This window comes from Populus alba, chromosome 8 (assembly GCF_005239225.2).
Source record: "Populus alba chromosome 8, ASM523922v2, whole genome shotgun sequence".
Classification (NCBI taxonomy): Eukaryota; Viridiplantae; Streptophyta; class Magnoliopsida; order Malpighiales; family Salicaceae; genus Populus; species Populus alba.
This window is the reverse complement of record NC_133291.1, coordinates 6,894,688-7,114,926: the sequence shown is the minus strand read 5'-3', so window position 1 is coordinate 7,114,926 and position 220,239 is coordinate 6,894,688. Positions and strand designations below refer to the sequence as shown.

Here is a 220,239-nt window from a genome sequence, read left to right as displayed (position 1 = left end):
ATCATGGGATACTTGAAGAAAATCTCATGAAACAGCAGAAACTATATCAATCAAGAAAGAATAGTTTCCCATTAAGAAAGCCTAAAAGCCAGCCTCTAGCAATTAGCGAAAACCAAAGAGAAGCTAACACGAAAGAGGAATCAAAGAAATGGCTAAGAGGACACGCAACCCAAATAGAATTGATGCAGAAATCAGGCTATAGAAACAGAGGTCACTGGTAGAAGAAAATACAGAAACTGTAGCAGTAATTGGGTTGGAGAAACATACCTGAGGGCTGAGGTGACTGGATTAGCGAAATTGATGCATAAATCAGTCCAGAGAAATCGATGACAGCGAGTGAAAGAAGGATGAACTTGAATCGGGTTGAAACTGAAATTGATGCTTGTCGCACCCGACATCGCGGCGGCCTTAAAAATTAATGCTCGAATTAATTTTAAAAAGAACAGATTTCTGGCATCCTGTTCTTTAATGGGAAAGTGTCTTGTTTAAGGAGTCGCCACCTAGTATTATGGTCACTAGGAACCCTAACTGGTCAACAGAAGATTCTATGGTTCGGACTGGTTACGTAAAATGAAAGATATTATCACCCCTTAAACGTCCTGCCTGAGGTAGGCTGCATTGCTAGTTTCGTCGTAAATTGCTAAATGTTTATTTTTTTTTTATGTTATGAAAATTTTCTTACAATATTCCTGACTCTGGCGCCAGTGAATATTAACTACGAATATTTCCAACTCTGGCGTTGATAAATATTACGTAGCTAAAAAAAAAAATTTAAATCAAATGTTTTTTTTTTATTCCCGACTCTGGCGCCAGTGAATAAATAAATAATAATACATTTATTTTTTTACGCGTGCACATATTTTTTTATTTTTCTAGCTAAATAAAATAAAATACAACGAAATAAAAATAATATAAATTTAAACCGGTATTTTTATTCCTAACTCTGGCGTTAGTGAATAAACCAATAAATTTACATTATTTTTATTTATGCATAACACATTTTTTATTTTTTATTTTTTTCTATTTTATTTTTTATTTTATTTTTTGGAGGCTAAGCTACATGGGCTGGGCTCGGCCCAGCCAGCTCGGTCACTGGCCCAAGCCAGTGACCCGGCTGGGCAACATGAAGCACGCGTGAACGAAATCACGCGTGCATTAGCTGCTAAAGAGAATTAAATTGAGAATGTACAGTAGGAAGTGAATTAAAATGAAAAGCGGTGAAAGAGAAACTTATTTACCTGGCTCTGGATACACCGAAGGCAGCAGTAACAATGGTTCTGGTCACGGTGGATGTCCTCTGCTTATGTTCGTCTGTTTTTCTCCGGTTCTTGGCTTGTTCTTTTTTTGCAGGGACGAAGGTCGTAGGCTGATCTGTGACTCTACTCTGCCTTTCTTCCCCTTCTCTGTATATTTTTTTTGGGTTTTTTATGCTCTGTTTCTGTGCTGTGAGTTCCTCTGTTTTGGGTTGTTTTTCTTCTTTTGACTCAGTATTTTTGGGTTGTGTTTTGTTTTCTCTATTTTTCTGGTCTGATTTCTTGCTTTTCTGGGTTGATTTCTTGCTTCCTCTTTGTTCTTAACTCTGCTTTTTCTGGGTTTTTTTGCTCCCCTCTGGTTACTAGGTTTTCTGCTTCCTTTTATAAACTCTCCAGCCCCTCTCTTTGAACTAGTCCTGTCTTTGCAGGACTCTTCTCTTCCACGACGAGATCGTGGGCGATAGATATGGTCCACGATTGGATCAATTTCGTTGCAGATCTTTAGCCTATTGAATCGGGATGCAGAAGACGAACACGGCTGTTCCACCAGCAACGACGACGTTTCGGCAGCAATGGATTCCAACAGTAACGGCGACGTTTCAAGCAGCCACGGACATTTTCAATTTAACCCCTGGACTTTGGAAATTCGGCAATTAGACCCCTAAACAATTAAAAGTTTCTTTTAATTTTGCCCCTTTTTTTTGATAAATTTCAATTAAATCCCTAAGTTGGTACACTGTTTACAAAACAGTCCTTAATTCCTGGATTATTCAATTTGACCCTTAATTAAATTTTTAACTTTTAATTCTTTCAAAATTGATCAATTAACTCTTAAATTACATCTCCAAACTTCAAAATTTATTGTCTTAACCCCATTGTCAATTATATTTAATTTTTATTATTTGTTCAAAAATTGGGTTATGACATACCTGAGGGCTGAGGTGACTGGATTAGCGAAATTGATGCATAAATCAGTCCAGAGAAATCGATGACAGCGAGTGAAAGAAGGATGAACTTGAATCGGGTTGAAACTGAAATTGATGCTAGAACCCAGAAATGAGAAAACGGCCAAGAATAAACAAAGCAAAGAGTGAAAGAAGGAGATTCAAACCTTTTTCGTAGAGATCAATGGTTAACTGCTTCGTTCTTCTTCTGCTCCGTTCAATTTTCAAAGACAGATTAGGTTAAGTGCTTCATTCTTCTTCTGTCTTCAGTGTTCAGCATTTTAGGATTTAAGATTTCATTAAACGACGTCGTTTAATGACAAGGAAAATAAAAAAAAATTGACCCGGTCTCACCCAGATTTGGCTGTGTGGACCGGGTCTTGGGTCGACTGGGTTTGCCCCGGCCAAATTCCAAGCGGGTTTTGGCTTTCACCCGGACCGGTTTCATGCCTGGGTCGGCCGGGTCCTAGGGCGACCCGCCGGGCCGCGCCGGATTTTAAAATACTGGTTCAAATAATGAATAATTCAACTTTTATACTATTATAACTTTTTTCCTTGTACAATACCTGAACTAAATTAAAATATTAAGTAAAAAGTTTTAAAATTTAAATCTACTTTAATAACAACACCGAAAAAATTTCATACTTCTTTTTTAACGTTCCAAATTTCTTTAAAGTTACAGCTCACGAAATAAACAAGTAACCACTATTTGTAATCATATTTTTTTCAAGTTCAAATCCTTGAAAGTGGGTATTTGAACAATGACCTCCTTATCTGGACCAGAAGTCTAGATGATCTAAGAAGGAGAAAATTAAAATTAATATTTGGCTAACTGATCTAAAGATACCTTGAATTTCGTGTCATTCTAAAACTTAATTCCTCACCTTTATTTTTTTTTGGTTCGAGCACGTCAAAACTATTCCTGCTATAAAAAACAGACCTCTTCACTCGGATTCTTACCTCTCGATTGATCGCAAGTGAGGTCAATGACGGTGTATAAAAGTAACACGTGTCCTACGACTGTCCCTTTTTCTTTCTCCAAGCCAAATATATATAAAAAACAAAAACAAAATTTAGAAATATGATTTTTCTTATATTTACCTTCTTTTTCTTCTCTGTCGCTACCTCCCAGCACCAATCGAACCACTTGCTTCTTCAAACTCCTGCCAGTAAACCATCACTCCTCCTCCTCCTCCTCCTCTCTCTCTCCAAATCAGATATGATGTTTGAGCTTTAAACTATCTCGACTATGACCAGAACATGTGAATAATCACACAATGCCTTCTCCTCAGTTTCTCTTACATGCACTGAAGAAACTGGTCTGCAGTCTGCTGGCAGATGCGGTAATTGAATTTCAAGAATCGGTAGCGTCGAAAGTAAGGAGGGAAGCACGGTAAAAATAAACATCTTAATAGAGAAAGTCCGTGGATTTAGATTTAAATTACAATGCTCTTAATACATATATTTAATAATATTTCTAAAGACTTAAAAATAATCACAATATCATTAATGCCTTACTTACATGCATCTAAAAGAAGTATTTTTTTAAAAAATCTATTTTTATATTTTCAAACTTCAAAATTAATTCTAACAATTAAGTAGATGGTAATTATGGCAAGAGGGGATGCTATTGACATTTAAAGCTGGAGTGTTTATTTACGAGGTTTTATCTTTTTTTTGTTAAATTCAAATTATTATTTTTTAAAAATATTAAATTAATATCTTTTTAAATGTGTTTAGCGCTAATGTAAAATTAATATAAAAAAGTTTCAGAGTTATAACAAGAGAGAAATGAGCAAGAAAAATAAAGATACGTGTCAGGAAGCTTCTGTTAACAGGTGTTGGGAGGCCCTTGCTAAAACCCTTTTTCCTATTATTAGAAGTAAGAATTATTATCTTGGTTTTCTCAAGTAGGATTATTTCAACCTTGGCCTTTTATAAACAGTGAACTGGATCCACTAAATTTGAAGGTACCGAATAAAATCGTTCTTTTTCGGAGTAAGAACTGTCCACTCGATACCTGGGTACATGAGCTACTGTTTCATAATCAAGCAAGTGACTCATTATTTTTGTATTTTAAAAAATACTTTTAAAAGGATTTATTTTTTATTTTAAATTAATATTTTTTTATGTTTTAAAATCATTTTAATTTGTTAATATTAAAAATAATTTTTTAAAAAATAAAAAAATATTTTAATATATTTCCAAACTAAAAACACTTTAAAAAACATTTCTCTCCCTCTCTCTCTCTCTCTCTCTCTATATATATATATATATATATATATATATATATATATATATATATATATATATATATATATATATATATATAAAGACTTCGGGACGTTTCCATATTTGTGTCGTCGTGTCCCGGAAAGTTGACAATTCGAAAAGGCATGACATACGCCTTCCTTTCATTTTCGTATCTAATTACTGTTCTTTCTTGAATAAACTTTCGAAATTGTCTCCAGTATTCCTCTTCGTCCCTTCCATGGACAAACGTTCAAAGATGGCTGAGGTCAGTTCCTGCGCCGGGTAAACTTTGATGTAATTCGATTTCTTTTCTCATGTTTTTCGAGGAAGGGGACAGGCAATTGATTCACTCGGTCAATTTAATTCACGGGTGTAGGAGTACTTGCCAGCTCTCGAGCAAATATCTAATTATCTCGGTCAATTTGTGTGCGCAACAGCCCTTTTTCTGTCTTTCTTCTCCCTTCCATGCCAAGGATGCCTCTCGGATTGAAAATTGGTTAAGATCAAGGGGAAGGCGCACCACCACCTTCCTCACCTGGTTGGTGTATCGGTTTTCTTTCTCTCCTCCATTTCTTTATTCAACATTTATCATTCGAAGCCAGATTACACGTAAACTATATTATCATGAGCTGTTTTCGTGGTGATTTTCACATAAAAAAATACAAATTTAATATTTAAATTTAAAAATTTATAATTTGAATCGATTTTTGATTGTTAATATTCATGAGAATTTACTCTAGACATAACATCCTAACATGGGATGTGTCTTTAAAATCGACTAAAAAGAAAACTTTTATCTTTTTTAATACACTAGTTTTTTATGAATTAAAAAATTTAAAATATTTTGACAATCCATCTTTTATATTTTTGAAAAGAAAATAAAAAAAAACTAAGTTTTCTAATTTTTTAAAATAAAAAAAACTCTGGATTCCTTATTTTTTTTAATATTTAATTCGAGAATTGCCTAAAATAAAACCAAGACTGGCACCTACCCCTTAACCCATGGACTACACCCACCCAGATCCATAAAATGGTCCACTCCACGAAGCTTGGAGATTTATTGCCTCACCGCCATTCTAAAAAACACGTGGTTAGATTAATCACCTCTCATTTTTAAGGGTTTAGCTCTTCACTCGCGCACTCGAGCAATGAGCAACCAACGCTAAAATATGCTCGGGTGCATTTAATACTCTTCCCCTCTCAAACTTACAGGAACTCTCCTTAAGTACTGATTTACGAGAGCCAGCAATTGAAACAGCGAACTCATCACCATCCTAGAGAGAGTAACCCAATAAACTAGAGAGAGAGAAAGAGGAACACACGCACAGTTTTTTTTTCGTTGGTATATTTCGTTCTATTGTATTTTTTTCATAGAAATTGCAGGTTTTTGGAGTACTGAGGTGTCTGATTTTAGAAACAAAAATAAATACACATAGGGAGCAATCAAATTTATTAATATTAAATTAAGGTTTCCTTCTTGTTAGAGTCCCGAGATCTCTCTGGGGATACTTACTCTTTCTTCTGGTTTGTCTCTCTCTCTCTCTCTATACATATATATAGACTCACACACATGCTTATGCGTATATGCAAGAGAGAGTTATCTTTCTTTCTTGAGAGAACCAAGACAACTACTTTGGTTCAGTACTAGAACGTCACTGAGGCATCAAGAACTATAATGGGTAGGCGTCGATTTTTTCTCTTTTTTTTATTATTATTTTTGGGTGATGGGCATTTGTTAATTAGGTGATTGTTTCTGTTTTAATTCTGTTTCCAAGGGTTTTTGATGCGGGGTACTCTGTTTCCAAGGGTTTTTGATGCGGGGTATGTGTGTTTCTTAGTCATGTTGTGTCTGTGTGATCTTAATTACAACATTTATGCCAGTAAATTATTTCTTCCCTGGTATTTGTGCTATTTTTTACACATATTTACATATCCTCTCTGCTTTAGATTTCTCTCTTTATTCCAAAATTTGTTTTAAGAAAAAAGTGATTGTTAAGGATTCCGTTATAATTTAGGAGTGCCTTTTATCAGTTATACGTACTGTTTTGGGCTATTAGGAGTATCTGTTTTACGTTGATGATGGTTATTTCTCAAGAAACCAACTTTTTGGTTTTATGGGCTGGTTTTGTTCTCATAGCTTTTCTTTTTTATTTTCCGTTCAAAATTTTTATGTCTACAGAGGTCAACATGAGCTTTTCAAATGATATGGATGATGAATATGAGAAGCTCTTTAAGAGATTGAATCCACCGAGGTGCGTATCATGCAGATTCTTTATCTTCTTTTCTGAATTTTCCCATTGGAAGTGACCTAAAATTATGAAGCGAATCAGATTTATATCCGTTTTGTTCACATCTTTTTTCCCTTATTTTTGTGTGTGTTAGGGTTGTGATTGATAATGAAGCTTGCAAGAATGCTACTGTTATAAGGGTAAGATTTTTGTCCTTTTTTGGGGTATGCGCGTGCTCGAGTCTCCCATTATTCTTGGTGCTCTACTGGGTACCAATCGTTTCATTTTGTGATACAGGTTGACAGTGCTAACAAACATGGAAAACTTCTTGAAGTTGTACAAGTCCTCACTGATCTGAACCTTATCATAACCAAAGCTTACGTATCCTCTGATGGGGGATGGTTCATGGATGGTAATACTTTTTTTTTTTCCTTTTTTTTTTTTGGTTTCCAATTTAGCTTTTCTTTTTGGAGCATAAAAGGTTGATTATTTTGAGGTTCTCTTTCTTCTTCTTTTTACCACCAGTTTTTAATGTTACGGATCAAGATGGAAACAAGGTTACCGATGAAGCAATTCTAGATTATATTACAAAGGTGAGTTGTTATTTTTTGATTGATGTTATTTTTTTTAACTCTTTGTTCTGCTTCTTTATTTTTGGTTGGTTGAGGTGCAAACAGATCTGATTATTTGGTTTTATCTCAAGTCGTTAGGGACGGAATCTTGCTTTACATCTTCCATGGGATCTTTTGGGGTTAAACAATCTGTGGATCACACTGCAATTGAGTTAACAGGAAGTGACAGACCAGGGCTGCTATCTGAAGTGAGTGCTGTCCTCGCCCATTTAAAATGCAATGTATTGAATGCAGAGGTCTGGACACACAATATGCGCGCAGCAGCCGTGATGCAAGTAACTGATGATGAAACTGGGTCAGCAATTACTGACCCAGAGAAGCTATCGAGGATCAAGGAACTTCTTTGTAATGTACTGAAGGGCAGTAACAAATATAGGGGAGCTAGGACTGTCGTGTCTCATGGGGTCACCCATACTGAGAGAAGGCTTCACCAAATGATGTTTGCTGATAGGGATTATGAACGAGCTAACAATGATGTATTGGATGAGAAGCAAAGACCTAATGTGAGTGTGGTGAATTGGTATGAGAAGGACTACTCAGTGATAACTATAAGAAGTAAAGATAGACCAAAGCTTCTCTTCGATACGGTTTGCACATTGACAGACATGGAGTATGTAGTTTTTCATGCTAATATAGATGCCGAGGGTCCAGAAGCTCATCAGGTATAAATCATTTGCATTTTAATTTCCTCCGCAAATGTATTTAGGGATGACTGATCTTTGCGCTTGATTGTGTTGGCCCATGGATTTATGGATTCTTTTGTAGGAATATTATATCAAGCATGTTGATGGTTCCCCTGTAAAATCAGAGGCAGAGAGACAAAGGATTATACAATGTCTTGAAGCAGCTATTGAAAGAAGAGTATCCGAGGTAAGTGCACCATGGTACATTCAAATCTGAGACTGTTGTTAAGCTTTACTTGTAAAATTTTCCTTGTTTTACCAAAATCATGCATCCAACTAAGAGGGTGTCGAGCTATTCAGTCTTTACTTGCATCGCCATGGAGGCGATGTAGGGTTTGATGAAGTGTAAGAGATGATTTTATTCCTAGGATAATGACTTTGAATTGGCATATTAAACAATGACGGGCTGACCCTCACCAGTCAAAAGCTCTGCTATTGTGTATTCCATGGCTTTGTCAGATTATATTTAGTTTATATTTGTTTGTATGGTAGATATTGATGCTTTGATTCTGTTAGGAATTCATTCGCTTGCTTGCATGGAAATTGGAAAGTTTCTTGTTTGTTGTGTACTATAATGTGCAACTTGGTGAGAACAGCTGATAACATGATAACAAAGGCTTATTGGATGTCTTTTGTTTTTTAGCTGTTATTTTAAGAGTGTATTTCCCTATTTTAAATGATTGATTTGTTTCCTACTAATTCAGGGCTTGAAGCTAGAGTTATGCACTACGGACAGAATTGGGCTGCTATCTGATGTTACTCGTATCTTTCGCGAAAATAGCCTTACTGTCACCAGAGCAGAAGTTACAACAAGAGCAGGCAAAGCTGTTAATACATTTTATGTTAGTGATGCATCAGGGTATCCCGTTGATGCTAAAACCATAGATTCCATCCGGCAAGCAACTGGCCAGACCATACTGAAGGTGAAAGGCAGTCCTGAAGAGTTAAAACCGGTCTCTCAGGAATCACCCACAAGGTTTCTCTTTGGAGGTCTCTTCAAATCCAGATCTTTTGTCAACTTTGGATTGGTTAAGTCGTATTCTTGAATAAACTATTAGTTCGCTCCCCATGTATATTAAAACTGTGCTGGAAACACTCACTGTAGATAGATAACCAGTCCTTTTAGCATACTGTGTGACTTGAGTTTAGGAACAAGGGCATTTGTCGCAGAAGGAGAGTGCCGAGGAGAGTAGAGTTGAGAATGCCTGTAAATGCGCCTATTACCCCTTCATTGAGCTTCATCTGTTACTGCAGATCCAATTTGATGTTGGAGCTAGGAAAGCATTTGATTACCAAGGAAAAATCTAACTCGTGCAGATAATTTCCATTTTCCGTCTTTGCTTCTGCTTTCCATGGGCTGACTTTAAAGGTTCGCGCTATGCCTTCAATAAAAAAAAAAAATCAAAATTTTTTAATATTTAACTGGGAGAATTATTTTAATATGATGTAGCTGATTTAGAGTTAAAAATAATTTGTATGATTAGAAAAAAATATGGTTTGATTTTTATTTTTTAAAAAATATTAAGATGATATTATATTGAATTAAATAAGCTATTTTTTACTTGTTATATTATAAAATAGATTCTTATAAAAATTGAGTATAAATTAAATATTATGATCTTTATTGAAAATTATGATAATTTTATAGAAAGAAAATCAAAATAATTTAATTTTAATTAAATAAATATTAAATAAAAAAATTAAAACAGAAAATGAAAATAAATAAAAAAACAAAACTCAAAAAAAATCTCATCTTCTATTTACTATTTAGATGAACGATGACGGAGGTCCGGGCACCCACAAATCGTTTAGAGTTGCAAGGTAATCCAAGACAAGCAACTATATTTGACTCTAATCTGGAATTTGGAGCCTCGAATTCAAAATTGTGGTAATTAGACACGGCTGATCGGTGGCGCCTAGTGTAGTGGTAATAATGACTTCAATCCCCACCAAGATTTTGGATTAGAACTCTTTTAAGGTCGCTGTCTGTTTCAGACCAAGCAATTAGAAAAGATAATTAGTTCGGTTCGTGAAAGCAGAATCCGGTCTAGTCACCAATGTTGCTGTGCCCACGTTGAATAATTCTTTTTTTGAACACCTTTTTGGCTTTGAATGTTGTTCTACCGACTACATGATGACTCTGGCTGATGGTTCACTTCCGAGACCTGCTCTCTCCGCGCCATCCCGTTCAATTTCTTGTAGGACAAACAAGGCCTCTTCTAGCAAGACCTCGCATTTTAGTCCCCAATAGTCTTCTCCCCCCCAATTGGAATTCGTCACCTCCCCCATACCTACTACCACTACTTTATTGAATCTCTATATTATTTGCTCTGGCCCCATTGCAGCAAGAAATAGACCACTCAGGAATCCAGGGGATGCAACCTTGCAGTTGCGTGGATGGTTTTTTTTTTTTTTAATTTAGAAAAAGATTTAATGATTAAGGTAGTTTCTAGCCAGCTTCGACACCAAGAGCTGAAAAGAAAACATACTATCTTAATCATAAAATCGACCCTCGAGCTTCTTTTTTATTTTTTTTTGCTGCCCCTTTCTCTTGTTTAGCCAATGTAATGTTGCTTTGTCTTATTGAAGTGGTCCGTTAATATCATTGCAGTCCACGATTTAGGCCGAAAGAGCGCATGAATGCCGAAAATCTGCAGAGATGTAATAGTGTAAAGGAGATGAAGGTGGGAAAATGCGTTGTCTTTATGGGCCCAATCTTGCATCATCTTCATCTTGAGGTGGTGATGTCTATTGACTATCATTATTGGTTGGGGGGGGGGGGTGTCATCAAGGCCTTGCCGGGTGTGGCCACGTGGCTTCTCTTACTGAGTTTAGATGATGCCACGCCAGCATCACATCAATATTTTTATATATTTTTTGTACTTTTTCTAGTAGTTAATTGGCTCTCACTCTTGACGTTAAAAACTGCAATTTGGAAAACTGAGTGCATTATTATGGCTAGAAAAGATATCAGCACAATTATAAAACAAACAAATCCAACCATCACTATCCTTAGCAAGCGGGGACAAACAAAAGACGTTGTTACGGATGACTCCCTCTGCGTACGTGGAACAATTGTCGTTTCTTATAGAGACCAAGTGCAACTCTCTGTCCAGGTTTAAATTATAAATTATTTATGTCGAAATTAAAAATTTATAAGACTTTTACTATATATATATATATATATGCTATTTTTTTATACCAATACTTGGGATACTCGTACGAAAACACAAGCACAGGCAAAATCAGGAAAGCAGGCATGAAATGAACCCTCCCTACTGCCTATGACCATGATGGGAACCACAGCCGATGCCATTGAAACCTATGTGATGAGCTATAAAGTGGCCACTATAAAAGCAAGATATTGAAGGATCTAAGGGGCACTGAGGCTAATTCTACAAGATCAGCTTGGCTAGCTAGATGGGCATGCCAATCATGGCAAAATCATGACCATGAATCCACTAAAAAAAGACCATAAGCTCTGACTGAGTGGTTATCCTGTTGATTAATTTATGACCGATGGCTCTGACTCAGCTGTCGCACTTCGGACATATAGCCTTTAGCTAGCTACTTGTCTTAATGGTTAGATGCAAGGGAAAGAAAATGCGCAGGGAAACTATATGATGCCACGTGCTTCTTCTAGCTGTCACTGGCAATCTCGAGCTTTCAAATGGGTGCTAGGATCTCTCGCCCCACATGAAAGATTATAAGGAAAAATGCAAAGATTCTTGCATCAACAGCAACAGAGACAACCTCGTCATCTCACATTAAAGGCTTACTGAGAGCTTACCATAATAAATATTCTATTGTGGATAGACTATAGAGTGATTTTATATGGTAACTCGAGGGCACGATGCAAACAAGATTTGCCAATTTGCCTATCTCTGACAGGCCAATTATGTGTTTCTTACATGCATGGTTTGCTGATAAGTCCCCATCATCAGCTAGCTATTGCAGGAAACATGGTATACAGTTAGTTTTCCTCTTCATCTCAATTGCTTAAACTGGTTAAATCAATCGAATGTCACCGAATTATAACACTTCAAGGGGGAGAGAGGTAATCAAGAGATGTATAAGAAGTGAGGCACTGACGGAAAACGGGGGATTCTGATGATGACTTTCATGGATTCCAAACCTGCGTTCACAAAGAAGGGATGGAATACAGGGGGGCCTTTAAGCCGGTTACAAAGGACCGGAGAGCTCCTCGTCCACTGCAGATGAAGCCTCATAACAATGCTTTTCTTGCATCTTCAGCGTCAACACCGACTTCTTCAATTAATCCATTCTGTCATAGTCTCATATAACAAAATCTGCAGAAACTCAACATTACTTCATATTAATTTTATTAGTTAAATTGGAGGTGGTGAGGTGAGTTTTAAAATCATGATTATTAGGTAAAATCACAAGAATGATTTCATAATATTTTCTAACACAGCAAACAGATAATTGGGGAGTTACGTATTCCTTTTGCTCTTTTCCTAACATAACTGCATAGCTAGCTAGTCACAGTAAAACGAGCAATCGGATTTCCAGCAGGTCATATTCAATAAGCAATTATGCAGGCCATCAAATTAGGTTATACGTACAACTAATGCAGTATTTTGTTTTCCATACTTTCAGTGGAAACTACAGGCCACTCCAATATTGTCCAAAAATCATTCTAAAGTTCAATCTAGCTTTCTTTTGGATATCAAGAGCATGGCCACCATACAGCACCTGTCTTTCTTTCTCTCCTCGTTGTTTTTTTTTTTTCCAGGTACATGAACTCGAGATGAGGAAAACACATGCAATACGTTATAATATTCGATTACTTTTTTTTATGGATCAAGGGTTTTATTCATTAAGAAAGCAACACAAGGAAGGCTTATGGCCTCCTACAGAGCCAGGAAAAGACCAAGAGATTAAACAAAAGTTAAAAAGAAATAATTAACACAAACATTCAACACATTTATATCTGTTCGATCGATGTGGGAGAAATGCTTCCCAGTGGTTTCTCTCTATTTATTTCTTAAGAAGATATGAACATACAAGTGAAAAATCACACATGAAAAATTAGATTTTTTATTTCATAAAATATGCATATTAGACAGAAATTATGGGATAATTACACTATTAATACACCATCTTTACACCTTTTCTCAATTAAGTACATGAGCTTTATTTTTCTTGGTTAACTATTTCCAAACATTTCAAGAAGTAATTCCATCCGCCTTCCGTCAATTTTGCCATTAAATAATGACGCGCCATTTGTTTTTATTAAATCACTATTGATATTCTAACTTTCATTTTATGTCAATCAAGCACATGAACTTTAATCCTTTTTATTTTGATACACCTATATTTTTATTGTTCTAATAAAGTAATTTAGTATTTTTTTTATTTTTTAATAAAAGCATCCTCTAAAATAATATTTTTTTAATAAATTAAAATATTTAAAATTAGATTAAATGTCTATAAGAAATTAAAACAAATCCTATTTAGATGTAAGCTCTTTTCATCAATGATAAGTCATCTATATAAAGACTAAAAGATATTTTGTAATTAATTAAAACTAACAAATACATTACTGATACAACTAAAATGTTTTTTATTTTAAGCAAATAAAGGAATATCATGTGATTGCAACATAAATAGAAAGCTAATTGGTTAATTTTTTTTAAAAAAATTACTTGATTAGAATAATACGAAACTTAGGTATATCAGGTAAAAAAAAGTTCACGTACTTGATTGCCATGGAATGAAAGTTGGAATATCAATACCAATTTGAAGGCAAATAACTTGCCATCAAATAAAAGAAAAATTGAAGAAGAAGATGTATGAAAGTACTTGATTGAAGTTTTTTAAAACATAATGCATTCGACCAAAAAATTAAAGTTCACATGCTCGATTGCGAAAAAGTGTAAATCTGGTATACTAATAGTACAATTATCAAAAAAAAAATATTGACACAACAAACTCAATAGAAAAATATGGGAAATATTTGGAAGCTGATCTACATAATTTAATGGTTTGGTACTAATTGAGAACAATTATATAGATTAGGGACTATATTGAGGTTTTTCTCAATATTCAAGGTTTACTTTAGCTCATAGCCTCATTACCCACCACCATGGTATTTTCACTGAAATTCTGTAAGATATTTAGAGACCCTTTTTGCACCTAGTTCCACAAGATTTTTAATTTTTTTTGTTTAAATTTAATTTATTTATATTTTCAGATCGTTTTGATATACTAATATTAAAATAATTTTTTTAAAAATAAAAAAATATTATTTTAATATATTTCTAGATAAAAAAACACATTAAAAAGCAACCGTTATTATACTGCCAAACAAACCATTAAGCTATATCAAGATATTAACAATTTAAAAAAAAAATACCAACAGCATATTAAAAATAAAAAAAATATTTCAGAAGAGCACAATTGTAAACTTAATTTGTGATTTAGTTTGGGACTTTAGATTTGAGTTTGAATATTTATTTTTTAAAGAGATAATAAATTTATTTGCTATTCTATGTTTTTTAGTCACAATTGGTGTGATTTTCGATTTATGGTTAATATGTATCGGTAATTGCGAATACAGGGACTTTGGAGGTGCCGGGGACAATTTCTGTTTGTGTTGTGGATAAATAAAAACCCCGTGTTCTGTTTTACCGTAGAAATCCATGTCCCGTCGTACCTTTGACCTGAAAGAAAAAAATATGTTAAAAAAAATATTCGATCCCTTTAAAATACACAATGACCTACCCACGAAAACAAAGCAACGAGAATCGTGCTTGGTAAGTTGAATCGAAGATCTAGCAAAAACAAAAGAAGAACTTGAAAAAAATTGAAATTCTCTTTTTCGCACCAAAGTTTTCGAAATTGGGAACACGCATTTACCTCTACTACACCAGAATTAAAAAAAAAAAAATTCACTCTCTAGCATGGCGTGTTGATTCGGTTTTTAGTAAATAGAGGAAGATTTCCCGTGAATGGTAAGTTCGGTATATGAATTGTTATTGAAGTTTTAATTAATTTTGAATTTCGTATGGGTTTATTAATGGAATTGTGATATGGATTATGTCTGATTAGGGTTTTTTTTTTTCTATTCTTTTTCGGCCGTTTGCTCAGTGAGTTTGATTCATTTAGGGTCTGATACTGCTGTATTTTGTTGGTTATTTGATTTTAGGGTTTTTGATTTAGGACATGAATTAGAAAGACCACCTAAGTTTTTCTGGCTATGATTAAAGATGCATACCTTTTTGGTTGCAGATCAGTGGATGAAATGAAAGGGAAGGGAGTATCGAGAGATTATTCTCGACGTAGAATTCGATCTGGAAAGAGAACGACAAGGAGTCTTGATAATATAGTTGTGATTGATGTCGATAGTGATGATGAGTTTGATAATGTTATTATCATTGATGTCCCGGAGTCTTTACAGCAGAAATTAAGAGGTTCTAATGTTGTTAGAGAAGGAAGAAGTTTTCCGTGCATAATAAGCATTGATGATGATGATACAGTGGATGATCATGAAATTAATGCGCAAGGTGATGATAACTTGGATAGTGATGGCACTTCTAGTCACAGCAGTCCTGCCTCTGATTGTATAGGGAAATCTGTTTATAGGGATGCTGATGGTTGTCGAGTTGCTGAGGAGAATAGGCCTGTGTTCAAGTTGAGAAAGTGCAATAGAACTTATCCTGAGAAAGCTCCCTCCAGAAATCGTTATGGTTTAGATTCAGATTCCGAGAGTGATTCGTCTGAAGATAGCACCTCTGACTGTGAAGTCATGGAAGGATCTTTTGGAGAGGTTCGAGAACAGTGGGAAAAGGCTTCCCTGAAGAGAAAATCCAAGTTCTGTAAAGGTCTGGATGACCAGGCTAGTCCATGCAGTTCCCACGGTGATGTTCATCCAAATGCTGAAGTAGAAAACAGAACTAAACAAAATCCAGATCCTTCTGTTTGCTCTAGTTCAAAAAATGTAAATTTTGAGAAAGTGAACACTTGTGCCTCCACTTCCGCTAGAGATGGAGTTCTGGGTGGTTGTTCTTCCAGTGCCAAGATGGAAAATCCTTTTGCAAATTATAACCAGAAAGGTGAAAGCTTTTCAAGGCCACAGAAATCAAGAACAGATGAGAATATTCATTTTCATTGGAAGAGCGATGATCTTTGTGGAAGAGAGAGATTCATGGATGATAGGAGTACTTCCTATAACAAGTTTCAAACTTTAAATGGCCTTGGCACTAGGTTTCCTCCAGGGCCTTCTTCATGGTCCAATCAAGAAAAGGATGATAAACAGTATCATCATAGAAGAGCATGTTTTCAGGATATGGAACAAAACACTGCGACAGGGCATTCTTTTTCAAATGACCAAAGTGGACCTAACTTGCACTCAGATGATGGGAAAGCTAGTGTTTTGAATGAAGATGCTTCTTTACCTGATGGTCACTTTCTCGGTGAGAAACATGATGTTATTAACAGTCAAGTTGATTCAAAGGAGGAACATAAAGAGTTTACTCAGGTGCCATCTAGTTGCAAGATTCTTTCAAATGAGGCACAATGCAGAGAGTTTGTGTCTTATGCTCGATCATCTGAGGACAAAGTGGTTGAAAATGTTATAGCTCTTTCATGTACTACACAAGAAGTCAGTGATGAGAAATCTGGCCATCAGAAAATGGATGAAAGAGCTGCCAGGGAAAAGTCTTCACAATGTCACGACAGACTAGGCAGGCCAGGAACATCAAATTCCGCAGAAGGAAAGGAGGCGTGTACTGATTTTGCATCCAGCAGTCAACTTCATCATGAAAGGGATCTGTTATGTGCTTTACCTGGTGCTCGTTTTCCTTACGCTGTAAAGGATATAATCAATGACCGAGAAAAGCTCAAGGAGACTGAAGAATACAAACAAGCAATGGAAGAAGAATGGGCTGCTAGACAGCAGCAGCTACAGATTCAGGTTTATTCATATATTAGTTCCTTGATTTGCCGCCGAGTATTGTGTTGTGCTACTGAAACATAATTCTAATATTTAATTACACACGGGTGTAAGATTGAGGCTGGACTTACCACAAATATTACCAACTAACTTCCATTACATTTATATGTTATTTTAATGCACTTCTCGTGTGTTTATGCAAGTGGAATTGCTGTTGAGTAAAAAATCAGGTTGTTTTGAAGCTGGTCTCTGCAACCCCCCACCCCACCCCCCCACGCGCACGCACAAAAAATATATATATGTAGGTGTGTGTGTGTGTGTGTGGTACACACACAAAACCCATGGTTTTGAAATCTCTAGCAACTATAAGCCTTGTTTTTGGGGTACCTTCAATGCCATACGGAGCCCTTCTAGTGTTGCATTGGAAGACATTCAAGTTGATTTTTGGTATAAAAAATATACATTTGATGTCAATTGACTTTAGAATGCTTTTAAGTAAATGAATATTTCATCTGATTTGCAATTTGCATGTTCCTTTTCAGGCAGAAGAGGCTCAGAGATTGCGGAAGAGAAGAAAAGCTGAAACTTTGCGTATTTTGGACATGGAGAGAAGGCAAAAACAGCGTGTGGAAGAAATGAGAGAGGCACAAAAGAAGGTTTGATTCCATATATTCATCACTTGCATTTATCTCTTCAGCATTACACATTTTGAAACCAGCTTTTATAAATCCATGTGTCTGTCATCTGATGGTGAATATAGGATGAGGAGAATTTGAACATCAAGGAGAGATTTCGTGTTGAAGTAAGGAAGGAGCTTTATAGATTGGAGGTTACCTGCATTAACATGGCATCCTTACTTCGTGGCTTGGGAATCCATGTGGAAGGTGGTTTCCAACCCTTGCCCAATCAGGTAAGTTACATTCTCTTGCACTCTGATTATACCACCTGAATTCTGAATCATATCAATGCACATGATACAAGTGAAGTCTCTGTAACTTGTTGAATTGATCCATGTTTCTGATGGTCCTGGCAGCCACCAATTTTGCTTTTACTGAAGATTGTAATTCAGAAACCTGAACTGATGGCTTTGCATTTTGAGATTTGTATATTACCTTGAAGTATTTGACCTATCATAATCTTCTGGCTATGCTTTATATTTTTTATACTGCAACCCATGTGTGTTCGATTTCATTCATGTCTGACAGCCTTAGAGAAGTTGCCAGAAATACACTATATATTGTTTGATTCTGTGTGTGTCTATGTTATAATCTTTTTTAATAGTGATTAGTGGTCATTTCAGGTGCATGCAGCTTATAAGCGAGCCTTGCTAAAATTTCATCCTGACCGCGCGTCAAAAACTGACATTCGTCGGCAAGTTGAGGCTGAGGAAAAATTTAAGCTTATTTCCCGCATGAAGGAGAAATTTTTGTCCACTTCATGTTACTAGTGCTAATAAAGGTCAAAACACCATTTAAGGTCAAAATACCATTTAAAGAATTCTGCACATTCATATTTGTGAAGCAGTTATAACATTACTCGATTAGAGAAATTATTGTCTTAAAGGTGTTGTTTACACATGCGGGTCGGTCAAGAATAGGGTTTGTAGAATTGTGTCATATTTTTTGAGGAAATTACATGTCTGATACCCGGTTGTAGCAAATACTGTCTCTTGCAGTTAGCATAGTTGAATATTCATTGATACTGACTGAGTGAGATGTCGGATAATGATTTTAAAAAATGCAACTGCTGCTCTGCTTCAGCAGCTATTTTACATGTAAAGCTTGGTGCATATATGTCAATAAGATTGCCCTGCTGTTGCATTTGATGTGATTCCAAACGGGCCCAGACGTTTGAACTTTTGAAAGTGATGCTACCGGGATTGAGGTAGGTCTTTGCTTCGTGTTTTATAAAGTAAAAGATCAGCTTGTTAATCCAGATATTTGTTTATGATTTAATTGGTGTGAAAATATTGTACTCGCTGTAGCTGAAGGGGATTTGTAATGCTGTGCATTGAAATAAAACAAACAAAATGTCGGAAGTTACCATCAAGTATGATAATCAGAGTAAGTTTATGTATTGGTATCTTGAAAAAATCGGGATTCGCACATTCAGAATCCATGTAGGCTAAGCCTCGTATGGGAAGACCCTGGTAATTTGATAGGAATGCCTTAACTTTGGAATAATTGTCCCAGATTTAAGATTTCATATAGTTTACAGTAGCTAGTTGACTCAGGGTTCTGTTAACTCTTTTAAAGGCTTCTCTTTGTTATTTTTAAACAGTTTTGGCTGGTTAGGCCCGAAGCAGCAAAACGCAAGGATGATCTTCACCAAGTATATTTGGTGAGGGGTAGAAGCATCGGCATTGCAGGAATGTGTCGGCAAGCAAGGTTGTTAAAATCGTAATTCAACTTGTAAAATCGTATGTTTTTACGAGTTAATATAGGCTTTACGTGCTAAATCGTTCATAAAACTTGAAAATCAGTAAAATCAAGAAAAATCGTTAAAATCGGGAGAAATCGTGTAAAATCGTGATTTCACCACCAATTGTACGAGTTTACCAGCAGGAAATAAAACTTCAATTTTGCTGCCAGGTGTCGCCTGCCTATTGGCTTTAACATATCAAATGCAATTAAGAAATTCACCGAATCAGTCTTCTCTCTTCTCTTCACATTCAAAAGTTACGTTCTCTGCACCAGCCACTTCTGAGAATCATCGTCCACACAGCAACAACGATCAACGGCTTCTCTCCAGTTTTCAGAAACCATGCTCTTTTATCATTGCAAAAGTGCTTGACAAGAGTGGATGAGATTAACCTTCCACATGGTCTGTGGTTACAATGTTTTGATCTGGTGATCTTTACTATGCTAGATGACTTGCTTGAAATTGCTCAGGGACACCAAAAAGACCACCGGAATATGGAAGGGACACTTGTTATTGCTGTAAAACTCCTGTCAAAGGTGTTTTTACAGTTACTAAATGAACTTGCACAGCTGACAACTTTCTGCAAGCTATGGCTAGGAGTGCTTAGCCGAATGGAAAAATATCTTAAGGTAAAAGTGAAAGGGAAGAAAATGAAAATCTTCAGGAAACGGTGTCTCAGCTTCTTAAGAACACTGGTGCAGAGAGAACTTTCCATGCGTGCTGTCATCATGGGTTCCGGAATTTTGAGCTTGAAATTTATATTGACTTTCTGGTTGATGTACAGGACTCAGAATTTGAATCTGAACTTGTATGTTTCAAGTAGTTTATACACAGAATTAAAATATAGTGTACCGTTGTCTGAAGACATGCGATGGTTTTGCAGATTTAAATACAATTCTTCAGATTCTGAATGCTATGTGGGCTGGTGATTATTATGATCGGAGCATTTAATTAGCTTTTTATATGATTTTTATTTGAAACATGTAATTTAAAATATTTGAATTATATATGAATTTTTATTTAAAAGCTTGAAATATGTATGAATTTTTATTTGAAGCATGTTTTTTAAGGTGCTTGAACTATATATGAATTTTTATTTGGAGCATGAATTTTTTTTTAATATATTTTAAAATTCCTTACAATTTTACGATCAATTTTTATGATTCGAGTTTGTATGTGGCTTTCCGTGCTGTGTTAAAATCGTGATTTTAACAACCTTTCGGCAAGTACCTCTTGCTTCATAAATATATAGTAGCAAAACGCAAGAATATACATGTTTTAACTTGGAGGTAGGAGGACGGGATCATCACTTAACCTTAAAATTCATCACAATTTTGAGACTCGTTTCGTATACGAGAAAGAATAACATGAAGAGAGAGAATGAAACATGAAAATGAGAAATATTCTAGTTTTTTTTTTTTTTTTTTTTTATTAGTTGGTTTTAGTTTTCAATGGAGAAAATATTTTAGTTTTTTTTCTTTTCTTAGAAGCAATGTTTTATTGATTTTGCATCTATGTCACTTGAAATTAAATAGGGAGATAAAAAGTCTGCTACGCATTTATGTAGTTTTGATAATGGAAAACTGAATCAATTAGATCATCATATTTTGCTTAGATTTCTTAAATAAGTCACCGTCTCTGTTGCATATCATGTAAAAGTTTCCTCCTTATAGTATCGTCTACATGAACATCTCCGAAACGGCAAAATCTGGAGATAAAATCGCCAGAAGCCATAACCACTGTAATTTCATCCTCCAATAGTATTTCAACCAACAGATTGGCACAATTCCGAGGGATTTTAAAAACACCAATGAACATTCGAGATTATCAATTCTATCTAACGTGATAAGACTATTTGATCATTTTATGCCAAAGCACAGCAACCCAAAATATTAATTCGGAAAGTTAAGTACCCAAAGAGTTCATTACAGAAGACTGGGCATAATTCATTTATTAAAATCTACGAACCACTTGCTGTTTTTTACATTTCCCAGGTGGTTTTATTCCTTTGGGCTCTTAGGCTTCTACACTGGCAAGTTTTCTTCCCTGAACAGGAACTTTAATGGGCGCTTCTTCCTAACACGGGGTCAGTATCTGCTTTTGGCGCCAAGCATTACTTTTGCAAAAGCAAGAGGTGATGAGCTGATTTCCTCGCTTACTTAGTTATGAAGGACTCTTTGTTTCCCATAGTTATTAACAAGAGCTGACGGAGGAGTGAAATCATTATTCCCCTCCCCACTTGTTATTGTTCTTCGGAATAATAACAATTTTTTTTTTTTTAACTTTTTCCTGTTTATATATATTGAGAGCATCATTCCCATGCTAGTGTGTTTTTTTAACCGTGAACAGTGGAGTCACTCTTCCACTATTCTGGCTAGTCCAGATCCAGTTTAAAGTGAAATGTATTAAACCGGGTTCCATCCAGTAAAAAAATTATTTTTTATTTTTTTAATTGTGTTTTATTTGAAAAATTAGAAGGCAATCCCAATTTTATTCTTGCCAAGTTCGACCTGGTTAAAAAAAAAAACTAATTTTAATTTTTAATTGTATTTTATTAAAAAAATTAGAAGTAGATCACTTAATGACGTAGCATTTGCAGAATTTGATCACAACCTCAATTTTGTTCTTGATGATATCTTACCTGATGTTGTTGTGCACTTAAGAAACCATGAAAAATATAGTACTTGTTGGATAGATTTAGTACGTTATGAAATTGCACATAGTTTAACTAAACAATAAAAAATATTTGATATCAATATTATTTATTTCATGATATAATTGTTGGAGTTTTAAACTCAAACGGCTAGTTTTTTCTTTTGTCCTGCAGTTCAAGTATTTACTTTACTTTTCTAATTTTGAATAAGTCTTTGGGTTTGAATAAGTCTGTAACTTGTCGTGCAGATTTTCTTGCTGATTTTTAGTTAGTTTGTTGAGTATGGTAATGCCATGCAAATAGAAGTGTTAGTTTGAGAGTCCTCTGTTTCTGTTTCTATTTTTCACCTATATATAGGTGTTGTTTCTACGAACATTATATCAATTTATTCAATAAGAATTATCTTTCTCTTCCACATTGTTTTCTTGTTTTTTCCTGTTTACTACATTTGGTATCAGAGCTTGTTACTGTCCAGTGTTCTTGTTTGGTCTAAGTTCTTACTTGTATTTGTAAGCATCCAATCATGAACGGCATACAACCTCAGCTTCCCAGGTTTGGTGGAAAACACTTTGATCAATGGTGTATCCAGATGAAGGCATTGTTTGGCTTTCAGGAGTTATCCGAGAATGTTGAGCTTGGATATGCAGAACCAGTAGATCAAGATGCAGCAGCAACACTCACTCAAGTCCAGAAGGATAACTTGAGTAACAATAGGAAGAAGGACAAGAAGGCTTTATTTTTTCTCTTCCAAGCCGTAGATGAAGTTGTTTTTGAAAAGATTTCAAATGCAACTACGGCTAAAGAGGCGTGGGAGATGCTTCAGAGATCCTACAAAGGTGATGAGAAAGTGAAGAATGTAAGGTTGCAAACCTTACGTGGTGAATTTGAATCTCTTAAAATGAAAGATTCTGAATCTATATCTGATTTCTTTTCTCGGGTTCAAACTGTCGTCAATCAATTGCGAGTGAATGGCGAGAAAAAGGAAGATTTGCTTGTTATTGAAAAAATCATGAGATCCTTGACAAGTCGGTTTAACTATGTCGTTGCTGTAATTGAAGAAGGAAGGGATCTTTCGATCATGACAATTGAAGGTCTAATGGGGTCGTTATGTGCTCATGAGTATCGAATGAATCAAAGATTAGCAGAGCCTATTGAACAAGCTTTTCAAAGCAGGGTGACTCTATCCAACAAAGCAAATTTTAGCGATGGTAGAGGATCAACATCAGACAAAGATAGCAAGGTTGTGAACCACAAACAAGCTACCTCCTCTCAGAAAAGTAACTCTGGTAATGGAAGGTATGATAAGTCCAAAATTCAATGTTTTCGCTGCAAACAATTTGGACATTATCGTTCACAGTGCAGAGTCAAGCTGGCTAAAGCCAATTATGAACGTGCCAACTATGTTGATGCTGACATACAAGAAAAGGAAACTTTGCTGTTAGCCTGCAGCATTTCTGAAGATGAGCACAGTGACCAATGGTATTTGGATACTGGGTGCAGTAATCATATGTGTGGCAAGAAAACAATTGGAGTTAAATGGGTATACAAAACCAAGTTGCAGCCAGATGGTCAGGTGGACAGATTGAAGGCAAGGTTAGTGGTGAAAGGATACAAGCAAAAGCCGGGTATTGATTACTACGAAGTTTTTGCACCAGTGGCAAGACTTGACACCATTCGTTTGGTGATTGCTTTAGCTGCCTAAAAGAAATGGCAGATACATCAAATGGATGTGAAATCTGCGTTTCTAAATGGTTCACTCGAAGAAGAAGTCTTTGTTGATCAACCAGTTGGTTACGTGAAGGAAGGCCACGAGAATAAGGTTCTAAGGTTAAAGAAGGCATTATATGGGTTGAAGCAGGCACCTAGGACGTGGTATACTCGTATTGACTCATATTTTCAAGAAAATGGGTTTCTTAAGTGTCCATACGAACCTACGCTATATATCAAATCTGATTCACATGATCATATGCTCATTGTATGTTTATATGTGGATGATTTGATATTTACAGGAAATGACTCAAGCATGGTTGCTGCATTCAAGAAGGCTATGAGTAGCAATTTTGAAATGACTGATATAGGACTTATGTCTTATTATCTTGGGCTTGAAGTTATGCAGACAGGTGCTGGGATTTTTGTTTCACAGAAGAAATATGCAGCAGATATCTTAAAGAGATTTAAGATGGAGTCATGTAACTTTATTAGAACTCCAGTTGAAACACGGCTGCAGTTAACAAAATCATGTGATGGAAATCCAGTCAACACAACTTATTTTCAAAGTTTAGTAGGAAGTCTACGTTATTTGACTTCTACTAGACCCGACATCTCTTTTGGCGTGGGCATGATTAGCAGGTTTATGGAGACACCTAGCCAAGTTCATTTGCAAGTGGCGAAACGAATTTTGCGATATATAAAAGGTACCCAAAATCATGGTATTTTTTATGCATCTGCTGCTGATTGTAATCTTGTTGGGTATTCAGACAGCGATTGGGCAGGAGATGTTGAAGGGAGAAAGAGCACTTCTGGTTATATATTTCACTTTGGTTCGGGTGCCATTTCATGGTCATCGAAGAAGCAACAAGTTGTGGCATTGTCAACTACTGAAGCAGAGTACATGGCTGCTGCCTCCTCTGCATGTCAAGCTGTTTGGTTGCGTCGGTTGTGTGATGAATTAAACCAGAAGCAAGGAAGTCCAACAAAGATTTTTTGTGACAACAAGTCAGCTATTTCACTTACGAAGAATCCAGTTTTTCATGGGAGAAGCAAGCACATCGACATAAAATTCCATTATATTCGTGAACTTGTCAGCAGCAAGGAAATAGAGGTGGAGTTCTATAAATCCGAAGAACAAATTGCTGATATTCTCACGAAGCCATTAAAAGCAGACATCTTTCACATGTTGAAGGAGAAGATGGGGATGTGCACCTCTAATAGTTTGAGTTTAAGGGAGGCTGTTGGAGTTTTAAACTCAAACGGCTAGTTTTTTCTTTTGTCCTGCAGTTCAAGTATTTACTTTACTTTTCTAATTTTGAATAAGTCTTTGGGTTTGAATAAGTCTGTAACTTGTCGTGCAGATTTTCTTGCTGATTTTTAGTTAGTTTGTTGAGTATGGTAATGCCATGCAAATACGAGTGTTAGTTTGAGAGTCCTTTGTTTCTGTTTCTATTTTTCACCTATATATAGGTGTTGTTTCTACGAACATTATATCAATTTATTCAATAAGAATTATCTTTCTCTTCCACGTTGTTTTCTTGTTTTTTCCTGTTTACTACAATAATAACAGTAGTTAAATTTATAAAATTTAAATTAAAACCATCAATATTAATAAATATATTTTTAATTATTTTATAACCTCAATTTGAAAAGCATTCTTTTAACCAAATACATTAAACTACTTTTTGTTCAACCTCAATTTCAACCACAGTTTTAACTAAACATATATTTTTCTAAACCAACCTCAACTAAAAGTACTTTTATAAAACAATTTTTTTTTAAACCACAACCATCACCGCAATACCAAATACAATCTAATTAATTTAAGTTAATTAACTAGTTTTTAGAATTAATTAATTATGTATGATACCTTCTCTCAACTTTTTTTAATAGTCGTGTCTTTAAATTTTATAAACACTATAAAAAGACGTGCCTTTAAATTTTATAGATAAATTGGTATGAAAAAGTGTTATTTTGATTATGAATATCAGTATGTAAGTGTAGGAATAATTAGAAAAAAATATTCTTTTTTATATATATATATATAAATTTTTTATTTATATTTATTATAAATAAAATAGAATTTCTTAAGAAAATATGTTATTATCTATAAATTTAAGGTTTGGTAATATCTTGAAGATATGTTATTTTTAACTTTGCATAAAATATAACGAAAAAAATTAATACATTAAAGATAATAATTTTAATGTCTTAAATTTTATTTTATTTTTTGCTATACCCGTTAACATAAAAATTTAACAAATTAAATTTAATGACAGTGTCAATTTTTTTTTCATCATGATATTATTTATTTACATGTAAAAACCTTTAGATCTTACTGTAGCGTGAGGATGGGAATTATCCACTGCAGTGAAAGTTGCTTTAAGAAGATGATGGCCAGCTTCCGTTCCAACAACTACCTCCAAAAAATAACTCAGTGCAGTACTATAAAGAAACACAGCGACGTAGAAAGTAAGAAATTACGGGCTCAATATCGGCTTTTGGCGCCACCCATTGCTTTTGCAAAAGCTGATTTCCACAGTACTTACTTAGATAGGATTAGAATGATTATTTTTTATTTGATTTGGTTTTTATAAAAAAAAATAACCAAATTAATTTATTTTTTAAAACCAAACTAAAACTAGGTTAAATTGACCGTTTCGATTTGGTTCAGTTTTTAGGAGAAAACTGGTTCAAACTTGTTTGACTCGGTTTTTCCAGTTTTGGCTTGGTTTTCTCGGTTTTGGCTCGGTTTGGCTCTATTTTTTTTCTGGTTTCGGTTCGGTTCAATTCGGTTTTTTTGATTTTTTACTTATAAAACCGAAACCGAGCCGAACCGGCTGGTTTTTTTTAATTTTAATTTGTTTAATTAATTTTTTTTTCGATTCAATTTTTTTATTTTTTTTTTAATTTTCTTGATTTAATTAAATTTTCAAAGTTTTTACTCACCAAGTACTCTTTGTTTCCCAAAGTTATTAACAAGAGCCAACGGTGGAGTGGAAATCATTATTCCCCCTCCACATGTTATTGTTCTTTGGAATCATAACTTTTTTTTTTTTTACCTTTACCTTTAACTTTTTGCTTTTATATATATATATTGAATTAATTTATTGAAAATTTAACTTTGTTATATTTATGTAATTTACTTTATTCGGGAATTATCATGTTCTTAGAAAAATATCTCAATATTATATTAATATTTAATTTTATAATTATCTATTTTCTTTTTCATAGTATTAAATAAAAAATGATTTATTATATTGTTAGATAAAAAATAAAAATATAATTATTATAAATTAAATTTCATAATTTATTTTAATTTATTTTTTATGAAACTATTACGATGTTAAAAAAAACATAATAGCATTAGGATGATGTTTTTTTTTAGCATATATTTTTTTCAACATATTATTAAATAAAAAAAATTTATATAATTTAATTTGAAACTTGAGCTATACAAGGAATATAATTAGGAGATTTCAAGTTCTATTATAAAATAACTTGTATGTATCAGTTAGATAAATAAAAAGAACTTTATCTCATATTGGATAATATGAATTTTTTTTTGTTTTATAATATGAGAGATATCAAATCAATATATTTTAAAGTTGGAGGGAAAGTCAAAATATATGATGGCATTTAACTTTTCTTTTTGAATTAATTAATTTAAGTTAGTTAACTAGTTTTAGAAATAATTAATTATGAATGATATCTCCTGACTCCTGTCAAGTTATTTAGTTAATTTATGAGAAAAGTTGCAATTTGAAATTCACAAACATATTGATATAAATAATTATGTCTTTAAATTCTACATACACTATAAAGAGATGTGTCTTTAATTTTCATAGAAAAATTGATATGAAAGAGTGTTACTTATAAATAGCAGTTTGTAGTAACAAAAATCAATTAAAAAACAATTTTCTTTTCTTATATTTTTTTTACGATTTTTTTGTTTATGTTTACTATAAATAAAATAAAAATTCTTACGAAACTTATAAAACTTGATATATATAAATTTAAGATTTTGTTATATCTTAAAAGTATATTATTTTAACTTCCCAGTAAATATAATAAAAGTAATAAATACTTAAAAAATAGTCTTAAAGTTATTTTCACTATACCCACTAACATAAAAAATTTGACTAATTAAATTGAGTTTAATGAGACCATATAAAAAAAAAATTATTTTAAAAGAAATATGATTGTGATTTATTTTCAAAGTGTTTTTTACTTAAAAATATATTAAAATAATATATTTTTTTATTTTTTAAAAAATAATTTTTGATATCAACACATCAAAATGATTTAAAAACATAAAAAATATATATTAATTTAAAATAGAGAAAAAATAAAAAAAATAATTTTTTTTTAAAAACACTTTTAAAATATAAAAATAAATAGAATTTTATCTTTGCTGCCCGAAAAAATTTCACCCATTACGTTTGCAAAAGCAAAAGGTGATGCGCTGGCTTCCCATAACTCTCCGTTTCCCACGATGCAGTACTATATAAGCAGTCCTCCACTCTCTTGCATTGCCAAGCAACCTGCAAATAGAAATCAAAGAAACATAGGGACAGAATCAACTATCGCAGAGCAATGAATAGCGGTAAAGGTGCAGCAAGCTCCAAGACTGAAACAGAAGATGAAGGCATCAATGGAACTGGAATAGCCGCTGCTATTGGCGCTGTGGCAGGAGCAGCTCTTTTGGCCTGGGGTATTGGCAGTGCTCTCTTCTCAAGCTCAGAACCTGATCCTGGGAAGACAATGAAAGCTCCTGGAAGGGATCATCGCATGCCCAGGGCTGACTTTGAAAGAGACCCAAAAAGCTATTTCAAAGACCTGCGCAAGTAGAAAGCAGGAATGTTCAGAGGATAGGAAGCTGCGATGCTCTTACCTATCTCGATGTGTGTTTTATAATTAGCAATAAAACTTTGATGATGCTGTAAACAGGAATTTCCAGTGCCCCAGACTATGTATTATATAACAGCAAGCGATGCTTTTATCACTTGCTTGTAACTCTGCGTGTAGTTGTTGTACCAAAAAAGAAAAAACTCTACATATGATTTCTAAATCCGGTTGTTTTCAGGAAGAATCTGGGGAAGGGATAATTTATGGCCTGGGATGACCTAGCTCTTATAGTTGATTTAGAAAATAATGAAAGCGATGAAGGGGTCAAAAGCAAGAAACGAAAAGCACTGAAACTGTACTTGGTAAAATGACGAATGCTAGCGGCAGAGTGTTTTTTTAGGCAGACGCTTCTGTTACGAAGACACGCTGCAGTTAATCCCTTGAAAGGCCACCGATAGTTTGATTTAGACGACGGTTTTGAGTGTTGTTTCTTTTTCCTCTACGAAATATCAATTATGTAGGGAGATAGAATGGCCATATATTCCTTAATCAAACAATAAAATCATCACCAGCAATAACAACGATCTTTAATCTTTGTTCCTAGAAGCTTGTTTGAGTTTTGTAACCAGAAAATATAAAATCTTGATATTAAGTTACTAGAAATATAGGGACAAATAACAAATGGACATCCCAATCAGCAACATCCATATTGCATTATTGGAATCAAACTAAAATCTGATGATATCAAAGATCATACACTCATGTTGAAAAACTTGAAGATGAAAACACAGTGAATTCCCTTCGATTCAAAACAAATCTTAAGATTATTAGAAGACTGAAAATGAGAGATTAACCCAGTAGCAAAAGCTGGAGAGAAGGGAGAAAAAAATCTATAGAGTATTGGAGTTTGTTGACTAATAAGAAACTATTTTCCTTCTTCTATATTCATTCCCCCCCCACTTGTTTGAGTTAAAACTCGACCATAATTCAGGTCATCTCCAATAAGACTCTCGAGTTCACAAATTGACTATATAAACCCCACTCTCATTTGGCCACAGTCAGGGGCTGAGAATAACAGAAACAGGAGCTCCAGGGCGAAATAGATTTGTGAAACAGAGAGAGCCACAGGGTCCGCAACAGGTGCTTATGGTCCAGACATGCCTGGAAGAAACGAAGAAGCTCGAATTGCTGCTCTGGTTGGCGCAGTGGCGGGGATCGGTCTTCTGGCGCATGGCCTTTTTTCCAGGCTCCGGCCCTACTAACAGTGCTAAAACAATGAAAGCATAAGTAGAATATCAATAAAGCAAGTCTAAAAAGATGGCATAAATAAAATATGTTTTGTTGAATTGTTATTCCTGAATATTTCAGAAATTTTAATGCTGATTGGACAGTCCAATTCTAACTAAATTTTCTTTCAAAACTTAGTTAGAAACTACAAATATTGCACATCCAAAATTTTACATGGAACAGGTTGGCTTCTTTTATATATAGGGACCCCGACTCCTGAGCCACAGCCAGTCAATTCCACTAGATATCTGAGGATGCAACTATAACGAAAATAATAAACATCCAAGTAAAACAAACACCAGAATCATGATTCTTGTTCAGATTTGAAAGCGTGTTCTTGTTCTTGGAGTAAAGCCCTCGCCTTTCCATAATTCTCTCTTCTTTCATCCTCCAGCAGTGCCCTTTCTTTTTCTTCAACCTTGAATAAGAAATAATTCAAGATTCTGGCATCATAATAAAGAATTATCTTAATTTAAACAATTAAACTGTTAATGAGATTTTAAAATATAATTTCTATTATTTTTTAAAAAATATCCGTAATACTGTCGGAATGCATAAAAAACAAAAAAGACTTAAGCAATAACATTAATTCTAGAGATTGGCCTAGCAACAAATTAAGTTAACTTATGATGGCAATTTAATTCAGGGTTCAGCCACAAAAAATTAACCATTAGAACCAAATCACAGGTGTGGCATATTAGATTGCAAAGCATTCGATGGATTAAATATATTGTTATCTTATTTTTTTAATAAGAAAAGCAATACTATTTTTTAAGCATTTGGTTCATCTTTAATTAATTTTCATGACATGTTTCATCTTGATTTGTGTAGGATTAATTGGTTTTTGTCTGTTTTTATAGGGTTTTTTTTTTATCATTTTTTAAAAATCAAAACCACATCATTATCTATTGTCCAATTTATCAGGTTTAATAGCATTATCAATAAAATTCATTCAATATTGACATTTTTTTATTCCGCAATAAAGTGTGGGTTGATAAACTAGTATAACCTAATGCTTTTTAGATCTTATATTAAAACATGATATAATATACAAGATCAAAATGCGTCTGAAAAAAAAAATGAGTGTGTATTCGGTAATATAGCTAGAAACGCCTCTTCAATATACTTTTAGTTTATAAAAAAATACTAAATTGATTTTTTAATGATTTTACTACACAAATTGAGCGTTAATTTTATTTTTTATTTTAATTTAAACGCACTTTGAAAATCACCAAAGCTACAATATGTTCCCTGATCACTAAGCGTTTGAGTTGAATTCATCATGCTCTGTTTCCACATTAGGATCCCTATGGGGTCAGAATTAGGCCTTTTAGCTGAGTTCATGCAATCCATGTTACATTTAAGGTTTCAAGGCCCTGCGACATAAGGACAAGAATCCGGCCCATGTTTATAGAGCAGGGAAAGAGACGTTTTTTATATATATATAGAAAGAAAAAAAAAAATTAACTCTTAAGAGTTCCTATTTACGGTAGGTGTCAATTCACCGATCAGAAACAAGACATAAAAAAAATCATCTGCCATGGAGGTCTGGCACTATAACGGGCCTTCTTTAGTTTATGTATCGTGGATGCTTGCACTCGAATCCACGTGGAACTGGGTAATCAGTTCTTCTTATCTGGAATGGAGGAGCTCTGTCCGGGCTCTCACCCTCGGAAAGGAAAAGAAAGGAAAAGTGGAGGGACTCCAGCTGTCCACAATGCCCTGCCGAAGAAAAAGCAAACACCTGACCCAGCTTGTATTATCGAGTGTTGGCCCATGGAGCATAGCTTTCGAATCAGCTAAGTTGCCTCCTCGATGTTTAACACTCCCAAGTCCCAACGCAACATATGATTCCATCAAGGTCGTTGTTAGGTCATTAAATATGGACCTGAAGATAGATTCACGGATATGATTTTTTCTCTTCTTCATTTGCAGTATTTTTTTATATATATATAACCCAGCGGAATAGGTTGAGTTCTGTCCATGAAGAGTCCGATTCAATTATAAATTCAACTCAATATAGGACTCGAAAACACCAAATTATTAGGTTAGCCCACTTGGCCATAAGAGTTGACAACTGTCAATTGTCGTCCTGAAAATTGCTGGGCTTGAATGAATTCAAACCCTTGCTAGCTTAAACCCACGCCATTTCATTCTGATTAGTTGACTTCTCTAAGAAAGTCAGGGACCTTCGAGGGAGTGCAGCGAAAATTAATCCTACATTGTCAACCATTTTATTATCAGTTGTTCCCGTTGAAGGTGCATTACGAATTCGATGGTATGAACTTGGATATGCGTAACTGGTATTTTATCTTCAAGTGACAACAATGGCAGTTGAAGGTGGATAAAGGCGAGGCCCCCAGCTAGGGTCCATGGCCTAACTAACAGATCCTCACTATCATCGAAAAAGCTCAGGAACCATGTGCTTTAGCCGGTTACTGTAGCACACGGAGGAGATCCAAAGGAATCGAGGGACCCCATTGTGTCTCCTTTAGCCATCATCATAGCAGGTGCCCTGAATAATGACGCACGTTAAATTCACACCCCAATCTCCATCCTTTTTTCATAATCTCGCAGCAGAGTAGAATTTATCATTGATTTACAAACGATGTAACAAAACAAAAACTCCACATATGAAAGGGGAAACATCAAATTGATATGCCACATACATGTTTAGGCAAATGCCAGGTTAAGCTAAAAGCCAGAAATCTTTGTGACGCTTTGTGGTAATCAAGTAACCTCCATGTTTTTGGCTTTTCCTCCTCACGGCAATTGCCATGCAATCAGCATTTTGGATACAGTATTCCACCACACCACCGGTGGCTCTATTGCTTGCCCACATCATGATCAGCCGCCATGTCATGGACCTCTTTTTCTGCCCCAAAACTAGAAGTGCCACCTCTTGTTTCTTGGCCTCTTCCACTATCACTGGACCTTTCTCTTTTCCTTCCACCACTGCAATCTCAATTTGTATCTGCAGTACGCACATTTTATACATATATAAACAAGACAAAAAAAGCTAGAAAAATTGACTTAATCATACCCACCTCAGGTCTCTTCAACTGACACATATTTTTCACAGAATTTACAAGTTCACAGGCCCTTGGAGCTCCTCTCTCCTTGCGGGTTTTTGTCCCTGTGGCTGCAGTCAAATGTTAAACCCTTCTCAGTTTAATTGTCTAAAAATACATCTAATAATCCCATGACGAAGAAGATTTTAAAAAAATAATAATAACACCATGCAGACCAACCTTGCTTAGAAGATTCTTTAGTTACATGAAGAAGAATAAGAAGATCCTGGCTTTGAACAGTGTGAGAGAGTGCCCATTGTAAAGCTCCCTGAGCTTCAATACTCGAATCAACCACTATCATGATTTTCCTACCGATTAACTCCACAGGTTTTCCCTCCGAATTCCCAGGCTTCTCCTGATCTCCAACAACACTGTCAGGATTCTCATTGTTTTGATCATTTGTAGTAGAATTCAGATTAGGCTTGGCTTGTATTGGTGGTGGACGGACTCTAACACGAGGCCTGATCCTGTTTAGACAGAAACCTGGTAATCTTGTGTCTGTCTTGCCCATCTCCTGAGATGGGGTGTTAAGAAAACACCAGTTATTAATTATAAGAAGAAGAAGATTGTGCCAATCTTGGCCAATTGCCCGTTGCTGAACCAAATGGCTATAATTTATGCTATACTTTTCCTTTCTTTTATACATTTCTTTTGTTATTTAATCATGTTGGCCCTTCGTTTCTTTTATTTTTCACCCGTGGGGCTATTCAGGAACGTGCTTGTCATGAAGCTGTAGACCCTTTGCTCTCAAATTTGACCAGCTTGCTATTTATGCAATATATTTCACAATATATGTGGCATGTTTATTGTTAATGCAAGCAATCAGATGTTTTTGCTAGTTATGTGCTTTCCACTCTTTTTTCCAACTCTAATGTTTCATAATTCCATGCCTGGTGTCTTGGCAGTATCGTTACATGATCATATGGGCATGTTGTTGATCAAATCAAGTGAAAGAATTTTATATTATATACAGGGGGCATGATACTGCTGCGCTGTTGCCCGCTGGATTAATGTGGTCTTTCTTGATAGCGAGCAAACTGGCTCTTGAACTATATACATACGACACCGTCCTCTTAGGTAATTATTATGAGCATTACTCATCAGGTGAGATCATGGTAATTATTATGCCAAGGATATTAAAGAGTCCGTCACCGACCTGAGGCAATGATCAATAAAAAGACGGGTATATCTGTTTTATGTAATATACCAAACTTGCCTCAAACGCTAACTGCTAGAGCTCCATCATTTCACAGAACATCGATGCATTATGAACTCATGAATCAAGCTCATGATGAAGTTTTGCAAGGTAAAACATTGTTTACATTAGATCGAATATTAGAAGATGAATTAAAGAGGAGCCCTGGGACATGCATAGGCTTACTTTTCAAAGTTGACAAAAGTCTTGCATTTTTTCTCTCGAGCAAGCTTCAACCACCCTCACTAACTTTGTTAAGTTAATTAGACGGGGTAATTAGAAGTCCTTTCAACCCTTTCATTATATTGCATGTGTGCTTGTAGGATAATATCTGGAGTGGCATAGTTTTCATTTTTTGTTTTCTTCCAGTGTCTATGGTTAATTGTCAAAGTTTTCTACCATGAAAATAAGGAATTTTAGCTAATAATTATCAGTGCAAATACTCCTGTCTGTGTTTTGCTTTATTGCCTCGATCTCTTGCTGAATCCATTAACTGCCCTTTGTCCTAATTTATTTACTTACAATTCTGTGCAGATATTATTTATGATCTATCATGCCTTACACTCCTTGTTCGAGTGCTTGTCATTCTATTGAATCAAATGAAAGCATATACTCAGGCTCGGAAAGAAAGCTATGAATGCCCTTTACAAGATGCTAAACAACGTTGAAGATAAATTAGATTTCAGTTTTGGAAAAAGAAAAAAAAAAACTGATCTACCAGTTAGGAACCAATCAATCAACTAGAATAAGTTAATTTGATGGATCGAATCAGTCGGCATAATGAGATTGAGTGTTGTTTTAAAGATACAATTATATTCTACTCAAGGAAGTAGCGGGGCTTGGCCACAGATCGTATGCATAATCATCCGTGAACAAATTAGTTGGATCAATAGGGTGGTGTGTTAATATAATATGCATATACAATTTTATAAACACCAAACTTACTGTATTTGATTATTAAATTAAATGTGCTTAAGATATGATATCAAGGCTGTGATCTCTCATCTTGGGGCTGAGGTCGCGTGCTTACACTCGGAGAAGGTGACTCAGGTGTAGGTTTTTTCGCCTAACAATTGGGTCCTTTATAGTTTGAGCTTGAGCATGGATATGATCCATGAAGTTGATGAGGTGGGCCTGGCCTGGCGTATTGCTGTTTTGTAGTAGCTAGTTTGTGGGCTCTAAATCCCGCCGGAGAAGGCCCGGGGTTAAGGCATGAAATGGCGTATTGCTGGCGTATTATTTTTTTTACTATTTTATTTTTATCGATCTAGTTTTTTTTTTATTTTCTGTCTATCTCGCTAGTTAAGGCATGAAAGTGTCACTTTTTTCCCCATCATGATATTAATTTTTTACATGTAAAAACCTTTTGATCTCACTGTAGCGTGAGGATGGGAATTATCCACTGCAGTACTATCTAAGCAGTACTCCACTCTCTTTCCCCTTTAAATATTCTTGTTTTTCTGTCATGTATTTGAGAGGCTTGGGACGTTCAGTTCAGCCTATGAAGAGGCTACAGTGCCATGAAAGTTGCTTTAAGAAGATGATGGCCAGCTTCAGTGCCAACCACCACCTTCAAAAAACAAATCAGTGCAGTACTATAAAGAAACACAGCGACGTAGAAAGTGAGAAATCACGGGGTCAATATCGTCTTTTGGCGCCACCCATTGCTTTTGCAAAAGCAAGAGGTGACGAGCTGATTTCCACAGTACTTACTTAGATATGAAGGACTCAAAATTTAGGATGGCATTTGGCTTTTCTTTTTGAATTAATTAATTTAAGTTAATTAACTAGTTTTCAGAAATAATTAATTATGTATGATACATTCTGTCAAGTTATTTAGTTAATTTGTAGAAAAGTTGCAATTTAAAATTCACAAACATATTGGTATAAATAGTTATGTCTTTAAATTCTACATATACTATAAAAAGTCTTTAAATTTTATAGAAAAATTGATATGAAAGAGTGTTATTTATAAATAACAGTTTGTAGTAACAGAAATCAATTAGAAAATACTTTTTTTTTTTACAAACTCTTTGTTTATATTTACCATAAATAAAATAAAAAATCTTAAGAAAGTTATAAAAGTTATTATCTATAAATTTAAGATTTTATTATATCTTAAAGGTATATTATTATAACTTCACATTAAATATAATAAAAGCAATAAATACTTAAAGATAGTGATTTTCAAGTTTTAAAGTTATTTTCACTATACCCACTAACATAAAAATTTTGATTAATTAAATTGAGCTTAATGAAAATCATATAAAAAAAAAAATTCTTTGAAAGTTTGTTTGAGAATGTGGTTTCGGTTATTTTTTAAAGTGTTTTTCACTTAAAAATATATCAAAAGAATATTTTTTTTTATTTTTTAAAAATTATTTTTTATATTAGCACATCGAAATGATTTAAAAACATAAAAAAAAAATTAATTTAAATTAAAAAAATAAAAAATTTAATTTTTTTTTAAAAAAACTTGTAAAACATAAAAATAAACAAAGTTATATCTTAGGCGCCAAGTAACAAAAAAAAATTTCACACATTACGTTTACAAAAGCAAAAGTTGATGCGCTGGCTTCCCATACTTTATAGAAAATACTCCGTTTCCCACGATGCAGTACTATATAAGCAGTCCTCCACTCTCTTGTATTGCCAAACAACCTGCAAATAGAAATCAATGAAACACAGGGACAGAATCAACTCTTGCAGAGCAATGAATAGCGGTAAAGGTGCAGCAAGTTCTAAGACTGAAACAGAAGATGAAGGCATCGATGGAACTGGAGTAGCCTTTGTTATTGGTGCTGTGGCAGGAGCAGCTCTCATGGCCTGGGGTATTGGCAGCGCTCTCTTCTCAAGCCCAGAACCTGATCCTGTGAAGACAATGAAAGCTCCTGGAAGGGATTATCGCATTCCCAGGGCTGACTTTGAACGAGACCCAAAAAGCTATTTCAAAGACCTGCGCAAGTAGAAAGCAGGAATGTTCAGAGGATAGGAAGCTGCGATGTTCTTACCTATCTCGATGTGTGTTCTATAATTAGCAATAAAACTTTGATGATGCTGTAAACAGGAATTTCCAGTGCCCCAGACTTTATTATATAGCAGCAAACGATGCTTTTATTACTTGCTTGTAACTCTGTGTCTAATTGTTGTACCAAAAAAGAAAAAAATCTACATATGATTTCTAAATTCGGGTGTTTTCAGGAAGAAGGGATAATTAATGGCCTGGGATGACCTCTCTCTTATAGTTGATTTAGAAAATAATGAAAGCGATGAAGGGGTCAAAAGCAAGAAACGAAAAGCACTGAAACTGTACTTGGTAAAATGACGAATGCTATCGGCAGAGTGTTTTTTTAGGCAGACGCTTCTGTTACGAAGACACGCTGCAGTTAATCCCTTGAAAGGCCACCGATAGTTTGATTTACTGTATTTGATTATTAAATTAAATGTGCTTAAGATATGATATCAAGGCTCTCTCATCTTGGGGCTGAGGTCGTGTGCTTACACTCGGAGAAGGTGACTCAGGTGGAGGTTTTTTCGCCTAACAATTGGGTCCTTTATAGTTTGAGCTTGAGCATGGATATGATCTATGAAGTTGATGAGGTGGGCCTGGCCTGGCGTATTGCTGTTTTGTAGTAGCTAGTTTGTGGGCTCTAAATCCCGCCGGAGAAGGCCCGGGGTTTAGGAGGGCACCATGGGCCAGTACCCTTGGCCCAAATCATATAAATGTCCGTGGCTACAAAAGATCAACATCTAGTATTCTTTAGATCCCCAAATAAGATGGTTGATTGTCGTTGTCCAAGAAAAAATCTGTTTTTCTTAAGATTTTTAAAAAGTATTTTTTTATAAAAATTTTAATTTAATTTTTTTATTATTTTAATATCAACACATTAAATTTAGTAAAAATATTAAAGAAACATCAATTTTTTTTACTCTTCTATTTTTATCGATCTGATTTATTTCTTCTTGTTTTTACTTCCTGTCTCTCTCACTGCTCGTTATTTATTTTTTTTAGTTTATGAATTATATAGAATATCTTATGTATTTCTATTGCTTTGTTTGACTATTTTGCTTTTCAATGATTGATTTTTTTTCTCTCTTATCTACAAGGGTATTCTCAGACAAATTTTGCACATCAATAGTTAATATCTTTTTTTTGAATTGAGCCCTGGATATACTGTCCACCAGTGCATTCATGAAAAAATATTTTATATATTTATTATCATATAACTTATTTAAATTAATAAAAACTCAATTTGTTTGTGTTATATGTTTTTTATCGTTATAATTTTGTTTGATGTAGTCTCAGATAGATAAATGACTGCCATTTTCTTTCCATTTTTTTTCCTTAAAACAACACATAACACTTACGAGGTTAATATCCTGTAAAATTTTAGGAGAGCATATTTACAGATCATACCAATCATAATTTCCCGCATGCACATGTATACATTTCCTCGTGATTACTTGCCACCATAGATCCTCTAAATTCTGCCTGTGGCTTTGCTAGGCAGCTACGAGCACCAACTTACATATCCTTTTCTTGCTTTACACCAAGTTTAACTGCTTGGTGAACGCTGGTGGATATGTGAACGATGGTTCTTGAGTCTGATTCTCTCTGGCAACTGGATTTTCTCTGGCAATGGCGGTGATCATGCGATGTTGAGGTGACCTTGGCGGAGACGCGTGGAGGGCGGAGGCCTCGAGTATTTCTCGCCGAGTGTTTTCGTGCTCTTGGGACATTCTTTGTGCACGCAATGCTGTCAAGTATAATCCAGAAGCAAAGAAGACTGTTAACAATGCAAAGATTCCTGCAGCAGAGAACAAGCCTTCTTTAATGATGAGGCAGCTCGGCCTTGGTCTAGACCAATTCTTCAAATGCCCTGATTCCACACCCAGCCCAATTAACAACAAGATTTCTCCAACAGCAAAGCATATCCTGTTAAAAATCGTGTTCATCAATGGTTGACATAATTAGCAAGAGTTAAGATGACTGATAATTGCAAAACTTGAAGCAAAAACTGGCTGATCATACCAGGTCGTAACAAAGAAAAATCCTGCCTGCCTTGTGATGCTCTTGGCACAAGCAGAATTAGTGTCCCAAGCAACTAGAGCCGGAGGCGGTGATTTGCTCACTGCAATTAACATGTACATATGTTCCACCACCATGGCAACCGCCAGTCCTACAAATGCAATAGCAGAACACAAAAATGGTGTCCTGCCACTGCCAGTATATATACATTGAGAATCCTCATCATTTTCTTTACTATCAGAGTTCACCCATGTCACCTACAAAATCATACCCCACGGGGTTAAATGTCAAATATCGCTCTCAAGGAATGTGCAGTGCAAAGATATCTTCATTAAGGGTTACCTGGGAACGAGTGGCTTCAGCTACAAGGCAAAGAATGAAGCAAAATAGGCCACAAGCAATGGTAAAAACCACGAGGAAGGCAGCTGTTTTGCTACCCAAATCCGTACTTCCAGGACTTGGTGCAAGATCGGCATGTGTGACTGCTCTTGTTTTTGGCATGGTTGATTCCAAGATGATTGCAATTCATGCAGGTTCGAGACGATGAAGAAGAAAATAAGAACTACATTTTTAAAATTCATTTCATAAAAAGGACAGTAGAATGCAGAATAGCTTGGAGCAAAGGTTGCTTAAAGGCCAAAGATTCTCAGGTTCTGGCCTTTAGTGTTAAGTATTCACGCAAGAATAGTTGGCTCTAAAAGATTTTGCTTTAAAGCTAATTAAATTCTGCTCGATAAAATTAATGGCGTTTGCTAATTCTCCCCTTCGAGTCTTCTTTAGCCCAAAGTGCATTTATCCGCTCTTCTTTTCTAGACCTTTGGCTCGAGGTGGATTTCGGTGTTCTGTTGATTTATTTATGCAGCTCATCCAGAGCCGGTGTGAAACACTTCCAGCGTCGAAAAGTTTCGAACAATCCAATGACAAGAAAATCTAATCTTAACAAATGAGGTTTTTAATTATAGTTCGAACGGAAGGAGAAGTCCTTAGTGAGCATATCAGATGCAAAATGATGCTGGCATATTGCACAGTTCATTACTATAAAGATAGGCATCCCATCAGATTCCTTGAGCTCAAGACTTTACTTAAAGGCAAACCTGTTGATCAATCTCGGTCCAATAAAGGTTCTATGATTTTTAGTATGCGATGTACAAACCATGAAGGGATGGTTATGCGTGACAAAGAAAAGTGAAAAAGAAAATAAATGGACGGCTAATATATGTTCTTGGTCCCTAAACTATTGACGGTTGACATCGCAAGGTTTCTTGTTGTAAACATCAAAGTAGAAGAAGTAACTTGCTGGCTGGAAAAAACCACAGAAGTGGCAGGAAGAGATGACAGAAGACGGTTTGCAGAGAAATTTGGACGGCTGTTTCGGCCTTATAATTTGGTTAGAGTACTAGCCTTGGTCGGACCCCTGGACCAGTATAACGGGGAAGAGTCCAGTGATTCTGAAATCACCAGAAATCGGTGAGTCAAAAGGATTGTATAATTGACTCGAAGTGGAATCTGCACGTTTTCTTTTGATTCAAATTTCTTTCATAAAAAGATGGTGCTTAATCACATTCAACTTGTCAACGTATGCACTTCCCATGGTGTTTCCCTTTATGTTGTTTTCATTTGCTCACAAACGGCAGAAATTGAATAGCCCTTCACGATTGTTCAACAAAATATCTTTTCAACAATCAACCATGAAGTGCATGTTAAGAGAGCACCTTGTCAGTACTCTCTGAGAACTTTCAGAGCCAAGAAACAACGGATGGATAATTGCCTTGGTGCATCTTCATTTGCGTAACTCGGAAGATAAAGGAGACTTATTCCATAGGTAAGAATTTTTAATTGGAGATTCTTTCTGCACCCCGCAAATATGGCTTCTCCCTCGACCCCCACTTATTTCCAACATATTCCTTTACTAGCTTCCCATGGATTTTTTATATATATCATCAATTCATGTATAAAACTTGAAAACACTCACCAATCTTGATTGCCTAACCAGTCCCACAGTCCTCCTCCATTTCAAGCCTGCATCCTTGAGGAGATGTCTTCTGGGAAAGCCAATGTTGGTGATCTCAATGCTTCCACCAGCAACAAACAAGCTATTCTTCCAAACAAAACGCCTAGCACAAGCAACTCTAATTTTGAGAAAGTACTTGCACAGAGAGCACTTTTTGGATCGAGGAATTATCGCACTAAGGGAAGAAAAATCAAGAACAATGGTGCTAACTTGTTGCCGAGCAGGCTAAGCAAGGTTTCTTTGGCTGATGATTCATCCGACTAAGGTATATCTGTATATGTGCTGTACTGTACTGTTTAGATTGTAGAAATATCTACTGTAGGGATGCAGAAACACTAGATTGTATGGTGATGTGTAGAAAAGAAAAACACAATGTATAATATCATAAGATCTCAAACATGTGTAAAGCAGGTGTTGTGGTGTACAGTAAAAAAAAATAACAAAGGTAATTATCACAATAAGAACAAGATTAGATCACTCTAAATACATGAAACTTTAAGGAGTTCGGAAAGACATCTAACTTGCTCTTACCAAAAGAAAGTTTTACGACGGGTATATCATCACCAGCATGGCTTGCAGTGTGGAAAAAAAAAAACAAATTGGTGCAAAATTTGATGTTCAATTATTGTAAAATTATGCAAGTACGTAAAGCATACGGGAAAGCAAGATTTTGGTTCCCTTGTGGCCTCACCGAGTCAGCCTGTAATTGCATATTTAACTGTTCAGATGTAACCAACTTTACCAACATAAGCAACAAAGGGAATAGGGAAACAAGGTCAAATTTATGATGTTAACACTGTCGATGAAAATAATAGCAACGATCAAACAAGAAAGTGAATCATCAAAAAACAAAATGAAAGCAGCATGCAAGGCATCTGCAATAATTAGACGAATAAACGGGGATGCAAATTAGGCAATGGATTTGAAGGAACAACTTCTTAATAAAAATATTCTCAACAAATGAAACATAAAAGCTTCTCCTGTCCAAATAATCAAGTTTGTAGATCCATACCTGTGCTCAAGTATTCTGAACCCAGAGTCATTTGATTTCCTAATTTTCCAGCGAATAAAGTTTCATTTGGTTGTGAAGTTTGAGAATAAAACAATGATCAGAAAATACCTCAAAATCGAATCAGAAGGGATAAAAATAGAAGCCTTTTTTCATAGATGGGGCTTTTAGAAATGGGGAGATCCAAATATTTTATAACCCGTCTTGTAGGAATTCACTCTAGCACATACTCAACTTGCTTAAGAATGCCATGATTTTAAGGTAAAGAAATGGAATTCTTTCGCAGGCTTGACTAATCATGAGATGTGGCTGTGGACATGCTATATCTTCAACGAATGGAAAAACCCTTCATCAATGCATATAGATGTTTTCGAGAGAGAGTACTCAAATTTTTGCAATGTAAAATTTGGAAGAATAAATGATGAACTGTTTGTAGAAATGGACACCAACAACTGTGATCTGATTTTTTCTACCAAAACTACCATCTCCAGTATCCTAATCTACAAGTATCCTAGAGTAGTGCCACTCATTTGATCGCTTCTCGTCATTGGACAATCTGATGCATCATGTCCAAAATGCCCACAGCAAGGACCAGAATGATGCCTTCTTTTTCTAGAAATATCAACTCCAACTCTGGGCAGTCTATCTTTTAGCTTTGCTAGAGTGATTGGATCATCAGGATTCTCAACAGTAAAGTTAGCTATTCCACCAGAATCTTCTACCTCTGGTAAAATCATGGAGTCTGATGGGCAGTTGTATGCACTTTCACCGTGTGTCTGTGTAGGAAGGTCCCTAATATGTGATAATACGATGGAAATTTGCTCACAAGCAACATCAAGGCGTTCCTCTGTTTCAACCGATTCTGCCATAAGTGTAGAAGCCATGGATTCCAGTAACTGGATTTTCTCAGAATGCATCCTTGAACTGGAAGATGAACTAACACACTGCCATCGAATGGGCAGATAGTTGTCTGGTATTTGGAAACAGTTATTGGTTGACAGAACACGGAGAACATGTCTGCAGAGGATGCCTGAATATTCAAACCAACTGCAGCTACAGCTGATATGCCCTTGACAAGAATCCCAAATGACTTTGCAGCCACCACTAATCTGAGTATGGTGTCTGACTTGAAAACAATATTCATCTACTGGAAAAGATGCATACTGTGGAGCTAACACAAGCTCTTCCTGGAATTTACCAAAGGCATATGGAGTAAGAACAGAAGCTGCATGTGATTCAATGGGTGAACCTGTTTTCAGGTAAACTTTATGCAGCTTTTGTGGCAACTCTGGCTTGAAATCAACAATATCAGCCAGCTGCAAAGGCAATGATAGACAAGTTAGGCTATCGAAATTAATAAAAGGAAAGGAAACAGAAGATAATGTACTCACTTCCTCTACAAAATAATCTAGCCGAGACTGTGCACTCAAAAATCGCTGAATGAAAGCAGTAATTGAGCCAGACTGATATATATCCATCGTTCCTCCAAAGAAGTAATTCCTCAAAAATGATAATGCCCAAAATGAACGAAATGCATATAAACTAGTTATGTGCTTATTTGCATGGAGCTCATATTTCTCAACCATTTCACTCCATCCTTCCTCAAAATCTTGTACAGATTCCAGATTGTAGAGTCGGAGAAACTCAGCTTTCCAGTCATCATAGCATGATCCAAGCAGTATAGAAAACCAATCTGAGAACTTTGAAATGATGTGCCATATGCAAAAGGCATGTTTAGTGTCAGGCATTTCATTAGCAATAGCCTCTTTCAACCACATGTTCTGGTCAGTTAATATGGTTTGGGGAGCCTTTCCATTCATGAAGTTCACAAATGCCTACATAAACATCAGGAATATTAGGTACAGCTCAAAACCAAGAAATAATCAGAACTTCACGAGAAAAAGGGTGGAAAGAACACTGTGATTATAAGGACAGCATAATGGCAGAGTCATCTATAATTGATCATGAATGTAGCCCACGGAGGATCTCATCAAAATCTAATTGGTAATGCATCAAAATGCAAAGGGAGTTGGAGCAGGCATTCCAAAACAAAATCACATGAGAATCCTTTCTCTTGTCTTTAAAGCTTTATTTCGCATCTCAGTCAAAAGTAAGCTCTGTATTGGAAGGTAAGCCAAGATGAAAAAGCTTATGATTCTGAGATATCCACTTGGCTCTCATATGACAAGCTAGTAACTGGGCTATATATATAAAAAATGGTCATCTTCAGATCACCAGATACATACCTTCAATGCCCAAGAAAAAGATTCCATATTTTCTTCACGCAGAAGTACACAACTGAAAAAACAAGTCATCCCGTGATTATCTACTCCAACCCAAATACCTAACCACATATCATAGGCATCCAGATGGTGGGTTGTGTCAAAAACCACTGCATCACCGAATGCCTCATATAATCGAACAGATGAAGCATAAGACCATGCAATATGCTCTAGCCTGTTGTTGCAATCAATTTTGAAATCATATTTGAAGTTGTGATCTTCATCTTTCAGTTTCTTGCACATTGCAATAAGATCAATTGCATCATTGTCTTGATTAACATTTCTGAAAGACAGTAGTAGGTTTCTCACATCTATTTCAGTAAATGGCAAGCATCCCAGTTTCACACCTTTCTCTAGCTCCATTAATCGTAACATCTGTCGCACTGACATTCCAGCTTTTGCAAAAATGCAAATGCGACTCTTGTCATCTGGAGACATGGTGCATGAGGGAGGGAGGAGGTGCGCTTCATTCAATTTGAACATTTCATGGTTGTGGATATTGCTAAAGCCTGTAACACGCCATTCAGGGACATCAAAATCTGCCCGCTTCACAATACGCATATATGCTTGGCAGCCACAACGTGATGACTTGCGATTCCTTTGCATCTTTCCATCTTCAGATAGTTTCATCTGTGGATAGCCACCACGATGGCAGGTGAAATCCCTTCTCGTGACTCCTCGACCAACTCCATCCTTTCCACGAGTACGGTGACGCCTGATTGAAAAGCCACATTGCTTTGCAAAACTGCAATAAAATTCATAAGCAGCATCTTGGGATGCAAACCTTTGGCCAATGAAAGGGACAAGGTTTACTGAAGTCTGTCGTAACAATATTGCGTCTTCAGGTGTTTCTTCCGTGGTGCCGTTATCATCTTGAGATATATCTGTCCCATCCTCAGAAGACCCCATCACCATATTTGTTCCCTCTGACATTCCTAATCAATTTTTACAATCAGACCTGCGAGCAACTGTTGGTAAACTTAAAATCCAGCCACTTAATTAGACATATGAAACAACTCGCACTTATTATCTTTTTTTCTTTTTACATTTTAACTAAGATTTCACACAACCAGAATTCGCAACGGCAGGCAGTTCACATCATATCACTCGTCAAATTAAACTGTTTAGATTTCATATTTTCACGAACCCTTGTTGGTTCCACTGCAATATTTCCTAGTAAGTGCATTCATTAGCGCATCATAGCCTATCTACAAACAATTAATGCATATGCACTGATACAAATGTGGGCACATAGTTTTTATGAGACATTGCTATTCCTTGAAGACAAAAACGGAAAAGAGCAACCGTTAAAATAGATCAAAGCCCTTTTTTAAAGCTCAGAATTATGGATGAATCTCATAACATTCAAAAATTCATATTCGATCCCAACAAAAACGTTTCTCCAAAAGTCCTCAATAAAATCACAGCCAACCCGCCTTGATTGATTAAATAAAGCAAGTAAAAAAAATCATTGCGATGTACAGAAATCAAATAAAAGTAGATGTGGATACATACCGGGGTTTGGATTTAGTAGTATTTTAACGGTCAATAACGAACCTGGAATTCAAAAGAAAGACAAAGGTACCTGAAAGTGGCGGGTGATTAAACCGAAGGGGAGCAGAGCGCATCCTATCGAGAACGATAACTATTCACAGGGGAGACTAGCTATTGTGCGCCGTGATGATACATGGTATTGTCCAACGCCGCAGCATGATTTCTGGCCGTTGGATCGAAACGTTGGGCTTTGATTTTGTCATGTAGGGGGGGAATTAGTAGGGCCCTCCCTCGTTTGCTGAGATTTGCGCAAGAAATCAACTCAAGCAATCAGAGGCTTGCACTGTGTTTTTGCCTTGTGGGTTTCGCTTTTCATAACCCAGGTGGGTGGCGTAAGTTAGACTGGACCATGATTGAAGTGTTTGGGGCCTTTGGGCTTCAAATGTTGGAACTCGTTAGATCCACAGGCGAGACGGTATTTAAATTGATAACAATAGATCGATGGCCACCCAAATAAAGTATTATGGGTCTGTTTAGCCTTTTTCGCCCCCTCTTTTGTAAGATTAATGAAAAGTATATATCCATTATTATTATTATTATTATTATTATTATTATTATTGATAACAATGGATCGACGGCCAACCAACTTACCGAATTGTTTCATTTTTAAGCTTTAATAAGATTTTTCAATATTATTTTTTGTTTGAATCTTCATTGTGGAATCAACTACTTTTTAGTAAGGTAAATATTGTTTTATAAAACAATAGATTCACATGGTGTGCTATTTCTTGATATGTAGGTCCTACTTGCCAATTCAAGTTGTGTTTGTTTGTGCATTTTGACTATTTTTTATATTAAAAAATTATTTTTAATTTGAAATATTTTATTTTATTTTATTGTTTTGATATACTAATATTAAAAAAAAATCATTACAATTTTAAACGCACGCTATCAGTTTAAGCTTAAAGAAGACGCAAAATCAATTTAGAATCAGAAATTTAATCTATACGGGTTAAGATTTTGGAAGTATGTACCTAGAAAAAACGGAAGTAATGAAATAGATATTTACAAAAATTACCCTTATGGATTGGGGATGACTGCTAACGTGGGTATAGATATTTCCTTTTTCTTTGATTTCTTTTTCAAAATAAATTAGATTCCTTGCTTGTAAGTTGTGTTTGGTATAAGGAGGGAAATTTAAAGAATAAAATGTTAAAAAATAATTTAGTGATTAATTTAATGGTAACTATTATCCGTCCTTGATAATTTCTCACAGGGATAAATTTAACCTCCATTGACCACCTGTAAAACACAGTTACACAGCTGAAGTTATATAATCTCAAGAAAAAAGAAAAAGACAAAAAAAGAAGAAATTTCTATGAATATTGTCCGAACATGGGTGGTCCGCAGAGTCATGGGTAACTTGATGTTCGAAATAACAGTCCAAAGAAACTTGGTACATTTTGTTTGTTGCGAGGTTCGGAAAGGGCAGAGCTTTTTTATTTCAAATTATATTTTTTGTTTTTACATGCTATTATTAAAAGTAAATTTTAAAAATAAAAAATATATATATATAATTCTAATATATTTTCAATAAAATAATATTTTAAAAACCAATCTCAAAAAAGCCCTGCTGCGAAGGGATAAAAATATTTAGATACAATTTGAAAGCCAACTGATTTATTGTGTCACCCAAAATGAATGGTATGACTTCTTCGACAAGATGTGAATTAATAGTCTCAAAAAATGTTCATTTTTTCCTGGGTACATTTTGTTTTTGCGTTAAAACTATATTTGAAAGTATTTTTAAAATATATTTGGTTTAAAAAATATCAAGATGATGTTTTTTAGTATTTTTCAATGATTTTAGTATATTAATATAAAAAATAAAAATAAAAAACTGAAAAATATATATTTTAATGTGTTTTTAAAATAAAAAAACACTCCATATCATAATATAAAACACACACTTGTTTTTTTTTTAAAAAAATATTAATAAGAATTAAATATATTTCTCATAGATTAATTATTCATTTATTTATTTTTCATACAACCTCAAAAAAAATTATGAAGATGTAATTTTTTATTTTATTTTTGTTTGGAACTAGTTTTTAATTATGATAAGTTTTTGTTTAAAAAAACGTTCCGTTAGTAAAAAATGTTTTGTTAAAAAAATAAGAGTTTTGCTTTCAAAAACGTTTTTTTTTTCACTCCTTAATGTAGACCATTTATATTTTTTATAAAATTTATTTTTATTAAGAAAACGCCTGCATGAATAAAAAAAGATATTTCTGGTCAAGATAAAAAATATATATAAACAAGGAACGAGTACTTCAACTTTAAAAAATACATTTACTCTTTCAAGATTAAAATTTTCAAACTCTTGCAAACATTTATTTTAATTATCGTAAAAGCTTTGACCCTGCAGTATCGTGCATGCGTAAAATCTAAAATCTAGTTTAATTTCGGAATCCTCACCCTCTTCTGAATGGTTCAACAATAAACCCTCGTGTCATTTTTTAATGTTTTATCGCAGCTAGGAAGAGTCAAACCTCAGTCAATGCACATGAGCCGTGTAGATGCAATTTCTCAAATCAACAACCAAATTTAGATTATCAGACGACTTTGTCCTTGATAAATAGCTGCTTTTGCTTGTTTTAATCACTAATACGTGGGACCAGTCCCAGACATATTTTCATTTATTGAAAGTCGTGACTGGAATAAATCTCATTGTTTCGCTTTATTCCAAACAGTTACTGTGCAGCCCCAAATCAGGGGTGTTTGTCTCAGCGTTTCAGAATGTTCTTGTATGTGTGTGTATTTGTTTTAATTTGTTGATATTAGAAATAAATTTAAAAAATACATATATTATTTTAATATTTTTTAAACAAAAAAATATTTAATATGCAACCGTTTAGATTAATAACATTTGCGCTATAAATATCATGGAATAGCAATAAAAGAGAGCCACGTCTTCAATGAAGCTCCCTAATTATGTAAGAATGTGCTTCTTTTTCACAAGCTACCGTCAAGGAAATTACATGGACGCTATGCGAACTCATTCCCGCTGATTACGGAATAGATTGTTGGCCCACGGGTGTGAAGCACATTAGTGGTTTGCACCAAATATTTTAATTTTTTCGGGTTTTTAAATTGATAAACGTAAGAATAAATCTAGTTCACAGTTGAGACGAGATGGATTCAAATTACAGAGAAAAGGCCAACACTTTGTTTCTTTCCTATCAGTTTTGCTTTGAAGCAAAAAAAGTGAATATTTATTTTTACATTTTAAAAACGTTATAAAAAATTTAAAAAAATTAATTTTTTTATTTTAAATTAATATTTTTTTTATATTTTTAAATCATTTTGAAAGTCTGAAGGTGTTGATGAGTAACGAGGCACGTTAATCTTGCAATCCCGCTATCTTTACTCTTTCTTTGCTATCATTCTCGAGCCTGAACCTGTTTATTATTAATCCCCCCACATAGTTTCATGCTCATTTTAACATTCCTCTTGTTTGTGTGTGGTTTGTGTTGTCTAGAAACTCAACAATTAAAAAATATATTTTTAGTTTATAAACATAAACATATAAAAATATAGTAATTATTATAAAAATCTATAAATCTAGTAATCATACAAATAATATATTCAAAATTTTATTTGGTTTTAAATTAACGTTCTCGTATGCATACCAATAAATAAAATATTTAAATTTAAATTGAAAATAAAATGAGTACTTGCCAATTTAATCACTTTAAAATTAATCAGAATCTGTTGCTATTGATTATCAATAATTTATCATTTAGACTTTGTTGTTTTCGATTATCAATAATTTACCATTAACTTGGTGCAAAAAAAAAATTTATTCATAAACCTTTTAGAATTCTAACAACATCATCTTATTTAATTACATTCATGAACAAGGACAAACAAGCTCAAATAAATTATATTTAATATCTTTCTACAAAAACTGAATCTAAGCATTATAGTATATAGAAAGAATAAAAAAACAAGTCTAATAAAAACAAATAACAAGCGGAGAAAGAATTCAATAAATTTCATCATCCCTTTCCACTTATCCAAAATACTTGTTTATAGGACTTAGAAATCAAGATATTAATATTTAAAATTCATAAATATTCACAATTTATAAATATTTGTTAACTGCGATGGATGTTAATGAATTACTTATAATTCATTAATATTCATAAAAAAACTAATGAACATTGGTAATCCATGAATTCCTCATAGTTTATAAATATTCATGAATACACTTATTTTCATGATATAATTAATATATTGGTTCACATACTAAGATGTTTCAAGACTAAAAATAAATCATTAATTAAACAAAAATTTTGGTACTAAAAAAATATTTTTTATTAACCAAACTATAACTTAAAACCACGAGCCCACGACTCGTAACCTAGTTTGCAAAATTTATTTTGAGTTTAAAACTTTTGCAATCTTAAAATTCATCAAAACAATTTTTCATTCACATTTAATATTTAATGGTTAAATATTCATGTTAAATAAAAAATATTGGAAAATAATTATTTCTTTCATTGTAATATATATTTCATGAAATTCATTGTCGAAAAAAAAAACACTTCTATTTCCGGCTAGCAAGCAGCATGCCTAAGGTCATATCCGAAATGGTAATACAGAAAATAAACCTACATGTGAACCGACACTTCCCTCAAAAAAATGTCACGAGGTAAATATACGAGCAACATACGATACGATAATTCACCTCCCCTTGATGGATCTGGGGCCCCCTATTGCAGATCCGTCTTCCAGTACTTGACTTTTCGAAACCTTGTTGGCGACCCCTCCCAGTGCATACTTTTTCTCTACACCAATATTCTCTGACTGGCACGTGTTTTAAGGAGCGACTTCTCTACTGATCATTGGAATACTTTACTTATCCTGTACATCTGGTTCTAACTTTATCATAGCCTTCAAATGATGAGTCACTCAAACTGAGTTGCCCGTTTAGAAATTTGAAATCACTCCCTCCCCGAAAAAAAGAGACGTTATAACTTTCTTTTTTATTTTTTTAACCATTCAAATAATAACAACAGCAATAATAATAATAATAATTATTGTTTTTTTTTTTTTTATAAATAACATAAGCTTAATGCTATTGAAGTTGTCTGTCCATTTATTGCATTTGAACTACACACAGTCACACACCACCGATGAGAAAGAGACGACCTTTCACTCTCCCAGTCTCCCATTAATCTCTGCAAAATCATTCGTGACTTCTCTCCCTCACTGAAACCCTACACTCCCAGGAGATTTGCTTGCTTTTGAAGAAGGGAACAGAAGGGTCCAAGGACTTTTAGCTGATATACATCATCACTCCCTCGTTGCTTTCATGTAAAGTTTTTTTTTTTTTTTTTCAAGTTTCAAACTCTGGAGACCCTTTTAGATATAATTGGATTGGGTCAGGAATTTTTTTTTTAGATAATAAGTGAAAATGATCTCTGGGTTTTGTCTGGTTAATCTAAAGTCTTAATATTTATAGCATCTTTTGTTATAATTAGATTGAATTGGGAGATTATAGACTATGTGTAGAACATAACCAGTGAAAGTGTTTCGTGGGTTCTATTTATTTAGCTGAAAGTCCTAATCTTTGATATGATTGTATGTTTTTGCTGAGAAAAATGCAGCTCATTGAAATTTGAATCTAAGCTAGAACAGTGTACCATTTGCTTGAAATATCTGGGTCTTGGTTCAGAAACATAGGTTTATATAAATGGACTGTTATGGATAATTATAACCAAATATGAATTTCAGTTTTAAGATTTAGTAATTTTATTGCTATATGAATGAGCTTCCTTAATCTTAATTTTATTTCTCACTTGTTTAATGAGTTTTACTTTTTCCTATGATTTGAAGTGTCCATATGAAAGTGTAAATTATTCGTGGAAAGCATTGAGGAATGCAATTTAGTTGGGGATTAAACCTTGTTTCAATCTCATCAAATTGCAGGTGTAGCATTTTATTTTTTTCCACTTATAGATGCTGAAGAGGGATTGATCTTTTTGTATTAAGAAAATGGGAATTGAGAAAGAAGGTTCTAAAAGTGGAGGATACGTGGGTGGTTTTTTTCAGCTGTTTGACTGGACTGCAAAATCTAGGAAAAAGTTGTTTTCAAGCAAGTCAGATTTACCAGGTATAAGTTTCTCTTTCCTTACATCCTACATCTTCATGTATAGATTAGTCTCTTCTATGGTTGGTTATGGATTTGCCAATGACTCGGCTTCATCTGACTCTTTGTAGAGCGTTCAAAACAAGGAAAGAGAAGTGATGGGAGCTTGCCAATGACTCGGCTTCATCTGGTGGGCTGTGGACTTAAGGCCATTTGTTAATCTTTTGTTGTTTATCTTGTTATTCGATTTCTTGAGATGATGATGTATCTAATAGCTGTAATTACATTTGCAGATGGATGATGATGAGAATGGAGCAGGGTCGGGTATTAGAGGGGGAAGTGATTATAGCTGTGCTTCATCGGTAACTGATGATGATGGATATGGAGCCAGGGCCCCTGGGGTAGTAGCCAGGCTCATGGGATTGGACTCCATGCCAACATCTAATTTATCAGAGCCCAACTCTACACCTTTTTTTGACACTCAATCTCTTCGAGATGCTTCTCGTGGCAGTAGAAATTTTGATTACTACCAGGATCATCAAATCGCATACTCAGGAAATCTGCTTGATAAGGAGGATGGCCCTCCTAGGAACTCTGAGGAGTCTAAGCCTCACAAGGTCCTGAGCAGGCCTATTGAAAAGTTTAAAACTGAAATCCTGCCTCCTAAGTCAGCCAAATCGATTCCAATTACCCACCATAAACTTTTATCTCCAATCAAGAGTCCTGGTTTCATTCCGAACAAAACTGCTGCTCACATAATGGAAGCAGCTGCAAAAATTATTGAGCCTGGTCCCCAAGGAGCAGCCAAACCCAAAATGCCTGCTGTTGGGTCTTCTTCAGTACCACTGAAAGTTCGAGATCTTAAAGAAAAACTGGAGGTTGCTCAGAAAATGCCTCTGGCTGGGTCCTCTTCAGCAGCCTTGAGAACTCGAGAACCAAAAGAGAAAGTGGAAGTTTCTCATAAAACTTTGAGACTTGCAGAAACTTCTCGAAGACCAGTTGAGTCAAATGCTGCCAAGCATCTAAAGGGGCAGTCTTTGAACAAAAGCTGGAATGGATCAGATGATACATCTTGCAGGGCTTTTTCTGAGACTGATGAAGGTTCTTCTAGTTCAAAGACTAAGGGAAAGTCTATCTCACTTGCAATCCAAGCAAAGGTCAATGTTCAGAGAAGAGAAGGTTTGAATTCAAGTAGCAGTCAAGGATTTGGAGGCCAGAAAGAACTGAGAGAGGTTTCATCAAGCCAGTCCTTCAAGTGCCAACCTAATGTCCAAAAGAGTTTGCAAAAAAGATCTCCAATACAGAATACATCTGGTGTGCTTAGGCAGAATAACCAGAAACAAAATTGCATAATGGATAAAGACAAATTACCTTCAAAGCCCTTGGTTTCCAACCTGCAGGGTAAAAGAGTTCTGTCTGGGAATCCTCCTGTGAGGCACAAAACTTCTGGTAAGCCTTTTGGCTCCAAAAATGGATCCAGGAAGCTGGACTTGGATTTGAGAGAAGGCGAGAAGGGGAATTCTAGCTATAACACGGCGAATAATCCCAGGAAGAAGCGATCGATTGATGGAAATATGCATGCTGAGAAAAAACAGGTTGTTGATAACAAGCTGATTGACAGAAATCGGAAGGCTGTTGAACCTACTCCAGTTATTGACAGGAACTTTAGTTGGACAGAAGAAAGCAAAAGGAAAGGCATGGATGTTGTCTCGTTTACATTCACAGCCCCCTTGACACGGTCTATGCCTGGTTCAGAAACACCTACTCACGCTTTACAGAAAAATAGTGGTTCTTTTATGGATAATTGTAGCAAGAGATTGTTGCTTGACACAGATAGTATGAAGCTATCTTCAGTGGGATATAATGTGATAGGAGGGGATGCTTTGAGTTCTCTTTTGGAAGAAAAGTTAAGGGAATTGACTAGAGGTGTCGAGTCTTCTAGTTCTACATCCACTTTTAGTTCAGGCGGCGCTGCACCAAGGTTACATGATAACAAGGATCAAAGTGTCTCATGCATAGATAAATCAGATAGCTGCTATGATTCTCCCTCTTCCTTATTCTTCACTGATCCTGCAGCTCCCAGATTGAAACACATTTTTCAGGTGCACATTTCTGAATTTCCTATAAAAAGAAAGTCCAACATTACCAATTATGTGTGTGTGTGTAAAAGTAGCGTGTGCCAAGGGCCAGCTGGTTTACCTCAATCCTCCTTGTCTAGCATGTAACGTGTAAGACCCTGATAAGGTGTCGGATGTCTAGCTATCTTTACTAGGGCCAGCCTGGTGTTCATTTCATAGTACTGCTTATGTGCTTCGAATTTCACATATTTCTGTTTTCCTTTCTCATGCTATGTATTTCTCTTTTGCTGGCTTCTTATGTTTTCCATTTTCAGTCTGGAGAGGAGCTCAGTTCCAGATTCATGTTTATGGTTTATCATTCTGCATTTATTGAGTGTTTTTTAACTTATAAAAGACCAAAACTGTATTTCAGTAACTCACGGTGCATTATTAGGGGTCATGTAACCTTCTTATAGAAAGTTAACATAGGAGTCACTCATGCCGCGAAGTTAGCATTTTAGATTTTGTGGAGACCCCCTCTTCTCGTTATCAATCTGGTTGGTTGACGTAGTTTCAAAGGTTAATATTGCCAACTTTAGCACTATTGCATGTGCGGGTAGTTGATGCAACTGTTGCATATCAGGGAGTTGATGAGATGGACTGTAGCAGCAAATCAAATGATTCCAGACAGCTGCTTGATTGTAGACGTCCTAGTCCAGTCTCTGTTCTTGAACATTCTTTTTCAACTGAAAGTAGCAGCTCTTTGGACAGTATGGATAGTTGCAGCACAGAAGGTAAGGGCAGTGCATTTCTCAATCTTTAATTAAATGTACTTTTATTTTTTAGTAGTTTAGAATTTCACAAGGGTACCAGTTGATGCCAACAAGGCTAAAATGATTGCCATGTAATTTCAGGGAACAAGCATTGTTCATCCATTCAAACCCAGGAAGTTCTTAGTTTGAGCTCTACAAAGAGGGTTCATTTTGTAGATGCTGACATGGAGTTGTCAGATTCTGCTTCTTCAACATCAACTGGAACAGTGGCTAGAAAACATTCAAACATGTTAGCTGTGACAGGCCTTGTGAGATCAAAAAAGTGGGAAGTACAATATGTGGAGAAGATACTATGCAATATCGAATCGATGTTTCAGGACTTGGCATTAGGTCGGGCTTCTGAGATCATAAATCCTCATCTCTTCCATCAGCTGGAAAGGAAAAAAATTATGCTTGAAAGTGATGATGTTGATGCTAGGCTAGAGCGGAAAGTATTATTTGATTGTGCAAGCGAATGCTTGGATTTGAGATGCAGACGATATGTTGGTGGTGGATACAAAGCATGGGTGAAAGGGACAACAATGGTGAGAAGAAAGGAATGGCTAGCTGAAGATGTGTACAAGGAGATCTCAGAATGGAGCAGGATGGGGGATTGTATGGTGGATGAACTTGTAGACAAGGACATGAGCAGTCAGTATGGAAGGTGGCTGGACTTTGAAGTAGATGCATATGCACTTGGAGTGGAGTTTGAAAGCCAAATATTTAATTCATTGGTCAATGAAGTGGTTGCTGATATCTTGCGGTTTTGATGCCAATAGCAGGAGATAATATTCAGTGCATGGAGATTGGGGAAATTGTATGGTGGCTGTGCTTGTGGAGAACAAACACCCTAGTGGTTGTGCTTCGTTAGAATTGTACGAGGGAGATCCCCAAGTGTGTTTTTCTTGGGATGTTCATAAGATTCGTAATTATTTGCTTCATTTATTGGCTTGTGAATCGATGAGAGTGTTCATAACTTGTAGATCGAGGATTGGAGGAGCCAGCTTATGAATGTTCAGACTATAATACATAAAATGTGAACTCTGGTTCAACTGAGATCATCACTTGAGCTCCATTTTATAAAACCAATTCTCTTATTCCACTGATCAGTCTATGAGGTTTTTCTGCTGCAAAACAAGCGCATGAACTTTCCATAGTCTTCTAATTAAGCATCTAGTTTTGTATTTTATCAATGAAACGCTCGTTCTGTGGAGGTATAAACTATAAAGTTAGCGGGTACTCGCTAATCCTTGAGAAAACCCAAGAGATGTTGAAGCATTTATGGATAAGAAAAAACAAACCAGCTAACATGGCTTCATTGCAAACCACTGCATAGTGCATACCCTACTAAATACTCGTAAAAAAATCCACTGAATAAAATAAAATATAAAATTTGACATTTAGGGAACTCATTGCAATAGCTTTTTAGAGCATGGTGGACTAAATTGTTTTTGGAAAGAGATATGACGATCAAAAAAATAAAAAGGAAAAACCAGAAATATAGTCGTCTTAGTAACCAAATAATTCTTCATCTTTGATTCAAAAGATTTGTTATGGACTTGTACATGTAAAAGATAAAAATCCTTCACAATATACAAAGAGTAGTGGATGGGTAAATTAATCAATCACATTAATTATCATTAAATTAATTATAATGAAAATTAAAGCGTCCAAATGACATTAAAAAGATCAGCAGAATATCAATTTATAGTGATGTACCAGAGAACGCTCCCATAAGATATATTTTCTCCTATAATTTAATGCTATATTTGAAAGTCGAACTTATTGCTGTTCATCAAAGCAACGGTAGAATGCATAATACAAGGAATGATGACAAGTGTGAAACCATGAGGCCATGCAACTTGCAGCATGGCAGGTCATAAAACATTCCCCATGCCAATCTTCATGACACAGATGACCCAAATTCTCAGGGGACTGCCTCGCCATGGCCGTGATGTTAGTAACCAGCGTTTTGTACCTTGCAAACTCATAGATTATTAACCCACGCACTCTCAGGCTCCCTCAAATCAAGCACAAGCAAACATACAAGTTTCCTTCTCGAACCTACGTGGTACTCGATTGTTTAGAGATCGTGCACAATCATTTTTCTTATCAAATACTTTGAGAGCGAAGGTTAAAAACCCTTGGAACTTTTAATGCGTTGCTCCTTATGATAACTGAAAATGATATGCAATAAATGGTAGGATTTAATTCTTCAATGCCTATAGGGCAGGATGGAAAGGACAGTCGATTATTATCCCAGACCAATGCCTTCCATTTGGTGGGCTTCTAGCCGGACAGTGAACACACTCTAAAGGCGACCACACTAAAACGGTATTTTTTTTTTTGTTTGGTGAATTGGGATTATGCAAATGCCTTGCTTTTGCAAGAAATCGTGAAAGATTTCAAGCTTTCTTTCGCATTTCATCCTCTCTCTATATTAAAAATCTACAAGGGTCACAGTTTAACTGCTACAAGATTGTGTAAGACATTTGAATTTTTAAACTATTTATCAGTTGGACAACATGAACTACCACACGTGTCGGTCTAGTTGTTGCTTGACAAATCATGATGTGATAAAAGGTAAGTGGCGTAGAAAAGCTCATTCCAGGAGTCTGGAACACCGGGAAGACACCAGTGGCTGCAATCTTGGATAATCCCAGGAATTCTCTGGTGGACATTAGGTGTCCGGTAAACCGAAGGATGCCCATCTTTTCTGTACCCTGTCATTCTGGTAATGTTGAGGTAAAAAACTGGCGTCTTCATCTCTGATATAACAGATTCGAGAATCTTCATCATCAATGGATATGGTTTAAGTAGAGTGTCGTTTGTTACAGGCTGCCTCTCTTCATGACAATGCCCGCCTGAATCCCATTTCCCTTTCCTGGCATGCCACAAAAAGAAAATTCGATAAGCCTGATATGGAAAAATCAGAATTAGCAGTGTTACCATGTAAGATCACTTGATCAACTAATGTACAAGATTTGTGAAACCAAGGGGGGTAGCAGGAATAATTAGCAGTTGTATTTTCTTGTTTACCTGAAGTGAGAAGCTGAGTATCCACCGAAGAAGACCCTGGTATGGCTTCCGTTGATGTTAGAATCAACCCATTTTGCCCATGTCCATAAAGCTTTCTTATAAGCTTCATTTACTTCTAGCCTGTTATAGACTTTCCTGCCTTCTTGGAAGTAATTTTTGCTGGAATATAAAATGACAAGATATTAGCATATTAATTTTCAATGGTAAAGGTAATAAAATGTTGACTATGACGATGAATATAGAGGTTTAGGGTTAGGAATTTGCTTATAAATCATGCGAAATCTTGAAATTAATGTAGAGCTTACCCTTTGTATGTTTTCTGGTGCGTCCACCAGTGACCGGTGTTGAAGATGATTATATCAGCATCATGGTAATTGAAAGAAGGGGTTTGGATCATGTCAAGCCTGAGTCTTTCTCTTCGATTTCCACGCCTGTCTGAGCTTCGCCATTCTTGAACAAGGAATGGCGATTTTACAAAGTCTATCGAGCAATTATGATCCTGCATCATAGGAAGAGCACAGTCAGATGTTTGAACTCTGCAACTTTAAAACTTCTTTCGACTTTCTACAGCATTTTATAGAAGTCGAAAAACACAGTAGGAGGGATTTGTGGTTGGATGATTGTAAAACAGAGTAAAGAGTATTGGTGAGTATAAGCCCATGGTTTTGCAGTTGCAATATTGCAGGCTTTGCATCTTAAATTAACCCACCAGAACATGCAGATTTGGACATGGTTCCATTGAAGTGTGCTGACATTTCCAGTTATAATGAACACTTGGAGATACATTTGCTTACTAGGAGATTCTGTAATGAACTGATTACTGTGTGCTATTGAAAAACCCCATTATTCAGATGTGTTCCCTTAATCACTAACAAAAGAGATCGAGCATAGAGGAGGTCTCTGGCAATCAGAAATGGATGAATTAATTACAGGAGCCATTTTGAGCAATGCATGGAGAACCTAACAGGGCTGAAGGGACATGAATGATAGCAGTACAACCAACGGTAATTAACAGATAGAATTAACAAAACTAGATTTTCTTTAACTCACTACGAAGTTGAAAGAGTAGAACCCTCTAGTCTTGAACTCTCGCGGACCCTCAATTTCAAAGATTCTGCTCTTATTCTCCACTGATTCTCTCAATGCACATACCAAAGATTGCCACATATTCCTATTCAACGAGTCCCCCACAAACACCATTCTCTTCCCTCTCAACATTCGCAACATCTGTCTCCCATCAAACCTGCACAATCCAACAAACCCACAATAATAACGGAGAAAGAATCCTCACATACAAAAAAGCATAACTCATGTGAAAATTAAAAGAAACCAAGGGAATCTGTCTTCAGACCTTGGAATGTGGCATCCATGAGGTTTCCATCGATATCGAAGATAGTCCAGGTCAGGCCTTCCGTTATTGAAACAGTTGAAGGCATCATCTAAAAAAGGGCAAGACCCAGGTTGGTAAATAGGATCAGAATCATCAAGAACCCAATTTCCATTAAATATATCGCAAGAACTAAGGCCTGCAATAACATCATCAATTTCTTCTTCTTTTCTTGGATTCATGCGAGTTCGCTCCATTGCAGTAACAGAAGAGAGTGTGCAGTTATCGGTTGAGTCAGAGACTAAACATGTTCTTGAAGATGTGATTGAAGAGAATGGAGAAATATAGTTTGCTGCAAAAAGAATGCTAGAGGCAAGAGAAGATGCAGTTAAAAAAGACGGCAATTGGTTGGTTAGTGATGTAGAGGAGAAGAAGAATAACGAAAGAAGGAGAAGGGCAATGGCTGAACGGTGGGTTCTTGATCTTGGTAAAGGGAAAGATAGGGTTCTTGAGATGTTAATGGAAGTGGTGAAAAGGTTCTTGAAAGGTGCCATGGAAGTGTTAACGAGAAAGAGTTGAAGGGAGTCCCCGTCCGGTTTGTTTATATCATGGTTGATTTTAGTTGTTTCTGTGCATTTTTACCGATTGTGTGTAACAGAAAAAAGATTTGGCGGGAAGGGTAGTTTTTACTTTTTCTAAGGGGCTCGTTGGGGCTGCTCTTTATATCCAATTTTATGCTTTTTATGATTATATGAAAAGCTCATTCAAATAAAATTAATTTAAAAAGAAACTAAAATACAACTATAAACAACTGCAGTGTGGATTGTGCTCTATGATGTAATTGGAAGTGAATTTGAACAACTTATTTTAGAATCAACGGTTTACTTTTCTTTATAAGGAAAAATAACTAACAATTTTAAGGGAAAAAAAAAATCAAACCACTAATTTAGATGATGTTTTGCTTCTGTTTCTACTTTCATGTTTTAGTTTTAATTTAATATTTTTTTAGTTTTTTTAATAATATTAATATTAAAAAAAAAAATATATAAAAAATTATTTTAATATATTGTTAAATAAAAAACTAATATGATTGAAAAAAATCACCACTAAAATTCCAAACACACTAAGATAGTGTTTATTTTTGTAGTAAAACATGCTCTTTTCAAAAAAAAATTATTTTTTTTTTTGAGTTATTATTTTTAATATGTTTTTCATTTTATTGTTAATATTCAAAATAAATTTTAAAAAATAAAAAAAAATTATTTTAATATATTTTTAAATAAAAAAAATTAAAAATTAACACTGCCACAATAAAAAAAACACTATCTTAAATAAAATCATAACGGTCCGGGTATTTCTAATATGATTTAGAATCTCTAATTTTGAGGATCAACATGGGAGATTTTTATCTTTCTAGGCATCGGTTATCTCAATTGTTAATGCATACAGAACAGTCAATGCTGCGGGTATCTATCACAGAGCTGAATGCGAAGAAGCAAAATCCTGTTACTTATCACATCTGACTGCACGTTTTACTGTCTTTCTTATTTATATGTATCAGGACAAAAGGTGGGCGTTAACTTCAACAGCTCTTTATTACATAAAGCTAGCGAAAATAACGATCCTGTCTCCTGGATCTCTTAGACCATCTCAACTGAAAGCAATAAATCTCCAATCACAGATAGCAGACGCCACCATCACAGATATCAAAGCAATAAAGCATGCCCGCCGAACATGAAGCCAACTCCGAGCAGAATCTGGTTTGCAGTCTTGAATGCATTGTTTTCTTCAAGTTGAAGGTGCTCGGACACGTCAAAATTACCTTGGGGTGACACCAATATCAGATTATGACCCTGTGGAGGAAACCAGAGAAAGATAACACAACTTCATAAACCAGTAAAATACCTCTCTCGGGACCGTAGCCACATCCGGCCTTGATTGTGTCTCTGACATCCTCTATGGTGGCTTTATTATAGAAAACAAAATGTTTCATGATGTTTTCAATGCAGCTGAGCACCAAATGTGTCTCCACAAGGCATGGTCCACTGCAGTAGGAATTAGCGTCTTCAGGAGGCACGTTAAGCTTACCTGTCTCCGTCAATCTATAGGCTACTTCGCAGCTACTGTATACCTGAGACATGGAAGAAATCATCAAAAGGCCAAAGCAATTCGTAAGATACTGTTTTTTTTTGCGCTAACGGGGAAACGAGCGAAGGCCACACTAGAGGCAGCTCCCAGAAACGAAGCACTTAACGCGTCAGTAGAGGAAAGTAAAGAAAACTATAAACTTAATAGGCAATATCGAATCAGATCGACAAACAACCGGCTCAACTGCATGCACCCTACCATGAAGTGGATAAAACCAAGATCCAACTTACATAATTATCGCTGAAACAAAGCAACGCTTTGGCAACAATTTCAGTGGGATCCGCATCTACGATGCCTGTGCCTGTTTGAGGCACACCACCAGTAGTTCCAGTGCCTGTTTGAGGCACCCCACCAGTAGTGCCAGTGCCTGTTTGAGGCACACCACCTATAATTCCTGTGCCTGTTTGAGGCACATATTCACCTTCATCTGCCTTCCCTGTGAAGGATCAGCAAATTGAAGTTAATGCTCCTGAATTAAAATCACTAATTTCTCAGGACTATCTGTTTGTTATCTGTTAGATACCTAGGTTGCAGCAGAATATAAAGACCCCAACAAGAACTGCAGATAAAACCCAGAGTCTAAATGTGATTGCATATTGTGCCATGATTGAAGATGGTAGACAACACAGCTTATAGAAGAAAAGGGGACGGGATGGGGCTAATTATATACCAAAGGAGTGCCATTAACCTAGAACATGTCGTGGTTAGTTGTTTGCTGCTGGTGCAATTCAATTCCTACTTTGACTAATGTAGCCTAATATAATACTATGACACACTCCCAGTTAATTTTTTTTTATTTCTAAATTTGAGATTATATGATCCGTGTAACTTTCTAGGGTTATTTGAAAGTGTAATTATGTTATTATTTTTTTAAAGTGTTTTTTATGACGAAATTTATTAAAATAATTTTTTTTATATTTTAAAAATTATTTTTGAGACCAGTGCAACAAAACGATTGAAAACATTAAAAAAATTTAATTTTTAAAAAAAAATTGATTTTTTTAGACTTGCATTTCCAAATATGAGTTAGCTCGCATTTCCAAATACTCTTTCATCTTTTGCCAATGACCCACAAACCGAATGATCTAAATTAATCTTTAAGAATTCATGCAAGAAACTTGGGGAACATTTCATAAGCTGGAGAATCTTCATGACAAGTAATGATATATAGAAATGGTAGTGATAATAATAGTGTAGGTTGGTGAATTTATTTGAAATAAAGTGTCAGCAAGTGGTTTGGCCTCTATTTTGGGCATAAATCTGGCTGAACGGATCAGAGGACTAAAGGAGAAGAGAGCAGTTGGGGTGCAAGTCACCTAACTTCAACTTGCCTAGAGTTTCTCTGATTCAAACCTAAAAATACTTTCTGGTTAGATACTTCCACGACAAGTCAAGGTTACTTCTCAACTTCACTAACGAGGAGATTCAGCATAGTTACTTCATGTCTTCATCGCCTGTTGGCTCGAGGAATGCATAGCCTGAGCATAAGCATGCTATTAATTTAGGACAGGTGGCTTGTTAAAGCAAGGTCTTCGAGAATTCAGATAATCCCAATTGAATCATTTGGAACCCTGGCTTAAACGTTTCAGCTTTACTTCTAGGTAACGAATTGTTAAATTAATGTTCAGAAACCACGCGAACCAAGTTATGCCTGCGCTAACTTCGAAAATGTGCCGGCCAAAAGAGAAAATACATACATCATGGAAAAGGTAGCGGTACATTTTTGTTTTCTCCTCGGGATCCTAAAGGTAAAACTCGTAAATCATGATACATTAAACTATCATGGTTATGAAACTCGAACTATTTGTTAATTGAAGTTTTATTTTTAGTTGTTTCTAATATTAATCTGATCAAATTTTGATAACTTGACAAATAAATTCATAATTTAATTGACTCAACTAAACCCGGGGGATAAGTAAACTTTAAAAATTTTGTTTTTTAATATTTATCTAAAAAAATACTATTTTGATATTAATCATGATTAATTCAACAATATGTAGATTAATTTGACAATTCAATAACTTGAACCTAGACTAGGTGAAGCCCCAAAGTCGAAATATGACAAGAATAAAAGTTGTTACAAATTAGGAGTTTGTTTATTTTATGAAAAATATTTTTCTTATGAAAATACCTTTTATTTTCCTTTTTTTTTTGGTTAGATTATAACTTCCTATTTCATTAAGATTTTACTAATTAAAATATTTTACTTGTATTTAAACAACCCTATAAGCTATTTTTCAATGAAGAATCTAAACAATAAATAACTTTCAAAATATAATAGATTTTTCTATATAATTTTTTTTACAATTAAAGGCTATAATCTTAGACTTAAAAATTTTAGTTTCTATCTCTATAATTTAGGAACTGTAATTATTAGAACTCGAGAAACTCTAATACTATAAACTTTGTCATACAAATGATAAAATTAATATGTTTTTAGTATATTTAAATTATTTTAACTAGCTAATATAAAAAATATTTTTTAAAAAATAAAAAATATATTATTTTAATATATTTTTATAATGATAAAAAATAACAGTTGTTAAATGTTGTTGTGATGGCAAGGTGCTGTAGTTATGAAGAAATTATAAAAAAATAATAGGTATATTGATAATAAAATGATGATCATTTAATGGTGGTTTTGATGGTTATAGAAGGTTATGATAAAATAGTTATATATTATTATTATTATTATTATTATAATATGGATATCCGGAAAACATCTTGAGGGTTAATAATGCCAAGAAAAAAAATTATTTTTCTCAGGTTAGAATTTTTTCATCTAAATTAACAATTCAAGGGTTTATTGAAAAAGAAATTTATTGATTTATTTTTTAATATTTCATTCGCACCAAAAAATAGAGAATAACATTTTTATTTCTCTGAAAAATATAAAACAAACAGATTCTAGATTTCTCTCAAGGTAACAAGGCAAAAAAAACATAGCAGTGTATCCTGTGTAGCTGTCGAGGCAGACGTTGAATGAGGCTCTGCTTCACTTTGCAGTAAAGAGATTCCCCACAACATATGGTAAGCTTGATGACCAGCGATGCCGTCCGGCTCCATGCACGACACAAACGGAATGCAAGAAAGTTGAGCGGTACAAATTGCCAAGCCCAAAAGTTATTTCTACAGAAGATAGAAATCCACCAGCTCAACATGGCGTCTTACACCGGAATCAACGTGATTTTTCTGCCAGAAAATATGAAACAATCTGATGGGAGCAGAATGGAGATCTTCTATACAATTCTTCAATATACATGATTCCAAATGCCACAACCAAAAACCAGCCGGCTGCTTTATGGCTGACTCTTAACTTAAGCAAATCAGCCCTAACTTATGAACCAAGAGCAGCAGAATCCTATACTGCAGGAATGGATTTTAGCGAAATTCCTCTCTCAGAACATATTTTTGCTATATTTTGAAGCTCTTCAAAATCGCCTTGCTTAACCAGATTTTCTGAAATCAAATTGCATGTGAAGGAATCAGGAACACAGCCATTCACTTCCATTGAAAAAAACATCTTCTTAGCTTCATCACATCTCCCTGATTCAAACAATGCCTTAACAAGAGCACCATAAGTATAGTTGTCGGGAATCAAGCCCAAGGTAGACATGGAAACAAACATCTTCTCTGCTTTCTCAACTTTTCCCATCCTACAAAAACTTTGAATGAGAGCATTGAAGGAGAAAATATCAGGGCTTATTCCATCCTTTCGCATGTCTTTTAAGAGTTTCATTGATCTACCAACATCTCCTATAAGACACAGAGAACGAATCAATATATTGTACGTGACAGCATTAGGAGAGACACCCCATTCCACCATTTCACTGAAACAACCTAAAGCATCATCAAACTGTTGTGCTCGACAAAGACCGTCAATTATTGAACTAAAAGTGAAAATATCTGGCTTCAATCCAAGTTCTAAAAGCATCTGCAACAGTTCACGTGCTTTATGCACCTCTCCATCTTTGCAGTGGCCACTAATAAGGGTATTGAAAGTAACAAGGTTGGGAGAAACACCTCTATCTTGCATCATTTTGAAAACCACTACTGCCTTGTTCATCACATTGGCTTTGCAGAAGCAATCAATTACCATGTTATGTGAAAAGACATCAGACACAAGTCTGTCCTTGACCATTTGATTCAAATACCGATCTACCTCCATACCTCTTCCTGCCTTATACAAAGTTTCAATTAATGCAAGATAAAAGCTAAACCCCAACTTCGCACCCCGCGCAATAAATTTATCCAATATCTCACATGTCTCATTGACATCCAAACCCTTTAACAAACCAGTCATTGTGATGTTAAATGTCGAACTGTCAGGCAAATAACCTCTCCCCCCAAGTTTCCTCAATAATGCACCTGCCTCTCTTGGCATACACTTCTCTGACAGGCAACAGAGTAAAGTATCACAAGCCAATCTCCCCAAAACAGGCTCCTTTTCAATAAAATCTATCACTAGTTCAAACGCCTCACGTGGAGCCACACATCGAAACACCCCATGAACCAATGATCTGATAGTGGCTTCATTAGGATTGACATTTCGAAGCTTCATTGTTTCAAAAACCCTGAATGCTTCATCAACCCTCTTTGCATTGCAAAACCCATATATTAAGTTAGTGTATGTATAAACATTAGCTGAATATCCAAAACCTTCCATCTGCTTAACCAACCGAAGTGCCTCATCCACCACACCAATTTTACAAACTCCATGAATAAGCATGTTATAAGTAAACCTGTCAGGTTTACAATTATCCGCTGACATCTGTTGAAACTTCAAATAGGCAAGGTCAAGAGAGTTTGATTTCACCAATGCATCAATAACAGCATTATACAACCTTGTACTAGGAGTAATACCCAAAAAAGATATTTGTCCAAATATTTCTTCACAATACTTTGCCAATCCTAACCTTCCCCAACTACCAATCAAAACGCAAAGCAAATCTTCGTCAACTCGAAAACCTGAGTTTCTAATATCTTTAAGCAAATCAACAGACAATACAACAGGACCTTTTCGATAAAACGCATTAGCTAAAACACCCTTAACAGCCTGATTCCTAATAAATAACGGGTCAACATTCGAAACCCAGATATAAAATCTCAAAGGGTATATTGGGTTTTCTTGATTTTGCAAAACACTAACTACAAACTGAGGATTCAAATTAATCCTCTTTGCCTTAAACTCGTGGTTTAGCAGTAAATACCAGTCATTTCTTGACAGAATCCTAGAAATATAATGACGATCAATTGACCTGGTATTTCTGTTATGTGAAACATGACCTTTTGGGACTGATACTAAGTTGGGTTTTGTAAGTTGAGAGTTTAGTGAAGAAAGACTATTATTACCTGTTAAAGAAGCTTCAGTGTGGTTGGTTTGCCTTTGAAATCGATCAGTTTTGGACTTTGAGGGGTTCTTTTGTGTGGTTAGTTTTGGCTGATTGGATGATTTTTGAGATTTAGAGAGGGTATTGAGTGCAGGTGATGATGCCCTAGAAGCTAAAGAAAGCCCTCTCATGTCCTTTCTGCTGAAGCTGGAACCCAATGGAGTTTTGCTTATACGAATTTCATAGCCAGAGTGAAAGTGACTCGTCGTTTCATCTTTCGATTATACATAACGACGACTAGACGGTTTTCATAAACGACTGGGTGTTCTCTCTAATGAATGAGTGACATGTCGGCAACAAGCCTATCATTGTGTTATGGAAAGTGAAACGTGACCATGTGTTAATTTTAATTTACCATCTCTAGATTTGGTGCGAGACTGCGAGTCCATTTTTATTTTTGAGGTTTTGATTGCATTAATGTCCGTTTAGATATTTCAGAAATATCAGAAAACATTACCCAAAGTAAAAGGATAGAATATTTCCAATTTCTAAACTTTTGAAAGTTGATCAAATACGAACATACTAAATACGTGATAAGAAAGCAGAATTATCATGTAATTATTTTTATTTTTATTTTATTAACATGAATGTCCGGGTTAATTTGTACATATCTCGATTAATTTCGCAGATCCTGAAATTAACAATAATATAAATCTGCAATGGCTCTGAGGTTTTTTGGATTCGAACTGATAATTTTATGAGCAAATCTAAAATCTTATCAGTTGGGCTATACTCCTTAAGGTTGTAATCATTTAAAATTTGAAACATATATATAATTATTATAATTTTAAATGAAATAGCTAGCTTGTTGAGAAAATAAATAATATGGATTATTCCAAAAAAAATTAAAAATAGAGATCTCTATTGATGAAGCAATGTGCTCTTTACTTATTCGGGGGAGCTGTCATGTATTAAAATAATGCTTGGTGTTAATTTTTTTTTATATCAAAATCTAAATAATCAATATATATATATATATATATCTAAAATAGAAAACAATTTCAAAAATATTATTTGCCCGCAAAAACAAATATTATTTAAAAATATTTTTTGTTTGAAAATTTATTAAAATATATTTTTTAATTTATTTTTAATATATAAATGTCAAAACAGTCTAAAATTACTAAAAAAAATAATTTCAAATAAACAATTTTCAAAACACAAAAAACAACCATGTTATAAAAAAATAAAAAAACACAAATTCATCAAGGCACCTTATTATACATTCTTGCAACCGCGATCATGGTTAGAAGGACGGAAGGGTGATTACGCCGAGTCAGAGAATTCCCATCCTAGTGAATAATTTATTAATCTTTTCAAATTATAAAGCACGCGAGGACTGCAAATATTTAATTTCTCTCTCATAACTAAACTCCTTTATTAAAAATAGTCGAGATCATCACCATTCAAAGGCCGATTGCAATGTGTACAATCTTCATGGATATAGATAAGATTGGAAAAACACTAAATCTCTTCCTGATCCGAGCATTCAATCAATCCAAGTCTGCCTGCAATAACAACAAGACAAGATCACAGAAAGCCAGTGAATTATGGTAAAAGCATCAAAACTTAACCTGATAAGAACATGTTACGCGATCCATGTCAAGACTCACGTTGCTACCAGAGGTACAAGCTGGTCTCCTAGGCGGGAGTGTATGGTGAGGTGTTCTCTGCAGTTTGTCAAGGAGAGCACAATCATCTAAGCATAATTCTCTGTTTAAAACAAGTTTTAATGGATCTTGCGCTCCAAGATAATCATTCCACTTTTTTCTCTTTTTTTTTTTTTGGGTGCTGGAGGAAGGAGAAGGGGCTAAGATTATCTCTGGCTCGTTACAGGGGGGGAAAGAGACGAAAAATAAAAACAGAAGGGTGTAAATTATTACTACCTGTAGTTTTGGTCGCAAAGTTTCTATTGCCACTGTTGACGTTTGATTCACTCCGGCTCCTTGCTGTCGGAGGAAGGGAGAAAATACAAAGACAAAGAGGTGAGATGTATAGAGTTTCAGGCACAGACAGGTCAGTAAAAAATCAATAAGTATTATTTTATTTTATTTTATATTTCGCGATTAAAATTCTCTCCTCTGCTCTGCACCCAGTAAATGAGGTAATTATTTATATACACAGTGCTTGCACTTTATCAAGAATTCCGTTCGATTTCTTGTAGTTTAACTTTTTTATTTTAAATCTTGACTTTTAAGAATAGATCAATGGAGTATGTTTATCTGAAATTCAAAACTCCAAGGCTTAAATTAGTTTTTTAAGAATAGATTTAATAGGATTGTGATTAAATTTGTTTTTTAAAATACATTAAAATAATATTTTTTAAAAAAGATATATTTAAAGCAAAATAAACTTAAAAATTCCCAAAAACAAAAACAAAACCTAGATTATGAGTGCAAAAACAGGTTATTAAAGGCAAAAGATGGGGACCGTTGATTGTAATTAAAGCAACTGTCAAACAGAAAATAGTACTGACGGGACAAGACATGAAAATTTGTGATTTTTTCTACGGTAATGAAAAGAGTACCTTGCATAATGCCCAGTCTGCTGAATCAAAGAAAGCACGCTCATGGTCCTGCGGGCATTATTAAAGGGTCGTTCTCATCTATCATGTTTATATATATATATATATATATATATATATATATATATATATATATATAGAGTACAGATTCACTTGATAAATTATGTTACTTAGCTTACCTTTGAAATCAAGGGCTTCTTCTTGGGTGCAAGCCCTCCATATTTCTTGGTCATGGATGCTACCTGTAATGAAAAAACTAATGATCACCTTTGGATGTGGCAAGTTTGAAAAAAATCTTCAACAATCTTTTTTCCAAGAAAAGAAATATATGTTGTAAATTGACTATAAACATCAACAAAGCATTGAAGGGAATGTTTGGTAGCATAATAAAATCACTCAATTTTCCGTCATCTCATACACGCTGGGCCTCCGTTAGTGGGGCGGAGCACTAGGGCCGTGCACTTACACATGGACAGGCTCTTCCGTGCCTAGCTACCTATACGAGTCATCTTTCTAGCGAATGACACACAAGCAGCAGTCACAACTTGTGTGTACCTTAATTCTTGCAATGTGAAAGACAGATGGAATTGAAACAGTTTCTCTTGCTACTAGACTTTAATAATATTTTTTAAAAAAATTATTTTGATATCAAATGGATTTTAAAAAACAAAAAAATTAAATTAAATTTAAAAATTACGGTCAACAAACACCACCCACTTCATTTTACACCCAAAAAACAAAACGTTGACCCCCCGAGTTAGCACTCAAAAGCTTAGTTAGGTACAGCGGACCAGATCTCGCAGTCTAAATGATCGTTTACTTTGACCACATCAACGGATTAGGAAGGCAAACAAAATTAAGAAACCAATTCTTTTTCGCAACGTTTCCATATATTTGACCCAAAAACTCGATTTACCATTTAAATCAATATCTCAAGCGTGCCTATGCAGTAAGAAAAAAATTACAGGCAGCGGGAGGTGGCTACTTGAACCCTTTCACATTTACGAGTGCACGCGCGGTCAACAAAACTGAAATTCGACAGCTCTATTGGGTAAAGTCTTATGGGATACTGTGTGGTACGTAATTTGTACATTGGCGACACCTCAAAGAATGTCAGTGATGTCAGCATTTTAGATGTCGGGACCGCAGATATTTCAATGGCTGTGATGAGGAAGGATCACATGCTACTAATTTTACACCAATAAAAATCTTGTGTAAAGAGATTTATTTGGGCCCAGCCCTAAAAATACCACCTATGCTTAGTCCCTTGTTTTAGATAAATTAAGTAAAAAAAAAACAATTATGGTAACACCGTCAAATTAAATCACTGCATAATCTACCACCAAATCTAAATAATTAATGACTAGAGATATTCAAGTAAAGTTGACAACTGTCATTCCCATTGATCATCGACGACACTTTCATCTAGCTTTTATATATCATATCCATGCTAATAAATAAATAAACAACAACTATTTTTATGCTATATATATTTATTTATTTATTAGAAGGGATAACTTCAAAACGAAAACTTTTTGAAGGGAAAAAAAAAATATGATGCCGCTCGAGTACTTGCCTGGGCCTAAACTACAAACTAGCTAGTCGATATTGAATTCGAAGAGGCAGCTCTGTCGCCTTGAACGAGCTCGATTGGGGAGTACGTGAGGTCCCATAACGCTCAGCACCATAACATTTTATGGTCACCTCGCGTGATGCGTGCTTCAAACACTTTACTATTTTAGTCGTTATTTAATGTCTATGTTAGTAATAATATATCGTCTTATTCTGCTAATAAAAAAATATCTTATTTTGATTTCCTAATTAAGAAAATGTCATTGGCCAATCGGGTTTTGAACGTACCTTGATCTCTTGAGAACCATAGAAGTCTTCGTTTCTGTTGCAATCTGCCATCTCTTCTCTCCTGCTATCAATGAATCAAACACAAAAACTTGTAAAGACAAAAAACAGCTCTTAGAATTGGCGAGTGGGATTAAAGATCAAAGAGATTGGATGCCACCACTCCTTAGCAGCCCAAGTAACGCCGGCAAAAAAATGGCCGCGAAGGAGCCCTTATACACAAGGGCCACGGTGCTCGCAGCCCGCGGTGAGAAAAGAAGGTGCGTGCATGTGTTATGTGCCAGTGCAAGAGAGAGAGAGAGAGATATAGGAGAGGGATCTTTCCATTACCTTGCTGCAGAGAAAGGAAGATATGCAAGAGTGAAAGGACAGAGACGTTAAGGAAAGAAGGGCCAATGGAGAGAGAGAATGGGATTGTTCTTGAGAGTGAAAAGGTGAGATAAGAATATACTATATGGGTAAAGGGAGATATATATATATATAAGAAAAATTAAAAATTAAAAACAAGATGGAAAAAGTAGAAGAGAAAAGGCGTCTATAGATATATACAAGGAAATATTAGAAGCAAACTTGGAAACAAAAGGCTAACTTAACAAGACTCCAGTATGATAAGGAAGAGGAGTGGCGGTGGGTGGAAATGAGGTTTAATGGTGGACAACTGCTTGTATTTATTATGTATCTTGTATGTAACTTGCATGTTTGAAAAAAAAAAATATATATATATATATATATATATATATATATATATATATATGCACGTGTTTGCGCGCGCGTGTGTAAATATAATATTATAATATAAGTTTTTATTTAATTATTTTTTGTCAGCAATTAAATATCAAAGGAATTAGACTATGGTTTGCGCAGTTAGGAAATCAACATCAATAGAGGTCGGTCCATGGCAAACCCAGCTCCTAACGATCTCACGCTACAACACATCCTCGGTTACCGACACTTTCACGTTTTGTACTGATTTATTTATTTAGCGATTTTCTTGATTTGAGAATATTGTATTAATTTCGTTATTTATTTCACCATAGGTAAGAAATCCCTCCACTGGCTTAATCTCTTATTAAGATTAACTTAAAAAACGAAAGATACTTTCATAGAGAAATATAAATATCTTGTCACTTTTATACCCTCCTCATTAATTAAATGCTAGCATTTGTTGTCATGGATTAAAATCAAACCAATCTCTCTGTTTGTCAACATAACATACAATATATTTAATGTTACAAACTCTTAAAGAATTAGCAACCTCTTGTATTAAATTAAAACTGAGAAAATATGTGGAGAAACAATGGCAGCCTCTTTATTTCTTCAGCTTTTCTTTTTTAAAAAAAAAAACTTCTCGAGGTGTTAAAACGTCAGCAGCGTTTGCAAATCCAACTTGCAGTGCAGAAGAATCTAATTAGCTGCAATTCTTGCAAGTAGCCACAGAATCATGTTTGACCATAATACTCTTAAAGCGTTTTAGAGATGTAAGAAGCTGCAACATCAAAATCACAGTAAAACGACAGGGAGGACGGAGGGATCGATCTCAAGCAGCTAAGATGGTCATTTCTTGTGTGCAGTCCCTGTCATGATATAACTTCAAATACTTCATGATTGCATGTGAAATCTTCAGTCCATCTTAGCAAGAACAGAAAAATAAAAACCAGAGGTAAACTACATTTGTTTGTTCCTTTGGATTCATCAATGTTCCGTTTTTCCAACGTTGTCTCTTTATATAGTTTCCAAAAACTTTTCAATTTTTTTTTTTTATATAAAGTGATTAACATATATCTCCTTTCTTTTTCTCTTTTTTCCCGTCATAAATTCACATATATCTTGTAATATCTCTCGAAAACAGCTATAAATCTTAGAAATTCAAAAGCATAAATCCAAGACTAGGATCCTTAACGGTTTGTGATCATGGGCATCGTTGAAACTTGTTGAAAACTACAATTATAACATCGACAAATCTCTGAGAAAAATTGAAGTTTACCCAAAAATAAGCTGTCTTTACTCGTGTTTTTTTTCTGCCATTTTTTGAAAGGGGAATCTCAAGTACTTGTCCACCTTCCTCGTTCTGAATCATGTCTCCATTGGATGGGAATTTCAAAGCTTTCTCCGACAAGTTGTCCATATAGGTTTCAGAAAAGAAAAGAAAACAGTAGTAGACAACTAGACATCATATTCCAAGGTGTCCACCTTCCATAGGTTCAGACCAGTTTGGTTAGAAACAAGACCACGGTAGAAACAATTGTAAACAAAGATTTACACAAGCAAAGCAGGTGTGATTTTGCAATTGATCGAAATCATCTAGCACCTCATTCTAGCCAAGACTGCATTCCAAAAAAAAAAAATCACTGCAAAAAAATGTACAGGTCACAATAAATCTCTTATAACTGTTTCGTCATGGATAAGATATTTTAATTTTCTAAAAAAAGTTGTATATGAAATTTTCTAAACGTATTTTTATAATTTAATTTTTTTTAATATAAATTAATTAAAAATTTTATGTGTATATGTAATTAAATAAATAGAAAATTATATGTGTTAATAAATAAATAATCATTAAAAATCAACAAACAAATATATATTAAAATATTTAATTTTACAAAATGAGACATTTAACTAATTTTATTTATTATAATATATTTTTATTTAATTAAACATTAATAAAAATAATCAAACATTTTGACAAATTTCTTTTTGCCGGCGATGTGCCTGGCTTGAAGACCTTTGACTAATTTTTTTTTCACACGGATCGATTTTTTTGTTTTTTCGAACTTAATGAGTCGGGAATCAATACCTATTCGCATCTGAATTATTGAGACTCACAATACCTATTTGTTCTGTTTATATAACGTTCTGAGTTATTAGGATTTGATCTCCTCTAGATTTGCTTGGAGTGAAATAGAATGCTTAAGATCTCCAATGTGAAGATCATGTTTGCCGATTGGAAGTCTTCGAATTCCGAATCGGTCCACGACACTCAAGTGCTTACACACAGGAATGTCAATCTTGACTCGTTTTTCAGATCCTGCTACTAGATGAACCTTTTCAAAACCAATCAGTTTTTTGTTTGTTGACCATTTTCCTTCTGGTGGACTGGAGAACACGAGAAGCGTGTGAGCTCCATCCATATCTCCGGTGTTCTTCACATCGATGTGAACGCCTAAGACGAGTGGCTCGCAGTTTGCGTGCGAAACCCTGATCGAATTCCTGGCAGCAGTGGTGTTTTGCAAGGCATAGAGACTTGTAAACGGCACCGCAACCTCCTTTGGAGCTTGCACTAAGGAGTGAGCAAAGGTGGTGTAACTCCTTCCATGTCCAAAGGGGAACACAACGGGCCCCTTGTAGAATCTGTAGGTTCTACCTGGATAACCTCTTGAAGGGTCTGCTCTCATTCCCATGTTCGTCATCGGCACCTTAGCAAGGTAGTCCTGTGGATACCATGTCATCGGCAGCTTCCCACCTGGAACAACAACCGTAGAGGTGCATCAGTGCTCATCTTGAATAGTCTTAACACAATGGTCCTCGCATTGATGTTCAATTATCAAGCCCGCAAAAGAAAATTTATTAAAATTATATATACCTGGATTCGTTGTTCCAAACAAAACATCAGCGATAGCAGCACCACCAGCCTGTCCAGGATATCCAGCCCACAATATAGCACCAATACGAGGATCATTCTTAGCAAATGAGACGTCGATTGGACCACCGCTCATCAGAACCAATATAGTTGGACCTCTTGATGCCCTAGCCACCCTTGATATAAGTTCTTGTTGGTATCCAGGTAAGAGAAGGTCTTTCCTATCCCTAAACTCTGCTTCTATAGATTGATCAAGCCCCATTACAAGAACAGTTGCATCAGCTTGACTGGCTGCAGCCTCGGCCATACCAAATTGTTGGTTCCCATTGCAGGCCACGTCAATGCATCCAGATTGATGAATGGTCTTAGCATATCTACTAATCCCTTGAAGAGGAGTGGTATAGCCACATGCAACACCTACATTAGAAGGCAAAGGCTAAAACTCTCCTATGAATGTCACATGACAAATGAACTTAATATTTTACAGATATTTAGAAGAAAAAAATGCAAATCTGGGACATACCAGCATAATTTCCTATCATGGTAACGGTAACATCGGCATTGGGCCCAATTGCTGCCACAGTAAGATTGGTTCTGGACAGAGGCAAGGTCCGCCCACGATTTTGAAGCAAAACAATGCCTTGTTGGGCCGCGTGGAGAGCCAGTTGTTGGTGGGCTGGAGTGCAAACATCTCTTGGGCCCAAGTTACCAAACGGCTGGGCTGATGGCTCTCCATCAAACAAGCCGAGTCTCATCTGGACAGTTATTGTATTGGCTAAGGCCATGTTTACATCTTCTTCATTTAGCAACCCTCCCTTCACAGCATTCTCGGTGTGGATAGCCAGGAATGGGCCACAGTCCAAATCTAGGCCTGCTTTAATAGTGGCCGCAGCTGCTTCTTCTGGTGTGGCAGTGTAGTGTTGGTTCTCATAGAGTACCTTAACTGAGTCACAGTCGGATACAATGTATCTGTTTGGGCCCGTCAACAGATTTAGATGAGAAGCCCATCAAAATAAAAAATAAATAATAAATAATTTACTCCGGCAATTTAACACGATATGTTCTAGGGTGTTGATGACGCAACTCACCCATTAAGACGCCATTCACCACGGATGGTGTTTTTAAGGAGGTTAGGATCAGCACAAGTGGGCTTTCCGTTGACTTGATTGTAAGAGCACATTACGCTGGCCACTTTCCCTTCCACCACACAGGACTTGAACGGTACATCATATGTGTCTTCCAAGTCTTGCTTGCTTACCTTCACAAATCACCACCGAAAAATTAAGACTCGTGAATTCACTTCGGCGAACACACTCACAGCTCATATATAGCTCGGAGTGTTTACCGAGTTGTGGATATAATTTCGTTCCTTTTTCGGTTCAAGAAGAGGGCATTGGGATTTGTTCGTGCACATAGATATGTAAAATATGGCTTAACCTCACAGTTCAACCAGGACCTTTACTTGAAATTAATGGCAAATTTATAAAATAAATAAATAAATAAATATTCCAGTGTATTTACGATAGAGCTGTTATTGCTTATAATGTTAGCAACAATTGATGATAAAGATCACAACGCAACAAGAACGTCGTAATCGTTCGATTATTCCAAGGATAACATTACAGGTCACGAGAAAAGCCTCAGTTAAAAGTCATGACAAACAGATCTGACAGGTAACACGTTGAGTGTCCTAAATGTTGAAACAAATATGCCAAACTCACTTCTAAGTTGTGCCCGAGATGGCTATGGTTTGCTAAAGAAAAAATTTAGTTCCACGCCACTAGCTACCCCTCTTGGTTATAGAGTGGTCCTAATTTGCACATGGCTACTGTGAGTTTAGGTGAGAATCATGAACTACCCATTGAATCAAAACTTGCCCTAGATAAAGTAGCTAAATTGCCCAAAGATGGTTACAAACTCTGAATAATTTTGCGAATAATAGTGATGATGATGGTGAGATACAGACACTACAAGTTAAGAATGACTTACTATGGCATTGAAGCGGTACCGATCCACTCCATTCCAATTATCAAGATCATAAGCGGTGTAGTGTTTGCAGCAGGCAGCAACTTTTAGTCTGAAACGACTGTTACCTTGGAGTCCCCTAACGTAGCTTGCAGCATATTTCCCAGCAACAACAGGGTCTTCACCAGGAGTTTCCTGCCCTCGACCCCACCTGGGGTCACGGAATACATTCACGTTTGGACTCCAATATGTCAAGCCAGCCGTCCCTCCGTTGAACATTGCCCTTGCTTCATCAGACACTACCTGGACGATAATATCTTATATCATTAAAGTGTATAATTTTTGCAAAATCCCAAATGCTAATTAATGGATCGAATGATTGCTTTTTTTTGGGACAATAATACTAATTTCTCCCAGGTTCCAATACCTTCTCACTTTTAAATTATTAAAAATGGGTAAATGTATACGTTAAATGACGGCCTTTGAACACTCTTAACAAATTAATGTTCGAACTAAGAATTAATATTCCAACTTTTTAACTATCAACACCATATAATTAGCGCATGCATCTTTACTAGTGACAGCATTTCGCAGCTCCACATAAGTAAATATCACTATTGATTATTCATATCTTCCATGTAAAATGTGATCATCCAAGGGCAAAGTAGGCCAACAACTTAATATTTTAAGATTTCTAAATTTCCATAAAAAGATGAGGTGAAATATATATATATATATATATATATATATATATATATGAGAGTAGATATATAGATATTCCCTCCTAGAGGTCATTGATTATTATTATTATTATTTTAATAATAGTCAACTATATTAAAGGTTTTCCTTATAAGTAGCATGTGAAAATTGACGAGCGAAAACAAAAGAGACGGAAAGAAAGAAAATCTTACCATAAGAGACACATCACACCCTCGTTACATATTTATAACTTTATAGAAATGTACAAAACTAGTTATAGCAACATAATTGCAATGAAAGAATAAGTTTAGCATCGATCATGATAGATAGGGACAGGCTAAAAGTTGGCGCCATGGAGTTTTCAAGGACTAATTACAAGTCAGAGAATAGGTCAGTAGCGCTCCATTTCTTTTTCATTTTTTGCCTTGGATCAGTCCTTCAATTAATGACTATGCACTTTAATTATAACTTGCAAGAGAGAGAATTTCCCCCCCATCATTTCTAACCGAACCCAGGAGAAAATTCACTGGATCCTTGCAATTGGCTTCACCCCCCCCCCCCCCTACTTGTAGACCCAACATTGAACCAGAAGCACTCTCTTAAAGCTTAAACAGTTTTAACACTTTTCCTACGTAACTAAAATCAAAGGCTGCGAAGGGAAAATGTGACACATGGGAGAAGTGGACCAACGGTCATAGTGCACACTAGGCATGGGATGTGTAAGGTGCCCGTGCCAAAATCACTCTCCCTTCGTAATTATTTCTTCTTTAATTTTGGCTGACATATTGGTATGGAAGGCATCCAAACAAACCTTTTCTAGTAATAGTTTGAAAAAACAGCCTTAAAATATTGTCTTAAAAGTAGTAGTAAACTGTTTGTCTTGTGTTTTTTCAAGCTAGCAAGTTCAAGATTCAGATCATTCGAGTCAACAATATCCTCTTTGCTTCGCAGGAAGAACTTTTATAGAGGCTGGACAAGAGTTACTTTGGTTATACAAGAGATTAGACTTGAATTGTGACATTTCGAGAGGGCGGAGATAAGGACGCTTTTGGGGTCATATTGTCGAGTAGCATTCCTCGATAGAAAGCTAGTTAACTTCCTGGTTAAAAAAAATTATAGAAAACTTCTATGCTAAGAAATACAGTAAGGCATGGTGAAAGAAGAAGATTTTCAAGGATTCTCACCCGTCCGATTTCCTCCCACAGAGACTCATTGAAGGAAGCGGCAGTAGTGATAACTTGAGGGAAGCTAGTGGCCCCAGGAAAGGCCCCACCAAACTTGGTCCCTGGTCCCACATTGGACACACCATGAAGAGCCTCAGACCACCATTCATACCCTTGAATGCCAAGCCTAGGTACAGCAGCAGCGTTGTTGACTAACAGCCCAATCTTCTCTTGCAATGTCAGCCTCCCAATCAAATCCCTCACTCTCCCGTGCAATGGCATATTAACCCTACAGAACTTCAAGCTTCTTGTTAGCCCATTTTTTGCGTCACAAGCGAAAGGTGCCCGGCATTCTACAGTGTGATTGGATAAGCAAAGAAGAAACAATAGAAAGGAAAGACATGGGAGTGCGTTGATTGTGTCAGCCATGTTGAGCCAGATGCGTAATGTTGTTGCTGCTTGTTGTAGTACAGCTAGGTTAAGAGATAAGGTTTATATAGAGGGAGGTTGCGTTTTGAATGTGAGGAAATTGGTTCAATATTTATTGATTAGGTTCCCACGTCAAGATATTACAACAAACGAAGCTAAACACAAACACAGTTACTGCCTAGAGAGACTGTGTGTGTCTGTGATTGAGATGGTTAGTAGGGCACGCAGTTGGCACTTTGATGGCCACTACTGGCTAAGCTCACTTGGAGGACTGAGGAGTTAAGACTGCTTTTCTTTTAACAATAATATTAGCCAAAACCTAGCACGGCCGTTGAAAATGAGAGTGAACCCTATATATAATATTTGATAGATATAGTCACGGATCAGAGAATCTCTCTAAGATGATAATATTTTTGTACGTTAATGTCACGTTAGCCGCACTAAATGTGGAATATTGCTATCCTCAGCTGTTCTAGTTTTTCAGAATGGTACCCACTTGGAGCTTGTTTTCTTTCTTTCCTTCCTTCCTTTTTTTTTTTTTTTTCTACATTGAAGAAAAGGAAGAACTGTTTTCACAGAGAAAGGTTATATATAACCAGCTATATAACTGAGAGGACTGCACACGTCTGTCTAGTATAAATTTCACACTCGTGATATCACTTTGGGTTCACTGTCTAAAAAGAAAGCAATCTCGTGACTCATATCCTTCTCACTGACAAACTTTTTCATCTTTTGAACTGTCGTTTTGTATGTAGGTTCTTTTACCCGAGGCTTGTATTCTTTGGTTGTGAGTCAGATAGATACACCCGTGGCAAGCTTGACAGAAATGCCAGGAACTATATATATATATATATATATATATATATATATATATATATATATATTAAGCTTCTTATGTCTTCATCCATTCTTTATTGGATAAATAACATGGTTTGGATTAATGGATATGACAGTTTAAATGTGGATATAGGGTGGAATTCATTAAAAAAAAAAAAACGGTGGACATGGAGCTGATATGGTATATATGCTACAATATCCAAGTACATCCACACAATATAAAGCATGCAGTATTTTGATTTGTTTTTGTATAAATTGTATTCCGACCCTCTGCAGATTCTACAATATTTGACTTAAACCTCCTTAAGTTAAATTTTACAATCTCAACATCAGAGTTTCCATATAATTCCAGTATTTCCCTCAATTGTTCAACGTCCAGTGTCAGGACCACTTATTTTACGTCATGTTTAGATTTTTTTTAGTTTTTTAAGGATTTTTGTGAAATGATATCAATATGACACTTGAGAAATTCTTCGGAGGGGGGGGAGAAAAAATATGGGAAAAAATAGTATCGTAGAAAAAAGATTAACATTCTTATTCAGTTACCATTAGCTATTTAATTAATGGTAAAGGAGAATGTTGAAACTTAAAAAAATATATTAATATTAAATAATTATAAAATGAGTTTAATTAATTCCGCAAGCAGTGATAACGAAGCCAACGAGGCTACAGAATTGATTAGATGGTAAAGAAGATGCAAATCTTCTGCTCTGTATTTGGAACCAGACATATGCCACATACATTATTCTTTTATGAATATCCAGTTTTAATATAAAACATGTTTTATCCGAGGAATTTTCTATAATATTTAAAATTTGGTCCAGATATATTATTTAGAGGGAGGGGGGTCCTCTAGAATGAAGGAGATGTTTAGTTGGGAGATGGGGCCCAGGACTGGCCCGAATTGGCCTCACTGGATCGTTCATAATATCACCAGCTCTTGGTGATAGGGATAACTTAAAACTCCTAACCATAGTTTTAAAATCTGATTTAATATGTCGACCTGAGATATGGCCGATTCAGAACTGGAATCGGATTAAATTAAAAAAAAAATAAAGAAAAAAAATATTTGGTGTGACCCCACTGACCCGGTAGGTTGACCCGACGATCCGGCGTGACCTGGTCAAGAGCCGTCTCAAATCTATTGACTTTTATTTTTATTTTATTTTTTATTAAAATAATAACATTTTAATTTTAAAAAAAATAATCCAGCTGATTTAGTAAATGATCAAAACTTAAAATCTGAGTTTTGAATCAGGCGGCCACCATCTTAAAACTATGCTTGCCGCAATCTTGCATGGGCTGGGGATGTTGGTTGGATAAAGCATTCTTATCCGTTGCATTGCAAATACCATCAATGCCATTGTACATCCTTAATTTCCAACCAACCAATTTGCAGCTGTCCTGACCTTATCCATTTTGCTTCTGTCGTAAGGAATTCATGTTGCTTAGACAAGTTTACACGTAATGTTCGCTTCATCTTTCAATCTTGTTTGAAAATGTATTCGAAAATGTCATGATTATTTTTTAAAATAATTTTTATATTAAAATAATATTTATTTAATTTAAAAAAAATTATTTTTAAAATCAGTATATTAAAACTATTCAAAACACATAAAAAATTTTAATTTTTTTTAAAAAAATTAAATTTAAAAAAAAAACTATTCAAAAATTTTTTAGAATGTCAAAATTATTTAGTGGCCAAACTTTAATTTGACGTGCTTAGTCCACCCTTAAGACATGGATATTGATGGATATAGATCGAGCTTAATATCTTGAGAGCAATCATCGCAATTTAAGTTTAAAAGGGTTTATTTGAGAGTGCGTTTGCTTTTGTTTTTTAATATTTTTTTGAAAGTATTTTTAATTTAAAAAAATATTAAATTAATTTTTTTAGTTTTTTTTTTATAATCTTGATGTGTTAGTGTCAATAATAAAAAAAATTATTTTACTATAATTTCAAACAAATAAAATTATATTTGAAAACACAATACACTACAATCTCAAACACATCTAATATATATTACTATATTTTGGTCATTTCGAATATCCAACTTGCATCATAGTTGGGGTCGAGAAATACCTATTCACAAGTTCAGGGATGGAGTTCCCCAAACAATTTAAATTACTTCCATCGTATCTAGATGGTTGTTAACTTGTTATCATTTGGGACCCCTACCATTTGAATTGAATCCACCTTCTTTAATGTGGATATTATTTCGAATGGATGTTTCCCCTGAATCCCATTACACTTTCTGCGCCATGTATGGATAACATTTGTGCTTCTCAAACAAATTAGGAGGCTTCGTCGCTGGAATTAGATTGTTGAAGTGTTTAAATGTCCTCGACTCCTCTCTTTTTCTAGAGCGTGTGCCTCTTTTCTTCTTCTTTTTTTGGTGGCGTTAAGCCCCCTTCGTTACCAACAAACAAAAAACAAAAACCAAGTAGAATTGAAACGATATCCATCAATTATAGTTACTACTCTACACATAGAAACATTGAAAGTCTGAAAACCCATTTTGATAGTCTTAAAACCCCCCAGGGATCCTACCATCTTGAAGTGCAAAAATAATCATAACACATTGGAGGGCTCCACTCTCTCGAAGATGGGTATAATCATCTAAAAAGAGGAGTCCAAGAATTTATTTCTAGTAGGCTTTTCAAGCACTAGCTTTATTACCATGGCACGAGATGACATTTTCAACAGCCAGAAGTCTTTTGCACCGGAATATTAGCTACAACTTACTCTCCTTGATAGGTCCCATCTCTCTTGCCTTGGCCCTGAGGACGTGTTTCTGAATCTTCCCTGTCGCTGTTTTTGGCAGAGGCCCGAACACTATTGATCTTGGAACCCAGTAAGCAGGCATATTTGACCGAGAAAACTTCATTATATCATCAATCAATTGTTGTTTATCAGATTTTTCCATTTCAGGTTTCAAAGTCACAAAAGCACACGGTGACTCGCCCCAGCGCTCATGTTGTCGAGCTACCACCGATACCTCATAGATAGCTGGGTGCATGTACAATACGTTTTCCACCTCCACGCTACTTATGTTTTCACCTCCAGAGATGATAATGTCCTTTGATCTATCCTTAATTTCTATATATCCATCGGGATTCTTTACACCAAGATCCCCGGAATGAAACCATCCATTTGCAAAAGCTTCCTCGTTGGCTTTTGGGTTCTTTAAGTAGCCCTTCATCACAACATTGCCTCTCATCACGATTTCTCCCATGGTTTTTCCATCTGCAGGGACAGGTTTCATGGTTTTAGTGTCAACAACATCTAGCCTCTCCAAGCCAACATATCGAACACCTTGGCGAGCATTGAGACGTGCTTGTTTTATTGGGGGAAGCGAGTCCCACTCAGGCTTCCATGCACACACTGTGGAGGGGCCATAAGTTTCTGAGAGTCCATAGGTATGTGTCACGCGGAAGCCTTTTTCTGACATAGAGAAGAGTACAGAAGGGGGAGGGGCAGCACCAGCTGTCATTACATGCACCAAACGGGGTAGAGGAAGGATAGTCTCCTCCTTTGAAGCATTGATTATGGTGTTAAGTACCACAGGTGCAGCACAGAAGTGACTGACGCCAGCATATGCTATGGCTGAATAGATTGCCTTAGCTGTTACCTGTAGAAAACAGGGGATCATCTTGTAATCATCCAAGTGTAGAATATTGCACGGGGAATTTCATGAAATAAGTATCTATATAGGCACTGTTCAGTGCACAATATTGCATGAGACTTCTGTAAGCAAGCCTAATTTACAAAGGCACACTGGAAAAACCAGGACCTCATGTCATGCAAGACTACAAGCTGACTTCTTTTCCAAATATAGCTCTCCACTCCCTGTTCAAATTGTTACTGAATTTAACTAGAGAACCTGACCTTCTAAACAGACTAGACCACCACAAAAATTTGGGTTTATCTAGGTATAGATGCTTGACTACACACAAATTGACCATCCAAGTAAATGAAATTAGCTATTTTGAAATCGAGAAAAGCACACATGTGCATGTGGTTGTACAATAACATCAGCAAAATTCTTCCATATTATGAAGCTAAACAAACAGGATTGCCCAGTATACAAAATTACCTGACGAAGGCATATACTTTTCACACAAAGGGCTGCGAGTGTCCAAGTAAAACACCAACCATTGCAATGGAACATTGGCAGAGTCCACAGATAAATAGCCCCTTCATCCATCCCCCAAACAATAGGATTACTCAAGGACATGAGATATGCTCCACGGTGGCTCAGCACCACTCCTTTGGGGCTGGAAGTTGTACCAGAAGTATAACCCAAGGCAATGCTCTGCCACTCATCCTCAGGTGGTTTCCAGTCAAACTCAGGGTCACCACTTTCAAGGAACTTCTCATATTCAATGGCTCCTCTTCCTAAAGCATATTCCAGAGACTTTGGATCGCAGCTTTTATCACCTATGACAACCAATAGTGGAGATTTAAAATTCTTTTCATTACCTTCCCAGATTTTTAAAGCTTCCTCCACCGGAGCGAAAAACTCTTGGTCCACCATCACAACTTCAGATTTTGAATGACCTAGAAGAAAAGCAATAGCTTGAGCATTTAGACGAATATTAACGCAGTTTACAACAGCTCCTGCCATTGGAACTCCAAAATGTGCTTCATATAAAGCAGGGACATTAGGTGCAATTACTGCCACCTGCCAGGATAAATTAGGAAGATATTATTAAGCTTTGAGCTCGAATACAACCTAAAATACAAGGCATAGTAAACCCAATGAATCAGATCTAGCACGATATGAAAGTTAAATAGTTTCAGACATTATCTGTCATTTAGAGATCCAGTGGCATGTAAACAGAAACAAACACCATCAGAACAATAAGTAATTTTCAAATTTGAAGCATGCAAAACATGTTATGCAAAGGTACGACATAAATAACTAACTATAGAACTACTTATTACCTTAATACATTTCAGAGAAAAATTATGTGAGAATAAAAGAAATTTTATCACTAAAGGACTGCGATGGTCAGAATTTTATCAATCCATGGCACTATTTTCACTGGAAATTTTCTCCTGCAGGAAAGTTCACTTACAGAAAGCATGTAGGAATCATTAAGGAGTACAAAATGCAGGGTTGAATGGTTTAAGTCGGTATGGTAGCCTTTACATGCTCCAAGGCATAGTTTTATTGCCTGCTTATCCGTGCTCAACAGTTTGTCCGACAGGTGAAGAGCAGAAACTGGGTTTTACTTTGAATACTCATGTGAATAGAGGAAAATACAATCAAGCTGGACAGCAGTGGGAGAGAATATGCAATCTTAGCAGAAAACACAAAAGGCCAACACGGGCAGATACAGGACTCACGCAGTTGTAGAAATTTTGAGTGCTAAAATTGACAAGTTTGGATGCATGATAAAGTGGAAGAGGCTCAGCATACAGGGAAATTTGAGAACCAGTAACGTGTTCATATAAAACTCCAGCAACAAAATGAAAGGTATTAGAAAACGTGGTAGCGGTTGTTTTTCAAAGTGTTTTTCGCTAGGATAATCATCAAAATAGTATTTTGATATCGTAATATCAAAACAATCCAAAAACACTAAAAAAATTAATTTAAAGCTAAAAAAAAAATCAAATACAATCCAAAAACACTACAAAAATTAATTTGAAGCTAAACACCACCTAGCAAGAGACATTTGATGTAGATGCCAACTGCCAAAATGTAGTGCCATAGTATCATGATTTCAATTATCCGCATTGAAGACTATTATCAAATGAACATCTCCAGCACCAGAAGGACAAAATCTCTCTTCTTTTTTATCAATCCAAGCGGCCCCAGCTTGGTTCATTGATTTTCTTCTCGGATGTAACTAAGCTGGTATTTCCTAACTGTTGAATTATCACGCTCGAGAACTTAACTATAGGAATGTAGTGTAATCACGATCTGCAAAACTCACTCTGATTGGTGACGATTCGTACATCGCACAGGGTTCTTTTTTCTTCTGGGGTATATCATAATTGAGTACAAACCACAGCTTTTGCCTCAATGAGTATGGCAATTCACCAAAACAATTTTTTGTTAGCTTTGCATTCTTGTGGTAAATTAGGCAGCTTCCTAGTGTCTCGCCCACATATTCACGATGAAAAATAGCAAACTCATCAAACACCTTTTCAAGTTCAATTTACACCACAACCCCTCAACTCCATAATATTTAACGAACAACATGTGCTTCTTGAATATCCAAAAAATATATATATACGATTAAATCAAACCTTTTCATTTTCGATCCCAGCTAGGAAAGGAATTTAAACAGCTCGAATGGAAAGAAGGAATAAAATAAAATAAAATGGAAAATTTTGAACAAAATTCATAACAAATACACAACACCAGAATTAAAAAAAAAAAAAAAAAAAAAAAAACCCGGAGAGAGAGAAAGACAATTCAGAGCCCATCATTTTCCTTTTATTTGTAAGAAAGAGCCAAGCACAACTTAGAACAAAAAAGGATGATCAAGAGTAGTAGTAGTGTACATACCGTGCTACCAAGGCCAAGAGAGCGGTTGGACAGAGCAGAAGCAAATCGGCGGCAACGTTGGTAAGTTTCTTGCCACGTGTACTGTACTGACTCATGGACAATAGATATTCTTGTAGGGTGTACAGTGGCAGCTCTCTCCAGGAACCACAGTGGGGTCAAAGACGTGTAGTTTGCTGGGTTTTTTGGTAGATCATCGATATCTCTCGTCTTCCCCATCTTCAGGAGGAGGGCTATATTTCTTCTCTCTGTATCTGTTTTGCTCTTCCTCCAAGACTCTCTTGGTAGTTTTTCTATTTTGGGTAGGGAATAGATAAATATAAATACTACTGAAAGGTATTGTTTTTTATTTTGTTAGCCAGCTAGCTAGGGATTGTATGATAATGCAGTGGACAGGTGTTTTTGCTCCCACATTAAAATATATATATTTGACAAGAGGAAAAAGTCATTTTTTTCACGTTATGTTTAAAAATATAATAGTAGATATTTTTAAAAATATTTTTTATTTTAAAATAATATTTTTTTTATTTTAAAAAAATTATTTTTTACATCACCCCATCAAAATAATTTAAAAATATCAAAATAAATATTAATTTAAAATAAATAAATAAAAATATTTAAATTTTTTAATAAAATACTTTCAAAATATAATGTTAAACACCATTCTTATCTACTACGGTTAATAAAATTAAGCGTTTTTATATTTATGGTTAATAATATTAACTAATTTTAATTGCGTAATACTCTTAGCAATAATTTTTTATAAATATATTTTAAATTAAAACTAAAAGTAACAGCTGTAACAAGAGCAAGCAACAACACGACAAAAACCAAAAGCATTGCCAATTAGCGACCTCAGGGGAGCATGAACGTGGACGTTAAATCAAGGTGAAATGAAGGGCGTTCAAACGAGCTTGATTGTTGCTGAGTGTTGTTATGATTATTTTTAAAAGTATTTTTTATATTAAAATAATATTTATTTTATTTTAAAAAAATTATTTTTAAGATAAATGTATTAAAATAATTTAAAAGATATAAAAATTTAATTTTAAAAAAATATATAATTTTAATTTTTAAAAAAAAAAACACAGGAACACTATATTTCATACGCTCACATGTGCAAGGACCTTGTTGGCAGCACATTTTTCGGTGTTTGGCTTCATCCCACTATTCTTAGAAAAAAAAAAAAATTAGGGGGCGAGAATTTGAACCTTGAATAAATTTTAGAATTTCTGATAAGGATTGTATTAAATAGTTTATTTTTATTATTGTTTTTTCCGGTTTTAACGCTTTTAGGGCCATTCTTTATCAGTTTTTTCCTTTTCAAAACTCATTTTCAAGCCGTGTTAATAAAAGGGGAAAACATTATTTATTGTAGGATGATATATTATTTATGGGAATAGTATAATGATCAATTTACTTTTCTAAATAAACGATGAACTAGTTGTTAGGGAAATAATATGATATTTTTTATAAGGTTTTTCAGTTATTATTAAATTAATATAAGTATTTTTGCATTTAAGAAAAATAATAAAGTTATTAAATTAATATTAAAAGCAAAACTTATTTAATACACTTCCAAAAGTCCTTTCCTTGTTTTTTTTAACTATTATTAAGCTTAAAAGTTAATTTGATATTTTAATAAATATAAAATATAATTTAAAAGCCAAACTTTCTTAGCAAGCGTTAGCGAGTAGAAGGTGTTTATTGTCTTTTAGCAATGAACTAAGTTATTGAAAATAATATGATATTTTTATAAAAGGTTTATTAGTTATTATTAAACTGATCAGGACATATAAGTAATTTTTGCATTTAGAAAAAATAATAAAGTTATTAAATTAATATTAAAAGTAAAACTTATTTCCAATTTTTTTTTTATCCTTAACCTTGTTGTTTTAGCTATTGTTAAGCTTAAGAGTTAATTTGATACTCTAATAAATATAAAATATGATTTAAAAACAAACTTTCTTAGCACGCGTCAACAAGTAGAAGGTGCTCATTATCTTCTGGTTATGCATATGATGTCTCCTAAGCTTCTGAATGATAACTTTTATAGCAGTGTTGAAAGCAATAAGGCATCTCTTTACTCGTTGGGCAGCACATGTCATTGTTTCATGCGACATATATCACCAGCCTTTTTTTTCCTTCTTCTCTTTTATTTCTCTTTCCCTCAAGATTGGCACTGGTCGTTCAAAAAAATTAAAAAAAATTTATTTACTAATATTTATATTTCAATTCTTGATTTTTATTTTTAATATTTATTTCTAGCTATCCTATCAAGTTTCAATTTGTTTTCAATTTTATTATTAAATCCATGATTGTGATTTGTTGGTTTTTCAAATATGATCCTCATTTTTTTTATTTTGATTTTTTTATGCTGGGTCTTATTGTAAATTTGATTTTTCCTTTTAATTTTTCTCTTCAATTTAAAGTTCTATGTTGTCCTCTCATTTATTATCATTTGGAATTTGGTTTATATTCTCTTAATTGTTATTTCATATTTTGGATCATTTAGTATAATTAATTTTTTTTCAACTTCGTCCTTCAACATTTTATTTGTTAAGAGTTTAGTTTCATAATTTTTAGATGGGGTGCTTTTGCTTTAGCAACATAAATCACAAGTTTAAAAATTTAATACGAGTTCATTTTATTTTTTTATTATTTGACATTGTTTATTTTTAAAAAATAACTTTATGATTTTATTTAGATTCCTTTCAGCTATATTATTTTAATTTCATGATTCAACAACATGTTTAACCGATTAACTTTGATACTTGTTTTGGTCGCTTTTTTACGTATCATTTTATGTTCTTGCCCTTTAAAATTATGTAATTTTTAAAACCAAGCTTCACAGCCTTTTCTTGTATTAGTTTATCTTGCTTGTACGATCCAGCCTACAAGATTTGATAGTCCTCTCCAGGTTCGCATGCATTTTCTTTCTCCATGCTTCTTTTTGTTGACTAGTTTTTTTTCTTATACGTTTAGATCATTAGAGATTTACTGTCGTTATTTTTTTTAATTTTTTTTTCACGTAGTTAATCCAACTTTATACTTAAATTACGAGTTTTACATATTAGTTCCGGTTGATTTAAAAGCATTTTATTTATTATTTTTTCAATTTTATCATCTAAGTTATTTTACACTTCAACTTTATAGTTTATTTTTCCTTTTGATAAGCTATATTCTCTTCTGGTTGGAACCATTGCTTTTAAAAATAAAAAAATTGGTCCAGTTGTTTTTTTAAATAAAATTATTTTATTGGACACGGTAAACTTACTCGAGCTGTGATTTTTTTTTTTTTTTTGGTAACCTAGAAGCGTCCAGTCATCTATGTTTACATCGCAGTAAAATCAGCCCAGCTCATGGTAAAATACGGGTGACCCATGTAGTATATACAATAACGAATATATTTACCACAAATCTGGTCTACTTTCTGACATTCATTTTCGATTTGAACACAAGATTATAATATGAAAACTTATATATCCAGCTATAATTCAGGATATAATCTTTTATTGTCTCGAGGAAAAAAAAACATTTTTTAAACGAGAAAAAACAATTCAACAAGTGACGGCTTGACCAAACTGATTTTTGAATGCTAGGTTCCTGAAGGGGCCAGTGACATAGGCATTCTAGAAATAAGAAATGACTGTACAAAAATAAAAATAAAAATAGTATTTAACTGTAACATTGTAATATTATTTTATTTTTATGTTACATCAACAATTATTTTGAAATTTTTAATATTTTTATTAACTTATATAACTTTTATTATATTTAAATATTAGCTTTTTAATTCACAGTTATATTTTTTACTGTATATTAAAAAAATCTTTAATTTTTTAATCTACAGCGAGTAGAATAAAATTTTAATATTTTTTACTATAAATATTTTTTAATATATTTAATTAAATAAATGTATAAATTTTTTAATATATAATTAAAATTAAAAAAATATTAAATATTTATCTTACTCACATGCAGGTATGTCTATTTTTAAATTTTAAAAGTTTTTTTAAATTAAATATTTATTTATTTTAAATTAATATTTTTTATATTTTCAGATTATTTTTATATATAAATATTAAAAATAATTTTTAAAAATAAAAATTTTTATTTTAATATATTTTTAAATAAAAAATAATTAAAAAAAAAAACAACTCCAAACATCCCCCAATCACTGGTGAAGTAACCAGTCGTATTCTAATTTGCTTTGTAAGTATGATGATTCCATCCCGTTCATTGAATGGATATTCAACATCACATCAACTGATTTGAGGTTCCATGTTGTTTTATTCAATTGTGAACAAAAACAGATTGGTTTTATCAGGCTGGGTGCGGATTGCCAAAGATCTCACTCAACTTGGTATTTTATTCGTGATGTCATGGCCGTGTGGTACCGCGGACTTGTAACATTTTTATATATTGTTATGAATTTTATAAAAAAAATACCACAAGAAGAAAATCATTGTAATCTATAATGTTTTTTTTTAAAAAAATTAAAAAAATATAACTAAATTCTTAAACAGTTTAATATTAAAAAAATAAAATCAATAAAAATATTTTTAAAAAAATCATAAAAAATAAAAGAAAAAATCATTTGGAAAACAATGTGACAATCTATAGTGTCTTGTAAGAAAATATAAAATTTTAATTCTCAATCAACTCAATATAAAAAAAAAAGAATTAACAAAGATAATTTTAAAAAATATCATAATAAAAAAAAATTAAAGGAAAAAAACAACATGGATGGAAATACTATAACAATCTATAGTGTTTCATAATGAAATTTACAGATGCAATTTTCATCAAACTCAATATAAAAAATAATAAAATCGATAAAGACAATTTAAAAAATAATCACAACAAAAAAAATCATGTGGGAAAACATTGTAGTATTCAACGGTGTTTTATTGAAAAAAAATTACAAAGCTAAATTTTCAACTAGTTTAGCATGAAAAAAAATAAATTTGACAAAGACAATTTTAAAAAAAAAATCAAAAAAAAACAAGTAGGGAAATACTGTAGCAAGGCAAATATCAAGTGGGGAAACATTATAGCAGTCCTACGGTGTTTAAAAAAACTATAAAACTAAATCATTAATCAGCTTAATATGAAAAAAATAGATCGACAAAGATAATTCTTGAAAAAAAATTAAAAAAAATCATATAAGAAAACACACGTAGCAATCCACAATGTTTTAAATAAAAAAGTTATAAAAATAAATTTTTCAACCAGCTCAATATTAAAAAAAAATCAACAAAAACAATTATAAAAAAAAAACACAAAAAAGAAGAAGACTATTTTGGAAAAAATGAAAAAAAAATGGGAAAACAAATATGTGGGGAAAAGCTAAAACTAAATTTTCAACCAGCTCAATATTAAAAAAATAAATTTGATAAAGATAATTTAAAAAAAAAAACACGTGAGAAACACTACAGCAAGGCAAAAACTATGTGAGGAAAACACTCTAGCAATTCATAATGTTTTTTTTAATTAAAAATTATAAAATTAAATTCTTAATTAACTTAATATAAAAAAAATAAAATCAACAAAAAAATTTAATTCGTATACCAGGTATCTTTTTTCGAAGCCTTACAAATTAAATATTAATTATAATCAATAAAACATGGAAAGCACGAGCACTTCAAGTAATATGTCTAGGCGATATTCTGGGAGAAATAATTCACTCCGAATCTTTTATTTTGTTAGCAAAAATCTACTCAGTTGTTTTTTATATAAAAAATGTAGTGGAGGTTTGTCCCCTCTTTAACAATCTTGATCCGGAATTCTAGTATTTTGAAAGCACCAGATTTGCATACTGGTGTATTTTTGAAATTATTTTAAAATAATATCTAATTAAAATTGGCATCAAATTGATATGATCCTATAAAAGTATTCTTGATCGTTAAAAAAAAAGGAGCAAAATCAATTATTATGCACCCAGACAATTATTTGCTCTCAGGTAATTTCTTTTACCTGTTTTACTCAAAGTCTAGCTGTTTTAGATTTTGAACATTGATGAATATCTATATTAATAATAAATAAATAAACCACAAGTAACATGGAAGAGATGCTCCCAACGTGCCCCCCTCGTGTGCCATGTACTGCATTAGTTTATTGTTATTTTATAAATAAAGCTAAAATATTGGAAACATTTTTCCCCGCGCCCATTATCACTGGTAATCATGGTGTCGTTGTTTTTTTTTTTTTTTTATCATTTTGACTTTCATTTTTTTCTTTAATTCTTGATTTTTTTTTTAATTCAGTTTTTATATGATATGTTTACAGAATTCAGAGTAGAAAAATTATTTTAATTTACTTTTATAAGATTATTGTAATATTAAAAAATATTTCAACGGCGAGTTAATGTTTGAAAAATATTTGAGTATGACTGTATGATATATATTTAAAACATTTAGTGAAATAAAAAATAATTTCAAAATAATTAAATTATTAAATTATGTTGAGTTAATAATCTAGATTGCAATCTTGGTTAGATAACCCTAATTGTTTCTGTTTGCAGGTTTAACATGGTTTTTTTTTTTTTTTAATTGAATTTAACTATGTTATTGTTTATTTTTTTCATTACAGTTAAAGCTTAAAGGTGTGGGAAAACACCACACCTATTAGCGACATGGATTACTATAGTAATCCACGATGTTGGTTTTTTTTTATATATATATTTTGATTCTTTTTTGTCATTGGTTATTGATTTTTTTTAGTTTAGTCTTATGTTTATAGAGATTAGAGTAGATAATTTATTTTAAATTATCTTTATATAATTGTTGTTATATCGAAAAATATTTTAGTATCGAGTTGATATTAGAAAAGTATCATGGTATTGCGGCATGATCTATTTTTTAAAAAGATATAACTACATAAAAAATAATTAAAAAAATCCAGATTATTAAACTTTGTGGAGTTAATAACCTGGCTTAAGATCTGGTGAGATAACCTTAGTTGCCTTTATTAACAGGTTTAGCAAGACACCTCTCTTTTCTTTTTTTCTAACTGAACTCACTATATCATTGTCTATTTTTTTTTAGTTTATGGCTTTTTAATTTTTCTAATTGTATTTTTTATTCACTCTTGTTTAGTATAAAAAAAAATCATATTGAAATTTTTTTAAAAGTTATGATATATTTTTACCGATCTTTCAAGTTATATTTTAATTTATTAAATTAAATAATTCACTTTGAATTAATTTTATTTGAAACCTGATTATCATATATTATTAGTAGTAAATAAATATAAATAAACGTGGGGGGGGGTGGAAATACTACGGGTAATTTTATAGTATTTAAGGAGGAATTAGTCACATCTTATTGATTAAAATTCAATATGAAAAAAAAAAAACTCAATTAAAGATATTCTTACCTAGATTTAATTTTCCATGTTAGTTTTTAAAAACAACATGATGGGCATGGATTACTTGAGGCACCTCTGCCATGATATGAAACTCCAGGAGTGCAAGGATAGGCATACTCATAGTAATCATCGCAGTATAACTTGCTGGGACTCATTTCCTTGCTGTAGCACAAACCCCAGTCTAATGAGAGAACAAGAATCACTCAATCTATAGATAGAAAAACACAAATTTCAAAAGTGAATCCGTCAGTGTTGATTTTTCTCTTGCTCACATGGGGTTTTGCTGCCAACATGCCCAGGGAAAGCAGCAATTTCCTTCTGCCCCACGAGTTTCCCTCTCCAGTGGTACCAAATCCAAGAGGCTGGTGTGCTGCAGCTGCAGTAATAAAAGAATGGCGATCCCAGAAGGAGTGTTGCGTTTCGGAAACAAGTTTTCGAAGAGGTAGGTCTGGAAATAATCAGAAATGGTTTGGTTGCAGCAACGAGCAGAAAAGCCTTTGCACTCCCAATCCCTTGTCACACACCTTCTCTCCCTTCACCATCTTCACCGAGGTCCTTACCGGAGATGATTCATCTCCACTCAACACCACCACTAACATTACTAGCAATGCCATTGTCACGGGAACGCACCATTTGGCCTCCATTTTAGCTATGCCTGGTATCGAGGAGCTTGTGTGAGTTGTGGGATTTTTCTTGGTCGTTTTGGTAAAAAAAAATGGGGCTAATGACTAGCCTCCATTAATAGAATTTCTTTGCTTGCTGCCTATGCTTCTTCCACCGCGAGCAAAGAAATTCTTGACATGTTAGAATGTTATGGGGCTAATGACTAGGCTGATAATGGCGATTGACTGCATCCTGGGCCTTTCGGTATTTGTTTTGCTGGGGCCCATATGAGATGGGTTTTATTACACCACAGCAAATTAATTCCACCCCTGGATCTGACTTGAGGCTGACGCAGAATATTGATTGTGGACCTTCAAATTAAAAAAGTAGAAGGCCTGCGATATTTGTGCTGGTCCATGAAATAACTTTTCTCCCTTTCTAAAGTATTTATTTTGTCAATTACAAGAATTTAACTAAAATAATCTCCCCAAAATTCTTGGATCTTCTTCAACCTACTGCAAGATTTATTGAAGTTTAACCGGATAGTCCATGAGTATGGCATGGCGGGCAACCATATGATCAGCCGTTCGATAGTCTAAAGTCAACAACAAGAGAATGGATTGCATTTACAGGCTTAGGACTAGAAGAAGACTCCTTCCCGGACAGTCCTCGACATTAGATTCTTAAGCATCGAAATTGGTTTTGCTTTATTCAACATGTTCTTCCGAAACTAATATTCATGCCGGCCACTTCACCGGAAAAAAGGTTCTTTCCTTCGAGTGCTATCTTCTCACTTGGCAAAATCTTCAGGTGGAACTTCATCTTAGTTTTGATGTCATTTCGTGGAGCTTTTAGTTTTCACACACGCTTTATCCTCCATGCCGAACAAAATATTTTTTCATGAATAGCAACCTGTCAAGTGTATAGTGATAAGAGTTTTGAAACAAAAATTTCCTCTATAGTTCAAGTTAGAACTTTATATTTATTAATATGATGGTTATTGAAAATTTATATAATTGTTAACGTCATGATCCATTTAATTAATTAAAATACGCACGAGCTAACCCGAACATCTATATTAATAATAAAAAAATTAATGAATGTGCTACAATATGTATTTATTATATTACGGAAACCATGGATATTCCTATGCATCAATTATGCATTTTAAATATAACTAGGATACACTTTCAATTAAGTATTAAAAAAATTAAAAAAGATTAGCAACACCATAAAATCCTAAATTATGACACTTTAAGGGATAAATAATGATTGCAAATATCATACGTATTAAGTAAAACTCTATAAGGTATAGAGAAAGTAATGTAGCTTTCCCAGTGTCTTTTACATGTTAGTGTTGAAATTCTTAACTTTTTTTTTTGTTTTTTTTGTGTTTTTATGGTTTTTTTTTTTGTGTTCCTTTTTCTTTTAATGAATTTTTTTTTATTTAATTTAGTTTGTTAATGTAAAAAAAAAATTATTTAATTATCAGATTTTTATAACACAGATATCAGGTTTGACAGGTTAATCTGGTTTGACGAGTTAATCCGAATTTTTTTTTTTTTTTTCTTTTTAATCAATTTTTTTTGTTTAGTTTAGTTTGTTAATTTTTTTTCGTTTAACCCATTGATTTTTTTTTTTCTATTAAGTTATCAAACTTTCATGACGCGAATCGGGGGGTTGACAGGTTAACTCAATTGATTCGAATTTTTTTCTTTTTTCTCATTAGTAACAAGCTTATGTCTTTTATTTTTTTTTATTTTTTAATTAGATTTTTTTTTTTGTTTAGTTTGGGTTGTTAATTTTTTTTTTTCTATTTAGTTATCAGACTTTTTATGACACAGATCCCGGGTTTGACAGGTTAGCCCAGTTAATTCTGGGTTAACCCGTCAATTTTTTATTATTTAGTTATCAAATTTTGATGACACGAATCCAAGGTTTGACAGGTTATCTTGATTTAAAGAGTTAACCCAGTTAATTCAGATTTTTTTTTTCTTTTTATTCATTGGTTTTTTTTCTATTGTTTTTTTTATTTTTAATTCAATTATCATACTTTTATGACACGACTTTACAGTCAAACTCGCATTCAAGGCTATTGGGTCTGGTGTTGGAGCTAGACCTAATAGGTCATGCAAGTTTAATGTTATTATTAATATTATAAATATTACTTTTGGATCAGGCGTTGCAACCAAATCCAAGATTCTTGAATATACTTTGCAAAAAAAGCTAATACTTTTAGATCTTAGTTTTTTTTTGGTATTTTTTATATAAAAAAAAATAACCCACAACATCATGCGTGTCATGTAACTAATACTACAACAAAACTGTGTTTTCGTGGAGAATTGAAAAAATTTGTAAATTTTGTTAATTTTTTATCATAGCAGTGGAAAACTTGTAATTTTTGTTTTTTTCTTACAACAAGTTTTCCCTATATTCTTTGCCTTTTATGCTTGGTATTTTTATCATTTTATAAATAATATAAGTTCAAATCTTATTATTTTTATTCTAATTAATAAAAAATTAAATTTATTTACAAGTTTTAAATCTAAAAAAAATATTTTAAAAAATATATTAGATTTCAATATAAAATCATATATCAGAGTGTCAATAATTCTTTGAAATTCTTCCTCATTAGCTGTCTGATGCTTTGAGGAATTAAATTTATGAACCCTCAATTGACCAGTAGTCCTTGTCGAACTTCAACGCTCAAGGTATTCGCTACAGGGATGAGCGAGTAGCATTGAAGTTTTGTATTCAGCTTCCGCCACGTTAGGAGAGTTGTCGCTCAGACCATGTATATAACAGTGGTTGTTTTTTATTCGAAGATATATACAAAATTAATATTAATAACAGTATATTAAAATAATTTAAAAAACAAAAAAATAACTTAAAAAAATTAAAAAAATCACAAAAGACCATTTTAACCAAAAATAAAAAACAATCGGGGCCGACCCGTCCTGTTGAGGTTTTAATCAATTAGTGGGGCCCATGAAAAGACTGGAACCGCCTAAGTTCCATGACTCCATAACCCATCCCGATTCCTGCCTGCTTAATTGACAAATCCTTGCCACTTGTCGACTTTCACTGTCCCGTTACAAAAAATCCCTTTTATCTTTCATGTAATTATTTTTTTACCATCAAACTAAATGCTTATAGGCTATATTAATTATCTAATGGACAGCGTGAGATTTATAAACACCGTCTACTTGCGTGCAAAGTGCCTTGCTGTCTTGATTCTGGAGAAAATAAAAGGTGAAAAGGACTTTTAAAATCTAACAGGATCACTTTGCTACTATTTCTATTTAAATTTAATAGTTTGATTTAGCATTAAATGAGTGTTTGGATATATTATATATATATTTTTTAATTTTTTTAATTAAAATAATATGTTTTCTAAGTTTTTATTTTTAACACCATTATATTAAAATTATTAAAAATTTAAAAAATAAAGCAGCATTCTAAATAAAATTTGATACTTCACATGTATGATTTGAAAAGTTTGACTGTGCACAGTGAAAAGTTTGACTGTGCCAATCCGAGATTGAAACAAAACTGAATTAAAAAAAAATTCAAAAAATAAAAACACTATATAACTTGGATGACCCGGTAATTTAACAAAATTCAGTTAAATACCTGATTGTAATCCGTTAATTTTTATTTTTTTATTAAAATAATATTATTTTTATTTTTTTAAAAAAATTTAATCTAAGTAATTCGATTAAAATTTAAAACTCAAGCTTTAAACTGGACCAGCTCAATAAAAATTATATGATAGGGAGTGGGGGGAAAAAAAGGGGCGGAGCTAATGAGGAATTCGGACGAGATTTTGAAATCCAACTAATCAACCCAGAGTAGCAGAGTTGATTGGAATGTAAAAAAGCGACCGAAAAAATAACTGTTGAAAGTTAGACAACTCTATACAGAGATTTACTAATTTAGATATCCGTCTTTTATTTAAATGCAGATTGCACATGATTTAACGAGCTAATTATTTTTCTTGTGGTGGTCCCCCCTTTGTTTTTTTTGTCACACGTCATTTTGAAAATCTGACAGAACGAGACGAAGAAAGGAAGAAACTGATTGTTTCTGTGTTATAAAAATTTTTTTAAATAATTTTTTTTATTTTTTATTTTAAATTAATTTTTTTAAAATTGTTTTAAGTATCAATAATTATTTTTTAAAAAATAATTTAAAATAAAAATACTTTAAAAAATAATCATTAACACAATACCAAACAAAATCAAAATAGTTTAAAGATTTTAAAAACATAACAAATTTGCAATTTAAGGACTAACTAATAAACATGGAAACCAGAGGATTAATTTATCTATTTTTTAAAAACACAACTACTAATTGTATAATTTAAGGACTAACTAGCCTGTTTGGCTACGCGTTAGAAGTTGTGTTTTTTCAAAAACGCAGGAAGCAAATGTTTGGTTAACAAAAAAAGCTGCTTACTGTGCATGGTCCCACATCCAAATCGTGTGAGAAACGCAGGAAGATGAAAAGCATAAAAATACTGCTTTCGGGAAATCCAACCATGATACACTGTTCATAAGTGTATCATGCACCTCCACTGTTCACTGAACAGTGGAGGCATGTGTCCACTGTTCAGTAAGCAGGGGAGGCCTACTCCACTATTCACTGAACAGTGGAGTATGTAAACAGTGCAAGAATTGCACTGTTCACGTGAAATTCTTTTTTTTTTTTTTCAATGTTAATTTTTTTAACATTTAAAAAAAACATTAGTATAAAGTGAATTTATCGCATTGTAATATCAATTTTATACCTGATAATATTTTTTATCTACGCTAAAAAAATTATGAAAACTGTAGTTCTTATCGGATGAATTTTGTATGTAATGGAATTATAAATAGTTTGATGGAATAATAAAAAGTATTTTTTCATAAAATATTTTTTATTTTATGATGTAATAGGAGTAATTAATTCTACAATATTTAAATTTAAAACCATTAATATTAATATATATTTTTAAATTATTTTATAACTTTAATTTCAAAAGCATTCCTAACCAAACACATTAAACTATTTTTTCTTCAACCTCAATTTCAAACACAGTTTTAACCAAACACCTATTTTTTCAAACCAACCTCAACTAAAAGTACTTTTTATAAAATAATTTTTTTCAAATCACAACCACAACAGCTACCGCAATACCAAACACACTTTTAGTTCCATCATGTTTGGCAATGCGGCCGGATAATATTTTAGCAAAATTTTGATTTTTTTAATATTTTTTTTATTTTGATAAAATGCTATAAAAAAAATTTAATATTACAATACTAAATATTATTTAAGGCGTGTTCGTTGAAGCTCATGAAAAGCATGAAATACATGATTTATATGAGGTGAGTCGCGCACAAACAAACACTTTCTTGACGTGGCACTTGGCTGCACTGTGAACAGAGAGAAGAAGTCGGAGACTCTGAGTTGGTTATCTGCCCTTTTCTCAAACCCCTCTTGAAGCTTTCACATCAGAGGAGCCTAAACGACATCAAACTCGCCGAGTCGCCGTACACAAATCAAAGCTGTCAAGTGAGACCCCTCACCTAAAAGTCTTTGCTGAGAGAACCCGAGCTTGCTAACGCGGCTGCATCTTCTAAAGTTTTATTCTTTTTTATTTTGATATATTAATATTTAAAATATTCTTTTAAAATATTTTTAAAAAAACAACAACCAGACAATCATTGTAAAAGCACCGTGTTTTGCAAGTGATATTATTTAACGGGCCCTCGACAAAATTTAACCATACACGTGTCATTTTGACAAATCAGATAGTCTTTGCAATCGTGTGTTTCTCACCTGTCCACGGTCCATTACTTAAGAAAATATTATTGCCTTTATTTCCCTTTAAAATGTGAAATCTTCCTTTACCTCTCTCTTGAAATAAGGTAAGCACTGATCCTTAATGAATTTCAATATTGAAGTCGCCGTCGCCGTCGTTATTATTACTATTACCTGGAGAGTTGTTCCAATCACGGGGAATAAGCCGTAAAGGAGCTAGAAAGTTTTGTATTTTCCTCTCTTATGAATTCGAAGTTTCAAGGTTCTTGATCTTCATTAACAGTTTATGATCGATAGTTTTTTATAATATTTAGTCAACACCTGGTTATCGAGGGAGTAGCTAGCACTTAGCAGACACTGCAGGGTAAAAGAGGAAAGTAAAAACAAGAATAAAAGGCCTTCCTGGGATATTACACAGAGCATCAATCTGTATACACGACATTAATTTAAATAGATCATGATTAAATAAATCAGCTTTCAAATTCTTGCACACCTTCTCACACGGCAGAAGAAACGAAAGAGACTAAAAATCACAGGTGATCCCTCTACTTTTTATATCTAGCGATATTATCCTTTATTTTGAATTGAACAGAATGAACTCCTTTGTCTCGAATTAAAGGTGATTTCAGTCCCTTTATCCAGTCACAGAGCTGGATAAATACTATTCATTAGGTTGCGTTTAATATGAGCTGAAAAATTGAATAATAATAAAAAAAAAATAAGATTTAAGGGTGAAATGTTAAGGGTGTAAAAAATACCAAAATGATAAGTTTTAAGGATGTTTAATAAGATCTAAAAAATTATGAATGATAATGGACCTCTATATAAATAAAATTATTTTTATAAAATGTATGATTACAATATTTTTAAACATAATATCAATTTATGGTTCAAAATATAAATGAAAGAAAATACAAGACTACAATAAGTTAATTTTTTTTAAAAAAAGAAACAAATAAAAAGTAATAATTTTTTTTTATTGTTGAAAAATACTTTGAAAATTATTTTTACGTATGTTTGAGAATATGATAATATTTATTTTTTAAAGTATTTTTACTATAAAATATATTAAATTAATATATTTTTTATTTTTTAAAAATTATTTTGATACTAGCATGCTCTTTAAAAAATATCAATTTAAAATAAAAAATTAATTTTCTTTTTATTTTTTTTAAAATATTTTTAAAACATAAAAATAAACAAGTTATTACTCATCAACTTAACTTACTATTTAATTAAAAGAAAATTTCAAATTACCTTCATGAAAATAAAACACTGGATCAAAATTTAATCAACGGTAAGCAACTGAGGAATTATACATAATATTTTACACTACTGGAATTACAATTTCATTTATATTTTTTTTAAAAAACTCAATTTATTTTTATACTAGTCTTGTTGTCTTCCTTTTATTTATTTAAAGGTTCGCTTAATGAATATTTTATAAAATTTTATTTCAATATTAATTTCAATATTTTTAAAATTAAAAATATTGATCTCTAATTTATTTTTATAGTATTTTTAAATATTAATTTTAATTTAAAATTTAATTTTTAACATCTAAATTTTTTTCCAAACAAGATCTCTTAATTAAATTAAACTTAGAGGATTTCAACATCATAATTAATTATAATTCCAAACTAAACAACTATTATTATCTGTTGGAAGAAAAGAAGAAGAAGCAGCTCTTTTATCATTTTACTTTACAACTCATCAATAACAAATAATAACTGAGAAAACTAATTATCAGTTTATCACCATCAAAAGAAAGAAAAAAAAAAAGAAAATAAAGAGAGTGAGAAAAGCTACTGAAAAGTGAAAAGTCTTCTCATTCCTTTTTATACGCGAGCGCGCGCGCGCGTATATATCTACCTGTCATCAGCTCAATCTCAGCTCCTCTGTCACTTTAAATTGTCTTGTTGGCTAGAAAATTTGAGAAAAGTTTCTTCCGTGTGCCCTTCATTTCTCTCTCGGCTCGGATCTAAACAGGTAATTGTGTGTCAAATTATGATACCTTGGTGTTGTTAATCATCGTTTGATTGTTAATTTAGTCGACGATTTTCGTTTACCAGGTTACTTTTTTTATGCGTTTTTTGAAATGGAAAGTGGATTCTCGGACCGACTTGTAGGGTCAGAGATTCATGGATTTCATACTCTTCGAGGTACTGATTTTTTTTTTTGTACTTTGGTTCAAAATTTTCAAATCGGAGAATTAGCTGCTTAGGGCATGGCTTGGTAGACACCGGAGAAAGTTTTCTTTCTTTCTTTCTTTCTATCGGTTCGGGGAGCAAAAGCACGCTGTAATTTTATATGTTTTTGGCTTGTTATGTAGCTTTGCTTTTCTGATATTGTCTGGTTTGTTTTTTGCTCTCTAGCTAGCTGGAATTAGTTGCTTGTTTTGTTGTATATTTGTTTCTTGATTTTGTTAAGCTGCTTTTTGCTGCTTTCATTTTGTCGAGCACCTAATATCTTGTTACGCTGGAGCCATGGCTCGCTCGCATGCTCGCTCTGTGGCATTTCAGTGGGACCAACCAAGCCAACTTAGGTTTTAAAGATGAATTGTCTTCCTTTTTTTTCATATATAATTATTTAGCATTCGGGGTTGATGGGAACCTTGTGTGAAGGATTGGAAAAATATGGGTGTAGAGAAAGTGGGCGGATTTTGAAATGGATGCATTTCTCATAAATTTTGATCGAATGAAAAGATTCTGATGCGCAATGAATTTCAATGGTTAAAAGGTGAAGAGGAGGTAAATTGAAGAGAGAAAGATGTTAATCATAGAGGGTGGAATAGCAAAACTAGAATTCTTGTCGGGAAGTGGGGTTGGGGAGGACAAGTTGTGCGGATTTATTTACTCTATGGTCTTATTGTTTCTATGGCGAACCATCATTTCTTAGTAGTCATTCATATATATTCATCTGGTGCTGCTTTTCTAATGTTTTATTTATTTATTTATTATTATTACAAATAGTTATACTTATTCTAGCAGTGATAACATTGTTATATGATAGATTTGGATGTTCCCAGCATAATGGAGGAATCTAGAACAAGATGGCTCCGTCCAAATGAAATCCATGCAATGCTTTGCAATCACAAGTATTTCACTATTAATGTAAAGCCAGTAAACTTACCCATCAGTAAGTATATGTTATTTTTAGTTATTGCATGAATATAGTTGAATGGTTTTGGCCTTGCAAAGAAAAATTTATGATAAATAATTTTTGTTTTAATACAAGCAATATTCTAATATGCTCAGCCACTTTGAGGTTCCTGCTGAACATGAGAGTTATAACATGTAATATTTCCATCATTTTATTCTTTTCTTGCTACCATGCTTTTGCAAATTTTAATTACCATATTCATTCATCCATGTCTAATTTCACTGTTCCTCTGGTTTTATTTGTTTGTAATTTTACTTTACCTGGTTAAGTTTTGCCCTTCCCATAGTAGAGTTTATTTTCATGCAAATGCTATTGATAATCTGAATGCCTGCCTGATGGATGCTGGTAAGCCTTTCTACCATTCATGTGCAAATGATCAGAACTGGAGCAATGGTCAGCATGGCATATGCCAAATGGACATATTTCTTGTTGGTTTTGAATGCATCTTGATGGGTCATTAAGATTCTCCTTCCATCAAGTAATATAGAGGGTCAAACAACCCTTCATTTATTAGTGTTTCTCCGGTTTTGATTTTCTGTAATGTAACAGGTGGCACAATTGTATTGTTTGACCGCAAGATGCTTAGGAACTTCCGAAAAGATGGTCATAACTGGAAGAAGAAAAAAGATGGGAAGACTGTTAAAGAAGCTCATGAACACTTAAAAGTGAGATCTCTCATTTTCTGAAGTGTTATATGTGAACCAACTAGAGGCAGTTTAATTAACTGACTTTTTTCTTATAATAGATTCTTTGAGTTTAACTTTGAATATATTTTCACAGCTAATAAGTAAAACTCTTCATTTCTAAGATGTTACAAAATGACTGACATTGTTCCTCCAAATGTACTTGAGTTTATTTTTGAAACTCAGATTGTCATATTACTCTTTAAGATGATTTAGGATGTAGTTAATTGGTGCATCATTATCTGCGCTGTTGAAAAGTCTCTGGTATGATGAATTTTCATTTGTTTCCTGGTGTAGGTTGGTAATGAAGAGAGGATTCATGTATACTACGCACATGGCCAAGATATCCCGACCTTTGTTCGCAGGTGTTATTGGCTGCTAGACAAGTATGCAACAGTTAAAGCTCGAGTGTATCCATGGCATAAAAAAAAGTTGATGTGATGATTGGTTTAGAGAAGATGAACCCCCCCCCCCCTCCCCCCCCTCTCCCTCTCTCTCGCTTTGTGTTTCTGGGTTTTGATGGAGCATTCATATTTGTGCTTTCAATTTTGTGTTTGTTACAGGACTCTAGAACACATAGTTCTTGTTCACTACCGTGAGACCCAGGAGGTTGGTTTATTGTTGCTTTTTATCTTTTACTAAAGTGCTTTGTTTTTGAAATTTTGTTGTCATCTCTAGAGATATGTTATTTTTGGTCTTGTATTTTCACCAATGAGTCATAGCATGCAGATGCTGGCTGCATACAGCAGGCTTTTCCCTTGGTGAGGTTTGAATGTAGTGCCACGTAGAAACTGCATTTCTACCTAAAGAATATTTGGACATGGTGCTTTCCTCCTTTCTATTTTTGTTCAGAAAGATAATTATTATTATTGTGAACAAGGGAATTCAATCATACTGTGATTATCATTCCAAGAAGATTCTTATTTTGTCTACAAATACTTTTTGGGAAAAAGCTAGTAGTTTCAAAGACTAGCATATTTTTAAGCTTCATTTTATTTATACTTCGAGGAAAAAAGCTAGCAGTGTCAAGTACTCTAGCATATTGTTGAGCTTCTTTTTATTTCATGACGGAGGAGGGTTCATATTTTCATTTTGAAATAAGCTGTTCCTGTCTCAGTGTGTGTATTTGTGCATAAGTTTCTGTTGTTGATTCCATTAAACATATGGTTGTTTAAACCTTATTTTGGGTTATGGTTGACTTATGATACATTTACAGGGTTCTCCAGCCACACCTGTGAATTCACATTCTAGTTCAGTCTCTGACCAGCCTGCTCCTGGGCTTTTATCAGAAGAATCTGATTCTGGAGCTGCTCTTGGATATTATGCAGGCGAGAAAGATCTTGGTAATATTACAGAACTTGCACATCTACATATGTTATAGAAAGAGTTTTCGGTTTGGCAAGGTTTATATAATAAAAATTCACTGTTATGATCTTTATTCTTGATGGTTTTAAGCATTGAATCCTCAAAATTTTATTCGGCAGTCCATAATCTTTCCTCTTTTTACAAAATTGCATATCATTCAATCTTACTGTTCTCTTTTTATGGAGAGTTATCAGGGTCCAGTGACAGCTTAACTGTCATTAATCATGCAATCAGGCTTCATGAGCTTAATACACTTGAATGGGATGAGCTGTTGACAAATGATCCTGGCAATTCAATCTTGCATGGAGGAGGTAACAGACTAGATGCTCCTTGTGACAATCATGTAGCTTCAATAGCTTGGAAATCCATTTATAGGTGTCTGTCTTTATCCTAATTTTTCCTTTTTTCTCTTCCTTTTTTTTTTTGGATCTTTTGTTTTGATTGTCAGCAGATAAGATTCCATCCTTTGACCAACAGAATCAGATTGCAGTTAAGGGGTCTGTAAACGATGTAAGCAGAATAATTTTTAATTCTAAGTTATTTTCCTATATCCTTTTGCTCCACATGTAAGTGTTTAATTCTTTTACTCATTAGATTTCGCTTGGCGGTACTTGCAGTTTATCAGTCAACTTTTTTAAAATATAATCTATGTTCATTTATAATAAAATGCCAGTTGGCCTGTCAAATTTCTCGTGGCAGTGTCACTCTGTTCTACTAGTTAGGATGAAGAAGTTTATCAATTAATTTCCATGCATCTCTTTCCATTATTATTATCGAAAATTCTGAATTCAATGCTTTTAGACCTCTACTGACATCTGCTGTAATGTTGCATTTATTGATGTTTTGGAGATTTCTCAAATTATTTCAGTTTGCTTGCGTGATTATAATTATTGGTTAAATATTGGAGTAAAGTAACTAATTAATTTTCTTTGCAGGGGAGCACTCTTTCAAGCTACCAATTATCAGCAGAAATGTCTGCGTTAGGCAATTTAACCGAGGCTGTTGTTAGGAACGGTAACACTCAGTTCAGTGGTCCAGATAATGTTTACAGACAGTTAACAGGTTCCCAAGTATATTTGGATGCTCAGAGGAAGAATTCTGTTGTCCTGGGTGCTGGTGATTCATTGGATATTTTGATTAATGATGGTTTGCAAAGTCAGGATAGTTTTGGAAGGTGGATGAATTCCATCATAGATGACTCTCCTGTTTCCGTAGATGATGCAGCGGTTGAATCTTCAATTTCATCCGGTCATGATTCGTTTGCTTCTCCAGGAATGGATCAACATCAATCTTCTATTCAAGAACAAATGTTTATAATAACTGATTTCTCACCTGCATGGGGCTTTTCAAATGAAACAACCAAGGTTCATTTACTTCTCATACAATCCTCTGTTGATATCCTTGTGGTGTCTATTATGGCTTTAATTCTTCGTTGATGGTTTGGATGTAAAAAGGAGCTGATTTTTTGGCTTTTGCTTATTTGTGGAGAAAAAAATGTCGTGACATGAGATACAAATTTTGAAAATTCTTGGTCAGCTGGTATTTAATGGTAACTGGTTGAACCTTTCGTGGCATTATGGGATTCGTCAATCTGAAAATAGAATCAGCCATTAGAAATCTGCTTGAATAGCTCAAAACATATTCATAAAATAAGAACACAGCTTCTTCTTCTTTTTTGTATTTTTGACCTCTATTTAATCTTGGTTACAGATTCTAGTCACTGGATATTTCCATGAGCAGTATCTGCATCTGGCAAAGTCCAATCTGTTCTGTATCTGTGGAGATGCTTTTGTTCCAGCAGAAATTGTCCAGGCTGGGGTCTATAGCTGTATGGTGTCGCCGCATTCCCCTGGACTAGTAAATCTATGTTTGAGTTTGGATGGATCCAAACCCATCAGCCAAATTTTGAATTTTGAGTACCGTGCTCCTTCAGTACATGATTCGGTTGTTTTTTCAGAAGACAAATCCAAGTGGGAAGAGTTCCATCTTCAGATGAGACTTGCTTATTTGCTCTTTTCTACTTCCAAGACCCTTAACGTTCTATCTAGTAAAGTGTCACCGGCTAAACTGAAGGAGGCTAAGAAGTTCGCACACAAAACTTCTAATATTTCTAATAGTTGGGCATACTTGATTAAGTCAATTGAGGACAGCAGAATTTCAGTTGCGCAGGCAAAAGATGGTTTGTTTGAACTTTCTTTAAAAAACACAATAAAGGAATGGCTATTGGAAAGAATACTTGAGGGCCGTAAAAGCACAGAATACGATGCTCAAGGCCTTGGAGTAATCCATTTATGTGCTATTATTGGATACACTTGGGCTGTTTATTTGTTTTCATGGTCAGGCTTATCATTAGATTTTCGCGATATACATGGATGGACAGCCCTTCACTGGGCAGCATTTTATGGAAGGTATGGACATGTTCTTTGTTGATTTAATTTGCAGTTCTTCTGCGGTTGTCCAGCTTCAGTTTCTTTAAGTGTCTTGAATAAAATGAACTAGGACATTTTTTATCTTCTTCCATTTTCCCTTTGCTTGTCACAGCTTCACTCCATTTCACTACTTCCATGTTATTCTGTCTCTTCATGCCAAAGCAAATCATATACATCTCTCTGAAATAGAAAAACATTGGGCTACACAAATATGGGTAGCATTATAAGCAGTCAAGAAAACGTGATGTATGTATCCTAAAGGACCAGGAGTATATATTAAGACTTCTTTACTGACTCGAATGTATGTCAGTCTCGAAGTAACTGTCATTTTTTCTCCGATTTTGATGATCTACATGTACAGGGAGAAAATGGTTGCAGCTCTCTTATCTGCAGGGGCAAAGCCAAACTTGGTTACAGATCCCACTAAAGAAAATCCTGGTGGGTGCACCGCTGCTGATCTGGCATCTGCAAAGGGTTATGATGGCTTAGCTGCTTATCTGTCTGAAAAGGCTTTGGTGGCACAATTTGAGTCTATGAAAATAGCTGGGAATGCCTCTGGCTCGCTGCAAACTACTGCAACAGACACTGTAAATTCTGAGAATCTAAGTGAGGAGGAGTTGCATCTGAAGGATACTTTGGCAGCTTACCGCACAGCCGCTGATGCAGCAGCACGTATACAGTCTGCTTTCAGAGAACACTCGCTGAAAGTATACACTAAAGCAGTTCAGTCCTCCAGCCCAGAGGATGAAGCGCGGAATATTATTGCAGCAATGAGAATCCAACATGCCTTTCGCAACTATGACAGTAAGAAAAAGATGGCGGCTGCTGCCCACATTCAACATAGGTTCCGTACTTGGAAAATGCGGAAGAATTTCCTTAATATGCGTCGACAGGCTATCAAAATTCAAGTAAGTGCTCACTCCCCTTTCATACCGGTTTAATTTCTGTGTAACTGACACCAAAGGGGAAAAAGAGAAAGGAAACCAAGATTACTTACATAGCATGGTAGTGGTGGATGATTTTTATCATCTTTTCGTTTCTAATTCAAAAGTGACTATTATAATTGATGTTGAGTCCAAAGCGTTCTGAGTCTGCCATTGGGCCATTTTGGTTTCAAATATCCCAAAAGGCTCCACCTGTTCATCTCTTTCATCTTAACAGAATATAGGACCCAAAAAATAAGAAGTCATTAAAAAACAACACTGTTTTCCTCATTCCTTCTCATTGTTGCATACCTAAGTTAGCATAAGAAATCCAGGAAATTAAGAAGCTATTTGCCTATTTTTTATTCTTTTCCGATTCAAAAGTGATTATTATAATTTATGTCGAGGCCAAAGCATTCTGAGTCTGCCAGTGGACCATTTTGGTTTCAAATATCCCAAAAAGCTCACCTGTTCGTCTCTTTCAACTTAACAGAATTTAAGACCATAATAAGTGTTCCAGTAACGAATTAAATGCAATGAACATTAAAACAAAATAATGTTTTCCTCATTCCTTCTCATTGTTGCATGCCTAAGATATTATTGTTAGCATAGGAAATCCAGGAAATTAGTAAGTGATTTTCCTTCTGTTCTAATACAGGCTGCTTTCCGAGGCTTCCAAGAGAGAAGGCAGTACCGTAAGATCATCTGGTCAGTTGGAGTGCTTGAGAAAGCAGTTTTGAGATGGCGTTTAAAGAGAAAAGGCTTTCGTGGACTGCAAGTTGAACCTGTTGAAACAGATATAGATCCGAAACATGAAATTGATACGGAGGAAGACTTCTACAAAATCAGCCAGAAACAGGCAGGTGAACGGGTTGAGAGATCTGTAATACGGGTTCAAGCAATGTTCCGTTCAAAGCAAGCACAAGAGCAATACCGGAGGATGAAATTAACCCATAACCAAGCAACTGTAGGTGATTTACCTGGAAGTTGCTAGTCTTATAATTCTGTCTTGCAGATTAATTAATATTCTCCTCCTGTGCTTCTTCAGGTGGAATATGAAGGGCTTCTCGACACGGACATGGTTGAAAGTGACTTATAGGCAATGGTAATCTGGCTTGTAAAATAATATGTGCCTGCGTGTGAATATGTAGCAAAAGGAGGTTTATGCACTGTAGGAGCCTGCACATCTTGGTAAATTGTGTAGATTAATCAATTGTGCTCGTTTTACCCTTGCAAGCTGTTTTTAAGCTTTCGAGAGGGTTATGATGATTCCCATGTTAGTATTAAGTTTGGGTAAGTCCTTGATGGTGCTTTTGGACTCTAGGCTTCTTAGATGGCTTTAAATTGAACTCAGCTTTTGTAATTGTGTGGCTATAATCAGTTTCAACATAGTTTAGAAAGTCCGATGGCTCGGAATCTACGTGAATTTCGCCGCTAAAGAAACCATGATGAGTTGTATTTTGTTGTGATTAAGACACCATTCTGAGCCAGGAAATAATTGGGCACGATATTTTATTTTTAATGAACAGGGACATTTAATGGGAAAATTGAATTTTCAACGTCATTCCGAACTCGAAAATTCTACAAATTCGAGATTGGTGATGCCTAATACTGTAGATTCTCGTTTTTCACTCGGAACGAGGGCCAATATATCTTCATTGACATGATGGGCAGATGCACTCAAATACTGTATGTACTGAGTGAAGCATTCAAAACCATCAGCATATCGTGCAATGCGACACATGAAAACTTCGATGGGGCGATCTTCAGCATCCAGATTGACTCTCCCCTTACCAGCGGTGAAGTTGGGAAGGCCATGGTGGCGACGCTATTCCTCTTCCGCGGCAGCATAGCCCAAATCAACCTTGTTTCTTAGAATGAGAAATGGGACGTATTCAAGTTCCTCATCCGAGAGGATAGCTTGGAGCTTCTTCTTGGACTCTGTAAACCTTTCCCTGTTGAAAGCGTCAACCAAGCAAGCAGACTACAATGCCCACCTACTTGTGAATACGTGGGCACATTTTAAACATGAAAACTGTGTTTGTTGAATCTAAGGAAAAAATGTTGGAGTTCAGATGAAGAAATAGATTTTGTACCAAAATAGATGGATAAATAAATAAATAAATAAAAGCACCCACCTATGAAAGAAAACCTGCTCTATTCAACACAACAACTTGATTACCAGTAAAATCTATCGTCTTGGTGTTAGATATAATAGGATCTGTTTTGCCCTTGCTTGACCAAAAATCAATCGCAACGGAAAGATCGAACTTTTCCGTCAGCGTCAGATGGTCACCTCCCCTGAAGATGACTAGATTCCGACTTCAACAACGGCTCGTATACTCTTTCATAGACCTCCCTCTCCCCTTCGAACCACTCTGACTACGTACTAAACATAAAATCAGCATTCGCTAAGCCAAAAGATTTTATTGTTGCTCTAGAATTAAAAGACCACAAGCAACATCCATCGAATTTTATCATCATTATCACCTCCCCTGGGAGGTGACTAGTTGTCCGTAGCAGAGGTTCTATACGTCCAGGCCTGTTAAAACTGAAAATCCAAGTATCCACAACCCATAATCAGAAGGAAAAAGTCAAATGATATTTCCCTTTTCTTTTATTCTTTCATAGTTAAATGAAATATTCACATTAACAAAACAACTAATAATTGGCCTTGGCTGGTTTAACTGTCCATATAAACAGTGAACCGGATTAATTTCTTATTTTAATCCCTTGTAAAACACCATTTTTCCGTAGCTTGCTTGGTTAACACCGGGCGCTGGTTCTTCCATGTCTTGTTGATATTTTTCAATTTCATTATTTAATGCTGGTTTTAAATTTAATCATATTGATTCGATATTGTATCAGTATTATTATTTTTTATTATATAATAAAATAACAAAAGTAATTTATCCCAATAAATTACACAATACAAGTCACAAGTTTAATGAGTTGATTAGAATAAATATGACTTTTTTTTTAGATCGACTCAATTGACAAAACTATACATGGTAATTTTTATATAATTTAATTTAAAATTTAAATTAAATAAAAAGTCAAATCAAGATTTTTTAAGTTTGAAATTTTACAATGAATTTAATAATTATATAAAAAAATTCAACAAGATATTATTTTTTTTATATTCCAAAGAATTTTAGCCCAAGCTGCGGCCTGTAATTAGCTAATGAGCTAGCGAAGGAAAAGAAAACCACAAGAAAAAGGGATTCATGTGCTCTCCTTACAGGAGGTTGGGATCAAGGTTCTTAAAATCACGATTCAACTCGTAAAATCATACGTTTTTACGAGTTAATATAGGCTTTACGTGCTAAATCGTACATAAAACTCGAAAATGAGTAAAATCAGGTTAAAATCGGGTACCATCCAGTTACAGTGTAGTTGACAATATATAGAAATTGAAGAAAATTCAAATCCCATTCAGCAAACAAAATTCCAAATTTGCATCGGAATTGATCAACTTTAGCTGTCAATTCAGCTTAACAAAATAATTTATAATTAGCTGCAGTAGTATTTTCAATCTATAAAATTATAAATATTATTCAATATAATTAATTTTAGACAACAGACTTGACTCCCTTCAGGTTAGGGATAGCATGACACACGATGTTTATAAGATTCAGACCATTGATTCATTTTGACCTTGAAATCATTGATTTAGATTTCTTTATAACAAAAGTAAATAAAATGCAGCATGAAAGTTTTGAATTTTAATAACATTACAAGTCATATTGCCCGCTTGTGGAGAGCATAAGTAATTTTTATTTTTATGTATTTTTTAAAAGTATATTTGTCTTAAGAAATATTAAATTATTTTTTTATCATTTTAATGTGGTAATGATGTGAAAAAAATCTAATAAAATTATTTTAATATTTTTTTTTTAAATAACAACTCTCGAAGAAAATTTTGCATCATGATTCCTGCCATGAATTTACTATTTACTGTTTAAAAAAAAAAATCGTTGAATTTGAGTTATGGCTATACAAGTCTCTGTCTTTAACTTATTTTGAATCCGCCTAACAACGACTCGGTCAAAAATCTTCACCAGCTACATCATCTCGTTTGTTGTATAAAATTAACCCCTCATGGTGGGCGGGCGGGCGACTAGGAAGTTGATTCAATGGAATGACAGCAACAACTCCTTTCTTTCCCCAACTAAGTTACAAGGTCGTGGTTGGTGCCTGGTGGCCTGGCTGCAGATCGAAGAAAAATCTAGCGAATGCACTCCCAACCATCAGTTTCCTTTCCCTTTCTTTTATTCTGTTTCCTAGATCAAAGCTCGAGCCAGCCGATGAGCTCGTGTCAGGAATAAAAGTACTACGAGTCTACAGTCGCATCTTGGTGCCATCCGGTGACAAGTGGCAGGCCTACAAACGGATCCCTCATTCCGGTGTCGGTGAGTTGGCTCGGTAAAGTTGTGCACTCGAATGCTATACAATGCATTGAATGAAGCACTGAGAAACTCTGCTATGAAAGTTCTAAATGAGAACACATTGTGTCTATATGGGGAACAGAGTTTCTGCACAAATCAATCTATGTTTTAACAAGACATGTGAGAGCATAGACGGAACATGAAAGGATAACCCAAAACAAGCAAAAAGAAGAAGCCCGGACTGCTCATTCCAAGACGGACAATTGTGAGGATTCAACAATGACAATTACCCCATTGATCCACAGAAAGTAACAACCTGTCACAAAGATGGGTGCAATATTGTTCGATAAGCTTCGATTTCACAATGGCTGAGTTATCAATCAAATGTTACTACAGCTGTTAATCCTTCGACAAATAAAACAACTACAGACAACAAAATTCCATATTCGATGTACTTGTAGTAAGATGGTGCAAAAAATGATGGAAAAACTCCAAATGAGTACAAGGCCATGTGTTACTCCCGATTCTACTTGATGTATTGAGACATCCACTTGAAGCCATCACCATATCCCATCTTGCGGACAATACTGCACATGAAAACCTCGAGAGGACGGACATTGGAGTCCACAAGATTCACCTTCCCCTTGCCAGTAGTGAAATTGTTGAGCCCAAGATGATAACGAAGCTCATCTTCTGAAGCTGCATAGGGAATGTCAATCTTGTTGCCTAAGATCAGAAATGGAACAGTCGCCAAGGATTCATCTGAAAGGAGGGCATCCAGTTCCTTCTTTGACTCAGCAAACCTCTCCTTGTCATTGGCATCCACTAGGTATACCACCGCATCCACCTGTTATGGAGGGAAAAAAAAACTATGGTTTATACTCCAAGATCTCATATTATTTAGACGTTCCAAACATTGTCCTTGAAAGAAGCATTGATTCTTCACAATAATTGAGACAGAACAGAGAATATCTACTTGTACTGGAAATTTAGCCACTTGGAGAAAAAATGAATACAGCATGATTGCTGGAATCAGTACCAACTGATACCTCGCATGAGAACAGCAGAATCATTGGGTGCAGGAAATAACTTGGGACTTGAATTGAATTAAAACATAGTTAATCCATACCATTTCCAACCAATGAGCTCAACACCATGTTCATTATTCAGTTATAACTTCTAAGTGAAAGACTCTCCTAGGTCAACTTCATAAAGCACTACCATAAAGGCCAGAATAAGTTTTTGGAAAGCTACTATTGGAACACCTAAAAACAAAAAGGTGCTATCAGCGAAGCTTCAACTATTAATGCTGGCCTCCCATGAATCAGATAAACACAAGCAAAGTTTAGCTGGGATTATGAAGGCACAGCAAGACAAGTGAGAAGGGAAATCAGATATCTTTTCACCTAGAGAAGTCAACCAGCTGAAAACAAAGTTACAAAAACCAGTTTGCCAAAAGGTGCGCAGATGGTTTTAATATGTAACTCTGCAAGGCAAAGCATACATAGATGTCATCACAGCTAACAAGAAAACGACCAAACACGTTAGCAATTTCAACAGTTCAGCTCACAACCAGATCTATCACAAACCAATGACATGCAGGACTGGAAATGACTGCAACTAGAAAATACAGTTGCCTCATTCCAGATTCATGTGACATAACAACGCATCGCACAATTAGAGGAAGCAAAACGGCAATTCTAATCACATCTTTCTGGCAAGAAAATCGAGAGATTACAGTCAAAGCACCCTAAATCACACCATTTTAAAACCGAAGTAGTTGTGTCATTCGACAGGTACATGTCATCAACAGCATGAAATGAACAACATGCAAAAGTAACAAATTCGAAGTACCCTCCAATCAACAATCACCATTTTTCTCCATCCATTTGACAAACACGAACTTTATTCTTACGTCTTAGATATAAAAAAATTCAAAAAATCGAAGGCCCAGAATGCGATTAAACAAGAAAAATCAAGAAAACACATAATCATAAACAAATCAAGGCAAGAACAATAACATCGAATCTAGAGGAACAAAAGTTAACCTTGGCGTAGTAATCCTTCCAAACACGACGGGCAATTTGGTGACCTCCCAGATCAAAAGCCTTGAACTTGATTTTTCCAATACTCAATTCCTCTGATGTTGGATGCTGGGTGGGTTGATGCTGTACCAATCTCTATAAAACAACAGATCCCATGTTCAATAAACCAAACCAGAACAATCATATACCAATAAATAGAGATGCATACTTAATATCTAGAAAGAAAGAAACCAAAACCTCGTCTTTTAACATGTGAAGAAGGGTTGTCTTGCCAGCATTATCAAGACCCAAGAAAAGAATCTTGGCTTCCTTTTGCCATAAACCAAGAGATGCAAGAACCCCATAAAACCAATCTAAGAGAAACATCTTTCTTTCTTGATTCTTGATGGGTTCTTCAGATTTTTTGTGAGCCAAAGAGGACCAGTAATAAATAATAATAATAACGTGTGTACTGGGGAGAGAGATCTAATAAATAAATAAATGGTTGGATATCTATGGCTAGGGACCAGAATGAAGGGGGTGTTGAAAAAACAATAACTGAGACTTAGTTATGACAACGAAGATGAAAAATTATTTATGTATTCAAAGTTTTCAACCCCCCCTCCCTCTCTGTCAATTCCTTTGTCGTTTTCTATTTTTCTATCAGCCTATTGGCTTCCTCGCTCGGCGTTACACTCACCACGGCTGGCTGGCTACCCTTGGCTTGGCTCGACCCAAGGGTTAGGTGAGGTAATGAAATGACGAGTTCTAACCTCGTCGGGTCGGATTGTGAACGGGTTAGCTTCTCGCAATGGCCCTTTCACTGGAAATAAAATATAATCTAGATTGGTCTCAAAGATGATAAAACCTTAAATGCCAGCAAAGGTGCATGATTGGTATCTAAAGTTCTATTTGTTTGTTGATTTGTAGCTGAAGAGTGTTTCCTTGATGTCTTTATTCCTTTTTCGCTTTGCTTGGAGTGCCAATTAGACCTTCGTTGCTGCAATAAAAGATTGGTATTATGGTAATTTTTATAGTTGTGATTTTAAAAAAAAAATATTTTATAAAAATTATAAAATATTTTTAGTTGAGATGGTTTGATATTTATATATATTTAGTTAAAACTATGATTAAAATTTAAATTGAATAAAAAGTGATTTGATATCTTTTATTAAGAATGCTTTCAAGTAGAGGTGTATATATATATTTATTGATGGTTTTTAATTTAAATATTGTAGATTTAATTATTGTTATTAAATCATGAAATAAATAATACTTTATATAAAATATTTTTTATTGTTCCATTAAACTATCTACAATTCCATCAGGTGTGAAATACATCGACAAGGATTACAGTTTTTTTTGGTTTTTTAATCGCACAAAAACATTAAGTAAAATATCACCAAGAACAAAATTAGGATTGCGATCAAATTCTATAAATATTACGTTATCAAGTGATTTTTATCTAATTTATATAGTGTCATTAAATAATATTAAATGCTAATTGGTTTTTTTTTAATAAAACACAATAAAATTTTCACGGCTTCAGCAACTGTAAAACACAGCTACCATGATGTTTGATTTCCGAAACACGTAAATTAATATTGAATTATTAACTACTTTTAGTCTAATGTATCTGGCATGTTGCCTACGGGGAATATCTATCGACTTTGAATTATAATATAAATGTTATTTTTTTATTGATGATATACTGCGAAAATAATTGAATTCAAATACATTAAACAAAATCAATTTTTTTTCCCAAACAACGAAATCAGCAGGAGTTGAAATAGATAATTTAAAGTTTAGATTTCAATTAAAAAAAGTCACTCAATTTTTTTTTCGGGTTAAATATTATTTTAACTTAAGGTAGTGAGACTCTTGTTGTTTTATTTAAATTTAAATAAGAGTTTAAATATACTGGTTAGAAATAATTATTACTGTTGTGAAATGGAGTAAGTGTTTTATTTGAATAAAAAACTATAATTTCTAATTTTTCCATTCTAACTCATATTACCATGTTTCCTCTAAGAAATTGTTGTGAAATGGAGTAAGTGTTTTATTTGAATGAACAATAAATTTTGAGTTATAACAATGTAAGAAATTACTAATGCTTACACACACACATATATATTTGTAAAAACAAAACAACAGCATAAATAAATAAACTTGTAAAAGTTGCGGCAGAGACAAAACCAAACATCAAATGAGGCGTTTGTGTCGTCCGTAAGAAGCTGCATGGGCCAAGTGCTCGAAGCCCACTGAAAACCCTGCATTTGAGTTTTACAACAACAAAGGCCCGTAAGCAGGGCCGTCTAAGGGCAGTTTTTTTGTGACCATCGATTTGTATAAAGTCACCAGAGAATTAGGGTTTGGCCTTGCCACTTATCATCTCACCCGCATCCACTCTTCGCTATCAGGTCTGCCCTTTCATTTCACCATCACCACCCTCTTCTTGTTATAAAAGCAGATCAAGTTGTCTCTGTGTGATCATTGACTGTTTCGTTTTCGAGTTGCAGAGATGGCCAAGTCAAAGAATCACACAGCGCACAACCAGTCCCACAAAGCTCACAAGAATGGCATCAAGAAACCCAAGAGGCATCGCCACACCTCCACGAAAGGGGTACTTTTCCTTTCTTGTGATTCTGTACGTTTTTTTCTCACTCTGTAGTATTGTTCTTGAAATGGGTCTCTTGTTTGTGTAGATGGACCCTAAGTTTTTGAGGAACCAGAGATATGCAAGGAAGCATAACAAGAAGTGTGGTGACTCGGCCACCGAGGAAGAGTAGAAACATTGCTCTCTAAATGGGCACTACTATACCTTTATAGTGTAGTATCTCCATGTTACTTGTTCTGGGTTTTATTTTCCAGTAGTTGGCTGTTCTATCAAACCAGAAATTTCGATCTTGGATCTTTGCTACTGATGTTTGTTTAAGATTCTTAAAGCTTTGGATTGTTATTCGATGAGTATGTTCTTGTTTCAACATCCTCGCTTTTTTACTGCTTATTTGGTACGGAGTAGTAAGATTTTTTACCCCTTTTTTAGATTTAGGTGATAGATCAATTTATTTACATTGATGTGAGCTGTGTTATTGTGTTGCCAAGTTGCATGTTTTATTGGTCAAGCGACGGCAAAGCTGTTGGCACTTGCACACAGCAGTGCATCGTTAAATTTACTTGATAACAATTCTTGTAGACTAGCTGGTAGTATGGTTCTCCTATTCAGTAGTTACCAGCTTACCAGTATGGTTTTCCTATTCAAGAGCAATGCAGTTTCTGGCTTTTAGGAGTTTGGTTTATTACAGTGAGATGCTTCACCTTTGATGTCAGTTGTCAGCAGCGTCTTTAGTTTGGAAATTATTTATTCTGGATCAAGTGGTAGTTTGATGATGGTTTTTGCCTGTCGTGTCATAGAGATCTTCACTGTCTTTTAGGTGAACCTGTTGTCTGTCATGATGGTGGCCAATTAGCCAGTCACATATTAGCCTTATGGCTGTTGCTTTATGTGAATGGTCAGTAAGCTCACCGAAATTAACTATGGTAGTGGCATTTGATAGTGAACTTAAATTGTGGTTTCACGTTAATGTCTCTGACTACATATCATCAATGATAAAAAAATTTCCGAGTTTTGCCTGAACTGTGATTTTTTCATAAAACTACTGCATTTCTTCATTCTTATTAAGAGGGGTAAAAAAGAAATTGTGCATTATGTTTCTTTCACTTTTGTTTGCTTTTTTCTTTTTTATTATAGCAGATATAGCAATGCTGTAGACTATAAGATGATATAAACTTGAAAACGAGCATTTTTTTATTCAGACGCTTTTATCCTGGTATGTTCAGGATAGAACTTGTGACGCAATTGCCTTGAGCGTGCAATGCCTATGATTTCTCAAAGACCTCGTATTTATGCCATGAATATTGGTTAATAGATCTTACGTTTGATAATAATAATGCGCCGGTTTGCAACCCAGGAAAAATAAGTCACCCGCTCCTCGGTTTCTTTAGATTAGCGGAAATGGTGTGGCCTCTTGGCTCAAAGGCAGGGGGAGGTTGGAGATGCCGACGGCTAGAAATATTCGAGCTGTCGTGAATAGAAATAAGCAGCAGCTGATTCTAGCACCAAATCAGAGGGATTGAGCAACTACAGCTGTGCTCGCATGAAGCTTGGTTTTCATGAATGATTTTGTTGTGGATCTCACTTATATGTGGGTTGAGGGAGTTGTTTCCGGGCATGTCTGATACAGTTGTGTGACATACAGCGATGATCTAGCAGTAGTAACTAGGTTAGGGCATCGACTGAACTTTCTAAAGAGTAATGTTACACGTGTCAATACATACATATATCGTGGTGTGTTTGCCGTTGATCTAAGCAAGCCGTTGATCTAAGCAAGCCACTGCCCGAACCTGATGGTTGGTTTGTTAGGGGAAGGCGAGTTGAATGTGCAGGTATGGCAGTGCTGTGGGGTTCTCTCATTCTGCACATAGATGGAAGAACCCGGAAAAAAAGTCTGCTATTTAAATACTTGATGGTGCCGTTCCCTGGTAACAGCAAGTTCATAATATCGTTCTGAGATCTTGTAATCTGGCTGCCATGTGCAGAAAGCAAGGGTAAAGTGAAAAAACAACAAAACCACAAGGAGTAGATTCTTGCAAGCTGAGAGTTTCAATGGAGTAGATTATAGTCTCTGTTCAATTGATTAGAATCAAAACTATTTTCAGAATGGAAAAAATATATGAACCTAAGAGAATAAAACAACAGCGCAACTTCTGAAAGATTTCAGGCTGTAACAGGTGATCTCTTGTGGCAGTGTACTAAAGACGTGGATTTATCTCTAGCCTGGGTATGCATGCTCCTTCATTCCTCCCAATACAAGCAAATTTTCTTCGAAATTTTGCCTGCATGCTCAAACAGCAACTGGTTCACTTACTGGGCCTGGAACATGAGCTTTAACCTGCCCCATAAATTAAGAACATCCGTCACTTGGTTGAAGGTGGATGGTGCTCTCCTCAGCTTAACAAATAACATGCAACCACCAATCGTGGGTGAACATGTATCAGGATTAGACAGCTGTTTGCTGAAAAAGTTAATATGCTAACAACACGCAATAAATTGCAAAGAAATTGTGGTGGAGACTTTTTCTCACGGGACATCTATCCACCACCTATTTGTCAGTACACACGCAATGTCTCTTCAGTACATTTGAAGTTCAAAGATTAGTTCATATGAAATAAGAGCATAACCCCGGATGTTATCTCAACTTTGCAATCATGAAGGCGCATGTGATTTGTTCTTCTGGAATTGTTTTACCATATAGCACAAAAAACTCAAAAACAAATGAGATAATCATGCCCGTGTTCTGTGCGCGTGTGTAGGTGGGTACCTTTTCTTTTATGGCATGCAAGATGTTAAAAGTATGTGTTCATTCAGAAGCTCACCTTTGCTGATTTGAAAAGTTCATCGAGAACTTCGGATAGAGTAGGGTGTGCATGGACTGCAAATTTTATGTCCTGCATTGTGCAAACGTAATTATAATTAGTTCCCAGATGTTATAAGCTTACACTTGTTAGAGTGCACGCATGTACAAAACTGAGATCTGAAGAAGCATTTTCAAGACCAACAGAATAGAGACGTGAGTTATTAGTTGCAGCCTGGTAATAAACTTCCAACATCTCATTAAGTAGTTCATTCTAAAGGACATTTCACACCATAAATAAAGATGCAGCTGCATACCTGAATACGAGTGCCCAAAGCTATTGCATTGGATGCTTCATGGATGAGATCTGCAGCGTGCAACCCAAAAATATGCACTCCAAGTATCTCTCCGTTGTCAGGTCTGTATATCAACTGCAAGAAAGTAAAGGAGTACCAACCATGGAAGTTAGTGAGAGAAGATTAATCAACAGAGTCAAATAGAACTGAAAGGCTTGCATGTAAACATGAGAAAAATACAAAAATGATGTATAAAGGCAAATTTATTGGATTCAGAAAATCAGCAGGCTCCAATTTGCATGATGCTCATCACCTATGCAAGAGATTGTATTAGATCCAACAGGCATAACAAACTAGTCAATAGTTTGGGTACAACCAGAGTAGCTTTGGAAAGAATCCCTAGCTATACACTGAGAGGGGATGGCATCAAGATTGATCATTCAAATTATGTTTGCACAGCGCATTGAGGAAGGAGAACAGTTATGAAATCTAACCTTCGCTATCCCTTCTCCTTCATTTTCTGCCAAGGCCTTTGTGTTGGCTTTGAAACTTGTCTTGGTGACACTTACTTCAAAACCCTCCTTTTCAGCTTTCTCCCTTGCCTGAGGCTGAAAATTATAGTATTCAGTCAAAATTTCATTTGTAAAGGTAACACAAAATAAGAAAGGTAACACAAAATAAGAAATTTTGTTTGCAACCAGAAAGGAAAGAAACAGAAAAAAAGGATGTAAGGAATGGAATTTGTTTGTATAGAAGTAGACTTCAGCTAACTTTATCATAAATCATTAAGTAACTAGAGCATAATAGCATATTTATAGAACTAAATGCACCTGCAAGATTTTAAAATTTACCTCTGTCAATCCAACCATACTGATTTCAGGATGAGTGAAACAAGCTGCCGGAATGCTTAGATGATTCAGCACGTGATCCCTTCCAGTGATTTGTTCAACCACTATGTCAAGAATTCGAGCAAAAGATGAAACACTGTAAAAGGAAGCATCAGATTTGAGGTGACAAAAAACTGATCCACTTGCAACTAACCTGAAATTCCTTGTGCACTGGCTGCATGAGCAAGCATCATTTTACCATTAGCATCACCAATGCAATACAAGTGAGGAACCTAAAGAGTTGAAATTATTAAAAAAGATGTTAGTAATTATTTGCAACAGCCATACATTAAACTGTGTTCATGAGAAAATAATTTGAACCAACCGGATTCCCCTCAAAATTAAGCACTTGCATACGCTCATCAACAGGAACAAAACCATTCTTCAATGCTACCTGGACCTGTGGGAAAGAGAGAGAGAGAGATAATTAAATTCATTACTTCTTCCTGGTGACAAATCTATTTAATAAAAGCAACATTAACATCAAAGGATACGTACATTGTCCAAGCCAAGACCTTTTGTGAAAGGAGCTCTTCCAGTTGCAATTAATGCTGCATCTACCTATAGTGAACGCAAGATCAGAGTTACGATGGATGCCGTGGGATGGAATTTTAAATCATACTGAAGATTAATGTTTAAATTAGGGGAGCCCATGCAAGTGATGGTGCCTGAGCTGCAGGAGGTGACAGAAAATTATTGACATGAAGGCCAAATTTTACATCAAATCACAGTTCAGGCTTAAACATAACAGAGTTCCATCTGTAAATTAGCCACCTTATGTTCAACAGATATATGGCAATACAAAACGATGCTCATTGACTAAAACTCATTCAATAAGTTCATGATGTAGCTCAAGTATTTCATGGAGGCATATGACTGAAGTTAAAAAACAAAAAAAAAATACCCGAAGAGTTCTACAATTTTGACGTGGAGGTCTTTTCTCCTCAAAGAGCATATAGAAGTGATAGATTTTTTAGCAATCCACTTTGCTCGGCAGAACAAAATAAGGATAGATGCTAGCATCCAACATCCAGACTTCATTTACAGTTTGTTTGGGAAAGAAGTGAATGGAGGGAAAGAGAAGGGAGGGGAGGGTAATGAAGATTAATGGCATCTTCACCTTATTTGGGGAGAGAATTTTCAATGGAGGGGAAGGGGGGACATTCCCCTCCAAAGTATCACACCCAGTTTTGAGTAATGGAGGGGAAGGAAGTAGCTATATGATTTCTTGATATTAAACTTACTATTTTAACATTCTTCCTTTTTGGAAAATCCAATTTTTAATAAATAAACTTGGTCAACCTTATTTTTCACTTCCTCCTTACATTTAAAATTCATTATCTTTTATGTCCTTTCCATCAAACAAAGAAAATTTATCTCTTCCGTTCCCCTTCTTATTTGTCCAAACAATAGAAGGTAAATTTTTTCCAAGCCCTCCCCTTTCCTTCCCCTCCCCTCCTATCACAATTGTTTTTCCAAACAAACTGTTAATTGAAACAATTTACATTACCTCCAGAGTTTCTTTGGGTTCCTTGGTCTTGGCATCAATAAGCTCAATGGAGACTGGTTTCCCATTTTCAGCTGGAGTGATCTATTAATAACACAAAATAAGATGAAAGTGATGCTAGGAATGAATGAAGAAAAGAAATTGTGGCGGTCTCTGAAAGGAACAAACAGCTATACATATATGAAATTATGATAACCTTGGTTGCAAATACTCCGGTCTGATAGTCAATTTTGCGTGGATTAATTAGGACCCTTTGTGCCAACTTTCCAATCTCAGGATCAAATCCAGGCATTAGCTGATCGAGGGCTTCAATAAAGGTGACCTGCAAAAAAACCCACTCAATGACATCAACTATCAGCAAAAAGAAGTTCAGACCATCAAAATTTGATGCTGAGATAAATAATCTGAACGATAACGGTGCCACCTAGTTAAATTGATCAATAAATACAAGTTACTAGTTGGCACTACCCACTTCTTTATACAAAAAACAAAAAATCAAATCAAATTTAAATACATGAGAATCTAAACTGCAAACTATTCTTGAATTCAAGTTCCACACACTGAAGCATTAGGCATGACACTGATGCAACCATCTACAGAACAAACATCTCATACATGTATCGTTTAACAAAATTTAAGTACATGAGAATCTAAACTGCAAACTAAATCATCTACCAAGAATCTGCGATGGTGGAACTGAGATAGCTTATCAGCCAGTAATATATACAATTATTTAGATTGGAAAGCTCGGATCATATTGAGCTTGCATATAAGCACTGAAGAAGTTGGGAAGGTTCTTCCCATGCAAAGCTGGGTTCCAATCAGTAGCAAAGTCAAGTGTATAATAAAATCTTGAAATGAGAAAGGGAAGAGGTAAGCAGCAATTATTAAACAACAATGAAAGGAGGGAGGGAAAAAAAAGAAAAAAATTTAGTGTTGCTTATCATGCTGATTTTTCCCAGAAGAATGCTCGTCAACAGCATTTTCTAAACGGATCTCAGAAAAAACAAGTAGAAGAAAAACAGCAATACCTCACTTCCAAGCGCAGTATACACGTCACTGAATTCCAGACCAATATAACCACTTCCTACAATTGCGATCCAATCAGGAACAGACTCCAGTTTGAGTGCATGGTCACTTGTAATTACAGTCTTCCCTGAAGGTCATTACACAGAAATTAGAATATTCCTTGTCATATTATCAGCATAGATGGCACTTTATCCAAAAAATGCATGCTAGGCTCCTATATTCTCAGGGAAGATGAGGCTAACAAACATGCTTTCTGCAAATCACAATACCTGCCAGGCTGTTCATAAATAATTCTTACCAAGCTAATTGCTCTTCTATACATAAGTTTGCCAAACATTTTGCGTCTTCTTCCTTTAATCGATGTGAAAAAGAGTATTGAACAAGAGGATCATCATTATCTTTCAAGAGGTTTCGCATCTTATATGATAAGACAAACCCCTGGTATTTAAACTGCTTTGGATCAAACTTTTAAGAAGAATGTTTGATCATTGTGTGATAATGAAAAAAGAGAGATTATTTACCATCAACTTCGATGCCTTTGGGCACAAAAGGGACAGATCCAGTAGCAACGATTATATCTTTAGCAGTCACTGTGTTGCCTGGAGAATCATCAAGTTTCCCATATCGCACTGTTTGTGGACCCTGAACAAATCGATAATAAAAAGCATTGGAATTAGTAAAAGTCCCAAATGATATCAATATAGAACATGACTAAAAAAAGTAGTATTCTGTAAACTAAGAAAATAAACTTTGTTTATGGTGCTAGCACTCCTGTATGACAGAATGTTAACTCACCAAAATCGAGCCAAAACCAGTCAATATATCCACACCCAAGGCCTTCATTGAGTTCGTTAAATTATTACGAATTTTCATAGCAAGATTATTAGCATGATCTGCCACTCCTTGTCTATCATATCCAGCAGCTGCAACCTATTCACAGATTCCAGAAATGAACAGCACCATGTCATAACATTGTTTTCCCATGTTGATCCACATAGACACGCAAAAAAATTAAAATGAAAAACTCTATTACCTGCAAACCCAAAGCTTTCATGTGATGCTCGCTCTGTAGTTCACGCATCCGCCCACTTACAGCTAAAAGTGCTTTTGAAGGAACACATCCTCTGTTCACACATGTCCCCCCCACCACATCGCCTTCAATGATAGCAGTTTTCAAACCCTGTAATTATTGAGTTGTCAAAATCCACACCCTTCTACACAATTCAAATAGCAACTAGTAGCATATAAATAACAATAAAACAAAACTATAAAGAATTAATATGTGTGTGTGTGTGTCGTATTCTTCAGCATGATCAATCCAAGCTTGTACAATTATCAAAGGCATAGTTAAGTTAAGCTTGTAAACTTAACCAACACTAATTCAACAAAACTGAAAGCTCAAAATCACTACAGTTCAAATAAAATTTAAAAAAAAAAAGTGAGAATCGCGAACATTCAAATAAAATTACAAAGTAAAAAAAAAAGTTGCACTAAAGCATGGATAATCTAGCTTCTATACACAACTAGACACTAAAAGTAAATACAAAGCTGGAAATCAATGTGATTAAAAAACAAACTATACACCTAAAATCAATTAATCTAAGCTTTATCTAAATTAAATAATTAACCAAAGCTTCTATACTTAATTTAAGTAGGAAAAGAACAGTTTAAAAGTTCACTACCTTCTCAACAGCGTGAAGTGCGGCACCATGGCCCCCAACACCAGCACCAATGATGATCAAATCATAATCAAAAGATTTTGGTGCGCTTCCATTTCCAGATAAAGAAGCTGAGATTGCATTGTTGATTTTCTTAGAGAGAGTTTCATTTTGGAGAGATTGGGAGCGAGAGAGAGAGGAGGAACCTAAAAAGGCTTCTCTTCTAAGACCGCAGAAACGGAGATTTATAAGCTTAGAAGGAGGAAAACGGAGAGCGTGATTAGGTGTGTAGTTTGATTTGGGAATGGTTGAGGCTGTCGCGGAGTGAGAGAGCGAAAGAGTGAGCGAGGATTGCATTTTGAAATGTGAGAGTTTTTCGAGGTAGAGGAGAGGTCTGAGGGAGAGGGGAAGTGGTGATATAATATAGCAGGATGATTTTATTTTTTTGTTTAGAGTTTTTCGAGGGAGAAGGGGAGGACTTGAGAATCCCGTTGAAAGGGGCGGAGAGATCAAAGTGCGGCTGATGAACTACTTTTGCTGTCTTCCTTTATTTTTGTTGTCGTACCTGTACGCATGTAGCATGGCGCGTACCATTTTGCATTTGTTGAACTGATTTGTTTCTCTATTCACAAACTATGGAGTAGGTCCTTAAACTGTTTGTTTATGTACATATAGATCCTTGTTCTTTTTTCTGTACCAGTGCTATGGAGACACTGGCATGTTTTTTTATAGATCGAGGGTAAGATTGGACTGATCCAGGAAAAGGGACCCAGTAAGAACTTATCCAATGGATGGAGGGTCTGTAGTTTACCCTTTCCTTACGGCCCTTGATTTGATCTTGATTAAAACACTGGCACAGGTCTTTGGAATTTTATATATCAGTGATAATATGACCCGAAGAAAATACAATCCTAACAAATACCTACTCTCCTTTTAAAGAATGACCTGGAAAACGTTTTATATTATTAAAAAAATAAAATGGTGAAATGGCAAGTGAGCTGCATCAAATAACCTGCCGAGTTCCATGTGCTGCATGGAATGAAAATGTGTTGGGCTCGGTGATTATTTTGATATAACGGCGCGTTTTTAATCTGCTAATATATGGACGTGATTTTTACTTTTTATTTTTCACCTTGGAGGGATGGGGACCGTGGGGGTGGTTCCTCATATTCGTAATTTTCTTTGAAATTATAGCATATATTTGTTTTTATATTTAAAAACTACATTTAAAATATTTTTTTAAAAATAATATTTTTATATTTTATATATTATTTTAATATGTTAATGTCAAGATTAATTTTTTAAAAATAAAAAATATTATTTTAATATATTTTTAAAAATAACATGTATAAATAGTTAATGTTTCCTCTCTACTTGTTGCGTTGTTGATGGATGAGAGCTTTTGAAAATATAGTTGTAATTGTTTTTTAAAAAAATTTAATTTATTTTTTGTTAAAAATTAATTTTTTTATATATATTTTAAATTATTTTAATATACTAATCTTAAATATAACTTTTTAAAAGTAAAAAAAATATTATTTTAAAAACTAACCATAATTATACTTTTACATTCCACGTTTCAAAAGAGCTTCTCCGTCACTCTGATGACGCCCTCGTCACTGATATCACATGTCTGCTCAAGTATTTGTTTCGGGGCTAACTCTATTCACGTGTTTACCTGTTCTGCAATGATTGGTTCAAACTGTCACCGTCCTGTCACCCAGAAGTCCTTGCGTGGAAAGCAGAAACTCACCCAAGGAGTAAATTACACGTGCAGCAATTTGCCAGCGAGAGGAAGCTTTGTAGGTGAATTGAGGGATCCACCCCTCAGACCTTCCTTGCGTGGTTGGATCGCGAGAAAGAAAATAAATGGGCTGAGCATGAGTTTCGTACTTGAACCAATACCATTTTCTCAATGCCAGTCTTGGACAAAATTTTTAACTAATGCCGTCAATGTTACGCTTGAGGTCATAATTTTTTTTTAATATAAATAAAATATTTAGATATTATTACCATTTTTCTTAGTAAAAAAACTGCTTGTAAGTTAATTTAATATGATTCCGGATAGTTCAAATGATCAATAATAATATAGTTTTGTTAAAAAAATTGATGATTATATTTAAAAAAAATTATTAACACAATAACATACTTGATCAATATAAATTTAACATATCAAATATAGTATTGAGCTGTGAATTGAAATGATCTAATATAAATTAAATTAAAATAAACTAGAAAATTTAATTTCTAATTAATTAGATGGTAAATGGTAAAAAAAATTAATTAAAAAAATGACTAGATTCAAAATTATAATCCGGTGCTATAAATTCTATAATATAAATTAATATTGTTGGATGTGTAATTCAAACTGGTTTTGTTTTTTTATCGTAAATTTAATTAAGAAAATGATAATATATTAGGTTTAATTACGTTAATGTAATGATAATGATGATTTTCTAGTTTACTGTGGGAAAAAAAAAAATTGTGATGTATCGATTAGAATGCAAAATTTCGTTTATAAACCCTGTCAAATTTTTTTATCGTGAAAGAGATAAATTAGCGAAAGATTAAAAACTAGTATTGAAATCATAAAAATTAAGAATAAGATAAGAATCGGGATATCTAACCTCGACAATTCTACAGACAATTTTACAATGATTGATAATAAAGAAATACATTGGTTATTAATTTTATAATCTGTAAAATTATTCAATGTATATATAAATTAATCCGAATATCTATATTAATTAAAAGGATGATATGAATAATAATACTGTTATATATAAAACTAACAAAAAAAAATAAACAAGAATGGAAAAGAAACAGTAAATAGATTAAAATACTTTCTTTGAAAAAAACATCTAAACTAGTGCTGAAAGGTATTTTTTGTTTTTTTTTTTTACAGTTAATTTTTTTATTATTATCAAATTAACTTAAATATAATTTTTATTTTTTATTGTATATAAAAACAGAAAAAAATAGATAGTTGCAAGTGCATGCGACACATGCGCTTCCGTATTAGAGATGCTTGTATCATTTAGATGATGCATGTAATGCTTCTTGACAATCAAAATATTTTTTTCCATGACATCACTGCATGTGTTGTTGTGTAGTGTTTTATATGGGGTGATGTGCATGGTTGTTGGTGGCTTGGTTTAATACTGAGAACACTTTCCTTCCTTTATTTATCTTTTATTTTGTCAACTCGGATCACCACGTAAAATCTCAAAGTTGTCATTTGATTTATGGTGATTTCACTTCAATCCTTATTTTTTTTTGAATTTTTATTTTTGATCATCTTGTAAAACTTTGAGTTTTGTTAAATTTTTTTATACTAAGTTATCCCAATCATAGTTTAATAAAATAACTTGAATTGGGTTGATCCTAATTAACAAGGTTATAAGTTTATTTTACTGACCTATGTTGATTTACTAGGTTATTTTTTAGATTAATCTCATCATTTTGAATGTAATGAGTTGAAAATTAACTATGTCATCATCCCTTTTTAGAATTTTTTTGTTCTCAATTACTGTGATCATCTTATTTATTTAATTAATCTATTGTTTTTGTTTTTTTTTGTATTTAATTAAAGTAAAGTCAACTTATTTCTTTCAATCAAGTCCATGACTTAAATCACATCTGTCTTCTGTTTCTATTCGTGTCTATAACTCCTGATCGTCATTTTTTATGAAGGAAAAAAACCGGTTCCCCAGCTTAACACGGGTCCGCGGCTAGTTGATAAAAGATTAAAATCACGGGCAGGAAAAATAAATTTATTTTTGCTTGATATTTATATAATCGGATACGTCAGCAACAACCTCAATTTGATAAAACACAAGTAATCAGATGACCGAATGTTGAAACTTGAGGGATCACTTATGATTTTTCATCCGAAAAAATGCGCGCAGACAAATTAAAGGTCCATGGCTATTCCGTAAAATTTACACAAAATAAGGGCAATAATAAACCTACATATTTTCAATATATGTGAACTCTTGCACAGCAGCGAATAAATAGAGAGGAGAGAGAAAAATCGAAGGTTGATTTTTGCTATTTCATGGCAGTTAGGGTTCGCTATTGATTCCCGAAGCTCTAAATTTTCGATACTGCATACTATCCTCTCCGTAATAAACCCAAATCTCACGTGTTTATAGTTAATTGTGACCAGTCTGATTGAATTTATCTGGAAATTTTTGAATTTGAATCTTAAAGAAAGGAGTTTCGCTGCTGCTGCTGCTGCTGGCTATGGGCGCACAAGAGAAATCGCAAGCGAACTCCAACTCGATGCAGGTGAGTCCGTTTCCGTGCAACTCTAGTAGAGCTTTACGGTTAAGGTTTTTTTTTTTCTTTTATTGTTTTTGCCCTAGAACTGGAGATTGTTTAACTTATCATTAATATTTCAAACGCGTGAGTTTTCTCCTCTGTTGAGTTTTATTTAATATGATCTGACTGTGTTAATTGAATCTACTGTTTAATCTTGGCAGTGTAAGTGTGATTATTGCAGAGTAGAATTATGTTTTATCGTATTGTTAGTTAGTTAGTTAGTTAGTATTGGTATTTGTAGTTGGCAGGACGTATTGTTAGTTCATGATGAAGTCAGTTTTGGATTTGGGGTTTTAGTGGGCTATCGAGATGGGCATGTTTTAGTTGAAGGGGCTAACATTTTCAAGGACCAGGTGTACAGATGTTTTTTAATTCGGTGCTGCAAATTTATGTCATTGAAGCATCTGATACAGCTGCTGGAGGATGCGGGTTAGATACCCCCCATGTTTGCATAGAAAGACGCTAAAAAATTTGAGGTCTCAATGCAGATATACAGAGTTGGCTGATTGAAGAGTAAGATTGAACTAGCTAGAAAATTGACACTATAAAATTTTTTGAAACTTTTTGGAGCTTGTGATCGGGTAGCCATTTCTATCCACAGGCATGTTGGAGTTCGTTGTGACTTATCATGCTCACTTTGAATCTTGATTTAGTTATGACATGGGGTTGAGGAGGCTTCTCAGGTTTTGCTCTAGCTAGATGTGTATTGGTGAATGAGGATTCTGGAGCATCAACAGTGACTTTTTCAGTGACAATTTGTCAATTCTCTTCAAGCAAGTTTTTCTGATAGATGACATTACAGTGAAGTAGGAGTGGCTATGCATAATTATTATTGTCCTTTTGGTGTTCGTTATTCACTCTCTTTCCTTTCTTACTTGTCTGTTTCTGCAATCAATGTAGTTATTTACTGTACTAAATGACTGCATCCAGGATGAATATGCATGCTGCAAATCAGCATAATCCCAGATGTCCGATGTTATCTAGAATTTAATGATCCAGACTTTGGACTTTGGGTCACTTGATTATTGATTTAAAATGCTGCATTGGACTGCTGACCTACGTAGCTAACATGGACAGAAGTTGTTCTTTATATTTAAATCTTGTCTTTGATGTGCTCAACCTTCCTTAGTCTCTAGTCCTCTGGCAATTCCAGCAATGTTTTCAATCCATCGTTGTCTTCTCTGTTCTATGGTCTGCCTCAACAAACTGGAAATTTCATTGAGCACTAATTTCTGCTGTTTATTTCTAGTTGGGGATCTATTTCTGTAAATTTCAGGCTTACAATGTCGGCTTTACTAGTTGTATAACTTATATAAATGATCCATTACACCTTTTGTTTTCTCTTGGTGCCTTTTTTATTGATCAAGTGAAGACTTCTTAACAACAAACCATTTTCGTTTGCTTCTTAACTTTGAGATAAGGTGCTGCTTGCGAAATTTTTCAGGTTTTTACTGCAGTTTTAGTGATTATGGCATGTCCTTTATAAATGACTCATTAAGGTTTGTTTTGGAAATGCAGCGGGTGAAGGTCTACCGTTTGAATGACGATGGAAAATGGGATGACCAGGGGACTGGGCATGTTACTGTTGACTATTTGGAGGTCTGTTCAAGTCCCTGACTCGATTATGCGTTTGAGAGTAACACCAAAATATTTATATGCAATTAATCTGGGTAACTGAAAATTGATTTTGTTATAAACATAATTAGCTAACCATATCGTGGGCTCTATTGAATGCAATTGCTATCATGCAGAGATCAGAAGATCTAGGCTTGTATGTTATTGATGAAGAAGACAACGAGACATTGCTTTTACATCGTATAACCCCAGATGACATTTACAGAAAACAAGAAGGTATTTGAGTGTTCCCAGAAAGGGATTTATAACAAGTGTGTTTCTACTAATTATTAGCTAATACTAGCACTATGTTGTCTGGTATATGAAGCTCCATTGAATCATTCAGTTCTGAGCAAATGATTTCTGCACTTACCTTTTCAGATACAATAATTTCATGGAGAGATCCAGAATTTTCTACAGAATTAGCACTAAGCTTCCAAGAAACTTCAGGGTGTTCTTTCATTTGGTATACATTTATGCTTATATCTGATGTTGTTGCACTGAATTTTCTCTTTGCTCTACAGTAATGTGATTGTATTAAACCATGTTTATTTCATTTAGGGATCAGATCTGTAATGTGCAAAGAAATCTACAGTTCAGTACTCTAAACAGTAAGTATTCCATTCAATTTAAATAACGCACTGCCTATGTAAATAACGACATATATTGTAATTTTGTGTTTTTAGTGATTGTATCTAGAACATGCAGCATACATGGATCACAGTTCTCAAAATCAGTTTAAAAAATTCCCTTCTCCCAAAAGAACCAAATTTGGATCTTCCCTAATTGTGAAAGGACATATTATATTGTTTGGTGCAACCCAATTCACTGGCTATTCCATACATTTCTAAGTGTGTGTTTGGGAGTGTGGTTGTTGTTGCTTTTTAAAGTGCTTTTTACTCAGAAAAGCATGCCAATAATGTTTTTTTATTTTTTAAAAATTATTTTTGAGATCAGCACATCAAAATAATTTGAAAACATCAAAAACATATTAATTCAAAGCAAAAAAAAAAAAAATTTCAAATTTTTTCGGAAGCGCTTTTGAAAATCACTCCCAAACAGCCTTTAAAGTGTCTTGATATGTTGTTGATGATGTTGTTATTTTCCTTTTCCGTGTTTTCCTGTGAACCCTGTGTTTAGAGTAGCAACCAAATCATTCGCTATCTGTACTCCTCTAAGTGGTCCATATTTGCCATCCTTGTTCGGGTTGATTGCGTGCCATGTGTTTAATATAATAAATTGGAGTCATGGTTCATCTATCTGGATGCCTGAGCATTACAAGCAGAAGTGAATCAGCTACAAAAGTGATCTTATTCTGGAGTGAAAATCATATTTTCTCAATGCTGAGGATTGAGAAACTTTGATGTTTTTATCTGTCATATTACAAGGCAATAATGTGCAAGTTGATCTCATTGCACCGCCACATGTTTGATGTATTCCTGTATATTATTAATATTTTTGTCCACATTTGTTTTCTAAATGAAGGAGAATTTTGAATGAGCTTGAGGACATACAACAAGAGTTTTAGTTGGTATTGAATGGTTTTCTTGTTCTCCACAAATATATTGAAGGATCTCAATAATATTGTTTAAGAATACCAATTATTGGGAGCACCTTCTCTGATCTTTCCATATACATAAACTTCTTACTATTTGTAGAGATCATCTTGATTTGCTCTGGTTCAGTGTCATGTTATTATTATTTTTATTTTGCTTGGAGCACCTGTGGTCTCATCTCTTTTCTAAAATTTGCAGGTGAGACATTTCACAGCATGAACAGCGAGTTGAGAGAATTGCCTGCTGTTGAACTTTCCACACTTCCTTTGATCCTTAAGGTTTTACTTTGCTTTTTTTCTTTTTTCATTTGATTCAGTTGTATTTTTCAGTCAGTTCTTGCAAGGCAAATAATTATAGTCTTGTAATTTTTTTTGGTAATTCTGATAAGCTGCTTTAACAGAAGTCCCATTTCTCTTGCTCTACATCATAGTTAAACTGTTTTGCAACTTTGATTTGATTTTTGTGCTATTGTTTTGATTTTAGTGTTTTTACTTTCTTGCTCTGAAATCCAGGATTTGTGTAGATTCCAGGCTGGTATGTTATTGATATGAAAAATAAAAGATTAACAAGTTGGCCAGAAACACTTTGAGCTCTTTATTGACTTTATGGTCATGGATGATCTTTTAATTGAGCTGAATGAATTTGCTTTGCAGACTGTTTCTGAGAGTGGTATTGCAGATCAGATGAGACTGACAGAGCTTATACTGAATGATGTAAGCTTTGCATACATATTTTCCATCATTTTGACCTGGTTACTGTGTGCTTTGATGATGAACTGTTGATCAATTTTAAATTTGGTTCAAGACTGTTCATCTTTAGCTACATGTTTTCTCAGATCCTATCGCCTGCATATCATACAACTCCACTCTTTTCTTAGAGCATTCTTTCAATGAATTTGTTTTACTAGTTGATACGATCAATATTCAATTTGCAAGATCTTCACACTTCAGCTCCACAGCTTAAATGAAATAGAAATGGTTGACCTACAACATTCAACTAATAGCTGAAAGTTAGGCTTATGGTATAATTCATTTTTATTATTTGAAATTTTTACTGTGGGATATTTCTTCTTTCTCAAGTCCAATTTTTTGTGTATTGAACTGAAACAGAAGAAAAATGTGGTTTAATGTCATTGGAGGTAGGTTCTGAAGCTGCTTTGTGAATATTCTGGAGATAGGAGTTGAAACATGCTAACCAAGAGTGGTTGAATTTGCATCTTGTAATCATACAACATATCATTTTGTCTTGTCTAAATCTGTCTGGCTAGATGCTGATAGGGAGTAAAATTGGATCTCCTCGTACTGGAGGGTGCATCTGACTTTATGGTGAAGTTAACATGATTGATTGTTCATTCTCTGTTAATTTTATTTTCTGCGCAGCTAGATTTTTTCCAGAAGCTGATGGATGTTTTCAGAATCTGTGAAGACCTAGAAAACATTGATGGTCTTCACATGATATTCAAAATAGTCAGAGGGATCAGTGAGTACTCCTTCACTCCTACCCGGTGTTGTATTTCATCATACGTTGCTTGTTTGCCTGCCCTTTGTTGACAGACATTGAATTGTGTGTTGATACCTGCAGTTTTGTTCAACAGTCCTCAAATCTTTGAGAAAATATTTGGGGATGAATTGATCATGGATGTTATTGGTTCACTTGAGTGTAAGTTCTCTCTCTTTGTGGGCTTGGAGCATTTTGGTTCTAATCCTTTGCGCATCTAATTTTGAAATATTGAAGTATTATTATATCATAGATTATTTTGGCATATTTTAGCTTGTATGGTTTGATTACAGGAGAGTGGTGAGCAGTTTTGGTCACAGCTACAACAACTGTTTCATAGATCTTGGTTCCTATTTTATGATTGTCATCTGTTTTTTTTTTTCATCTGGCATTCAAGCAGTTATTGTTTCAACTCCTTTATTTTTCTGATTGAGATTTTTATGGTCGTTTTTTTTCCATTTCTTCAAATGGACAGAACTACTATTTTTTCTTCTAACATCAACAAACATTGGATCTGCCAAGCAAATTGTTGTGCAAGTTGCATAATTCTAGAGCTGTAGCAATGTGAATTATGTGGTGGTTCATGTTTAAGTTAGACCTATGCTCAGAATATAAGTTTCAAATTCTTGCTTGGTAAAAGTAAAACATTCCATCTGTTCGCATTTGTGATTAATTTTGTTTCTAAGCTGCCTGGTGGTCTGTTTATAATCATTATTTTTTCTCATATATAGTTGAGTGATTGATAATTGTTTACTATTTTCATTTATAATTCTCTCTTAACAAAAAAAATTGCATTTATACTTTTGTACAATAGTCCTTCATCATTTGCTTATTCTACAATTTGTTTTCAGATGATCCTGAGATTTCTCGTGTCCAACATCATCGTGGTTTTCTGAAAGAGCACGTTGTTTTCAAGGAGGTAAGATATTATTGCTAACCCAATTTTTTCTTTTCTTTCTTCCTTCTTCTTTTCCTTCTCTCTCTTCTCTCTTTCTCTTTTTCTTTTTCTTTTTTTTTTTTTTGGGGGGGGAGGGTTGATGAAGTTATTTAGTGAAGTCTTATTTATTGCTGACACTTGCTCCACTCCATTGTTTAAGGCCATACCAATCAAAGATCCCCATGTCCTGTCAAAGATACATCAGACGTACAGAGTTGGTTATTTGAAGGTTTGTTTCTTGAATGCTGAAGTTTGGGATGACTCAGTTTGCTCTTTGGAAAAGGGGTTCTTACACTCATCATCTCTTTTAGGATGTTGTTTTGGCTAGAGTATTGGATGAGGCCACAGTTGCAAACCTGAATTCCATAATTCATGCAAATAATGCTGTTGTAAGATTCAAAAACTCATTATTTTATTATACATTACAAGGTCCATATAAGTTCAACTCTGACCCTGTTGTTTCCTTATAGGTTGTTTCTTTGTTAAAGGATGACAATACCTTTATTCAGGAATTGTTTGCTAGGTTGAGATCGCCGACCACATCTGCAGAATCAAAGAAAAATTTGGTAATTGTCAACATCTAAATAATCTCTGTTTGGTTTGTCAATTAATAGATAAAGTGCACCTTTGAAGATGGAACAAAAATCGATAAGTTATTATTTGTTTTAACATAGTTGAAAATTCTCTTCTGTGCAGTGCACCCTCACTTTCTCAACAATTACTTCTGTTTTTGGGCTTTTCAAATAATTAAAAACTGCTGATTCTGTTGATGCTTATTTTTGAGACATTTAGGTGGCGAGCTAGGTATATGAACAATGACTTCCCTGTTTTACCAAACTGTGCTCAAACTGTTCGAGCATGTTGAATTTAATTCTAAGACACGAGGTTAAAAATTCCTTTTTTATATTATTTCAGATGCTCTTTGTGTGTATTATGGCTTTTGGTATTGAATTGTTTTTGTGGAATGTTCCAAGTCCTTTTATATCTTTTATGGATCGGCTTCCATGTTCAATTCCATGGTAACAGGTTTAAGGGTAACACTACATTGAAAATATTAGTTGGGAAAAAGAGTTCTTACTTTGAAATACTTAGCTAAAATCATCCTTAAATGCCAGTTATTTGTCAAAACTGAACAGCAATGCTGATGTCCAATTTGTTAAATTTTTGGAATCTTTTGGCAGGTTAGTGTGTTGCTGTTTTCTGTTTCCTATTAATGTACGGTTACAGCGTTGTGCGATTCTTATGATATCCTCCAGATTGATATGTTTCCTTTCACCATGCATATAGGTATATTTCTTGCACGAGTTTTGTAGTTTGAGCAAGAGCATGCAGATGGTCCAGCAGCTCCGACTGTTTAGGTATGTGATGCAGAAGTTGTATGCATCAAGATTAGGATTTTGTCTTCTGTGATCAGATTAGAGTAGTTTCTTTTGTATTTTGCTTTCTTCTTGATCAAATGGTAAAACAATCAAATCCTCATTTCTTGTAGGGATCTCATGAATGAAGGTATCTTTGACATCATTGCTGATATATTGCAGAGTCAAGACAAGAAACTTGTCCTAACTGGGTAACTTGTTCATTTTCGTTTTTTTTTTTTTTTTTTTTTGAATTTCAATGGTTCCCTACCTACCACTAACAGCATACCATTCTTATGGATGCAGAACAGATATCCTCATTCTTTTCTTGAATCAGGATCCAAACCTTCTGCGTTCTTATGTTGTTCGGCAGGAAGGAATCCCGCTACTAGGACTGTCGGTTTGTGTTTCATGAACTGTTTACAATGCATCTATCTTTCAATATCCTGGGGCATTCAGACTAACACATGCAACGATGTCTTGCACAAACCTAATTACCTGAAAGATGAGATTTATCACAATCCTGATAAGTGAAAAAATCTCTTGTTTGTTTGGCCTGTAGGCTTTATGAACAAAAATCAATTATCCTTTAATTGCATTGTTCACAAAACTAAATTCAATATACAATTTCATTTTCTTGATTTTGAAATTTAGTTTTATAACGTGTCATGTAAAAACTACATTTACAAAGTTGATTTGTAGTGTGAAAGAAAATCGAAATAAGCCTTGTTTGCATGCCTTTTAAGATAAGAGAATTGGCTGTTTTCTTGACCTTGAAAATTGTTGATTTAATATTTGGGTGATATTGTTCAGCAATTTATGGATACTTGAATGACCAACCAGTTGTATATCATGCCTTGATAATCTATACATGAAATAATTTGTCAAGGCCAATTTCAGTGTTGTTCTTGTTTGAAGAGTTTACATCAGCTCCATCTAGGAAACCTCCTTCATCCTTGGGATCAAATTTTCCTAGTGCCTCTAGCGGCAAATTTTGCCTTAGGGTGATGCTCTGCAATTTGCTTGTTTTTTAATAACTCTGTCAGTACCTCTTATGCTGGCATCTGATTTTATTCATAGTATATTGCATTTTCCCATGACTCTTTGCTCTTAAGTTCTTTGCTGCATTGCATTTTGTATTCTGAATTTTTAATACCTCTTCAATTGTAAGTGCATGTGTTCTATTTACCAATCAACTAAATTTATTTTACTTACAGGTTAAAGGAATGATAACAGACTTTGGGGAGGACATGCACTGCCAGTTTCTTGAAATTCTTCGCAGTTTACTGGATTCCTATACACTGTCAGGAGCACAGGCACTACTCTTGATAATTCATAATTCATTCTTTTATGCAGCTGTTATGTTTGGTCATTAAGTTGCTGAGTGGTAAATGGAGTTCCCACACCAGTTGTGAAATTTTGTTTTGGTTGCTATTCTGCTCCTTTTCTGTATTTAGCCAGCAACTCCACTGTGTTAATTACACACTGAAAGATAACTCGGCTTGGCTTCCTCTTTTCCCCTGCCTCACTATGAGCCTGGGTTCTATTGTAAGCTTGTAGTCAGGCCTGTCCGGCATCTGAATATTGTTAAAGTAACTATCCTGTTATCTTTTCCTTGTCCATTTTTGTGTTTACATTCCTTTTTCTTTCAAAAGGAAAGTTTTAATAAGTTCACAAATCAAAGTGATTTTTGTATAACTTGTTAGAAAATCTCCATCAAAACAGCTTTTGCAGGATAGATTGGTCTTCTTGGCAGTGATATGGTGTTCTGCTCTGGGGGGCTCTCCGGGGTTTCTTTTTCCAATGTCAAAAGGGTTTGGAGGGCTCTTTTTTTCTATTGATTGTTGTTTCATTTCCTTATTTTTATAGAGTGTGCCTCATTTTCCAATGTTTGATACCACATTGAGAATAATATATATATATATAAATGTTTTTTTTATTAGGAAAGAAAAAAAAATCCTTGGCTATTTTGCATTTAATAATTATTACCTAATTCAATATTGGATATGTCATCTCCTGGGTATATCCATTCTTGTTTCTAGATGGCACATTCTTTGCTGATACTTTTGCAATTCTTTTTCCATTTTATAGCATGCATTTGGGGTGTGTGCATTATGTTTGTGTTTATGCATATGCAGCTGACTTCTTGGACAATGTTGTAGTTACTTCGATGCAAACAGAATATTTTTCTTAAATGCACTACGGGAATTTATCTCGTCAATGACTGAATTACAGTGATTTTGTATCTCTTTGCTGCAGAGAGATAATATAATTGAAATCTTCTATGAGAAGCACCTGAGCCAATTAATTGATGTTATAACAGCATCTTGTCCTGATGAGGTTCTTCCTCGATCAAGTGGTAAATCTTCAGGGCTTGTTGAGAGAGTTGACACTCATAATGGTGTGAAGCCAGAAATACTATCAAACATATGTGAATTGCTATGCTTCTGTGTTCTGCACCATCCATATAGAATAAAGTAATTGTTTTATGCTTTATTTTCAATTACAAGGACTCAATTTCCTGCTCTCAAGTTTAACAAATGAAACGTGTTTTTCTTCTGCTTTCAGGTGTAACTTTCTCCTTGATAATGTTATTGAAAAAGTCTTGACACTGACAAGAAGGAAAGAAAAGTACCTTGTTGCTGCTGCTGTTCGTTTTGTTCGCACTATCCTTTCCCGCCATGTAAGTCACCTTGATGGAACAGATCCCACCAGGGAAAGATTATGGTTGTGCTGATAGTTCTTGACTTGTCATAATCTCCCCACCCAACACACGAACACATATACACAAAATTAGATGGCATACATTTGTAGCTTTTATCATATGGGCAGTTGTTATTTATAAATTGAGCCTATATATGGCATTGTTTTACATGAAACATGGAATTGGTGAGAGATATTAATTATGGTTACTAGCATGCATTTGTAACTGTTACCATATGGGCAATTTTTATGTATAAATTGAGTATCTTATGGCATGCAATGATTATGGAGTTATTTGATAACAAAATTGGAAGGGATCAGAAATTCAGGAGATTGTGTATCATTCAAACAGTTCAATGATGCAGGAACTTCGCAAGGGTTCACAAATTCATATGCTTCTGTTTTTAATGGTCTGGGTGGTACAAGAGTCACCGTTCAATGAATTTCACTGAAAGTTGATTGTAATTGTTTTTGCTAGTCGTTTGGATATGATTTTATGAGTAAAATGCATAAGTTCTACTTGGCAACTGAGTATTCTTTTGGCAGTAATACATCCAAAATACTGCAAATTATCTCACTTTTGTAGGAATCTTTGGTGCTGCTGTTAACGAAAAGAAAGACTGACAACTTTGTCATTATATAAATGTTTGATACTCCTTAATTATATTTTACTCACAGGATGAGCATTTGATAAATCATTTTGTCAAGAACAACCTCCTCAAACCAATTGTAGATGCCTTTTTGAGCAATGGTGACCGTTATAATTTGCTGAACTCTGCCATTTTAGAGCTTTTTGAGTATATCCGCAAGGTAACTCTCATATTGTCACCCCTTTTTTTCTTCCGTCTTGAATATATGTCCAGAACTATTCATTGCGGTGTAACATGTTTTTATTCAGGAAAACTTGAAATTGTTGCTCAAGTATATAGTTGATTCATTCTGGAATGATTTGGTCAAATTCGAGCATTTGACCTCCATTCAGGCTCTAAAAGTTAAATATGAGCAGGTATTCTTCACTTTTATCCAATTTTCTCTTCTTTATCATGTATCTTTGTGGTATCTTGGTGCTAACAAGCATAGTTCCAGTGTCTAGAGCAGTGTGGAGCAAAAAGTACTGGTAGCACATTGGATCCAAGAAAACGAAATGATGAGCGTGCACTAGAAAAGGAAGAGGAAGATTACTTCAATGAGGACAGGTATGTTTTGTGATCATTGAGCTTGGATGCCAAGACATTTTTACAAGACCTTCCCACCCTTGACTTTTGAACATGAATACCTAAGCAGTGATGAAGAAGACACGGCATCCGCATCCCATACTCAAAAGGCACAAGCTCAATCAGTCTCTCCCAATGGGGTTGCTGCAGGCTACCCGTCATTAAGGTATTGTAATTGCCTCATAAAGTAAACATCAGGGAAAACATTTATAATATCCGGTATGTTTGTCATGTCTTCCACTTGATTTTGTAGTCCAAGATCTGGAGGACTTGTTGATTATGATGACGACGAGGATGACGAAGACTATAGACCACCTCCTAAGAAACAGCTAGAAACACCTGAGGAAGATGAAGGAACTAGTGAATCCCTTAGGATGAAGCGGAAATTGCCTTCCAAGGATAAGGAGCCTGACCTAGTGAAGAAACAGCGATTAGCTAAACACTCGAAGCCAAAAGAGAGTGTATTTGCTGCTTTATGTTCAACACTTAGCCATGCTGTCTTGCCCAGCAAGAAAGCTGCAACTGCCATGCACATAACTCCTTTGGATGGAAACAAAGGCCCAGTTGAAGAAAGTCACAGAGAGAATGATCCGGTCATTTCTAGAAGCTGTTCTGATAACAACAGCAATTCAAGTGAGGAGAACCACAGGGAGAAGGATCCTGCTGGTCCTAAAAGCTGTTCTGACTGCTTGCACAGCACATCAGAAAATGGACAGATAATTGGAGATGATGGTCCATTAATACCACCCCCCAAATCCTCACCAGAAATGGCTGTAAATGGTTCTTAAGTTATCTATCAGGATTGTGGTTAGCAGGTTGACGTGTTTGGTTCCCTGTTTCATTTGACTCGTGGTTGTCACAAATCAGGCTTGTTTTGCTGAAGGAAGGGCATACTCTGGAGGAAGTGAGACGAAAGGTGGGTGAATGACGTTCGTAGCTTTCCATTTATGGTAAGAGTATATTGTATAGTGCCCAAATGCCCCTGACCAGCCTCTCTGATTTTGAACTGAAATCGTGGCTTCTGTGAAAACAACCACCCAACGGGCTATTTTCCCATTTTTCCCCTTTCCATTCTCTCTTTTCCTTTCATTTTCTTTTCTTTTTTTGTCAATTCAAATATCCTTATTTTTGTTTCTGCTCTTATATATAGCCAGTGTAAACAGCATGATAGAGAGGGCATCAATACCTGCCCTTCATAACAGGGCCCCTTGTTACAGTTGAAATCTTATTTAATGACCATTGTAAACCAAAATATGTTCCCATCCTTGTGCCGGATTCTGATCCACTGTTTTCGTATGTTTTTACCTTTTTCTTGATCACAGCATTAACTAAAATTAGTCAATTTTCCCGCACAAACGATGGTTATGGTTCTTGTTTTGACTTATTCCTCCATCCTCAAGACAAGCTAACGTAGCAAGACGCGAACGTAATGATGCAAATGTGACGATACTCGCAAGTTCCTGTTGTTGATAAAAAAACTAAACACCCAAAGTCTGGATGTAAGATCACAATTACTGTAGCTTCAAGTTAAAAATGTCTTTCAACGAGAGAAATGACAGAATCCTAGAAGGCGCAGGCCGAAGACACCATACAAGACAAGACAATGTAAAGCCTCGATCGCAAGACAAACCACCGGGACCCCACTTTCCCAACCTTTCGGGATAAACTGCTCGGCTAACTTTAGATGAGAACGCAAACCCTTCGACCCGATGGGGTCCCTACTCACCAGAGTTATATTAATACGGTGCAATTTAATTAGAAAACAATAATCCTCTGTGTCCCGATCACCATGGATCCAAAATTAAAAACGCAAGGAGGTAGTTCCTTGGAACAAGAAGAACGTGGGCTATTTGATTTCCTTCTTGGACCTCGAAATGGATGTTATGTTCTTTGATTGGTATGAGGACAGGAGGACCGGTGGATGGTTAATTCAAGGCCATTACTCGACGAGTGCTGGACAGTGGACACTGGAATTTAAGCCGTCGGAAAAAGTTGTCATGGTGTCCAGCCTGGCATGATTTTCTGAACTTTCAGTTCGGGCTTATTATAATGATCATGGCTATGGTGTATAGTATTTTTATTTTAGAGTTTTTTTTTTAATCTATAATGATTAATATATCATATAAAAAAAATTAAGCTGTCCTCAATTTATACACTTTTTTTTCTTGGAAAGACAAAAAAAACATAATTATACTATAAATAAAAATAGTAAAATATATCTGAATATACAATATTTTTACTAAGCATTTTAAAGTTTTTGGTAATAGAAGGCCTACCAACTATGATGAAGTTAAACAATTAAAATTGGAGACAGTTTTAAATTACACACATATAACATCTTAAAAATATATAAATTCTAATATATTTCTTATTATAATATATTTTATATAATTTATTGAGTTATTGATTCTAAAAAATAAGAAAATATATCAAAATTTACAAAATAATAATTAGATCTAGTTATTAATAAACATTTCATTTTATTTAAGAATGTAAGTGAACAATATACATAATTATTTAAATTTAGCACACATCACTAATAATTAATAATTTATTATTGTTAAAAACTCGTACTATACAAAAATTAAGGAGGGGCTAATTTAAGTTTTTAAGGGACATAATTGAATAGTCTATATAGTTATTGGGTCCAAAATAAACTCTGGGCAGGAGCTGCTCCCGCCCTCTATTATTGTGCCCTGGGATATCCCAAGCTCAGCTATGGCAGGTGAATGACATCCAAGCGTGGATGTCTCAGGTGCTGCTTTTCAAGATCTCTATAAAATTTCTCCGGGGTTTTAAGGATTTCTTTTGCTTCTGGTGCCTAGACTGACAAAAAGCTGGCTGCTGGTGTTCTTGTGATTGAAGGGTTAACTTTCTGGCAATCAAAGAGTGTGATTAATATATCTCCTTCTGCTGAGTGTGATTAATTCTGTAATTCTCCCGAGTCATTCTCTGTCTGGCTATCTAACTCTTTATTCTATAAAGTTAGTAAAACCGAGATCTCATTCATCAAAAATAATAATAAAAAAAAGCAAAAGAAAAAACATAACAGTTCCGCACGATGCTTTTGTTAATTTAAGGACACATGAACCGCAAAACAATAAATCCCAGGAATCGCCACGAAGTAAGGATTCTCGGTTAGTGGAAGCAGACACGTTAACCTTCTCTCACCAACACGTGTCCCTTTGAGGTCACTCTTGCATTTCGGTAGCTTCCATATCCGTAGTTGCTTGCACCACTGGTCAATATTCATGTGTGATCTCCATCGATTCATTCATTGCTTTTCTTCCCTTATCATCGTCACTCCTAGTAGAATCTCGGCACGTACCAAGAAGTGAAAAGAAAGATGAGCCACAACTTGGAAACAAGGTCATTAATGGGTGAAATCCGTCGCTTTGATAAATGTTGTTTCTTCGACTTTGGCCACCCTCTCCTTAACCGTATTGCTGAGAGCTTTGTCAAAGCCGCTGGGGTAAACTTGCATTTCTTGATTAATTGCTAGTAATTAGTGTTTGTAAATGCATGTAGTGGTATTTGTTTTACATGCCAAACTTTAGATAAAATTAACAATTCCATGTTGGTCATATATAGATGGGAGCAATTCAAGCGGTGTCACGGGAGGCTTATTTCACAGCCATTGAAGGTAACGAGATGAGCACATTTAATTTTGATTATTGCTTTATTTATTTGTCTATTCACTTTTGTGTTGGAATTACTGTTGTTTGATTCATTGCATGTATGTGGACGTGGATGTTAATTATTATTAGGTGCTGGACTTGAGTCAAGTGGTGGTGTGCCACCGGAGATTTCTGTTGATGGCAAGAAGCGCCATCGTGCCCCTGACCTCAGAGGTACGCGGCCTGTTCTCTCAGATCTTTGATCTGTTAAATGTGGCAATGAAGTTTACCTAGATAATGGTATTAACGGTGATTATGAATTTGGTTCACGAAGAAATCATATTGCATGACGTGTTTGAAACCTTGAAATGGATATGTTACGATCCAAGTGTTCTATTTAGTGTTACACAGTTCTACAGGATATAAAGCTGCGATTTTCCTCTACTATTAGGATAGTCAGCAGGTGGGACATGAACAAATTTCCAGTTATTCTGTCTGGTGATTATTGGCTGAAACAGATACTATAATTCTAGATTGTCATATCATGAGTTACGGTGTTAATATAATTTCTTGTGCTTCACAGGTGAAACCAACAGAAAATCTCTCGAAGCCTTGGTGAGTTTCAAATCCTACCTTTTGTTCTCGTATTCAGACCTTAACATGGTTTCAGATTAGGGACATTGACCTGTGGCCGCTGTCACCAAAATGCTTGCCTTTAATTAATTACTTCCTTCTGTTGATGCAGTTCGATCTGATTTTTATGATGCTAAGTCATATAGTTTAAACGAACTATTTCTCTATTCTACATCTTTAGGAAATTGAAACTTCAATTTTCCCATCTGTAAATTTGCCGAGGGGCTTATTTTCTGAGGCAACTATGACAAGTTTTTCGAGTGCCGCCATGTCTCTAACATTGCGTTGTCATTTTGTTTGATAGGTGAGGAACACTGGAAAAGAATCTTTACAATGGGGTGAGAATACATTTGATAACTGAATCATTTTGTTTAATTTCTTAATATTTTTTGGTCGGGGGTTGGGGCGTGGGATGATTTTGCATCTAGAGCTAGTGTTTAGGTCACTATTTTGTAGCAGTCATTTCAGTTCATTATTTTGTGTAAACTCTTTAGTATAATTATATTTTGCAATGCAGTTAAAAACGGCATTTACCCAGTGTAGCGAGTGAGATTTTCCGAGGGCAGTGAAAAAAAAAGTGCATTAAAATGGCTAAGAAAATTGTTTTACTGATGCTGCAGGACTGGCCGGAGGAGTTTATTCAGGTCTCACATATGGACTAAGCGAGGCTCGTGGAGTTCATGATTGGGTAATAAGGCCTTTCAGGGATAAGTAAATCTATCTTCTATCTTTTGACATTGAGGATAATTGCTGTAAAAAAAGCTTGATGATTTCCATCTCACATGCTATTATTTACACCAGAGACTGTAAAGCATCATTACGAGGCAGTGTGTTTCTGTTTTTGCAGCGTTATGCCTCTGTTTTCCCTTTTCTGAAGTAGGAAGTAGCATTATGGTTCTTGATTAGAAGGACCACTGTAGTGCAAAATCGCGATCACTATCAGTATCTTTATGGCAGTTCTCTCTCTAGATTACTTCTGGTATTCAACACTAAGAATCTCCCTTGAAATTGGTGCAGAAAAACACAGCAGTGGCTGGAGCAATAACAGGTGTGGCACTGGCACTTACAACAGCAGATATATCCCATGAGCAGATTGTGCAATGTGCTATCACAGGAGCTGCGATCTCAACTGCAGCAAATCTTCTTACAGGGATATTCTAAGTAGAAATTTATAAGAGACTACTGGTGTCTCGATTTATCAAACCTTGGCTTCCATTTTTCAATCTAGTTAGTGACGTTTTGCTGCAGTCTTGAGAATGTTTTTATTAAGATTTCTTTTTGAACTTGATGTTCTATCATAATCTGTGATCCCTAGATGGAGGTTTTGGCCTGCCTTTCATTTCATGTAATAACAAAGCTTAATTATTTAGTTCATTTTATGTTTTGATTGGGGTCAAATGCCCAACATTGAGATAGGCTTGGATAATGAGAAAATGCTTCAATATTTTTATTCTTTGAGCTATTTCTAAAACAAAGAGGTCCCAAGTAGCGAGACAGACAACTAGAACTGAAGATTAGAGAGCTGGTACTTGGCAAGATCCTGTCTGTTGCTGCGGTCACATTTGATGTGGCGATGCCACAAACTGGAGTGCTCACCGTGAGCTTCATAATAGGAGTTTGGAGCGTCATCCTGTGATTTTCCGAGCCCAGGTTAGACATTTTTTCAAAATGAGACGATAGATGTAATTGTTCCTTCAGGAGTCAAAATTATTGTGTTTTTATCTTAGTGTTTTATTGAGTGGCAATTGTTCATCGATTTTTAATTGAATTGAGATGAAACTGAGAATTAGGTGACAAAGATGAAATTAAGGTTATACCGATTTCAAATTGCTTCATTACTTTCATTTTTTTTTTCAAAGCATTTTTTGTTTTAAAATAAATCAAAATAATAAATATTTTTTAAAAATTTATTTTTATATCAATATATAAAATAAAAAAAATTAATTTTAAAAATATTTTTTTTAACTAAAAAACAGATATACTCTAATTAGAGTTTGATGTATTTTTAAATAGAAACTATAAGATAACCTGACTACTGTACTTTCTTTATCTTTTAAAGTTTAATTAAGTTCTAATTTAATTTTTATCATTTTAACATGTTATTAGGGATGCCCTTTTTTAATCTTGTCTTGACGTCCAGAAGGTGACCACAAAAAGCATTTGACGACTTAAAAAAAAAAACTAAAACAGATCCAGGCCGATATTAGGTCTATTTCTTGGGCTGATGAATATGGCCCGTTCAGATCTCGACCGCCTTGGACTTCTATATATACAGTCTTCATCATCTCTTCTCGTCTAAAATCGATCAGGACCGTCAGGTCCCAGCAAATTATAACGCGATCTTCATCGTATGCACATCTCTTGCTCTCTCTAAAAATTAGGGCTCTTAGCGCTCGAAATTAGGGTTTTAGAGTCTTAATTTCATTTTTCTATTATCTATTGCAGGGTAATTCACGAATAAACTAGGTTTTTTTGAGATCGATTTCACGGAAACAAAATTTCCGAGCTTCTATTTCAGGTGATCTAAAGATTTGGTATTACTGTAAAAGGGTTTTGTAAGTATGTCAAGTAAGAAAGAAGAGAAATCTCAGGTTGCAGCGGATAGGATAAAGGCCGCAGCCTTGAGTGCGGCGAAAGGTTTAAGTAGAGCCCAAGCAGAACGGGCAGCAGCAGCTGCTGCTCGTAATGTGAACGCTTATGGGCAAAAAGAAGAAGGGCCGAGTCGATGGCAAGAGAAACGAGAAGCAAAGAGGCAGATGTATTTAATGAGTACGGAAAAAGCAGTGAGATTAGGTGAGCGAAAAGATCTTAATTCTATGTCGAAAGCTTTTGGTGGTAATGGACAGTGCCAGAAGTGCTTTCAAAGTGGACATTGGACTTACGAGTGTAAGAATGAGAGGGTTTATATGTCGAGGCCATCAAGGACTCAACAACTTAAGAATCCAAAGTTGAGGATGAAGGTTTCGACTTCTTGTGATTTGGAGAATCCAGAAGGGGAGGATGAGGAGGGGCGAAAGAGGGAGAAGAAGAGTAAGAGAAAGCACAGGTCAGATTCGGATGCTGGGAGTGACAGCGAGGCTTCTGTTTTCGAGACAGATAGTGGGTCGTCGTCTGTGACAGGGTCGGAGTCTTCGGATGAGGAAAGTAGTTCGGGGTACAGTTCATCTTCTTCGGAGGAAGAGAGGCGGCGGAGAAGGAAGAAAAGAAAGCAGAAGAAGAAAGAGAGGCGCAGGAGGTATAGCTCGTCCTCTGATGAGTCTTCTGATTCGGATTCGGGTTCAGAATCTGATTCTGATGACAAGAGCAGCAGGAAGAAGAGGAGGCATGGCAGGAGGAGATGAAGTGAATTAATCAAGAACAAAGGAGCCATTTGTCTTGTCTTGTGTGTCTGGCTCTAGGATCATGAGCTTCCCTCATATTGGACTCAGCTGTAGCTTTGGAGCTCATACTGTGATCAGGGGCCACTGTGGTAGGTTAAGTAAAATAAGTTAGCTGAGGTGTTTTCTTTGTGTGTTTTTGCATATTTTTTTGGCCGTGGTAGTTGCTTTGTGATGCAATTACGACCAACGTAATTGCATCACTAAACTTGTAACAGTTTTTGTGGTTCCTAAACTTGGTTTTGTAAGGTAGTCATGAATATGATATGTGAAAATGGCATGCCATCTGCTCTTCTTTCAAATGGTTGTTTGTGGAATGCACTTTTACTTGTTGTTTTAGCCAAGTAATGGTTCAGGTTACTTGTTCTGTAGAAAAAGTATCGTTAGTATTGAAGTATCAAAACCATTTGAACTTTCAGTGCTAAATTGTGTATGTTATTATTCCCTTTTCTGAATTACCTTGCTGGCTGTCCATTCTTGTGGTTTAGTAGATTCAAATTTGACCTGCTAACCAGACCTGAAGCCAGATGTTCTTGCCATGCCTATTGGGAACTTTGGCAGGTGATAGGCCCTCAATTCTGCTAATAGATTTAAGAACAAAATGGGATAGCCATTTGAGGCAGTTACGTATGATTCTTGTTATTGAGATGTGGTTCTCTCAAGAAATTGAGTGGACTCTGTTGACATCCGATTAAATCATATGCATTCAGTTCATGAGTTAATCTCGAGAACAAGCTACATTTCGCTTTGCCAGTAAAGGGACACGAGCATCCAAGTTTTAACCTAGCTGGGCTGAAGTGCTGAACATGTTAAAGGATTAAGATGCCAAGTGCACGTCCTGCATAATTCTTTCTGCACATTTCCTATAGCGGCACAATTATGTCCTCTTTAGAACATGGAAGAAACGCCTACCATGCCTCTAGCTCTTACCTGAATTTGGACTGTCCAGTTAACTTATAACGTAATAAAAACAACGCTTTAAAAGAGGTTGGGCTAATTTATCACATTTTCCATAGTGCTCTCTTGATACCCCCCCCATCCCTTCTGGCAGGAGTATTGATATGTAGAACAGGAGGAGCAAAGGAGATGGGATCATTTGTGTGAAATTGCAGGAAGAGGTTGCAAAAGAAACATCTTTTTACAATGAGTGTGTACCAGTTCTACCCTGAACGGTAAGCCTTTTCTTTTTGTTGCTATCTATCTTCATATCTCCACTTCAAGAACCTGCCATGATTGACAAACCTAGTGCTAAGCTATCCAGGAGCAGATAATTTGTGACTAATTATGATTATCTGGACTCCTTAGCTTTTTTACTAAAGTTTTTCCACTGCTTCAGCCTTCACTATGTTAATGGTGCACATTTCTCTATTTCTATGGGATTTAATATTATTTTGCATATCCATGCCCAATCTTATATTAATTATCCGCCGATGCCTATTTTGAGTTCTTTAATTAATTTTCCCTTAGACAGTCTCTCCTGCAATTTCATGTATATATATCATGTGTGTGTGTGTGTGTGTGTGTATAAAGCAATGGAAGCATTATATCTATACCTGGCTAGTAATTAATTAAGTATATTTTTTTATCGTTAATTATATTCACTTGAATAATAATTAATTATTCTTTAACCGTAATAAAACATATATTTTTCTGTGATTTTTTGGTTCTTTATTATGAATTAAATTTAATCAGGAATGCTGTCGTGGAAGAAATGGCAGCACTATGAGCAGTTGTTCATACATGTGCGAGGAGCCAAGCCAACTTGATGCATGCATCCATCAATGGAAGGAGAAGGGTCTTAAAGTTAGAGGATCAGTCTGCGATGTATCCTCTCAAGCTGACCGAGGGAAGCTGATAAACGAGGATTCCTCCCTGTTTTGTGGAAAACTCAACATCCTTGTAAGTATCAACATCAGTCCATGCGTATAAATAAAGTTTAATTTCTTCATGATTATGATGTACTTGTCTTCATACTTCAAAAAAAAAAAAAATCAGGTCATGAGTGTCGGCCACTAAGACTAACTTTCTATTAATTTGCAGATAAACAATGCTGGAACCAATGTGTACAAACAAACTTTAGATTACACGGCTGAGGATTTCTCATTTCTAGTGAATACAAATCTCCGATCCGCTTTCCATCTGTCCCCACTTGCACATCCACTTTTGAAAGCTTCAGGAGCTGGAAGGATTCTCTGTGTCTTCTATTTGCACTGTGGTATCTGTCAACATTGGATATCCTATTTATTCAGCTGCTAAAAGGTACTCAATTCTCTTGCAAGAATTTGCGTGTTTAGTTAAAAGTTGTTCTAAATGTTGCAACTTGTTTATGAAAAAAAAAAAACGCTGCAGGGGGGATTCATCGACTCACAAGGAACCTGGCATGCGAACTGGCTAAAGACAATATAAGGGTTAATTCCGTCAGCCCTTGGTTCATCAGAACCCCGATGACTGAAGATGTAATACTCTGATATTCATATGCTTTTAATTTAGTTAACCTGTTAATTGTTTGATGGAAGCTTAATTTTCCATTTTGGCATTGTTTTCCCATTCAATTCTTATTCACATGAAAATATAAACTACAGGTACTTTTGTGTGTGATGTTAGGGAGTGAACTATATCTAACATTCTTACTGTCTATGTAATTAAATCTCAAAAAAGAACATGGTCACTCCATTGGCCTTCTCTGTGCTGTTTTGCAGGTTGAATGGCCGTTTATCACTTCATATAATTAGTAGTATTTGACTCTGGATTTTCATGATCATCTGAAATTATAACCTAATGACTTAAATACCTTTATTTCATTTTCCTTTCGGGGTCCTAAAAATGAAAATGTGGTGAAGAAGCTTGCTTATCAGACCCCCATGCGACGTCTGGAGAACCTGGAGAAGTCTCTTCTGTTGTGGCATTTCTTTGCCTCCCTGCGCCATCTTTTACAACCGGACAGGTCATTTGTATTGGTGGAGGGATGTCAGTGAACGGCTTTTTCATGGGTTGAAAAAAAACACCCCACTCTAAGTGGAGTTATGAATAAGAGGATCCCTAGTCGCTAGTGGATAATGGATATTCATGGTAGCATGATGTAAATTTGTGTGCTTTTGAATAAATTCTTGTGTCTGGGAGTTTTAGTTATTGACTTTTATGTCTGGAATTTGCAAAATCAAGTGTGATATTATTTCACCAGATGCGTATGACTGCTATATTGCCTTGACTGTCGAGTCTTTTAAGAAATGAAAGACATGAAAATCTGTTTAAGGGTTATGACCGAAGAAGGAAAAATAAAAAGCGCGAGATTAGAGCAAAAGCTATATATAAAAGTGGACAACAATCGAGTTTTCAATACAAGCTTAAGAAGAGTCCCTTTGCATAAAATGGAAAAAAAATTTCTGTAACTCGCAAAACTAAGATTTGTTTCTTGAAATAGATGGTGAGCATTAGAGATGCAGGATTACCTGCACCGATATACCAAGAATTTCTTTCGAATAAATCCACACAGACTATATTAATTACCTAGTTGTTTAATAGTGATGCAGCATATATTCTTCGCAAGATGGGCTTGCAGATGCCTTAACCAAAGCTCTACCAAGAACAGAGTTCAGATACCTCCGAACCAAGACCGGAGTTTCAGTGGAACCAGCTCCAACTTGCGACTTGGAGATTCAAACAAGGTAGAACTTAGAAGACGACTCCCAAGAGCTTATAACTGATGAATCCTTTGATAAATCATATCAGTGTAGAAAAGACATTGTTATGAATTTGCTTGTTTCAGCTTCTCTAAGTTGTAACAACATGGACACAGAGAAACATCAATGATAATCTCAAAGTTCCACAATCCCTCTAAGCCAAGAATGACAGAGTTGCCGATTTCACTCTTTCACTGGTCTTGAGCAGACAGGAAAATACACTTGTTTAGTTGCAGCAGGAGGATCTATAGTGTGATTGATTGACTGGAAAACACAATCAGAAACATCCAACTTAAAAGGGCGATTTTATGAATATGGTAGAGGATATTTTTTAAAAATATATTAAAATAAGAATTTTTTATTTTTAAAAATTTATTTTTAATATATTATATCTAAACAATTTAAAAATATATAAAAAATTAAAGTTTTTTTTAAAAAATTTTTTACCATGTTCACCAACACGCCATGTTTAATTTTAGCCATAGCACTAACATGACTTTAAAAAGCTGACCTCCAGAGGCAGAATTGACGTGTCTGTCTTCTAGGCTAACTGACTAACAACGACATGTCATTCCATAACATAAGCGCGTGTCTTTGTAATTAACAGACAGAACCTCTCTAGACTAGAGAGCGGAGAGCGGATACTTGTCGAAAGAAAAACATAAAACTTTCATCAAGATGAGTACCATGAAATTTTGCCGCGAATGGTAGCAGCATCTCTTCTTTTTATCAACCATCTAAACTGCGTTCACTTCTTTTATTTTTCTTCGATTAATCTATTTATTTATACCATAATGTTTTGCAGCAACAACATTCTGTACCCTAGAGAAGACAGAGATCAGAAGATCCTTCTTTACGCTTGCCGCAACTGTGATCACCAGGTCTAGGCTTTATTATAATTCAATTTAAAACTAAACCCATTATTTATTAAAATGAAAAACCCTAATCTTCTTTTTCTTGGGTTTTTCTTGTTGTTGCAGGAGATTGCTGATGATAACTGTGTGTACCGAAATGAGGTGCATCACTCAGTAGCAGAGAGAACTCAGGTATTGCAAGATGTAGCTGCTGATCCTACTCTCCCTCGCACTAAAGCTGTTACTTGCACTGTATGCAAACATCCTGAAGCTGTCTTCTTCCAGGTTGGTGCTATCTTTTATGCTATTCTGTGCCGATGGGAATTTTCTCTCTGTTTTTTTTAGTATCGATTTTCTCGAATATTTGGTGTATGGGTTTGTTAGTATTATATTGAATTTTATTGTTGCGTTTGTTAGTTGGCCTTTGGAAGAAAAATGTTTGCTTTATTATGATAAGTGACGGTGCCCATATGGAAAACATTTAAAAAATTTATGATCTGAAACCATATTGAATAAGAGCAAAAAATGCAGGCATTAATGAAGGGGAAGTACACGACTTAGGTTTGATTTTTAAGGGGGTGTAGTGTGAAAGGTTGCTAGAGCATATTTGCAGCTGAAGAGGGACGCGTATGCTTTATTTAACACAATGCCATATGTTGGTTGGGAGTTACTGACATGCAAAAGTAGTTGAAGGATATACTGGTGATATTTGACAAGAAACGCATTGGAGATAGTTTTAGCATAGCTATGGATGTAGTGGAAAGATCTAAGAGAATGATTATTCTTTTTAATTCTACATGGTTGCGCATTTTATGTTTCTTTTCTGCCAATACAAATGAGATTACATTAGCGTGTTCTGAATTGTTTCCTTGTTTTTCCTCTCTTCATATGTATGTTTCACCATTTCACATTGATTGGATCGCCCTAGATGTCTCAAGTAAAATATATTTTTACATAAAAGACAACCTTTTCGTCTTATATTTTACTGTTCTGCAGTTGCACTCCATTAGAACTTTCTCTTCGTGGTTGCTGGAATCATATTTGAGTTGGTTACTCCTTTAAAATGCAATTTTAGAATCCCTCTAAATCTACGCCATGGCATTTGGGTTCTAATTTTATGTGATATCTTCTGTTTAATTTTGAAGAACTACTTTTCTTGAAAGATGACTTTCACATAGACGCGCAGAAAATGTCTTTGTTAATATTCTAAAACTCAAGCTTTTGAATTGTGCTCTTGAGATTCAAGTGTGCGGTAGAATCCATCATAGGGAAAGTGTGGACTCACAATAGGCTGTCGTGTTTTCTTTTCTGGAATGATATTTCTCACCAGTTTGTCAATGTATGTACCTGCCACTGAGTTGCCATTATGCTCGATGTCTTATTAATTCATTTTCAACTTGTTTTTTGGTGAATCTATCTGGTAGCAAGTATTGGGAACTACCGTTTACTTGAGAACTTGGTTTACTTGGAAGTCATTACTATTCAAAATGTGCTTATTGGGTTAATCAAATGAACTTGCTGCAATCTTTCAATGGCCTTGTAATTGCATGAAACAGCGATTCTTCAAAGTTCTAATGTTGAGTTTTCTTCAACCATGCAGGCAACTTCTAGGGGAGAGGAGGGTATGACGCTGTTTTTTGTGTGCTGCAACCCGAATTGTGGCCATAGGTGGAGAGATTGAGATTCATCTGCCCACCAAGCAAAGCTCTAAATATGATGCATTTAGAAATGTTGCCTTAAAGACGGATCTAGCTGATGAATCTCAATCTGATGCATGTACGGTTTCTGATCTGCCAATTTTGCGGATGGAAACTTTTGCAATCATTTTATATATTTCTGTATAAGTACTAGATAATTCTCAAGAATTTTTTATCCTTGATAAACCAAAGGTTCAACCTTTATTGGTTGCAGCTACTTCAGCATGAGGGGGGCGGGGTCTGATTTTTACATGATTGAGTCTTCATATTTCTAAGCCTCGCTAAAAATGCTTAGAAGGTTCCTTTTCATTTAACTGTGGGTGCCATACATGTGCCCCAGGAGCAAACTAACTTCAACTCGTTTACAAATAATCAGGTTCCAGTAAATTTTTTCATAAATGTGCTCATCGGTTTTTACCGAATTGTAAAATTGATTTGGAGGGTAATGGGGCCGAACAAGCATAACACCTCCCAAGAGTGAGAGCACTGGTTCAAACTAGACATTTGAGAACAAGGACTAAAATGTGAACAGCATTCGACATCGAAGGAAATGTTGAGATTTTGTGTGTTTCTGTTATTATTAATGACGATGCTGACAAAGTTGTCTATACAAGAAAGAATATTCAAGTGGAGATTTCTCCACAGCGATCAGCTACCTTTATCTCCCCCACCCCCCACCACCCCCCCCAAAAAAAAAAAAAAAAACACATTGAAAGGACGAAAACCGATTCCCAAAATTGAAGCTAGAGGAAAAAATATCAATGAATAAAAAAAATTATATACAAAAAACACGGGAGAAAAAAACAGAACGGCCCAACTGATATCACTACAATTTGAGGCTACAAAGATGATAATGTCCGTGCGAACCAGTTTGATAAACGTTTCATTTTCGTCAAGAGGTCTGCCTTCTTCGCAAAGTATGATTCTGCATTCAACAACATGACTTCAAAGTCATGCTTCAATGCCTCCAAGCTTCTATAGTAGTTGTTTTCTAACCTTGCCTGGATCACTTCAAGAGACAATGGAACTGCGAACCTGGGAATTTCAGGGATTCAAACACCAGCTCAAGCACCCAAAATTTTGCAAGTTACATTCAAGATGCAAGGGAATTGGTTTCACATTCACTAAGGCATCGTTAACGCTTATACTTTTTGAGAAAAAACCATCCCAATACAATACTAAAAAAAAAAAATAACAAGAAACAGGCACAAGAAAATACCCATTAGTAAAACGAGACGTCTGCGAAACTTGCTTTAGCTTTTCAACCCCATAATGATCCTGAAGACATGCAAAATGAAAAAATCAGAAAAGTCCATGCAATATCTCCAAATTGATATACTAGCCACATCTAAACATTTTCAAAGATCTTATACAAGAAAAAAAATTCCCCACCCTCTTGCATGATTACCTGCTGTTTTTGGCCTGCTCGCTCTAGTTTGGCAAAGGCAAACAGCAACTTGTTCATGGTCTCCTCATCTATATGAGGCTGCTCAAACATAGTACCATCATCAAAAAGCTCCCACGGACTGTGATTATGCAGTTCTTTGGGATCACTCTTATACTGAACAGTACACCTCTCCCATGGACTCTCAGGAAATTCAGAAGATTTGGGCTTTGTATATAAAACCCGGCCATACCACCAATCACCATCTTCTTCACCCTCATTTTTCCACCAGACCTTACATTTATCCCTGCGACTCCAATCCCTCTGTATGGCAGCATCAAACCGAGTTTTTTCAACAAGAAAATCTGGGAAGCCAGTCATTTCCGGTAGAGTTAATTTGAATGATTTCTGAAATGCATTGGAAGTAGGATCTATGAATTTAAGCGTCATTTTGCAGCAACTATCCCCAGATCCTGCAAATGGAGCATACTCGAGGGCTTCAACCTTACAGAATTCAACTGCCCTTATGTTTCCCTTGATTGTCTTCCAAGGGCCTGCTTCTTTTGACTTCATGCAGTCTATGTACTCTTGATGGCCCTGAAAAACAAAGCTTCCAAGATAAATCATTTAAATCGCAAGAAAATAAATCATTTAAATCACAAGACCTAAATTGCAATTTTCCAAAGGCAAGAATCAAGAATGAACTATAGGGCAGCAAAAAAGTAATCTTTTGCGACTCTTCCAAGTGACCTGTCTCAAGTATGCTAATTCATCCCCCTGTTGGGGGATGTAACGAGAGCCCTCCTCATGCATTGACAACATTAACCATGACACTCTTTTGGCTGACTGATGCAACTTCCTCCTTCCATCTACTGGACTTGTGTCATGAAAGTGACAACTGGCTTTCCTGTTTCTAGTAGATCTCAATCTAACTGTCATCCTTGAACTTGATCCCCATTCTTCGCATGGAAGCTGAAATCTACTAACAGAACCATTGTGGGCATCTCTACAAGTATCATCTGATTCATGTCCCTGCCCCAAATGGAGATCATTGATTGCAATATTTGCATCATGTGTTCCCTTTGAGGCCATGGAATGTATTCTATGAGATCCACCAATTGTGCCTTCATAGGAATCCCCTCTGGAGTCAAGATGAGGGTTACAAGCAATTGAAGTTTCTTCTCTGATGCTGCCATCACGTTCTGAGTTAATTTTACCTCTACCTGGCTTTGACCTTCTATAAACAACATCAAACATCTTTTTGGGATGTGAACGGGACCCAACTGAGTCATCCAAGGATGGCATGGAAATTTCACCAATTCGTGTATCTGATTCTTCCAATCCATCACCTTTATATTCTGGAGTATTTCCACTGGAACCATCATGCTCCAGCATCTCCTTAACTGGATACTGTGTCATGTTTGCAGACTTATCAGTTGATAAATCACACCCACCATTTCCCTGATTATCTAGTGAATCCTTCAATATCTTTTTTGATCTTATCCTTATCATTGTTGAGAAAGATGGGAAGCTCTCTCTGAGATCAGGAGGGTTGTCATTCTCATTAGCCATGTGACCCAGGTTTGGTAATGTATCAAAATCCATGCATCTGTTGAAGGTTGAGTGCACTTTACCACTGGACACATCATTTACAACCTCTGAGGTATCGGGCCCAGCATTTCTTTCATTCACTGGTATGACTCCTTCATTTTCCACATTATTTTGAACTTCTAAATTAGGGGGTATTGTGCCATGATCTTCCTGAAATTTTGAGAATCTGTTGAGACTATTTTCATTTTCATTTTGTTCACCAAGGCATGCACTAGATCCAGTATATGCTGCTGATGAAATGGATTCTCCTAATCTCTGACGCTTAGAAGTACGAGCCTTCACACCTCCCCATCTGATATCCCCATTTTTGTATCCTTCAGACAGGTCCAAAGGATAATGGTCTATCTGTGCTCTTCTTCCTCCATCCATTCTGCCACAATGTGCATCACCAGAAAAGTATCCCGGATCTTGAGAGCTTGTAGGAACAACATTGACCTCGGTGGCTTCATGAGGAGCTTTGGACGATGATCCAACCACATCAACCTGGTAGTCACACTTGTGTATTCCACTTTCTGGGAATACAATCTTAATAGAATCGCGAACTGGCAATTTAAAGACCAATCTCCTCCTATTTATAGCATTCATGTGAGATTCAGTAAGTTCACGTGATTCAGCAAAGTCTTCAGACTCTTCCAGGATATCTTTTCCCTTCAAATTCCTGTTCCCGTCGTTGTCCAATGATCTATTTGATTCATCACTTTCAATATTTGAGTCTTCCATGCCAGATTCAGTTTCTGATAAGTCACCTTCGGAACCATCTTCATCTTCTCCATCTGTAGCTGTTCCAGTAATTTTTGAAAACAAACTACGCGCATTGCGGGCAGCAGCTCTTTGAGGTCTCAAGGCCTTTGAAGTGGAAGACTTCTTCTTTGAAACTTTCCGGCCAATCCTTGATTTCCTAGCTCGATCACTTCTAATTGAATTTCCATCACACTCATCCAAATTCTTCCTCTTAACACGCCTCCCAGAAGAAGTCATTATCTCAATCTGCAAGAAGTCGGAGCAAGAAGAATAAGCTAGAAATCAAGAATAAGTCAAGCATGCATGAAATCCAAAATTTTAAATGAGAATTGTAGATGAACACTTACTTCACCCTTTTGTTTTCTCCTTTTAGACCTTCGGAAACCATCCCCGCCCTCAGCCCCACTGTCTTCTGCAGTACATTCTGGATCTTCAGAGGAACTAGAATTTGAACTTCCTTGCTCTGCCTCAGAAGAACACTCTTCAGGGGCATTGTACTCTGAATCATTGTCATCACTTTGCATGTCATTTTCTGGTTCCCAATCCATGGCATCTATAAACTCAGGCAGTGGCTCAACCAATATATCCAAGTCAGCCAAGGGGAGCATTTGGTTATCTGGGTCTAGACTGAAGTCTGGCCCAGCAGCAAATCTTATAGAAGATGGCTTCCACTCCACACCCAGAGCTCCTAATCGTCTCTGCTGATACATGCTTTGGTAAGGTTCTGTATAGGGAATCATCCCTAGAATTCTCAAAAACAAGAAGCACTTGAGAGAATGTAATCGCAAATAACACATGCCATAAGTATACTATAATGATAAGAGTTGCCAAGGTGAAATTACAACCTGAGTCACAAAGGAGATCTTGCATATTCCGTCGGAACGGTACTAGTTGAGTTTCCTGAATTAAAAGTTTGCATTGTTTGAAATCAAGACATGAACAAGAAACCAAAAAGAACTATGTAAAGCAGAAGTTCAAATACTACATCTTATCCGCAGGATCTATTGGGACTGCATCAGTAAAATTTTCAATACCCCACAGTTACAGCAAAGGGGTACTATTATGATCATTTATAAACTCATAAATTGATTGCCATAACTCTACTTATGGATATGCATTTGTGCATGCAAATAATAAGTAAATGCCACAAACATCAAAAGTAAATGCTAAGACTTGGTAATTCAGAATTAGGGTTACAAGAAGGATGAGCAAGAATTTTTTCCAGTATGTAACTCAATAGTAATCTCAATGAATGAGAAGAGTGCTACTATAGCATGCCGCCTTACAATCAAGATTTTACATTTCCTTAATAATATAAGGCCCTTCTCAAGGTGCATGTTTCTTGACAATAGGTAAATGAAGTAGTGCATAATAATAAATAGGTTTGCTGAAGTCACCAAATTATGACAGCCAGCTAACCTGGTCAAGTACATTTCCGTGGGCATCTTGTATCAGAGGCCGATAATCACCAAGGAAGAACTGTAAAGAAGTGTACACAGAGTTTAGTGTCATAATGCATTTCCAGAAAGCCAGTTCTCAGCAGAACCTACAAAAGCATGAGCGGCTATTTATCACACCTGATCATATTTAGCATCCTTTTGGGACTCGCCTTGGCCTGTATTTAATATGTACAGCTGACCAACATCATCTGAAAGTATAATGGATGTACCGTCCCTAGAATAAAATACATATACAATAACTTATCATGCAAAGCTGATATAACATTGCTAAGTGGAAACACCTATTTGAGATCTGAAATATAGATTCACAACCACATAAATTCATCTGACATTCACTTAGATGAGTCAATTCCAGGAAAAGTTGAACTGGTAAAATAACCATGAGGCTAAAAGGAAATCCAATTGGTTTTAAAGATAGAACTAGTGATAATTTAAAGAATCAATGCTCAAACTGTGGCTACATTGCTATTTAAATCCGATCATGCATCACATAGTAGGATAAAATAGAAGGTCCAGTGGGTGGCAAGGTCTCAAATGTTTGACCTTACCCAGGACTCTTCCTGAAATTATTATTTGGATTTATTTTAACTGTTGGAGGACATGAAGTGAAATCTCAAAGTTGCCTTAAAGTTGAAAGATCTCAAACACAATTCTCCTGGAGGGACCAACCAGGAAAAAAAAAATGAATATGAAAGCCGCTGCATTTGAATTAGCTACAGGGACTACAGACAAGAACTTATGAACAGAACAAAATTAAAACCTAAAAGTATCTTTATGTGGTTTGTCAAGAATAAAAAGTTATTTTATACAAATCAATCAAATATTTAAGTTGGTTTATGACAAGTGAAGGGAGAATTCTCAATGGAATACTAAACCTCAAAGCATGAATGTCAAGTCAACTCGCAAGCAAGTGAGAAAATAAAAATTGATCCACTAGTCTAACTGCAAGTAAAAACATAATTTCCCCAAACTTCAATAAGAGCCATTCTTCACATAACATCTTGAAATAACGAATAGAAAAGTAAATTAAATGGTCTAGAAAGCTTATATTTTAGAATATTAAACTATCATGAAACAATGAAATTTAAGTGAGATTCATATGATGTCACTTGACATTGATTCAGAAGAGTGATACTGACAGAATCAGCAAAAGCAAACGGAGATTCTACATTAAGCATTAACAGGCACTTACGGTGAAAACTTTCCATCTACCAACTTGAAATGTGAAATTTCATAGATCCGGATAGGCGTGCCCTCCCAAATCTAAAGGACAAAGAGAATATGAATGCACTTGTAACCAAAGAGAGGTTGTAGAATATAAAATGGGCTTAGCAAATTGGAGACTCACATCCCACACTATTGTTTTTCCATCATAGCCAGCACTCATAGCTATTCTTGGGTTGAAAGGGTGAACATCAAGAACGTATGTCTGCCAGGAACACAAATAACATGGTCAGAAACACTGGACACATAAGGTATACAACATGTGTAAAGTAAGATAATCCAACAGTGTGTCACGACAAAATGCCTTGATATGAAAAACAGGAAACTGAGAAATAAGAGCAAAACAGAAAATAGCATCCTTCTAAAGGAATAGGAAATTTCAGCTGCTCCACAAGGATCTCCTGATAGAAATGTGATATGGATGGATGACAAGATTTTGTAAGAATCACCGCATGAAAGGGAATGAAACACAAGAAAGCATTGACCTATGCCACCAGCGATCATGGAAGGTGCCAGGAAACAGGCTTAGAATGACAATGTATCTTTGGTCCTTGTATATAAACAGAATGGGAGGTTGAAAAGATGTCAAATTACAGCAAAACATGCTTTTGAAACGCTAAAACATACACATATGGGATAAACAAACCATTTCTAAACTAAAAATGGGTAGGGACAGTAAGAATCTGCAAAAGATAGATACCAATTTCTTCTAGTGAATGAGCAAAGGAAAAATTTAACTGGTGAAACAATTAAAATAAAATTTTCTCTTTTTGCTTATAAGAGTGACACTTAAAATATAACAAAAGTTTGCAGAGATTTCATTTAGAACTATCAATGGTAATGAATGAGAGATGGTTAAATATACTGACAAACTGAGTTCATTAGTGAAAATACATAATATATTTTAACCAAGAAGAATGAAACATTATATACAATTACCAGCTGCTAAAAACTAAATCAATTCTTTTCCAGCCCTTCTCAGCTTTTGACCATCAACTTAGAAGAAAATTCACTTAAACTGAATAATCAGGTGATATGGCAAAAACAACATGAAACAATTATAAAACTAGCAAAATGAATTTACATGACCTGAAGAAAAAGCATCTAGCAAATCTCATTTACAGCAGTTATAAAATTAACAAGGCGAACCATGACAAGAGATCAATAAAATAGTTAAGAGCACCCCATGAATTCACCAGTCCAAAAATCATATCATAGGGAGAGATGATAGCACAGAAATTGTTCAATGAGAGGTCCTGACATGTCATTACATATGGACAATTCAACATTTACATCCTAATTAAGAAAGGGCAAAAAAGATACTTGTTAGAAAAATAGGGAAACACTTACAGATTGAGTATGACCAGTCAAAGAATGCACCAAACTACCATCAGCAGCATTCCAAACACATATTCTGCAATCTGCACCAGAATCATCACCGCCACACAATCAACTTACAGAAAATAATGACTATATTTTCTACTTCAAAAAATATTTAGTGGAATCCAACTCAATTCTGAAATATCATTTTTTTGGTACGGTCAAATACATGGAGGAAAGGGTCTGCATTTATTTCTTTATTTATGTTTTTGTTTAAATTTTATCAGGGGGGCAAAGCACCAAAAAAGTCTGGAAACCTTTTCAGGCCTATTGAAATTTAAATTTTCTTGTCCCCCACCCAAATTCATAAGCGGACAAATGAGCATATAAAGATCAAAAAATTACACAAAAATCATCACACAATGCTTTGTCCAAATAGTGAACAGCAACAACAAACATAAAATTCAACAGAAAAATAAAAGATGATCTTTAGACAACAATGAGGACTCAATGGTTGAAAGTTTCAACGTGTAGTTTCTTCCATTATGAATAAGTGAAACATATCTACAGCAAAGCATGAATAATAGAGCCTCAACAATGAGTCCCAACCAAAACATCATTTTTCCATAAAAGAAGGTTTTGCTGGAAGAAAATGGGAGCACTTAAGAATTTTAAGATGGGTTTGCATATAAGGCGAATGCCCGGGGATTGATGGACAAACATTCCCTGTATTCTAAAAAATATCTAATAACTGAGGGGCAGAAGATAGTCGAGTTTATATAGTTGCACATATATATGCATCCATGAATGTGTACATGAATACTTGTCAGTGAAATACACAATACCCATAATAGCAGCAAGGACAAAACGATTATCCAGACTCCACACGATCATGTTCACCCCACGAGGGGTTGGAAGAATTCTCTGTCGTGGACCTCCTCTTGGAGGTTGAGGAGGCATTGGTGGAGGAGGAACTTTCAGGTGATAATGTCGTATCCAACGGCCAGCTTTCCCCTTCAAAAAGAAAGAAATATATATTTGTTGTTCAGAAATCAAGATGGAATCCTGATAATACTCAAGGTCACATTGACCCATATTGAAACTCACAGAAACTAAATGAACGACTCTCACTTCCCCGAGAAAAAAGAAAACCAAGGGAGAAGGGGGCATAAAAAGAGGTTATTTACATGAGATCTACGTGATTTTGGAATCCAAATAATTGCACTTCCATCTCGAGAACAGGTAACTATGCTGTCTTGAGAATACCTGACGCATTTAATTACAAAGCATGTTTTGTCAATAGATTTAATTAACTACAACAAAAGGGTGTAATATATTCTCATCATAAAAATAGCACGACACAAATAAGCAAATAAGAAAAATTCCATACCATGAATTTTTAAATTTTGGAATATTCTCTTCCTTTGAGCTGTCAGCCATAGAAAATCTAGATGGCACAACACAACCGCTGCAAAGCAAATCAGAATGCTATGTCAATAATCTAAAAAACTTTTATGGCAGCATTAGCACAGAGCAAGAAACACTACCTAAATTGAACATAGTTGACATCATTCTCATGGCCAGGTAACGCATCTATCTCATGATTTGGCTGGTCTGAATCATCCGTGTTGGATTTGAGAGCATTCCACACCTGCAAGTGAAAAGATATTGCTAACAAGCTATTCAATGTATACACTTCAATACAGAGGCACAAAGATTATTCACACCAGGTCTCCCAAAATCAATATTCACATCACATATAGAAGATAAAAATAGGATGACCACAATGCAGAATTGCAAGCAAACTAAGGGAATTCAAATATACCCTAGCAAGGTGGTCAGAGCTACCAGTGACAAATACATTTCCATGAGCATTGAATGCACAACAAAAAATTTGATGGCTCTGAGGACCACTACTTGAGGATGGACCGCTGTTCTTTCCTGCAGGCATTCCAGAGTTCTTGTAACTTTTTTTTAAAAATGAACCACTTCCTAAATCATGAGTTTGAATGAAAAGGTAACTAACCAGCCACAGGATCCGGAGGCCTTGGAACATATATTCGTGCACCTAAGTTGGAAGACCTGGCATCCCAAATCCTACATGTTCCATCATCAGAAGACCTGCAAAGCAAGAGTAAAAGCTATAAATTATAGCAGAGAACAAGTCATGAGGAGTCTGCACTGTAGTTTTCAACGTACCAGTGCCTACTTTTCAAACAGCAATAATGGAGATTTTGCATGGATAGAAAAAAACAAAACAAAGCCAAAGCTAAAACTTCATAATTTTACATGCATCAAAATCCAAGTGCAAAGGAAAACCAACTACTGCATAGTTACTGAAATAAGGACTTTGAATCAAAATTCACTTGAAACAATGCAGATATTATACAACTTGAGGCCTCAACTAAGCCAAACTGAACTCAACTAAATCTTAATCCTAACAAAGGAGTCGAATACAAGAGTTGTTCGGGCTGGAATATGGATATTTATTGACAACCACAAAAATAATTGATGGCCTGAAATTCTATGAGACAAGAAGATTGAGGTAACATGCTACAAATTTAATCATGATGAGGAAAAAGAAAAAACCTATAAAGGTAATAATCCAGAGAAGAGAATAGAGAATACATGGATTAAATTTCCCATTAACTTTAAGGATACAAGAGTTTAAGTTGAGAACCATCTCCATCAAATCCATTCATGGTAGGCGTCTGGCTTTTCCTCAAATCATAAAAGGTTTCTGATTGGGAAAAAACTGGTCTGATCTCAAACCTAACAAGCGATAAAATAAAGTCCTGCAGCAACTACAGTGGCATGTTCCAAATTTCCAAGTTCAAGATTCCTCATAACAAGTCAAATCCAAAGGTAGTGGATTGATGAAACAAAGGACAAAATCTCAAAAATGTTGAGCATGCATATTATAAGAAGATTGCAATCAGCCTTACGACAAAAGCTGGTATGCAGAACCAGGCCTTGGACTAAATGCAATGGAAGTAACAGCTGCAGAATGTCCACGCAGAACTGATATTGGCATCCCATCTGGCATACGCCACTGCCCAAATCCAGAGATAGCGATCAAATATTGGGTGTAAATATAATAAAAAGGAAGAAAGTCGTTAATTTGCAGAAGAAAAAAGAAGCTTACAACTCGAATTATGCAATCATTTGAAGAGGATGCCACCAAGGTATTATTTGAATTTACAGCCAAGTCAGTAATGTCCCCCTTTCACACATGGATTGAAATGCAACTTGTGATTAAACAGAAATGGAAAGGCAAGGAAATGGTGCATATTTGATTTATAGAACCATACTCACTTCATGCCCACGACAGCTAGCTAAGCAAAAAGCAGTTTCCATGGACCAGATTTTTACAAGACGATCGTCTGATCCAGTGACAACATATCTCCCTGAGCGATCAAATATTGCTGCAGGATTTAAATCAAGGCAATTTTAGGTACAAATCCACCAACACAAACAAAAATTAAGAGAAAATGCATATGGTGGGATATCCAAGATACAGCTGGATAAATGCTTTATTTCATTTCGGATTTTGGCCAACAATGGCCACTATATATGACATGTGGGTTTTCCTAAAGATTGGAACATAAACTGCATAATCCAATTCCATAATATGTTGCTGTAAAACTCATACCACAATAGACAGCATTCCGATGTCCACGTACTCTCTTGACATTTTGCATTTTCTGAACCATGGTTAATGGTTTTGCAATAGCATAGCATGTTGCACGAATAGATGGTGCACGATGGTGTCTTGCAAAACCACCCCCAATTTCCCTCAAACTTAACCCACGAACCTGATCAGCATGTCTATGAGGCCATCGCATGTGAGTAGGGGGGTGCTTGACTTGGCCATTTCCCTTAACTCTATCACCTTAGGAAGAGGAGGATGCAAAATTAGACACAAAGGGGAATTTTACATCTTATTAACTTCCAGGTAAAAATAGATGACGAACTCTAGTATCCCCTGTGAATAGACAATATCTCACAACAGCATAAAAACCTCATATACAAGTAAAAATTCAGATTTTTATTTCATTTAAAAGGCTTAAATAGATGTAACGTACAACTCAAAAGTGAAAATGAACCCGTTCCCAGAAGAGTAGGAACATCAGCAGCATTTGGAACATCAGAAATCAAGCCTTCTGATGGAGAGGCTGTATTGAGCAACAATTGCTTCAAAAGCTTTACCAAGTGATTCTTCTCAATGTGAGGATACCTGGATAGGTATAATTAATGAAAGGTCAGAATCCTCAATCCATTTTTAACTTGACCATATATGTAGGCATATGTAGTTTGCCCCACAAAAGCAACACTAAGAGTAATTGTGTGAGCCCACAAATGAGAGAGAGAGAGAGAGAGAGAGAGCGTTGCCTACCGCTCCTCCAAACTTTTGTAACTTAATGGAAACGATAGACCATTATCATTTTCATCCCCACTAAGCCTTTCACGTCTTGAATACCATGCATGATATCTTCTAGGTAAAAGTTGATGTTCAAGAAGTTCATTCCAAAACTGTACATAAGTGCTCTGACATGGCCCAGCTGAAAGGAAATGCATGATTAAAAAGTAAACTTCACTAAGGTCAACATCCACATCTTTCACCCTTCTGTGACTTGTCTCTGGCTCTGCAAGTTGGGCATTCTCACGCCCCTTACTTGAAAAGATCAAAGGCTTCATACTACCAGAAGGTGCATCACTTGAAGGAATGTACTTCCGAAGAGCCATGTTTCCTGTCATTCAAGAAGCCAGAAAAACAAAAGTTAAACAAACAAGTTGATCAATTCTAAATAAAAAAGAAAAACTAAGCATTAAAAGATAGAAACAAAATATATGGAATCCTTTAGCATCCAGCTTAGTGGAAGTCGATGAATCCAATGAAAGTAAGCATGTTATAATATTTAAAGTGTCCATTAAAAAAGTTTGGTTCTCAAACTTTTGTGCAGAAAAAATAACATCAAATATTTTATTCAATGAACAAATGATGAGTATTGTTGTTGGAAGCGCCCAAAAATCCAATTAGATTTAAATATCTATTGAGTGGGGCATCCGTTTTTTATGGGTTATTTGCTTCCAATTTAGATCCTATTAAAGCCTTTTGCACTGTATAAACATTACAGATATTTGTAAGACCAGGTTTGATTTATATAAAGATATATATAGGTGTCAAAATTATTCTAGTGCTTAAAGACTGGTATAATGAATTTCTGATGGATTAGTGGTAGAAGAATGGTTCATGATTTTGTTTTATCAGATCATTCACAAAAATAATGAATTTGATTGGTTGTCAATTGAGACATGGGTCCTATAACCTGCAACTCAACTTCAATAAATTTTATGATTCCTTGATTCTTATTCCTTGGTTGTTAAATATTTTCATTACTAATAGGAGAAAGCCCTGGTAAGTCTGATTTATTAAATTACTTACAATGCAACTAGATTTAATTGATTCTACTATATAATGTATAAAGTTTCTTATTCATTATTAATGCTAAATTTATAGATTTCACATATTTCAATAATGCTTTACAAATTTATATTTATATAGTCAATTCGATATAATATAAAAAACCAAACAGCTGTAGTCATGGAGATAGCCCTAGCATGTCACTCTTTCTCGTATAATTCATTCAGAATGAAATTCAAAAGAAAGCATGATTATAAATCAAATCCATAATTTAAAAAAAAAAATAGTTTAAATTTCAATTACTGATCATAATACTACAGTAATTTAAGAAATTAATAAATCAAATTTAAAAAAAAAAATGACATCATTCAGAATCATATCCTATACTCTAACAGGCAAAACCCATTATTTGGGTGTTTTTATCAGTTAGTAAATTTGCAGCATGTGTTTATAATGTGATCCATTACTTCCGGATTGGATCAAATGCGAGCCATTTGACCCTTGTCTCCAATTATAATTAGAAAAGGCAATTTAAATTGTTTGGAATGCATCTTTTAATATTTTAAATTCAATGTAGCAAAACACTACCAAATGGATGATAGCATCCCTTCTCCCTCCATCATCAGCCCTCACACTCCAACCAGATTAACCGCCACCAAATAGCAAATCCAAAATCACAACAATGTCAACTAATGGTGCTATAAACAGAAAAGCAGAAAAATTTGTCAGCTGTGAAACCGTGAGCTAACAACCACAAAATTCAGATTCACCAGCACCAAATCAACCCCAAGACTTCCCCATGCACACAAATCATATAATCTCCTAGTCCATTAAACATGAACAAACCGCAATTCGTCCTAAAATTGAAGGCCATGATAATTGAGCATGCGAAAGAAAATCTTTCACATATTTAACAGGCAACAAAAGGCCATCCACCTCAATTATCTTTGTCAAGCACCCATGAAAATATCGACTGGTTGGAGAGACAGGGTAAGTAAACTACCACCAACCCTTGGGCCCCCTCTCTAGCAAACCATATTTGGACATAATACCACGAGAAAAGCGTAACATTTCCCTGAACAACCAGGTGATGGAACTAACTTCTAATAATCAAAATTCATGATAATTATCAGGCGATGGTCATTCCTTCAAGACACCTATTAATACATGCACAACTAAGAACCTATGAGTTGAGAAACTTTACACACAGCAGATGTACTTTATTACAGAGGAATCTTTTTCAAGTAGAAACAATAGAATTTCTTATTCAATAGTCCAAGTCCCTGTTGGAATAAAAATTCAACTAAGTGAAGCCTATGGAGTAACCCTAGGAGGACAAAAACTTGATAGCTGTCCAGCGTCATAACTATTCTTTACCAGACAGCTATCAGAGTTACCACCTAGAAGTCCTTCAGCATGAAATTTATAGAGAAACTCTGTCATTTTCCCCTTTATTTCTATCTACTTCCCCTGCACTCATATAATTTTCTACGAATAAGACACCTCACAACTCTCAAGTGAATCATCACTTGAGCTTTATGATATCAAGGTTCAGCTGAACTAGTGCAAAACAGTACTTTGAAAAGCAGAGATAGGCCTCAAAAAGAAAAAGAAAAACCTACCAATTAAAAAGAAAAACAAAAGAATTGGAATATAAACTCCTAATCCCCCTAATGAACGCTCAGAGCATTCCCGATACTTCAGTTACATTACAGATACAGCCTTTAAATTTTTGCTGAATCCGCATAAGGTTCAACCAAAAATTAAAATCAAGCAATAATAACAATGAAGAAGTCTTTTCTTAACACACTCACATTTACGCGTGACATGAGCACACATGAAGAGCCTACACATTCACCAATTGATTGGTTAACAATGCCACACGCTAAATTAATAATCAATAAAAAAACCCTAATTTAAACAAATCATTAACAAACATGATAACGACGTGGAACCTGATGTAATGCGAGAGATAAATCAACCAGAAGGAATTCTTGTATACTTTTGAAAGCCAAACCAGCAAAAATCCAAATGCATTCCTCTGTACCACCAAAAAACCAAAACCCTAATTTCAATTTATCCCATTTGCAATCAAATACGCACGCTAATATCGAAACAAGCCTTATTGAAGATCTAATTCAACACATTCATCATAACCTTATCAATTTCCCGGTAAACAGACCAAAAATCACATAATGGTATAAATAAACCAAATTAGAGAAGATAAAAGGAGTGTTATTGTTGTACATACCTTCGAATATTGAAACAAAACGGCTGCCTTTTGGAGGTATGTTAGCAGTGCCCTGGCTTTTCTTTTCTCTTCTCTTCTTCTGACAATGAAGGAGATCGAGAGGTTGAAAAGAGACTGGGATTTGGTAGAATTTGAAATTCACAGAGTATTGGCGAGTGTGGGAGACGCGCGAGGAAGTGATTTAGATTCTTGGAGGGAGCTCTGTGTGCGTGTGTGCGCGCTTTCGATTCTTGCTTTGTTGGAGAGATTGGGGAGCTAGGAAGGCAGAAACGGGAGGAGAAGGCAAGGATTGAAACGTAGCGTTTTATATCTTTGCGGCTACTCTTTTCTCTCTACTCTACAGGAGATATGAGAGAGAAATTTGAGATAAAGAGAATATTATATATAATATTTAGGATTATCTGCTTGTTATGGATTGAAACGGCACCGTACAGGCTCTGTTTCCACTTTCCAGGAGTTTGTGTCAGGAGATTGCGAAGACGGCCGTCACGGCCCCACGGCACGGGTAAAAAAATACTTTGCTAACTAAATGATTTTTTGTGGTCGGATAAAATGTAAAAGCGATCACGACATATATATATATTGTATGGTAAATATTTATATGAATATCAAAAAACCCATAAATATAACAGAATATTTAAAAAAATTTACCAATAAATAAAATATAAATATATATATAAAAAAAAAAACTCCATACATAAATATCCATCTCGCATTTATTCTTATAAATACCTGTGTTATGGTAATCAATGACGTGGCAATGGTGGCTGCTGATGGATAGTGATGTGTTTCGTGGGTGAAGATATTTTTGCCAGCGATTTAAATTTGTAACACTGGTGATTTATTCAAATTCAGCAAAACAAGGAGTTTAAGAGGGTTTTTATTAGTTTAGTGATGGTTGTGTTTTAAAGTATTTTTTGTTTTAAAAAATATTAAAATAATATATCTAAAAATTTATTATTTTTAACTGTTAACATATAAAAAAAATCTAAAGACATGAAAATATAATTTTAAAAAATAAATTAAATTTTAATAAAAAAGCAGGTTAAAATTCTTTCTCAAACATCCTGTAAAACGTACAGAAGCGAAAACATTTTTCTTGTTTGTACAAACATTCAGTGGGTTTTTTAAAATCGTGAACATGCAATAAATACCGAACATGTCGCATGTTCTCTTTTAAGAAATAGAAAAAATCAAAAATCAAACAAGTACGACACCAAGCATGGACTAATTTATTAGGTGCTTCATTTTGCATTATAATAACTTTTGTTTTCAATTTGTTTACTGAAAAAAATATTAAATTAATTTTTAAATTTTTTTTAATAATTTAACATGTTAATATCAAAAATATATATAAAAATATATTAATTTAATATATTTTTAATTAAAAAATATAATACATTGTAATATTAAACAGATACTAATTCATTACAAGCACCGTCTTGGATCTACTCTCTATTTCTTTAGAAGTAATTATTTATTATCTTGCCTCTTCGTTCTTGTCTTCGTTATTGCCATGTTTACTTAACATTCCAAGTATTATGATAGCACCGCTACAATAAATTGATATTAAATAATATTCTAAAAGAAATGGAAAAATTACTATAGCTATCCTACGCTTTTCACTTTCCCTATCTTTAATATATTATATTATTATAATTATTATATTATATTATATTACAACATATACTAAAAATTAAATCAAACGCTAAATTGTCATTTCTTTTAGATTTTTTTGTTTTTTTTAATGAATTTTTTTGTTTGATCCCAGGGTTGATGGGTTAGCCTGATTTGACAAGTTAACCCGATTTTTTTTTAATTATTTTTTTTTTATTTAGTTTGGTTTGTTAATGTTAAATTTCTTTATATTTAATTATCAGACTTTCATGACACGTATCCCCGGCTTGACGGGTTAACTTGGTGTGACAGGTTAACCCAGTTGATTTTGGGTAAACCCGTCGATTGCTTTTTTCTATTTAGTTATCAAACTTTCATGACATGAATCCCAGGTTTGACGGGTTAACTTGATTTGAAAGATTATCACGGTTAATTTAGATTTTTTTTTTTTCTTCATTGGTTTTTTTTTCCTGTTGGTTTTTTTCTTTGTTTTTTTCTTTTTAATTATCACACTTTTATGACGCAACCTTATAGCCAGACCCACATTCAATGCTATTTGGTCTAGTATTTGCAGCCCGACCCACTTAAACTTGAAGTCATGCAAGTTTAATGTTATTATTAATATTATAAATATTACTCTTAGATCAGACGTTGTAGTCAAACTCAATATTTTTGGGCAAAGTTTTGTATAAAACCTAATACTTTTAAATCTTAATTTTTATTGATATTTTTTATACAAAATAAATTAACCTTGTTGTATCACGTGGGTAATGAAAGTATAATTATTATGTGAAGCTTATCTTGGAAAAGGTACAGCAAAAAACCAATGGTCACGATTTGTTTAGCCAACAGCCAATTAATGAAAATCAATTATAGATGATTAACAAGTTTTCAATCTTGCTGTCCAGGGAAAAAAAAAAAAAAAAACCATGAAGCAGAGGGCAAACAACTAAAAAAGGTGGATTGTTTTATGTTGCTTCAAATTTTGCAGCGTTTGGTAGTATGGTTGTGGTTGTTTTTTAAATAACTTTTTGTGTTAAAATGCATGTCAATAATATTTTTTTTATTTTTTAAAAAATTATTTTTGATATCAGCACGTCAAAATGATTTGAAAACACAAAAAACATATTAATACGAAGTTAATGAAAAAATAAAATAAAAATAAATTTTTTTCAAAAACATTTTTAAAATACAAAAACAAACAGGCATTTCATAAAACGGTGTTTGACAATAGTGACTCTGACTCTATTCCCCTTTCTTTTCTCGTTTTGTTGGGTCAAAATCATACCATCAAAAATACAACGAAAGACCAGACCAGACTGATTAGAAAAATATAAAAATTTAACACTCGTCAATATAATGGAAACATATAAAGAAAAATAAAAAAATCTTGAGTAAATCCATCAACCAACCTAGGTGAAAAAACAAAACAAATGACTTGGGATATGAAATTTGAACAACCCCATAAAAAGCAAAGTTAAAAAATTGTGGAAAAAAAATATTTGCAAAAAATATACTTTAAAAAATAATCAAAATCGACCAGAACTAATCTTTCAAATTTATGACCCAGGTCATGAAATCAAAGTGATCCTATTAAAGTTAGACTTGAAAAAAAAAAATAAAACGAGATTTTTAAACAAATAAATATGAGGGATGAAATTAATGATGAAAATTCAATAAAAAAAACAATTCAAAACAAAAACAAATAGAAGTTTAAAAAATCAAGACTAAATTCAATATAAAAACCAACTGAAAATAAATGTCAATGGGAAATTTAAATGAAATTAAATATTTATGAATGAATTTTTTAAAAAAATCAATTAAAAAAATGATTGAAAATAACAATTAAAAGAATTGGCACCAAACTTAACATAAAAATTCAATGGAAAAAAAATTTAATGGATGAAATCGAAGAAAAACAAAAAAAAAATGATTGACAAAAAAAATCAACAATTAAAATAATAAAAACTAAATTTAATAAAAAATAACAAAATCAAACAACTAGGAATCAAATTGAAAATAAAATCCAACTATAAACAATCATGTTTAACATGCAAAAATGGCTAACATAAGAGAAGAAGGACTTGATCAGAAGAAAAAAGAAATTAAAGGGCTAATATAATTTCTTGCATGGCTAACATGCAACCAAAAAAAAGGAAAATAAAGAAAAAATAAAAGAAAATAAAAGTCAATTGAGCACCAAATCATACCTCCTATTAGACATGTGCCGTCCAAAAAATAAAGAGGATGTCGGGAAACATCAAATGATGTGGCAGAAAATTGATTTCAACCAACTTTACCAGTCGCATGCGCTGCCAGAAAATGACGAAGCTGCTGATTCCTGCTTAGCACACGTAGGTAGCTTTTTTTTACGCACAAAACTAAAAAATACCTTCATAACTAAACAATAATAATAATAAAAAAAAACCTTTATGAAATTAAAACAAAGTCTTTGAAGCAAGAGCTAAACAATTTGAATGACAAGGGCGATAAAGTAATTCAATTGTTTATAAAACTGTAAAAAAACAAAAGTACTCACAAGATTAAATAATAATAACAAAAAAATATTAGGAAATGACGAATTAAATCCTGAAGCCAAGACTAACAAATTTATATGGCAAGGGCACTTGTATAATTCAATTGTTTATGATAGAACTAAAATTACTATATGATTCTTAAATAAAAAATTCTGATTGTTTAATTTTTAAAGATAATATGGTAATTGAATTGTTATTAAAAATGAAGTTGACAAATTAGTCACGTGCAAAAATTATTATACCTCTTAAGTAAAGTTTTAAAAATTGAAGGACGAAGGATAAAAAGTTAATTTCACAATATCCTTAAACGCATTTCATTATAGATTGACAACGAATAGGCTAAATACGCGCGGTTTAATATTTTCCTTAATTGTTTTATCTCTTCCAAAATCACAACCCTGAATATTTATTGTTTAAAGATTCCTCCCAACAACAACAACAATCCACGACACCTGGTGGCCTAAAAGAAGACCTCACAATCAATGTTCTTTTTAGGAAGCTAGGCAGGAAGTACGCCTTTTCGTTTATCTTCTGGACGAGCAATATCAATAGGAGTAATAGATAATTTAATTTCCTTTTATAGAGATATCGTTTTTTTGTCTATGGCATAGATTTCTTCTACACTCTAATTTCTAAGGTAAAACTGATGATGCCGAAAAATTGGTGGATGAGATGAGGGAGGATGAGTTGTTTGCAATATTCATTAAATGTCTGCTTCGGGATGTGTTGACGGCAAAGATTATGGTTTTTTTTTTTTGCGGGTTGATTTCGGCTCTTTTTAGAGAGGAAGAGGATTGCGATTTCTGGGTAGATTTCGGGTTCGAAGGAGGTTGAAATTGATGGAGATTTTTGGGTTGTTGGGTGCTGCTTCAGGCTGGATTTTTGGGTTTGTTCACGTGGCAGAGTTTGGCGTGATTGGTGGGGTTGTTCGACATAGAGAGAGGCTGTGATTGTAGTGGGCTGCTGCAATTTTGGGCTGGAACAATGGTGGCTGTTCGGGCACTCTCCTATTTCTTTCTGTGTCCGAAACCTGTTCGATAAAAGTCATTTTGATGGAGGATGGTGGAGGTGGCCATTTATTAGATGGATTTGAATAAGAGAGAAATGTAGGTGAAATTGAAGCTAGCGAGAATAGCGGAGGTGGCAATGTGAGATCACCCACTTTGATGCTTGTTAGTAAACTAATTGATGGTTATCTTTCTGAGATTGCATCAGATGCAAATTTTAGCCTGATAGATTCTATAATCTTGCAATTTAACTACCGGAGCAAGCTAGACTCTTTGATGATGGCCTTCACCGAGTTGTAGATGTCTATCTCAAGGTACAAATGGCCCAACAAGTTGTTTTGTTGTTACAATCCAAGATTTAATATTCAGTTATAATAATTATTGTAAAGAAATTTATACTTCCCAGCAATAGTGTCTGTTTTTTTTATTCTTGAAGGCACATCCATGGATATCAGAGGCAGAGTGAGAGAAGATACATGGAGTAATGCATCATGAACTTGCAAGCCATCATCAGTGTGGCTGCTCATAAAATTAAGACTAGTAATTGCAAACCATAACTCTCACTTCTCCCTTTTCAAATTGCATATGCCATGGAGTTTGTGCATGCATCGAATGCCAGCATATTGTGAGAATTCAGTCTTTGCAAACAAGCAGTAAAACATGTGAATAGACAAGTATATGCATTTACAAATTACCTAAGAAAATAAAATAGGAGAATATAATTCTATAAAGGCAAATGTTCTAACCTCACTGTTGTTTGCCCAACTGCTGAATGGGCAATATACGAGTTCCATTGATAAGAAAGTTTGTCTTTTCGTGCAAGAATGGTTTGAAACCCATCCAATTTAATGTCGAAATGCTTCTTTTGAAGATGCATACATCTTATTAGTTGAAATGCTTATTTTTAAGCACCTTTGAAGAGAGAGCTAAAACACTCGGGAAAAACTTTGTAATAGTGAATTGAAGATTTTGCCGTTGAAAAACCCTCAATAAATTAACAACCTTTTCCTTTTGTGTATTTGTCATTTTAAGAATTATTAAAGGATCTCTAGTTCTTATCATTATTTTTTCACATAGTAAAATAATTTTATTACTCTTGAATAATCATTTGACTTTTCATGCTTATGTCTACAAGTGTAAGGAACTTTATAGATAGAGAACAGGGAAAAGAGATAGAAGGAGAGTGAATCGAATATTGTTTTTAGTAGTTAGTAGTTGAGAGCCTAGAGCATGCCTTGGGTAGAGTACTAGCCTTTCTTCAACAGGGGTAGGAGTAGGACTAGGGACCAAGAAAGTAGAATGCTCTTGACTTTGCATGTACGTCCTGTAGTAGCCTGACTCTCGTACTTCCTTAAATACAGATTGTACTTCTCGATAAGATATGAGTCCTATGAGATTATTGTCCTGTTCTAGCACCATAGAAGAAGTTGGGATGGTAAAGGACAAAGAGCTAAGGTACTTGTTCTTGAAGAAGAAGTCATCAACACAAGGCAGCAAGTCCTGGGACAGTTGAATGCAGAAAGAACATGTGGTATGGGGTTTTTTCGGGCATTTTATATTTTTTCCTGCAATATAATTATTCTATTATTCTTGTATTCAAATTTTCAATAGCTTGACTTGACTTGAGGGATTAATTTGTAATTTTAAAATGGTTTTTTTTTTTAATAATGTTTGTGTCACAAGGATAGAGTAATATTTTCAAATAAAAAAAGACAAAAATATTAACGCGTGTCATCTGCTCCCCGTCTTCGGGTGGCGTGTGCAACTAACTTTGGTGATCAAAAATATTATTTCGCCGCATCATTGGATTAGTCTCAATCTTCTTTTCCTTCATGTGCGGCGCGTGTAGTTGTTGAATCTCTGATATGTCATTGACATTATCTTTTTTTATTTTCTATCTGATATGAAAGTATATATCAACTTATAAAACATTCAATAAGAGTTTTTTTTTTAATATTAAAATAATGATATATTAAATTTAATTAGCCTTCATATTTTTATATCAACCCTCTCAATTGACATAGAGTTTTCAATTAAATCATATAAAAACTAATCATTTTTTTTTTTTGAACCCATTAAATCAATCAATTCACATCGAGATAGCTCTTACATGATTTAATTGAAAACTTGTGTTAGGCAAAAAATCTTGTCAAGGGATTTGAAAATTCACTTGATTACCCGAGTTTAATAACATTGCTAAAAAATCCCCAAAGTTAGAGTGTTCTGTTTTATGTTTTTTAAAAAATGGTTCAATTTATAGTACAACAAGAACCAATGAACTAATTATATGTTATTTTGAAGCTCCAGGTAACTTTTTAATTATTAAAATAAACATAATTGTAAATTTGTAAATATTTGGATATTATTTTACCTTTTTTTTTGTGCGAGTTTAATGATGTAATTTACTATTCAACATGTAAACTTCTTGATATGTAATTTTTCAAGGTGCAACTGAGAAAATATAATCTTCTGAAGTTTCTTGTAATTATCTTTTTTGTTTATTGTATTTCTTGTGATCCCTCTTATCCTTGAAAGCTCAATAAAGATAGTATTACACTACATTCTTGCCAGTGACAAAGCCATTCTGTTAACCAAGTCACGACAACGATATAAATCAAATTTGGCATAATAATATTTCTTTGAATAAACATCATGGCATGTATCTTTATCTAAGGGCGTTGAATTCCTTGTTAATGCGAGGAATAGATTACTGAGATTGAAGCACTTGTAGATTATCAGGACTGGTGGATGGATGCTATAGCAGGTATCTGGTCTTTGCCTCTTCCAATATTTTACCTACTCACTTAGGCAAAATTTCTAATACCTTTGTTTGATGTTTTGGGCCTTAGGACCAGGCCCATGTGATATCTTGGCCTGGATACGGTGTACTCCAGAAATTGAGTTTTGAGTCCAAGTACTCGAGCCTCAGCCGTGACTGCTTTTCGGGCCCTTGTAACCTCAAAGGGCCTCGTTTGAAGGCCCCAAAGGTTTAAAGTGTCAGCGCACGTCTCCTTTAATATTAACAATAAATAAATAGAAGAAGATAGGATAGGATGTGGCATAATAACAGCAGGGCATCTAAAAAAAGAATTAATATTTTTTTTTAAAAAATTGAGCTTTGATCTTAAAATCTAAATTTAACAAGTCAATGAATAAAATATAATTATCTAGCCACCAAGTTAACCCTTAAATTTGATATATAATGAGGTTATTATGGTTAATTCTAGATAAAATATAATTATCTAGCCACCAAGTTAACCCTTAAAATTTAACAAGTCAGAGATTGAGAGAATTTCTCATCCATGTATCAAAACCTGGAATATATCTACATCACAATACAATAAATCTACTGGAACGACATAAAAACAAGAAAGACAAAAAAAAAAAAAAAAACTTTTAACGAGTCAGGACATCAAATCATAAATTGAAATAAAAAAACAAAGAATATATTAAATATAAGCATTATAGATTATAACTGGAAAGAAACAAAATAGAAAAAGAGCATGGGTGAAAATCAATAATAATGCCGCCAAGATCTAAAAAATCCCTGGAGTAGAGAGAAGAAGACGGGTCATATACAGAGTTTAATAAGACAGCTCTACACAACACGATCTGGACCAGTTAAATTAAGTTTTTTAAAACCCATGTAATTCACACATGTTTTTCACAGACATGATATAACTGTCTTCGCAGCCAATTGCCAAACTAGCAGTAACAATCTGTTTCCTTTTTCCGAGGTCCTTTCAGTATCCCGAGGAGCCGTTATTTTAAAAAGTCCTCACCGATCAATTGGTTTCAAAACTAGAGTTTCTAGTCGTCAATCCTGTCCAATAAGAAAACAACAGCTGGGAAGAATATTTCAAAGCTCCTATTATGAGTTATCAAGAGGTAGATTTTTTAAATATTGCCAGTAATACAAATGGAAAACGCGTATACAAATCGAATTGCAGCCGCTCGTTTACTTTCTTCTCCAACAGGACGATTGCTCTCCTCTTTTTTTATACTCAGAATCCTATCTATAAATACCCTCACCAGGATTTTCAAATCCTCCGTACCTTTCCAATTTCCTCTAACATTAACTCCACCGAGATTTCCTTCCTCTTATTCGTTCTCATATCTACGAAGATTTTAGTCATGATTTCATTATTATAGAACTTTCTGGCATGCATTGCTACTCATGATATGAAATATTTCAGACTGTTCTGTCAGATTAAAATCTCCCATTCAGTATCGGTTGTCCTCCTGTACTGGTTCTACGTCTTTTCTTAAACTTGTCTAATTTCAAGTCTCACACACCAACATTTACGTTTTCATTTTCATTATCCAAGGCGTGCTGACTGCAACTATTATATATCATAATAAGTCCATTGATTAATCCAGAAAATGTCATCTTCCCTGGCAAAGGCAGGCTCATCAGGTTCTGACGTTGATGCGCCAAATGCTATGATTGACGAGAAGAGAAGAAAAAGAATGATTTCTAACAGAGAATCCGCCAGGCGGTCGCGAATGAAGAGGCAAAAGCACTTGGAAGGTTTGGTTAGTGAAAAATCGATTCTGGAGAGAAAAATATACGAAGGTAACGAAAAATATGTTGCAATTTGGCAAAGCCATTTTGCTCTCGAATCACAGAACAAAATCTTGAGGGATGAAAAGATGAAGCTGGCAGAAAATTTGAAGAATTTGCAACAAATTCTTTCAGGTTATGAAGTCCCGGAATCTGATCAAGATATTGAAGTTTCAGACAGATTTTTGAACCCATGGCAAGTTTCTAGTCCAGTGAAGCCCATCACAGCTTCTGTGATGTTCACATTCTAGCTGTTCTAGTTCTTATTTCCATGTCATTTTCTCATGATTGAGCTTCCGATTCTCTGCTTATGTTATATATCCACACTGGTTTATATCTTGTATATTTGCAGAATAAAATCTCGCGGTGTATTTTTTTTTTTTCCTGGTACAAGAAATTAGGCACTGATCGATCATGCGTCATTTGTTTGGAGAGGGAGAACAGGGGCTAAAACCCTAAAACAGAAGATAAAGGTTAACTTCAGGATAAGAACAAAATATTCTTAAAGGTGATCCAAGATAAACGGTCAAAGATCGAAACCTCCCCCCTGCACCAACTGCGTCTATGTGAAGACTAAATCAGTGTATATAATATGGGTGACTACATTCATATGACCATCATCATCACCAGGATAAACAACAAACCTTAAATGATAATTATACACCGTTATCACCTGTATGTTCATGGGAGTGGGCAAGAACAATCAGCTTATCCATATTATCTGGCCAGGTTTCTGAGACCGTCTTCTGCCCCCCTCTTCCATTGAGCTTATTATGTACAAATCAAAGAGGAATGTAAGTTCAGTTTAATTTCGTGTAGCACTCTTTGCCTGCTTTGGCATTTATTTCAGCATCACTACATATCAAGTATTTAGTTTCTGCATATTTTCTAGAGTCTACATTCATAAATCAGAAGGAGCGTATCAAAGACACTATAATTCCAGCGATTGAAGTAACAATTTTTTTGAGATGACGAGTTTCTCACTCATGGAACTTCCGTAACAGCCGTGTTTGATACATGAGATAAGACAGCGACATGACAACCTTAATTTGTAAGTGAAAGTTTTAATTAAAAATTTAAGTTTTTAGATAAGATTTTAAGATATAATTTATATTATTTTTTAATATATTTTTTTAAGTAAAAGAATTTGAAACTTGTATAAATATAATATTACATTATGTTTAATTTTTATCTAATAAATAAAAATAATAAGATTCAAATTCATAACTATTTAGTCATCAAAACTATAATATTATATCTAAAAATTATTTTAATTTAAAAACTTTAATTATTAAATTAGATTTTAAAATATTATTTATATTATTTTGAGATAATCCACTCCTGTCCAGTCCAGTCTTATCTGGGTGACTAAATGCATCCTTAAAATTTCATGATTAGCATATCCGTGTTTCCTAATCCACCTGTAACATCAGCCAAGCTAAATGCAACGTATGGACAGATGAATTATTTCCTCGTCCAATCACACAGTGCAGATTGGTTTATTATAAAAACAAAATCCCGCAATTTCGGACTTGGACTGAAGGTTTTACATTGATAAGATAACGTATATAGCTCAACGAAGGTGACGTTTTGTCGTAATGGTTACTGCCAAGGATTGCGTCACGACAGTGATCGTTTTCTGTGCATGACATGGCACTGATAGGAGCTACAGGCTCTGTATTGGTTTCCATATCAAGGAATTTTTAAAGTCCAGATCTGGCCATGCGTTCGGGATGGACATTCAAGCCTGCTTCGATTCATTTTTCTATTGGACTGGATGTAGTTCAGAGAAATACGCATCTCGCTCGCTCGTCTGATAGTTAATAACATTATCGGGTCATCCCTTCTTCGTTTTATTTTTTCTGATAGCGTAGACAGATGGTGTTAGGTCTTTGATCAATGTCGTGTTAGTTGTTGAGGTTTGACCTAATACGATGACCATCGAGCAAATTCAACCAGTCCAGCTAACCAAAGGGTATTTCAAAATGGAAGATTTGGCCCCTCGAGATCCAGTTACAAGGCCCGAGAAAGGCCAGATTCTGGATTGATTAGTCCAGCAAATGTATAAATCAAGTCTAGCACAGTAGCACTGATATGGAGCATTACTCGTATTCACGTTCCTACAGCAACATCTCTGCTAAGCACCACAGGTCCTGATCTCCGGTGATTTGAGACTGAATTTTTTTCAAAAGATATTACTAGCATCATAGTAATTCCGCCGAGTGAAGCACATAAACAGCACAAACATGTTCATACAGTGATAGTTGTCAATAGTTTTCACAACACAATTACAAGGAGAACAGCTTGTTAAAACCACCCTAACATATCCTTAACAGTACGGGTTGAAAAAAAAACCAAGCAATTAACCTTTTCTGTGAGGTTTTCAAACTAATCAACTCATTTAGGGCCCCCATGGCTCATGTCCCAAAATTCAATTTCAAGCTCAAGGACACGCAGAAATGTCACTTCAGCTTTTTTGAGCTCTTCGTCTGGAGCTTTCTCTAGACATCGATTGGCAATTTTTTTAAGTGAGCAGCAAAATTCACCAAAACCTTCACTGCCCCATCGTTGGCAAGCCTCCAGTAACTCCGGTGGGGTTTTGCTGCCATCTTCGAGGCAGTGGGAAAAGCTCTCTTGGTATACTGTTTCAATGGCCCAGAGGGCTGTAAAGACCACGGAATACTCAACTGCTGGTAACATCAAACTCTCCAGAAATCTGTAACAGTAAGCAAATAGGTAAGAGTTTCAATACTACCTTCTACAATTCATGGACACGTCTTTTCCACTGCTAGTGCTTATTTACTGTGTGGCAAAGCAATGATCCGATGTGGATGATCATTCACATTATATTTGGATGTCAAATGTCTATTATTATATATATTTGGAATTTTAGTGACACCTTGTATTTAAAATACAAAATGCAGCTATGCATGGTTTCAAATAACACACTATGCCTGATAAAGAACGAACACTGTTCACCATACTTGCTGAATTGAGAGAAGCAAAAACATCCTAGTCGATATAAAAAACCAGTAACAATAATGAATCATCGTACGAAAATTTCGAAGCATTACAATAACAAACTTATTTTGATACCTGCAATAATTCTGGTTTGACTTGTGGACAATAACATCAGAGAGAGGAACGTCCCACTTGGCTGCCTCTTGCTTGAACCATGAAATCTCATCACTTAGAGAAGCTAGCCCACTCAATATGACTTCCATATCACTGTTATCATCTGAATTCTTGGAAGCCTTAAGCAACACACTTGCAGAAAAAGGAACAAACTCTCTAACAAATATGTAATCTTGCCCCTGTAATTTTATGTCTAATTACGTCACCAATGTTTAGGCATGGGCATAAAAGAAGAATAAATCTAAATTGCTCAACAACAAACAATCTGCTTAAAGGTGTTTGAGACATGTTCATAAGAAACCAACAGCAAGAATCATTATATACAATAAGATTTATTTGGTACATTAGTTATTTGCATATATCATATTTCTGTTAAAGATATTGCTTGCAGAAATTAAATCTATGTAGCAGCTATTATAGGACCAATCATATATCAACACAAAAGAATTCTCTTAGGACCTTTTCTAGAGACCAAATTAAGGATGAATAAATGGGGAAGACGCTATAAATACCCCAAATTAACAAGATACACTGACTGAAAAAGTTGCCACTAACCAATATACAAATTCCTACCAATGTACAAACTTATTTTGATTTTGATGTAAAAGACTTAAGAGATTTGCCATACAGACAGTCAACCATATGCCCATAACCACAGCTAACCACTGCAAACAAAAAGAACATCATTGTGATCGATTGGACTGTTAAGTGCGAAGATAAAAGAGAGTAAATAGAGGACGTACCAGCCATCTCTTGAAAGAAGAGAAGTCGATGGTCCCATCTCTTATGCTGAGAATGAAAGGATGTCTGGTAGCTCCTGTATATAGTACAAGGTGCTTCTTCACCCACCTATCGATCACACCATTCTTCTCTACAGGATCCATTTTCTTCACCGCTTCTCTTCCCCTTGATGGTCGATTTATTTACTTATTTGCCAGTACTTGCAAAATCGAGTTCTCTCGGCTGACTTTTTTTCTTTCCTTCTTGGGAATGTGTTTGTACGTGGCGTACTGGAAGGGAGACGCATATCTCACCTCTCCACATTAGCTCGTGCGACGGAGTGGGCTCTTTTGTGCTAAAACTTGATCTCTTCATGGGAGCCTAATGTACTGTATTGGGTCAGATACTTGACCTAGAAAGGATAAGTGACTTGGCATTAAATTGGGCCCTGGCCCATTCGATGGAAAAACCTCTTTTGCTTTTGGACAGGTATATTTTCATTGATTATTTATTTTTGAGTTTTAGATTTGATATCAAAAATAAATTTTTAAAAATAAAAAATATTTTTTAATATAATTTTAAATAAAAAATATTTTAAAAAAACAATTTTTATTACAATTCCAAACAAGTTACTAAGTATCATGTGAATTCCCTGGCGAGAATGATAAATATAAAAACAGAACTGAAATGTTACCGTCAAACTAGGCTGCGGCCAGCCATTGCCCTGCAGATGCCTTCCTGAGACGATTTGATTTTGGTTCGTAGATAGATTGAGGCTTCGACAGGATCAAAGATTTCCTTTGAATTCTAATCATTTTTGGCAGGATAACTACTCGACCATTCAAAATTTACGAGTAAAATTGAGGCCCTTTAAAAAAAACCGGGAAGAAATCCTCAACTCTTAAAACACTATAATTCCCAGGAATGAGATACCAGAGAAAAAAAATTGTTAAAAGAAAAGGTAAATGAAAAAAAATTTATAAGAAAATCTTAATTTTATGAGTGGACCGGGAAATCAAGATGTGTTTTCTTCTTTAAGCTTGGACTGGTGACTTTAAAGCGGTGATCTGTTGATGCATCACCACACCCATCTTAGACTAGTCTTCACGCAATAAATTTGCATGCTTGAATTGCAAGCCATTAATGCCAAATTGCAGCTTCAACATTGCTCAACCTGCAATCAGTCAGATATCACAGATCCATAAAAGAGATTGAAACTAGCATGCATTACAAAGAATCAGAAAAAAAAAAAAAAAGACTCTTCCTTTATGCTGCTGTTTGTCTCTGATTGCGAGGAGCATTTTCTGCTGCAATCAGTCAGATGTAAAAGATATTGCATGCAGAAAATCTATGTAACAGCTATTATAGGACCAATCACATATCAATACAAAAGAATTCTATTAGGACCTTTTCTAGAGACCAAATTAAGGATTAATAAATGGGGAAGACGCTATAAACACCACATATTAACAAGATATACTGACTGAAAATGTTGCCACTAACCAATATACAATTTCCTAGCGAGCTTCAAGGCTTTGAAGTTCTTTCAGTCTTTCGTCCTGCCGATGACGTCGTAAATACAGTTATTGTTGCACGTTAAAATTTTCAAGGCCAATTGTCATTGAATCAATGGCCCGGTTCCACCAAACTACTTAGCTAATGTTCTGATATCTAAGGCTGTCAATTCCTTCAACAATGGGAACACAATTGAAGAATTGACTATTGGCCAGCAAAAATACTATTTTTTGCCTTTCATTGATGCCCTGAATCCGCTGTTTATCCATCTAGCATATGTGTTCCCTCCATCACTTAATCATTTGAAAATGTCAATTTTCATTTTCTATATGAAATTGTCACTCGTGTACCTGCGATTTATGAGCTCAATAAAGGTCTTTTCTACATCAGAAAGGAAAAAATCGTGGCGGTTATCAACCAACCGCACAAGCATCGAAAGTCACCTAGCACTAGGATTCAAAACGACTCGAAAATACGAAGAGGATGAACTATTAGGAAAACCACTATTCTATATTTTTTTTTTCTTTACATAAAGTGAATGGTACGGTTAATACACATAAAGGCATGTAATGAAAAATATAGCATATCAATTTGAAGCTTCTAATATTAGATGTACAATTCTTACCTCGGTTACATTTACCCCCACCAGCTACTTAAAATGGCCAAAGTACAAGCATATATTTTGACTTGCATCTTCTAAAGCTCCTTTCAACACCATTTGCAATGATGCAGTTCCTGAACAATTATTAGTAATCGAGTTCCTCTTGTCGAGTTTATCTGATGGTCAGCAAGCCATGCCTTTCTTGAAACTCATCAATAAACTCCATAAAATTCTTAATGGGTGTGTGGAAAGAAAGTCTTCGAGGAATATAATCATTTGGTCACCAACCCCAATCACGGCGTGTTCACCCCAAAACTTGAAACACGGGCATCGCAAACAAATTTACAGGGCACTATCTGGGTGTTTTGACCAGCTGTATCTCGGTTCTCAGCAGCAATAGTCGTCATCAGCTCATGCTCATCTTGCACCATATATATGTCCATTGCTTGCAACTAACAGTGGGACGTAGATTTCCATCTTTTCACCGAATGCCCTGGTTCTCAGCCATGATAGTCATCATTGGTTCATGATCTTCTTGCACCATATGATTGGTCAATATATGCAACAACTCATAGATTACTTGACTCTGGGGATGAGAATGGTCTCTAGAAACAAACTCATGGACTGCACCATTGAGTTCAATGGAGCTGCATCCAGGACTTTTTTGCATACCTCTTACTTTCATCTCTCTCCTCAACTTCCCAGAAATATCCCATCTATTAACTGCTGCATAAACATTGGAGAAAAGCACGTAGTTCATGTCATTTTGTGGCTCCATCTTAATTAAAATCCTCCCAACTTGCTCTCCCAGCTCGAAATTTCTGTGTAGTTTACAAGCACTGAGGAGGGCTCTCCATATAGCTGGATCCGCTTTCACAGGCATTGTTTCAACAACCCGAAATGCATCATACAACAGACCTGCACGACCTAATAAATCTACAACGCATCCATAATGCTCCATTCTTGGTTTTGGTTTCTGATTTTCCACCATTCTATTAAATATCTGCAGCCCAACTTCAACAAGACCTGAATGAGTACACGCTGCTAAAATGTTGATGTATGTAATTTCACTCGGTTCAATTCCACACTCTATCATCTTGGTGAAGAGCTCAATAGCTTTCTCCCCAAACGAGTGCATTGCCAGCCCACCAATCATAGAACTCCACACAAATACCTTCTTATCCCCTGTTTCTTGAAAAACTTTCCAGGCCATGTCAATTCGCCCACATTTACTGTACATATCAATCAAAGCTGTTGATAAATGGGCATCAACTTTGATCCCATGTTTATCTATATACATGTGGAGCCAACGACCCTGATCCAAAGCCCCCAGCCTAGCACATGCAGAGAGCAAAGTCGTTACTATGACCTCATCCATTTTAACTTTAGCAACTTGCATCTCCTTGAAAAGCTCCAAAGCCTTACTATAACAACCAATTTGTATATAACCCTTAATCAATGCACTCCAAGAAACCAAGTTCCTTTTCGGCATTTCATCAAACAAACAAGATGCCTCACTCAAAATACCAGCATCAGCGTAACCCACAAGCATTATAGTCCAAGACACAACATCTCTTTCAGGCATTTCATCAAAAAGCCTTCGTGCCTCATCCAAATCTCCTGACTTCACATACCCGTTAATCAAGCAATTCCAAGAAACAACATCAGGACCCTCAATTTTATCAAATACTCGACGAACCACAATCCCCTCCTCCCCTACTTTCCCATAAAAATCCAATAAAGAATTCCAAGAATGAACACCAAACTCAAAAGGAAATTTTATCATCTGGGCATGAGCCTGCTTGCCTTCAAAAACACCATTAAACTTGGAACAAGCAGAAAACACATAAGTAAAGGTAAAATCATTAGGATAAACATAATGCTGATCACACAACATTCTTGAATAAAAAGCAAATGCCTCCCTTGGATTACCAAAATTTGCATAGGCTTTTATCATGGTTGTATACATAAATGAGTTTCTAGGGATATCAACAGTATCGAACAGTTTTTGAGCATAATTAAGAGAGCCCAGATTATCAAATGAGGCAAATGACAATAAAAGACGGCCAAAGGCATACTTTTCTTTGATAAGAGAGGTTTTTATGAGAAGGGTATGTAGTTGTATTAGATCTTTAGGGTTTTTGCAGTTTTGGAGAAGAGAAATGGCATGGTCAGGTTTTCTTAACTGCTGTTTTTGTTGAGAGTTGAGTGCTGTGCTTTTGGTGGGTATTGGTGAGAGATAAGGAGTGGAAGAAGATATGCTCATGACTGGCAAGATTGGTTTTTGGACAGAAACTAGTAGAGATTGTAATGATAGTTAAATTAGTTAGCTCGGAAGGATGTGAAGATAGGTTCAGGAAAAATCATGGAGGAGATTTTTATAGAGTAAATTTCAAGTGAGTCCAGAAACTATATATTGCTTCTCAATTGAGTTCTTAAATTTAAATATTCCTTTTTATCGCGATTGGGTGCTCAAACGTATATAAAATCCTTTTGGAGGTCAAGAGCCTAACTGACCAATTGACCGTCTCATTGACTCAACTAGATCGTCTTCTTTTGTCCTTTCGAGTTTCTTTTTTTTTATGGGAAAACAACCTTTCAAATTAGTCCTTCAAGAATATTAGTAAAACTTAATTAAATTTCACATTTTTCCCTCGTTGGATTTACAAAAAATCAGAACTTCTCAATTCATCTGTCTAAAATCATCACATATTTTTTTACATAAAATGCCAAATTCCTTAAATTTTGTTTAATTGCATAAAATCCAATTTTAGGATTATCTGATGAGGATTCAATTCTGAGCCTTTAAAGATTGTATTAAGAAAAAACCTTTGCGGACTTAAATGAGAATCAGACTACAGTTCGTGGACTAATTTGTTTTTCTTTCTTTTGGGTGTGTTCATGGAATATATTCAAGTACTTAATAAAAGAACGGGAAGTAAAATCTTTAACAAAATCAAATACTGTGTAGATTGCAAATTTTGTCCATGCATGAATGTTTGTTTCCCTTGGATTTTATTAAACCAATATTTCCATTAACGCGATTTATATTTCTTAGTGCAATTCTTCTTTGTCTGTTCCTGGAACATTCTCTCAAGTGCTGGAACATTCTCTCATACCATCCTCAGCTGCTAGTATCTCGGATTTCCTGCCCGAAGCATGCATCTAATGGCATTGTATTTGGATCAAACTGATCCGTGTTAAATCCAAGGCAATCATAAAAAACACTTCTGCAACTACAAGAGAATATACCAAATTACCAATTCAAGCTCAAAAAAGAGATTGGCAAACACTCACACTTGGAACCAAATTACAAGATTTTAGAAGAAAATCGAGGGAGAAGTTGAATAAATTGAGAGAGAGATAGAACTAACAGCGTACACTGCTAAAATGTAAATCTTATTGCCTGGGTCCACCATTCTCATACATTCTTATTTATACAATGAACTCTCCTTCTAACTATCTACTAATTTCATGCAACTAGCTCTTAGCCAACTAACTAATCTTCACATGCTAAAATATGCTATTAATCAACACATCCAAAGTATACTAACAATGACGAACTGTTGCTGCTAAGTTCCTTCCATCAATCTAAACTCGTAAAACAACAGTCTAGACTAATTACACGTGTAATCCGTTCGCAAACCTTTCCTGGAAATTTAAAGAAGCATAGCGTTCTTAACGTGGTAAAAATCAATTCCCCTTATTTTGATCCACAATTCTCAATTTTGTACGGAACTAGCTAGAGGTAAAAACCCTGAATAAGAAACTTCCTTCTTTATTTATTTATATTGAGACATAACATTGCTGTTTTTCAAGGTAACACACAAGAAGGAATATTATTAAAAAAACAATCTCCGAGCGATCCCAGGCCCCAGACGAGATCTAGCCAGAGCATTTTATTTTGTTATATATAACACACATGATTGCGAGAATAGATATGGGATGCGCTTGGTTTCACTTCGGAACTCGAAAAAGAAGAGGAATGGGATTGGGAGAGGGTGGAGGCGAGTCCCAAACAGAGAAAGCACTTGCCGAGTTCATCCATTTTACAGTCATTTCTGGATAATGACGATCAAGGACATCTTTCAGACTCTCTGTTGAATTCACCCATTCAAATCCTTTCTTCGTGTATGTTTCCTCGTTGAAATTGCTTGTGAAGAACCTATCTGCCTCTAGCCTCCTGCATGTCCATGCATCATCCCTCATGCCGTCAAAACTCATGATATATATGTTGGATCATAGGAATGAATTATAATAGCAAGTGATTGATATATTTTCTTATGGAAAAAGGTAACTTCCACTTATAAATTACATGTATAAAAACTTTGTAATAATTTTTCTAGAGGTTGAAATATTCGGACATGAATTAGGTAGCATCACCTGGAAAATCTCTTAACATGTTCCGTCTAGTACCAGGTGACTATAGTTAGGTGTGCTCTTTCCCACCCTCTCTTTTTTATTAATCCACACGGCATAGTGGCATTTGTTGAAGAAATAGTTTTTTTCAGGAGGGGGCAAAGACAGGTCTCTCAATTTCAACCGATTTTATATTACGAATTTAATAAGAGGAAGTGGGGTTAGATTGTTCAACACGCACGCATCTTACGACAAATATAAAATATTTACCTGGTTGCCATGAGAAGGAATATAATAAAAGCAGTCTCGCTAATTGCAAATCCTTTAATTTTCTTCTCCGCCATGAGTCCCACTAGAAGATCGAGCTCCTCCACTTCATCACCGTAGACCTGATGAAGAGCTTCTATCACCTCCTGATCATCCGTTACATCTTCCCATTTTGAGATGGGTATCAGTAGTAGAGCCCTACGAAACTCATTGTTAAACCGGACAAACCGAACCGCCCCCTCCCAAACCTTTCCAGCACAGATGCCTATTGAAATCCGATAAATTCAGTGATTATGATTCAATTAAGGGAGATTTTTCAGATCTCAACCGGAGAGCTTGGATTCAAGGTTTCAACAAGGATTTTTTTGAATGTGATTCGGCCAAGTTTGTCAAGTGATTGTGATTGGACCAAGTTTTCTCTTATTTAATTGACTAAGCTAAAAAAACCGAGCCGAACCGAACAAAATTGAATATATTAACAAGTTATAGTATTTTCCGGTTCGTTATTTACACACGTTAGGCGTATTAATACAAATGTAAATATTTACAAAGACTTCCTGTAAGAATCATAAGATTATAAAAAGCCGTCAATTTTTCAAAATACAGTGTAACTTTTTGTACCCAAAAATAATTTTAATGTCGAAGGAGTTGACTGTAAAAGTACAAGATAATTTTCTTAAACGTGGAATAATTCCATCAAATCTTCAATTTTGAATAGCGTCTATATTCACAATACGATCATATGATTGGCTAGCGTTACCTTCAAGAGCGGCAAGGTCTACATGATCAGGCCGGTCCGTACCATCAACATCCTGTGGTACGACGTCCCTGAGCCACATGGGATAATTCCATGGTTCCAATGCCCCAGAAGCTTGGTGGCCCATTGAAACCATTAGTTTGGTAAATCCAATTCCAGATAATGTTCTTTCTCCTCCACGACCTATCAAACTTGGCATAGGTATCCTGCGCGTGCATGCACGAAATCAACAACAACAGAACTTTTCTCCATATTTATCTTCATTCTTTTTAAATACACTAATTAACAATGTCTAAGATATATTATAATAAGAAAAATCAAAAAGTTAATTAAAGTGAGAAAAAAAAAACTAAAAAAACCAAACAATAAAAAAAAATCAATTAGAATTTTTCAAAAACTGTTTGATTTTATAAACTTGAAATCGAAAAAACCGAACCGAACTGAATTCAAACAAAAAAAACCGAGCTAAATAAAAAAAATCAAATCAAACTGAAAAAACAAGTTTAAACCAGTTTTTATTCTAAAATAATCGAATTGAACCGAAACCAGTTGATTTAAACTGATTTCGATTCGTTTTACTTTTTTTAAAAAAACTTAATTATTATTTTTTATAAAAATCAAACCAAATTAAAAATAATCACCCTATATTATAATTACATTGACTAGCGTTCTTATTAGTATAACCAAGAAAGAATGGTCAATGCATGAAGTTAACAAAATAGGCAATGCTTTTTGGTAAAACAAGAATGGTGAGATCGAGAATCTATTTAACTGTGTTGTGCTTATAAATTAGCAGCTTTTAATTTGATTTTTAAGAGTACAAGGGATAAAGAACTTGTCTTTTGAAGAATATATATATATATATATATCTTATCTCAAAAAGAGTAGTAAAAGTTAAATATAGGAGAGTGCTTTGCTCCTGCTTCTTTTATAATCAGCATGCTTTCCTTAAACACCCTTAAAGTATTTTATCTATTTATAAATTTTTTGACAAAAAATAAATAAAGAGGAAAGGGATGTCCAATCCATTTTATCAAAATGAAAGGCAACTTGAATTTTACTTGTCAGTTGAAGGGGGAGATTTGTGAGAGTCGGGTGCAGCTGATATGTCTCTAAGCTGAAGGTAATCAGGGAGAAGTGAGTGCATTCTGTAAACAGAGACAAACTCCTCAGTTAATGAATATGGGACACCATGGTTTTCAGGCTTCTTAAGACCCACAACACCTCCCAAGATAGCTCCTCCAACGTGACCAAACTTGTCCTTGAATGTTTTCCCCAACAGCCCATACCTAAAAAACAGAAACGAAGGACAATAAATTAAATTTGGATCGTGGCTAATATTAATTAGCAGTTATGATCATGTACAGATAGTACATGTTATCGGAGCTGGAGGTTCACATACCAATTGCCTCGCATCCCTGCTAATAGTGTATCAGTTTTGAGAAGCTCAACAGTCCAATCAATTGTATGAACTTTTGCAATTACCGCAGAAGTCACTAGCCTTGCATGCCGGTATAGTTCTTCGTCTCCCAAGTTCTTATATTCCCTCTAAACATGCCGCGTAAAAAATCAGTTAATCTATGGATAAAAATTTAATTTCAAGAAATGAAATTAATGCAACCGCGTATTTCTTATGAATGCGATAAACACACACAAACCTTGAGGGTGTCACAAACTGCGTTATGCTCTTTAACGAAGAGGGCTTGCAAGATGGAAACACCTGCCCAGCTATTGCGAACATCTCCTGAAACAGCAATCCCATCTTGGTCAAGAAGGAGAAGGCCGTCTTCAGATATCTTGAGCTTCCCATCTTTGAAAGTTCTAACCTTATGCAACCTTTTTTCATTGCTCCCGTAAATAGCACTTCCATCCCTGCATGTATTTCTTAGAATGTATCAAGTTCTTTTTTTTTTTTTTTGACCTACTATTTTGAAAAATACCGTGACCGCTGCTATCTAGAATGAGATTTGTTCTATGATGAAATTCCTGTTAGATATGGAATTTAGTGTTTCTCTTGCATAATATCTTCTTTGGATCATGATTGCATGTACAGTATTAGAGAATAATAAACATGCGTTTGTGTGTGGGTGTTTTTTCTTTTGCATGTGGGGACCTCAAGGGGTAAAACAATAATAAAAGAGATTTCTAAATGGAGCCAGCTAACTCATGTGTCCACTGTGGTTTTTATTTATTAAACCCATTAAAATAAGTAAAGTTTTGAGATCCTTTTGGGCCTTTGGCTAAGCTCTTTTTACTTAAGCATCGAAAAATACCACCAAGGTGTACGAATATTCAATGCTCCACTCTTGATATCCCAGAATCCAGTGGGGACTTCCTTCGTCTTGTAAAACCTGAAAGATTTAAGTGGACATTGATTTGCAACTTCCTTTGGTGCAACAAGCTCAATCTGCACATATTTATTTAGTACAGAAGAAAAACATCAGTTCGTCAAATATCTGATCTTTAATTTGACGTGTGTGTGTGTGTTATAAACTCCCATGAGGTACCTGCTCAGTTTCTTCCATGTGATCAACCCAGTCATGTATCATAAACTGAATCCATGAAGCTGCTATCATGTTGAATTGCTTTCCTGTGTCTATAAATTTTTTCCGAGCTAGTAGTCTTGTGGCAACGACCATAGGGTCTGGCTTCTTTAGCTACATAATTTTGATGTCATGATGTAAGAAGAGGATGCGTTAAAGCAGGTTTTAAATTGTGTTTTTTTATTAAATTTATGAATTTTTTTAAAAAATTTAAAAATTTAATGCAAGCTAAAACAGAAAGCTTCACACAAATTTTTAAAAGCTTTTTGATAACTATCGAGAATCATAAATATTTTTTTATATAAAATTAATCAAAAAATATTAATAAAATTTTAACCATAACTATAACCCACTCAAGTCTCTAACATGCCTCCACCCTTGCGTACCTTATCTTGTTGATTTACTGGGAGAACGTTTCTTCCAAAGAAAGTTCCTTGGCTTCCTGCACCCTCGTTGAAGGGCTCGTTATATTTTCCATCGGCTGTTCTATACGGATAATCTGCCGGGTTATAGCGAACTCCGGTAGGGGATCTCCCAACATTGAACAAGCTGTACTCCTGGTGAAGGTGCCTCCGTACAGACAAATAAAGCAGGCCTAAGATTACAGGCAACCGATGCCATATCCCCAGCTTATCAATGGAGTGCACAATCTGCACGTATAAAACGTAAATACTAATATTTATCATGGATTAAAAAATTAAAAAATAATATATTTACATAGAGGAGGAGCAGGGTTAATTTTACCAGGAAAAGAAAAGCATCAATAATGGTCATCCTATCAACAACTTCATGGAAGTCTTGGTGGATGAAACGACGGAGAGATGCACCTGATAAATTTTTTATCAACTCTGTTAACCGAAACATTTTTGCTTCTTTAGAAACTGGGTTAGCTAGCAAGTGAGATCTCCAAACCCACCGAGTACACTATTTATTACATGCCTGCCCATGTGATAGTCACCGAAGGAGGCGGCTATGATCGATGTACTACCCCATTCATTTGTGATGATTATTTTAACGACTGGAGATTTTTTAAAAACTATTTTTTCTATTTAAATTAGTACTTTAAATTTACTTTGACTTTTATTAGTTATAATATTTTTTTATATTTAAACAACACTGTAAGATATTTTTCAGAAGGGAAATAATAAATAAAGACTTTCTAGAAACCTTCAAAGAATTAGAGTTTTCTCCATAGAAATCGTTACCTAATTTTTTTATAATTTAGAGTTGTAAGATTTTAAAAAATTGAGAAATATTTTCCACTCAGAATGGTAGGTCAAGATTAAAAAGTAACAATCAAATAAAAGACAAGGGCGGCTTTCCAGAAAGGATGGCTATACCTCCGTCGTTAATTCACGCCCGTTGTTTTTGAATTCCACATGAGTCATCTCTGGAATCTTACATTGTCCAGGGTTTAATCTGGGACGACGTCGCATAGTATTTTGAGTAAAAATATTTTGTTGCGGCAATTAGACTACCATAAATCTCTAAAAAAAATTTAATTGCGTTAGCAATATTGCCCCAATATTAGAAAGTGTGTTATTATTTTTTATTTTTTTAAAATAAATTTAGACAGGGTGTTAATTTTTTTTAAAAAAAAAAACTGGGCTATTTTCTTTTTCTTTTTGGAACTTCATTGATAATAAAAGAAGTTTGAAAAATCATGTTTGAATCTAGAAATTTAGAGATTGTTTGAAAATATGGTTGTGATTTTTTTATTTATTTATGTTTAGAATATATTAAAATAATATATATTTTTTATTTTTTTAAAATATTTTTAATATTAATATATCTATTTCAGATAACATCTTGTCTTTTTATTATGCGTGCATCCTTTAACATCTATAAACTCCTCTCAGTATTGGCGCGCGATTGAAGAATAAAGGTCCAAGTTACAGATTATAATTCCCCACGTGATCCACAGCCATTAATTGGTGGCCTCGGTCCATCATCATCCTTAGAAAATTAAACTAGCTATTTTTCCAGAAGGGCGGGCGAGACTGGTCTATACTATTTCAACCATCTATATATAAATCACACCTTACAGCCACCACTGGATAGTAGCGGGGGTGAGTGGCCTTGATTGGCCTCCCTGCCAGCTCAATACAGCTTATCCTGGGCACCCCCGTACCCCCACTAATCACCCCTTGATGTGATCCTTAATTCCTTATCAAATTCATATATACACAGACAAATGGTTTTCCACCACAATTACGCCTTCTGGGAAAACTGAAAAGCCAAAGAGGAGAACATCGCCTTCAGTTCCCGTGATGACATTTGGGAATTTGATATATAGCCTACCCCGGCCCCACCCAAAAATAAATTTGTAACAGTGACAATCAAGCCACAATATTATCCATCCTTTTACTGTGCGTTGGGTAATCAGTGATAGGATGTTTTTTAAAAAAGTTTTTTATTTAAAAATATTATTTTAATTTTGTTTAATATTTTAATTTTAATTTTTATATTAGCACAATAAAATTATTAATTTTTTTAAAAAAACATTAATTTATTATTTTTTTCAAATTAATTACATTTAAAAAACACATCTAAACATAATTTTAACCATATAAAAACCAAAGTTACCTAACCATTGCTAGGGGACGAGATAAAGGATAGATGCTTGACTTGCAATTTGCCTCGAGTCAGATTTTCTTTTTTTTAAAAAAAAAATATACACGGGCTTTTTCAACATGTTTTTGTAATTAAAAAATTTGTATTAAAATAAAAAAAATTATATATACATGTAATCAAATAAATAAAAAGCTGTCGGTGTTAATAAATGCAGAAGAAATCATAAACGATAACTAAAAATATAACAAAAAAATTAAGAAATAAATATAAATCAAGGTATTTAATCTCGTAAGATGAGATATTTATCTTTATGATATTTTGACTTGTATTATAATTATATTCCATTTATTTTATCCAGCAAAAAGATGGATAACGAGCTATGATAGATTTAAGCCCACTCAGGGGCTAGGCTTGGCGCGCTACTAGGCCTAGTCGTGGTTGGATCTAATTAGCACCAAACTCGGCATGCCTCCACTGGGATGTAATGTGTTTGGCATTGGTACATGCCAAACCAACACACCAGAGAATTTAAGAAAATTTTTAATTTTATGTTTTTCTTGTTCCGACATTTGTGTGTGTGTGTATATAATCTTGATTTATTAGTAGTCTCCTGGTCTTTACGATATACTAATATATCAAGACTTTGATTATTGGTCTCCTCTGGGCAGTGGAATCATTTGCAGGTTCCTTGTGCATTTGGTGGTCCTGCCGTTAAGGCATTGTGTGTTGTTAAGGGTGTTAAGATTTATTAGGGTAGCAAGGTTTGATTTTTTCCTCAGGTTGCCAACACGGCTTGGATAAGTATTTGCACCTAAAAAGTGAGTTGTTAAAGCTCTTGTTGGGTAGGAGTGTCCGAGGTAACAAATTGATTTGTCTTGCGTCCTAGCTCGGGTGGACATTGGTTGTGTGACATGAAATGCCCTTGAAATACTAAAAGCATGTTTTATAAAGAAATCAATGGCTTTTAAATCAATTTTCTCATAGACGACGACGCTAATGATGTCCCAAAAATCTAAGTTGTCTGGGAACAAGGCTCCCAAATTGGATAGTCGATTAATCAATTGATCCTAGCAATTTCTTCAATTTATTCTAACCAATGTGAGTGATAGCTTGTATTTGATGCTTGGTTAGTCAAAATGGCTTGTGATTACCACCTGCAAAAGGTCTTATTTGGTAGAGGAGAGGACTTTTCAATACTTAAATAAATATATTTTTAGAGAGAAAAAAATATAATAATATTTTAGATAGAGATGCTTTGAAGATATATATGAAGTAAAGAATGAAGATTGTGAATCTTTATTTTGAAGGTCTTATGGTGTATTTATAACCCATGAGTTTTGTCTTTTTGTAGAGAAAAGGAGACTGAAATATAACTTTATCCTTGTGATATTTTGAGTTGCATTGTGAGTTTTATTACACTCATTTTTTTTCTTATTTTTTCCAACTAAAAAATAAAGAAATAATGAGTCATGATAGATTTAAGTCCACTTGGGGCTAGGCTTGACACACTGCCAAACCCACCCGGGGACTAGGTCTAGTTAGCACCAGGCCCAATTAACGCACCCCCACTTGGACGTGTTTGGTGTTGGTGTGTGCCAACCTAACACACTCCAAGAATTTAAAAAAATCTACACTTGTATGTTTTTCTTGATCCGATATTTATTGGTAAAGATATATAAAGATATACTAATAAAATCTTGATTTATCAATTTGTTATTTATGGAGAACAATTAACATACATATATACTCATAGCCTCTTGCAATTGTGGGGTATAAGGATATGTATGGTGTGATGAGTATTGTGATAGTTTTTTTAATTACGGTTTTTTTAAAAATAGGTTTCAAAAAATAATTTTTGGTCATGGTTAATTGAATTAAAATACATGTTTAATTAAAATTGTGATTGAAATTATTATTAAATTAAAATGACTAAAAAGACTTTTATTAGTTTCTTTTTTTTAATTACATTATTATGCATTGAATTATTAACACATTATAAATACAACAATGCAACATTAAAAAATTACTTTTATTATACCAATAAACTATCAGCTCTTTACTTTCACCCCATGCATGTTTGTCTCTAGAGAACATCAAGCCATAATTTGAAGCTGAAAAATAAGATGGAAGAAAATGTTTAAACACTTGTAGATCTATGGAAACATTGCCTAATCAAACTTTAACTCGAACTCACCCAAGGAGTTGCGCGCTGGCTTCAAGAAAACATGAAGATTTGGCTATGAAAACCTCTCCAAACTTCGCAGGGACGACTCGTATAGATTTGATGGAGTGTTTCTTGCAGGCAAAACCAGACTTTTCTGAAACAAATGCACGCTGGGGTGTTTCTCTCCTTTTGTGGTTCAAGAGCAGCTGCAAAGGTTAAAATGATCAGGTATTTTTAACGATACAAAGATTAATAAAATAGTAAAGTGTTTCAGATTTTTGTGGTTTAAGAAAAGCACCTAAAAATAGCTTTATAATTTATGAGGTTTCACCTCATTTAATGATAGGATCCACAAATTAAACCATAGTTTTATTTCATAACTAAACATTGTATTTTCGTGGTTGGGGTAAAAAGCTAACGCCACCTCAGGGTGTTTTTGGTATTGCGATAGCTTTTGTGGTTGTGGTTTGAAAAAAATTGTTTTATAAAAAGTACTTTTAGTTGAGTTTGGTTTGAAAAAATAGGTTTTTGGTTAAAACTATGGTTGAAATTGAGGTCGAAGAAAAAATAGTTTAATGTGTTTGGTTAAAAAAAAATGCTTTTCAAATTGAGGTTATAAAATAATTAAAAAATATATATATTAATATTAATGATTTTTAATTTAAATATTGTAAATTTAACTATTGTTATTACATCATGAAATAAATAATATTGATATCAAATATTTTTTATTATTCTATTACACTATGTGCAATGTCATCACATACGAAATCTATCCAACAAGGACTATATTTTTCATGGTTTCTTAAGCGCGCAACAACAAAAACTGAATCTTTTGTTACGTCATCAAATGATCTCCTTTTAATTTTTTGAATAGAACACAATTAAAATAAAAATAAAAACTGAATTTTTTTTAACTGGACCGGACCCGGCAATAACATAATTGGAATTGCGATCAAATTTCACAAATGCTACGTCATTATAATTTAAAAAAAAAAACAAAAAAAAATTAAACTAATTTTCATGGTTTTTCAAAAAAAAAAAAAAGAGAGCTGTTCACTTTTGAATAACGTTTTGTCAGCATGAAAAGCAACAAAATGCTGATTCTCAGAACCTGAGGTCCAACCATCAAAATTAGCGGATCCTACCAGCAAAACACATCTTTTTTCTTTTAATCAAACACTTGGTAGTGCGGTTGCTAGTGAACCTTACCCGCAACCACACTACCAAATAGCCACTCAATCCTAAACGGCCACGTAACGGTATAAATTGTCTGTGAACAAAATTCACTTTTGACTTCTATATTGTTGACTATAACAAGGACATTAAAGAAATTGAAAATTCTACTGACACCGTCAGCTGGTACTAAATACATATTAAAAAAAAATTAAAGGCAGACAAGTGCACAGCTGACAGAAAGGAGGTTTTCCTCGTAAAGCTAATAGCGACAAGCTGCGTAAGAGAAAATTTAATAAAAGAAAAAAAAATATTAAACACAAAGAAATTCGTTGCTTACATCTTCACCAGCTAAGCAGAGGACAAAAGATATATATGACGCATACAGTGGTGATTGAAGTGCGACGAGGTTAAAAAGACCAAAGGTTTTCAAACACAAAAAAAATAAAAAAAATACAATATAAGCATAAGCATATGATGACGTGTGATGATAAAAATAATTAAAATTTTCAAGTTCTAAGGTTTATAGCATGTGATCATAGAGAAAATGAGGAAGAAACTCAAATGTCTTTTTGAAAAGTTTATGATTTAATAATCTAATAATAAAAAATAACACATCAACATTTTATATTTTATATAAAGATTTAAAATCAACCTAACAAAAAAAATCTAAATTTGAATGGAAAAGGCAGTTAAATCTAATTAAAATTAATTAGAAAAATATTTAAAATAACAAAAACTTTGAGGGTTTGTCAAACTTCAGTTGGTTATAACAACTCAGCTCCTTATAGAACTTGGCTTATAGGATTATTTAAAAAAATTTAAATATGATTCATCATATCTAAAATTACAATTATTTTTGTTATACGATTAATGTGTTCAGGTTTTTTATTTTATTTTATTAAATTAGCCTTGTCTAATCAGATTTATTAACATATTCACAACAAGCATATGCATTTCTGACCAAAAATTAATAGCCAGAAATAAACTGTTTGATTAGTGAATGATGAACTCGGTTAATTGAAGAGGCTATATGGTATGAGAACTGCAAATCATTTCAACCCCTTTCTATTCTTGTGCAATTTCTACACAGAAAGTGAAAACGTCAGTGTACCCTGCCACCTGATAAGGAGCCTTTTCTCATTTATATAAAGGGTACAAGCAAATTAATTAAGCAATAAGCTTAAAATTAATTGACGTAAGACATAAGGAGATGATAACTTTAGGTTCTCTAATTGTACGTTATGATCCTGGATTCAAGAATGATATAGTGTTTTTATAGATTCAAAATCACCTAGGTTTACTGTATAATTGAGTCTAAAAAAATTAGATTTGATATTTTATTAAACTTAAAATCATCTAAGCTTGAAATGTACGTAGTCAAGTTCAAAGGAGTTAAGTTTAACATTTTATCAGAACCATAAATATATAAGTTAGGAATAAAGCTAATTCCAAAAAAATTAAGTTTGGTATATTACTAGTCTTATATGTGTTTAAACTTAACATGTAACCAAGCTAAAAAAAAATGGGTATAACATCTTTTCAGCTTTTTTTCATGAGGTTTTGACATTTATTGGGCCTCTATGATGTGTTGTGTTTTTCTTGGATGCTATTTCCATGGGAATTTTGAGTAAATGGATTTTAGTATCCAATATATATATGCTTATCTATCAAAGTATCATCCATGGTTCTGGCAAAAGCATCACGCACAATGTCAAAAGAATTAACTCGTGGATCCAGTTTGATAACCACAGTTACAAAAATGTAACCATAAATCGCTGTTATTGGTCCTTCTAGTAAACTAAAGTCCACCCTCAAAAAATCACACTCGTCGCATCTCGAAACTCCAAAGTCTAGGTCTTCCACCCCTCCTTCACTCTTTCCTCACCATACAGTCTTCACATGCAATAGCATTGGACGTTCCCTTTTTCTTCATTTATAAACACGTCTGTAAACAATGGACCTTATATTTTCTTTAGACGAATTATTATCCCACTTCTTTTTCAAAAAGCATATATTTCATATTTTCTTTAGACGAATTATTATCCAACTTCTTTTTCAGAAAGCATATATTTCTACCTTTAACCAAAAAAATAGATAGAGAGAGAGAGAGAGAGAGAGAGAGAGAGAGAGAGTAATCCTACAAGTACATCGAAAGAAGCACTGTCGAAGAAAAGGGCTTCAAATTAGCAACTCCTGATTGAAGATCCCTATCCCGAGAACTATCTGCAGGCTAAAACTTCGAACAGTTACAAAAAACAAATCCATACCAACCCTTCCTTTCAGTCTAAAGCCCGACTCCCTACAGCCCAGCCCAGACCAGCCCAGGCAAACAATCCCTTCAAGCACCAGAATGAGTTTCTATTGGTCAGACTGATAATGAAAGACAAACCTTATCCAATTACTGAAAGCCACGCAACCTGTTATGAGTCGAATGACGTGTCAGCGGAAGCTTTCAAAATTGGTGTTTGTTTGCATCACGGTTGAATCGTATTTTTCAAAAAAACTTTAACTTTAAGTTAATATATTTTTTTAACTTTTGAAATCATTTTATAACTTTATCCAATTAATATCTCTTCAACAGGCATTTCATCGACTCCAGCTCCAACACCAACAAGCAGGTGTCTATTTTGTCTTCCTTTCCTTGATATACTTTCAACCCTCCATTCTCGTCTACACACAGACCTTAATTTCTCTCCATATAACCGGCGGTTGTGGTCGCGGATCGATCAGATCAGTCGATCTAAAAAAGTGATGGCCGAGGACAAGTATAATCTGAAAAATCCAGCTGTGAAGAGGATTTTACAGGAAGTTAAAGAGATGCAATCGAACCCATCTGATGATTTCATGAGCCTCCCTCTTGAGGTATGGTCAATTTGAATATTAATGATTTATTAATTTCGGGTTTTTTTATTTTTATTAATTTTGTTTTTTTATTATATAATAGGAGAATATATTTGAATGGCAATTTGCTATAAGAGGACCAGGAGAGACTGAATTTGAAGGAGGGATTTATCATGGGAGGATTCAATTGCCTGCTGAGTATCCATTTAAGCCTCCTTCTTTTATGTTGCTGACGGTATTAACAATGGAAAATACCTTTTTAAAACCTTTCTTTTTAAAATTCTTTTTGGAAATTTTTATAGGGCTAATGGATTTTTTGAATTGTTTGTTATTGTTGTTGGTTTTTTTTTTTTGGCAGCCAAATGGGCGTTTTGAAACGCAGACAAAGATATGCTTAAGCATATCAAATCATCATCCTGAGCATTGGCAGCCGTCATGGAGTGGTACGTTTTTAATAGTTATTGTTGGCTTTACCAAATTATCATGTGTATCGATAGCTAAATTATCAGGATGCAACAGTAACAATTTTATTAAATCTCTTATAGCGAAGAGGTTTTGGCGAATTATCTTTAGAAGTATTAGTTAAATAAGGTGTGCGAGTGAGATTGATTTTGATATGCCGCGTGTGATTAGGCCATATTTAGGCCTGGGTTGAAGAAGAAAATGTTTGTTGGTGTCTATCTGTTTTACTTGAAGAACTAAGATTTCTTTGTGTTTGCTTACTTCATGTTAATGAAGACCTGGCCTGTGGTCATATTTCTTATGTTATCTAGGAAAAGAATTAGACTTGGGGTAACGGAATGAAAATCATTCCTGGTGTAAATGTTATCTTTGAGGTTGCCTTTTCTTCACTTATGTAGGTCTAATTGCTCAAACACATGAGCATCTGATTCTTTTTAGAAGTTAGAATGTATCGATTCGATAGCTTGGCATACGGCTGATGTTTCATGGCATTGATTATTCTGTTTGGCAGTACGAACAGCTCTAGTAGCACTTATTGCATTCATGCCCACCAGCCCGAATGGTGCGTTGGGCTCACTAGACTACAAGAAAGAGGAAAGGCGTGTTTTGGCTGTTAAATCTCGTGAAGCATCCCCAAGATTTGGGACCCCTGAACGTCAAAAACTCATTGATGAGGTTAGTGATTATTTCATCGTGTATTGTCATTTGTTACATTATGTGCTAATGAACTGTTTGATGAACAGATTCATCAATACATGCTTAGCAAGGCGCCATCTGTTCCTCAACAAAACCCTGCACAGGGTTCTGAAGAACACCCTAACAACAGTGCGCGTGAAACCCAGGAAAGCTCGCAAGATGCTGGGGCTGTAACTGCTGCTGAAGACCTTCCAAATCCAGCTGTTGGTGAAATTCAGGAAGTGGGCGAGAGGGTCTTTGAAGAAGTGCTTGAAGCTCACATTACTGCGAACCCTAGTTCTGCTGGAACCAGTGCATCAAGAGAGGTTCCTGCTAAATGTTCAAGCCATCAGCTACCGCAAAGGCAAGTGACTAGGGTTCAAAAACCAGCCGATGATAGGTTGTTCACATGGGCTGCTGTTGGACTCACCCTTGCAATTGTGGTTCTTTTGCTGAAGAAGTTTATGAAATCTAGCGGATATGGTGCCCTCTTCATGGATGGATCTTAGGTATAGTGATTTTTATGAAGCAATTTATAGAAAAAGGAAATCGGAAAAAGAAATCTATGTCATTTTTACACCCGGATTGTTTGTATTTCGCAGTGTATATTATGATCCGATTGACATGCTTCATTATTGTAATTAATAATGTGGATGAGCAACTCATTTGCATTGACAAGTTTGGAAGTATTTTAGTATCTATATTTGATCGTTGTAGATGCTTCCGTTTCCAGAGTGATTACTGGAATTGCTTTGGGAAAGGTCATCTAACTGTTCGAGCGTGTCTTTTAATAATATTCATGCAGCCTGATTTATTTTCAAATTTACTTGTCTGGACCTTTTTATATTAACATTAATCCAGGTTAACAAACATATCCAATTATTTTAGTATGCTTTGCACTTCACAGGACCCTGATCAACATGTTTATCAGAGATCACAATTTTCCTTTCGTGGCCAACTTAAACCATAGGAATGCCAGGGATAGAACACGTTTGCAGCATGCACGCTTAAAGCAGAGAAATCAAGGCTAGCCTGCAACAAACTGAGCCTTAAGCATTCCCTGAGACGGCCATAATTAACCTCTCTGATGACACTCATCTCCCTCCCAGACCAAACAATGTAACTGGACAATCATACACACAATTTTTTTACCTTGACTGGACAATGATAGAGTTCTCTTTCAATGATTGGGTGCAATATATTTGACAGAGAAATATATATGACAAAGGAATGCCAGAGATCATATTTGACCATGCCGAGCTCACATGGAAACTAATCATGCTGTCTTTGCCACGACACAAAGTTACAAAATACTGTCCTCGATATCATTCAGTGACCAGGAAAGAGCAGTGGTTATATCAGCAGGTAATTAAAGGTTGCATCTTTCCATGTATTGCCTTGTAACAGTGGAGACTACACAGGGGAAGCTTTGACTTCGAGTCGCGATACTTGTATGCATTTGTACAGTTTGGACCCGCACATTTTTCACGTGGTGGAGGATAACTGCAAAACGAAACACCACATTGTAAATACCACAAAACAGATAAGAGTAATTATATTTAAATGTCGACAAAATGTAAGCTCTTGCATTTCTACAGAGCAAAACAAAATGCCAGTTTTCGGTCTACATAGCATTCTAAAGAAAATACTTGGAGGGATGACAGGGTGAACTTGTACCTGCATGGCAATGAATTAAATATGCGTGGCAGACCAATGTCATCAGAGAAAATAACCGTAGTTCCAGTGGGGCCAATGACCCATCTGACAGTATTTGGCCCAATTGCATCAGCTTTGGCAGCCTTTGCCTGCACCAAGTAAAATTTATTCTTGATTCAAAAGCTCCTAAAGACCATGTGAAGGAGAAGGTAAAAGTTGCATGTCTATTTTCCAAGTACCTGAACCACTTCATCACGCTGTTTCCTCATCTTTTCTTCCTTCTTCTTTCTTCCAGAATCCTGGCCACGTATTTTTCTGATTGCTTCAGCCTAAAACATACAAAGTTAGACGGTTTTCCCATCCACTGCCAAGAGGTTATAGAACTAACATATGGCATGATTAGCAAACCTCAGCCTCCCTCGCTGCCTTCTCTGATTGCATTCTACGCCTTTGTGCAGCCTCAGCTTTCTTTAATTGCTGCTCTACTTCAGAGAGCTTAGTCTTTTGTTCTGCCATTAATACACCAATAAAGGAAATAAATTACGTTTAACAACAAGCCATTATTACCCGAGGTGAAAACTAGTTTTATCTTCAATCATTCCCTTCCAAGCTGTAAATGAGACTGGTGCAAAGAACATGGAAACAGACAAACACTCACTTTTAGGAGGGATTGAAGGTAAACCATTCGGGAACTCAAGAAGACTGGCACCAGGCACAAGAAAATCATCTTTGGCTGTCTGACGAGCCCGCTTATGTGCAGTTGTAGTTGATTCATTCCTTCCTCCAACATATCCCAGCCTCTTGCTTGGGTATCCAGGTTCATCCTCTGATGTAGGCTCTTCCTCTTGCACAAAATCCTTATCCTCTTGCCTACCATCTGAAACCATTGATACCCCCCTTCTTCTCTCCTTATAAGCATTGAGTCTTCCAAGGTAACGTACTTCCTCATCTATGTCACCATCTTCATCAAATTCCACGTCCATTGCACACCTCTTAGGAACTCTATTACTCTTACGAACTGCTTCAAAATGGGATGTTCCGTTCACAAAGACACTTTCACTAGACATCTTTCTTCCCGAAGAATTGCCCTTTCTAAAACTAGAATCCTGAACAAGTAACTTCTCTCGAGACCGAGAAGCATCAAAACCTTGATAAGATTTTGTGAGTGAAGACCCGCCATTGAAAGCATATTCTGTTGCTGGCTTGGCATGTATTGTATGAGTGACACCACCAAACTTGAGCTTAAGCTTCTTCAGTCTTTTCTCACTTCTCAATCCATCTGAACCAGATGCTACTTGTTCCTCATTGTGTCCACAGTTTAAAAACTGTGTAGAGGATGAAAGCAAAGTAGAAGTCCGTAGAAATTTCTGAAGATCAGAACAAGGCCGACGAGATATAATACTCCTCTTCTTCCTTATTGTGGACCCAAGACCAGCGGAATGAGTCCCATTTAAATTTTCCATATGAACTTAAAATTTGCAAACTGTTACTGTGGATTGCTTACTATAAAAAGCAGAAAGCAAGCAAGAAGATCACAGGGTTGCAATAGCAACAAGTCACCACACCTGAGGATTAAATGCATAGAAGCATTACTGAACTGCCAGCAGAGCATAAACTAAACATTTAACCATGTGAAACGCTCGACTAAAACTTTGTTGAATAATAGAGAAAGGGAATGGTAAGATTCAAAATAGTGGCAAGCAAAGTGAATTGAGATAATTCATACGCACCAAATAGTGACTTCTTTTAATGAACAACGGCCAAAAAAATAGAAAATAAAAAAGAACACTGTATATCAAAGAATAAATCCAAACTCCAGAAATCTTAAATCATGAACAGAATAGCCAATGGTATGCTGGAACTAAACTAAAATATTTTCAAGGAATCATCTCATCTCAAAAGGTTAAGCTGTTCCGTAAGGCCCAACATTATAAGCTATTAAAAACTTTTAGAGCATAATGAACGAAACCTAAGTGAAGTAACTCATCAAAGAAAATCCCTACAGACTAGGTACTTCACTTCAAACATATTTAGCGGGAAAGCAATAAAAAAAGACAATCCTTGAAACCCTTTAGCTTAGAACCTCGCATTTCCATTTCTGGTACAGAAATAAGCATAACCATGAAACTTAAGTCCAGGTTATCTTCTCATTTTCCTTCATTTTCTCGGCAACCAAACAGGGAAAAAAAAACAATCAAAAAAGTAGATTCCCTCTTCTTCACAATGACATCTAAATTTCAATTTGTTTTTTTTTTTTTACTTTTAAGCTTAAGTCGAATTACCAAACCTAAAAACAACTCTCTTTTACATCGAAGAACTAATCTTTTTAGTTTCAGCTTTCTTTTGGAAGAAAAAAGATAGCTTCCTTCTTTTTACATCAAAATCGAACTTCAAAGCAAACCCATTTCAAACCAGCAAAGAAAAAGATCAGATAGCAACAAGAACCCATCAAATGTAGTGGATACTTACCTAGCAAAGAAGCCAACTGAAACCCTAGAAAAGGAGGGCCACAAAAAGACAAGTACTTTGGTGATTACGGGGAAAGCCTTTTGGAGAGGGGGGGTTATGTGAGTCTCCTTTTCCTTCTGGGAAAATGGGGATGTTTTGATCTAGTTAAAAATGAATGAGGGGTTAGTGCGAGACAGGGAGTTATGCCATTCTTAGGCTGGTTATAGTAAAGGATACTGGAACTGGAACTCTTTATCTGCTCCATTTTTTTTTTCTCTTTTCTTGCTTCTCCACTTCTTTTAAATTTCTTCATAAGCGTAAATTTTACAAGTAGGGAGTTTAATATACCAAGAGGCCCAGACAAAGCCCATATGATTTCATAGGACTATTACGCTAGTCCAAGGAGAAGGTCCCTTTCGTTTAATGGTAAAAATATTTCCCTGGCTAACTTTTAGGTACCTCAACCGAGTTGTGTGCTATGGATATTTATGGGTTCGAGTTTTATGTTATTTATACTTGAATTTAAATCTACAATAATTATTTAAAATTGTTTTAAACTTAATGGTATGAATATTTCATATTTAAACTCAATTTATAACTCAAATATGAATACTATAGTTATAACTATTTAGTTCATAATTAATTTGATATACATATAATTTTTAAAAAGTGACGAATAAGGAGGTAATGAGTTTCTTTTAACTATTTTTAGACCCCATATAAATACACGGAAGGCAACGAGGCTGGGATGAAGCTCTGCAGAAAAGTAAACTTATCCAGGGTTGAGACGGGCCAGAAAGTATGAAATTTTTCACTTTAAGCGATGAGAATAAACTTGAAGCGATCCTCTCTGGATACTAGTGGCCGGAGACGTTAATCATCATTTTCTTTATTCCGAGTATGATAATGTTCACTTTAAGCATTCCGAGAAAAATATTTCCTCGTCAACCTCATTGCTAGCAATTAGCATGGTGGATGAGGCTACTGCACTGTCACGCATTGGGAGATTGCACTTATTTATGCAGAGAGTGTAGAATGCATTTGATGGAGAGTTGTCAGCTTAGCCCCAGCTGGATTATATTTATATATATAATAACTAGAAAGAAAAAATCAAGAGCTTGAACAAGAAAGAAAGAACAGATTAATTTGATACAACATAACTTTGCGTGCCAAACAAATTAAAGAGCTTAAACAAGAAATAAAAAAAAAGTCCAAGCTTCACACCACCCAAGATGGCTCTGCGAAAGTACACGGGCTCAGTGTTCATGGTCCGCATGCTTCACAACCGTAATAGTGCAGGATCCATTATTCACTGCATAGTTGCTCACACTACCCAAGATGGCTCTACAAAAATACAGAAACAATTACGTAGTACAGATTAAAAACACATGCTAGGAATATTTTTTTATTTTTAAAAATTACTTTTAATATTAGTATATTAAAATAATTAAAATAATTAATTTAAAATAAAAAAAAAATTAAAACTTTTTAAAAATATTTTTAAAATACATAAACAAACATTCATCTCTCGCCGTGTAGCCAAGGGGGCTCAATTATTGTACAAATGAGCTTAACAGCGTTAGTTGCTACAGCTGAACACAAAATATATATCTCAGTAGCTTTCTACGCCACTCCCGTTAGAGATCTCACGGCAAGCAAGAAAAAAAAAGAGGAAACAACAACACTTATATGGCTCCTTGTTTTAAAGCAGTTTTCTTTATATTATTATCCTGGAAAAAAAAAAAAAACCCGATGTGCCTGAGACAATCCTACCCATGTATCACACCCACTATCGTCTCTGCTGCCATCTCTCTCTCTCTCTCTCTTTTAATAGTCAAAAGTTTTATTAAAAAAAACTACAAAAATAATAATTTAACTTACATTAAATGAACAAACAAAAAAAAAACATAAAAACTGTTGCATGAAACAGAAAAGCACAACAAATAAAAAAAAAACGAAAATCATAAAAAATCAACTCCTCCCTACTGAACACTCTATATTAAGCTTTAAAAAACTATATGCTGCCCTCTCTCTCCTACTCGCTCTCTACTTATCAGCTTTTGTTTCTCTCTCTTCTAACTTCTTAAGTGGCAGTTCTATGATATTTTAAAGACCACGAAATAATAATTTAACAGAAAATAAGGCATCCATCTACCTATGGTACATACTAGACCCTGAAGCACTATTTGATGGGTTTTTTTTTTAAGACAAACATATTTGTTTTAAAAAATATTGAAAACTTCAAAATACAATATCAAATATTTATTAAGGTTTTATTTGACATTCTAGTTTAATTTATTATATTTTAAAAATATATTTTTTTTAATTTTAAATAATTTTTTTAGTATTTTTGTATAGTTTTGAGTTTTGACTAATGTTAAAAATAAATTTAGAAAAAATAAAAAAATATTATTTTAATATATTTCTTAAAAAATATATTTTAAAAAATAAATTTTATCATTAGCTATATGCATCACAGTACATCACAAATATTTTTTTTTAAAAAAAAAACACACGTAGTTATAAAAAGCTACAACCTTTTTCACATGTTAGAAAGAGGTGTTGAATAAAACCTCATCTCAAGATATTCAATTGTTCTCGGTAATAACCTTTACACGCCATTCATCAAGCCTCCCTCGGTGACAAACGAATATAGAAAGGCGGTGGCCTAAAGCAGATGGTGGGTATTTTAGTCATTTTAAGTAGCAAAAAATCCATATTGGTGTGTCATGTGTGCCCATAAACTAGGGTCCTGTGCTAATAGCCATTCCCTATTATCATGTTTTATAATCAACTCTTCCTTTCACCACTGGTCGGCAAATAAACAAATCAGCTGGCAAAGTGCCTACTTTACATTCAGGGGAAGCGCGTCGCCTCACGCTCTTCGAGAATCGCAAATGCTGCCAGGGAGTAGCTGCTGTTGAGGAAGTTGATTTGATTATTGCTTTTTAAAATGATTTTTAATAAATATATTAAAATAAATATATATATATATATTTTAAAAAATTTATTTTGTACATTAATATATCATTTGAGAATTTAAAAATAATAATTAAATTTTTTTCTTTCAAAAAGCACTTTACCATAAAAAAAAACAGTAGCAAACAGCCCTACAAGTTATTATCGTCCTGGTGCCTTTATGCTCCTCCACTTAATTGGTCAAACAGCCCATCATAATAAGATTCGTTCAAATTCACCTCCTCACATATTTCTTAAACAGTCTCTGGCAACCACTTTCTCAGTGGAATCATAGCTGGTTAGAATGTTTCTTTGTTGAAGTAACTTCACATCTTTGTCACTGCCAAAAAGGTTTTTCATGAAAAAAACGTAGGAGGTGATGTTTTGCACAGTATCACTTGAAAAATGCTCCAGTGCAGTGAGATTCCTGAAGAGACTTTCTGTGTATTAATTAATGTATTATCACAGGTGGGATTACAAGGACTCCGCTGACAAACTTTATGTCCAATAAGTTTTCTGTTCTGGCCCCCTTGATCCTAATTCCTGCAGCTTGGAGTTCTGTTGCGCAACGTAAATGTTTCTGATTTGACTGGTTAATTAGTGGAGTATTTGGTTGCATGCCTTCCTGGTTAAATTTCTGCTGATGGATTCGTGGATCTCTTGAAATCATGTACTTGATCAAACGGAAGGCGAGCTCGGTGAGGAAATGAGTGCATTGTTTAGGAATTTGAACCACTTCAAATAGTCTTTGAAGAATGAACAAGGGAATTTGGTTTTCTAATAACATCCTGCTGGATCTCAAATCGAAGAGCATTCCAGGAGGGGTGAATACAGGATCATTGCGGCGTCTTAAACTCATTGTAGAGTACTTGAGGAACATTTCAAAGATGAAACAGCCATCGACTAACATCATTAATTTGCCTGAATTCATCAGTTGCGAAGCTGCTCTCTCTTCTTCATAGCATGCATGCTCTATGTTCCACCTCCTTAAGGGCCGTAAGCCAATCATCGAGGGATGCTTCCAGGTTTGGCCTTCGGTTGAGGAGTGCATGCTGCACGTAGCGCCACTTGTGCTGTTCCATGGCGGTATGGACCAATTGAAACTTTTTCAGGGATGTATGCCTTCTCGTTTGCATTGCGAAGGCTTTCCTTAACCCTGCAGATGGTGCGAAGAAGAAATGGTTTCCATTTTGTTTCTGATTGAAGTTACAAGATTGTCGCCATGCCTGATGTCAATTGAAATATTGTCTTCGTTTGGCGTCTGCCATGCAGGTGAATTGGAAATTTCTATAATCAAATTAATGAACTCTAAGCAACCTGCATTAGCAGCTCTGTGAAAATGCTGAACCAGTGCTGTCTCGTCTACAACTAATGAGATTATCGGTCTCTTGACAAGTAGCAGGAACTTTTGTTCTTCATGTAACATTGGCAAATCACATTAATTAGATGGAAAAGATACTCAAAAAGAGATCTGGATATTAGAAACAATCTAGGTTTTCAAGTTCTGGCTTTCTTCTAAAATAAAGTTTGCTTGTTTATTCCTACTGCTTTGCCATCCGGTAATGACTGGGCAAACACCCTAAGATCGCAAGGTCAGCTTCTTCAAAGGAGTCGGGAGTTCTCTGAGAAACTCCACAGCAAGGTGCCTGCCCTAATACATACGTATATATGTACGTACGTAAAAGAATCCAAGATGAGTTGGTGAACGAAAGGAATAGATTATTGGGGTTTGCCTTCCAAATTGAAAGGCATCCTGGAAACTGTTGCCGAAAGCGTCTAGGCGTCTAGCTTTATACAGAGTAAAGGATAACCCGATTGCTTGGGAGCAAAATCAAGAATCTAGTAGCAGTACATTGCTGAAACTTGTCCAAAAGAAACGAGCTAGAGTTACGTGGCCATAAAAAGAGGTCTCCTTGAATTACTTACTACTCCTTATTCAGGTACAATTAGAAATGAAAAACTGAACAGAATAAATTAAAAAGAAAAACTAAAGAGCTCAGAAGCACTCGCTTTCGTCCCAAGAGGATGAGGCGAAAGTTATAGACCCTGTCATCACGTTGAGTTCAAATTTCTTCACAGCTCATAAGGGATGCACCAGCCGGAAATTGATCCCGGCTCTGTATCTACTATCTACCACTAGACCACAGGTTCTTCCTAAGAGGTTGTATTTCATCCCTGAAAATTATTATATATTAAAACCATTTCGGTAATCCATTAGCAATTATGCATTTAGCAAGACATCCATGGACGGGGGACAGTAGAAATGGTTGTATTTTAAAGTGTTTTTTAATTTAAAATTAATTTTTAAAACAATTATTTGATTTAAAAATATTTAAAAAAATATTTAAAAAACTTGGGAATTAAAACATTATCCCAACAGACAAGTAGTTGGATCTAATAAATATTGCTAGAATCCATTATTCTAATAGTTGGATCTAATAAATTTCATATAATAGATAACCACATATTCAAGGCGTGCAATTTGCAAAATAAAATAAAATTAATTGAGTTTCCATACTTTAATCAATCGAGTAGAATTGTAAAAAATAATAATTCATAACAAGCACTTAAATTTTGGAATTCATTTTTTACTTTGAACACATCGCATGATTTTAATACTAAGAAATAGATCATTATGCAAATCCCACGCACTTTGCAAAGGAGAATTCTACGCTGGTCGAAACTTGCAATTCAACACTATCAAGGTTTTGTTTGGATTATAGTAGTTGCTGTTTTCTAAGATGTTTTTGATAATATTTTTTTTATTTTTTTAAATTAGTATATTAAAATAATTTAAAAACATTAAAATAAATAATTTAAAATGAAAAATAAAAATAAAAATTATTTTAAAAAAAAATACTTTCAAAATATAAAAACAAATAATCTCCGCATATGAGTTGTCCATATCTAAGAAAACAATTTATACATTATCATAAAAAAAAAAAAAAAAAATCATAGGTATTACATGTTTGAGGAGTTACGTGGCATAAATAACACTGCTACAAAAAGAAGATTACCCCTACCCCCCTCTAAATTACAACTCCAGAAAGCAAGTAAAAGAATCCAAATTCCAAAGCTTTTAACGAAGTGAATGGATGACTGTATTTTAGCGCTTTTTTTTTCCCCTTGAGTTTTTGTTTGTTTGGTTGTTTTAATTTCATTTTAATTTTCATTATAATTCCCCAATAACTGCGGCCATTCTCCAAAAAAACCAAAAACACTCTCTTATAGCACAGCAGCAGCACTTGACAAAAAACAAAGCATTTTGGATTCAAAATTCGATTCTTCGTAAACTAGATCTATAGATAAAAAATAAAAACCCTAGAAGAGAGAGCTTCAACTTCTAGAAACACGAAATGGCGTTTTGGTGGCCATTGATAGTTGCTGCATCCGCTTACGCGATCTGTCGTTTCTTGTTAATGCTCATTCCTTTCAATGTGCCTTCAATCGACGTCGATGCCTCTGACGGTTACTAATTTACGCTTGCTTACGTATCATTGATTGTGTCTCTGTTTATGATAGTCAGTTTATTAATTTTTTTTTTGCTGTCTGTCTGTTAAAATCTGCGGCAGTCACGGAGGGCAATCAAACGCAAGAGAACAGCTTCATCTATGTCAGTTTTTTTTTTTTTTTTTTCATTTTGAATCTTTTATTTTATCTATCTTTTGCATTTATGTGGAAATCAAAATGGCTTTTTAATTAATTAATTAATTATTCATTTATTTGTGCATGGAATCTAATGTATTGACTGCGATATTTCAATTTTTACTAATGCTTGCAATGTTTATATTTCTTTTTCATTTTGAATAGTTTCATTTCTTCAATTGGATTTAATTTATTGAGTTTTGATCCAGATTCCTCCGAGAGGAAGGGCGCAGCAGTCGGATAAAAAGGTTCAGTGTTACGAGCCTGCGACGATGAAATACTTGGGATTTTTCCCTGCATTGTCGCCTGCTGAGGTTAGAGAAGATATACACATGCTTATTATACATGCGTCTAGGTATGTATGATCTTGTGAAATTTGTGGCTAAAAATACTGTTGAAATGTATGGTTGCAGGTCCATGACCGAGTGGCACAGGCGAGGAAGGCTCAGAAAATATGGGCAGAAAGCAGCTTCAAGCAAAGACGACAGTTTCTGCGGATTCTTCTCAAGTACATTATTGAACATCAAGAGCTTATATGCGAGTAAGGATGGTGGAGTCACCATTTTTATGAAACCATTATTAATGATCTTAATCATTAGCAGGACCTTGGTTTGAAACAACCCATTTCTTAGTTATTTTCTTCATTGGGAGGCTGCTTGGGTTGGGGATGCAAGGTGTTCTGTGTACATGAATTCTCTGTTTTGCATCTCATTTAGTGCTGCTCTGTTAGTTAAGGATTGGTCATGTGCTATTTTGATCAGAGTATCTTCACGTGATACTGGAAAGACAATGGTAGATGCTTCTTTAGGAGAAATAATGACAACATGTGAGAAGATCACTTGGCTTCTTTCAGAGGGTGAGAAGTGGCTAAAGCCTGAATACCGGTACCTATTACCTTCTTTTTTTCTTTTCTTTTCTTTTTTTTATTTACTTCCTATCATTTTTGAATTTATTTTTTATAATCTCTCTTTATTGCATAAGAAGACATGATGACTCCTTAGAGATTTGTTTAAAAAATTATTTGCCGCACTGCATTTCTGATGATTTCTTATTTAAATGGTTGGCACATATTATTTGACAGAAACATGTGACTTACAAACTTGTCGCGGCTTGAATCCAAATTTTTACCAACTTTATTTGTAAACTGTCTGGATTACTGACATTGGTTACCTTAAGTACTACACACCTTTGCCCTCTTAATCTTCTAATCTTTGTAGATGTTCTGGGAGAGCAATGTTTTACAAAAAATCTAGGGTTGAGTTTCACCCTCTTGGTGTTATTGGTGCCATAGTTTCATGGAACTATCCCTTCCATAATATCTTCAATCCAATGCTGGCGGCAGTCTTTTCAGGGAATAGCATTGTGATCAAGGTACTTCATGCTGCAATGACTAAGTTATTTGGATTTGCATTTAGTGCTTTTGTTACCTATTGATGCACCTGCATCTGTAATGTCATTTATCGCATTTCGATATTGGGATGTCATTGTTGAATGCTCTGTATCCATATCACTTGTTGTTACATGTGCCCATATATTTAACCTGAGAGGTTTTCTGGGCTTTTAGTAACCACTGAGCTGACAGAGAGCTATATGCTTGCAATTGTAGGTTTCAGAAAATGCAAGCTGGTCTGGATTGTTCTATTTCAGAATAATCCAAGCAGCTCTTGCTGCTGTGGGAGCTCCTGAAAATCTGGTTGACGTAATCACAGGGTATTCATTTCTGTTTAGATGTTTGCACTAAAATATGTGTATGCTTTTATTTGCCAATGATTGAAGCTATCTTGATAGGTTTGCTGAAACAGGAGAAGCACTGGTGTCATCAGTTGATAAAATCATATTTGTTGGATCACCTGGTGTGGGTAAGATGGTATGATTTTCTTGGCTAACTGAATGGATTTTCTTTGGTTTTCATTAACTTCTATTGTAGCACTTCACTTTATCGTATCTGATCCATACTTGATGGAATATTGGCAGATGCAGTAAGCTCTTTTCTTTTCCTTTTTGTTTTGCTGATAATTTATTCCCAACAGCAGTTTAATTTAGTAGTTTTTGCACATTTTGTGCCTTTTTTTAATCATATTTCTGCACATGCCCTGCCATGTATTATTTGTTCTAGATAAAAAGTGAAGCAAAGCCACAACTGTGCTGCATACGTTTTTTTCATTTATTATAAACTGAAAGGTTTACTTTATTGCAGATAATGAGAAATGCTTCTGACACACTTATACCAGTAACACTTGAGCTTGGTGGAAAAGATCCATTTATTGTGTGTGAAGATGCAGATGTCTCTCATGTACGAATCCTTTGTACCTGTTCTGATTTCTGATGCATAGTATGCCTGAACAATTCCTTGGCACCTACTCAATGTTCCACTTAATGTAGGTTGCACAAATTGCTGTCAGGGCTGTTCTTCAATCAAGTGGGCAGAATTGTGCTGGGGCTGAGAGGTTCTATGTTCATAGGGACATCTATTCTTCGTTTGTCACTGAAGTAACTAAAATTGTTAAATCTGTTTCAGTTGTAAGTATGCCTGTTTTGACTTGCTTTATGCATAGGTATCTGTTTTCATGATATTTGCAATTTTCTCCCTAGATTTTACCCACTGATCATTTGACTGCTGTATCCATAAAGAAAACAAGGACTATATTCTTGTGTTCGATCATGTATATCTTCTTGTATCTTTGTATTTGTTGTAATTTTATTAGCAAGATTATTAAGATTTTACTCATTTAAGAACAAACTCGCTACCCAAGGATTAAAGTCATTTTTTGCTGCTTTTCGCTACTTGTTTGCAGGGACCACCCCTTGCTGGTAGGTGTGATATGGGTGCAATATGCTTGCAAGAGCATTCTGATAAGCTCCAAATCCTCGTAAATGATGCCTTAGAGAAAGGAGCAGAAATTGTTGTTCGTGGAAGTTTTGGCCATCTGGGTGAAGGTGCAGTTGATCAGTTCTACCCTCCCACCGTGCTTGTAAATGTTGACCACACAATGAAACTGATGCAAGAAGAGGTAGCAGGACTCTCTTTTTTCACTCAATTTCACATCGGACATAATTTTTTAACGTGGAAGGAAAATTTTGTGTTAAGAGGATTTTTTGAGAATCATAAATGACACGATTTTATTGATTTCCTATCTGCATTAGCAATAGATTTGCTTTCTGCTTGACTTCAATTCCTGTGAGTATGTTATGACATCTTTTAGAAAACATGGATCAGATTCAGTAGCATTGTATGTGGAGCATGTATGTTACTTGTGTTGGTTAAACATTCACGGCTTCTTGTTTCTATTCATTGAATGCCTTCATAATCCATGAAAACTTGAATGACATGCAGACTTTTGGACCAATTATGCCAATAATGAAATTTAGCACTGATGAAGAGGCTGTCAAACTTGCAAATGACTCAAGATATGGGCTTGGCTGCGCTGTTTTTTCGGGTAGTCAGCGCCGAGCCAGAGAGATTGCTTCTCAGATACATTGTGGAGTTGCTGCAGTTAATGACTTTGCATCAAATTACATGTGTCAGGTATTTCTATTTCAAGTGCTGTGTGTATGATTCTGCATTTTGCATCAAGTAAATCCAGTGGATGTAAACTCTTTTTCTTTTTAAAATTTTGATGGAAAAACTCATACTTGAAGGTGACTGGGTGAGAAGTTGCCTTGTAGCTCACCTAGTTTTCCTAAACCAACGCTGCCATTGGACAAGTTATTCACTGAACAGATATAAAATGAAGCAATAATATTTGTTTGTGATGCATTTTCTGCTTTTACATGAACTCAGAGAAAATAATATATTTTGTTTTGAAACTAAAGCATGGCTTTATGGTTTTACTACCGTTTATATTCTCTCTAGTAACTAATAAATTGAGCAGTTGAACCTTTCATATCTGTTTGTGGCATGACTCTCAGTTTATCTTTCTTCAGTCTTAGTTCTAACTGATGCCTTTTGATGTTTTCAGTCCCTGCCATTTGGTGGCGTGAAGGACAGTGGATTTGGCAGATTTGCTGGCGTGGAAGGATTGCGGGCTTGCTGTCTTGTGAAATCAGTTGTGGAAGATAGGTTGTGGCCATACATTATAACCAAGATACCAAAGCCTATCCAGGTTGGCTTTAAAAACTCTACATTTTTCTCTTTTGGTTCTGTTTTGTTTCTTGAACTAAGGGGAAGAGAGCATTAAGTTGCACAATCATAATTCGCTGCCATTACTCATATTGACTCTTGCCTATAATAGTATCCTGTTGGGGAGAACGGCTTCGAGTTCCAGCAGTCTCTTGTAGAATTACTCTATGGCTTGAACATACGGGATAAGCTGCGAGCGCTGGTCAATGTTCTGAAGATCCTGTCAGAACATAACTCCAGCAACAGTAAGAGTAGATGAGTAAGGGACATCCTTGAAGAATGGGGACTTGTTCGTCTGTTTCACCAACACGGGTGATCTCTTGTAAACTTGACTTCCCATTGTTCATAATTGCGAGTATCAAGAATCCTTAATCCAGAACTTCTATTTGATTTGGAAATCAAAATGCAGTTCCATCTCATTTTCTTGAAGAAACTCGTTGCTTTGTAATGCTAAACTTTGCTAACTAGAGAAAGCAGAAGAATTCTGATTCAGACCGACTCACGCAACTCGTATTTTGTTTATACCGACAAATACCAGCTCTTTCGATTCCCTTTTTTCCCGTACAAAGCAAGGAGACATATTTCATAAACAGTCCTGATTGGTGCCTTTTATGCTGCTCTGACGGGGAAATAGTATTACGAGTTGCTTTTGCTGTCGGCAGTGTTACTTTCCTGTTTGAATCGTGGATGGGGAATAGCTAGAGGAAATTTTGTAAATTTGGTCTCAATTAAGGAACAGGCTGGATGTCAGCATTTCTGAAGTCAATTTGCGACCTTAACAAAAATAACGTTGTATTTGAATTTTATTTTAAAATATTTTAAAATAATATTTTTAAAAAATCAATTTTAAAATTAATATATTAAAATAATCTAAAAATATCAAACAGTAATAATTTAAAAAAAAACACATTTTGTTTTTTATAAAAACAAACAGTTTATTAATAACACCAGCGTTGATGATGATGGAACAGCCTCGCTCAGCATCCGTTTTTAAAGCACTAGGCTTCTTTCCCGCCTTTCGTCCAAAGTAGACACGTGGAAGTAGATCTTTTGGCAGCAGAAATGATGCTCTCAAGAATAAAATAATGAATTATTAGGAAAGAACAACGAATTTACCGCACTTCACACCTGGCTTGCAACAATGACATGATTGCCTAGCTGCCTTGATATCCCGTTCAAGGTTCCCTGGGAAATATTGAATGCTGAGAGTGATTCTTGCTGTGTTTCCAGGAAAATTTAATGCGGCAAATTGTTTTCTTGTCTCTGTCCAAAACTATTCACACCTTAATGCACGAGTGATCTCCCACCGAATTGCATCAGCTTCCTGGTCCTGGGTTATACCCTGTCTGCAGATTCCATAACCCTGCCTCTGGCAATTCACCAATGCAACTATGAAACTCTCATTCTCGGGTGATGAAGGATACATAAATTGTTCATCCTGTAATAAGTACAAAGAATC

At 34.8% G+C, this 220,239-nt stretch overlaps 29 protein-coding genes and 2 non-coding genes across 62 annotated transcripts; 13 read left to right on the top strand and 18 right to left on the bottom strand.

Annotated features, from left to right (window-relative positions):
• Positions 1–5,596: 5,596 nt before the first annotated feature.
• LOC118062504 (ACT domain-containing protein ACR4) lies at positions 5,597–9,325 on the top strand. 3 transcript variants are annotated; one of them, XM_035076283.2, is made up of 9 exons: positions 5,597–6,129; positions 6,226–6,271; positions 6,630–6,702; positions 6,833–6,878; positions 6,976–7,090; positions 7,204–7,271; positions 7,382–7,972; positions 8,076–8,180; positions 8,698–9,325. In XM_035076283.2, the coding sequence occupies exons 2-9, from the start codon at positions 6,265–6,267 to the stop codon at positions 9,037–9,039; spliced, it is 1,347 nt and encodes a 448-aa protein (XP_034932174.1). In that variant the 5' UTR covers positions 5,597–6,129; positions 6,226–6,264; the 3' UTR covers positions 9,040–9,325. The 3 variants fall into 3 exon arrangements, with proteins under 3 accessions (XP_034932174.1, XP_034932178.1, XP_034932176.1); XM_035076287.2 differs by lacking the exon at positions 6,226–6,271 and having other exon boundaries at positions 5,597–5,792; XM_035076285.2 differs by lacking the exon at positions 6,226–6,271.
• A 5,314-nt stretch (positions 9,326–14,639) lies between these two features.
• LOC118062447 (uncharacterized) lies at positions 14,640–18,740 on the top strand. Of its 4 annotated transcripts, none has more exons than XM_035076198.2 (5): positions 14,640–14,970; positions 15,253–16,931; positions 17,453–17,566; positions 17,671–17,820; positions 18,211–18,740. In XM_035076198.2, the coding sequence occupies exons 2-5, from the start codon at positions 15,261–15,263 to the stop codon at positions 18,355–18,357; spliced, it is 2,082 nt and encodes a 693-aa protein (XP_034932089.1). In that variant the 5' UTR covers positions 14,640–14,970; positions 15,253–15,260; the 3' UTR covers positions 18,358–18,740. The 4 variants fall into 4 exon arrangements, with proteins under 4 accessions (XP_034932089.1, XP_034932088.1, XP_073267171.1 ...); XM_035076197.2 differs by having other exon boundaries at positions 15,248–16,931; XM_073411070.1 differs by having other exon boundaries at positions 15,165–16,931.
• A 9,478-nt stretch (positions 18,741–28,218) lies between these two features.
• Positions 28,219–28,765, top strand: LOC118062485 (uncharacterized). Its single transcript, XM_035076259.2, has one exon. It carries the CDS (start codon positions 28,291–28,293, stop codon positions 28,543–28,545), a length of 255 nt encoding a protein of 84 aa, XP_034932150.1. The 5' UTR covers positions 28,219–28,290; the 3' UTR covers positions 28,546–28,765.
• Positions 28,766–32,440: 3,675 nt separating this feature from the next.
• On the bottom strand, positions 32,441–33,516 carry LOC118062510 (uncharacterized). The gene is made up of 3 exons (XM_035076296.2): positions 33,081–33,516; positions 32,877–32,971; positions 32,441–32,803 (listed from the first exon to the last, which is right to left on the bottom strand). The coding sequence occupies exons 1-3, from the start codon at positions 33,409–33,411 to the stop codon at positions 32,519–32,521; spliced, it is 711 nt and encodes a 236-aa protein (XP_034932187.1). The 5' UTR covers positions 33,412–33,516; the 3' UTR covers positions 32,441–32,518.
• Positions 33,517–38,258: 4,742 nt separating this feature from the next.
• On the bottom strand, positions 38,259–41,297 carry LOC118062450 (uncharacterized). The gene is made up of 3 exons (XM_035076206.2): positions 39,467–41,297; positions 39,128–39,381; positions 38,259–39,031 (listed from the first exon to the last, which is right to left on the bottom strand). Exons 1-3 carry the CDS (start codon positions 39,623–39,625, stop codon positions 38,641–38,643), a joined length of 804 nt encoding a protein of 267 aa, XP_034932097.1. The 5' UTR covers positions 39,626–41,297; the 3' UTR covers positions 38,259–38,640.
• An 893-nt stretch (positions 41,298–42,190) lies between these two features.
• On the bottom strand, positions 42,191–46,333 carry LOC118062449 (protein FAR1-RELATED SEQUENCE 11). 6 transcript variants are annotated; one of them, XM_035076199.2, is made up of 4 exons: positions 46,012–46,333; positions 44,391–45,361; positions 43,536–43,979; positions 42,191–43,460 (listed from the first exon to the last, which is right to left on the bottom strand). In XM_035076199.2, exons 1-4 carry the CDS (start codon positions 46,052–46,054, stop codon positions 42,645–42,647), a joined length of 2,274 nt encoding a protein of 757 aa, XP_034932090.1. In that variant the 5' UTR covers positions 46,055–46,333; the 3' UTR covers positions 42,191–42,644. The 6 variants fall into 6 exon arrangements, with proteins under 6 accessions (XP_034932090.1, XP_034932091.1, XP_034932096.1 ...); XM_035076200.2 differs by having other exon boundaries at positions 44,391–45,384; positions 46,012–46,331; XM_035076205.2 differs by having other exon boundaries at positions 44,391–45,394; positions 46,012–46,330.
• Positions 46,334–51,085: 4,752 nt separating this feature from the next.
• LOC118062490 (uncharacterized) lies at positions 51,086–56,052 on the top strand. The gene is made up of 6 exons (XM_035076266.2): positions 51,086–51,302; positions 51,918–52,101; positions 52,209–52,267; positions 52,371–54,179; positions 54,778–54,928; positions 55,049–56,052. The coding sequence occupies exons 2-6, from the start codon at positions 51,984–51,986 to the stop codon at positions 55,714–55,716; spliced, it is 2,805 nt and encodes a 934-aa protein (XP_034932157.1). The 5' UTR covers positions 51,086–51,302; positions 51,918–51,983; the 3' UTR covers positions 55,717–56,052.
• Positions 56,053–57,236: 1,184 nt separating this feature from the next.
• LOC118062498 (protein trichome birefringence-like 4) lies at positions 57,237–60,170 on the bottom strand. Of its 2 annotated transcripts, none has more exons than XM_035076273.1 (5): positions 59,337–60,170; positions 59,036–59,228; positions 58,291–58,484; positions 57,986–58,144; positions 57,237–57,830 (listed from the first exon to the last, which is right to left on the bottom strand). In XM_035076273.1, the coding sequence occupies exons 1-5, from the start codon at positions 59,864–59,866 to the stop codon at positions 57,494–57,496; spliced, it is 1,413 nt and encodes a 470-aa protein (XP_034932164.1). In that variant the 5' UTR covers positions 59,867–60,170; the 3' UTR covers positions 57,237–57,493. The 2 variants fall into 2 exon arrangements, with proteins under 2 accessions (XP_034932164.1, XP_034932165.1); XM_035076274.2 differs by having other exon boundaries at positions 57,655–57,862.
• Positions 60,171–60,618: 448 nt separating this feature from the next.
• On the bottom strand, positions 60,619–62,128 carry LOC118062489 (uncharacterized). The gene is made up of 4 exons (XM_035076264.2): positions 61,984–62,128; positions 61,691–61,896; positions 61,218–61,443; positions 60,619–61,134 (listed from the first exon to the last, which is right to left on the bottom strand). Exons 1-4 carry the CDS (start codon positions 62,063–62,065, stop codon positions 61,019–61,021), a joined length of 630 nt encoding a protein of 209 aa, XP_034932155.1. The 5' UTR covers positions 62,066–62,128; the 3' UTR covers positions 60,619–61,018.
• Positions 62,129–64,781: 2,653 nt separating this feature from the next.
• On the bottom strand, positions 64,782–67,080 carry LOC118062494 (uncharacterized). Its single transcript, XM_035076268.2, has one exon. The coding sequence runs from the start codon at positions 66,979–66,981 to the stop codon at positions 64,822–64,824; it is 2,160 nt and encodes a 719-aa protein (XP_034932159.1). The 5' UTR covers positions 66,982–67,080; the 3' UTR covers positions 64,782–64,821.
• Positions 67,081–68,190: 1,110 nt separating this feature from the next.
• Positions 68,191–71,888, bottom strand: LOC118062548 (uncharacterized). Of its 6 annotated transcripts, none has more exons than XM_073410810.1 (7): positions 71,562–71,872; positions 71,235–71,322; positions 69,554–69,616; positions 69,378–69,425; positions 68,737–68,799; positions 68,425–68,520; positions 68,191–68,358 (listed from the first exon to the last, which is right to left on the bottom strand). In XM_073410810.1, exons 2-7 carry the CDS (start codon positions 71,283–71,285, stop codon positions 68,344–68,346), a joined length of 336 nt encoding a protein of 111 aa, XP_073266911.1. In that variant the 5' UTR covers positions 71,286–71,322; positions 71,562–71,872; the 3' UTR covers positions 68,191–68,343. The 6 variants fall into 6 exon arrangements, with proteins under 6 accessions (XP_073266911.1, XP_034932246.1, XP_034932245.1 ...); XM_035076355.2 differs by having other exon boundaries at positions 71,235–71,298; positions 71,562–71,871; XM_035076354.2 differs by having other exon boundaries at positions 71,235–71,295; positions 71,562–71,869.
• Positions 71,889–73,486: 1,598 nt separating this feature from the next.
• Positions 73,487–79,380, bottom strand: LOC118062487 (putative beta-D-xylosidase). Its single transcript, XM_035076262.2, has 6 exons — positions 78,657–79,380; positions 76,798–77,076; positions 75,897–76,066; positions 75,332–75,777; positions 74,812–75,225; positions 73,487–74,691 (listed from the first exon to the last, which is right to left on the bottom strand). The coding sequence occupies exons 1-6, from the start codon at positions 79,062–79,064 to the stop codon at positions 74,093–74,095; spliced, it is 2,316 nt and encodes a 771-aa protein (XP_034932153.1). The 5' UTR covers positions 79,065–79,380; the 3' UTR covers positions 73,487–74,092.
• A 2,966-nt stretch (positions 79,381–82,346) lies between these two features.
• LOC118062484 (acetate--CoA ligase CCL3) lies at positions 82,347–86,784 on the bottom strand. The gene is made up of 3 exons (XM_035076258.2): positions 86,423–86,784; positions 83,999–84,586; positions 82,347–83,533 (listed from the first exon to the last, which is right to left on the bottom strand). The coding sequence occupies exons 1-3, from the start codon at positions 86,636–86,638 to the stop codon at positions 82,637–82,639; spliced, it is 1,701 nt and encodes a 566-aa protein (XP_034932149.1). The 5' UTR covers positions 86,639–86,784; the 3' UTR covers positions 82,347–82,636.
• A 15,250-nt stretch (positions 86,785–102,034) lies between these two features.
• On the top strand, positions 102,035–110,282 carry LOC118062481 (calmodulin-binding transcription activator 5). 5 transcript variants are annotated; one of them, XM_035076253.2, is made up of 14 exons: positions 102,035–102,187; positions 102,271–102,360; positions 103,211–103,336; positions 103,910–104,025; positions 104,341–104,429; positions 104,607–104,652; positions 105,260–105,386; positions 105,603–105,719; positions 105,860–105,918; positions 106,344–106,772; positions 107,119–107,816; positions 108,199–108,745; positions 109,419–109,727; positions 109,809–110,282. In XM_035076253.2, the coding sequence occupies exons 2-14, from the start codon at positions 102,297–102,299 to the stop codon at positions 109,857–109,859; spliced, it is 2,778 nt and encodes a 925-aa protein (XP_034932144.1). In that variant the 5' UTR covers positions 102,035–102,187; positions 102,271–102,296; the 3' UTR covers positions 109,860–110,282. The 5 variants fall into 5 exon arrangements, with proteins under 5 accessions (XP_034932144.1, XP_034932142.1, XP_073266901.1 ...); XM_035076251.2 differs by having other exon boundaries at positions 105,594–105,719; XM_073410800.1 differs by lacking the exon at positions 103,211–103,336 and having other exon boundaries at positions 105,594–105,719.
• Positions 110,283–113,371: 3,089 nt separating this feature from the next.
• Positions 113,372–115,746, bottom strand: LOC118062480 (small COPII coat GTPase SAR1A). Its single transcript, XM_035076249.2, has 3 exons — positions 115,431–115,746; positions 115,197–115,328; positions 113,372–113,995 (listed from the first exon to the last, which is right to left on the bottom strand). Exons 1-3 carry the CDS (start codon positions 115,557–115,559, stop codon positions 113,675–113,677), a joined length of 582 nt encoding a protein of 193 aa, XP_034932140.1. The 5' UTR covers positions 115,560–115,746; the 3' UTR covers positions 113,372–113,674.
• Positions 114,385–114,504, bottom strand: LOC118062560 (small nucleolar RNA snoR83). The gene has a single exon (XR_004689789.1). It is a non-coding gene; the product is annotated as a small nucleolar RNA snoR83 (small nucleolar RNA).
• Positions 115,747–117,453: 1,707 nt separating the features above from the next.
• LOC118062479 (large ribosomal subunit protein eL29z) lies at positions 117,454–118,156 on the top strand. Its single transcript, XM_035076248.2, has 3 exons — positions 117,454–117,592; positions 117,692–117,795; positions 117,878–118,156. The coding sequence occupies exons 2-3, from the start codon at positions 117,694–117,696 to the stop codon at positions 117,959–117,961; spliced, it is 186 nt and encodes a 61-aa protein (XP_034932139.1). The 5' UTR covers positions 117,454–117,592; positions 117,692–117,693; the 3' UTR covers positions 117,962–118,156.
• A 1,630-nt stretch (positions 118,157–119,786) lies between these two features.
• LOC118062478 (dihydrolipoyl dehydrogenase 2, chloroplastic) lies at positions 119,787–126,523 on the bottom strand. Of its 2 annotated transcripts, none has more exons than XM_035076244.2 (15): positions 125,988–126,523; positions 125,339–125,485; positions 125,101–125,235; positions 124,827–124,947; positions 124,308–124,432; positions 123,473–123,598; positions 123,280–123,360; positions 122,268–122,330; positions 122,095–122,169; positions 121,924–122,002; positions 121,734–121,834; positions 121,377–121,490; positions 120,904–121,017; positions 120,609–120,680; positions 119,787–120,183 (listed from the first exon to the last, which is right to left on the bottom strand). In XM_035076244.2, the coding sequence occupies exons 1-15, from the start codon at positions 126,318–126,320 to the stop codon at positions 120,097–120,099; spliced, it is 1,773 nt and encodes a 590-aa protein (XP_034932135.1). In that variant the 5' UTR covers positions 126,321–126,523; the 3' UTR covers positions 119,787–120,096. The 2 variants fall into 2 exon arrangements, with proteins under 2 accessions (XP_034932135.1, XP_034932137.1); XM_035076246.2 differs by having other exon boundaries at positions 119,787–120,124; positions 125,988–126,520.
• Positions 126,524–129,957: 3,434 nt separating this feature from the next.
• LOC118062476 (uncharacterized) lies at positions 129,958–142,424 on the top strand. 6 transcript variants are annotated; one of them, XM_035076241.2, is made up of 25 exons: positions 129,968–130,253; positions 131,659–131,707; positions 131,805–131,956; positions 132,038–132,137; positions 132,282–132,366; positions 132,462–132,511; positions 133,655–133,734; positions 134,110–134,169; positions 134,836–134,935; positions 135,038–135,115; positions 135,805–135,872; positions 136,051–136,119; positions 136,202–136,279; positions 136,361–136,456; positions 137,178–137,248; positions 137,380–137,457; positions 137,552–137,645; positions 138,463–138,561; positions 139,505–139,722; positions 139,814–139,928; positions 140,627–140,758; positions 140,847–140,954; positions 141,035–141,144; positions 141,233–141,328; positions 141,416–142,424. In XM_035076241.2, the coding sequence occupies exons 3-25, from the start codon at positions 131,942–131,944 to the stop codon at positions 141,948–141,950; spliced, it is 2,535 nt and encodes an 844-aa protein (XP_034932132.1). In that variant the 5' UTR covers positions 129,968–130,253; positions 131,659–131,707; positions 131,805–131,941; the 3' UTR covers positions 141,951–142,424. The 6 variants fall into 6 exon arrangements, 5 of the variants coding, with proteins under 5 accessions (XP_034932133.1, XP_073266831.1, XP_034932134.1 ...); XM_035076240.2 differs by lacking the exon at positions 131,659–131,707 and having other exon boundaries at positions 131,805–131,885; XR_004689758.2 differs by lacking the exons at positions 131,659–131,707; positions 139,814–139,928; positions 140,627–140,758; ... (2 more) ...; positions 141,233–141,328; positions 141,416–142,424 and having other exon boundaries at positions 129,960–130,253; positions 131,805–131,885; positions 137,557–137,645; positions 139,505–139,547.
• Positions 142,425–144,018: 1,594 nt separating this feature from the next.
• LOC118062475 (outer envelope pore protein 16-2, chloroplastic) lies at positions 144,019–146,850 on the top strand. Its single transcript, XM_035076239.2, has 7 exons — positions 144,019–144,634; positions 144,754–144,805; positions 144,930–145,013; positions 145,363–145,394; positions 145,717–145,750; positions 146,033–146,100; positions 146,430–146,850. The coding sequence occupies exons 1-7, from the start codon at positions 144,509–144,511 to the stop codon at positions 146,571–146,573; spliced, it is 540 nt and encodes a 179-aa protein (XP_034932130.1). The 5' UTR covers positions 144,019–144,508; the 3' UTR covers positions 146,574–146,850.
• An 892-nt stretch (positions 146,851–147,742) lies between these two features.
• On the top strand, positions 147,743–149,091 carry LOC118062467 (uncharacterized). The gene is made up of 2 exons (XM_073411160.1): positions 147,743–147,760; positions 147,858–149,091. The coding sequence occupies exon 2, from the start codon at positions 147,974–147,976 to the stop codon at positions 148,751–148,753; it is 780 nt and encodes a 259-aa protein (XP_073267261.1). The 5' UTR covers positions 147,743–147,760; positions 147,858–147,973; the 3' UTR covers positions 148,754–149,091.
• Positions 149,092–153,018: 3,927 nt separating this feature from the next.
• On the top strand, positions 153,019–155,272 carry LOC118062472 (DNA-directed RNA polymerases II, IV and V subunit 9A). Its single transcript, XM_035076237.2, has 4 exons — positions 153,019–153,176; positions 153,275–153,350; positions 153,450–153,608; positions 154,924–155,272. Exons 1-4 carry the CDS (start codon positions 153,148–153,150, stop codon positions 155,002–155,004), a joined length of 345 nt encoding a protein of 114 aa, XP_034932128.1. The 5' UTR covers positions 153,019–153,147; the 3' UTR covers positions 155,005–155,272.
• Positions 155,273–155,561: 289 nt separating this feature from the next.
• On the bottom strand, positions 155,562–170,801 carry LOC118062458 (uncharacterized). 4 transcript variants are annotated; one of them, XM_073411139.1, is made up of 27 exons: positions 170,437–170,801; positions 170,141–170,226; positions 170,000–170,031; positions 168,774–168,883; positions 167,157–167,511; positions 166,846–166,997; positions 166,413–166,652; positions 166,076–166,185; positions 165,906–165,983; positions 165,706–165,812; positions 164,787–164,881; positions 164,586–164,701; positions 164,308–164,411; positions 164,151–164,228; positions 163,948–164,026; positions 163,606–163,774; positions 162,791–162,861; positions 161,565–161,645; positions 161,409–161,479; positions 160,334–160,430; positions 160,176–160,235; positions 159,602–159,656; positions 159,104–159,498; positions 157,155–159,002; positions 156,429–157,001; positions 156,240–156,298; positions 155,562–156,055 (listed from the first exon to the last, which is right to left on the bottom strand). In XM_073411139.1, the coding sequence occupies exons 5-27, from the start codon at positions 167,504–167,506 to the stop codon at positions 155,860–155,862; spliced, it is 5,184 nt and encodes a 1,727-aa protein (XP_073267240.1). In that variant the 5' UTR covers positions 167,507–167,511; positions 168,774–168,883; positions 170,000–170,031; positions 170,141–170,226; positions 170,437–170,801; the 3' UTR covers positions 155,562–155,859. The 4 variants fall into 4 exon arrangements, with proteins under 4 accessions (XP_073267240.1, XP_034932106.1, XP_034932104.1 ...); XM_035076215.2 differs by lacking the exon at positions 168,774–168,883; XM_035076213.2 differs by lacking the exons at positions 168,774–168,883; positions 170,000–170,031.
• Positions 170,802–179,562: 8,761 nt separating this feature from the next.
• On the top strand, positions 179,563–180,979 carry LOC118062471 (bZIP transcription factor 53). The gene is given in 4 exon segments (XM_073410811.1): positions 179,563–180,414; positions 180,514–180,544; positions 180,547–180,580; positions 180,583–180,979. Coding segments are annotated over 4 exon segments (537 nt in total). The 5' UTR covers positions 179,563–179,980; the 3' UTR covers positions 180,621–180,979.
• Positions 180,980–182,384: 1,405 nt separating this feature from the next.
• On the bottom strand, positions 182,385–184,330 carry LOC118062463 (probable bifunctional TENA-E protein). Its single transcript, XM_035076224.2, has 3 exons — positions 184,040–184,330; positions 183,258–183,475; positions 182,385–182,877 (listed from the first exon to the last, which is right to left on the bottom strand). The coding sequence occupies exons 1-3, from the start codon at positions 184,178–184,180 to the stop codon at positions 182,559–182,561; spliced, it is 678 nt and encodes a 225-aa protein (XP_034932115.1). The 5' UTR covers positions 184,181–184,330; the 3' UTR covers positions 182,385–182,558.
• Positions 184,331–184,885: 555 nt separating this feature from the next.
• On the bottom strand, positions 184,886–188,505 carry LOC140954174 (pentatricopeptide repeat-containing protein At2g29760, chloroplastic-like). 3 transcript variants are annotated; one of them, XM_073411089.1, is made up of 2 exons: positions 186,157–188,505; positions 184,886–185,190 (listed from the first exon to the last, which is right to left on the bottom strand). In XM_073411089.1, exon 1 carries the CDS (start codon positions 188,396–188,398, stop codon positions 186,614–186,616), a length of 1,785 nt encoding a protein of 594 aa, XP_073267190.1. In that variant the 5' UTR covers positions 188,399–188,505; the 3' UTR covers positions 184,886–185,190; positions 186,157–186,613. The 3 variants fall into 3 exon arrangements, with proteins under 3 accessions (XP_073267190.1, XP_073267192.1, XP_073267191.1); XM_073411091.1 differs by having other exon boundaries at positions 185,185–185,323; XM_073411090.1 differs by lacking the exon at positions 184,886–185,190 and adding an exon at positions 185,366–185,881.
• A 1,389-nt stretch (positions 188,506–189,894) lies between these two features.
• LOC118062473 (alpha-dioxygenase PIOX) lies at positions 189,895–195,038 on the bottom strand. Its single transcript, XM_035076238.2, has 10 exons — positions 194,803–195,038; positions 194,445–194,708; positions 194,023–194,172; positions 193,789–193,922; positions 193,174–193,387; positions 192,918–193,063; positions 192,577–192,804; positions 191,519–191,721; positions 190,762–191,023; positions 189,895–190,315 (listed from the first exon to the last, which is right to left on the bottom strand). The coding sequence occupies exons 1-10, from the start codon at positions 194,920–194,922 to the stop codon at positions 190,090–190,092; spliced, it is 1,947 nt and encodes a 648-aa protein (XP_034932129.1). The 5' UTR covers positions 194,923–195,038; the 3' UTR covers positions 189,895–190,089.
• Positions 195,039–202,522: 7,484 nt separating this feature from the next.
• Positions 202,523–204,775, top strand: LOC118062466 (ubiquitin-conjugating enzyme E2 32). Its single transcript, XM_035076228.2, has 5 exons — positions 202,523–202,837; positions 202,920–203,051; positions 203,175–203,259; positions 203,790–203,953; positions 204,022–204,775. Exons 1-5 carry the CDS (start codon positions 202,727–202,729, stop codon positions 204,460–204,462), a joined length of 933 nt encoding a protein of 310 aa, XP_034932119.1. The 5' UTR covers positions 202,523–202,726; the 3' UTR covers positions 204,463–204,775.
• A 348-nt stretch (positions 204,776–205,123) lies between these two features.
• LOC118062465 (uncharacterized) lies at positions 205,124–208,369 on the bottom strand. The gene is made up of 6 exons (XM_035076226.2): positions 208,079–208,369; positions 206,268–207,174; positions 206,018–206,118; positions 205,849–205,938; positions 205,631–205,758; positions 205,124–205,456 (listed from the first exon to the last, which is right to left on the bottom strand). Exons 2-6 carry the CDS (start codon positions 207,070–207,072, stop codon positions 205,312–205,314), a joined length of 1,269 nt encoding a protein of 422 aa, XP_034932117.1. The 5' UTR covers positions 207,073–207,174; positions 208,079–208,369; the 3' UTR covers positions 205,124–205,311.
• A 4,638-nt stretch (positions 208,370–213,007) lies between these two features.
• On the bottom strand, positions 213,008–213,097 carry LOC118062561 (small nucleolar RNA snoR114). The gene has a single exon (XR_004689790.1). It is a non-coding gene; the product is annotated as a small nucleolar RNA snoR114 (small nucleolar RNA).
• A 968-nt stretch (positions 213,098–214,065) lies between these two features.
• Positions 214,066–219,330, top strand: LOC118062464 (aldehyde dehydrogenase 22A1). The gene is made up of 14 exons (XM_035076225.1): positions 214,066–214,483; positions 214,588–214,628; positions 214,870–214,974; positions 215,074–215,201; positions 215,422–215,544; positions 215,878–216,031; positions 216,267–216,370; positions 216,449–216,527; positions 216,858–216,953; positions 217,043–217,180; positions 217,456–217,671; positions 217,995–218,186; positions 218,620–218,763; positions 218,893–219,330. The coding sequence occupies exons 1-14, from the start codon at positions 214,372–214,374 to the stop codon at positions 219,037–219,039; spliced, it is 1,779 nt and encodes a 592-aa protein (XP_034932116.1). The 5' UTR covers positions 214,066–214,371; the 3' UTR covers positions 219,040–219,330.
• The last annotated feature ends 909 nt before the right edge of the window (positions 219,331–220,239 follow it).

Bases quoted from the DNA above. Each gene is read 5' to 3' on its own strand.
- LOC118062504 (XM_035076283.2), top strand. The intron at 7,091-7,203 runs GTAATACTTTTT...TTTTACCACCAG, and splicing joins TGGGGGATGGTTCATGGATG to TTTTTAATGTTACGGATCAA. The intron at 7,973-8,075 runs GTATAAATCATT...ATTCTTTTGTAG, and splicing joins AGGGTCCAGAAGCTCATCAG to GAATATTATATCAAGCATGT.
- LOC118062447 (XM_073411070.1), top strand. From the start codon at position 15,216: ATGATTAAAGATGCATACCTTTTTGGTTGCAGATCAGTGGATGAAATG. The intron at 16,932-17,452 runs GTTTATTCATAT...GTTCCTTTTCAG, and splicing joins AGCAGCAGCTACAGATTCAG to GCAGAAGAGGCTCAGAGATT. The intron at 17,567-17,670 runs GTTTGATTCCAT...TGGTGAATATAG, and splicing joins TGAGAGAGGCACAAAAGAAG to GATGAGGAGAATTTGAACAT.
- LOC118062485 (XM_035076259.2), top strand. From the start codon at position 28,291: ATGAATAGCGGTAAAGGTGCAGCAAGCTCCAAGACTGAAACAGAAGAT.
- LOC118062510 (XM_035076296.2), bottom strand. From the start codon at position 33,411: ATGGGCAAGACAGACACAAGATTACCAGGTTTCTGTCTAAACAGGATC. The intron at 32,972-33,080 runs GTTGGTCTGCAT...ATTTGACTGCAG, and splicing joins TAAAGAATCTTCTAAGCAAG to CCACAGGGACAAAAACCCGC. The intron at 32,804-32,876 runs GTGGGTATGATT...TGCGTACTGCAG, and splicing joins GTCAGTTGAAGAGACCTGAG to ATACAAATTGAGATTGCAGT.
- LOC118062450 (XM_035076206.2), bottom strand. From the start codon at position 39,625: ATGCCAAAAACAAGAGCAGTCACACATGCCGATCTTGCACCAAGTCCT. The intron at 39,382-39,466 runs GTAACCCTTAAT...ATGATTTTGTAG, and splicing joins CTGAAGCCACTCGTTCCCAG to GTGACATGGGTGAACTCTGA. The intron at 39,032-39,127 runs GTATGATCAGCC...GATTTTTAACAG, and splicing joins TTTTTCTTTGTTACGACCTG to GATATGCTTTGCTGTTGGAG.
- LOC118062449 (XM_035076199.2), bottom strand. From the start codon at position 46,054: ATGCGCTCTGCTCCCCTTCGGTTTAATCACCCGCCACTTTCAG. The intron at 43,980-44,390 runs GTATGTATCTGG...ATGTTTATGTAG, and splicing joins CTTTTTCTTGGGCATTGAAG to GCATTTGTGAACTTCATGAA. The intron at 43,461-43,535 runs GTGAGTACATTA...TTGCCTTTGCAG, and splicing joins TAGATTATTTTGTAGAGGAA to CTGGCTGATATTGTTGATTT.
- LOC118062490 (XM_035076266.2), top strand. From the start codon at position 51,984: ATGGGAATTGAGAAAGAAGGTTCTAAAAGTGGAGGATACGTGGGTGGT. The intron at 52,268-52,370 runs GTGGGCTGTGGA...TTACATTTGCAG, and splicing joins CAATGACTCGGCTTCATCTG to ATGGATGATGATGAGAATGG. The intron at 54,180-54,777 runs GTGCACATTTCT...GTTGCATATCAG, and splicing joins GATTGAAACACATTTTTCAG to GGAGTTGATGAGATGGACTG.
- LOC118062498 (XM_035076273.1), bottom strand. From the start codon at position 59,866: ATGGCACCTTTCAAGAACCTTTTCACCACTTCCATTAACATCTCAAGA. The intron at 59,229-59,336 runs GTCTGAAGACAG...TGGATTGTGCAG, and splicing joins CATGGATGCCACATTCCAAG to GTTTGATGGGAGACAGATGT. The intron at 57,831-57,985 runs GTAAACAAGAAA...GTGGCATGCCAG, and splicing joins TACTCAGCTTCTCACTTCAG to GAAAGGGAAATGGGATTCAG.
- LOC118062489 (XM_035076264.2), bottom strand. From the start codon at position 62,065: ATGGCACAATATGCAATCACATTTAGACTCTGGGTTTTATCTGCAGTT. The intron at 61,444-61,690 runs GTAAGTTGGATC...TCCATGTCTCAG, and splicing joins TTTGTTTCAGCGATAATTAT to GTATACAGTAGCTGCGAAGT. The intron at 61,135-61,217 runs GTATTTTACTGG...TGTCACCCCAAG, and splicing joins TGGCTACGGTCCCGAGAGAG to GTAATTTTGACGTGTCCGAG.
- LOC118062494 (XM_035076268.2), bottom strand. From the start codon at position 66,981: ATGAGAGGGCTTTCTTTAGCTTCTAGGGCATCATCACCTGCACTCAAT.
- LOC118062548 (XM_073410810.1), bottom strand. From the start codon at position 71,285: ATGGCAGATTGCAACAGAAACGAAGACTTCTATGGTTCTCAAGAGATC. The intron at 69,426-69,553 runs GTAAGCTAAGTA...TAATGCCCGCAG, and splicing joins AGAAGCCCTTGATTTCAAAG to GACCATGAGCGTGCTTTCTT. The intron at 68,521-68,736 runs GTAGTAATAATT...GACAAACTGCAG, and splicing joins CTTTGCGACCAAAACTACAG to AGAACACCTCACCATACACT.
- LOC118062487 (XM_035076262.2), bottom strand. From the start codon at position 79,064: ATGGCTGACACAATCAACGCACTCCCATGTCTTTCCTTTCTATTGTTT. The intron at 76,067-76,797 runs GTAAGTCATTCT...TGATTTGTGAAG, and splicing joins GGTACCGCTTCAATGCCATA to GTAAGCAAGCAAGACTTGGA. The intron at 75,226-75,331 runs GTATGTCCCAGA...CTTCTAATGTAG, and splicing joins CATGATAGGAAATTATGCTG to GTGTTGCATGTGGCTATACC.
- LOC118062484 (XM_035076258.2), bottom strand. From the start codon at position 86,638: ATGGGGAAGACGAGAGATATCGATGATCTACCAAAAAACCCAGCAAAC. The intron at 84,587-86,422 runs GTATGTACACTA...TTATCCTGGCAG, and splicing joins CTCTTGGCCTTGGTAGCACG to GTGGCAGTAATTGCACCTAA. The intron at 83,534-83,998 runs GTAATTTTGTAT...TGTTTTCTACAG, and splicing joins AAAGTATATGCCTTCGTCAG to GTAACAGCTAAGGCAATCTA.
- LOC118062481 (XM_035076251.2), top strand. From the start codon at position 102,297: ATGGAAAGTGGATTCTCGGACCGACTTGTAGGGTCAGAGATTCATGGA. The intron at 103,337-103,909 runs GTAAGTATATGT...GTAATGTAACAG, and splicing joins GCCAGTAAACTTACCCATCA to GTGGCACAATTGTATTGTTT. The intron at 108,746-109,418 runs GTAAGTGCTCAC...GTTCTAATACAG, and splicing joins GACAGGCTATCAAAATTCAA to GCTGCTTTCCGAGGCTTCCA.
- LOC118062480 (XM_035076249.2), bottom strand. From the start codon at position 115,559: ATGTTTCTCTTAGATTGGTTTTATGGGGTTCTTGCATCTCTTGGTTTA. The intron at 115,329-115,430 runs GTTTTGGTTTCT...GTTGTTTTATAG, and splicing joins TTCACATGTTAAAAGACGAG to AGATTGGTACAGCATCAACC. The intron at 113,996-115,196 runs GTTAACTTTTGT...CCTCCATAACAG, and splicing joins GGAAGGATTACTACGCCAAG to GTGGATGCGGTGGTATACCT.
- LOC118062479 (XM_035076248.2), top strand. From the start codon at position 117,694: ATGGCCAAGTCAAAGAATCACACAGCGCACAACCAGTCCCACAAAGCT. The intron at 117,796-117,877 runs GTACTTTTCCTT...TTGTTTGTGTAG, and splicing joins GCCACACCTCCACGAAAGGG to ATGGACCCTAAGTTTTTGAG.
- LOC118062478 (XM_035076244.2), bottom strand. From the start codon at position 126,320: ATGCAATCCTCGCTCACTCTTTCGCTCTCTCACTCCGCGACAGCCTCA. The intron at 122,331-123,279 runs GTAATGTAAATT...CGTTCACTATAG, and splicing joins AACCCAAAGAAACTCTGGAG to GTAGATGCAGCATTAATTGC. The intron at 121,491-121,733 runs GTAAATTTTAAA...TATAATTTTCAG, and splicing joins GTATGGTTGGATTGACAGAG to CCTCAGGCAAGGGAGAAAGC.
- LOC118062476 (XM_035076240.2), top strand. From the start codon at position 130,209: ATGGGCGCACAAGAGAAATCGCAAGCGAACTCCAACTCGATGCAG. The intron at 137,249-137,379 runs GTATGTGATGCA...CATTTCTTGTAG, and splicing joins CAGCAGCTCCGACTGTTTAG to GGATCTCATGAATGAAGGTA. The intron at 140,759-140,846 runs GTAACTCTCATA...GTTTTTATTCAG, and splicing joins TTTTTGAGTATATCCGCAAG to GAAAACTTGAAATTGTTGCT.
- LOC118062475 (XM_035076239.2), top strand. From the start codon at position 144,509: ATGAGCCACAACTTGGAAACAAGGTCATTAATGGGTGAAATCCGTCGC. The intron at 144,635-144,753 runs GTAAACTTGCAT...GGTCATATATAG, and splicing joins GCTTTGTCAAAGCCGCTGGG to ATGGGAGCAATTCAAGCGGT. The intron at 144,806-144,929 runs GTAACGAGATGA...AATTATTATTAG, and splicing joins TTATTTCACAGCCATTGAAG to GTGCTGGACTTGAGTCAAGT.
- LOC118062467 (XM_073411160.1), top strand. From the start codon at position 147,974: ATGTCAAGTAAGAAAGAAGAGAAATCTCAGGTTGCAGCGGATAGGATA.
- LOC118062472 (XM_035076237.2), top strand. From the start codon at position 153,148: ATGAGTACCATGAAATTTTGCCGCGAATG. The intron at 153,177-153,274 runs GTAGCAGCATCT...AATGTTTTGCAG, and splicing joins ATGAAATTTTGCCGCGAATG to CAACAACATTCTGTACCCTA. The intron at 153,351-153,449 runs GTCTAGGCTTTA...TTGTTGTTGCAG, and splicing joins GCCGCAACTGTGATCACCAG to GAGATTGCTGATGATAACTG.
- LOC118062458 (XM_073411139.1), bottom strand. From the start codon at position 167,506: ATGGCTCTTCGGAAGTACATTCCTTCAAGTGATGCACCTTCTGGTAGT. The intron at 164,702-164,786 runs GTTAGTTACCTT...GAATGCCTGCAG, and splicing joins GCCTCCGGATCCTGTGGCTG to GAAAGAACAGCGGTCCATCC. The intron at 160,236-160,333 runs GTGTGATAAATA...ACTTCTTTACAG, and splicing joins AGGATGCTAAATATGATCAG to TTCTTCCTTGGTGATTATCG.
- LOC118062463 (XM_035076224.2), bottom strand. From the start codon at position 184,180: ATGGATCCTGTAGAGAAGAATGGTGTGATCGATAGGTGGGTGAAGAAG. The intron at 183,476-184,039 runs GTACGTCCTCTA...ATAAAATTACAG, and splicing joins CTTCTTTCAAGAGATGGCTG to GGGCAAGATTACATATTTGT. The intron at 182,878-183,257 runs GTATCAAAATAA...TTACTGTTACAG, and splicing joins TCAAACCAGAATTATTGCAG to ATTTCTGGAGAGTTTGATGT.
- LOC140954174 (XM_073411089.1), bottom strand. From the start codon at position 188,398: ATGAGCATATCTTCTTCCACTCCTTATCTCTCACCAATACCCACCAAA.
- LOC118062473 (XM_035076238.2), bottom strand. From the start codon at position 194,922: ATGTTTCGGTTAACAGAGTTGATAAAAAATTTATCAGGTGCATCTCTC. The intron at 194,173-194,444 runs GTACGCAAGGGT...AAAATTATGTAG, and splicing joins CAGTAAATCAACAAGATAAG to CTAAAGAAGCCAGACCCTAT. The intron at 191,024-191,518 runs GTAACGCTAGCC...GGATTTCAATAG, and splicing joins AGACCTTGCCGCTCTTGAAG to GCATCTGTGCTGGAAAGGTT.
- LOC118062466 (XM_035076228.2), top strand. From the start codon at position 202,727: ATGGCCGAGGACAAGTATAATCTGAAAAATCCAGCTGTGAAGAGGATT. The intron at 203,260-203,789 runs GTACGTTTTTAA...TCTGTTTGGCAG, and splicing joins TTGGCAGCCGTCATGGAGTG to TACGAACAGCTCTAGTAGCA. The intron at 203,954-204,021 runs GTTAGTGATTAT...TTTGATGAACAG, and splicing joins GTCAAAAACTCATTGATGAG to ATTCATCAATACATGCTTAG.
- LOC118062465 (XM_035076226.2), bottom strand. From the start codon at position 207,072: ATGGAAAATTTAAATGGGACTCATTCCGCTGGTCTTGGGTCCACAATA. The intron at 205,759-205,848 runs GTACTTGGAAAA...TACTTGGTGCAG, and splicing joins AGCGTGATGAAGTGGTTCAG to GCAAAGGCTGCCAAAGCTGA. The intron at 205,457-205,630 runs GTACAAGTTCAC...TTCGTTTTGCAG, and splicing joins TTTAATTCATTGCCATGCAG to TTATCCTCCACCACGTGAAA.
- LOC118062464 (XM_035076225.1), top strand. From the start codon at position 214,372: ATGGCGTTTTGGTGGCCATTGATAGTTGCTGCATCCGCTTACGCGATC. The intron at 214,629-214,869 runs GTCAGTTTTTTT...GTTTTGATCCAG, and splicing joins AAGAGAACAGCTTCATCTAT to ATTCCTCCGAGAGGAAGGGC. The intron at 216,528-216,857 runs GTATGATTTTCT...ACTTTATTGCAG, and splicing joins CACCTGGTGTGGGTAAGATG to ATAATGAGAAATGCTTCTGA.